At 43.1% G+C, this 288,358-nt stretch overlaps 3 protein-coding genes, 1 long non-coding RNA gene and 3 pseudogenes across 19 annotated transcripts; 4 read left to right on the plus strand and 3 right to left on the minus strand.

The window, feature by feature from the left end:
* Positions 1–1,176: 1,176 nt before the first annotated feature.
* On the plus strand, positions 1,177–168,280 carry Scmh1 (Scm polycomb group protein homolog 1). Of its 12 annotated transcripts, none has more exons than XM_076564961.1 (18): positions 1,177–1,366; positions 32,237–32,317; positions 37,752–37,881; positions 54,159–54,224; positions 55,173–55,196; positions 63,524–63,666; positions 64,522–64,592; positions 74,582–74,816; positions 90,194–90,282; positions 96,141–96,384; positions 124,568–124,797; positions 129,458–129,584; positions 151,368–151,568; positions 153,210–153,401; positions 161,210–161,407; positions 164,421–164,486; positions 166,222–166,364; positions 167,227–168,280. In XM_076564961.1, the coding sequence occupies exons 6-18, from the start codon at positions 63,591–63,593 to the stop codon at positions 167,350–167,352; spliced, it is 1,998 nt and encodes a 665-aa protein (XP_076421076.1). In that variant the 5' UTR covers positions 1,177–1,366; positions 32,237–32,317; positions 37,752–37,881; positions 54,159–54,224; positions 55,173–55,196; positions 63,524–63,590; the 3' UTR covers positions 167,353–168,280. The 12 variants fall into 12 exon arrangements, with proteins under 12 accessions (XP_076421076.1, XP_076421073.1, XP_076421075.1 ...); XM_076564960.1 differs by having other exon boundaries at positions 1,190–1,366; positions 63,527–63,666; XM_076564962.1 differs by lacking the exon at positions 1,177–1,366 and adding an exon at positions 1,711–2,080 and having other exon boundaries at positions 63,527–63,666.
* Positions 168,281–170,178: 1,898 nt separating this feature from the next.
* Positions 170,179–174,769, plus strand: Slfnl1 (schlafen like 1). Of its 4 annotated transcripts, XM_042271809.2 has the most exons (6): positions 170,213–170,441; positions 170,910–171,012; positions 171,112–171,736; positions 173,116–173,634; positions 173,829–173,972; positions 174,597–174,769. In XM_042271809.2, exons 3-6 carry the CDS (start codon positions 171,335–171,337, stop codon positions 174,717–174,719), a joined length of 1,188 nt encoding a protein of 395 aa, XP_042127743.1. In that variant the 5' UTR covers positions 170,213–170,441; positions 170,910–171,012; positions 171,112–171,334; the 3' UTR covers positions 174,720–174,769. The 4 variants fall into 4 exon arrangements, with proteins under 4 accessions (XP_015861305.1, XP_076421082.1, XP_042127743.1 ...); XM_016005819.3 differs by lacking the exon at positions 170,910–171,012 and having other exon boundaries at positions 170,179–170,441; positions 171,166–171,736; XM_076564967.1 differs by lacking the exon at positions 170,910–171,012 and having other exon boundaries at positions 170,204–170,441; positions 171,166–171,736; positions 174,426–174,769.
* Positions 174,770–176,839: 2,070 nt separating this feature from the next.
* Ctps1 (CTP synthase 1) lies at positions 176,840–213,159 on the minus strand. Its single transcript, XM_006987258.4, has 19 exons — positions 212,650–213,159; positions 209,181–209,359; positions 207,365–207,535; positions 204,099–204,199; positions 203,173–203,289; positions 200,248–200,331; positions 199,709–199,789; positions 194,084–194,235; positions 192,247–192,379; positions 187,787–187,875; positions 186,452–186,546; positions 185,632–185,694; positions 183,297–183,340; positions 182,168–182,264; positions 179,436–179,491; positions 179,250–179,346; positions 178,581–178,725; positions 178,029–178,123; positions 176,840–177,606 (listed from the first exon to the last, which is right to left on the minus strand). Exons 2-18 carry the CDS (start codon positions 209,344–209,346, stop codon positions 178,039–178,041), a joined length of 1,776 nt encoding a protein of 591 aa, XP_006987320.1. The 5' UTR covers positions 209,347–209,359; positions 212,650–213,159; the 3' UTR covers positions 176,840–177,606; positions 178,029–178,038.
* A 6,044-nt stretch (positions 213,160–219,203) lies between these two features.
* LOC107402490 (myosin light polypeptide 6 pseudogene) lies at positions 219,204–220,144 on the plus strand (annotated as a pseudogene).
* Positions 220,145–252,795: 32,651 nt separating this feature from the next.
* On the plus strand, positions 252,796–253,434 carry LOC102914663 (cofilin-1 pseudogene; annotated as a pseudogene).
* A 7,421-nt stretch (positions 253,435–260,855) lies between these two features.
* LOC121827352 (uncharacterized) lies at positions 260,856–263,963 on the minus strand. Of its 2 annotated transcripts, none has more exons than XR_006069605.2 (2): positions 263,714–263,963; positions 260,856–261,254 (listed from the first exon to the last, which is right to left on the minus strand). It is a non-coding gene; the product is annotated as an uncharacterized LOC121827352 (long non-coding RNA). The 2 variants fall into 2 exon arrangements; XR_013049313.1 differs by having other exon boundaries at positions 260,856–261,337.
* Positions 263,964–271,676: 7,713 nt separating this feature from the next.
* LOC102911953 (keratin, type I cytoskeletal 18 pseudogene) lies at positions 271,677–273,039 on the minus strand (annotated as a pseudogene).
* Positions 273,040–288,358: the final 15,319 nt, after the last annotated feature.

Raw genomic sequence — 288,358 nt, forward strand, 5'->3', positions numbered from 1 at the left:
CACCACCATACTCTTGGCGCCTCTCAGACTCCTGCGAGCCATCCCTGCCACATCTTTACTCTCAGCCTTCCCTTCCCCTGAGCTGCATCTCCTAGAAGCTTCTTTAGGAGACAGCTTGAATGAGCCTGGGCCCAAGGGCTGCTGTCTTGGGATCCTCTGGTTCTGGTTCTGGTTCCATCGCTGTGACCAGGACCAAAAGCAACTCGTGGAGGAAAGGGTTTATTTGGCTTCCACTTCCACAGCCCTGTCCACCATGGAGGGAAGTCAGGGCAGCAACCTGGACACAGGCACTGACGCGGGGGGTCACGGAGGAACGCTGCTTGACCGGCTTGCTCTCCATGGCGCCGCTCTTAGCCTGCTTTTCTTAAACCACCTAGGACCCAGGCACCCCCACATCAATCACTAATCAAGAAAATGCCCACCCAGACGGCCTACAGGCCAATCTGATGGCGACAATTCCCCAACTGGGAGGCTCTCTTCCGAGATAATGCCTAGATTTGTTTCAAGCTGACAAAAAGCCAACCTGACACATCTCCCTAACACCTGGTCCTCAGCCCTTGCAGCCGCGTAACCTTGGATGAGTAACTTCACCTCCTTGGGCTCCAGTTTCCACGCAGCTAAAACATCACGTCCACCAACCCCAATGTGGTGTGGGAGCTGGGGTCTAGGAATCACTGGAAGACTGACCCCAGGGTCACTATGCCCGGCACACCAGGGTTCAAAGCCCATTCCGGGGCAAGAGAGCATTAGCAGCGCTGTTGCACCTTCTGGGGGGACGGGCACACTCCTTTTCTCCTCACACCGACCTTTTGCCCGCCAGCGCCTTGGGAGAAGGTGCGAAGGGACTCTCTTGTAAGGTCCCTCCACAGTCGGCCACTTGAGGCCGGGTGGGAGGTGGGGGGGGGGGGGGGCTTGAGGGCCGACGGGATTCGAACCCGGGCCTTCCGAGGACGTGTCCCTCGTCTGGGAGAAACGGGAGCCCTACCGTGGGTCCGGGCGCCCAGGGGCCGGCGGCGGGCGCGAGGCGCGAGGCGGGAGGCGCGAGCCGGGGTCGCTCCTTTTCCCGCCGCCCCGCGCGCGCGCGAGCCCAACGGCCACGGCGCGCGCCACCTCGCGGCAGGAGCCTCTGGCGGGCGGGGCCGGGCAGCTCTCGCCCCCGCCCCTCGGCCGCCGCCGCCGCCGCCGCCTCGGTGGAGCCCCCCGCTGCCCGCGGCTCGCCGCCCGCCGCCTTCTCCCCCGCGCCGCTCTCCTGAGCCGCCGCCCGCCCCTGCCGGCGTCCTCGCTCGCTCCCCGCGCAGCGGAAACATGGCGGTTGGAAGGGAGTGAGCCGCCCGCGCCCCGCGCCCCGCGCCCCGGTCGCCCCCAGGTAAGCGCCTCGCAGCGGCCGCCGGCCGAGCCCGTGCCCCGGAGGAGCCGCCGACGGCGACTGGCCCGAGTGAGCCCCCGCCCCGTGACCCCGCGGCCCGCGGGCGGCTGTGTCCACCCAAGCCGAGCCCCGGCGGCCTGCGCGACATCCGCTCGGGCCCAGTGTCCGGCGGCGGCGGCCTGACGCGCCGGGGTCGGCTGGGGGCGCGGCGCGCGAGTGCTGGCACAGGGCCCCTTCCGAGGGCACAGCGGGGCTGGGGCGGAACCGGGGAAGCCTGGCTCGGGCCCGGTGCGGAGGCTGTGGAGGGCTTGGGGGGAGAGACGCGTCGCGGGAGAGAATCGCCCGGGTCCCGGCGGCGGCAGCGGCGGGTGGGGGGACCGAGGGTCGAGGGCGCAGAGGGCTTGGTGCTGTCTGCCAGCGTCCCGGGGCTGGGAGAACTCCGTGTGTGCCACCTGCCTGTGCCGGGAGCCTGGCCAGCACCCGCGGCTACAGCAGGTTTCGAACCTCGGACCGGCGGGGAGCACAGCAGGAGAAGGGGTTCCCGAACAGATGGGTGAACCCCTTATCATCCCAGACGCGAAGAGGACTGAGGGTCATCCAGGGTCTGCCACTCTCAGCCTGTTCCGAACGGAAGCATCTTTAAAAATCCCAAACAATACCTCACTCATTTGGCGAACCTATTAGGGCGGCTCTCGGTGCTAATACGGTTCCCAGGTAACTTAGCCTGGTCCTGGATGGACTTAGTTATAGGTGGAAAGAAACGGCTGCCTCCCGTCTTTCGGCTTCTTTTCCCCTCTGGGCAGCTGTTCAGAGTGACGATAGTAATCGTGTCCCGTGAGTCTTGTTTTGGCTAACTCCCAGTTCTTTTAGTCGTTTCCCTTCCTGTGGTCTTTGATCTGCTCCTTTGATGAGCTCTAGTTTGCCCATATCGCCCTCATAGAAGAGCTTATTGTGCGCAGAGAGAACAAACTCGATCATTTCTGAAGGAAGCTTTTTGACCCTCAAGGACTGACCTTCTTAAGTAGAACGTACTCTCCCTTCCTCATTTCTCTGCTGTGTTGAACTTAAGGGGGTTGGGGGGGGGGGCGGTGAGGGAAAGCTGTCTAGTAGCATGTGTTCACCCAAGCTAAAAGAGATTCTCATCCTGTTTTGTGGTTTCTCTTCCTTTAAAAAAAAAAAGTCTGCGAACACTTCATCAAGTGAGCTAATGTATATCAAATGATTTTACAATGTAATATATCATGCAAATAAGAGACCTTATTATTTTTGCTCTAAAAAGGACTGAGACCTAGTCTGGTGCCAAACTGCAATTTAATATTTGCTTGGAGAGAGAACTGCCTTATTACAATGAACTGTGTGCTTTTTTTCTGCCAACAGAAGGCCTCAACTTGCTGTGAAAAACAACACTTTTTGTTGCTCATTTTAAAGCCTTCCTTTTTTTTAAAAAAAAGTTTTTTTTTTTTTTAAGTAATTTAGCCTTGGTGGTACATAGGGTTAAAGTACTTAAAAAGAATCTTTTATCAGTTTCTTAAACCCTTGTCTAAGCAGCCCTGCAAATGAGTAATTTCTTAAGCCCATCAGAGAAGTCATGGCCTTGTAGATAAAAATACTAAGCTCTTGTGTCTAGGACTTTATTCAAGTTCGAAGCAAAGTTTCACTGTTTTTATAACCAAGGCAAGTAGTACCAGCAGTCAGAACTGTCTTTATCTTTGTTCTTACGTCTTCGTTTCTTGAATTGGTTAGTGGTTTTAAAATTTGTAGCACAGATGTCAAAAGTTTTTTAAAAGATTTATTTTTAATTGTGTGTGTGCGCGCACGCGCGCGCACTTGAGTGCAGTTGCCCATGGAGGCCAGAGGAATCAAAGCACTCTACAGCTGGAGTTGTGGGCAGGTGTAAGCTGACTGACGGGTGGGTGCTAAGAGCTGAGTTTGGGTCCTCTGGAAGAGAGTTACATGACTTTAACCACTGAGCCATTTCTCCAGCCCCATGCATGTATCAGATGTTAATTTCTGGCATGTTCGTACAAATGCTGTTTCACTTTTGTGTAAATTGGGAAAAAAAATTGTGTAGCACCATTCTGTACAGAACTGCATAGACAGAGAAGTCTGAACCTCCAGTGTAAGGATTCAAAACTCAGAAAACACTGGTGTGACCGTTACAATACAATTTAAACTTGTATTAAACTTTTCTATGTATAGACGGCCATGTATCAGGCATTGTGTTATGTATGGTGCACAGCTGGCTACAGAGATAAGAGACATTTCTACTCATTGTGGAGCTGGGTCGATGTGGAGCTTACATAGGTTACCGCAATAAAAGTTAAGAACTATGCACAGAATGCTCTGGCTGCCTGAAAGTGAGGGCTCTTGGACCAGCCAGGAGAGACGAAAGAGGCTTTGGGGAGGGAGGAGCTTAGGCTCAGTGATAAGGGGCCAAAGAACAGAATATGCATAAGTAAAGGAGAAGTGTGAGAAGAGGAGTGACCCACACAAAAACCACAGCATTTTGAGACTGCCAATTTAGTAGGTGATATTTTTTAATCACTGAAAGGATTACAGGGAAAAAAAAACTAGACATAGTTGAAGAGACATTAAAAATAGTCAGAGATGAAAAGAAATTTGAAAACCTGTGAGATCTATGTCTATGAGGGAATGATTAGTGGAATCATTAACTGAAACAGGAAACATTTGAAGATGAGGATTTTTAAATTTAATTTTATTTATTTAGATTTAGCAATTTCTTGAATTAGAGCAGGGGGCCAATATAATGTAGAAGAAAAGAGATTGTGGTCAGAAAGTGAAATATTGATTTACTATTATTAATAATAGTTGTCTGATATGGAGTATGGAGCTGTTCTAGGTGACAACTAGGGGTGTGTGTGTGTGTGTGTGTGTGTGTGTGTGTGTGTGTGTGTGTACTAAAATACAACAGAAGTGAAGGTCAGTGAAGTGGAGTGTGACAAGGAGCTGTGAGTCTAGTATATATTGACTGCATCATGTGTGGATAGCAGAGTGATTTAGGAAGATGGGATGAGGAAAAGAGGGAAATTGTGACCCAGGTGCAGTGAAGATAAAGGATTCATTGAGTTGTAGATGACCCACAAAGCAGTGATGCAGAAAGTGTTGTGGCCAGATGGCACAAACCTCAAAGGAGGAGTCTCCGCCAGGAGTGGATAAGTAATGGTTCTGTACCTTTTCCTTCTTACAGGCAGGGTTCTGGTCTCTTCATTTTTATTCAGGACTCACATCAATTACTATTTGCACCAAAGAGTCTTTTTTGAGTCCTGAAAGTAAGGGCAGATCCCCTGTATTGAATCCTTTCTGCCCATATATAGTGACAAAAGGTTTTTCTCTGATGGTTGGTAGGTTAGTGGGAAACAGTTAGATAAAGCAGTAAGATTAACCCATGGTTTGGGGGCAGTTTAGGAGGGGGAAAAAAGCCTAGGCTTTGGATTTAGAAAGACCAGGATTCAAATCTAGGTTCTGTTTCTAGTCTTATGACTGTAAATGCCCTAAGCTAGAAAATAAATAAATAAAAAAGTCTTATTTCATAGAGTTTCACAATGTTTACATGAAAAACAGTCACTAGAAAAGCAATTGAGTCTTCATAGATATGAAGTAAATATTAATTTTCTTATTCTCACTTTTAATGGGCTTATGCTCTGCTTGCAGAAATAAAGCTTTTTTCCCCTACACTTCAAAATTATTAGACAGAGTACAATAAATACTCTTTTACCTTAGGGAGGTAAAAGTAGAGTAGTGTAGTGTTTCAGAGGAGAGAGCAATCATTTTTCAACATCTGGAAACAAGTTTAGTCTTCACATTCAAAATAAATTTTCTTTGGACCCTGGAGATCAAATTTCAGTAGATTAAATAATAATTATGTCTAGCTACCAAGTATTTCAAGTATAGAGTATTTTTTAAGACTATTAGCTTTGACACAAATTTGAATATGGTATCTAAGTCAATAATGAGATATGTGACTAGCGCGATGGACTGGACTGTTCTGTGAAAGCCTTGACATTATCGAGTTTGGATTGCTTCTAGATCTATTAGTGAGCAATGGGTTGTACATTCTCTCTACCTCCTCAGTTTACTATGTGTTCATTTATAGACATTAATTCAGAAGTTTAGATTTTTGTCTGAAGTAAATAAATTCCACATTTGAAAATAAGTTCCCATGTAGGTCAATTTCAGGTTAATGAAGTAACTATGGTTTGTTTTGAAGCTGTAGTTTAATCCTTGCAATGATCTTGTTTGGTAGATAGGCTCAGTCAAACTCTGGGTTTTATTGGTGAAAGATTCTCTTTTCCACTGTACTGATTTAGAGTTAAAAGGAAGCTCAGATCTCTCAGTGTTGCTAAATATTAACTGCATAGAAGCAGGTTGCTTTGATTCTCAGATGCTCGGCTTCTTTATAAAATGGGGGAAGGTCTAACTGTAAGGTTGAACTGAAGGAGTTTGTCATTGGTCACATAAGGTGCTGAAATGTTGGGTCCCTCTTTCCTCATCTGTAATTGATACCTTGGTCAAAGCTTTAGTGCTAACTCTAGCTATCAAGGACTTTCTAGAATTCATTGTTCTGATAACTTCATGGTTGGATAAATCCAGCAACTCTAGGTCTCCCAGCCTCTTCAATCATTTGTCATCTTTGGTATTCTTAGTCTCATCTGGCCTGACTTCCTCTTTCTCCTAAACCATATTCTCTTCTTCTCAAACAATTTTACATCTTCTCCTGAATTACTGTTTCCTGTGTTGTTGACCATTTCGCTGCTGCTGGTGTGTGTGTCCCCCAGAGTCCTGGCAGGGGTTTATAAATTGTTCTGTAACCCTTTTAAATACAGCTCTTTCTCCTATAACCATCTCAATGGGAGAGTTGAGAATACCTAATTTTTCTGTCACCACTATTTCCAGACCATGTCTTTTCTTTCTTGTTAAAATGCCCATGGCTTTCTGGAATAGATGGTATATAGCCCTTGTTAGATCTCCTTTATCATTTAGGACCTGGCACACACTATAATCTCTGTTACTCTCTTCATTCTGAGTGACTTCTGTGTTCATATGGATGATTTTTCCTCTAAAACATTGGCTTCTTCTGCTCAAGAGATCATCTCTATAGCCATTCCATTGCCCTGTGTCACCTTTTATCACCTAGAGCTGGCCCACCTCTGAAATGATAAATGAAGGTGTGCAGCTTTCTGCAGAATTTCTCCTTTACCTGCAGGGCCTTTGGTTATTCTCACTAGATCCATTCCTTGATCTTTCCACTCCCTTCCCTTTCCAGTTTTCTTTCATATACTTTTTTATTCACTCTCTCACCATTACCCTCTAGTACCATGCTCCATTTTTTTTTTGTCCCTGTCTGGCTGACTCAAACTAACCTCTCTATTGTCTATATGAGTTTAACTGAATCTGAGACAAGCCACACTGTTAACACTGATTGCTGTCATTGGGCCTTTGCTACATACTTATCTATTTGTCCTATGTTCTCTGATGTCATGTGTAAAAAATACCCTCTTTTCAGGCTTCTGACCTCCTTAATTCCTCCTCTTAATCTCAACCTATGGCCAGTTACTTAAAAAGGGTTTAACAAAGTTGTTTTAAACTACATATCTGTGTTTTCCTGCATCTTCTGTTTGCCTAAGCTAAATCTCTGAGCCCTGTCTTTTCATAGTCTTTAACCTCTTTCTTCTGACGACACACACACACACACACACACACACACACACACACACACACACACATCTTATCAATGAAATAAATCTTGTAAATTGCTTACCCTTTATAAACGTAAGTTCTATACACTGGGTATATAAACTTCTCACCTTAATTCTTTATTACATTTTATTTTAGGTGTGTGTGTGTGTGTGTGTGTGTGTGTGTGTGTGTGTTAGTACACATGTGAAGGTCAGAGGTCCTGGGATTTGAACTCGTGTCATCAGGCTTGGCAGCAAGCATCTTTACATGTTGAGCCATCTTGCAGGCCCTCCACCTTTATGTTTTCACTGTACCTTAACTTAATAAGGTTCAGTTTCCTTATCTGAAAATGAGGATAATATGTACCTGTTAGGTGTTATAACATCTCAAGATTTCTGTTAGTTTTAATTTTCTTCATAATCTGTATGAAGGAGCTCTGTACAGTATCTGGCACATTGTAGGACTTATATGTTATATTCATGTATGTATTAATTATTACTGCTTACATCAATTTCTCAAGTATTAGTGAGATAATAGTCTTCTTACTTCAAAAATAAAAGAAACAAATTTAAAGGTTTAGGAATTTGTCCCGGTTACCACAGTAAAGTGGCAGAGACTCTGGGACTGCTCTAGTCAAGGTCTACAATTTCCTCCTTGGTGCTAAAGTGAGCAAAGGTATTAAAAGCAGCAGGTTTCAGCCTTAGCAAGATTTTACTTTTGTGATATCCCCTCTTTGTTAAAACATTTTCTTTTCCACCTGGGTTTCAGTGCCCTTCAGTGTTTGGGTACCTTGCTGGCTCCATCACTGCATGCAGTGTTTAGGTGAGAACTTCTCTCCCCTTACCTGCCCTCCACCACACTCCTAACAAGCAACTGCTCACTTGGTTTCCAAGTGCACCTGCATGCTCAGGACTCAGACCCTTTTACAGTGCTGATATTTCTTCTGAGTGTTAGCCCATGTTTAACTACTCACATGTGCTTCACAAACAGCTGTCAGTCAGTAAGCCAACTTGTTTTCGGCGTACCTCAGAGTAGTTAGTGTCCAGTTCTGCCTAGGAGTCACAGAGGGAAGGAAGAAGGTAGGGAAGGACAGATGATTATAACTGCAGAATATTGGTGGATGTTGTTGTATACATCTTTTTAAATTTGAAGTGTATACTAATCTTGTCAATGGGATGCCAGACGTTGTCAACAACATTTTCTGATAAAGAACTGAGTGCAGATGGAGGAAATGGTGTGCCCAGTTTCAAGCAGCTAGGAAGTGTCAGAATGGCTCCTCGAAACCATAGTGCTTTATCCAGAGTGACTCGCTGCCTCTTTTGACCTCTTTCTGAAAACTTGGTGCATACTATTGAACCTCATGGTGGTTCTCCTGAAAGTCATTGTGAATTAATTTTCTTAATTTTTGATGCAATAAAGGCTGCTGTCTTATTTTTACCCTCTGTGTTTGTTATAAGTATTATTCACTCTTTTAATATACACATATTTTCATTTTATCCACAATGGTTTTTACTGCTTGGCTTACTATAGCCACACTCCCAAATGCTTTCTTAGAATCTTTTATTAAAGTTGCTTTGCACCATGCTTATTGTGCTAGCTAATTTTATGTCAGCTTGACAGAATCTAGAGAGAATCATTTGGGAAGAGGGAACCTCAGTTGAGAAAATGCTCCCACCAGATTGACCTGTGAGTCAGACTGTGGTGCATTTTCTCAATTGATGATTGATGTGGGAGGGCCCAACTGACTATGAGCAGTGCCATCCCTGAGCAGGTGGCTCTAGATGGTATAAGAGAGCAGGCTAAGCAAGCCATAGTGAGCAAGCCAACAAGCAGCATCCTGCCATGCCCTCTCTATCAGTTCCTGCCTCCAGGTCTTGCCCTGACTTCCTTTGATAATGGCCTGTGATAAGGAAGTGTAGGATGAAATAAACCCTGACCTCCCCAGTTGCTTTTGGTCAGTGTTTTATCACAGCAGTAGAAAACCTAACTAAAACACTTACATAAACATTTCCTCTGCAGCATTCTAACATGGTGGAAATGACTAGTTTAATCATTGTGTCCTATTAAGTATGATAGAAAGCAGAAGAGCCAATATATTCATTCTTGAACAGATAATTTAGAAGTTTAGACTTCCAATTCTTAGTGAAATTCTGTCCTAAAAAAATTTAGGAGTATAAAAACTTATGTGAAGGATTAAAGGATCATAATCCCCAAGTTAGAGAATATTTGAGTTTAGACAGAATATTTTATTTTTCCAGGCTTCATTTGTTCATTAATCCAACAAATATTTATTTGTGTCTAATAAATGTTTGTTTGTGCCCAGACACTGCTATGACCCATGCAGTGTGTCTTAGTTAGGGTTACTATTGCTGTGATGAAACAGTGAGGGCAGGAACTCACACAGGGCAGGAATCTGGAAGCAGGAGCTGATGCAGAGGCCATAGAGGAATGCTGCTTACTGGCTTGCTCCTCATGGCTTGTTCAGCCTGCTTTCTTATAGAACCCAGGACCACCAGCCCAGGGTGGCAGCACCCACAAAATGGGCTGAACTAATTAAGAAAATGCCTTATAACAGGATCTTATGGAGGCATTTTCACAATTGAGGCTTCCTCCTCTCTGACGACTCTAGCTTGTGTCAAATTGACATAAAACTAGCCAGTAGACTATGATAAAGATGAATGCCATAATTTTAAAAATTAAAAGATAAGTCATAGAGTTGAAAAATATATTTATGGTACACTTAATAGCCAATATTAATAATAAAAAATCCCTCAGTGTATTAAAACAAGACAAATCAATAGATATAGACTGTTTCTTAGCCATCTGGACAAATTAAATTCTTATAAAATGCCATTTTACACCCTTCAAATTGGCAAAAATGAAGCCTTGCAATATCAAAAATTAGTGGAGATGGAGAGCTAAAAAAAAAACTCTTGAATAGTGTTGGTGAGACTAGTAATTATACAACCACACAGAAAACAGTTTGCCAACACCTGTTAAAAGTAAAATGCGCCGGGCGTGGTGGCGCACGCCTTTAATCCCAGCACTCGGGAGGCAGAGGCAGGCGGATCTTTGTGAGTTCGAGGCCAGCCTGGGCTACCAAGTGAGCTCCAGGAAAGGCGCAAAGCTACACAGAGAAACCCTGTCTCGAAAAAACCAAAAAAAAAAAAAAAAAAAAAAAAAAAGTAAAATGCTTCACCCATAAAGCCTCAGCAGCATGGCTGCCTAAACATGAGTCAAACAAGGACAGCAATAGACATGCTAACATGGCCAGAGGGGTGGGATGACAGGTGAAGGAGTAGAGAAGTCCAGAAGACCTCCACACTACTCAAAGAACTACAGACAACTAAGAAATGCTGAAAGTGGGAGAAATAGTCTTTCCTAGGCAAGAGGACACCAATTGATTATCCAATACCAAATGATCAGCTCTGAAAACATACGTAGGAATAACATTATACAGACTAAGCAAGTTGTATTTATGTATTTAGGAATATACATATACATATATGTATGCAACAACAATTAATGAAGAAAGGCCATGAGTTTGAAAGGGAATAGGAGGGGTATATGAGAGGAAGGAAAGGGAAAGGAGAAATAGTAATTACATTTTTTATATTCTCTCATATATTACATCCCGACTGCAGTTTCCCCTCCTTCCTCTCCTCTAGTCCCTCCCCCAATTTCCCCTCTTCCCCAGGTCTACTCCTCTGTTTCTCTTCAGAAAAGGACAGGCCTCCCAGGGATATCAACCAAACACCGAATTTCAGATTGCAATAAGCCTAGGCACTTCCCCTCATATTATGGCTGGATGAGGCAACCTAGTAGGAGGAAGAGGGTCCTAAAAGCAGGCAAAAGAGTCAGAGAGCCCCTGCTCCCACTATTAGGAGTCACCACAAGAAGGCCAATCTACACAAACATAATATATACTCAGAAGGCCTAGGTCAGACCCATGCAGGCCCCCTGATTGTTGGTTCAGTCTCTGGGAGCCCCTGGGAGCCCTGATTAGTTGATTCTATGGGTTTCCTTGTAGTGCCCTTGGCCCCTCTGGTTCCTACAATCCTTTCTTCCCCTCTTTCACAGGATTCCCCAAGCTCCGCCCAGTGTTTGGCTGTGGGTCTCTGCATCTGCTCCTATCAGTTGCAGGATGAAGCCTCTATAATGACGATTATGCTAGGTTCCTGTCTACAGGTATAACAGAGTATCATTAGGAATCATTTTGTTGACTTTTCCCCCCACTGCCAGTTGTGTTTGGTTCTACCCTAGGTCTCTGGGCTATCTAGCCTCTGGTTACTGGCCTTCCAGCAATGTCAGGGGTGGGTCTCAAGCTGGGCTAGTCATTGGTTGGCCATTCCCACAATTTCTGTTCCACCTTTAACCCACCACATCTTGCAGGCAGAACAAATTATAGGTTGAAGGTTTTGTGGCTGGGAATGTAATTATATTATTTTATATTATATTATATTATATTATATTATATTATATTATATTATATTATATTATATTATATTATTATAAACTCAAAACATAAATGAAATAATTTTAAAAAACAGAAAAAAGAAATATACAAAAATATTCACACATGATTATAGCAAAATAAAACTAAGGTCAGGCATGGTGGCACATGCCTTTAATCCTAGCACTTGGAAGGCAGAGGCAGGTGGATCTCTCTGAGTTCAAGGCCAGCCTGGTCTACAGACTGAGTTCCAGGAAAGGCTCAAAGCTACACAGAGAAACCCTGTCTCAAAAAAAAAAAAAAGTATATAAAGCTTAAGTTGTATTTCAAATGTGTAGTGAATTATACTTTAAAAATCTGATCTTACCATTTGTGTTTTAAATAACAATATACATCCCTTTTATGAATGTAGCACAGGAGGAAGATAGCAGAAGTATAAAAAGATATAATGAAATTGAATCATATAAAATTTATGGTTTTGTAAGTCTGAAATAGCCTAATGCAGGCTGTTTTAAATTACCCAATCTCTTTGAATCAAACATAACAAATGCTGTGGTCGAAACACATTCAAATCACTATGAGAACACAAAGGTGAGGACAGCAGTCTGCCAGGGCAGACAAGGAAGAGGACCCTTGGAACCTCTAGTGAGAATAGCATAGGAACTCTGAGAAAGAGATTATGAAAAGACAACTTTTCAGATAGGAAGAGCTAAAGACCCTTTTGAATGGAATAGTGGAGCCAAAGAAATGCCTTGGAGGAAGGGATTAAGAGGAAGAACAGGTAGAACAGCACCAATCTGTTCAGCACTAAACAGCTGCCTAGAACTTAAAACAGTCTGCTCAAGGTCATGGGGTTGGCTAATGGTAAAACTGAGATTTGAACTTTGGCAACTTGGGACCAGAGTCTAGGCATATGGTCATTAAGCTTATAAGCAAAATTGGTAGGAAATGGTGTTTTGGTGTCAAGGGAACAACAGTAAGTTTAAAGAGAATAGTCAAAGGTGTGAAAACCCAAGGTGGTCAAAACAGAAATATTAAAAAGACAGCATTGACTTTAAAAAGTCACATGCTTTAAGGACACACAAGATAATAGCTCTCTCAGAATACTAATTATTCAACCTACCAGTTCTCTGGATTGGTGAATATGATTATAATTCAATTTAATTGAGAAGATGATGGAGTTAGATATTTTTCAAAAAGAGATCTCTATATTTAAGTGCTTAGTGTGTCAACATGAAGAAAGGATTTTTTATCCTTTGCAGTCTGTCATCATAGTTTCTCTTAGCTAACCAAAATTGATATTGAAAATTTTGTTTACTCTGTACTTGTAGCTGGAAGTTTTCCTGTGTCCTGCCTGGTCCAGCAGCCGCTCAGACCCACATAAACACACAGAGGCTTCTATCAATTACGAATTGCATGGCCATGGCCTATGGCTCATTTTTCTTGCTAGATATCTCTTGTAACTAAACTCAGCCCATTTCTATATGTTGCCATGTATTCTGTGACTTTACCTGTGTGCCATTACATGCTGCTCTCTGGATGGTGGGATGGAGTCTCCCCTGTCTCTCCTTTCTCTTCCTCCTGTTTCTCTTGGATTTTCCCACCTGGCTCCTTCCTGCCCTGCCATAGGCCAATGCAGCTTTATTTATCAACCAATCAGAGCAACACATATTCACAGCATACAGAAAGACACCCCACAGCATATACCTTCTGATAGCAAAAATAGAACTTACCCTGTTGTTTTTAGTGGATTTCAAGACAAAGTAAAGGGTTTCCAGATACTCTCAAGAGCATTTCAGCCTGAAATACTTTACAGATGAGAGGATGAAAGAGAACTTAAAAGCAGAGTTTAACAATCTGGAAATGAGGGTCTGGGTTGATGATTCAGTGACTAAGAGTGTGTATTGCTTTTACAGAAGACCTGAATTCAGTGCCCAGAACCTAGACTGGATAGATTACTGCCTCCTATAACTCCGATTCCAGAAGGATACAATGCCTCTGGTTTCTGAGGACACCTGCACTGGTGTGCACCCCCCAATACACCTAATTAAAAAAAAAAAACCTCAATGATCTGAAAATTGTTGTATGACTTGATAGTTAGAAAGTTCCTCTTCAATCCTAGTCTTCCATTTGCTGGATCTGTGATTTAGGCAAGGACATTGCAATAGTGATATCTAAGATCTCTTCTAACTCAAGTTTTGGGACTGTTAAATTAGTTGTTCAGTGGTAAAACTATTCCCAAAGAAAGGAATAGCTTGACAAGGGTATGAAAGCTAGAATATGGTTCTATTGACTCTTGGCCCAAAATCTGATAAATGAATATCAGGTATTTGATTGGCAGCTGTATTATTGGGCATGAATTAGTTATATGAGAAAAAAGTCTTGGGAAATTTTTTCAGAGTTTATCCAATGTATTAAAGTGGCAACCAGATCTTCTCTCTGTGTGTTTGTTGTACATATATCTTGTCTTATTCTAGAATGTCTTGTCTTATTCTAGAATTCCACATAAGGTGTTATACTAAGAAGGAGAATAACTTTTCTTGAGTATCTTCCAGATACATGAAAACATTTTCACTAACTGCATATAAGTGTCATTAGTTCTATTTATATGTAAAAACAACAACAGCAGCAACAACAAAAAGACCCAGAGACTCAGATATTTGGTCACAATTAAGAAATGTATGAGTAGGACACAGTTTCAAACACAGGCCAGCCTGACTTTACCCCATTGCCTTTTCCATTTACCATGTACACTACCTCTAGCAGTGTTCTATAAGTTTAGGACTTTATCAGTCCATTTGTGAGAGTTAGCACATATATGTTTATTGAGTATATATTATTTCATCAATCAGTATAGGCAAACTACAATCCTGATGCTATAGTTTGGGTCTTAAATATCCTTCCAAAAGGCCCATTTGTTAAAGACTTAGTCCCCAGATTGATGCTTTTGGAAGCTACTAGAACCTTAAAATATAGGCCGACTGGGAGGTCCCTGGGCTATTGGGGGCATGCCCTCAAAAGCAATGATGGGATCTCGGTATCTCCTCCCATGTTTTTCTTGCTTCCTGCCATGTAGTGGACAGCTTTGCACTGTGACCATCCTGATTTGCTTTGCCACAGGCCCAGAATGACAGGGCCAATTGAATATGGGTTGAATTCTCTAAATAATTCTCCAAAATAAATATTTTCTCTTCATTAGTAGATTGTCTCAGGTATTTGTTAGAATGGCAGAAAATTGATTAACATCTAAAGAGAAGAATGAAATGATTCAGTGAGTCAATCAAGAGTCTTTGTGTGGTGGTGCCCATGCAAGACAGTATGCATGCATGTGGAGGCGAGAGGCAAACCTCAGCAATACGTCTATCTTATTTCTGAGACAGGGTCTTTCAGTGGTCTGGGACTCGCCTGTTAGGCTAAGCTGAGTGGCCTGCTGGCTGGCAAACCTATGGATTCTCCTGTTTTTGCTTTCCAGTGCTGTTCTAAGTTCACATTACCATGTCTAGCTCTTTTTATTTTTTAAATGTGGGTTCTAGGAATTAGAACTTGCTTCATGGAAAGCAGTATACCAATTGAGTCATTTCCTCAGCTTGAGGTTGATTTTGAATTTGAGAAAATGTATGATTTGTTCCTTTTTAAAAGAGTCAGTGCTCATGTTTTAGTAAGTTCCAAAATTTCTGTACCCTTTCAGCCTTCAGTCTGCACCCACTTCTCCATCTCAACCAGTCATTTACAAACTGTTTCCTAATGATACAAAGGAGGGTTAGATGGTTTCTTTCTTGGGTGACTTTGTTACCAATTAACTGACTGGGATCCTTTTGTTCTACTAGAATAAAAATCATGGTTAGGCAAAGCAAAGCTCAAGTGCTAGTTTTTGGCAGCTTTGGAATCTTTTGGCATTTGGCAGCAGAGGGTATGACAGTAGACAGGTGGAGAAGAAGCAGCAGACAGTACCTTCTAGTGTTACTGCTTTCCTGCAAGCTTCAGGAAACCAGCCCCTTAGCTCTACAATGTTCCAGCTCTCGTGTAGGCCTAGGAAGTTGAGATCCTTGTCCTTAGCAGTTGTCGGTGTTAGAGATCCTGGCCTGGGATGTCTGAGACCTCTGGCTTGTTCCTAAGGGCTTGTCAGCTCAAGAACTCCTTATGACCCTCTGTTCTTTGTCAGCTTCAAATCTGTCCTCTTTCTACTTCCACCATTCTCCTTGTTCCTGCCCTGGATGGCCTCTTGTCACTGTGGCCCCTTTCCCAGTTGCTGCTGTTGAGGAGGTGGCTGCCACTGCTTTTCTGCTGCTTTTGTTGTCATTGCTGCTTCTGCTGCACTTGACCACCGGTCTTGTGGTCCTGTCTCTATACAGACGGCTGATCTGCTCTGCCTTCAGAGTCCTGGCTGTGCTCTGCCACTCCCTTTCTGCTGCCTTGCTGTTACTGTGCCTGCACTTTGCTACTTCTTTCTTTCTGTTACTAGCTCACCCCCACCACTAAAAGTAGACAAGAAAAGGCCACCCAAGAAGTTTTAATTGCACCTAATTTTTGCAATGGCAGAATAATTGTCTCCCAGCCAATTTACCAAGTAACCAAACTCCTTGCTCATAAACCAGAGAATAGGTGTTTGCACCCATCCTAGCAAATCTGGCATTCAGATGAAGGTTTGTTTTACACCAATTGCAGCACTGTCTTTTCATCACCTGTCACAGTAGTCCCACCAAGAAAAATGCTCCCTCTTCTGCCTTTGTTGGAAATGGTTACGGGGTCATCTGGAGTTCACTGAGGCTTGTAATAGCAAAAGGACAGATACAAACTAAAATAGTCCTGGCTAAGGCTGCACCTGCAGGAGCCAGAGCAATCAGCTACAGTCTTTGTGCAGTTTTTTTTCCCAAAGTGTCCATGGAGTATTGGGAACAGCTAGAGTTCCTTTAAGAGTGTTCTGGCCGTTCGAGCCCCTTTTCAGCAGCCAGGGAAGCAAGGCAAGTTCAATTATAGGGTCAAATTGCCACATCTTTTAATAACTTTGTTCATTTACAGCAAAGTGAGCATCAGAGATGCTTACAATAAGATCTTTTTTAAAACATATTTTATGTGTATAGGAGCTTTGCTTGCATGTATGTGTGATTCGTGTGTGTTTGGTGCCTGCAGATGCCAGAAGGTGGCTTTGGATCACCTGGAACTAGAGTTGCAGCCATTTTAAGCTGCTATGTGGATGCTGGGAATTGAACTCCGGTCCTCTGGAAAAGCAATCAGTATTCTTAACCACTGAACCATCTCTCTAGCCGCTGCAATAAAATCTTAAAGAACTTACTTAACACTAATGATGACTTTAGCCGAAATTTTATTTGTATACCTGTTCGTGTATATGTATTGGAAGGTGTGTGCATGTGTATAGGCCAGAGATTAATTTGTGTGTGTGTGTTCTTCAATTGGCCTTCCACCTTATTTTTGGAGACAGTCTCTCACTGAACCTGAAACTCACAGATTTGGCTAGACTGGCTAGGTAGCAAGCTTTAAGGAGTCTCCCCTCTTTGCCTTCCCAGTACTAGGAGTACAGGTACATAGTACCACACTAAGCTTTTATGTGAATGGTAGGGATCAAACTCAGGAACTCCTGCTTGTACAGTAATCACTTTATAGACTAAGCCATCTCTTTAGTTCCCAGCTTTAACCAGTTTCAACAGTGCTTTAACAGTGCTTAATAACTTGCCTGGTGCTCCAGAGAGAGGTCTATTTCCTTTATCTGTCTCAAGTTTTTTATTCAATGGAGAGGAATTTCACTTCAGTGTTCTTCCTTACCAAGCCTATAACCCTAGTCTCCTCATGACAAGGGCATCAAACAAATCCTAGCTGAAGTCCAGTCTGAAAAGTAGCTGTTCAGCACTCCTAAAAAATGTGTACATGATCAAACAAGGGAAGTCTGAGACACTATCGAGGAAAGACAAGCTTAAGAATATGTAGCAACTAAATGTATTGTAATCACCTGGATGTCATCTTGGAACAAAAAGAGTGTGTTAGGCAAAAACTAAGGAAGTGTGACTCAAGTATTAGCTTTATAATTAATAGAGTATTGCCATTAGTTTATTAATTGTAACAGATATGCAGACAAGATATTAAAAACTTGGAAACTGAGTGCAAAGTACATGTTGAACTACCTGTACAGTTTCCCATAAATCTAAAACTGTTCAAATAAAGGATTAGATGCTATTTATTTGAGATTTAATTAAAACATATTTCTTCATAAATAATATGCCAAGTGGTTGACTCATTTTATGGGTCTGCCAAACTTCAATCTATAGATAGAGTTATGTGCCAGAGTATATGTTAACTGGATATCATATAAATTTTCTCACATTCATGTCATACATGTAGCTGTCAAAAATATGCCAAGTACAGGTCAACAGAAAGCATTCAGACAAATGTAAAAAAATCTTACCATATATTATTGCTTCTTAATTGAGAACACAGTGCCATTTTTGGCAGGATTGTGAATATGTCCCCACATTGGCTTTGTGAACAAAAATGATTTCATGTATAGATTACAGATTTTTATGTGAGTTGTGTGGTGCTTTAAAAAAAAAAGTATTAATACTTATTACCTTTGTATATCACCATCGGTTGACTAGTTATGACTTTGGCCATATAAGAAGTATGAGATAAACCTAGAAGACCTATAATTACTTTAAAAAAATAAAAACCTTTCCAGGGACTAGGGAGATGACTCAGTAGGTAAAATGCTTGCTGTTTAAGCACAAGGACCTGAGTTCAGATCCACAGCACCCATAAGAAGAGTTGGGCATGATGATACACACCTATAATACCAGTCCTGGGAGGTAGAGATAGAGGCCAGGGGCTTACCCAGTCAGCCAGTCTAGCCCAACCAATGAGTTCCAGGTTCAGTGAGAGACCTGTGTGAAAGAATAAAGTGGAGAGCCATAGAGTAAGGTTTTTGACATTTACCTTTGGCTTGTGCACCTACAGGTACACATCCCAATTCACATGTGCACACACATGCATGTACACACACCTGAGCACACACAAACACATCAAATAATAAAGCTCTTTGAGAAATCTCAAAAGAGTTTGTAGTTCTACTAAAGTATTTTCATCAGCAGTTATGATTATATAATGAAAACCATTTATAGAAATCTATCTTTCAGGGTATATTCTGTAAATATTATTGAATGACCCCAGAGGTCCTCTTGCTGTAGAAAACTGTTGCTAAACAAATATCTATAGAGCTAGAAATTATCTTGTTTCTTTCTTGATACTAAATTCTTTTTTTGTTTGTTTGTTTGATTTGGTTTGGTTTTTGAGACAGAGTTTCTCAGTTTAACAGCTCTGGCTGTCCTGGAATTCACTTTGTAGACCAGGCTGCCCTTGAACTCACTGAGATCTGTCTGCTTCTGCCTCTCTCTTGTTTCTTTCTTGTTCAAGAACCCATTCTCCAAATCCTCCAACTCTGAATTCAGATTTCCATCGCACCTGCAGCTGACTTAAAGCAGCTTTAATTAATGACCAAGCAAGTATGTGTTGAGCGTGGGCAAATCCTACTGTTGAGCCAGTGGGTAGGGTGTTTTTTTTTTTTTTGTTTTTTTTGGTTTTTTTTTATGTTGACCTTGATACTTAGTTGTTACACTGACTTCTTGAGAACTGTTAGTTTGAATTTTTGAAATGTTTTATCTTTATTTTTCCTACTGTTATTTTATTTCACTTGTTTAATTTTAAAACAAGATAGGGACTGTATAGCCTAATGGTAGAACACTTGCTTAGTATATGTGAGGCCCTGAGTTTGATTTCTAGAATGAATGAGTGAATAATGATTGAAATGAAAGATGAGGTAAAAATTAAATCAGCACAATTTCTTTTAAATTCAGTGAAAGTTTTGAATATATTTATTTTGAAATGTAAATGTAAAATAATTGGCTTTATTTATTAGCATGCATTGATTTTACACATTGATGTGTTCAATGTGATATTTCCAGCCCAGCCCTCTTTTTGTCTAGCTGATCTCCTTCCTCACCCTCTAGAAATCACTCTTCTATAGTCAAGACTACCATCTTTCCCTTTTCTCTTACTTTTTTAACCTCCCACAGATGAAAGAGACCATGTGGTACTTGTCTTTCTGTGCTTGCCTTATTTCACTCAATATCTTCTAGTTTTGTCTATTTTGTTGCAGATATCATTCTTTTTCATTGCTTGAAAGTATCTATATTCACACACATGCACGCACGCACGCATGCACGCATGCACGCACGCACGCACGGGTGGATGGATAAATAAGACACTTTCCTGGTTTGATTCTACTGTGATAAAACACTAATCAAAAGCAACTTAGGGAGGAAAAGGTTTATTTATCTCAGCTTATAGGTTACAGCCCCATCTTTGAGGAAGCAAGGGCAGGAGCTCAAGAGCAGAACCTGAAGGTAAGAACAGAAACCATGGAGGAATGCTGCTTACTGGCTAGCTTGCCTTCTTACACAACTCAAGACCACTTGCTCAAGGGTAACATCATCCATAGTGGACTGGGCCCTCCATATTAACCATTAATCAAGAAAATATACCCCAGACTTGCCTGCAGACCAAATCTAATAGAGCCAATTTCTCAGTTGAGGTTCCCTCTTCCCAGGTGACTCTAGCTTATGTAAAATTGACAAAAACTAGCCAGCACAGATACCATATTTTCTTTACCCATTCATCTGATAGACACCTAGGTTGATTCTCTGTGTCTGCTATTGTGAATATAGACATGGAAGTATCTCTGTGCTTACTAATCACATTTCTTTCCAGTGTATATCCAGAATTGGGACAGCTGACTTGTATGCTAGATCTACTTGTTTAAAAGTATACATTCATTGTAGGAAATAATACATTGGTTTTGACATTTTCATATGTGTGTATCACGTACTTTGATCATTTCCATCCCCATTATATCTTCCTGCTTTGTGCTGGTCTCCTCCCTCTGCCCAGACAGTTCTCCTACTTTCATGTCTTCTTAAAACTCTAGATTCTGTATATGAGAGAGAACATATGATATGTGTCTTTCTATATCTATCTTATTTCACTTAGCATGACGAGAATTTCAGGTCAACCAGGGTGACATAGTGAGACTCTGCCTCAAAAAACAAACAAACAAAAAACAAAAAACTAACCACACATGGATGAAACTAGATCCCTGTTTCTCAACTTCAAATTAGTTAAAAGACCTTAATGTAAGCCTTAAAACTTTGAAACTGGTAGAGGAAAAAGTACAGAAAACATTTCAAGATACTGGCAATGGTGTCTGTCAAGAGAGGAATGAATAAAGAAAATGTGGCATTTATACATAATGGAATTTTTCCTCTGTGAAGAATAAGGAAGTTATGTCAGTTGACTTTACTTATCTACAGCCCATAATAGTTGTACTTATTTATGTTCCCTCAACCTTGTGTAGAGTTTCTTCATGCTATGTGTCTGTGTGTAGATCAGAATGTATCCTCAGGTGTTATTTCTCAGGAACTGTCCATCCTCCATCTTTTTTGTTTTTGTTTTTGAGACAGGATCTTTCCTAAATAAAATTACAAATCTCTTCTAATTATATGAATCAGGCATGAGTAAGCCCCTAGATATGGCCCATCCCGAGACAGAATTGACTCTGTGTGAAGACTAGAAGGAAAGTTTTCTGCTTCCAAGATAAAATGATAGGGCAGTCACAGGAGAAAGAGTTCCATAAAAAAGGGAGACATTTCTGTAAGAATAAAAGAGCCACTGGTTTAGGGGCTGGAGTATATTGCTCAGTGATAGAGCACCTGCATAGTATATACTCAAGACACTGGGATAAATCCCCAGGACCTGGGGATAAAGATATCACTGGTCTAGAGTAAGTTCACAATTCTTCAGGAGACATTTGATTCGATTCCAAGATATGAGAATAGTCCTTTATGGTTAAATTGTATCTTCTGAGCTGCTAAGATAGCCCTATTCTTTCATCCCAAGAAGATGTCATTACCCTATGCCTCTGCATCTGTGACTGCCTTCAGAATGTATATACCTTTATAGTGTTCTATTTTGTCCCTTTGGTCTGGTCTGGAGGCATTCTGCTGGTGTGAAATTCTCAGATCTTTGTCAGCCTTCCCATGCCATGTACTAAGTACCCAAGCCATCTGACGAGATTTTTCCATGTATTTTTCCTATGTAATGTATTCCTGTACCTGGATTTTGCTGAGATGCTTGAATCACACACAAATGATTGTCCAGCCTCATTTTTTGAATACACTGTCTGGGTGAACACAGAATTTTCCAAGTTTCCTTTTGCTTACTGTTTTCTCAGTTTTTTTTAGATTTTATTTATTCTTTGTATCTTTTACATCATGCCTCCTGATCCCACCCATCTCCTGCCCCACTCCAAACTAAATCAAAATAAAATTTAAGAGAAAAGGGCGGGGAGAAAGAACGAAAAAGGGAAAATCTCGTCATGGAAGCTATAGTGTGACACAGTGAGTCATGCAGTAAACCCCTTTATCCATGTATTTTTACATGCAGGCGTCTATTGGAAAGAATCATTGATCTGGTTCAAGGCCCCTGGTCTCTGCTGCACTATCAATACTGGGCCCTCACTGGGACTCCTCTTGGACATCCTGTTGCTGCCCTGTGTTGTGAAGATCCTGCAGCCCTGGGTCTACAGGACTGACCATCCCCCAATCCCATGCTCCAGCTGGTCACAGATGGAGTGGGTGTTGGGTTTGGGTCAACACATAGCCATGGTTCTGGGACTGAGTAGTTGCAGGGTTGGTCAGCCCACCAACCTTCACCACCAGGGTGGCCTCTCCAGCATTGCCCTGGCTAGTTCACCCCTTGCAGCTATGAGCAAAGGGTGTGGCCAGTTCTCCTGCTTGGACCTCAGGGTCCATTCTCCTACACCTACATCCTCAGAGCCAGCTCTACTGTGTTGCCCAGTGTAGGGATCACTTTACCGAGTGCTGTAGCTGATGAAAGGCAAAGACAACTCTCCTGCTCTTATGACCTCAGGGCCAACTCTCCCACCTGCCTCAGGTGTTGATGGGTGGTGGTGGGGATAGAGCTGTCCATGCCACAGACAGATGAGTAGTAGGGACAGGGTCTCCCATGTTCACAACTCCGGGGCTGGTTCACCCGGAGGGTTGAACTCTATTGTACTGCCCAGGTGAGGTACAGGACCTGCTCTCCTGAGTGCTGCAGCTGATGAGGGGTTGGGTCAGGTCTCCCACCTGCTGCAAGTGGCAAGGGACAAGGGGAGGATGGAATCTCTTTCCCTCACCCATGCCACCACATGGCATATGAGAGGGGTGTGACTTGCTCTCCCATTCCATCCCCTTAGGGCCATTTGCCTATGCCCCTGTGAACAGGGTCAGCTCTATTGTGCAGCCCAGAAGAGGTGTAGGATCCTCTCGACTGAGAGCTTCAGCCAGTGAGGAGCGGGACCAGTTCTTCCTAGTGTTGCAGTCAGTGAGCAGTGGGCCAACTTTGTACAGTCCTATTGAGGAGCCACTGATACCAACAGAGACCGCGACTGTAGTGGGTAGCCAGCCATTCCAGCTTTGATCTGGAAGTTCCAACCCCCATTGAGGCTTCGGCAACTGTCACACCTACAAGGTGGGGCCAAGAGAGGACCCTGAAGACCCGAGATCCGGATGTGCCAGCTCTCTTGGTTCCTGGACCTTAGACACTGGAGACACTGGAGGTAGACCGAGCAGAGTTCTCCAGAGAACACCGCCGGACTGCGCCTCACCTTTCCCAGACCCTGTAAACTATCCCTTCACTTGTAAGTTACCCCACAAAATAAACCTCCCTTTTAACTACGTGGAGTGGCCTTAATAATTTACCAATATGCGACTGCATCAGAGCCTATAGGCAGACATGGGCCCTAGCAGAAGCCCAGGCTCAGACATCACCTCGGTGGCAATGAAGCCACCCACCTCAACCCACTCTTTCCCCTCTTCAGATATGCCTCTGCCCACAGGACATGAACCATTCTGTCTCTCTCCTCCCATACCCATACCACTCCATACATTTATTCACCATAGTAATACCCATCTACCTGGAGCCGCAAAATGCCAGGTGGCGAGTGTTTTCTTCTTGGAACCTGGGGTTGATGCCCCAGGCCCACATGTGGGTCTTCTTGTCCCACTTAGAGTGTCATGGCCTTGGGCAAGACCATGCTTCCTCATCACAAAGAGATCATAATAGTGCCCAACTGCTTGGGGCGTGATCCATTGAGTTCTGCCGGCCCCAGCCCTCTGTTTGTTTTCTACATTTCAAGCACCAAGATGACTGAAGGCCCTTTCACATTTTAATTAGTAATATAAAATAAGCATCCTAGTTAATCACTTTTGCTTTCTAGAAAAACCCAGCTTCTAAACACAATTCAAAGTTTTCTGCCACTTTATTATAACAGATTTCTCAAAGATGTCCAATGAACTTGTACTTTATTTCCTTCCAAGGTCCCACCAGAAATACCTTTAGTGCTCACATTTTTTTAACCACCTGTCCCATCAAGTCAAGGTGTTTTCTATTGAGTACCTTAAACTTCTTCTAACTCCTTCTCATAACTTAATTCCAGGATGAAGTCCTCATCTTTAACTGTTAGAGCAGCCTTCCATTTTAGGTACAAAGACCATTATTAGTTTCCTAGAGCTGCTGGAGCTGAAAGGCAAGGAAGGCTCTTCACCTGAGGCTTTAGGAAGTACACAGGCCTGTCAACAGCTTGACCTTAGACGTCAGCCTCGGTAGCACGACATACTCTATAGTTGCTATAGAGTATAGCAGCTCTGGGAAAAACAACTAGGATTGTTACCTGGGGTACTGTGTTCATCAGTGCAGGGCAGGGGGTACCAAGTAGCTGTCTGTTCAGAGGGCTTTGAGCCTCCTGAGTCCTAGGATGACAGGCATGTGCTTCTAGGCCTGCCTGGTTCCTTTGTCTGTTTTCATGAGGACCTGTAATTGTTTTGTGTGAGTGCACATGCGTGCGTGCGTGCGTGTATACGTGTGTGTGTGTGTGTGTGTGTTTGTGCGTGCGTGTGTGCGTGCGTGCGTGCGTATGTGTGTATGTGTTTTATTCTTTTTAGTACTAACGGTGTTTTAGTACTAACATATATAAAGATTGTTTTGCATTAAGAAGACTTATCCATGGTACTACTAGTGAGAGAAAGCTCTAGTGATAAGAAACATTGGTTGCCAGGACTGTCATTTCAATTTATTTTATTTGCATCGAGCACATTAATAAATTGCCACAGTGGTAATATGAAAGTAATGGACCTTCTAGATGCCAGCTGGGGTACAAGAGTGGCTAACAGGGACCTTCAGGGCAACTGCCATTGTTGTGCACAACTTAGTTAGAAGGTTTGAGGTTTCTGTTTTATTCCCTTTGAAACACATACTTTGCAAAATCCAAATACTGTTTTAGTACTGTGTGCTTTCTAGCTTAGTAGTAGTGTATTTTAAATTTTATTTTAAAAATTTAACATTTGTGTGTGTGTGTGACAGAGAGACAGAGAGAGAGAGAGAAAGAGAAAGAGAGAGAATTATAATATGATTTAAATGTTCTAAGTTTGAACCCGATATGAATATAGTATAGAAGAGGAATTGTTTACCAAGGGGGAAAAGTCAGGAAGGCTGAAAGAGAGAGGTTTCACTGATTTTTCAGTTAAATTGTAAAGGATAAGTTGTAAGTTAGCAAGTTGAGTTCAGTCTTTAGCAGATGAGTCAAAGTGTTGTGAATCTTTTAGAACAGCTTGGAGGAAGGAAGAAAAGAGATGAGCTGGGGAAGTATCCTGAAGCAAAACTTTAAGTTTGATGTGTACTAATATACAAATAACTAATACAAATGAGAGTCAGATGACTGAAAATTATAAGAGATTTTAAAACTGGCTGATACATTTATATAGTTGGGTTTTGTAATGTATTTATTATTCTCATTATTTAAAGTGCCTCTCCAAGAATAGCTGAGATAGTAACTTTGTTGGACAGCTTTCACAAAGAACGACAAAAGGGCTGGAGAAATGGCTCAGCCATTAAAGTTGGGCTCACAACCAAAGCATCAAAAAGTAAACGATGAAGGTGATTTAAGAGTTCATGGTTTTACATCTAAGTTTGTATTTTGATCTCTAGCTTGGTCAGGCTGAATATTGATATTAAAATAGTTTGGTTAAGTTATCTGAGCCTCCACATAATGAAAGACATAGTAACAAGAGAAAAGCATTTATTTAACTTCTATAAGTTTTATTATTATTATTATTATTATTATTATTATTATTATTATTATTTTGGCTTTTTGAGACAGGGTTTCTCTGTGTAGCTTTGCACCTTTCCTGGAACTGCTTTGTAGCCCAGGCTGGCCTCGAACTCACAGAGATCTGCCTGGCTCTGCCTCCCGAGTGCTGGGATTAAAGGCATACGCCGCCACCACCCGGCCTAACTTCTATAAGTTTTATGATGACATCTGGGCCTTTGTAAGGAAATGATACATAACAGTTTGTGTATTTTTATGCCAGGTTTAGTAAAGTAATCAGAGAGAAATAAAATTGAACAAAAGGGGTGTGGTATAATGGTCATAACCTAGAGGCTTCAGCAACTAGGCCCAGACAGTCTGTTCAGATTTGCCCTGGCATCTCTACCTTTGGTCACTTAACCTCTGGTATAGGAGGAACCTTTTGCTGTGAGAGTGTTAAGACTTGTGTTGAGGGAAAGTGGGAAACCTTTCTCAGGTTATGACCAGCTCAGAGAAGGAGATGGAAAGATGAGAGTGGCTTCTGCTGCGTTCTCTCGTTCTTTCAGCTTAAAATATTTTTGGAGCTGGGTGGTGGTGGTGCTCACCTTTAATCCCAGAACTTGGGAGGCAGAGGCAGGCAAATCTCTGAGTTCAAGGCCAGTCTGTGCTACAGAGCAAGTTCTAGGATGGCCAATGGTACACAGAGAAACCCTGTTTTTATCATTGATGTTTTGTTTTGTTTTGTTAGGGAGGGGAGTCCTGTGTACTGAAATGATTGTACTTTCTGTAGAGCACTTTTAGCTGGTCTTTTTAGGACGTCACATTTAGAAGAGGCGTTTTAAATTCTAGTCTTTATCTTCTCCCCCTTTAAAGAACTTTAAAGATTAATAAAATCAGTACTGTACAATTTGGACCTCATAGCCTCATGACCAACTCTGCAGCTAGAACTTCTGTGCAGAGTGAGGTGCTAGCATGGAGTTTGAAATCTTAGTTCTTTGCATCCTCTCTCTCAGGAAAATTAGACCTTTTATTGTATCCAAGTAATAAACAGGTTTGGTTTGGTTTTTCTGTGTTTGTTTAGAGACACTCAGCTCTAAATGGTTTTCTCCAAAAATCTGTTTGTGTTTTATATTACAAAAATTCTTCAAAGTTTCTGGTTCTTTGGTGACACTTCCTTATTTCCAGTGCTAAGCAGCTGTGTAATATATTTTTACAATCTTTCATCATTTCAATGCATGGCTTTTAAATGACTTTTAATCAGTTAGGTTTTTTTTTTTTTGCCTTGTGTCGTGTAGATTTCCTTAATAAGCTTTGAAAACTATTCAGAAGTTCTTATAAAGGTGAATTATAATCATGATGATTGTATTACTCAATTCCTTCCATCATGAAGGTACCTTTAAATAATGATCCTATTAAGTTTCAGTGATTTGCAGGTAGATATTATTCAGCTTATTTTTGTTTAATTTTAGGAGGTTTTCATTACTTATTTTTCTCTTAGAAATCTACTCATGGGTTCTAATTACAACCCTTCCAAGTAAAATATTTTAAGAATTCAAGTGTGATTACTGTGTTCTTTCTTATTCTATTTTTTAAAAATTGCGCTATTTTTCTCAGTTATTGGCATAATTTCATTTAATTCATAAATACTGTGTCCTCTGTGCTAAGCATATTCCAGGTGTTGAGAGCTAGGGCTGAATAAATAATAAAGACAAGGCCGTGTTAGGTGAGACAAATAAATAGATGTAGAAAATATTTAATGGTGCTAATTACTATGCAGATAACTAAAGACTAACATAGTAGAGGTTTGAGTGACAACTTTTGAATGAGAAATGAGAGGTTTCTCTGAGGGCTCACATTTAGACAGATCTGGAAAAGTAAAAGGTAGCCAAGTTAGTGAACAGACGGATGAAATAGTCAGGGAATGCAGGGAAGACGCTTATGGCTAGAGCTTAGAGTGAATATGAGAGCTAGGGGATGGGTAGAAGAGAGGTAGCGCAGGGCCAGATCACGTGGTACTTTGTAGACCGTGGGAAGGTACTTGCAGCCTTTGAAAGATTTTAAATGAGAATTGCTGTGGGATGTCCTGTATGCTGTAAGCCCAACATTCTCTCGGGATCAAATTGGTACTGCCAGGAGCAATTGTGTCTCATGTCAACAGAATTCTAAGTTATTTAAATGCCATATTCTCCAGGTCCATGAAATGTTTGGAGATTACCTGTCCATCCGACCTATGTATCTGTAAATCTGGATAACCTAACTAGCACAATTATAGAGATGACAAGCATAGGTGACTATAAATCTGAAAGTCTGATCTACCTAAATTACCTAAGGACTAAGGCTTCATGTAAACAAGGTAAACAGTCTGTAAGCAAATGTACGGTAAAAGGACGATGACTTCAAAATTGTGACAATACATAAAATATCTTTAACAGAGGTAGGAATGTATAGTGCAGTTCTGCAGTATGACAATAATCCTAAATATATATCAATATACAAAATATCCTAAACAGAGGTAGAACATAATATAGTATGACAGATATAAATTTACATTTGTATCAATATACAAAATATTTCAAATAAGAGTAGAAATATATGTATGTTACAACAGAGAATGATATAGTCAAATTTACTTTAATATATAATCAAGCTAAGATTATAAAATGGTCAATACTGAGAACTTCTAACTAAAGCATATACAAAAGATTACATTCTCTGCTAAGTAAAATGAAGTATTCTAGTTTTCTTTAAAAAACAACAACAACAACAACAACAAAAAAGCAAACATTACAGGTAAGAAATTTGGCCAGATTCTATTGCTTGTGTGTAAATGCACCATTAACTAAAGGTGTTAACTTGAACGAATTTTCAGACCTCTTTTTGCAATGGCCTCCTCATTACTCCAGTGAAAATAATAGCATTTGTCTTATAGAATAGGGAGAGTTGAACATTTTCATACATGTGAAATGTTTAGAGAAAGTTTGGCACATGATATGCACTTAATAGATGTCTGTTATTAGTGTTTATCCTTTCAAGCTTTTGTCCCATAAGCAGTGCAGTTGGGTGTGACTTGAACTACTGTTTTTTAAACTTAATATAACTTTAAATCAGGAGCTAGTCTTCATTTAAGTTTTTGGAAAAATTTAAGTATGTTTTGAACAACTTGAGTATGTGAGATGCTTCTTCAACTATAAACTTAAAAACCTGAAACATAGCCGGGCGGTGGTGGCACACGCCTTTAATCCCAGCACTCGGGAGGCAGAGCCAGGCAGATCTCTGTGAGTTCGAGGCCAGCCTGGGCTACAGAGCAGTTCCAGGAAAGGTGCAAAGCTACACAGAGAAACCCTGTCTCGAAAAAACAAAAAAACAAAACAAAACAAAAAATCCTGAAACACATACAGATCATGATTTTCTGATGAAAACTTCTCATTTAAATGGATATGAATTACATATCCACATGCTAGGTTTTGAAGACTTAATATGAAAAAATACATTTTTATTAATTTTATGTTTGCTTAAAATATTTACTTATTTTTATGTGTACGTGTGTGTGCCTATATGAGTTTGTATGTGCATCATGTGTGTGGAGGTGCCCACAGAAGTCAGAAGAGGGTGTCAGGTTCTCTGGAACTGGAATTACAGGTGGTTGTGAGCTACCATATGGTTCTGGGAGCCAAATTCAGGTCCTCTGCAAGAGTAGTAAGTGCTCTGAACCACTGAGCCATCTTTCCAGCCCCATTTTGGTCCTTGCAGTGTCATATTTAAAAAACACTGACAAGTTAAATGTAATAAGGACTTTTCCCTTATGTTTTCTCCTAACAGTTTTATAGTTTTAATGCTTAATGATTTGAGTGGTGTGCGTGTGTGTGTGTGTGTGTGTGTGTGTGTGTGTGTGTGTGTGAGAGAGAGAGAGAGAGAGAGAGAGAGAGAGAGAAGTTCAGTTTCACTATATGGCATGTAGATATCTAGTTTCCCCACTGTTGTTTTTAAAAGAGTGCCTTTTTGCCATTAAAAGGTTTTGTCAAAAATCTATTAGTCATGTCGGGGTTTATCTCTGAGATTTTTTTCTTCCATGTATCTGTGTGTTTGACTTTATGCTAATACTACACTGGTTTTGATGCTTATAGCTTTCCTGATGACTGCTTTTTGGAATCAGGAAGTTTAAACTTCTAACCTTGTTCTTCTCTTTTTTAATATTCTTTGAACTGCTTGGGATTCTTTAAGATTTCATGTGCATTAAAAATAAATACATATTTATTCTTTGAGAATTTCATATGTGCATATTCATCATTCACTCCTTTCCTCCACTATATACATTTTGGAGACGGGTGTCTGTGTTTGTTTATATCTGTGCCAGTGTGTGTGAAGGCCAGAGGTGGACAATGAGTGTCTTTCTCAATTGCTTTTCATCTTGTTTTTTGAGACAGGTTCTCTCACTGAACCTGGAGCTCAACAACTGAGGTAGACTGTCTGGCTAGCAAGCCTCAGAAATCCTCTAGTCTCTGGCTTCTCAGCATTGGGATTACAGACACATGCCATTACAGTACCTGGCTTTTTATGTGGGTTCTAGGGTTTGAACTCAGATTTTCATATGTGTATGACAATCACTTTACTGAACTATCTCTCTAGCACTTCCATGTAAATTTTAAAACCGTTTTCCCTATTTTTATAAAAGGAAAAAAATGATGTTTTGATAGGAATTACGTTTTGACTCTATACGCCTTTGGATAGTATCATAATTCTAACAATACTAGTCTTAGAATTTATGAACATGGGTTACCTTTTTATTGATTGATTTTATTTATTGCCTTTAATATATTTTGGGAGTGTGATAATTTTTAGTATATAAGTCTTTCTTTGATTAAAAAAATTCCTATGTATTTTTTCATATTATTTTAATCTCCTTTTCAGATTGTCCATCATTTATATCCTACAACTATGCTTAGTTTATTAGCTCTAGCAATGTGTGTGTGTGTATGTGTGTGTGTGTGTGTGTATACACTTATTAAGGTTTTCTGTATAAGAGACTCTGTTAGCTGCAGAGATTATTTTGTTCAATAATTTTGTTCAAGATTTCTTTCAAGTCTGGATGCCTTTAATTACTTTTTCATACCTAATTGATCTGGATAGCACTTCAGCACAGTCAGCCACTTATTGTGGGCTCCACATATGAGGACTATATATCTGTTGCAGCCAGCTTGCCATAGATTACAATTTTTCTTAAACCACACCTGTACTGATGTGATATATATTCCCTTACTATTCCCTAAGTAGTATAAAGTAACAACTATTTGCATCACATTCATATGCAATTTAATATTATATAGGTGGTTAAAGTAATCTAGAAATGGTTTATGGAAGATGTCTTGTTCCTTATTTTAAGGAAAAAGTTTTCAGTCCTATTGTTTATACTATTAACAATGAGTTTTTCATTTAAAATGTTTATTGTGTTAAGTACATTCATGGTTTGTTGAGTGTTTTATTATAAAAGTATTGATTTTTGTTAAATGTATTTTAACATCAATTGAAATTTCCAAGTTGTTGTCTTTTAAAAACATTTTTCTGCTGGGCAGTGGTGCATACTCCTTTAATCTCAGCACCCAGGAGGCAGAGCCAGGCAGATCTTTGTGAGTTCGAGGCCAGCCTGGTCTACAGAGCGAGATCCAGGACAGGCACCAAAACTACATGGAGAAACCCTGTCTTGGGGGGGGGGGGAATTCTATTTATGACATACATTGCATTGATGTGTTTTCATATGGTGAACCATCTTTGCATTCTGGAAATAATTTTTTTCCTGATACTTGTATGTAATAGTCCTCAGACCCTGTTGCTGAATTTTGTTTACTAGTGTTTTGTTGATGAATTTTGCATTCATAGTTATATGAGCTGTTGCCTGTTTTTTTTCTTTTGTTAAAATATCAGAACACAACCATGCCCATTAATTTCTGTGCATCCTGTGACTTCTTTCTTACTACAACAAAAGAGCTGAACTGTTTCAGCAGATACTATACAGCTAATCAAAATGAAAATATTACTAACATTTAAAAATATTTTTAAAATGTATTTTATGTATATCCATATAGATCATACTATGTAACATTTTACAGGACAGCTTTGTCACTGTCTCAACTCATTCTACTCTGCCCAAGAATGCTTCTGCTTCCCATATGGATTTCGGCATATATGCATTGTTAAATTGAACAGTTTTTAGGATTGGCATTTTTTAACCATAAATAAAGTAGCATCCTAGTTTTCTTGTCATTGCCGTGGACAGACCTATAGCTTTACTCACAGAGTCTGTTTTGTTTTTAACAGAATTGGTGTTTAGAGTCCATAAAACTAAGGGAAAAATCCTAGAAACTGGAATCCTAACCAAATTGTTGTTCTTGGGAAGGTCTGTCTGGATACCCAGTCTAATGACTTCCTGTGATTAGAAACCTGATTTCACCACAAGTCTCTTTTGATCTACATTAGTTCACTTTTCTACTTGTCTCTCTATATATGTTTTTGTTTTCAGATTCCTCACAACTTTCTAAGGAAGAATGATTTCCTATTTGGTATAGCTGATGGTGCTGTGCAATACCAGATCCTTGAAAAGGTCAGAGTCTCTAGACATAGTATGAATATAGACTTATCCTCTGTTTAGCTATGTATGAATGTTTTGTGTTATAAAAACAGACTAAATTAAAAAATCCCCTTCTTGCCAGCTCATTCTGTAGCTTTAACAAATCCTATGAGCCAACTACATAGTTATTTATAGTTTATAAAGTACTTTCCACCTAACTATCTCCTGTAGTCCTCACAATAATTTCATAAAGTGAATAATACTTGTTAATCTTGTTTTATGACAATGATGGATTAAGAGACTTTCTCAGAATCTTACAATTCTTAGTTGCAGGGCTTAATCTCAGATACTTTTGCCTCTAAATCTTACCATTCCCAATACATTACAAATAATAGTCAACATGATTAAGTGAATATTTTTCCAGCTTTATGGACATTGGGAAAAGTACATGTAAAGTTTATAAAAAGCGTTAGAACTCCTTGTAGTTGTAAAATATCATCAACAAATCAGATATGGACATAAAATGCCTATCAGATATAAAAAAAAAATAACACAGTCTATGGGATGATGCTGAAATCTACCATAAATAGCATACCACCATTTTAGTATCTTTTGCAAATTAATTTGATGGTGTCTCCAGGATACACTTCATTTCTTAATGAAAATTATATTTACACTTCTCTCTTCAGTACTATGCATACTATGTAGAGCAAAGTAGGCTGCAGTTTCCACTATTTCTTCTTTTTTTTAACTACTTACCAAGTTATATTGTGGTAGATAAAGGGTAAATAATTGAGCTGGGTCCTGATGCTGTTATTCCTGAGACTCAGTGTGATAAACCTTAATGGACCTATGACAAAGTGTGTGAAGTGCCAGTAAATGAGATGAATAAGCAGGAAGCAAAGATGCTGCTGCCTCCGCAACTGCTTCTGTAGCCTCTGTGTCTGCAGCTCCACTGGTGCTGTTGTTTCTGCCTCTGTGTCACACTTCAGTAAGCTATTTGAGGGACTTGATATGTGTGTGTGCATGTTTAACATGCATAAGTAAATGTAAACACATGTTCTCAACATCCCCCAAAACTGATTTCAAGTTGAAACTCTTTAGTCAAAAATACATTTAAGTACACCAGGCCTACCAAACATATAGTTTAACCTAGCCTACTTTAGATATGCAGAGAACACTTTACATTTAACCAACAGTTGGACAAAGTCATCTAACATAAAACCTAAATTGCAATAAAGTTGAATACCTCTTGTTATTTGTTGAATGCTATACTGCAAGTGAAAAACAGAATGATTGCATTGGGTACTGTGGTGGTTTGAATGAGAATGGCCCCCATAGGATCGTATGCTTGATACTTGTTCTCAGTTGGTGGAACTGTTTGGAAAGGATTCAGAGGTGTGGCCTTGTTAGAGGAATTATGTCACTGGGGGATGGCTTTGAAGGTCTCTCTGCCTCCTGGTTGTATCTTAAGATAGCAGCTTTCAGCTACTGCTTCAGTGCCATGCTTGAATGCCTGCTACTGTATTCCTCACCATGATGGTTATGAACTCTGACTCTCTGAAACTATAAGCTCCAAATATTCTTCCTTGTATAACTTTGGCCATGATGTTTAATCATGATAACAGAAAAGTAACCAATACATGTACCCTTTGCACCATTGTAAAGTTGAAAAATCTTAAGTCAAACCACAGTAAATCACAGATCATCTGTACACATATATGTACAAAAACTTCAAGTTGTAAACTATTGCATAAGTTAAAACCAGGACTTAGATTTGGAATATCACCTTTGGAAAGGACTTTAAAGGCTACAAGTTCAGCGGGCTGCCGTGGCGCACACCTTTAATCCCAGCACTCGGGAGGCAGAGGCAGGTGGATCTCTGTGAGTTTGAGGCCAGCCCAGTCTACAGAGAGAGATCCAGGACAGGCACCAAAACTACACAGAGAAACCCTGTCTTGAAAAAACAAACAAAACAAAAAGGTTACAAGTTCAATCCCCGTCTTCTTTCTAATTATTTAAAATTTTCACCAGGAGATTATCTTGCTTCTGCTTTTGAACCCTCTGTAATGGCAAATTCATCCTTTTCTTTATAGTGAACTTATCTTTTTTTTAGATGCCTTTGACTGCCAAAATATCTAAGTAATGTGCTTACACCTTCCTACCTGTTACTTTCACTCTGTAGTTGGCAGTTTTCCTCCTGAAGTGATATGAACAAAAAGAGCAAACCTCACTACTCCTCTACATAAGAGGCCTCCAGATATTTACAAATGGGTCATCTCTTTCTCCCAACTCTTTTCCTTCTAACTTTCCATGGTTTCACACCCTGAGCTGGAGAGATGGCTGAGTGCTTAAGAGCACAGGCTGCTTTTCAAGAGGACCCAGATTCTATTCCCAGCACCCACATGGTGGCTCACAGCCATCTGTAACTCCAGTTTCAGAAGATCCAGTGCCATCTTCTGGCCTCTACAGGTACCATGCACACATGTAGTACAGACACATTGTAGGCAAAGCATCCATACACACACACACACACACACACACACACACACACACACACACACCACACCACACACACACACACACACACACACACACACACACACACACACATTTTTTTTTTAAAAAAGCTTTCTCTCCTTGTTGTTTTGAAATGAGACTATGTACCTGTAGCACATTCAGAGTTATAGATCTAATTTGAGCATAAGGACCTATCTCTGTTGTATTCTGACCGACACAAAGTAGAGCATACAGGACTGTCTTCTTTATTCTAAGTACTAATAAGACTGAACATGGTGATACTCTAAATCTCAGATACTTCAGAAGATTGCATATTTGAAGCTTGTGTAAACTACATATTGAGACTTCATCTCAACAAACAGAAAGCCAAGTACTAACCAGGTTGGTGATGGTAATTGTGGAACATTATTTATTTCATGACATCAGGTCTACATTTGTCTTCCTGAAAGTATGACATGGTAATAAGGGAACCACTAAGCTTCTGTTCAAGAAGCATTAGCCAGAATTCTAAAGAGTATCAGCTTCTTCTTTGTTATGGCTCACTTATGGAAGCTGTTAAAAAAAGTAAGCTTTGTATATGTTGAAGTCTATTTAGGCCCATTGATAGGGCAAAGGAGTTTATGTCCTCTCAGCATTTCCATGAGCTAGCTGGCTTTGCTTGTTGAAGAAAATGTTGATGTTCTCTGGGAGTCTTCTCTTAGTATGCACACACAGAGATACATGATTTGTTATAAAGCAAGTGGGGGAGATATGCTTCCTCTTGTTTTTCACATCTGCTATGTAGAGGAAACAGGATTGGTTGGTTTGCTGTCCTTCCTTCTGGAGCATCATCCCGGAGGAATATTAATCTCACTCTTGTCTCCAAATGAAATATATAAATTAAGAGGCCCTGGAGACAGAGAATCAACTGAGAGGCACTAAGAATACCAGCTAATGGAAGTAGCTCATCAATTGTGCATCCTGCACCAGTTCCTTGACTGTGGTGTTTTCTTTCCAACTTTTACATCTTGAGCTCTGTAAATACTTGCATGGAATTATGCTTTATCCAAAACCAAGGGGGTTGTCTTTTCTTAGTAGGTTTTCAAAAGTATGCTTGATGCATCTTTGTTTTCCAGGTTCATTTTCTAAGGGAATGTCCCTTCTTTCCTAGTCCTTTGGACTGCTTCCTTCCTCACCTCTTTACATTTGTATATACATTCAAACTTGTTGTTTCTTTTGTATTTTCCAAGCTTTATGAATGTTTGAAACATGGTACCTATGAGCATTCTACATTTAACCTAGCTTTACCTTTAAAATAATTTCACTATGCCGATCTTAATCAATATCCAGATTGAGTTATCTCACCATGTGTAAGCATGTTAGAAGCATTTGAGGGTTTCCTTCCTTCATTTTTGTTGGGGTAGGACAGCACAGAGATGGAAAGTACTATAGTTAAACATAGTTGGGGGGGGATGCTGGAGATATGGCTCAGTGATCAAAAGCACTTGCTAGTTTTGCAGAGGAACTGCTTTCGATCCCAGTACCTATATCAGATAGTTCACAACTACCTGTAACTCTAGTTCCAGAGGACCCAACACCTTCTTCTGACCTCCGCAGGTACCCATGCACATGTTGATAAACTATGCACACACACAAAAAAAAAATCAATAAAAATAAGATGATTCTGTGGTTAAGAACACGTACTATTTATTTTTAGAAAGAGCCCAAGTTTGCTTCCCAGCATTCATGTTGGGTGGCTCAGACCTGCCTGTGACTCCAGCTCCAGAGAATCTGATGTTTCTGGACTCTGCAGGAATCTACACATAACCTACATGCATACACATAATTGGAAATAAATCTTTAATAAATAAACAAATGGCCTAAATATCACTTCTTACACTAAGGAGATTTTTTTTAAAAATAAAAATAAATAAAACAAAAATAAGGTTTTGATTTTTTGTTTTTTTTAAAAGAATATTGTTTGGGTTCAAATTCTGATCTTTCTAATGAAAGGAAGTTAATTGACCTTTCTTGGTATTACTTCCTTAGTAGTAAAAGGAGATAATATTATTAATATGATGAATATTCAGCAAGATAGTATCAGTAAAATACTTAATATATTAACTGGCATATGGTGAACACTTTACTGAAAGCTATATAATGTTAAGAATTAATAGTACTATATGTTACAGTTTACAGCTGATTTTTATAATATCATATGCTGAATTTGCCCAAGCTTTCCTGGCTTCAGAAGTGGTCAAGGTGATGTTTTATAGCATTTAGAAAGAATGCTTCCAAAGTCCTGTTGATATTTCACATATCTTTCTCTTAAAATTTTCCAGAAATACATGCAAGTATAGTGGAACATGCATATGATCCTAGCACTTGGGAGCCTAAAAAAAGTGGATTGTGAGTTCAAGACAAGCCTGAGCTACATTTCAAGTTTGAGGCTATATAATGAAATCTTGTCTCAGAAAAACAAAACAAAAAACTTTTCAAAAAATACCAAAGGCTTTTTATTCTATATATCTGCAATGTCCAATACAATGGACACTAACCCCTATCAGTGTGATTTCATTTTAAAGTAATTTCCCCTTACAAAACCTATATCTAAATATATTCAAATTATGGGGATAAGGTTTTAAAATATGTATGGTAGAGTTTATTTCATAATCCATATTAATAGGTTTTTGTGACTTTTGGCTTTTCTGGCTTTATTTGGTTAGTTGGAAACTGTTTTTATTCAATATTTGCATAGGAACAAATATAGAAAACATTTGTATTTATTTCTATGAGTATAAAGACCAGTTGTACTTGTGGTACTTGTTGTAAGGTACCTTCCAAATCTAAGATAGCAAAAATATGTATTGAAATGCATTGCTTTTCCTAATAGTGTAGCCCAGTGTTAGTACTTAAAGATCTCACCATAGGATTTTAATTGTCTTCTCTCCACACCCTTTCTTTACAGATGGAGAAATTAATATACAGAGAAGCTGACTTGTCAAAGGTCAGAGCAAGGTTTAGGTGGATCCAGGAATAAGTCCCAAGCCTCTTCTCTCCTTGCTTAGTGTTTAGTCCATTGACTATGCAGCCTAGTGGTAAGTATTCATTTATGCATCCTAGCAGGAGGTAGAATTAAGGAGACCTAACAAATAGTGAAATTAAGAAATTCCTTGTTACTAACTAAATTTATTATCTTTTTACATTTAATTTATTTTTTAAATTTGGTGTATGTAGGTGGAAGTTTCTCTCCCACCTGCCTATTCCCAAATACCCAGCAGCTGCTTCCCAAATAATTGACTCAGAGGCTTAATATTACTTATAAATGTTTGACCAATAGTTCAGGCCCATTACTTACACTTATACTTAATTCTTATCTATGTTTAGCCATGTGTCTTGGTACCTTTTCTGGCTTTCTCTGTTTGGTTTGGCTTTTTGAGATAGGGTTTTTCTGTGTTGTCTCAGCTGGTGACTCCTTGACTCTGTCCTCCTTCTTCCCAGCATTCTCAGTTTGGATTTCCTGCCTAACTTCCTGCTCAGCTACCAGCCAATCAGTGTTTTATTAAACCAATTTGAGTGACAAATCTTTACAGTGTGCAAGTGGATTATTTCACTGCAGGGGTATGCATCTGCATGTGGGTTTGTGAGTGCAGGCGCCTATGGGAGTCAGGGCATTGGATGCCCTGAAGCTGGAGTTACAGGAGGTATAGCCACCTGACATGGGTGTTGGGAACCAAAGTCTTGTCTTCTACAAGAGCAGTATGTGCTTTTTATGGCTAAGCCACCTCTCTAGTCTCCCTTTCCTTTTTCTTTATACCCATAATGCCATTTTTTTTTGTTATTAACATGAATTTTCCAAATTTTGCTTCTTAAAAAGCTAAAACTATTTCTCTGTTTGGCCAGACTAAAGATTATTAAGAATGAAAAGAAAAACCTAAACTGTAATTAATTTCTTGTCTGTGTGACCACATTGCTAAGTTTTTTCTTTTGTTTTTATTTTTGTTGTTGTTGTTGTGGTTTTTGGTTTTTGTTTGTTTGTTTGTTTGTTTTGTTTTTTAAGACAAGGTTTCACTTTGTAGCCCAGGCTGGCCTGGCACTCTCTCCCTTTTCTAGACCAAAAAGTAGATACCATGTTATTTTTTGAGTTCTCATTATCTAGCACAAGACTGGGACTTATGTAGTCAGTGAATTTTTAATTTAAGCATTAATGAGTAGAATTTCAATAAGGAAATAGCAGACAGTTTAGAGAGTTATTTTGAAAATAGTAAGTTGGAAATTGAATTTAAATATCAAATTGAATGGCATAGAATATTAAGGATTCACTGCTCTTTATTCATTTCATTGACTCAGATGTATGAGATATTATAGAGGATATGGCATGATCTGTGCTGATTAGTAGTTCATAATTAGGATATAAACATGTTCTTAGACACAAATTTGTACAAAAAAATATATCCATCACTACTTTGTCAATGCCCAAAATGTTCTTTGGGTCTTTTGTTTGTTGTTGGTTTGGTTTGGTTTGGCTTTTTTTTTTTTTTTTTTGGTTTTTCGAGACAGGGTTTCTCTGTGTAGCTTTGCGCCTTTCCTGGAACTCGCTTTGGAGACCAGGCTGGCCTGGAACTCACAGAGATCTTCCTGCCTCTGCCTCCCGAGTGCTGGGATTAAAGGCGTGCACCACCACCACCACCACCCGGCTGGTTTGGCTTTTTGAGATAGGATTTTTCAAAAATCATAGAAATTTTCTTGCCTCTGCCTCCCAAGTGTTCTTAATGAAAGAAAATCCCAAAGTTTACTAGGATCTTAGTAGTTTACCTAGTTACATCCCTTGTCTAACCCATAGATTCCTTTTCAGCTTGGAAATATTTCCCTCTCTTTGGTAATAAGTGCTCACCCAGTCTTTCTACTTGCTCATTTTTAAGATATGAATAACCACAGGGCAAATCTCATAACCTAAAAGTTTCTGACATGTACCTCCTTGTAATGAATATTCTTTAAGATGCCTCAAATTATTTGAGCTGGCTTTTGGGAAGCTATTCCCATACTGGGTTGCCTTGTATAGCATTAATACAAAGGGAGAAGCTAAGTCCTACCTCAACTTGATATGCCATGGTTTGTTGACACCCACGGTAGGCCTGCCTCTTTCTGAACAGAAACAGAGGAGGAGTGGATGGGAGTGGTGAAGGGAGGTGGGAGGGAGGGAGAAAGGAGAGAAGGGAGGGGAATCTGGTTGGGATATAAAATAAATTTTAAAAAATTAATTTTAAAAAGATGCCTCAAATAAGAGTTTGGAAAGATGGCTCAGCAGTTAAGAGCACTTGCTGCTCTTCCAAAGGACTGCAGTTTGAATCCCAAACCCATGTCATGTGACTCACATCCACCTGTAACTCCAGATCCAGGGGATCTGATGCTCTCTTTTGACCTCCATAGGGACCCACATACAAATGTGTACAGATAACACACACACACACACACACACACACACACACACACACACACACACTCATGCAATACTACATGCACACACACATACATATAAATAAATAATAAAATCTTAAAGAAAATGCCAAGAGCTATGATATAAGAACAGTAGATGGCAATTAATATTCAAAGTATAGCCCACCAGGAAGAAAACTCTTTGATGGGAAACCTCGTTTAGGCAAGGCCACGAGGCTACAAACTCTGGAATATCAATTTTTACTGTTTGTAATTATGCATTTGCTATTGCAGTTTTTCCCTATCGGCTATGGGGAAACCCCCACTGCCTGTATTATAGTGTGTTTTTCTCATGTATACATCCTGATCTATTGGGGATCTTTATCTGTGGATTGTCCAGAAGATGACTCCTCCTTAAGCTATATTGTCCACTTGATATCAATAATGTCAGTTTATACAGAGTTTTGATGGATAAAAATAAATACAAAGAAATGCTACACAAGTCAGGGATTACTAAGTCTCTGCGAGTTGTTTTATATCATAGCTGAGGTTGACATAGAAAAATAGTTGATTTTCCCCAGCTGCCAAGATAGCTGTAATCTATTAGTTAATACAAAGCTTCAAAGTAGCTTTAGATTAGACCAGATGCCTTGCTAATGGTTTTTAAGATAAATTATTCCCAGGAAAAGCAGTCCAGTTCACAAGGACATGATAGCTAGCTGTCTGATTTGTTGAACCAAGGTTAAAGGTGCAAAGCAACCTAAATGCTGCACCATTCTCTCTTGCTAGGTCTGGCTTATAACCTAGGACAGTGATTAACTCTCTGCACAAATTCCTAACTTCAGTTTTATGATACTGGTATGTAACCTGAAGACTCACAGTTCAGCCAACTAACTGTTTTTTATGTTGGGTACTGAAATTTCATGGGTAACAGGGAGCAATTAACCAAGGCCTAGAAACAAAAATGGCTTTCGCTCAGGTACACCACAGGGGAAGATTTTCCAACTGACCAGGGCTACAGAGAATAACCTGACTTCATAGCCCTGAAAAGGAGTTTCAAGTTTCTCTTTTTCTGGTCTAAAGGTAGACACAGGATAGAAAGATATATCTTAAGATTTGAAACGCTTTCAGTGTCACTGTGACTTGGAGAGTGCCCAGTGAGCTCATATTAAGAGACTTAAGGTAATCCTGAGTCTCAACCAAAGCATTTTAGGCACATCTCTCTCTATAAACAATCCAAGTCTGAGATAGACCAGCATTCTATGACTATTAATCACAAAATGTTAGTTTAAAATGTTTATTACACTCAGGCCGGGCGGTGGTGGCGCACGCCTTTAATCCCAGCACTCGGGAGGCAGAGCCAGGCGGATCTCTGTGAGTTCGAGGCCAGCCTGGGCTACCAAGTGAGTCCCAGGAAAGGCGCAAAGCTACACAGAGAAACCCTGTCTCGAAAAACCAAAAAAAAAAAAAAAAAAAAAAAAAAAAATGTTTATTACACTCAGAAGTATAGGATGTAGTACACAATTTCCTTATTTTTCTTAGACTCCTTAATAGTTTAGTTTTATAACTTCTTTAAAATGCTTTATAAGACTATCTCTCTGGATAGGTAACAAAATGACTGGTTCTTTCTTTGCAGCTCCAAGTTACAGACCACCAATTAGAGAGTTGAGATTTATTGCATTGAGTTGTTGAGATGACTCTGTTTTTTATCATTTACTTAAGAAATAGAATGTGACCTTGAAATGTAACTCCTATTGCCTGAAAGAGTCTATTGAGTATATATAGCTAGGAAGAACAAAGAGATTCAGATTCACCATGAGAGAATAAAGAGAGAAACCATCAAAATAGGTGTGTGTGTGTGTGTGTGTGTGTGTGTGTGTGTGTGTGTGTGTGTGTGTGTGTTTCCTAAATCCCTCAGATAGAAAAGTCCAGTTTACACCAACATTGTGGCTTTCTTTCAAACCCTGTGCTGCCTCTAATTAAAAAAAAAAAAAGATTTTTTTTTAAATCCCTGGTGAGCAGCACACAGTAGAATATAAACTGGAGTAAGGGTCTTTATCTGTTTTATTCAGTGATCAATATCAATACTTAGAGTAGTGACTGATAAATAGTAGATAATAAATATTCATTGGATGAATAAACCTACCTAAGCAGAGCTATGTTGTTGGTTGTTTTGCTCTTTTTGGGAAGCCCACCACCCAGCTCCCAAATAAATCATTCACGAGGCTTATTCTTAATTACAAATGCCCAGCCTTTGCTTGGCTTGTTGTTTGCTAGCTTTTCTTAACTTTAAATTATCCCATCTACCTTTTGCCTCTGTGCTTTTCCCATTCTCTTCTGTAAATCTTACTCTTATCCTGTGGCTTGCTGTGTAGCTGGGTAGCTCGTCCCTGGACTCCTCCTCCTTCTCTGGCTCTTCTTCTTCTCCAGATTCCTCCTTCTCTTTAGCCTTTCTGCCTTCCAGCCCCACCTATTTCTCTCTACTGACTTGCTATTGGCCGTTAAGCTCTTTATTAGACCATCGGATGTTACTTAGACAGGCAAAGTTAAACAAATGCAACATAAACAAAAGTAACACACCTTAAGGTTATAGGTATTATTTCTATTTTTCTTATTCTTTGACAGTTTCATGTATGTATATAATTAATTTTAGTTATTTTCACCCCTCTTACCCTTGCTCTTCTGCTGAATTCTTTCTTTTTCTCAAGAAGTCCCCCTCCTACTTCCATGTCTTTTGTGCTTTGCATGATCATAAGCAAGGGGTTATTTACTGTAGCATGGGGAACTTTCCACTGAAGAAAATGACCCTTCCTTCACCAGCAGCCATTAACTGCCAGTAGTCCCTTAGGTAAAGAGTGGGGCCTTATGAGCCCTTCCTCCATCCATGATGAAATGTTGACTGGCCCAATCTTGGCTGATGTTGTGCAGGTAACCACAGCTGCTGTGGGTTCATCAGTGCATTGGCTCTTAAGACTTTTTTCACAGCACACTTCTCATCATCTGGCTTTGATATTCTTTCTGCCAACTCTTCAAACATGTTCCCTGAGTCTTGGAAGGGATCATGTAGATGATGTAGATGTCCAATTTAGGGTAGAGCACGGTCACTTCTTGGCATGTTGACCAATTTTCAGTCTCTTTATTAACTGTTTCCAGCACCAGTAAATCTGACAAAATTTGAGAACAGCACCAATCTATGGGTATAAGCACTTCTAACTAGAAGGCAATTTGACAACTTGTCCATTTAGCAAAATAATAGTAGCAAGTTCCCCTTTAGGGCCCATGAACCTCCCTAGTCATGGCTTCTTTAGTAGGTTTACAGTACCAGACATGGGCTCTCTCCTTTGGATCGGGCCTCAAATCTGCATCACTCTCTTGGAGGTCACTACTTTAGCTTGCAGGGTTCACAGCGGAGTAAGACTTGTTGAATGCTTTTTCCCCAGCAGCCTTCACGGCACCTTCTGATACCATAAGAGCTAGCCAACAAAAAGGAAGCTTCTAGCTCAGTTCCAGCTTGATTTCTCTGTGTTCTGTAAGTGTGTGGTTACATCTACATGATTTTCCCATCAAGTTCTGATGGGCATCCAAGAACAGTGGCAAAAATCTGTATTGTTCTAGGGGTTTTAGGGGTCTCCTGACAAATAACTAGTTGGGAGGTATCCCTTAGGTATTATTTCAATTTATTTGTGGATTAACTTTTTTTTGTAGAATGTTATTGTATATTTATCTTTCATTGCTCTTGCCCAACCAATCCTCCTCCTCTCCGGCACTGTTAATCTTACTGCATCCTAATTTTTCACCTTTAAAAATATACTGATAATTCCTGATATGATATATATGCGACAATTATACTGGCCTAGTATATATAGTAGATGTTAGTTGAATCTCAAATGAAATTAATATAAAAACCTCTAAGCCTTCCTTCATCTCAAGCAAGTTAATGGTCTTGTAACTAATGAATTGAGGATTGAATTTACCATAGGTAGGGCTTCCTGTAAGTCAGGCTCTAAAAGGATGTGGACAACTAGCCCACCTGAGTATTTTCATGTACTGACTACTGTGCTAGGTTCCACAGCATATGTCCTAAGATCCTGTGTAGCTTGTTTATGAAAAGGGTATTGGGGAAAGGTTGTTACCTCTGGCCAGCTGTCTCAGGTTCTGGTTCAGTCTTGATCTTCTCTCTGGAACTCCTATGTTGCTCCTGCTGACAGTTCCAGGCAGACAGTTAATGTTAATCAGCTGGTGGCTTTGGCAGCCTGCCTACTGCAGTAACAGTTACGGTTCACACACATCTGTATCCATTAGTAGACATTTGCTGGTGTGTACAGAAAACACTGGTCAGTGAGTAAGGGAGTTGTCAGGAACATCTTAGAGCAATAACACAGCAACCCTAGTTGTTCTTCTGTCTACTATATTCTGTTCATCCACTCATATAGATTCAGCTTCTAATCTGCCATAATACCTGGATATTCTTAATTTGAACCTTTAAATCATTATAGGAAGCTCAGCTTGTTCTCCCTTTTTAAAAATTTAATCTTCTCTTATATATTACATCCCGACAACTTTCCCCTCTCTCCTCTCCTCCCAGTCCCTCTTCTGTTTTCCTTCAGAAAGGGGCAGGCCTCCCAGGGATATCAACCAAACATGGCATATCAGGTTGCAATAAGACCAGGCACTTCCCATCATATTAAGGCTGGATGGATGAGTCAACCCAGTAGGAGAAGGGTTCCAAAAGCAGGCAAAAGAGTCAGAGACAGCCCCCGTTAGGAGTAACTACAAGAAGACCAAGCTACACAACCATAATATATTCAGAGGATATGTTAGATCAATTCAGATTGTCTCACCTAGGTTAGACCCATGCAGGCCCCCTGATTGTTGGTTCAGTCTCTGGGAGCCCCTGGGAGCCCTGATTAGTTGATTCTGTGGGTTTCCTTGTAGTGCCCTTGGCCCCTCTGGTTCCTACAATCCTTTCTTCCCCTCTTTCACAGGATTCCCCAAGCTCCGCCCAGTGTTTGGCTGTGGGTCTCTGCATCTGCTCCTATCAGTTGCAGGATGAAGCCTCTATAATGACGATTATGCTAGGTTCCTGTCTACAAGTATAACAGAGTATCATTAGGAATCATTTTGTTGACACACCCCCTCACCCCCCCCACCCCCCCACCCCCCCACCCCCCGCCGCCAGTTGTTTTTGGTTTTATCCTAGGTCTTTGGGCTATCTAGCTTCTGGTTACTGGCCCTTCAGCAGTGTCAAGGATGGGCTCCCTCTCATGACATGAGTCTCAAGCTGGACCAGTCATTGGTTGGCCACTCCCACAATTTCTGCTCCGCCTTCACCACGGCACATATTATATGCAGGACAAATTTTAGGTCAAAGGCTTTTGTGCCTGGCTTACTGTCCCTGTCCCTCCACTGGAAGTCTTGCCTGTTTACAGGAGATGGCTGGTTTAGGCTCCGTATCGTCCTCCACCCCCCTTACTAGGAATCTTAGCTAGGATCACCCTTGTAGATTCCTAGGAGTTTGCACTGCACTAGATTTTTACCTTGCTCTCAAAATGCCCCCCCCCCGTTCCAGTTGTCTCTTCCAGTACTCTCTCCGTCTTTCTGCCACCTGATCTGTTCCCATCCTCACCACCCTCAGTCCACCCGAGATATCGATTCTATTTTCCCTTCCCAGAGGGATCCATGCCTCCCCATTGAGCCCTCCTTGTTACTTAGCCTCTCTGGGTCTCTACATGATTATCCTTTACTTTCCAGCTAATATCCACTTATATACATACCATGTTTGTTTTTCTGGGTCTGGATTATCTCACTAAGGATTTTTTTCTAGTTCCATTCATTTGCCTGAAAATTTCATGATGTTATTTTTTTTAACAGATAAGTAATATTCCATTGTGTAAATGTATCACATTTTCTTTATACATTCTTTGGTTGAGGGGCATCTAGGTTGTTTCCAGTTTCTGGCTATTACACATAAAGCTGCTGTGAACATAGTTGAGCAATTGGTAGGATGAAGCATCCTATGGGTATATGCCCAGGAATGGTATAGCTGGCTCTTGAGATAGATCGATTTCCAATTTTCTGAGAAACTGACATATTGATTTCCAAAGTGACTGTACAAATTTGCACTCCCACCAGCAATGGAGGAGTGTTTCCCTTGTTCTACCTCTTTGCCAGCATGAGCTGTCACTTCTGGTTTTTTGGTGTTTTTTTTTTTTTTTTTGTTTTTTGTTTTTTTAGCTGAGGATCGAACCTAGGGCCTTGTGCTTGCTAGGCAAGCCCTCTACCACTGAGCTAAATTCCCAACCCCAAACTTTTTTGTTTGTTTGTTTGTTTGTTTTTGTTTTTTGAGTCAGGGTTTCTCTGTGTAGCTTTGGAGCCTTTCCTGGAACTAACTCTGTAGCCCATGCTGGCCTCGAACTCACAGAGATCCACCTGCCTCTGCCTCCAGAGTGCTGGGATTAAAGGCATGCTCCACCACCACCCAGCTGTCACTTCTGTTTTTAATCTTAGCCATTCTGACAAGTTTAAGATGGAATCTCAATCATTTTCATTTGCATTTCCCTGATGGCCAAAGATGTTGAGTATTTGTTTCCCCGCCATTTGAGATTCCTCTGTTGAGAATTTTCTATTTAGAGCTGTACCCCATTTTGTAATTGGATTATTTGGTTTGTTGATACCCAGTTTCTTGAGTTCTTTATATATTTTAGAAATTAACCCTCAGTCAGATGTGGAATTGGTAAAAATCTTTTTCCATTCTGTAGGCTGCTGTTTTGTCCTATTGATGGTTTTCTTTGCCTTATAGAAGCTTTTCAGTTTCAGATGGTCCTGTTTATTAATTGTCGATCTTAATGCCTGTGTTATGATGATCTGTTCAGGAAGAGGAAGTTTTCTCCTGTGCCATCGTGTTCAAGGATGTTCCCCAATTTCTCTTCTATCACAGTTAATGTGTCTGGTTTTATGTTGAGGTCTTTGATCCACTTGGACTTGAGTTTTGTGCAGGGTGATAGAGATGAATCTACATGCAGACATACAGTTAGACCAGCACCATTTGTTGAAGATGCTTTCTTTTTTTTTCATTGTTTATTTCTTGCTTTTTTATAAAAAAAAAAAAAATCAGTTGTCCATAGGTGTGTGGATTTACATTTGGGTCTTCAGTTTGATTCCATTGATCAACTTGTCTGTTTTTATGCCAATACCATGTGATTTTTATTACTATAGTTCTGTAGTACAGCTTGAAATCAAGGATGGTGATACCTCCAGAAGGTCTTTTATTATACAGGATTGTTTTAGCTCTCCTGGGTTTTGTTTTGTTTTGTTTTGTTTTGTTTTGTTTTGCTTTGTTTTTCTATATGAAGTTGAGTATTGTTCTTCCAAGGTCTGTAAAGAATTATGTTGGAATCTAGATGGGGATTATGTTCAATCTGTAGATTGCTTTTGGTAAGATGGCCATTTTTACTATATTAATCCTAGTGATCCGTGAGCTTGGGAAATCTGTTATCTTCTTCAATTTCTTTCTTCAAACACATGAAGTTCTTGATATACAGATCTTTGACTTGCTTGGTTAGAGTTATGCCAAGATGTTTTCTATTACTTGTGACTATTGTGAAGGATGTTGTATTCCTAGTTTCTTTCTCAGCCCATTTGTCATTTGTATATAGGAGGGCTACTTATTTTTGTTTTTTATTTAATCTTGTGTCCAGACAATTCACTGAAACTGTTTATCAGCTGTAGGAGTTCCCTGGCAGAATTTTTTGGGCCACTTATGTATACTATAATATCATCTGCAAATAATGATACTTTGACTTCTTCCTTTCCAATTTGTATCCCCTTGATCTCCTTTAGTTGACTCATTGCTCTAGCTAGAACTTCAAGTGCTATATTGAATAAAATATAAAATAAAAAAAAGTACTGGAGAGAGTGGACAGCCTTGTCTTGTTCCAGATTTTAGTGGAATTGCTGCTGGGGGCCAGCGCTAGCAGTGGCCAGGTCTTAGAAAGGAGATGAAAAGTTGGCAAGGGAGGACTGAGTCAGGCCATTGGTTGGTCTGGGAGAACCTTACAGACTGACTGACTGACTGACTAGCAGTCAAAATGTTTATTTATACAGAATTCAGTAAGAAGGGATAGATTCATGTTGTTCCAAAACATAGATCATATCATTTCTGTTCTTGGACATGTGTTAAACTTCCTCTTGCATATCTTTTAGTTGTCATTGATAAACCATAACAGAACAGAGTTATCTTTTATAGTCATTTTTACTCACCAACCACATAACCCAACTTTTAGGCAGCTCTTGTGGTTTTAAGGACACTAGACAGAAAAATCTCCAAGCCAGTCCAGACAGATTGCTGTGTCCCAAACAGTGTATTATTAACTCTTAATGGTCAGAGTTCCAAGAAAAATCTTCAGGCCAAAGCTGCTGCGGTTATTATTCAATTTCTGGCGCAATATAGTGTTTATACTTCATCTCTTTATAGAATTTATTTATATGTCTAATCCTGGCATTCTTTTGTTCCTTGGTCATATGACACCACAGTGACTCTTGCATGAGCTAACTTTTCTATGAAAGGGAGGTCCTGACACCTCATTCTTTTATCAACTTTCCACACCGTTCTTTGTCCATCAATATAAATCCCTGTGTAGGGCAGAGTTAACTTCAGCTAATCTAACTTTGTTTTTGTATATGCCACATAATCAGAGTGTATAGTGGGAAGAGGCTTGTAATCTGATCTGTGGCCAGCTCTGCTAGCCCATCGAATCTTGTTGACCTTTTAAAGTTTACTTTTTTCTGATTCTCTTGTTCCTGAGTAAGTGCAGGGGCAGATGTTTTAAGAATATCTCAGAGCCTCATAAAGTAACCTCTGGCTTCTTTATGTGTGTCACAGCCTCCAAGGTGTAAGAAAGACCTTCATCTGGATAAGGATATCTCCCTGGAAGTGGGTGGGACAGTGTGCTCAGGACTGTCCTGGGGAGGCTTACAGGCAATACTCCTGGAAGAAGGCATAAATGACTGATGAGAAATTTTCCATCAATCCATCAATCCAATATCCCCTAGTTGTACAAATATTAAAAGCGCCTCCCCCACAAGCATGAAATATGCAGAGATCAAAACCAAAAGTGGCATGGTGGCCATCATGAGGCTCAGCTTTGTCAAGCAGCTGTGCTGGCTTTATGACTTTTGCCATTCTCATCATATATGGCTGTGCCAAATTGCTTTGGAGTTTTTCTCCATTTAATTTGATGTTGGCAATCAGCTTGCTGTAAATTGCCTTTATTATGTTTAGTTATGTCCCTTGTATCCCTGATCTCTCTAAGACTTTTATCATGAAGAAGTGTTGGATTTTGTCAAGGGCTTTTTTGGCATCCAATGAGATGATCATGTGGTTTATTTTCTTATACTTTGTTTATATGGTGGGTTACTTTGACAGATTTTCATATATTGAACCATCCTGCATTTCTGGGATGAAGCCTACTTGATCATAGTGGATGATCTTTTTGATGTGTTCTTGTATTTGGTTTGTGAGTATTTTTGCATCAGTGTTCATGAGGAATATTAGTCTGTAATTCTCTTTTTTTGGTTGAGTCTTTGTGAGGTTTGGTTATCAGGGTGACTGTGGCCTCATAAAATGAATTTGGCAATGCTTCTTCTGTTTCTATTTTGTAGAATAATTTGAGGAGTATTGGTATTAGCTCTTCTTTGAAAGTCTGGTAGAATTCTGTGTAAAAAACATCTGCCCCTGGGCGTTTTTTGATTGGGAGACTTTTAATGACTGCTTCTGTTTCCTTAGGAGTTATAGGCCTATTTAAATCGTTTATCAGATTTTTTTATTTAACTTTGGTAAATGTTATCTATCAAGAAAATTGTCCATTTCTTTTAGGTTTTCTAATTTTGTGGAATACATATTTTTGCGCCCCCCGCCCCCCGCCCCCGCCATACAGGGTTTCTCTGTGTAGCTGTGTGCCTTTCCTAGAACTCACTTTGGAGACCAGGCTGGCCTCGAACTCACAGAGATCTGCCTGCCTCTGCCTCCCAAGTGCTAGGATTAAAGGCGTGCGCCACCACCGCCAGGCCAGAATATAGATTTTTGAAGTATGACCTACTCATTCCTTGAATTTCCTCAGTGTCTGTTGTTATATTCCCCCCTTTTTTTCTGATTTTGATAATTTGGATATTTTCTCTACCTTTTTAGTTAGTTTGGATAAAGGTTTGTCTATCTTGTTGATATTCTCAAAGAACCAACTCTTGGTTTCATTGATTCTTTGTATTGTTCTTTTTGTGCCTATTTTATTGATTTCAGCCCTCAATGTGATTATTTCCTGCTGTCTACTCTTGTTGGACATGTTTGCTTCTTTTTGCTGTTAAGTTTCTAGTGATAGCTCTCTAATTTATTTATGAATGCACTTAGTGTTATGAATTTTACTGTTAACACTGATTTCATTGTGTCCCATAAGCTTGGGTAGGTTGTGCACTCATTTTCATTGAATTCTAGGAAATTTTTCATTTTTTTCTTATTTCTGCCTTGACCCAGTAGTCATTCAGTAGAGAGTTACTCAATTTCTGTAAATTGGTAGGCTTTCTGTTGTTTCTCTTGTTAAAATCCAGTTTTAATCCTTGGTGGTCTGATAGAATACAAGGGGTTATTTCAGTTTTCTTGTGTCTGTTGAGACTTGTTTGTGGCTGAGTATGTGGTCAGTTTTGGAGAATGTTCCATGAGGTGCTGAAAGGTATATTCTTTTGTGTTTGGGTAAAATGTTCTGTAGATATCTGTTAGGTCCATTGAGTCATCATGTCTGTTAGCTCCATTATTTCTGTTTAGTTTTTGTCGGGATGACCTGTCTACTGGTGAGAGTCGGGTATTGAAGACTCCCACTATTAATGTATGGGGTTCGATGTGTGATTAAACTTTAGTAATGTTTCTTTTACAGATGTGGATGCCCTTGCTTTGGGGACATAGATATTTCAGAATTGAGACATCATCTTGGTGGATTTTTCCTTTGATGAATATGAAGTATCCTTCCCCATCTCTTTTGATTAATTTTGGTTGGAAGCTTATTTTGTTAGATACTAGAATGGCTATACCAGCTTGCTTCTTGGGTCCATTTGCTTGGAAAATCTTTTTCCTCCCTTTACTCTGAGGTAGTGTCTGTCTTTGAAGTTGAGGTGTTTCTTGTATTCAGCAGAAGGATGGATCCTGTTTTCACATCCATTCTGTTAGCCTGTGTCTTTTTATTAGGAAATACAGTCCACTGATATTGAGATTAATGACCAATGATTGTTAATTCCTGTTAATTTGTTGTTGATGATGTGTGTGAGTGTGTGTGTGTTTGGTTTTGCTGGTATGAGATTATTTTCTGTGTTTTCATGGATGTAGTTAACCTCCTTGGGTTGGAGTTTTCTTTCTATAGGGCTGGATTTGTGGATAGATATTGTTTAAATTTGACTTTGTCGTAGAATATCTTGTTTTCTCAGTCTGTGGTGATTGAAAGTTTGCTGGGTATACTAGTCTAGATTGGTAGCTATGGTCTCTTAGAGTCTGCAAAACATCTGTCCAGGCCCTTCTGGCTTTTAGAGTCTCCATTGAGAAGTCAGGTGTAATTCTAATAGGTCGGCCATAGTATGTTACTGGACCTTTTCCCTTTGCATCTTTTAATATTCTTGCTTTGTTTTGTATATTTACTGTCTTATTATGTGACAGGGGGAATTTCTTTTTCTGCTTCAATCTATTTGGTGTTCTATAAGCTTCTTTTACTTTGGTAGGCGTCTTCTTCTTTAGGTTAGGATGTTTTTCTTCTATGATTTTGTTGAAGATATTTTCTGGACCTTTGAGCAGGGTATCTTCTCCTTCTATTCCTATTATTCTCAAGTTTGGTCTTTCCATAGTGTCCCAGATTTCCTGGATGTTTTGTGTCAAGAACTTTTTAGATTTAACATTTTCTTTGACCAATGTATCAGGTTCTTCTATTGTATCTTCTACAGCTGAGCTTCTCTCTTCCCTCTCTTGTATTCTGTTGGTGATGCTTGCATTTATAGTTCCTTTTCACTTACCTAGGTCTTCCCTCTACAGGATTCCCTCAGTTTGTGTTTTCTTTATTGCTTCTATTTCCATTTTCAGGTCTTGAACAGTTTTATTCATTTCCTTTAACTATTTGTTTTTCATTAGCTTTCTTTAAGAGATTTGTTCATTTCCTTCCATTGTTTGTGTTTTCCTGGTTTTCTTTAAGGGATTTAAAATCCATTACTTCCAATTGTTTGTTTGTGTTTTCTAGGGTTTCTTTAAGGCATTTATTCATTTTTCTCTTAAAGGACCTCTGCCATCTTCATAAAGTTGGTTTTAAGGTCGTTTTCTTGTGCTTCGGCTGTGTTGGGATAGTCAGGTGTTTCTATAGCAGGATGACTGGGCTATGGTGGCGTCACATTGCCATGACTGTTGTTGTGTTCTTACACTGGTGTCTAAGCATCTGGGTTTGAGATTAATATAAGTCTAGGAGCCAGTTTATGAGTTTGTTTTTGTTGAATGAGTATTTTGTTCCTTGGTTTCTGTTTCCTCTTTGGTCTTCTGGTCTTTGTGATCTGGTCTTTGTGATCTGTATTTCTGGTGGCCAACATGACCTCTGGTCTAGCAGGAAGTCTCTGTAGAGTTGGCAGCTAGACTTCTGGTAGCTAGCCTGGCGTGCATGGCCTTTGGTCCAGGGATCTCTGTTCTTCTGACTGATGTGGCCTGCACTTAAGCATTGGGTATTCACCCTTGTAGGGACTGTAGGTGTGTTTGTGCGAGTTTGGGCTCAGAACTCAGGGAGTGGAAGGGTTCAGACAGCAGGTGGGGCTCTCACCTGTTCTGGCTGGTGTGGCCTGTACCTGAGCAGTGAATATCTGCCAGAGGTAGGGTAGGGTCAGGGCACAGTAGCAGCAGTGGGTGGTAGGGTGGGAAGGGGTGTTTGCCGGTTGAGTCTTTGGGATCTGAACCAAGGGCATGGGAGGGTTCCAAGTGCAGGTGAAGCTCTTACCTGTTCTGACTGGCATGGCCTGAACCATGAGCAGTGGATGTCTGCCAGTGTTTGTTTTTTCCTTTTTATTCAGTCTAGGAAACCAGTCCATGGAATGGTGCCACTCACGTTTGTTGCTGGTGATGGAGACTCTTCTCACCTTAACCCAATCTAGAAACTAGAAAGACATTCCTAATATTTTAAGTGATCTTAGATCTAATGAAATTGACAGTAACAACCATTGACTGTCTATCCCTTAGCAACTTGACATCCAACCAAATATATTACTGTAGGCCTGTTCCATAGGCTCATGGCAATCTGATAAGGCAGAATGCATTCCTTCCACTTCAAAAAAATCCCCGAGTCTTTAACAGATCTAAAGCTGTTCAAAGGAGTATATGTAGTCTTTTCTGAGATTCATACAATCTCTTAACTGTGGCCGGGCGGTGGTGGCGCACGCCTTTAATCCCAGCACTTGGGAGGCAGAGCCAGGCGGATCTCTGTGAGTTCGAGGCCAGCCTGGGCTACCAAGTGAGCTCCAGGAAAGGCGCAAAGCTACGCAGAGAAACCCTGTCTCGAAAAACAAAAACAAAACAAACAAACAATCTCTTAACTGTGAATGCCTATAAATAGCTTATATACTTCCAATATGCAATGGCACAGAGTAAACACTCATATTCCAAAAGGAGAGAATGGGAGCATACCAAAGAAAGAGCCAACTAAAGCAAGCCTGAACCAAAGGACGATACCAAATCCTGAAATTCTTGTCTTCTTCTGTTAATTGTTAAACAATGCTGAACCTTTTCAAGTAAAACCTTTTTTCTATATTTGTATCATTTCCTTAGAATGAAAACTCCCAGGTCCATTTCTTTATTAAGAATTATTAATGCATACTGCCTCAAGTATTGAATCTTGTATTCTCTATTTTCATGACTTATCCTTATCTCTTTCTATAACAGTAGACTGGAATGGTGTGAGAAAACATAAGTATGGTCACCTATCAGAGTCTGCATTTCAGTATCAAGGTAAGAATAAACTATTTAGCATGAAAAATTACATTCAATATCTTGCCATAAAACAGTTATTCTTAGACATCTGCATTTACAATTAATTCATTGGTTAAATCAAAAGCATGTATTACCATTTATAGAGATATTTGTCAAAAGCAATATATTTTCTTTTGATCTAGAAACCTAGATTCTAAGTATAAATAATCCCAAATTAGTGTTACTGCTCTGGAGCAGTTGCTCAGCCTTTGCATTCCCATTTTCATTTGTTTAGGCACAGAGGAAGACAAAATTGAATGTTGTCTTAGGGTTTACTATTGCTGTGAGGAGACACCATGACCACGGCAACCTTTTTTTTTTTTTGGTTTTTCGAGACAGGGTTTCTCTGCGTAGCTTTGCGCCTTTCCTGGAGCTCACTTGGTAGCCCAGACTGGCCTCGAACTCACAGCGATCCGCCTGGCTCTGCCTCCCGAGTGCTGGGATTAAAGGCGTGCGCCACCACCGCCCGGCTAACCACGGCAACCTTTATAAAGAAAATATTTAATTGAGGGGGCTTGCTTACAGTTCAGAGGTTCAGTCCATCATGGCGGGAAAAATGGCGGCATGCAGGCAGGCATGGTGCCGGAGAAATAGCCAAATGTCTTACATCATTCAGGCAACAGGAGTTGACTGTCACATTGAGGGAAGCTTGAGAAAAAGAGACCTCAAAGCCTACCCCCACAGTGACTCGGTTCCTCACACAAGGTCACACCTCCTAATAGTGCCTCTCCCCTTGGGGGCCATTTTCTTTCAAACCACCACAAATGCTATATATACTTCTACAGTTATTAAGAAATTCTTTTAAAATGAGATAATTGTACTAGATAAACTTTCAAACCCCTATTTTGTGCCTGAACTTTACCTTTCCATCATTCTGTTATAATCACCATGACGACCTATGGTTTTAACATTTGTTTTCTTTCTTAGAACCTGCTGACATCCTGGAGCTAGGTAAGATATTTTTCTTTTTCAGTTAAATAAGGGGACTTACTAGACCAGGGATTTGATTGTGAGCAGTTTTAATCCACTAGGAAAAGAACTCCATATGTCTTTGTTTCATAATCCAGGGAATCACTGTTTGCCTAATTAGCATGTAATTAACTTAGGTGTCATATCAAGCTCTTCTTACTGGGAGGACGAAGACCAAGATAACAAAAAGGGAAGTGGTATAGTTAATTACGATAGAGTAGGTTAAATAGGAAACTAACTAAACTGGAAGTAACTTATTGATCTACTAAGTCCAAGCTGAAACAAACTTCCATTGTTCATAATATATTTAGTGACATTTTTCTAAAAGAAATTAATTATAAGGTAGGTTGAACCAAAATAAATGTAAAAATATATTTCATTTATAAACTACAGAAAAACATAAACATACCTGTAACAAGTAAAATTGATACTACATCTGGTTTTCATCCTGCATAGTATATTTCAGGACTAAGATTTGAGCAATAAAACTAATACTTACAGTTCTCAGCCAGCTTTCAAGGTTTCTACATAAACATCAGTCAGTTTCTTAGAGTCCTGTGACATCTTGTGTATCACCTAAGTCTTCACATCCTCATACCTTTACCAAATTTTGCTCAAGTATTTTGATATATTTTGTTATCATAATTCCATGTGTTAACAGTATTATAGTCATTATCTACTTTCTTCCTTTTACCTTTTCTTCCTATAAGATATTTTCTGTCAATCCTGAAACAAAATAACCAAGTAGAAAACTAGAGGAGTCCAACAGAATTCTTGGGTTGTTGAGAACTGGCTCTACAATTTAGTCACTATGTGACTCTGATCCTTAATTTTATCATGAGTTAAATGGGAAGAATAATCTCATCCTGTCTGCTTCACAAGGTTGGGAAGCTCACATAAGCTAATGAATGTGAAAACACCATAAAGCTTGCATTTGCCCTTAACTGGAGGATTGTAATGCTTTTCATTCTTCTCAGCAGCTGAGCTCACACTTTAAGTCCAATCTGACCTTCTTTGAAGTGAAGCATTATGAATGTGAGCTGAACAAATGAATGAAGTGAAATGATGAAGGGCAAAGTACCTGGGACTTGGTAAACACGTGATAGATATTACTTTATTCTTTAAATTTTTCCTCAAGCTTTTATGGTACTCATGTGTAAGTGGGAAAACCATGGGTAGGCATTCAGATCAATTCCTATTCCCTACTCATCAGTTTTATAACTTTAAGCAAATTAATCTTTCTGGCATAATTCCTCATCTTTAAGATGAACATGAAACTGAGATGCTAAGATAATCTGACATGAACAGGCAAAGGGAAGACAGTCCTAGCTGCTGCTGATTTTGTTCTTGTTGCTAATGTGAATAATGTTAACAATTGTAGCTCACTTGACAGCCTTGGGCATGTTGTAAACTGTGTTTGTTGACAGGGAGTTTAGTTACTCATTTAACATGAAACGTATCAGTTAGCAAGGGAGTTTAGAGTTTGAAAGAACAGTTTTCCTCCTGAGAGTAATTGGTGGCACAGGTATATTCTCTGATATACATTGAGGCTGCAGGCTCTGTTTTTCCCAATGAGAATAGAGAGTAGACTTCTGGGGCCTTCATTCTGAATAAGACCCTAAAATAATCTGCTTTGGAGGGCTGGGGCTATAAATTAGCGATGGAGTGTTTGCTTAGTATGCTCAAGGCTCTGGAATGACAATAAAGTAGTAATTATTATTTGCTTTGGTATAGCATTTCAAAATTTGATATTTCAAATTGCTTATTAAATTCTTGGGTACCTCAAATTCTTAAGAATTTACTAACCTTTTCAGGAAAATTGCATGATATTAGTCAGGTATATATGGAGCCAAATATGTTTCTTTGTATTGTTAGCCGCATCCTAACTTTTAGGACCATACAGAGGAGGGTTGGCTCTCTGGCTAATGAGATGGCAGTTCTAGGGCCCACCTTCTCTCTGCTGCTCTGCCACTTTAAAAGTGCAGCCCCTGTCATCTCACACCTAGGTTTTGGATATACATATAGCTTCCTAACTAGTCTTCCAGCCTCCAGCCTTAATCCTCTCCAGCCCATTTTTAACACTGCAGTCAGAATGTCTGCACCCTAAATTTATCAGCATTCTGTTTCTCATGAACATGGTGAGTTAGTTCCTTGTCTTGATGCTGTCGCAGAATGCTTGACAGAAGCAACTTAAGGAAGAAAGAAGGGTTTATTCAGTCTGAGTTGATACTCATGACAGGGCATGGAGAGAGTGGAGCAGCAGTGGTATCAGGAGCCCGAGACAGCTGGCTATAGCCATAGCCAGGAAGCAGCGGGAGATGAGTGCCTGTGCTTGGCTAACTTTCTCCATCGTTTGTAGTCTGGGACCCGTTGAATGGTGCCAGTCACATTTAGCGAGAGTCTTTCCACCTCATTTAACCTAATTCAAATAAACCTTTGCAGACATGTCCAGAGATTTGTTTCTATGGTCCTTCTAAGTCCTTTTGGGTTGACTATACTACCATGTGGTGTAAAGGGTGCTTTGATACCCAAACACTTTTTCTGTCTACAACCTCTTTCTAAACTTTTCTCTGAAACAGTTTGCTTTTGCTTTGACTCCTGCTTATCTTATCCTTTTATACTTAGGAACCCGAATGTTCTTGCCTCTGGGAAGCCTTCCACAAACCTTCTGCGTGCTCCTACAGCACCCTCCACCTCTCCAAGCAGCCCTCACCACACCATTCTGCCATGGATCATTTAGTTTCTGTCCCTCCCTAGACTGAAGCTCACAAGAACAAGGGCAATATTTTGATCATGGTTGTATCTCCGTACCCAGCACAATACTGTAAATAATTCTTTGAAGAATGGGTGAGGAAATGGCTCTGAGACTGATTTCTTACTCATGGTTAATGCTAATGTTCCTTCAGTTGGTTCACAGGTGACATGCTTTTGGATCTCTTTACCACAAAGTCACCATTTTTGTTCTTGTGTGCTGTGTCTCTCTCAGAGTCAAGCCAAACTTAATGCCACATGTGATGTTACTAATCCAGAGTGAAGTAGGACTTGGGTGCTGCTTCTTGCTTTCATTCACCCCAAACTTGAATTGAGCCTGTGCTAGCTAAGCTGCAAGGCACCATGTTAAACAGCAAAGGCTGAAAAGGAATCAACAGTCCCTATCCGTAAAGAGTTGAAATGGCTCATTACAGTGATGGGATGGGATGAGTATGAACAGATCTTAAACAGGAGAGGAGAAAACCAGAACGCTTTGCAGAGAATATAGTGGTTTTGTTGAGTGTCTGTCGATGTACATGGGTGGTTTGGGTAAAGGTACAAGGCCAGAGTATCTAAAGTTTGTTTGAGGAAACTGCCATCTAGCGTGAAAGTCATGATTTTGGGCCTGTGAAGCCTCCCCAGCCCTGACCTTTTTCACTCCACATTGCCTACCTGCACTCTCCAGAAAGCCTGTCAAAACCTCTTCCTCGTTGCCTGAAAAGAACAGTAATGTTGCTCTACATGCTTTATTTCTATTAAGTAACAATACCTCAAGAGACTTTTCTTTTTCATTTTTTTTTCTTGGTGAAGGAACTACATGAAAATGTTAGTGTCATAGCTGGAACTGGCTTTGTTTTTTGTTTGTTTGTTTGTTTGTTTGTTTGTTTGGGTTGGGTTGGATTTGTTTTGTTTGAGGTTTTTGTTGTTATTTTGGGGTTTGGTCTGGATGTTTGGATTTTGTTTTGCCCAACCTTCTGCTCTAGTCTTCAGGCATTTGATGAAAGACTGTACATACTAAATCACTCATACTTCTCTGTGCATGAATTTTTTAAAACCTCAAACCAGATGGTTGGAATGTATATTAATGAATTTTTATTGCATTGATTCTGGGAGCCGAGCTTCCACTTGAAACTTCCCTTTTTAGCCAAGCTATCTCATGAACTCTTTGCTTTTAGCTAAGAGGTTTCTTTGTGGTGTAGAAAGGACACTAATAGTATAATTCAGCTCCTGTTATTTGTTTTCAGAAATTATTTTTTGGTTTGATGTTTTATTTTTAGGTGATCCATTAAAACATCAGGCTAATAATTTTAAAGGGTTCTGAATGAACCCTTTAGAGAGTATTATTTAACATTAGACATTTTAGAATAACTGGATTTTTTTAGAAGCTGTATATGCTACCATTTACTTATCATCTGAAAAATGCCAAGAACGCATAGTGTGGAAGATATGAGTTAAGAAATAACTCACTCAAGCAAATTTAATTAGTTATAAAATTACATGAAACAGTGTTCCTGATGCTGGGATAGATGGACTAATGAGAACAACAGAATAGAGTCCAGAAATAGATCTAAGGATGTATAAAAAATTAATACAAGATCAAGGTGATTTCAAGTTCATAGAGAGAAGATGGTTTATTTAATAGATGATGTTGGAGCACTTTTATTTAAAAAATGAAAAGAGAAAGCTAAATGTTTGCTTCATTCATTTTATAAACTAAATTACAAATAGATCAAATACATACATATATATGAAACCAGAGACATTCTTGAGGAAAACATGGGTTAATATTTTTTATAATATTTAAGTGAGGAAAGTGTAGTATGAATAGCTAGAAGCCATAAAAGGGATGACAGAGAAACATGAGGGTAAGGTTAGCCTTTTAATTTATACATGAAGGACTTATATTCATTTGCAAAGACCTTAGGATCTATAAGAAATGGACATTTATGTTAGCAGAAAAATGACAAAAATAAAAACTAGTTAATAAGCCTCCAAAAGTCTTCAAACTTACTAGTAATCAAAAAAACTGTCCAAAATGTATATTAGCGGGTTTTGTTTGTTTGTTTGTTTGTTTGTTTGTTCCTATTTTTTACTGTTAGATTTATCAAATTTCCCAGCACTTGGGAATCTAAGGCAGCAGAATTGCTAGTTTGAGGTCAGCCAAGTTCCAGACCAGACTGTGTTTTAGTCATATTTACCCCCTTTTCATTCATATACCTTTGATAGTAATAAAAATTGGCATGCTCTTTCTAGAGGATATTTCAGCAATATAGATTATGTCAAAACCTAAAGTATCCAGTTTGTCTGTTAATCCTACTCTTTGGTATTTGCTCCAGGGAGACTGTGTTAGTCAGATTTTTATCACTAACTAAACTCAGAGAGAGTAGGAGGAGGCATGGTGTGAATATGACCAAAATGCTTTATATGCATATATATGAGTATTATAATGAAATACACTTATGTATAATTAATATGTGTTAATAAAAGCATAAAAAGTTAAATAATAAACAAATGCCTGAAAGAAACATTAAGGAAGGAAAGGTTTCCTTTGGGTTGTTTTGGAGGTTTTGGTCCATGGTCAGCTGGCTCTGTGGCTTTTAGGTCTATGGGAAAGCAGAAGTATCGGGAAGGAAGGAAGGAAGAAAACTGATTATCTCATTGTAAACAAGGCAAAGAGAAGGAACAGAGAGAGGCCACAGACAAAATAAACCCTTCAAAGCCCACACCAAGGAACCAGCTTCTTTCAACTGATTCTACCTTCTACAGTTTGGCCACCTCCCAGGAATCTGTTGACAGTCTCAATCTATCAATGGATTAAACCATTGATTAGATCAGAGCCCTCATGATGTATTTATCTTAGGGAACATCCTCACAGACACCCAGGAAGATGCTTTAATAACCTCAATTTCTCAGTCCAACCAAGTTAACAATTAAGATTAACCATCACAGAGATCATTTTAAAAGTACTCAAAGATGTATACACAAAGATATGCATTTAAAAATTAGGCAATATTTAAATGACTATCACAAATTGTTATGATCTATTAAGTTACAGTATATATGCATGATGAAACCATGTTTAGACAGTAATCTTGAAGTAGAATTTCTAATCTGAAGACATTATTATTACTGCTCTTAAGGATTTTTCTTTCCACAACTAAGTAGAACAAAGTAGAGTTCTTAAAGAGGACCACAACCAGAATAGTAGCCAGCTAGAGTAGCTGATAAGTAAATAAATAAGCTTGCTTCTTTCTTTATTTTATCTTCTTTCACACCACTTTATTCCTTTCAAATGCTTACCACCTTTCTTATTTCTATGCTAATTGTATCTTATCACATACCAGAATGCAATGGAAATCCCATAAGGTAGAGATCCCTGTTAAACTGCCTCCTCTGAGGAAGATACTCGGTTAATGTGTTGAATAAATAATTGAAAACTCAAGTTATATTTTAATGTTTAATTTGTATATGAATAATTTAAAAACATTTGTTTTATATGTGCTTAAATTATAAAACATTATATGTCTGTTAGTAAGGTCCCAAATATAAACTAAATTTCCCTGTACTGGTCAAGCAATGGCTAAACAATTAAGAGCACTTGCTGCTCTTGTAGAGAACCTCATTCTGGTTCCCAGCACCCAGGTTAGGTGGCTCACCTGTAACTCTAATTCTAAGGGGATCTGAGGCCCTCTTTTGGACTCTGTGGACACCCACACATATGTGTGTACACTCAAACACTGACATACATACATACACATAATTAAAATAAAAATAAAATATTTAAATTTAAATTAAACTTATTTTAATTGCAATATTATTTGTGCAAGTAAGTTCAATATTTCTGCTCATCTAGTGACTGAAAGTGTTATGATGCAGGAACTCTATCTGTCTTGGTCCACCAACAGTTAACACAGTTCTTTACACTTGGAAGGATATTACATATTTATCAAATGAAGATTCATATACAATTGTATGCATTTATAGATACAATTATCTCCATCTTTCAGATGAGCAAACTGAGGCTTGGGAGGTTAAATTTACCCAAGATATTTGCTATAAAAATAGACCTAAGCAGCATCTTTTGACTTCTAGTATATTTTTTAAAAATACCAGTGGTCCATAGACACAGATTTAACTTGAAGCTACTGAGTAAAAACTTTTAAAGGTGGTTCCATAAACTTTGAAGAAATGAGAACACTTAGGAATATGGTTTTGGAATCAACACTTTAGACCTTGTGTTGTGAAACTACTGTCTGAGGGCCACAATGAGCCTGCTACCTGCTTTGTCAAGGCTTCATAGAATACAAGCTTTCTCTTCTCTTTTCAGTTTTCATTGTTTGTACCTTCTAGCCCACTACCAGAATGGCTGAGTTTAACAGCTATGATAGGGACCATGTGGTTTACAAAGCATAGTAGTTTTATTATCTCTTTTTTACAATTAACTGTTGATCCATACCTTGCTTGCTGCCATTTCTTTGTGATTATTTTAATGCTTGCAGATTCAGAAGTCATAATATCTGACTATATGATAAACATGAAAGAATGTGTTTAAGTACTCTGATTTGTTTAATAAAAGGTATCTTAATTTTAAATTTACCTGATGATAACCCAGCAGTCAAATAGAAGAAAAAAGGTATGGTTCAAATCAGTCATCATGGTGTTTGGACTGCTTTTAATATATTCTTCTTTACTCAATAATAGGAGGTTTCCTACATTGTATATGCCTGAGGTTTCTAGCCTTTTTACCTTATAGCACAGGAGTTGATTAGTGTGGTTAATATGTGTAATAGGCAACTGTAATTAATGCTGCCATAATTCTTAAAATCAAAGTCTCTTGGGTACTTTTGGTCAGAACTCAAGGTAATAAAAGCAATTACCCAGAAATGGCCAAGCTTTTAGACTTTGTTTCCTAACATATTAGCTATGAGCCATATGTACATTTTAAAATTATTTGAAGTTAAATAAAATTTAAAATGTAGATCCTTACACTAGTCACGTTTAAAATGTTCAAAAATTATATGCTAGTGCTATCTTATTGGATAGCACAGATACACAGTTCATTTCTGTCAGCACAGGAAAGCTGAATTGGACTTGCTGCTCTAGATGGTAGAGAGCTTAAGGGTCTCAGACCAGTAAAATCCCAAGACTTAAAATTTGACTTACTCTTTCATTTGTAAAGATGTAATAATTGCAATGTTTTCTTTTTCTAATAGCAAATAATGATAACATTTATTCAGTCCTTGATTTAAGACCTTCTCAACTAATAGCAAGCAAATTCATTAATTAAATTTTGATAACCTCTTTAAATCTTCACTCCAGGAAATAACTCTGTCATTTACTGTATGGACTGTCTGGTCATATTATTTAATCATCGACTGGCTTGTGAAATATTTCAGAACCAATTGGGATTTCTGGCCAAACCTATTTGCTTAGTTAAGGGTGGTGGGAAAGAAACCAACCTTAAAACAGAAGCTATAAAGTCAGCAGAATGTAAAGTCTTGGCATCATCTTTGTAGTGATTTAGATATCATTATTCAGTGATTCATTTTTATTCCCAGCAGCTAGTGCTTTTTGCATGGTCCAAAGGGGCCCTGTGCTACTCCACTACAGAGGAAACTTCAAGAAATGCTGGTTTGCTACAGTGTTTTAGCTTGTGAGAGTCTCTGGGACCTTCCCTGCTCCATCATGGGGTCACCTCTAGGTGGGTATTAGGTGGAAACTGTAAATTGCTTTAACTTTGAAGTAAAGAACTTGGTAATCTTTTGTGGTCCAGTGATATTCGTATATAACAGGCTATGCCTTTCCATGTTGTCCTAGCCCTGGAATAGTGTCACCTTAAAGATTGATCTTCAGTTCATTGTTCTTTATGCTTTGAGATACTTGAGGCAACATCAAGAGAGTAAATGATTCTGTAGACAACCCAGTTTGTTCTTCGTGTTGTCATCAGAATTGCTTCTCAAGCCCTACTGGGCTAGATTATCACATACCCATCATTGTGTACCTCAGTACAGCATTTTGTACATGGAGTGGCGATTTAAAAGGTGAGAACTCGAGTATATTTCTCTCAATAATGTTGCTTTCCCTCCCCTGAAATCTTCTTGCCAATGTCTCTAGATAGTCTTTGCTTAATACTTTCTAAGCTGAGGTGTGGGATGCTGAATCATGCTACCTGACCTCAATGCAGGGCCTTTCCAGGAGTCAGATTGTTCAAGAAGAACAATTCCTTCACTACCTTCTGCCTTCTGCCTGCTGAGGGCTTCTTGGTACTTCTTCGAGATGCTAGTATATCCTACTCTAGGATTTTTAGTTGGTCCAGGGACTAACATGCAAAACAGCATAGATTATCTTAAGACTATGATTTTAAAACATTAATTTAAAAAGATTCATCCAGGGCACTTGGATTCTTCCCTCTAAGATTACCTTTGACTAAGATCAAATGCAAAACAAAAGTTTAAACCAGCCCACTAAGGGCTTGCTTGCTGTTTAGTGTAGAGCACATTCTAAAGGCATTTGTTTAGGAAGTTGACTGTGATAGAGATTTCTATTTCCTTTACAGGTCATTTTACCTGGGACAAATACCTAAAAGAAACATGTTCAGTCCCAGCGCCTGTCCATTGCTTCAAGCAGGTAATTGATTTTCAACATGGTTAGTAGGTGGGAGACAGTGTTTTCTGGTGCTTGAGTAATCAGAGCATGAGGTAGGAGCCCTTTGACTTCTCACCTGAGGACCCCAAAATAAACTTGTATGAGAGGAGCTCAAGTAAAAGTTGGTTTCTGAGTTTTAGCAGCAGGCATCTCCCCAACTTCATTCCAAGGAACACCTTCTTTCCTCCAAGATTATTCTGTTACTGAAAAAAAAAAAATGACCATTTTTTTTCCTGGAGCTTTAATTCAGAGAGATAGGAAAGAGAATTGTGAGTTTTAGATGGTTTTTGAATGTGGAGCAGTATTCTTTTCCTGTGTTCAACACCTCTGCCACAATCTTACTTTTCTTTAAGAACACTGAGCCCAGTCTTACTGGGGGACATTTTTTGAATCATTCAAAGCTTCTCACATAAAATTAAGTGTTCCAGACAATGTGTGGTGATGTCACCATGTCAATGTGTAGTAAGGTTGGTAAGCTAAGCAGTGCACAGTTGCTAAACAGAGCAAGATGCCAGCTCTTTACACCACTCTTGTTTTAGTCCTCAGTTAGTTCACTTTAAGTTTTATCTAGTTTCTAAGTAAAAGTACATATTTCTGTTTATTTGAAATAATATAGTCTAAATTCAGATGTTTACCTAAACCATTCTTAATTTAAATATACTAAGAAATAGCTCTCAAGTCACCAAAAATCAGAGAAATAAACAGTGGTCTGAGAAATGGGAAACAAATGAGTTAAGCCTGTGTGATTTGCCGGCTTCCTAGATCCAGATCATGTTCCAAGGAAGGTGAACCTTAGGTTGAGCCATCAGACTCCCTAATTCAAGGATATGGAACTGAGAGTCCAGATGCATTAAAGTAGCTAGAATTTACAAGTCACTGTGTCAGAGAAGATAGACATTTAACATAGAAAAACCCAAAAGGGCTATAGAAGATCATCTTTAATTATTCAGGAAAGCACTACTGTTGAGTGATGAGGAAACTATTTATGGCCAATGGAAAATCCACCTGAAAACATTAGAAGAAAGCCTGATACTCACACAAGACTGAACATGGTTCCTGGAAAGTCTCTTCTTTAATTGATCATTGGAAGAATAGTCAGGAAGGCCTTTTAGATAATAGGAAATAGTCATACTCTGAACATTGCTCCAGACTTGTATAAAAAACTCATAAAAGTCATACTTGAAGGGATCAAACTGTCCTCAGGAAACTTCATCTAGAAACAAATCACAAGAAAATCTATAGAAATGCAAAAAATATCCAGTACCCAGCAATAAATTCCACAGTACCTAGCATCTAGTCAAAGGTTAGTGGGCATGCAAAGAGGCAGAAGAGTGCAGTCAATAGGAAAGAGAATAGTCAATTGGTTCAGACTGACTCAGGACCTATACAGGGCACAGAACAAAAGATAAACACCTGAAAGTATTGTTTTAATTATTTGATATGTTCCAAGTGTAAGCAGAGAAATGAAAGATGTCAAGATTCTCAATTAACTATATGCAAAATTAAAAATGCACTGGTTAATATTAATGTTACAAGAAAATATTACTGAACTCTGAGACACAGGAATAGAAACTACCCAAAATGAATCACAAAGACAAAGCAGTTCAGACTCAAATGAAAAGAGAGTAGCAAACCAGAGCTGCTACTTGCCAGATAGATGTGTGATCAGTATTCCCGAAGAGAAGAAAGAGAAAGGAGTATGAGAGTAATGATGGCTAAGATATCACCAGACGGTTTTTTAATGGCTATGATTTAAAAGAAGACACATTAGTGGTGAAAAGATATGGAGCAAAAGGGTCTCTCATAAGCTGTTATGTCTTACCCTTGGCAGAAAACATCATACTACTGAAGGAAAAAGAGCCATTAGAATTGAATAATATAACCCCTCAAAAATGTGACTCAGTATTAAATTAGCATTCTAGTCAATTATTTAAAATAATCCAACAGAATATATAACAGAAGAGAAACTCTGACTTAAAATAGCAGCCAGAGGGGTGAGGTGAACTTACAAATATCCAAAACTCACATATAGAAAATATCTGAAAAAATTGCTCCATAAAAATTAAAAATTATGAAAGGAGAGGCTGAGGAGATGGCTTAGTCAATAAAATGCTTGTTTCTCAAGCATGAGGCTCTGACTTCAGATCCCTAGCACCCAGATCAAAACCAAGTATGACAGCCCATGCCTGTGGCCCAGGCTCCAGATTCAGTGAAAGACCTTGTCTCCAAAATTCAGGTGGAGAGTGTCAGAGGACACCCTGATATCAGTCTCTGACTTCAACATGCATGCATATGGGCAAGCGTACATATTCAATACTAAAGAGCGATTAAAGAGAGCTCACACTGACCTCTGACCTGCACATACATGCACAAACATGAACGTGTACTGTACACATGCATATAACACACACACACACACACACACACACACACACACACACACACACACACACACAAAGGAAATTTCAGAGTTATAAACTCCGGTTCCTCAAAAGATAATTGTGAGGGCTGAAGAGATGGCTCAGCAGTTAAGAGCACTAGCCGTTCTTCCAGATGACCTCAGTTAGGTTCCTACCTCTCAAGTCAGGTGACTCACAACCATCTGTAACTACAGCTCCAGGGGATCTAACACCTCTGGACTTACAGGCATCTGCACTCATGTACACATACCTACATGCATAAATACACATGCACATAAGTAAAAATAATTTTTAAAGATACCTGTATGAGAGTAAGATACAAGCCACATTAAGAGAAAATATTTGTAAATCACAACAGTATAACAGTACTCCCCAAAATGATGTATAAATTGGCCACAGTCCCTATCAAAATACCAGATTTTGGGGCAGAAATTGGCAGAATTGACCCTACAATTTATATAGAACCATAAGAAACTCAGAACAGCCAAAGCAGCCTTTAAAAGAAAGAACAAAGCAGGAAGGCAAAATATCTGAATAGAAACATCCATCAGGAAAGGGCTTCTCCACAGTGAAAAAAGGAAGGGACAAGTGTATAGTTATATGTTCAGCAGGACACAAATTGCAAAATCCAGAGGCCTGGGACAGCAGCAAAGCAAAAGAAACAAAATGTCTCACCTTAGCACAATATCTTGGAAAGAAGTTTCTCTACACAGGGGTAAAGGTGGAAGAGTCCCACCGATCTACCAGCTCAGATAGGTATTCTACTGGCTTAAGAAAGCTTCACAGTTCTTCCAGGTCTAAAAACTGCACAGTAGCCTAGGTTTAGACTTTCAACTCCCAGCAAACTACCAGGGTGGTATTGCCAGTCATCTTGAGAGGAGGAAACCTATTGTCTGAATTAGGACTGCTTTATGATTTAGAAACCCTATATATCCAAATTATGGAACCTGTAGACATTCTACTATACTGGCTCAGTGTGTGGTTTGCCTCAACAGACCAGGCATAGCTAGTCAGAATGATTCTGAGACAAATCCTTTACATAGCTGGGCATCAGATGTTATAACAGGGAGGATAGTGGAGGCTGCCACTTACAAAAAAAACAAACAAACCATGAGATTGAGACTACCTTCTGATACTGGAAATGTGGCCTATTTCATGTTTCACATGGGTGCAGGACTGAAATAGTTGTACAGATAGTTCTTGACACAACTCTCCCACCACTACACACAGTGTTGCTATAATGCCGAGAAATAATTCTGAGTTTCTACTACTACCCTACCAGAGACATGCTGGGAACATTTGAACAACATCCCTATGGCCCCAGATGTACTCTTGCCTCAGGTACACAGCCTAACAAGTTTCAGGGGAACCATGGCCAATACCAGCCACATTCTGCTCTCCCTCCCTTCCACTTAGCACCTCTCTGAGAGGAATTTGCCAAATTTCAGTCATCCTTTTCACTGTATTCTTTCCTAGGCACTGTATCTGAAAAACTGGGAAGTCTCCATACATCTTCAGACATACACAGTTATGAGGAGTCTGAGGTCACAATCCAGAGCAGGCATTCTCACAGTAGGGGAACAACACAACTTTATCTACAACTCCTCATTGCATTGATCACTCATAAGTCAGAGCATGAGGGCCACTGACAGAGGTTCCTGTACCACCCTCTCTGTTTAGTACCTGAACCCATGCCAGTGTCAGATCAGAGGACAAGTGCCTCAGGCTCCTCATTACTAGAACAGCAAATGCAGAGGGTTCAAGTAATACAATGAATATCATCATCAGTGCCTAAGGAAACAACTCACCTTGTACAGGTCACAAGTTTCATTATAGGAGTAAGCACAGAGTATACCCACACATATTGCTTTCTGTATCATACTTGCTTGAACTACTTGAGTATCTCCAGTCTTGATTGTATTGCATAGAGAGACAGTAGGTCTCTCTCTGATTCTGATATAATACAGATAAGTAGAATGAATGCACTGTACTCAAACTCAACATAGACAAACTCATCATAGACAAACATGCTTTAGGCAGATCACACTATTGTGTTCAAACTGGAAGTAACATTGGCATTGAATATCAATAAATCAATGATCAAGATACATCTTCTGGAAAAAGTTAAGCCCGTTCCATAAAAGTGATAAGGCTATCCATTGTACCGGATATGCAAGCTTTAACATAGGAATACAAGAAGTATGAAGAACAAGGTAATACAACATCTCCTAAAGTCCATTCATAACACTCTAGTAAGAGACTCCACAGGTACCAAAGTGAAGTACCTGATAGAGAATTCAAAAGAATTATTTCTTGAAATCTCAAGAAAACCAGACAAGCAGTTAAATAAAACTAGTAAGACAATGCTGAACATGATGAGAAATTCAGCAGAGAGATGGAGATTTCAAAAAAGAACCAGTCAGAAATATTAGAAATAAAGAGTTCTATAAATCAGTTTAAAAATTGAGTTGGGAGCCTCAACTGCAGTCTACAGGCAGAAGAAAGAATATTAGAGCTTGAAGACAGGTATTTATTGAAATGATTGAGACAGAAATTAAAAAAAAAGAATGAAGAAGACATACAGGATCTTTAGGGTACCATGAAAAGATCAAATGTCCTGATCATTAACATACCTAAATGGGGAGAGATGGAAGTTGAGGGCATAGTAACCTATTCATTGGAGTAACAGCCGAAAACTTCGCAATCTTGGGAAGGACATGGGCATCCGTATCTAGATTCCCAAATAGACCCTGCCATAGAAGGTTCTCATTACAGCATACAGGAAAACTGTCTGCAGTACAGAAAACGCACCAAACAATATTTAAGAGCAGCCCCATTCGACTAGTAGCAGATTTCTCAGTAGAAACTCTTTAAGCCAGGAAGGGATCTATTTCAACCCATATTACTATAACCCAACAAGGCTGTCCTTCAGATCTTTAATAGAAATAAAGATCTTCCAAAACAAGCAAAGAATTAAGGGAATTCCTAACCAGACCAGCTTTATAAAAGATGCTTTAAGGAGGTGCTACACCTGTCACTGGAATGAAGATAACTACCATCATAACTTCCTAAATATAAATCATAGGATATAAATTCTACTGGAAGAGTAGACACACAAAGAGCAGATTGAAAATATTCCTTGTACCAAATGAAAATTGAAACACATCAAAAAATTTGAGAGAGAAAATGAGCAGTCTTAAGAGGGACATTTGTGGCCGGGCGTTGGTGGCGCACGCCTTTAATCCCAGCACTTGGGAGGCAGAGCCAGGCGGATCTCTGTGAGTTCGAGGCCAGCCTGGGCTACCAAGTGAGCTCCAGGAAAGGCGCAAAGCTACACAGAGAAACCCTGTCTTGAAAAAACCAAAAAAAAAAAAAAGAGGGACATTTGTAGTAACAAGTATCTACACCAAAAGTGGAAAACAAAAGCTTAATCATTGATCCCAAGGTCTTAGAAAAACAAAACCAAGCCATACCCCAAATTTGTGGAAGAATCAGAAGAGAAACAAATGAAATAGAGACTAAAAGAAGAGCACAAAGGATGAATAAAATAGTTCTTTGAAAAATTAAACAAAATGAACAATCCTTAACTAAAGGGAAATTGAGAGCCCAGATAAAATTCCAGATGAAACTGGAAATGTCCCAACTGAGACTACAAAAGTTCAAAGGATCTAGAAATTATTTTTGAAAAACTATATACTAAAAAATTGGAAAATCTAGTAAAATGGAAAAAAATTTAAGACCTGTATAACCTGCCAAAGTTGAACCAAGAATATATAAAAAACAGAATGGAGGGCTAGAAAAATGGCTCAGTGGATAAGAGCACTTGTATGAGATCAAAAGCCGTGTGTGGCCATAGTCATATAACACCTGCATTGTCAATCTCTGGCTTGCTGGCTGCCAACGTAGCCTCGGGTTCAGTGAGAGACTCTGTTTCAAGAAAATAAGGTGGAGAATGACACAGCAGGACACCAGCTGGCCTCTTCTGGCCTCTGCATGGATGTGTGCTTACAGATGTGCACCTATACCACAGGCATACCTGTACACACCCAAAAAATGTAGATCTGTAAGAAATAATAATGTTGAAAGATTGAATCAGTAATAAAAAGTCTCACCAAATAAAAGCCTAGGACCAGATTATTGTGTTGTTGAATTTGATGCAACTTTTTTAATTGTCTTTTTTATCTCTTCCTTCCTTCCTTCCTTCCTTCCTTCCTTCCTTCCTTCCTTCCTTCCTTCCTTCCTTCCTTCCTTCTCTTTTACTTCTTCCCTCTCCCCTACCCCTCCCTCCCTCCCTTTCTTCCTTTTTTGGGAGGAGGGTAAGGTGGGGATGGTCTTATATATTTCAAGTTGACTTCAAACTCCCTATATAGCTGAGGATGACCTTGAACTTCTGATCCTCTTGCATCCACATCCCAGTTTATGCAGTATTGGGGGTTGAACCCCAGGACTTTGTACACAGTAGGCAAGCACTCCACCAACTGAACCACATCCCAAGCTCCTGAATTTATCCAAACTTTTAAAGAACTAGTACTAATGCTTCTCAAACCATAAAAGAAGACAAGACTCATTGTATGTGGGTGTGTGTAGGTGTGTGTGGATGTGGCTACAACAGAGGAACAAAGGTGAGATGAAAAGAAAAGCAAAATCATACTTTGTTTGAAAATGTTATAATATTACCTGGCACCTGTGTGCTGATTTTTAAAGATTAGAAAACAACTGAAATGGAGGGGACCCTTCCCAACTTAATTCTGTTTATCCTGAAATACCTGTTACCAAAGCCTGACAGCATAACAGCAAGAAAACCGTAGAGCAATGACCCTGATGGGCAAAATGGCAAATATCCTCAAGAAAATGCTTGCAAATTAAAACCAAGAGCTTGTCAGAAAGGTCATACATCATGTTCAAGTTGGTTTCATTCCAGGATGCAAGAATGGTTCAGAATATGCAAATTAAATACATATTACATAACATATACATAATACCTTGCATAAATTGAATGAATTATAAAAATTATGATCATCCCCATAGATGCAGAAACATCTATTATTCATGTTATTCATGATAAGAAGTCATGAACATATTAGATATAGAAGGATTGTGCCTTAACATAATAAAGCCTGTATATGACAGACATTTAGGCAGCATTCTACTGAATGAGGAAAACTGAACATTTTCGCCCAGGTAAGAATCAGAAAATATCCTGCTGTTGTGGTTAGTATGGCTCTTAGTATATCCTGAAATTTTGTATTGTCACAATTCTTATTTAGTATAATATTAGAAATTTTAACTACAGTAGTTAGGTAAGAGAAAGAAAGAAAGGTCAAATTATCACTCTTCACAAATGGTACAATTCTGCCAGTGGTTAGGAGACAGGGACAGAGGCACAGCTCTACACTGTTACTCTCAGCAGCCTAAGGAGCTCCCTAATCCTTTAAGGACCTTGACTCAAGACAAACTGATTCCTGACTTTAATGCAGAAAAGAATTTTAGAATTAAGCATTATGAAACAGTTGTGTATTTTTATTACTAAATATAGTTTAATCTAGTCTTTATGTATGAGACAGACAAACTGAAGTGTGGGTATGGACTTCCCAAGGTAAAGTTATAATTAATTTTCTTAATATTAGTCGTATGTAATAGCTAAAGAAGAAAAATGCAAATATCCATCAATGAGAGGAAAATGGAAAATAACACCTAACAATGATGGGGTTTCTTTTAGGATGATGATGATTATAAAATGGATAGGTAAGGTGTTTGCTCAACTATGAATATGCGGAAAAGTACTGAGTTACATACTGTAAAGGAGTTAACTTTTGGTGTAAGAGTTACACACAAACCTACTTAAATAAGCCAGCCATGCCGGGCGGTGGTGGCGCACGCCTTTAATCCCAGCACTCGGGAGGCAGAGGCAGGCGGATCTCTGTGAGTTCGAGGCCAGCCTGGTCTCCAAAGTGAGTTCCAGGAAAGGCGCAAAGCTACACAGAGAAACCCTGTCTCGAAAAACAAAAAACAAAAAACAACAACAAAAAAAAAGCCAGCCATTCTACTATTAGAAGTTTATATAAGAAAAAAGGCCGGGCGGTGGTGGCGCACACCTTTAAACCCAGCACTCGGGAGGCAGAGGCAGGTGGATCTTTGTGAGTTCGAGGCCACCCTGGACTATGGAGTGAGTTCCAGGAAAGGTGCAAAGCTACACAGAGAAACTCTGTCTCAAAAAACTTAAAAAAAAAAAAAAAAAAAAAAAGTGGTCCTCCATCTGTGGTTTCTGTAGCTGTAGATTTTGTCAACAGCAGACCAGAAATATTTGGGGGAAAGCCGGGTATAGTGGTGCACATCTATAGTCCCAGCACTTGAGAGGCTGAGGCAGCAGGACCACAGTATTAGAGGCTTGTCTGAACAACATGGTAAGATCCAGGTACAGCTGGACTATGGTTGAGATGCCTCAAAAAAAAGGGGGCAGTGGGTAGGTAAAAGGATTTCTGTACTAACGTATACAGAGGGTATTTTCCAAAGGACTATTGTATATTTCATACAAAGATTTGTTTATGCATGTGTATAGGCACATGTTTATAAGAGCCAAAAGCTAGAGCTAAACCAAATGGCCTACTACTCAGCAACAAAAAGAAATGCGTATCAGATCTAGGAACATTAAACTTTTGAAATCAGAAGTGTTTTAGATTTTAGAATATTTTCCTATGAAATAAAGTATCTTATGGATATGACCAATCTAAGCATGCAATTTATTATTGTTTCTTACATGCCGTATGCCCATGGTCTGAAGGTAATTATGCAATATTTTAATGGTATTTTTTACTTCAACACATCATATAATGCCAAATACAGAGTTTTCTTGTACCAGCATATCAGTGACAAAGCTGCTCATTTTGAATTTCATAATTTCAGATTAGATATACTCCACTTGAACTGATAAGGTCAACAATATTGAGAATATCATAATACTTACACTGACTGAAAAATATAGTCAATAAAATCAATACTCCTCCATGATTCCATCTAAGATGAGAAGGAGAGGAGCCGGAGAAGAAAATTACAAAGAAGTATGTGAGAACTTCAGGGTGATGGCATGTTCACTATTTTGATCATAATAGTGCTTTCAGAAGTAGATAAGAGTGCCTGTGATGTCATGTCAAGACTTACCAAAATGTACAGTTTACAGTATGTCAATTATATTAGTTCATTTATGAGTTAATATTAAAATAAGAAAGAAGTCAACTCCTACTAGTCTTCATGGTAGATGTAGGAAAAGCAAATGAGCAGCAGACATCATCAGACACTCCTACCCTTTCTTGTACTGGTATGAGTCAATATGTGATACTTCAGAGGAAAGGAACTTTTTCTTTCATCTTATTTCTAATGCTTCATTTGTAGAAAACCTTTCCTAAATGTTAGGGAATAAGCCAGACTTGTCCTTGGCCATCTTTAACCACGTTGAATCCAATTCATACATTTTCAAGTTCCATCTCTTTAACATTCCTATTGAAATGCGGTTTATACTTAGTCTACCTAATTCCCTTGGCTTCTTCTCCTCAGTCCTACACACCTCCAAGCAATGAGTTCAAGATCAGCATGAAATTAGAAGCACAGGACCCCAGGAACACCACATCCACCTGTATTGCCACAGTAGTTGGACTGACAGGTGCCCGACTCCGCCTGCGCCTTGATGGCAGTGACAACAAGAATGACTTCTGGAGACTAGTTGACTCCTCTGAAATCCAACCAATTGGAAACTGTGAGAAGAATGGTGGTATGCTGCAGCCCCCTCTAGGTGAGTAACTAGACCCTTGTTCTCCCTGGCCAGTCAGTTAGATTCCAAAAGTTATACATCCTGTTATGGAAAAGCCCTTGAACACATGACTACCCTTTGTTTTTCAGAGTCGTTTCCTTAATAGGCCTACCTAATATAAAGTGGGTTATCTTTACATTAGTATAGGGTGTCTAGTCCTCACATACTCTTTTAACTTAACAGGAAACCATACTCTTTCCCAACTGATTCACCTGAAAGAAAGGATACCTGTTATCTTAAGTCTTTTATGTCCTCTCCCCCGGTTCTTACGTGGTCCTTGGAATTCTCTTATTAAGAATCCATTATTAAAAATCTATTCTTTTAGTTAAACTAATAATCACACTTCTCTTTTAGATCATAGTCATCCTTTTTTTCTGCCTCAGTACCTGAGAAAATGAGGCATCTCATCAGTTACTGATAGCTACTATTGATTGCAGTGAGTCTTCATGAGAGAAAGAGAGTTAGGGGTTTGAGGCCATGTTCCCTTCAGGATGCTGAGCTATTTTAATGGGGCTTAGGGGATATGTATCATTTGAAAGAGTTTAACATTTTCTTCCATATAAAAATTATGTGGGAAAACTTCAAATATGTACAAAAGTAAAGAAAACACACAGTTATGTCAGTCTATCCTCTATTGTTATAATTGTCAGCATGTACTCGATGTTATTTTACATATACTTGATTGTGTCTGCCTTAAAGTACAAATATAGTACCACTTTATTGTGAAATAGAATGTCTCTCTCATAGGTAAGGATATTTTAAAAGCATAGCCATACCACATTATCACACCAGTAAATATTTATGCTTAAATTATCCCACCGTCATAACACCTTTCCTCCTTCCTTTCCTCCCTGTCTTTCTCCTTTCCTTTTCCTTTCCTGCTTGTCTTTTTCCCTCTCCTGTCACGTCCTCTCTTCTTCCCTCCTTCTCATCTTTCTTTCTCTTTCTCTCTCTTATCTCCTTCCCTATCTTCCCCCCTCCCACATTTATCCCTCTTCATCTTTCCTTCTCCTCTGTCGTCTCTCATCTTGAATTTCTTTAAATAAAGTTGGTTGGTATGTATGCTAAGCCTCTTAGTGTATGGGATTTCCTTCCCTCCTTTTTTTCCCTTGAAACTTACTTGTTGCAAACCCCACATCTTTAAATTTTCTCATAATTATCTTCTGCTGATTATATCTATTACTGTCATTTAATGCTTTTCTCCATTCCTGTTTCCTAGATATCATAGCTAGACCTAGAGGTTTGATCAGACTCAGATTCGGGTTTGGAGGTGGGGGTGGGGGTTGTTGTTTTTCACACACATATCTCGCAGATGACAGGCTCTTGGTTGTGCCTTGTTTTATAACCTAGTAGAGTCTCTCAAACTTGCAGCTCCAAAACCTTCTTCAACTTGGCTTGAGATACATACTATCTGACACATTAGGAAAACCTGCTCAGCCCTGGTCTCGAGCCATGACCAACAATGTGTGCTAGGTGTGAAAGACCAGGATGTCAGTAGGAATGCAGACAGTAAAGGCTGTGCTCACAAGGTTTCAGAAGGGAGCAGGTACTCTGTTGGGAAGGGACTAGAAGCCACTCATAACATTCTTTTTAAAGTTTTATGTGTGTGGATATTTTTCCCGTGTGTGTGTGTGTGTGTGTGTGTGTGTGTGTGTGTGTGTGTGTGTGTGTGTGTGTGTATTATGTGTGTGTGGTGCCTGCAAACGCCAAAAAGGGGTACTGTATTCCCAGGAACTGGGGTCACAGATGGTTGCGAGCCTCCATGTGGGTGCTGAAAATGGAACCCAGGTCCTCTACGAGAGCAGCAAGTGCTCTTAGCCACTGAGCTGTCTTCAGCAGCTCCCAGGGCTACTTTCTCACAAAGAATCTTGGAACTTATAATTGGCATGTCAGCTTCTGGTTCTGTTTTAGGAGTTTCTGGAACCTTTAGGAGATGGGCCTAGTTGGAAGAAGTTGGTCACTGGGGTCGGAGAGGCAGGCCTTGGGTGTGAGCCCAGTCCCAAGTCCTGCCCGAGCTCTCTGCTCCCCGACCACCAGTGGATGTACCATCTGCCTTGTCCTTCCACTGCTCTAGCTGTGAACCGCTCCAGCTGCCATAGCTTCTTCACAGCGACAGGCTGTGCCCCCTCAAATCATGACCCTCCATCTCCCCTTAAGTTGTGTTTTTCAGGCATTTTTATCAAAATGGTGATGAAGAGTAACTGATAGCAGTCCTTTTAGTGAGAAATGATATTTAGAAATCATAATCTGAGCACTAAATAGCCAAAATTTTGGGTAGGTAGGTAATTGTTTTAGGACTTGCTGGTATAGAGAGGCAGAACCTGCCTTTTTTCTGTTTTAGATAACATTAAATTCATATTGCTATATCCTGCTTAAATTCAGGACAGTGGCCTGTTTGTCTACTTTGTCTCTGTCATCTTACATCTTACTACCCCAATATAAATGAGGTAATTTTATATGCTTTATTCCACAGTATACATGCAACAGGCTCAGACTCTTAGCCAACTGTCACCATTGTGGTGATGGATACTGTTTTAGTTCTTTGCATTTTTTTCTTAACTCTCAAGGCAAATAGAGACAGTAAGTTTATTCGGATTAATTTCTTTCTGCGTGGCTCTGTCACTGATTTAGGAATTAAGGTGGAATTGCTTTTTAATTAATTGGATTTACAAATACGTAAATATATGCATTTTAAAGTAAAGTTTATGAAACAAAATATATTCATAAAACTTCTTTTTAGTGTAGTTTTTCCTTTTTGAATAGGTAATCACTTTCCTTAAATTTTGCTTATTTTTCATTCAAAAAATTATAGCCAAAGACTTGGGATGTACTTCAGAGACAGATCACTTGCCTAACATACACAAGATCCTTGATTTAGTACCTAACATTGAAAAAGTAATATAAAAGCAAACAAAATATTTAGGTAAATATATATGTATGCACATATATGTATATATAATTGTTACATATTAATATGCATGTATTTGTGTCAGAACTTTAATTATTATTAATAACTATATCAGAGAATTAAGAGTAGTGAATGTAAATATATGTGTGTGTGTATACACACATATATTTACATATATATATATATATATACACACATATACATGTGTGCCTATAAAAATAGCATACGTTGCATACTTGTCTTCGCTTGGTCTTTTTTGTTTATTGGTATGTCCTAAAGATGACTTCACAGTGATATACAACTATTCCTATTGCTTCTTCCAGTTGCACAGTGCTGTATTATTATGCTGCTTTTTTTTTTTTTTTTTTTTGGTTTTTCGAGACAGGGTTTCTCTGTGTAGCTTTGCGCCTTTCCTGGAACTCACTTGGTAGTCCAGGCTGGCCTCGAACTCACAGAGATCTGCCTGGCTCTGCCTCCCGAGTGCTGGGATTAAAGGCATGCGCCACCACTGCCCGGCCTATTATGCTGCTTTTGAATAGCAGTTTAGAAGCATCTTGCTGAAGATATAGCTCAGCTGGTAGAATGCTTGCCTTGCATGCATGAGTCTATCAGTTCAATCCTCAGTACTTCAAAAAAACAGCAATAACAAAAGAAAATTATTGCATGGACTGGAAATATAATTTAGTGGTAGGCAACATCACACTTGCCTACCATATGTGAAGCCCTGGGTTCAATTCCCAGCACAACAAAACAGAAAACATTTAGTGCCAAGAATGTAGCTCTGTTGGTAGAGAGGTTACCTAGCATGTGTGAGACTGAAAATCTTGTGTTCAACCCCAAGTGGTGGTTCATGTTTATAATCCCAGCACTCAGGAGATGGAGGGAAGAAGGCCAGAAGTTCAAGACCAGCCTGGGATTCATGAAGTCATATCTCAAAACAATAGAATAGAGGCATCTTTAGAGATTATTAAAACTATAAACTCTTGGTGATAATAATCACTACTTAAATAAAAATCATTTTAAAAAATTCTCTATAAACCCAAAGATCAAAAAAGAAGACAAATTGAACCATTGGTAACTCATACTTAAATATAACTGAGTTAAGCATGCCACAAATTTCAACTAGATGTTATTGAGAATATGAAGCCCTGATGCCAGCAGATGCATACCAAAACAAAGAGTTTATGGATGCAGACATGGTATAAAAAGGAAGAGCCTACTGGAGATCTAACACAGCCTAGAAAGAAATAGACCCATACAGAGTAGGAGATATTCAAGACAAAGTTGAGGCCTAGTGGATTCAGGTATATGGTACTAACTAGTAAAGCAGGAAGGTCTGAACTGATAGTATGAAGGACTAGAAAAAGTATAGGAATCTTGGGGAGAAAATTCACTGTTGGGGAGAGAAGACAGTGTTGAAAGAGGAGACAGGGAAGCAAAGAGCAGAATTTAAGTCTATGTAGAACCAAAGAGAATAAAAATCAAAAGACATTCCAGTCTCCTCATCCCATTCCAAAGAAGTCTGTCTTCAAAAGAAACTGTATTCCATTATGGCAACTCGGAAACTAAGTTCCCTACCGAAGTAGAACCTCTGGACTTTGCTGGTCTAGGAAAAATAGACACTTTAAAATGATCAGTCAACACCCATAAAAAGAAAAAAAGACAAAGATAAAACTGCTTAAATTACTAAAAACCTCGTTGCCAAAACCAATGACTAATCAGAAAGAAACTTGCACAACAACCCAACTTGAATGAAACAAGTAGTGACAGACAGATGGAGAAAAATACCTTGACTCGTATATAGTGAAAACCACACTAGAAATATACCCTAGTCAAGAAGACTGTGTGGAATGGAATTGTCCAAACTCAGGAAACATTAAAGGATCAAATAATCTCAATTAAAAATCCAAGATGGCTAATAAGATAACAGAACCAAATGAAAATATTATGAAGGGTGTTGAGAAGTAAAAACATCCAAGAGAATAAGATATACTAGAAAGGATAAAAATCTATCAGAAAGGAAGTACTGAAACATAGAACATGATCTACAAAGATCCAACTTGTGCATGTGTGTTTGTTTGTCAAACAAAACAAAACAGAATAGACAAACTTATTTTAAAGTAAAGAAGAAAGAAATAAGTCTATACGGGGCCCACTTTTCAGATTGGTCAATGAAACATTCTAGTAAAGCTGTTAAATTCTTTTTAAAAAGAAGAAAAGAAAAAGCCAAGTCTTTTACAAAGCCACTGAAGTCAGGTTCCATCAGATTTTACAACAGAGTACAAGGGGAGATACAGTGGACAGCATTTTCAAGAATCTCAAGAAGATGGGAGTAAGGATGTCTGTCTAGTCAAACTTTCCTCAGATACTGAGATTATAATGAAACTATTTTCAGAATGCAGGAATTCAGGAAATGCTGTAATACCAAGCCCTGTCTGAGTGATGAAAGAGTTTTGTGCAGCCAAGAAATAGTCTAAGACGCATAGGATAAAAGAAGGGTGGAATTACATAGCCATTCACTATCTCACTCCGAGTCCAGTGATGAGAGAAACAACATATTAATTTGAGCACAGAAAATTTAATATAATTGCTAATTGTATCAGAGAATTAGAGTAATGAGGCATTTTCTTTTTTTAATAGCTGTATTTTAGTTTAATGAAGCTTCTAGACACATGAGTTCCAAGTACATAAAACATCTTTATACCCTTGTGATATATATATGTATGTATATATACATATATATATATGGTTATGAAATACTATCAAGTTACTTCAGTTAATGTCATTCATGCCTACTGCAAGCACATATGGGTATCCCTCATTACTTTTCTTTTTTTATTATTAAGAAATTTTCTATTCATTTTACATACAAACCACAGATCCCCTTCTCCCTCCTCCCGCCCCCCAGCCTTCTTCCCAACCCACCTTCCATTCCCACCTCCTCCAAAGCAAGGTGTCCCATGGGGAATCAGCAGAGGCTGGTACATTCAGTTGAGGCAGGTCCAAGCCTCTCCTCCCTGCACCAAGGCTGCACAAGGTGTCCCACCATAGGCACTGGGCTCCAAAAAACCGGCTCATACAGCCAGGATGGGTCCTGATCCCACTGCCTGGGGGGGCCCTTAACAGTTCAAACTAAACAACTGTCAATGAGGCATTTTCTTAAGATAAAAAAAATAACAGTAAAAGGAAGCCACCCTCTTAGGGCAGTGCAGTACTCCAGAAAGAGTCCCTTTGTATTCTCAAGGCTGAAGTTTAGACCATACTGGAAAGAGTACAGCTGTAGCTGTCTAGGTAATAGAAGTCACATGCTTCTCACTGGAAGAACTTGCTAGGAAATTGCCTTTTACAGTTCTGAGAAGGATGTTCAAGAAGAGTCTCTGAAGGACTGCTGCTGTGAAACTGCCCAGGTGATGATGGTTACTGAAGTGCTCTGGTGCTACTGTATGCCACCCACTGCAGGAATCCAGCATTAGAGAAGATAAAGGTGCTGTAGGAGCAAGCACTAGGACTGGGAAACAAGTCCTTTCCTCCTATATTGTGAGGAATTGCCGGTAGGAAGAAACTGAGGGTTATTGTTTAATAGGTTTCAATTTAGGGAGTTGAAAAAATTCCAGAGATACATGGTGATGGTGGCTGTGCAACAGTGGGAATCTACGGTTTAAAATAACTACCATGGTAGTTCTTACGTTGTGTGCATTTTTTCACAATAAAAATTACCGAGCATGTAGCTAAGCAGGGAACAGGTTAAGGATTTAGCTCAGTGGTAGGGCGCTTGACCAGCAATCACATGGCCATGGGTTCAGTCTCCAGCAATTGTGACAGCATTCACAAGACCTGTGCAAGCTCAAGCCAGACAAAAATCTCAGCATGGAGAGGAAAGTGCATATGCAATCCCAAACCCTAGCTAAGGAACTGTTGGGAATTGATAGCTGCTGGAATAGGGAAAGTCGAGGCTCTTTAAAGAAATAGTAGACCACACTTCAATAGAAGGCTACACATCCAAGAATATATGGGCAGCACACAGACAAAAAGGGGATACAAAGTTGGGGGGTAGAGAAGTGGGCAAGGAGTCGGAGAGGTATTGTGCGCCCCAATAAAACTTATCTGGGATCAGAGGATAGAGCCATCCACTAGATTAGACATTGAGGCCAGGCAGTGATGGCACACACCCTTAATCCTTTATCACTCAGGAGACAGAGATCCTTCTAGATCTCAGTGAGTTCAGGGCCAAACTGGGAACAGAGCCAGGCATGGTGGCACATGCTTTTAATCCCAACATTTGAGATCTTATGCCTTGGCTTGGGAAACACACACACCTTTAATCCCAGGAAGTAAAATGGTAGGGCAGAAACAGGTATATAAGGCATGAGGAACCAGGAACTCTCTCTTGAGGCTGAGGATTTCGTAGAAGTAAGAATGTGCCTGATTTGTTCTGTTTCTCTGATCTTTCAGCTTTCACTCCAATATCTGGCTCTGTTTTTTTTTTTTTTATTAATAAGACCTTTTAAGATTTGTGTTACAGAGAGAGGATAGATATGTTTAAAATATGTTGTATAGACTACTCAAAGAGTTAACACGAATTAGAAAAAGTTGAACTCCCACAAAATAAAAAGTCAGTTATAATTAAGAATCCACAAATTACAGAGTTGGGACCTGCAAGATGACTTAGCAGGTGAACACATTTGCTGCAAAGTCTAATGTCTTGTGACTGATCTCTAGGACCTCTGCAAAGGAAAGAATGTTTGTAAGTAAAGCCTCTGGTTAAACCCATGTGCAACTGGTGCTTGGATAGGCTGAACTATAAAAGAATAGAAAATCTAGTGGTAGTCTGCTTATAACTTGATACATGGTAAAGTGTCTTAGTCTGCTCAGGCTACCAAATGGCTCAAGATAGGAAGGTAGGGCAAGCCTCTTCAATTAAGTCGTCTCGGATGGCAACCTATTCCTCAAAACTCCTGTTATTATTGACCCCTTCTCCTACTAAATACTGTGTGTAATTCTAAAGAGGTCTTCTGGAACAGTAGTTCTAAAACTACTGTTTTAGAGTTCAGTGTTCAACACTGTGAGTCACTGGTTTAGAGCAGGCTAGCCCCTGGGGAGGCACCTAATCAGGAGTATGAACAGCTCAGCATAAACTGCTTGCTCAGCAACATTGGCTACTGTCCGATAAATGTGTGCTTTGCTGATTTGAAAGGAACCCTTTGTGTGTTCTGTATCACTGTTCAATCTTTTCATTTGCTAGGTAGTTTTCAGGGTCAGTGGAGAGATTTTTTTCTTTTAAGATACACTTATTGTCTTTTGAACTTTATAGAAATTTGTAAAATTTTGTAGGAGAAATACAATCAAAATTTTAGAAGAGGCTTTTACCATGGTACCTTAAATGCTTATTTTATAAAGGTAATTTTAAAAAGTTTTCACTGACCTCTGCAGCAAGACTCTTGGCACTGATAATGCAAGAAAAGTTTGTACAACCACATCTGTACCTTTGCCTACATCAAGACCAGTCACAGCTCCTACTGCCAGTGAAATCTGAGTTGCAGGTACAACAGGGAAATGGTGGTAGTCGACTTGCTAGAACCAAGAGGAAGCCTGGAAGTCCTTCTCAAATAAAAGCAGACGTATATCCTACTCCTCAGCACCTCTTTTCTAGTTCTGTTTCTCCTTTCTTCCACTCTCAGAGTGAAAATTTGATAACCCCAAAGCAGGCTTGGAAGTAGTGCTTTAGGTCACTGTCCTAGGTGATAAATACAGAAACAGGGAAAGGAAAGGAAAGCCCATAGGATTCGTGAGTTAATGGCATACCTCTGTGTGCACATTCACATGCCAGGCTCTTCTGGGAGGAGAGCCTAGGCTAGGAGCCATGGAGTCATACTGATGATAGTTGTAGCTTCTAGTAACTCCCCAACACTTATCACAGAAGACAGTGGTAAATGGCAGAGTTGGGTGCATTCACCTGCAGTGAATGATGTTATGTTTCGTGCCACTAGAGGGGGCAAATTATGATTGGCGTAGAGTTCTGTTGATCCACATGTAGATCCAGGACTTGGTAGTTTACTGGACAGCTGGACTGTAGCTTATCCAGTGATTGCCAGGAACACCTGGAAACTCTTTAGACCGGCTTCTTGAAAACTTTAAAACAATCCTAGCCAAGTGAGCACAGAGCACTTGCAGGCTGTGCCAGGACTGATTCAAGATTGTGTGGCCAATAGTAATTTGCTGTGCCTTGACTTTAACCTCAAGTTTCAGTTGCTTCACCTGAAACATCATTAATAAGCTCTTGTGGGAATGTATGACTTCTGTGACAATTAAATGGAATAACATAGTGAACCATCCATTAATTTCTGACACTCACTTAACAAAGGGAGGTTTTTTTCCTTTCAGTAAAATGCCTATCAATCTTATTCTAATTGAAAAAAATATACATTAAGATTTATTGTCACTTGTTCTATTAGAATGTATTAGTTATACATAATACCGGATTTCATTCTGACACTTACATACATGCATGTAATGAGTTTTGATTATATTCACCTCTGATTATCCTCTCTTGTTCTCTTTCCATTCCTACCAATCCTCTTTCTCTTCCCAACTAGTCCTCCTTCTATTTTAATGTCTTTAATTAGTTAATTTATTTATAGGGTTGTGTAGAAGCATGTGTGTGGGATTATTTATAGGGGGATAAGTACCTTACCAGTGGCTACACCACTAAAGGAAAATGTTTTTCCCTCACCGCAGCAACCATTAACTGCTTATACCTCTTCAAAGAGGGGTAAAGCTTCGTGAACCTCTTCCCATTCTGTGTCAGGATAGTGACAGGCTCAATCTTGTGCCTGTATTGTGTAAATAGTCACAGGTCAGATCCCGAGTATAGTATTGATGCTGTGCCCAGAGGACAGTGTTCCACAACACTCTACCCCTTCCTCTGGCTCATTTTTCTCCTCCCTCCTCCCCCTCCCCATCCCTCTCCTCCTCCGCCACCTCCTCCGCCTCCATCTTTTGAGACCAGGTTTCTCTGTGTAACCTTGGCTGTCCTGGATCATACTTTGTAGACTAGGCTGGTCTCAAACTCAGAGATCTGCCTGCCTCTGTCTCCTGTGTGCTGGGATTAAAGGTGTGCACCGCCAGGCTCTTTCTTTTTTTTCTATTCCCTCTTCCACAACGTTCCCTGGCTTCCAATGAAATGGTATAGAGGGATGGAAACATTAAGAGTGCTATATTAGACTTACTCTTGGTGAGATCCTTTATACATCCAGCAGTTACTGAAGAAAGCAGTTGGACATGGGAATATGAAACTCAGGGCAGAGGTCTGGACTAAAGGTAGATTGGCAGTCAGCACTTGACAGGAAAAGTGTGGGGACCAAGAAGAAGAGAACCGATGACTGTGGTACTTCCACATTTAGAGGCTAAAGATCCTTTTTCTTGAAGCATCCCAGGCCATTGTTTAACTTGAGAATCTCAGATTGCTTTTATCTCACTTCTCTTCCCTCTTTCACCACTTTGTAAGCCCCAGTTCTTCTTACCAAGTTACATATGTGTACTAGCTAGTTTTTATGTCAGCTTGACACAAGCTAGAGTCATTTGGAAAGAGAGAACATCAATTGAGACAATGCTCCCACCAGACTGGCCTGTGGGCAAGCCTGTGGTGCATTTTGTTAATTGATGTTTGATGTGGGAGGGTCCATATCGCCATGGATGGTGCCACCTCTAGGCATGTGGTCCAGGATGCCCAGGCAAGCAAGCTGAATAAGCCACAGGGTGCAGGTCAGTAAACAGCACTCCTCCTTGGCCTCTGCTTCAGTTCCTGCCTCTAAGTTTCTGCCTTGAGTTCCTGCCTAACTTCCTTTGATGATGGACTGTGACCTGAGAGTTGTAAGCTAGAATAAATCTTTTCCTCCCCAAGCTGTTTTTGTCCATGATGTTGTATCACAGTAATAGTAACCCTAACTAAGACAATGTCGTAGGACTGTGATGAAATCATTGAAGATATTAATGTGATGGCTGGTAATGGAGCCTCTGGAACAGAAGGGTGGGGTTGGTATCCTGGCTTTACTGTTTACTACTTTACTAACCTTGGATATTTTACCCAGTTTCTCTAAGCCTTAGTCTTCATCTTTAGTAATTAAAAATAATAGTCATAATTTATTTGCTACTATATGCCAGGCACTGTTTTATGTCCTTTTCATATATTAACTTAATACATAAAACAACCCATTGAGATGATTCCTATCTTTATCCCACTTTGTTAAGGAAACTGAAGCTTAAAGAGGTTTTTTACTTTGGGAAACATTATACACCTGGAAAACAGCAGCTGGCCCTTAACTAGGCCATCTGGCTCCAGAAGCAGTGCCCGTTTTCCAGTATCTGATTCAGACCTCTGTCTGGAATTAAAGAGGTAACTCAGGTAAAGTGCTTAGTAGTTCAGTGGAGCCTACACATGTATGTGTAATAAATACTAACTTTTGGAGATAGCCTAGTAGGTTAAGGAGAGAGATGAGACAGGGAGATCCATGGGGCTTCCTGAACAAACAGTACATCCAATTAGTGAGCTCCAGGTTCAAAAGTTCCTGAGTCAAAAAATAAGGTGGAGAAGTGATTCCAGCCTCCAAATGCACATGAAGCCTCCATGTTTACATGCACCTACACTCACACACACATAAACACACATTAAAATAAGTCCCAGGATTCCAGCGTGACTGCAAGAGAAGCTTGAGTGGCCATGAAGAGTTTCTTGCCTTCTCTTTACGTTAGCTTTGTCTTTTGCAATATGAAATCTTTGAGTAGTTCACCTCCAAGCTCCTTTTCAGTGTAAAACTCAGATCTATGCCTTCCAAGAATATTAAAATAAATTACCTATTCTCTTGAATTTGGATGGAGAAGGAGACCCACATCACCTTGGAGGACATGGACTAAGACTCTTTAGTATTGCCTTGCTAACCTGTGTATCTTGCCCTTCTCCTAAAGATGCTTACTAGGAGGTAATAAACAAAGAACTGTAAGATCTAGAGCTAAACCATCACACATTGAAATCTGTCCTCACCACACTAATGTGACATTGGACAACCTACCACTCTATCTCCATTGCATCTTCTATAAACCAGGGAATTGTGTCTTCTTCATGGTATCATTTCAAATGTTAAGTAAGAGATGGCACGTAAAGTGGACAATACATTCAGTACACATCGGCTGTTGTGCTGATGCCCTTATATGGTATATGGCTGAAAGGATTTTTTAGCTCCTCAAGTTCCAAATGAAACGGAAAACTCTCAGTGACACATTATTTAAAAAGTGAAGTTGAATTACCTGGCTGGACCCTTTAGTCATTAGAAACTGAGGGCATGAAACCTGAAGTTATTAATTGTGCAGGCATCTAATTGGGTATGCCTTCATGTTCTCTATCTTTTACTTACACACACACACACACCAGTCTCTTGAATTTCTTGAGGACTTTGATTTAAAAAACAAAACAAACAACAAACTATGACCAAAAGCCTAGCTCAAGCCAGATTAGAGAAGGGAAAAAAGGAAGGAGGCAAGAATTATTTAGTCCTACAACCAAGAAGGTCAAGAAATGATCTGGTATTACGTCTTTTTTTTTGTTTGTTTGTTTTTTGTTTTTTGTTTTTTGTTTTTTGAGACAGGGTTTCTCTGTTTAGCTTTGTGCCTTTCCTGGAACTCACTCTGTAGCCCAGATGGGCCTCGAACTCACAGAGATCCACCTGGCTCTGCCTCCCAAGTGCTGGGATTAAAGGCGTGTGCCACCACCGTCTGCCTCTGGTATTGTGTCTTAACAAGTTGTTTTATATGCTATAGTTCTTTCCATCCCAGGCCTGCTTTGTTCTTATTTGGGTATGTTTCCATGTAGCAATGCTGAGTTTATACATATTCTTACAGCGATGACCCTTTTTTTAGTATACTTGTAATGCTACAAGATAACTGGCCCACAATTACACATACAGTTTTTATCTAAAGGAGTCTGATGCTCAAACATGACATTGTTTTCCACCCTGTGGCCAGGTAGATAGGGCAGCCTAATTGAGATCCCCACCAAATCATGTAGAGTTGGAGTATTGTTCTTATTTTTCAAAAGAGAAAAGAGGCTAAGCAAGCAAAAAGGTTAAGAGATGGCAGTTTTAGATTAAGTAATAAAATGCTCACCTTGCTATTGCTATTTTTGATAGGGATGAGCTCTCCCAAGAACCTACTTCATCTTAGGAAGGTTGATTTAGCAGAGTCAGATTGGGACAGAAAATGTAAATCATATGGAGGTATAGTACCTTCTTAACTTTCATTTTCTTTTCTCCTTCTCCTGAATTTAACTATAGTTTTTAGTGCCAATTCCAGAAGGTGATTTTTCATTTTTACTTGCATATTAATTTCCATGTAATGGGTAAAGGTGAAGGCTAAGGTCTCAGGCTGCTTACTTGGATTGTGTCATTTGCACATTTGGAAATAAGTAGTTTACTATTGCCTCCTTCCTCGTCTATAAAATGAAGATAATATCTAAGCTGTCCTAGAGATTCAGCAGTCAGTGGGAAGTGATTGGCACAGAGCTTCACACTCAGTGCACCTTCTGACCTTCTGTTGTTAGTTGTAGCTGGAAAGTTTGTCTCCAGGTCCACCAAGCCCCTGCAGTTCTGCAGCCCACTTATAAAATATTCACTCAGAAGCTCATATTAATTAAAATTGCTTGGCCATTAGCTCAGGCTAACTACTGATTAGCTCTTACATCTTAAATTAACCCATTTTTATAAGTCTATACCTTGCCACGTGGCTTGTGGCTTACCAGTATCTTTACATCTTGCTTCTCCTGGTGGTAGCTGGCAGCGTCTCCTCATTTAGCCTTCCTGTTCCCAGAATTCTCTTCTCTGCTTGTCCCACCTATACATTATAAGATAGTTCTCTGTTAATAATATAAGTTAGGACAAAAAGTCAATCAGGTACATTACTTACCAAAATAGGATAGATAATGGAATATTTTCCCTGAGTTTGTCAAATGCAAATGGGCTAGACATTGTTGAGGTATTTATTGCTTGTATATATTGTATATAGTTATTGTACTTATTGTATATAGTTTTTCTTGTATTAGTTATAACTTTTTTCTTTTTATTAGAATAAAAGGGGGAAATGTGATATTTTATTTGTGCTGAAATGTGATTTTATTTATATGTTAATAAATAAAGTTTGCCTGGAGATCAGAGTTCACATAGCGAGCCATAAACAGAAGTCAGGCGGTGGTAGCACATGCCCTTAATCCGATCACATGGCAGCCAGAGTCTCTGTGTGGTCAAGGACACAGCCAAGTGTGGTGACACCCGCATCCTTAATCCCAGTACCAACCGCAGAGACCTGGAGGTCTGTATAGACAGGCAGTGATGAGGAAGTGATGTGGCTGGGCTTAGAAGCAATGAGAAGGCAGAACAGGAAGGCAATAAAGGCAGGTTAGACAGGAAGAAGCTCTCTGGGGAAGGACATCAAGGTGGTAAGCCAAGGCTAGCTGTGGCTACTTACTATTTTTATGATCTCTTCAGCTATTACCCCTGTATTTGGCTCTGTGTTTCTTATTTAATAAGACTGTTTAGAAATTCATCTACAGTTAGTTCCATATGGTCGGCATTGGCACAGACTGTCCTCTGACTATGATGAGAAGGCCAAGGTCGGGAGACAGTTTCAAAACCATTTCAGGATAAGGAGTTGAAGCCAAATTGAAAGGAGGACTTGGAGATCAAATCAGAAGACCAAGTTTAATAATGATCTTAATTTTTACAACACACTAATTAAATGGTACATTATCATTGACTTTGTGAATTTCAGCGGACAATTACATTTTTAGGCTTCTTACTTTTTGGGAAAATGAATAATTTGGGATAGAATGATCTTCAGTCTCATCATTCATTTTTCTTAGTTATTTAAGAAGACAAGGAAGTAAAAAAGTATGTGTGCATGGTGTGACTGTCTTCAGAGAACCATGAGAAAATAGTGTGTTAATTTATAGTGATTGACTTACTTGTGTTAGACTTATAAACTGACTTAATCAACTTTTTTTTTTCTTAAGAGACTGTTAAATCCAATTTTATAGTCTCCTGTTTATATCATTTCCAAGTATCTGTTCATCCTATCTTATATCTGTCTTGGATTTATTTATGAAAGTGTTTGAGAAATTGTGCTAATATTTGTCTTCAAGTCAAAACATGGGTTTGGAGAACCTGCTGCCCGCCTATTTGCTGAATTACCTAGGATCAATTTACATTCCCTCCAATGGGCCTCCTTTCCTTCATCTGTCTAATGAACCATTTCTCTTGTCCAGTTTTTAAGCCCTTTTCTAGGGTCTAGGATCCTGTGACTGTCATAGCATAGATATGGCAGGAGTAGCTGGATTCCAGAGGGAGAACTTGCTATCACCTTGCCCTTTGGGAACACTTTTTTAACCTGTTCTCCATTATATTTACTGCAGGATTTCGGCTGAATGCCTCCTCTTGGCCCATGTTCCTTTTGAAGACACTAAATGGAGCAGAGATGGCTCCCATCAAGATTTTCCATAAGGTATACTGTCCCTCAGCTATCATGATCTGCAAGCTTCTTAAAATCAATTAGCCAGGCAGTGCAGCACTCAGGAAGCAGAGGCAGATATATCTCTGAGTTGGAGGTCAGCCTGGTGGTCTACAGATGAAGTTCCAGGACAGCCAGGGCTACATGGAGAACCCCTGTCTTGAAAAACAAAAACCAAAAAAGAAAGGAAAAAAATAGTCAAATACTTGCCTTCTATCAATTACTGAGCCTCTGCGGCCTCTTTTATTTCTATGGCATGAAGCTGCTTCTCAGAAACTAGTTCAGTAGAAGGTTTAAGTCTATGAAGCAGATGTTATCTTCAGAGAATTGTATTAGACTAAAAGAATGAGACACGCCGGGCGGTGGTGGCGCACGCCTTTAATCCCAGCACTCGGGAGGCAGAGGCAGGAGGATCTCTGTGAGTTCGAGGCCAGCCTGGTCTACAGAGTGAGATCCAGGAAAGGTGCAAAACTACACAGAGAAACCCTAACTCGAAAAACCAAGGTGAGGGAAGGGGGGAATGAGATAGGATTTCTGGTTTGGGGATTCTAGCTGCCAATAACAAACTAATCTAATAAGATCTTTTCTGACTTAATCTGCAGAGTGAACTCTCTGCCTAACAGTGTTGTTAAGAAATTAAAATGTGTTTATTAGAACCTCGAAATATAGTACAAACCTAAAGGAGTAATTCTTAAGGAGTTCTGTAGTCTGTGTTCTAAATAGGTAAAAATGTTATTTAATTATCTTAATTATCTATAATACATTTGTAGCCTTATACATATTATCACGTTTAATACCCACATCTGGCTTATATCTACTAGGAAGTATTCAACTCGCTTAATCACTAAGGAAGCATACTTTTAAAGTTTTTATTGCATTTTTTGTTTGTTGTTTGTTTATGTATTTATGTGTTTATTTATTTATGTGTATGGGTGTTTTGCCTATATTAATACATTTGTACCACATGCATGCCTAGTGCCTGTGAAGGCCAGAAGAGGGTGTCAGATTCCCTGGAATAGGAGTTAAGAATGGTTGTGAACCACCATATGGGTGTGGGAGCCAACCTTGGGTCCTCTGCAAGAGTAGCCTGTGAGTGCTCTTACCTGCTGAGCCAGCTCTCCAGCCCCAAGAAAGCATGCTTCTGAGTAAGGAATTTGCTCACAGCCCCATAGCCAGTAAGGGACAGAACAGGGATGGGGAACCTGTGTTTATTTTTTCTGTGCCTCAAGAGAGGAGAATGTCAGCCTGCTGGTAGTTAACTTCTCCAGGGAATGAGAGCTACTGTAGAAATGACTGAGTTAGGTTTGCCTGTGCTGCTAGTCAAATATAAATCATGAGAACATTCTGGTTTCCAAATATAATATATTGGGCTACTTGAAACCTCTTTCAATGAGAAATATCTTGAACTGTGAGGTGGGTATGTGGGGGAAGAGTCATTACACTCTCTTCCATGCTTTGTGGAGCTTACTAGAAAGTAAACAAAACAACAGTGTTGAACACATGTGCTAAGTGCATAGCTGTCGTGGGGGCTCTGCCAGTCTTTATAGAATCTGGATAAAACACAAGATGAGGTTTGGGCCCACGCAAGGAAGAAAGTACATCTTAGAGCCTGGCTGATCCCTTAAATTTTTAGCCCTTAGTGAAAAAGATGATGACATTTCTAAGGGAGAGACTCTGGGAAGGAGTGGGGTGCAGCCATCTCTGATTAAATTGTCTTCTCCCTTGTGGTTGAAGTCTAGGGACTTCACATGATAGAGACATAACAAATATCACATACCCCAAGTACTTTTAGACAATACAAATATCAGTTACAGACTAGAACCTAAGTATTTGAAAATGCCTGGAGAACTAGAAGAAATACAAAACAACATTTGTTTTTTAATTTCTATCTGCATACTTATTTTGTAAGGAAGGGTACATGCCATAGAATACATATATGGAGGTCAAAGGACAACTTATAGGAGTGGATTCTCTCCTTCCACTCTTGGGTCCTTGGATTGAAACTCGGGTTGCAGATAGGACTTGAATTATCAGGCTTGTCAGCAAGTGTCTTTAACCACTAAGCCACCTCACTGGCTCAAAACACCATTTTAAAATGCCACATTTTCAAAAGGACCAAACTGAGTATCTGAAAATAAAACTGAGGAATTTTAAACCTTTAATACTAAAGATTAATAGCACATATGTACTATAAAAAATCCATCAAAATATATAAAATATAAGGAGTTTACCCCTCAACTATAAAATGAGAAATATGGAAATACATACTAAGGAGAAAAAAACAAGGAAAATATAAGGAGACTTCATACATGGAGATCATGAAACTCAGGAAGACTAATTAAAAAGAGTAAAAAGGGAGAGTATTTGAAAAGATTCTAAGTTTTCCAGCATGTATAATCAAAGCAAATATACATTATAAGAATAAAGCAAACCAAAAAACAAAAACAAACAAACAAAATGCCGGGCGGTGGTGGCGCACGCCTTTAATCCCAGCACTCGGGAGGCAGAGGCAGGCGGATTTCTGTGAGTTCGAAGCCAGCCTGGTCTCCAAAGCGAGTTCCAGGAAAGGCGCAAAGCTACACAGAGAAACCCTGTCTCGAAAAACCAAAAAACAAAAACAAACAAAGAATAAAGCAATATAACTGTAGGAAACTAAAGTCAAAACAGAAGATCTGAGCAAGTAATCAGCAGGATGCCTTCCTAAGGGTTACATTAGCTGCAGAACATTTCTCCACAGCAACAGTTCAAGCAAAAGGCATTAGACTGTGTTTCAAAGTACTAAGTCATCTACCGTGGAATTGACATCCAACTACACCACCATTTCAGAATGGAATTGAAGATCAGGCTATCAAACAAACAAGTGCAGGTAGAGCTTAGCATAGCCATTGAGGATGTTTCAGAAAGAAAACAACTGAATCAAAAAGGAAGAATGAGATGAAGGAAGAATTGGTGAGGAAATGGATTTGTTAAAATGTAGATAAGTATATACTCTATAATAACAAAGTTGTTAATCAGGAGTAAAAGCAATGTAGGAATTAATTACTTATATCAGTATAACCCAGGAGTAGTTTAAAACAGTCTAAAGTTCTTCCATTATCTAGGACTATAAATAAAGATTGTTTACATTTTGTTATCTATACAGTTAAATTCTTAACAGAATCCACAAAATAACTGTGTCAGTAAAGGAGAAAAGAAGGAGAAATTTTAATAAAGATGTTTAAGGTACTAAGTTATAATCTTAAGAGATTCACCAAACAGTTATAAATAGAACGTTTAACTTCTCAGTAAGTGCAGGGAAAATAAGGGAAATTTAGTTAATTTTAAAACATAAAAGAATCTTAAAATAAATAAACAGTAAGATATCTGTAATAAATATAGCCAGGTGGTGGTGGCTCACGCCTTTAATCCCAGCACTCAAGAGGCAGGTGGATCTCTGAGTTCGAGGCCAGCCTGGTCTACAGAGTGAGATCCAGGACAACCCGGGCTACACAGAGAAACCCTGTCTCGTAAAACAAAAAAGAATAAATAGACAGACAGACAAACAGGCAAATAAACAAATAAATATAGATGGACTTAGTGGCACCTGCTTGTATGCAGTTCAAGTTTTCAGGAGGCTGAAATGGAAAAATCACTTAAGCCCAGGCATTTGGGTCAAATTTGGGAAACATACGAAGACCTTCTCTCAAAAAATAAATAAGTAAATAAATAAATATTCTGATACCCTGGTTATCATGAGAAATTTTTTTAATTACAACATACCATTTGTAACAGACACTACTTAAATGTAATAACATAAAAATATTGATAGTACCAGGGCGGTGGTGGTGACGCCTTTGATCCCAGCACTCGAGAGGCAGAAGCAGGCAGATTTCTGTGAGTTCGAGGCCAGCCTGGTCTACAAAGTTGAGTTCCAGGAAAGGCGCAAAACTACACAGAGAAACCCTGTCTCGAAAAACCCAATATATATATATATATATTTGATAGTAGCTACCAGACATGGTGGCACATGCCTTGGAGGCAGAGGCAGAGGCAGGTGGATCTCTGTGCATTCAAAGACAGCCTAGTCTATATAGCAAGCGCCAGGCAAGCCATGGATACATAGTAAAATCCTATATTAAATATACAGAGAGAGAGAGAGAGAGAGAAAACATAAAAGATAGTACCAGACAAACTTTATCAAGATAAAATTGATATAAAGTATACTTAATTCAGACAGAGATGTTAATACAAAAAAAGCATTAAAAGAAGTCACTATGTGATGATTAAAAAGTACAGTTCACCGAGAAAACAAAACAGTCATAGTACATGTGCTTCATAAAAATAGCTTCAGAGTACATGAAGAAAAAGGTGATAATCAGTGGAGGTGTGGGAATTCTTGCCCTAGGAAGATGTAAATACTGTCTAGCCTTTCCTTATAAGGCCCAATGACAAAGCAAAGTTCATCCTAGGAATTCAGTGAGTTAATTGGGCATACTTCCAGAGCATAGTGAAGGGTTGCTTACAGCAATGGAAGTGACCTCACAGCAGCTGCACTGGAAAGTCAATTTCGTCCAGCATGGATGATGGCTTTCCCATAGCTACATAAGTAGGTAGAGCTTCTCTCTCTACATTGCCTTCTCCAGCCTATACTCTAGTACCTCGCTAGACCCTAAGACTGTGTGCAGTTATGGCAGAGTTGCATACAAATGACTGGGGACTACAGGATAGAGCAGCCAGATCTCTGGATTTGACCCTTCCTCTGTCCTTCTTCTCTGAGGGGACATCACCAGGCTGCTAGTACTGGTCTGTTGTAAGCCGACGCAGCTGCTCTGAGGATGGCAGCTGTCTTGCTCAGAGGGCCTCATTCTACAACACACAACAAAACTGGAAAACCTTCAATCAGTAGGAAATATTTCCATGTGTATCTCTCAGTTATTGATAAATAAGGCAGACAGAAATTAATATATCAATCAGTATCATTGATCAACATTTAAAGCATCATTTACTCCTACTTTATAGAAATTAATAGTTTGATAATAATTTTTAAAATACCATTCATGGATAAAATGGAATATTAATATGCCAAGAAAAATTGTTTAGTAAAAAAGCATGAGGTGCCGGGCGGTGGTGGCGCACGCCTTTAATCCCAGCACTCGGGAGGCAGAGCCAGGCGGATCTCTGTGAGTTCGAGGCCAGCCTGGGCTACCAAGTGAGTTCCAGGAAAAGGCGCAAAGCTACACAGAGAAACCCTGTCTCGAAAAACCAAAAAAAAAAAGCATGAGGAACTGGCAAGATTGCTCAGTGGGTAAAGATGCTCACTGACAAGCCTGGCAACCCTAGTCTTATCCCTGGGACCCACATAGTAGAAAAAGACGACTCCCATAAGTTGTATTTTAACTACATATGTGCCATAGCACATTATACCCCACATATATCCATATACAAAATAAATAAATGTAACAAAAAATTTAAAGCATGATATATTTATAAAGTAGATTGAAATTTTTTATACAGGAATAATCTATATTGAAGTTTTAAATGGAAAAGGCTATCATGTTCATAGGTAAGATTTAATGTTATCAGTAATAAAAGTTATTTCTTCCCAAATCAATCTATAAATGCATTGCAGTTTCGGTTGACATCCAAATAAGGTTTTTCTATCTAACTTGAAAAGCTGATTAATTCATTTAAAAGATGGAGAAAAAACAACTCAAAATAATGCTGAAGAATGACAAAGAAGCGGGGCACTTCCAACCAGGTACCCATTTACTAGGAGAAAAGAGTAGAATGGACAGTTACTTTATTTGAAGTTTGGTCTGTGTAGCTACCTCACAAATTAAAGGTAGGTCTGAATATTTCTGTTTGTCATCTAGGAGCCTCCATCACCCTCCCACAACTTCTTCAGAATGGGAATGAAGTTAGAAGCTGTAGACAGGAAGAACCCTCATTTCATTTGTCCAGCCACTATTGGAGAAGTCCGAGGCTCAGAGGTCCTTGTCACTTTTGATGGGTGGCGAGGGGCATTTGACTACTGGTGCCGCTTTGACTCCCGGGACATCTTTCCTGTGGGCTGGTGTTCTTTGACCGGAGATAATCTGCAGCCACCTGGCACCAAAGGTACAGAACCCTGCAGTCCCCTGAAACCAGAGCTCACAATGAGAAAAACCTCTCAGGTCTGTTGTGGTCAATGTGTCTTTACTAGCATACTTCACTATAGGCAGGGGAAGATTGAGGGCTGGCTCCTTAGGTACAAACCAAGGGCTGCCAGAGAATAACCAGTAACAGTTCAGAAGTAAGGTCAAATGAAGCAGACATGAAATTCGGGATAAAGTAAAACATTTTTTCTTCTAAATATCCCAACTTATTCTCAGGCAACTCCTACTTTTGCCCCAACCCATTTCAAAGTTTGGAAGTGTCATTCTCAGGACAAATGTCTCCCCCAAGCCTTGAGAGTTGTGTAATGATCTGGGTAACACTGTTGATGAACATTTCAGAAACACGGCAACAGGATGGACAAAGTAGAACCTTTGAAATAAGGCAATTGAGGATAGGCTTTAGCTCTGCCCTTCAATAACAGTTAATTCACCTCTCTAAACCTCAATTCCCATTTATAAAATACCTAATTCAAAAAGCTCTTGAGAGGAATAAATGAAATCACATGGACAAAATGCACATGTCTTGAAAATAGCAAGCTCTAAGGCAATTTCTGTTGTATTTCTGTAGCTATTCTATAATACAGCTATATGCTGTATTATCATTACTATATTATACATGTTATACTAGACAATTACTGTACTACATCACCATTATTACAGTACTATTACTATAAAATTAACCACTACAAATGGGGGAGTATATATAGCATACTACAGTAGTGCCACTGACTAAATGAAACATAAATAATACTTCTAATGACGATAGTGAAGATCATCTGTTAATCCCATAGGCGTGAGGAGAAAGACCACATGGCCAAATTAATTAAAGCAAGTTGTTTTTTTTTTTAATTCCTGCATATGGGCTGTTTCTCCCTAAGGCAGAGTTCAAGAGATCAGCATTGGACCTTGGAAAGATAAGGGTTTTCATAGTTCAGGAGTAGGAGATTTGTCAGGCAAATAGGCAGGGTTACAGAAGCAGAACATAAACATACCAAGTTGGTCATAACAACCTCCTGAAATAAAGAGATGGTTGTAGCTGGAGTTTCCTCTCCGGTCCCGCCAAGCCCCAGCAGTCTGACAGCCCACTTATAAAATAAACACACAGACGCTTATATTATTTAAACTGTTTGGCCTAATGGCTCAGGCTTCTTGTTAACTGTTCTTATATCTTAAATTAACCCATTTCTATAAGTCTATAAGTTGCCACGTGGCTCGTGGCTTACTGGCATCTTTACATGTTGCTTGTCATGGTGGCCGCTCGCAGTCTCTCTCTCTCTCTCAGCCTTCCACTTCCCAGAATTCTCTTCTCTGCTTGTCCCACCTATACTTCCTGCCTGGCTACTGGCTAATCAGCATTTTATTTATACAAAGCAATATCCGCATCACAAGGTGGTCATAACAACTTTTTGAAAAAAAAAAAAGGTAGGGTTGCAAGTGGTGATAAACAACTTTCTGAATCAAAGGCATGGTTGCCATTTCCTGGAACAGACAATACAGAGCCATTTGTAGTTAAGATTATAGGTGGGGCATAGCCCAATCCTTAAGAAACAGAGATTTAGTCCTAAACAGGAATGAGTCTAGTTTGTCTTTACTATAAGATGACTTTCAAGCCCAAGATGGAGGTAGGCTATTTTATCATATCCAAGAGAGATTTTGAGATAGATAGTCTTAGCAGCAAAAATAATAACTCCATTCTCTTAAGTCTAAAGCTTACCAATGAGTCTAAAAGAATGGAAAATTACCCTATTGTCTCAGAATTTCTTTTCTAAACACCTATAGAATGCATTCATTAATCAACTAAATATTTATTGAATGCCTAGCTATAAGCCAAGCTGAGGATTCAGCAGTAACACAAATGGACAGACTTCCCACTTTCATGGCACTTCTATCCTAGTGATGTGAAGCAGACATAAATATTTATAATAAATCGAGTAGTAAGGTCATTTCAATGGTTGCAGACATCACTAGTTCAGTGGTAGAATATGTGCCATAGCATAAGTGAGGTCCTGGCTTCAGTCTTCACCACATACAAAGAAGGTCATATTTTAAATGTATAGTTTGAAAAAGTTTTAACATAAATATATATCCATGGTACCATTACCATAATCAAAATAGTGACTATGTCTTATCATCTCCCAAAGTTTCTTTGTGGAGCCCTCTCCACTCCTTTACTCAAAATTTTTTTTAGGAAAGTTTGTCTGTAAAGTTGTTATTTAAATTGAGACCTGAGGGATAAAAAGGAGCCATCTGGGGAAAGAGAGTACAGGCTTGCAGGCAGAACCACTGACACTGTGCTGCTAACATGCTGTGCAAAATGAAAATGTAAGAAGCATGTAGGCTTAGGGGAAAGGTGGTATCACTAGGTGCTGTAGAGGCAGGCAACAGCCTAATCATGTGGGGCTTTATAAGCCAGAGTGGCAGTTTGGGACTTTGTTCTAAATTAATTGGAGAACAACATAGGGATGTCAATGTTTTCAAATTGTTGTTTAAAAATATACTGGGTTGTATTCATAGCTACCTTGGCATACATGCACCCTGGTCACCAGTCAGACATGCCTACAGGGAGTGAAGACATTTGATTTATTGTTTGAAATCACTTTCTAGAATGTAAAAGAACACTTACAGCTCAGCTATAGAAAAGATAAATAACCCAATTTTGAAATAGGCAAGATGTCCATTAACAAATGGATAAAGATACACACACACACTATGGAATTTTATTTCTCCATAATAAAAAATGAAATCATATTTGTAAAAAAAAATGGATACAACTGGGACTTACCATGTTAAGCAAAATAAACCAGACTCAGAAAGACAAATACACATATTTTATATGTGGACTCTGTTTGTGTGTGTGTGTGTGTGTGTGTGTGTGTGTGTGTGTGTGTGTGTAGGTCAGAGGTTGAGGGGAGGGAATAAAGAGAAAGTGGCAATAATGTAATACATGCAACGTGAAAACAGAAGGTGTAACTATCTGCAAGGGATAAGGAAACCAGCAAGAGGGGATGTGGGAGTGCTCCAGGGGAAAGGGGTAAATAAGAACAAAGTATAATTATACACAGGTGTGGAAATGCCGTACTGAATGAAACCCATTACTGTGTATGCTAACTTATAAACAGGCAAATTATTTAGGTAGTTTTTTTCTCCAGAGAATATATGCAAATGGTCAATAAGGCCTTGGAACATGCTCAGCATCATTCATCATTAGGAAAATGCTAATTAAATCACAGTGCAATGCCACTTCACACCCACTCATACAGCTGCAATCAAAACATAGATAGTGCTGAGTATTATAGAAGGTGTAGAACAATTGGACTCCCCATACATTGTTGGTAATGTGGTAAATGCTGCAAACACATTAGAAAACAGTTTGGAAGTTAAGATAGCTGGATGTAGTTACTATATGGCCCAGAATTTCCACTCATAGGTATATATAACCCCCCAAAACAGAAAACATGTCCCTATATAACAGGAGTGTTTGGGCCGCACTGTTTATTTCAGCTCAGAAGTTGAAACAACTTAATACTCAACAGGAACAGAGAAATAAAATTCAGTATATCCACATAGTAAGATATTATTTGGCAACAAAAAAAGGAATGAATTGCTGATCGTGCTCTAGCACAGCTATACTGTACAGTTGTGTTAAGTGAGATGAGGATAGATTGGTTTCAGTTAGTGATGCTGAGGCAGAGGGATCTTAGAGCAAGATGAGAGGAAACAGGCTTCTTATCTCTTCTATATGATGCAAGAAACATATGTCCTGGATCAGGGTAAGGAATTGATTGCCACCCCCCTACTTGCCTGCAAGGCTCTGGGAAGCAGCAAGTGCCTTGGAACTGATAGTGGAATCATTTTAGTTTACTTAAAGCTAAAACCAGACAAGCTCTTTTCTCCAGGTTTTGTGCATGAGTAGATTGATTTCATATGTTCTTGCTTTGAAAGTTCTGTTCTGTTACTGGAAAATCTAGACCAGGCAGGCAGGCCACAGAGCCAAAATAGCTGGGAGGCTGTATCCAGCCACTACTAGCCACACATCCCCTTCTGACTGCATCCATGCTGATAAGAAGTATGACTCATTGTGTGGTTTATGCTTCCAGGGGAATAGGCTATCTGCTATCTGCTCTTACGTGTCTTTCAGAAAGCCATAGACTTTCAATGACAAATGGCCAGAAAGACCAGAGTAAGAGGGCAGAGACCTTCTGCAGCATTTCCAGCATATACCCTTTTCTTTCCCTCCAATAATGCTTCTGGCTCCTCCCTCCTGCCTCAGTAGGTCCCAAAGTGAGAGGTTTAGTGAGCTCCTGCCCTGACTAGGAGGCAAGTGACACAATGTAGAAGAAATGTGATTATGCAATCCATTTCAGAAAACAAGATGTTTCCTGTGTGGAAGCCTGTTTGTTCCCTTTCTGATAGTAGTGTCTCCTCCATTGTTCCTGCCTTCTGGTCATTAGTATGCAAATGTTTAAAAATTCAAAGTAAAATAGGAATGTTTCTTGTTGTGGTTAAAAAAAAAAAGTAATGCTTACTTAATGTTTTTACACACATATTGTTTGATTTATTTTCCATGTAATTTTAAATTAGGCATAATTATTTTCAGATACATTTTACTTAGGAGAAAACTGAAGTTTAAAGTGACTTGGTACATGCTATGTGAGGAGAGACAACTGTCAGGCCAGTACACTGAGCTTCACTGCCCTTACTTATACATCAGCCCCACACATCATCTCAGTTCTCCTCCACAGGCCTGTACATTTTTTAAAATTATTAACTAATTAATTCTTTTCCCAGCCCAATCACGGTTTCCTCTCTCTCCCTCCTTTCCTCCCAGTCTCTCCCCACAAACTCCCCTCCCCCTCCCCCATCCACTCCTCTTTCAGAAAAGTATAGGACTTTCTTGTATATCAGCCAGCCGTGGCATATCAAGTTGCAGACTAGGCAGACTAGGCACTTCCTTTCCTATTGAGGCTGGATGAGGCAACTCAGTAGGAGGAAAAGGTCCCAAAAGTAGATAACAGAGTCAGAGACAGCCCTTGTACCTGTTAGGAGTCCCACAAGACCAAGTAGAGAGCCTAGGTTAGTCCCATGCAGGGGCTATCTGGTTGGGGTTCAGTCTCTATGAGCCCCTATGAACCCAGGTTAGTTGATTCTCTGGGTTTTCTTGTGTCCTTGACCCCTCTGACTCCCATGTCCTTCCTCCTCCTATTCCCCAGGATTTCCGGAAGTCTGCCTACGGTTTGGTGTGGGTCTCTGCATTTGTTTCTGTCAGTTGCTGGGTGAAGCCTCTCTGATGACAATTGAGGCCTGTACTTTTCAAAGTTTCATTTGAGATCCTAGATTTGGCCTTCCAGGTCCTGACAGGAAATAGCAAAGAGACTGGTTATATTAACAGAGCTCTGAGTAGGTTCTAAGGCTGTGTCTTTGAGCAAATCCCTGAATGAGGGAGGCTTAAGTAGGGCTTTGAAGAGCCTTGGTCTTTAAAAGTCCCATGTATTAATAATCTTGGGAACAGGTAGCTAGTGACTCATGACTTTGCCCCCTTCTTGATTCCAGAGAGTCAGTTCACCTACTGCTCATCTCTGCTGTTCACAGCCTCTTCTTCTCTCCTTTACTAAGCCAGACATATGCCTGTTGGCTCCTAAACTCATGGCTGCAGCTACTAAGTAACCAACTGACTCAGGGTTCTTGGTTATAAAAAGTAATAGGTTTTCTCCCCCTCCTCCTATAATAAGTTTTTCTGCTGACACAGTAAGCCAGATCAAGTCGGACTGAAAAAGTAAAATAACAGGTTTATTTGAGCAAAGCAACTCTGGAGAAAGTTCTCCAGTCCCAGAGATGGAGGCTGGAGAAGCTGCACCCACAAACAAAAGCAGGGAGACTTTATAGGTTGTAGACCAGGGGTGATGACATGTCTGCCATAAGCTGGGTTTGTGTCCAAGTATAGTCAAAAGCTGAGCACTTTAGGCAGGGACTTGGGTGGCTGGCAACTTCAGGAGAGGAAGCTGCAGTAGCCATCAAGAATGTAGAACTGGGTTTTTGGGCACCTTTCCTTTGCTCAGAGACTCTGGTTTGGAGAGGGGTAGGGGAAGGAGGGAGGGAGGGAGGGAGGGAGGGAGGGAGGGAGGGAGGGAGGGAGGGAGGAAAGGAAGGAAGGAAGGAAGGAAGGAAGGAAGGAAGGAAGGAAGGAAGGAAGGAAGGAAGGAAGGAAGGAAGGAAGGAAGGAAGGAAGGAAGGAAGGGGGCTTTCCGGGTCATTCAGAGAAGAGCTAGAGGTTCCAACCAAACAAAAAGCAAAGGCTTTTATTTGTTTTTTTTAGCTTATCATTTTTAAGCAACTCAAAACTAAAACAGTACATGCTTTATTTTTAAATGCAAAAAGTAAAAGAAAGAATTCATGGCACTTAGCATACTAATCAGGCCTCAGTCATCATAAGTCATTTAACTTCTCCTTGCTTTGATTTGACGCTAGTTTCAACATAGCTTAGTTCTTAAGTACTTTTATAAGATGAAGAAAACAGATATGTTCTACATTATACTCATTTTTTATTTAAGAAAATCAATATATTGCTATTCTGGATTATACCACACAATTCTGTTAATTGGGACTGTCTGCTCAAGTCCAGTGTCCTGTGGAGGTACCACCTTTGAGCATACCTGCTGATATACATGGTTAGCCAGACTTCTTCCATCTTTAATTCACCTATTCTACCTGTGACAGGTTTCACTATGCAAAGAGAAAACTTAAAAATATGACTCAGTGCTTTGGTTAGGTGCATTATTACCCTCATCTGGATGGTAAGCAGTTGATTGTTTACAGACCAGTCTGTCAGAATGTATCTTAATTTTTTTCTTCTGTAAAGTGTCTTTTCTTTTTGTTATTCTTGTAAAACTAAATAGCAAGCAATGTGTCTTAGTTACTGTTTTATTGCTGTGAAGAGACACAATGACCAAGGCAACTCTTATAAAGGGAAGAATCTAATTGGGGACTGGCTTAGTCCATTACCATCATGGTAGGGAGCATGGTAGCAGGGAAAACAGCAGCAGGCAGATATGGTGCTAGAGAAGTAGCTAAGAGCTAGCTACATCCTGATCCCTCATCCGTAGCCTCAGAGAGACAGAGAGACCGAGACAGACTGGACCTAGCATGGGTTTTTGAAACCTTAAAGCCCATGTCCAGGGACACACTTGCTCTAACAAGGCCACACCTACTCCAAAAAGGCCATACCTCCTAGTCCTTCGAATAGTGCCACTCCCTGATGAGTAAGCATTCACATATATGAGCTTATTCTTATTCAAACCACCACACAATGCTACAGTCACTTTCAGATTCTGAGACATATTGGTGAAATTATTAAGGCCACTCTATGTAGTTAAAAGGGAGATTTATTTAATGGCGTAACTTACAAATGAAGGGATAGGTAGATTGCGGGTTCTGGGAAAGATGCAGCGCAGTCCAGCGGTGTTCTCTGGAGAACTCTCCTCAGTCTACCTCTAGCGTCCAGGGTCCAAGAAGCAAGAGAGTATGGCACATCCTGATCTTGGGGTCTTCAGGGCCCTCCCTTGACCCTGCCTTGTAGGCGTGATAGTTACTGAAGCCTCAGTGGGGGTTGGAACTTCCAGACCAAAGTTGGAATGGCTACCCACTACAGAGACACAAAGGGAGTTGCTTACAGTATAATCCCAGACTATAGATGGGAAGGATAGAGACAAGAACAGCACAGCTAAGGCCCACTTCAGGTCATATCTGAGTTGTTATTGGCTGGGTTAAGGGGACCCTGCTTTTAGAGGTCACAGTTTTGTGAATAGGTAGACCTCTTGTAACATTAGAGGACCAATGCAGCAAAGGATCTTTAACCTAGGTTGGAGGACTGGAGGTTGAAAATCAGGAAAGTTCCAGATTAAGGAACAACTAAGCTAAAACCTGAGGAATGGAAAAATAGAGGCAGAGTTCTAGCTAGCAGTGGAAACAGATGAGTATAGACCCAAAATGTTGTTCCTGGTGGTGGTTTATTTTATTTTATTTTTTTATGTGTATGAGCCTTTCGCCTTCATATATGTCTATGCATACCTAGTGCCAGTAAGGACCAGAAGACAGCATCAGATATGAGGAACTAGTATTATAGGTAGTTATGAGCCTCTATGTAGATGCTGAGAAGTGAACCTGGGTCCTGTAGAAGAGCCAGTGCTCTTAACTGTTGAGCCATCTCTCCAGCTCATGTGGTGGTTTTTAAGACAGGGCCTTGCTCTATAGCCCCAGTTAGACTGAAACCCACTATGTAGACCAGGGTGGCCCAGAACTTGCAACCTTTTTCTTGCTTCCTGGGGACTAGGATTGCAGATGTACACCACTCTACCTGGCTCCCAGGGTATAAAACAGTAAAATAAAGAAGTAAAGTTGAAGACAGAAAAATAAAACTGAGTTTCTGATCATAAAAAAGAGGAGCAGAGACGAGACTAAAAAGGAGGGCACATGAAATGCAAAGCTTCCCACTGTGGCCACTTGACAGACCTGGGTCTTTACCTTATAAGCCATGAAGACTGTTGAATTATTGAAAGTGGCAAAGTTACAGGTCAGGTTCATGTTCAGGAGAACAATCTTGGCAGCACAGGATGGATGGTGTTCAGAACTGACAACAAGAGGAGTCAACCAACTAGCAAGCACTCAAGTCTAGTATTCCAGGTGACAAAAGAGGAGCAATGCAGGTAGAATGATGACTGAAAGAGAAAGGCTGGAGCCGTACCTCTCTGTGTTAAGGATGCTGAGATGAAAGGTCTTGACATTTATTTAAGAAACTATCCCTATACACTGTGAAATCAGTGTAGGATGTCAGTATAAGCATTAATGAAGAGCTAAAATTCTCTTTTCTGTCTCAAGGAATTTAGTTTCTTTAAACCTAAATCTGTGTTAAATGGAAATAGTTTATTAAGTGCAACTTTATATCCCTTGCATATGTCACAACATAGTTACTCAGTAATTTTGTTGAGTCAGGTAGGTTATACTACAGTATGTTCTGATTCCATCTCAGTTTATCTTCATGTGAAGTCATCTTTCAGACACTATTCACTTGACTATGGAAATGGCAGTACTGCTCATTTTTACTAACATTGTATGAGCAGATTAAAGGCTGTTTTTAACTAGTATTCTTTTTCTAATTTTGGAAACTTGATGGCCAGCATTAAGAATGTCACATACCACCTCCACGTTTATAAATACTTGTGCATCTCTATACGTGGACTACCTCCTGACTCTACTCAGATTCCATTTCTAATAATCTATAAGACATGGTCTCTGCAGGAAACTTCTGATAGCTAGGATGCTCCTCTGAGTCTCTTAAGGAAGTATTAAGTAACCATGCCAAAAAGAAAAAAAAGGGGGAAAGATATGTGAATCTTGGTTAATGAGTAAAGTAAATTCTTTTATACACTGGATGAGAACAGCTGCTTTTCTCTTTTTCTCTTTTTACCCCTTACCTTTTATAGTTCTGGCACATGGCACATCATTGCTAATAAACACTTTCCACTGTTTCCCTGAACTAATATACTATTTCCTCCTTCAGTTCACACAAAATACACAATGTATTGGCCTTGTGATCTCATCAAACTCAGTGATGCACTTTATCATTACTTTGACCTTGACCTTTATTTACACATCTCCCCAACATGTATAGAGCATCTCCTATTAGCAGTGAGAGGCTCAGTGGAAGTTGTGGAAAATGTCTACCCTAAAGGTAGATTGAAATTTGAAATGAAAAGGTGGGTTTGTAGATGCAAAGCCCCATAATAAATGGCCTACTATGTCATAATTATAGCTAAATTAAAATGCCCAGGCATCCCAATTAAAAGGAAGTTACACATTCAGGCATGGAAGTATTCAATTTTGATCAGGAAAAAAATAATATTTTTTGATGTGAGAGTTGTGCAATGAGCCACTATTCCATAAGTAATCCTCTCTTGATTGCATGCTTATGGGCACAAATAGAAATAGAAACATGGGAAAATGAGATGTAGTACTCACTATTTTATGAAGCAGACAATGTGCGTTCTCCCACTCGTTCTAGTTATATTTGCTCAGATCACCAACATCTTTAGATATATAGAAAAAACAGAAGAGAGGCATGCCTCTCTTCTAAATATCTTAAGCTGCCCCTCAGTGTTGGCAGTCACCCCTTCTGCCCTTGTTGATGCCCAGATGCTTGAGAATGGTAGCAGGTTTTGGTCTATATAGTAGTAGTATCTTTCAAATTCCTGAGAGCACAGAGGTGTGACTTAAGCCATTCACAGAGTTGATCAAAATTGCCATTTTCTTGGAAATATATAGAACTCATGAAGGTTTGATTGGCAGGCTTTTATTGTATCATGGACCAGGATCAGTGCATACTGACTTTAAGAACCCTCTGCTTTTTAAATTTTTATTTCATTAAATATTTTATAAAAGTATATAGTGCATCTTGATCCTATCCATGCCTTGCTTCCCCACTCTAACTCTTCCAAGGAACCCCAATCATATCTCCCTCCCAACTTCATGTCCTTTTATATTTATTTGTTTTTTTATTTACTTATTTAACCCACTGAGCCCAATAGTACTGCCTGTATATGCAAGAGCGACTGTGGCACAGGGAATCTAGGAGTCAACATACTCCTGGGGGAAAAAAAAGTCTCTTCCCTCCCTAGTAGCCATCAGCTGCTAACAGCTTCTCAGCTAGGGGTGGGGCCTTAGGATACCCTCTCTGCTCTAGGCTGGAATTTTTAAGTGGGTTGATTTTGTGCAGAGCTTGTGTAGGTAACCACAGCAGCTATGAATTCCTGTGTACAGCAGCCATGTCATGTCCAAAGGTCAGCATTTCACATCACTCCTCCCCACCCTCTGGCTTTCTCTTTCTTTCCATTCCATCTTTGGAGATGTTTCCTGAGTTCTGGGAGAGAGGTGGTACAGCTGTCCATCCAGGCTGAGAATTTACAGTTGCTTGGTCTCAGCACTTAGATGTGCCCCCTTAAATAAATTAGTCTTAGGAAATCAATAATTTTTGTGTTTGTAAAATCCCCCTAGATGATTTGGGAGGAAATATTACAGTTATAAATGAGCATTTCTGGGTCTTAATAATAACTGACCAGAGGAAAAATGTAACCATATGTTTATATCAAGAACACAAGAATTCAGCAAGCTCTTAAAGCAATGACAAGAGGTTATGAGGAAAATATGATGAGACGGTAAGAGTTTGATTGTGAGGATTAAAATTCATTGTCTTGAGGTTGGAGATACAGCTCCATAGAAGAGCATTTGCTTAGCATGTAAAAAGCCCTGGGATTTCTTAGCTCCACATTTTAAAAACAGTTATTCTTAGGCTAAGGAAAGCTGGACTGTGTTTATATGACCATGGCTGATCAATGGATGCTTCGTCACAGTGTTCTGTCATGGTACCTCACGGAGTAGCCTGGATGGACTTGGCCAAACAGGTTAGCAGCCCATCTGACAAGATATAATATAGCCCTCTGCTTTCTGGATCGCTCTTTTTACTTTCAACTTTGGTCAGCTAGTCTGTCATACCTTTGAGTTTTGGTTACTTGAGGCTTTTGAAGTTGACTTGTGACCCCATCATGTATGATTTTAGTTATCTTTCTACTTCCTCGCTTGGAAGTCTTGGGAAATGTGGTGTCTTTATAGTTGCAGAGGTCCTCTCCCCAGGCCACAGGGATGAGAGTCAGCAGTATAAAAAGGAGGAGGACATGGAGTGCTGAAGCATTGGCTAGCTGGAAGCAGGGGCAGCCAGGCTTATCAAGAAAACTAAAGTTCAGAGTACTAGAGTTTCAGCCTTGGCATAAGGCCAGCTAGTAACACAGAACAAAGTCAGGCAAGCTGAGCAAAGCTAAGAAAGAACATAGCCTCTAAACCACATTGCTTAAAGTAATGAGAGGCACTTCTAGGCCAGACAGCTTCTCCCTCCTTCAGTTGTTGTTCCCGTTTCATACACACACACACACACACACACACACACACGCGCGCGCGCGCGCGCGAGCACTTACTCACACTATATTGTTTTACATTTTATTAATCTTTCTAATTCCATATGCTTTGTTGTTGCTGTAGAGAAAATAAAACTAAATGATAACTTCTTCTTTGGGACAGATATGACTACTAAGTATTATTTAGAATAACATAGACAGTAGTAGAATCCTAAAGTCCTTTATTATTATATATAGACATGTTTAATTCCTTATCTTCCTTCAGTTTTATCTTCCTTCCGTTTTATGTTCCATGTTTTTTTAAGTAATGTTATGTTAAACATATTTAGGTATCTTTTTCTATGTCAAATATTAGAGTCTTAAGTTAGGGTCACAAAAATATAAGACTGTCAAAGAAGTAGACTATTTTTAAGAACCTTGGCTGCATGCAGACCAAATATTCTTATTTTTAAAATGTATCTTTCATGTTTAACTAAGAATCTTTCTATTAAAAGCAACCAGAAAACAGTATCTAAGTGGCATTTTGCATGCTTCCATCATGTTTTTTATATGGGAAACACAGATCCAAGGATCTAAGAGATCAGCATTATATAGCACACAGATACAATGTTCCTAACTACAATTATTGTAAACCAGAAGAAATGAGGTTGTTTGTTTGTTTTTTTTAGCAATTCTCTACTGTTCTTAAATGTATGCTGTTATTCAGAAACAGGCTTTATCTGGAGTTGTGACTTGAAGCTCAAAAGTATTCCCTAAGGAAAAGAATGCATGTAATCTATTCAAAGCCTGTGCCTAATGCTTTAGCAACTACATTCAATGTAGATTAACCTCTAAGGACATTAAAAGCAAAACACTAGCCAGGTTGTGGTTGCACATACCTTTAATCCCAGTCCTCCAAGGCAGAGGCAGGCAGATCTCTGAGTCTGAGGTCAGCCTGGTCTACAAAATGAGCTCCAAGACAGCCAGAGTATACAGAGAAACCCTGTCTTTAAAAAAAAAAAAAAAAAGCACTGAAAAAACAGTCAATGACATATACGGCAAAATCCTGAAAATCAAATACTAGAGTATAAATTATAGCTATGGATAAGGTACAGTTTTATAAAGTTTAGGTAACAGTATTGTCCTTAGTAAATTATGTTCCTCAGAATATAAATAAACAAGCAAGAGGCTGAAGATACAGTTCAGTTGTAGAGTGTCTGCCAGTAAGTGTGAAGCCTTCAGTTAAATCCCCATCACCACAAAAGAAGAAAGAAGAGAAAAGAAATAAAGAGAAAGCAATAGTTTTTCTGAAAAACAAAAAGAGATAAAGAAGAATGGGAAATAACTATTTCCAGGGATTTGGGAAATGAGAACATGGAGGTTTGTTTTATATAAGATGGTCATGGAAAGTTTCAGTAACAGATATCATTTGAGCAGATTTATTGATAACTTGTATAATAAGACTGTTCCTGGGGAGATGCAACATATGGGCCTACTCACTCCAGGTAGGGAGCCCACAACAGTCTGAAGTATGGATACCACTAAAGTCCAGATTGGTCAATCAGTGAGTTTTATTGGGGTTATTTACAGGGATATGGGTGAGGGGTTACAGGAGCAGAAATGACTCAAAGATGGCTGCATCACCAAAGCTTACCCCAGAATGGGTGACAGCCCAAACCTGAAGCACAGTTCACAGGCTACAGACAGTCCAACAGATTGGGGCAGCTGGTCTGGTCTCAAGAGGCTTCTTTGGCTTGTCTGAACATCTTCTTTATGGCTTGGCTCTTCTGAGAGTGACTCTCAGAAGTCTCTTGTTTATTCTGGGAGGGAGGAGCCTAGTGAATCTGGTTAGTTTCAAAGACTTCCTGAAACTTTTGTGTTGTTTAGTTCCCTGCTTAAAAAACTTCTCTGTATGGGGAGTATTTTGATCAATGAGGAAACTGTTACACAACAACGCTTAGGAAAAATAAATTCAGCAACTTTTATGAAACATGTTAGCATTTTTTGTTAATTTCAAACTGATTTACTTGGTGTATTATTATTTCATTTTCAATCTGTGCATGTCTTTTCCAGTAAGGTATGTTTCATGCAGACAACAAAGAGTTTGGACCTTGACTACTTCAGCCAGCTGGCCGTAATCTTTTAATTGAAAAATTAAAACATTTACGATTATTGTTGAGAGGTATTCCCAGACTCCTGTAATTTTGTTGATTCTAATAATGTTTGTCCTTTCCTTCCCTTTTCATCTTAGAAGTTTTCTGGTTAACTAAGTAGGCCAAGTTCTGTTTTCTTTTTCTACTTCTCGTATGTTCATCTATTCCTATGATAGTCTCAATACTACTAGCTTTTTTTTTTTTTTTTATGTATACAGAAGAGGGTGCCAGATCTCATTAGAGATGGTTGTGAGAAACCATGTGGTTGCTGGGAATTGAACTCAGGACCTCTGGAAGAGCAGTCAGTGCTCTTAACCTCTGAGCTATCTCTCCAGCCCACTACTAGCTTTTAAAAATAAAAATCTTTTAACATAATTCTACCTTAACAGAAAATTTGCAGCAGAAATACAAAGAATTTCCCTACATCTTTAACCAAGATTCCTCCCAAATTAGTGTTGTATCAGCCTCTCAATATATAATGCATATTTTTTCTTGATAGCTCCATTTCATTACTATATATAGTAACTTTAATTGTGTGATTCAAGCTGTATCACCAGGTTTCTTTACCACAGGTGTTTAAAGTGTTTAAAAAAAAAGTTGTTTTTTCCCTTGTAATTATCTATGAGAAAATGCTTAGAGATTATAAATGTCCTGCTCTTCCTTTTCATTACTTTTTCTTAATTTTCCAGTTAGCATACAGAATACTAGATTCAATTATAACATTTTTGATTGAATTCCTGGCCACTCCCCCAGCTACATGTCCAGGGCCTTAGGTCCTATGTAGTCCGTGCACAGTGTGATCACGCAATCTATGTGCAATCATGGCATAGCTATGTAAGCCCATATGCATGTGTGCAGGGGAATTCATAAAAATTGGGTCACAGACCCCCTCCCTTCTTTCTCCCTGCACAATCTTCAATAGGCCTAAGCAAATCAGCACCACTTAATAAATCGTACAGCACTGCATAATAACAATTTTCATGTGTATATATTATTGTTTTTTAAACCTAGATTTAAATCTGAATGCCACATTTGACAGAGAACATGCAATATTTGTCTTTCTACAAATACCTCGTTTTTCATCAAATTTTCACCCTATAGTTTGAGTATCTATTGGCAAATCTTGCTTGAATCAATTATTTCCCAATTTTTAATTTTCTCATTTTATTCATTAACTGAGATGATCCCAAGAAAGTTATTAACAACCATGCTAATTAAGTCAATTAAAATTTTTATTTCTTTTATTAATGGCCAGACTAAAAGTGGACTCATACCTCTGAAAAGTCTCTTGGTACTCAGGCTCAGAGGTACAGCATTTTTAAAGAAAAATCTCTAATTCCAGTAGTGTTTAAAGTGGGGACTAATGACATCTTCTTTTTCTGTAAAGCTCAATGGTATTTTCCAGATAATAGGTAAAGCATTTGGACCATGGTCAAGGTCATAGACAGTCCCAGAAGGATTACCGAGGCGAATGTGGCTGTTAGGGGTAGAAGGCTGAGAAGTGACCATGCAGGCACTAAATAAAGTTAGGAGAGGATGGCATTGCCATAGGCAGTTCATTAACCTGAATTATGCAGTAAGAGCTTTCCCTTTTCCCTATTTAGTTATTCAGTTACATCAGTGTGAACTCATGGATTCTTATTTAACTAGTTATAATTTGTTTGTTTGTCATCTGTTTAGATGTTCAGACTGCCTTCCATTTAGTGAGTGAAGGCCTCTTGCAATGTAATCACGTGTTCTTGGAGCATAGCTCCATCCTTTTTCCAGTAATCCTATTAGTTTCTGATCTAGATGTCCTGGCCACCTTGTATCTTCTACACCCACCAAATAGTTATACAAAATTCTACCTGTCTTCTTGAGACTGTGCTCCTTTAGAGTCACACTGGTTTTTGTTTTGTTTTCCAGTGTAGATCCTGGACAGCTTTTACCACATTCTCAAAAGTTAAAATGGTCAAATTAATCAGCACATGAATTGCTGCTCTCAGGGCTTCCTTGATGAGGAAGGGGTGATGGTGAGAGCGGTTCCAGCTATTGGTTGGAGTGTGAGGTACATTGCCTCAGCAGTCAGGAGCAAAGAGATGAATGCTGGTGCTCACCGCTTCTCTCCCTTTCCTTCAGAGAGCCATTTCTTTCTTCTAGGCTACATGACAGTACTAAAGACTAGAATCATACCCAGTTCTACCACTTAACTTTGATAATGCTTGCTTTCCTCGCTTGTTAGAGGAAGTACTGTCAGTCTTACAAGATTGTCAAGAAGGCCAAGTGGAACCCCAAGTGTATATGAACTTAAGTATTGTTGATTAGGAGGTTAATTCTTTCCACCTTAGTAGCACCAAAATGTGTCAGATTATATTCATGTCCTTCATCTTTCTCTGAAATAAGATAGTCATTAAATTGGTAAATCACTTACATCTAGAAAAGTGAGAAAATATTGTGCTTAAATGACAAATTCAAGGTCACATCATAAGGGATAGAACTAGAATTAGATCCCTGGTCCCTTGATACCATCTTTTTTTCTTTCTTTTTTTTCAACCAGGATAATTTAGTTAGAATGTAGCAAGGCAAATCAAGGCTTTCTAATAGGAAGAACTTCCAGATCTTCCCCCAGGGATAGCTTCCTCAAATCTAGTTATTAAGAAGCTGTTAAATTCTCCTGAAGCCTCATCTCGGTGTTTAAGAACTGTCCAATAGAATTGTTTGTTTTCTTCTGCCTAGATATTTCAGTCCGGTGAAGGCAACTTTCTCCCCAGTTTCATAGTTGTATACTACACTATGCCTAGCCTTCACAGAAAAAGAAAAGCAAACTATTAGAATTGCTGAAAAGAGCTGGGACAGAGGACTGTTCTTCTCTTGTTATCTGGCTTCATTTCTGTTCTATAGCCATGTACTAGATACCAACTGAGAGCCTTGTTTGTCAGATGATGGCAGAAATTCCAAAGTGATACATTACTTCCCTATGCCACGTAAGTTCATGGGCTATCACTGTCTTGGGACTCATAATAATCAGTTTAAAGTAAGGCCATTTGGCTTATTTAGTTACTCAGGCTAAGGTATAAAGTAAGTAAAATGCTATTTTAATGGGAGTTAAGTTCTTTGTATGCACATGTGTTAGAAGAACTTTCTCACAGAATTGCTGTTGGTTTGTGCTGGGACGGTTTGTGGACACTTTCGTTGTTGTGTTACTTCTCCTGTTGTTAGGACCAAATACCCAACAACAGCAGCTCAAGGAAGGGAGGTTTTCTTGCCTCACAGTCTGAAGGCACAGTAATCCATCAAGGCAAGGGAACTGGCCACAGAGTGACTCTAGCTTTGGGCAAGAATGTGAGGCTCATTGCATCAGCAGTCAGAAAGCAGAGGGAAATGAATGCTGGTACTCCACTGGTTCTCTACTGTGTACTTTTTATTTGGTCTAAGAAATAGTACCATCCACATTTGAGATAGGTCTTCGCATCTCCTTAAAACTCTCTGAAAATACCTCACAGACACATGTAGACATTTGTCTTCTAAAGAAACCTGAATCTCATCAAGTAGACATGATCAACTATCAAGTATATTCTTAAAGACTTCAAAGCAATTTTATGTGAGTTATATCTTCATGTCACTATAGTTGAAATTAGAACATTGAACTTTTTAAATATATTTTTTCAATTTATTTGTTTTATTTAATGTGTATGAATGTTTTGCCTGCATTTATGTCTGTGTACCATGTGTGCCTGATGCCCAAGGAGACCAGGCTAGGGTTTGGATTTATGACAGTTGTGAATCGCTTTGTCAGTGCTGGAACAATTTCTAGCAGGTCTTCTGGAAGAGTGTTTTTTAGCTGCTAAGCCATCTCTCCAGCCCCAAATAAAACTTTTTAAAACAGGAATCTACAAGAATATATTCTATGGAAACAAACCAGGTGTCTGTGAACACATAAACAGATTGAGAAATTGTGGTGTATGCAGACAGTGAAACTCAGTCTTAAAGAAAAGACTGGGGTGAGGGGAGGGAGAAAAACATGGATAAGAATATGAATACGAGGCTCATACCTTTGATCCCAGCACTTAGGATCTCATGCCTTTGATCCTAGCACATGGGAGGCTCATTACTTTAACCCCGGAACTAGGGAGGTGGAGACAGGAAGATAAGGCAAGTGGTGACAGGATCTCAGCTGTCTTCAGTCTGAGGTTTCATAGAGACAGCATCCAGTCCCATCCTATCAGAGGATCTGGAAAGATTTCCACTTGGCTGGCAGATACTATCCAAGCATCAGCTGCTGACTACCACCTGCTCCAAAGAAGTGTGAGCCCTGGACTTGCTGAAAGCTCATGTGGACCAGCCCAGCCAATGTGAATGCTCCCTGTCTCTGCAGGGACTCAAAATGGCCTAATTTTCTGCACGTAAGAAGCAGCTATGGGCTAATGGTTAAATCAACACTACAACCAGGTCTCACTTGGAGAAGAACCACATTGCAAGAACTTCATTTGAATCCAGTGCTGAAGCAGTTGATGCAACTCTGCACTTCAACTTGGTTAACACAATGAGCTGGAACTCTTTTGAACAAGGGTTCCACATATTTTCATGGTGACCAGAGTTGAGGGCATGATCTGTGGCAGCATGGGATGTTATAGGTGCCTCTCTACATGATTAGTAACTGCTATGGTTTTCTACCAAGGGCCCATGTGTTAAAGTCTTTGTCACCAATCCATGACACTATTATGAGGTGCTAAATTCCTAAGAGTTGAAAGTCTGAGAAGGAAGACATTATAACAATGGGATTCTGGTTTTTTGTTTTTTGTTTGTTTGTTTGTTTGTTTGTTTTTGGTGTGTGTGTGTGTGTGTGTGTGTGTTGTTTTGTTTTGTTTTTTCACCTCCATTGCATCCTAGGTACCATGAACTAAGCGTCCTGCCCTACCAAGTACTCCTTGGATAATATATTGTCTCTTTACAATATCAAAAGCAGAAGAGACATCTTACTATATTCTAATACATCTAAACCCTTAAGATTAATTAACTCGCCAGGCAGTGGTGACACACGCCTTTAATCCCAACACTTGGGAGGCAGAGGCAGGCGGATCTCTGTGAGTTTAAGGCCAGCCTGGTCTACAGAGCAAGATCCAGGAAAGGCACAAAGCTACACAGAGAAACACTGTCTCAAAAAAAACAAACAAACAAACAAAAAAGATTAATTAACTTTCCCTCTTTTTAAGGAGATTATTTTGGTGCTTGGTTGTAGTTAACAAAATTAAGGAAAAAAAACATAATGACAATGTCTTTTATTCCTGCTTATACATTCTATGTCACACAAAGATGGTGTCTATTCCTCTTGAATTTGAGTATGGGCTAGATTATAGATTCATTTGTTACTTAGTATCCACAGTAGCAATGATATATTGCATAAGAAGAGTGCTACATTGAGAACAGATAGAAGAGAAAGATACTGAGAATGTATACATGAGAAATATTAATGACAAAATTCTCTTCTTTGGAGAGGAATTTGCTTATAGAATTTCAAAGAATAAAACTTGCAAAGCTTACATAGCACCTGAAACCTAAGCATACACTAACAAATTAAGTATTAGATCATGCTAATGCTCTGCTGCAACTATGGAACTAAGCTCACATTTTCAGATAAAGGCCATCAAGATGAAAATTCTAGAACTGTAAAATGTTTTGTAAGCCAATGGACACTGCTGTGGAATGTTCTGTATGCTGTGAATGTGTTGCTCTGATTGGTTGATAAATAAAATGCTGATTGGCCAGTAGCCAGGAAGGAAGTATAAGCAGGACAAGCAGATGAGGAGAATTCTGTGAAGAGGAAGGCTAAGTCAGGAGATACCAGCCTGCTGTCCAGAGAAAAGCATGTAATGGCACACAGGTAAAGCCACAGAACACGTGGAAACATATACATTAACAGAAATGGGCTAAGTTTAAGTGTAAGGGCTAGTCAGTAGTGAGCCTGAGCTAGTGGCCAAGCAATTTTAATTAATATAAGCCTTTGTGTGTTTACTTGGATCTGAGTGGCTGCAGACCAGGTAGGACAAAGGAAAACTTTCACCTACAGGACACTAAGAGTGGATGTTCTGTTTCAGTTTTATGAAACACTAGGCTAACACATGAGTCCATATTTCAAGTTCAAACTGCATTAACCTACATATGGACAGTTATTTACCAAGATCAAACTGTACCGTAGACAGTTATGAAGCCAGTGCTTCTAACACTGCCATTTTAAAAGCTGTGCTGTGTGAAATATCTGGTGACTGTATGGACAAAGCTGTAATTAGCTTTTAGAAGGGTCCAATGTCTCTGACTGCTAAAATCATAAAGCTATTTTCCCAGATTTTACTGGCTAAAAATTAGCTTTCTCCTCTTACCACCAGCAATTGCGAAAATAATCAGATAGTTGAATTATATTTCTGCAAACTGCCAAGAAAAAGAACCAGGTGAACCTTTATGGTGGCATTTTATTTGTACTGAAATGTGATTTTAATTGTATGTTAATAAATAAAGTTGCCCGGGGGTCAGAGCTATTAGAGCCATAGCAAGAGCATGGCGGGGGTGGCGCACGCCTTTAATCCCAGCACTTGGTAGAAGAGCTAGGTAGATCTCTGTGTGTTCAGGGATACAGCCAGCATTGGAGACATACGCTTTTAAGACCTGGAGGGCGGTACTTACAGGCAGTTATGAGGCAGTCATGTGTTTGGGTTTACAACCAATGAGAAGGCAGAACAGAAAGACTATTTAAAGATAGACACACAGGAAATAGCTCTCTTTCGGGGAGGTAGGAACACTGCAGGAGGTAAGATTTTAGCTCTGAGCTCTGACCTTTCAGCTTTCTCTTTAAAAAAAAAAAAAAAAAAGAATATGAATACGAATGCCATTTATAACAATATGGCCAAACCCAGAGGGCTATTTGCTAAGTAAAATAAGCCAAACATAAAAGGATAATACTACATGATTGTACTCATATGAAGTATCTAAAGTAGTCAGATGCATAGAAGCAGACTAGAATGTCAGTTGTCAAAGGGTAGATGAGAGAGAAATGCTGAGTTGTTAGTCAGTGGGGATAAAGTTTCAGTGATGTGTAGTAAGTTCCAGAGACCTACTGTACAACATAATGCCTATATATGCTCTATGCTTAAGATTTTGTTAGAAATGTAATTCTCATGTGTTTTCTTGTTGTAAAGAGATACCATGACTACAGCAACTCTTTTTTTTGGGGGGGAAGGGGAGTTTGGGTTTTTGGGTTTTTGAAACGGGTTTCTCTGTGTAGCTTTGCACCTTTCCTAGATCTGACTCTGTAGCCCAGGCTGGCCTTGAACTCACGGAGATCCACCTGCCTTTGCCTCCAAGTGCTGGGATTAAAGGTGTGCGCCACCACTGCCTGGCTCACAGCAAGGTGGTGGCTTACAGTTTCAGAGGTTCAGTCCATTATCATCATGATGGGGAGCATGGAGGTGTGCAGGTAGATGTGATGCTGCAGCTAAGAGTGCTACATCTTGCGGGCAACAGGAAGTTGACTAAAAGTCACACTGAGGGAAGCTTGAGCAAAAGAGACCTCATAGCTGCCCCCACAGTGACATACTTCTCCAACAAGGCCACACCTCTTAATAGTGCCACTCCTTTTGGGGTCTATTTTCTTTTAAACCACCACATGGTGTTAAATGTTCTTATCAAGCACACACACACAAGAAACTCATGAGACAGAAGAAAACTTTTGGAGGTGATGACTGTTTTTCACTTTGATTATAGTACCATAAGTATGTCCTTGTATCTAATCTCATCAAGCAATGTACATTAAACATGTGCATATTTATATACAAAAGAAAGATGTTTTTATTTTGTTTTTATGTTTGTGCATGTTTTGCATGCATGTATGGCTGTGCATTACATATATGTCTCGTGTCCAGAGGCCAGAAGAGGGCATTGGACCCCCTGGAACTGGAGTAACCTATGGTTGTGAGCTGTCGCATAGATTCTGGGAATTAAACTTGAGTCCTCTGGAAGAGCAGCCAGTACTCTTAACCACTGAGCAATCTTTCTAGCCCCCAGAAACCTGGGTTGTTTTCTTTTCTTTTTTTGGGGGGTGGGGGGTGGGGGGGGTTTCGAGACAGGGTTTCTCTGTGTAGCTTTGGGCCTTTCCTGGGACTCACTTGGTAGCCCAGGCTGGCCTTGCACTCACAGAGATCCGCCTGGCTCTGCCTCCTGAGTGCTGGGATTAAAGGCGTGCGCCGCCGCCGCCGCCGCCGCCGCCGCCGCCGCCGCCGCCGCCGCCGCCGCCGCCCGGCTTCTTTTTTTTTTTTTAATATTTAGTAATGAGTAAACAGTTCAAGAAAAAATGGACACATTTTGTTACCTGTGAGAATAATGATGCCCACAAAGTAGCCTCTGGGAAAGTCCACCATGAAAGAATGAATGTAAAAAGGGGAAATAATACTGATCACCATTAGAAACAATTTCAACTTTATAGACTCTCAAAAAGGATTTTTTAAATTTTTTTCTTTTTGTATCTCTGTGTGTGTGCATGTTTATGTGTACAGGTAAGCATATACATGTGTGCACATGAGTTTGGAGAGCAGAGGACAAACTTGGGTACCATTCCTGTTCAGGCACTATCTTGGTTTTTAGAGCTGAGGTCTCTCACTGGCTTAGGGCTTATCTGATTAACCTAGGCTGGCTTATCAGCCAGCCCCAGGGATTCATCTGTTTACATCTCCTCAGCAGTATGTTAACAAGCATATACCACCATGCCTGGCTTTTTATGTACATTCTGGAAGTCAAACTCAGATCCTCATGCTTGGGCAGCAAGCACTTTACTAATTAAGCAGTCTCTCCAAAATTCTCCAGACCGCACTCTGAGAACTGCTATCTTAATTACTTCTTTTTTTTTTTTTTTTTTTTTTTGAGACAGAGGAGTCTCATTCTTTAGCTCAGGCTGACCTTGAACTCACCACAATCTACCTGCCTTGGCTTCCCAAGTGCTTGTGTTATAGATCTGAGCCACCATTCTTAGCTTACACAGCATATAAATACCCTCTGCCTTCTCTTTTTAAAATTTGTGTATGCTGTAGATTAAACCCATTTTACTAAGTGCACATTTAGATCATTTCAACTTGTCAGTTATTAAAAATAATACGAGCATTGTTTACATATGCTGATATACAGGTACACACTCCCTGGAGTTTATACCTATAGTTGGAATTGCTAATTCATAGGAGAACTATATCCTCTGATTGATTCGGCAGTGCATATGATGCCCTACCCTAGTGACTCAGCACCACACTTGACATCAGGTGTTACCAGAATCAGTATGTAAATCTTATCAGTTGACCTAATATCCCTTTTCAGAATGTGTCTTCCTTCAGACTAAACCAAACCATGTATTGCATTAACTGTATGTCATTTTCACCTTCAGAGTCTAGAACAATCTTGTATTTTTCTCTCTGTAACATTGACAAAGCTGATTGTGTTTTAATAACTGAACCTCCGTTTTGGTGTGCCTGACCTCAAGATTATTGATTTGAAGCTGAGATGATAAATATGTGTTATTCTCAGTCCATCACATTAGAAAATAAACTGGGTGTGTTCTGGGTGGGGTGATATTAGCTCTGATCAGTAGGTTGAGGTGCTGCCTTTTCCCCTTTCCTAGAACTGTCCTTTCACTTGGCTTCTTGGAGTTCACACTCATTTTCTTTTGGATTCACGTTTGGACCATTCCTTAATTTCTTTACTAGCTCTTCTTCTCTCTAACTGATGCACATTAAGTGTCTTAGAAACTACCTTTTCCTCTCTTTTCTTGATTATGTATTCATACTCAACAAAATCTCATTTAGTCAAATGATTTTACATACCAATAAACACACTGAAAATTCTCAAATTTTTTCTTCAGTTCTAGCATCTCCTTTGGATTCCAGACTCAGATATATAATTCCCTAATTAACATTTCCATATTTTAATATCTAATAGGCAGCTCACAAGAAACAAGTTTAGAAACTCAATTCCAGATCTCTTTCTCCAGTGTTTTCCATCTCAATAAAAGGTGTCATTAATTCTTCCAGCTGTTTCAGCTAATAACATTGTTCCATGTACTATTTCTCTTTTTCATTAGGTATGATTTTAATTAGATTGATTTTAATTGAACATTCAATATGCTTTTGTGGTTTGCTTGCTAATTTTTGACTCTCTAACATCCAGTCAAATCAACTCTTCCTTCAAATGTACTCTGAATCCAATTGCTTCTTCTCTAATAATATCAAGATTTCAATGCACCATTATACTTTGCTGTGTGTTGAGGGGGGCGGGGGAAGAGTGTTCATGCATGTGCGTGTGCACGTATTCACGTGTGTATAAGGGTACACTCATCCATGTGTGCACATGTGGAGGCCAGAGGTCAACATGAGGTGTCTTCCTCTTGCTTTCCACCTGACCCCTTTTGAGACAGTTCTCTCACTGAACCTGGAGCTTGCCTTTTAGGCTAGACTGGGTGGCTAATGAGCCTCTGGAATCCACTGTTTCAGGTGCACACCACCAGGGCCCACTTTTACACTTTCATGTGAGTGTTAGGGATCTTAACTCTGGTCCTCATTCTTGAGCATCAAGCACTGAGCCTTCTCCTCAACCCTATTCTTTTTCTTTTATTTTGATATAGTTCATTTTAAGCATCTGGAGGCTCCCTCATAATATCCAACTCACTCAAAGGTACCTACCATCTTATCAATCAAGATTGCTTTTTTTCTATTTTCAAACTTCATAAATTGTATACTCTGGCTTTTTGTCATTTAATTTTTTTTTTTTTTTTTGGTTTTTTCGAGACAGGGTTTCTCTGTGTAGCTTTGCGCCTTTCCTGGAACTCACTTGGTAGACCAGGCTGGCCTCGAACTCACAGAGATCCGCCTGGCTCTGCCTCCCGAGTGCTGGGATTAAAGGCGTGCGCCACCACCGCCCGGCTTTTGTCATTTAATTTTTATTTGACTTCTTTCATGTCGCATATTTCTGTGAAATTCAGCTATGTTGTTGCATATAAAAATTGTTAGCAATAGTTCTTCTGTGCTTGTGGTGTTCCTCTGTATGAATATACTACATTCTGTTCTTCTGTTTGTCATTTGGGTTGTTTCCAGCATTTACCTCATGAAAAATGCTGTGATAAATATCCTATCACATGTCTATTGGTGACCATATTGTTTATTTATTTCATTGGGTGATAAGGTATACAACTAAGCAGTTTTCCAGAATAGTTTATATTCAGACCAGTAGTGTTGTATTCTAATTCCTTCACATCCTTCACCATTGTTAGGGGTGGGTTTCAGTTCTTTTAACTTAGGAATTTTGATGGGATATAGTAGTTTCAAGTACTTGTATGTCTTTGTATACTGTATTTATATTGATGTATGTGAGTGCTGGAGGTCTGAATTCAGATGTTCTCGCTTATACAGCAAATACTTTACTGACTGCACCATCCCCCAGCACTCCACATACACACCTTGTTTTTTTTGAGTTGAGGTCTCTCATTGGCCCACTTCACTAGATAGCGTAGGCTGGCTGGCCAGAGCCCCAGTTGTCTTCCTATCTCTGTCTCTCCCGAGCTGGGATAACAAGCACACACCACCACACCCAGCTTTTGTTTGTTTGTTCATTTGTTTTGTTTTGTTTCGTTTCGTTTTGTTTTCTAGACAGTGTTTCTCTGTGTAGTTTTGGTGCCTGTCCTGGATCTCACTCTGTAGACCAGGCTGGCCTCAAACTCACAGAGATCCACTTGGCTCTGCCTCCCGAGTGCTGGGATTAAAGATGTGCGCCACCACCGCCCGGCCCCCACCCATATTTTTTAGATGGATTCTGGGTTCAGACTTAAGTCTTTGTGCTTGCATAGCAAGCAGTTTAGTGGCTATCCACCCAGCTGGATCTACTCAGTCTTGCACTACTCTTCTCTAAGCTATTCTCCACATTACTAACTTATATCCAGCCATACTAACATCAAACAAACACCAATATCTTCCCATTTCAGAGTGTGTTTGCTATGCATTAGACTTCCAAAATAGACTTTAAAAACTCCTCCATGGGGTCTTCATAGGCTTGTTCCTTGAAACAGTGTGTAAATATTTTCTGTTAAAATAAGCCTTCCCAAACAATGTAGTATCTTTATCCTACATGAAACATAGAATTTGTCCCTACCTGATATTATCTTCTATATTTGTTCCCCTTCCATTTCTCCCACTAAGAGATAAACTGTATGAGTGGAAACTATGTCTGCTCAGTTCACTATTCTATGCCCAGGACTCAAAACAGTATATAACCTATAGCAAGTGCTCAATAACTATTTTTGTAATGAATTAGATATTCTTTATCTCTAAATAGTCTCCATTTGAGGAAAAGATGAATAAATGGCATAGAATAAGTAGTCCTGTAATACAGATGTCCACAAAATACTTGAGAAGTGCTGACTTAGTGGTGGCCTGAAGACTGAAGTCAGAGAAGACTTCAGTGAGAATGTGTTGTGGTATTGTGTTCCCCAAAATATTGTGTACCCTAATAAACTTACCTGGGGCCAGAGAACAGAATAGCCACTAGATATACAGACCAGAAAGTGGCAGCACACGCCTTTAATCCTATCACTTGGTAGGCAGAGATCCATCCAGATCTCTGTGAGTTTAAAGCCATACTGGAAACAGCCAGAAATGGTGACTCATGCCTTTAATCCCAGGAAGTGATGGCAGGAAGCAGAAAGGTATATAAGGCATGAGGACCAGGAACTAGGCTGGCTAAACTTTTAGGTTTTTGAGCAGCATAGTCAGCTGAGAGGCATCCAGTCTGAGGAAATAGGATCAGCTGAGAAGTTGGCTAGGTGAGGTTCTGTCTCTCTGATCTTTCAGCATTCACCCCAATACCTGGCTCCAGGTTTGTTTTTATTAATAAGACCTTCTAACAATTTGTGCTACAAGAATGTGTTCCTATTTTAAGCTTTGAAAACTAAGTATTAATACATGTCCAACCAAGAATAATAAAGAGCTCAATATATCGAGCAACTAGGATATAAAGGTAGGTGACACAGTATGACATCAGGCAGAACTAGAGTACAAGGCAGAGGCAAAAGCCCAAACTTCTTGGGAATCACAATAAAGACTTCAGATTTTTACCTTAAAGTTAATAAAGAGCAAACACTTTAAGTTGAGGAGAACAATTTCCATTTTCATGTCACTCCCCTCGTTGCACTGATCATGCTAAAACCTCAGCCATGTTGACGTAGCCTTGGCTGTAGGGACTCAGTTTGAAAACAGAAGTTCTTGCCTCCCTGAGAAGCCTGGGAGAGGCACCACTTCCTCTTCTATTAGATCTTTAGTCTCATCAGATGAAGGCTTTAAACTCCTGAGATCTGTCCCAGTTTTGAGCCTCTGGTTCTAGCCACAGGCTTCACCTTGAACTTGGGTCATAATGCTTCTCTAAGATACTTAGGGAAATTTTTAATATTTTCCTGCATCTACTAGTAATAATTAAAAACCTTCAATTGTAGCCAAAATAAATTCAATTTATTTTGTAATTTTCTAAGCATCTAGGTCAAATACCAAGGAACTAGGTTCCTAGACAAACTCCTTGGACAGAAATGCAAGTTATTTTTCCTTCTGTCTGGGATGGTATGCCGGCTGATCTTATGTCAACTTGACACAAGCTGTAGTCATCTGAAAGGAGGGAACTTCAATTGAGTAAATGCCTCCGTAAGACCCAGCTGTAAGGCATTTTCTTAATTAGTGATTGATGGGGGGAGAACCCAGCCCATTGTCGGTAGGGCCAACCCTGGGCTGTGGTCCTGGGTTCATTAAGAAAGCAGGCTGAGCAAGCCACTGGGAACAAGCCAGTAAGCAGCACCCTCTATGACCTCTGCAGGGGCCTCCAGGTTCCTGCCCTGTTTGAGTTCCTATCCTGACTTCCTTCAGTGATGGACTACAATGTGGAAGTGTAAGCCCAGTAAACCCTTTCCTCCCCAACTTGCTTTTTGACCATGGTGTTTTATTGCAGCAATAGAAACCCTAAGACAGATGGGAATACAGAAGGAAGGATAATAGAATGAATCTTTGTCTTACAGTTGTGATTCCAAAGAATCCTTCCCCTGCATCTGATGTGAACACTGAGAAGTCCAGCATCCTCAGCACCAAAACTGTCTTGGAGCATCAGCCATGGCAGAGGGGGCGCAAACCAGGAAAGAAGCGGGGCCGAACACCCAAGATCCTTATTCCCCATCCCACCTCTACCCCATCCAAGTCAGCTGAACCTTTGAAATTCCCAAAGAAGAGGGGTCCCAAGCCTGGCAGTAAGGTAGGTAAAACGTGGACTTCCCAGAAAGAGGTACAGGACAGCAAAGAGGCAATTCATCCACACATTTCATCTCAAAAAGGAGCACATCTAGCCATCTTGTCCACCTAGCTGGTGGTTTTTAAGAGAAATCTAGATTGTCATCCCTGTTCAGCACTTATCTGGAGCTTGCTAATGTTAGAGATAGAATAGTAGGGATAGGAAACCAATTTCAGTTTTTGAGAGAGTCTATCCAATGTCTTCCATCGATAAAATATTCTGCCTCTCATTAACCTTCACAGAATAGATGCCCAACATGTAAACAGAGAGTATACTAATTCTGTAAATGTAATTCTGTAAATTTCTTTTGCTGTTGCTACCTTTCTTTTAAAAACTTCATTTAATTATTTAATGTCAGACTTTATTAGATGCTATTGCGTCCATATCATGATCATCACAAAACTCTGGGAGGTACTATTAGCGTTACTTTATTATGGAGTAAATTAAAACTTAGATATGTGAAATGATTTCCTGAGGCCATATAGCAAGTGATGACAAAGACGACATCGATGGGTTCCTAGATCTAGTTCCAAGGTTGCTACTACACACACATCTTCTCTACCTAAGGGCTGTATACTTTCCTGTAGTGTGGGAAAAGATCAAGTCAAGCTTCAGTGAGCATGGTTACTGAAAGTACAGCCTCTTAAGTCATTCAGCGTTTTCATTGATAGCTTCCCTAGCAAAAGCACTGGTGTAAAAAAGCTCCTCTAGGGCCCTTGTTAGCATCTCACCTCCACTCACGTCCTAGTGATCAAGGATTTCTCAGAGCCTCCCTCCTGGATTTGATTACTTGAATCACCCTGTGGAAATGATGTCCTGTTCTCCCTGGACCTCCACTGCAGTCTCATATTTCCCCAGAGTTGGTCATTTGATCGATTTGCTATGCTTGTTAGTAGCTCTAGCTAACATTAGTCCTTATAGAATATAAACTCCTCAAGGTCAAGCACCTAATCTTTCTCTTCTCTTTTCCTCCTGCAGTGCCTTGTATCTCAGTCTCTTGGGAGATGTTCTGTATATGAAAGATGGATGGGTGGGTGGGAAGATGGATGGGTGGGTGAGTGGATGGGTGGGTGAGTGGATGAGTGGGTGAGTGGATGGGCGAATGGAAGATTTTTAGTCCTGACGTTACCACTCTTATTTTCTCTTTTTTATTGGATTTGAATTCCCAATGTCACTGCTTAATCTTTCTGTATAACATTCAGTGCTATTTCTGATCCATTGCCCCTAATACCTAACCCTGATCCTGACTCTTATCTACTACACTGTTACTACTACTACTACTACTACTACTACTATGACGACGACGACGACGACTTTATTACACCGTCACTTTATTCACTCTTCTCTTTCTCATGTTGTAGAGGAGAGGCTGAATGAAGGCCCTAAGGATGCCAAGGCCAGAGAGCCATGGTTTTGATTATGTGGGCATGTCTTGAGGGTAGTCAAAAGAGGGAATGTGTGTATCTGAGAAACTCCAAAAACCAAAACTGAGAGCTAGTAAATGGGAATTCAAACAGGTCTTTGTTTCTCAGGGCCTAGGTGTCTCTGCCAGGAGTCTATTTCAGGAAGAGGAAGGCAGAAATATTGAAGATGATTATTTTTTTTCAGAAAATGATTTAATTGTATTTTATCTGTTACCTGTCACTAAACCCTTCTGAGTTTGTTTTAGCATACATTTTGGTAGTTAACAAAGTACAAGCCACTTAAATATATTTACTCTAGAATTTCTCTTCAAAATAAAACAGAGTAGTAGGAAGAAAAGACATTGAAATCATAGAATCAGAATGCTAAATATTAAAATTATTATAATCTTCAGTCTTTTTTAATCATAATTTTTTATTTGTTCTTTAGGAATTTTACATTGTGCACCACAATCCCTCTTATTTTCCAGTTTCTATGTATTCGCCCTTCACCCTTGTAATGTCCCCCAAAGGGAAACCTTGAAAAAAAATAATAAAAATAAAGAAATATAAGAGAAAAAAAATTAGCCGGGCAGTGGTGGCACATGCCTTTAATCCCAGCACTGGGGAGGCAGAGCCAGGCGGATCTCTGTGAGTTCGAGGCCAGACTGGTCTCCAAAGGGAGTTCCAGGAAAGGCGCAAAGCTACACAGAGAAACCCTGGAGGGAGGGAGGGAGGGAGGGAGGGAGGGAGGGAGGGAGGGAGGGAGGGAGGGAGGGAGGGAGGGAGGGAAGGAGGGGGAGAGAGAGAGAGAGAGAGAGAGAGAGAGAGAGAGAGAGAGAGAGAGAATGAGAATAAAGAAATACAATAAGAATGTTAATTTAAAAAAATAAACAAAGGGCCAAAACAAAAACCAGAAAACTGACTCAAGGAAGCAGCAGATATCTGAAAAGAGTGTCAGCAAGGGTCCATTATTGATAGTGTACCAGAGGCCTTGAACCACACCAACACATTAAGCAATGAACATTTGCAAGGAAAGCTGTTTGGACAGAAGGATATACTGCATGGTACACAGCAGCTCCCATTGCCACTAAGAGAATGGAGAGGCAGGAAAGATGGAGAGAGCGAAGTGGTTTTCTTTGTATGTTTGTTTGTTTCTGTTCTTGTTTTCTTGTTTTTGAAGATGATTATATTAAAGGACCTTTAATATCCTTTGAACACTAAGACCTTGGATATTACAGTTGCTCTGCTCTGCACCCTTCAGGAAGTTGAAAACATAGTAGCCAATGTTCTCTTTCCATCCTCTTGAAAGTAAACGTTCTCATGGTACCCTGTGTTTTGTGTCCTAGTGTCTGACCCTAATTCCCCCCTTTTATTCTTTTGCATAATTCTATAAATTTCTTCCATGTGATGACACTGCTTCTTTTTGAAATAAAAAGAAAGTCTTAGAAACCAGATACATTTAGGCTTTGGTTTGTAGTCGGAAGGTTTTCTCAGGTCCCGTCTGGCCCCACATTCCTCTGGTCCCTCCTGGCCCCGCGATCCCTCAGCCACTTATAAAATAATCATTCAGAGGCTTATTATTTACAAACTGTATGGCCTATGGCAGGCCTCTTGCTAGCTAGCTCTTTCATCTTAAATTAACCCATTTCTATTAATCAATGTTTTACCACATGACATTACCGGTCTGCTGGCATCTTGCTTCTCCTTCGGTGGCCTCTGGCATCTCTCCAGACTCAGCCTTTCTCTTTCCTGTCTCTCTCCTTGGATTTCCTGCCTGCCTCTAAGCTGCCTTGCCAAAAACCAAAGCAACTTATTTATTAACCAGTGGGAACCACATATATTCACAGCGTACAGAAAGACATTGGTCTCATCCCCATTTATGGTCACCTATGTGACTTTGGAACAATTTCTTTCCATGGGGTGCTGAGCCCCCTTCTCCCCTGTTAAATGGAGCTAAGTTAATGCATGAATCTGTGTGATACATGTAATTACACCTATCTAAAGTGCTAATGATACCTTCCATCTTTCTGCTCTCTTCTACAATATTTGGGTACTCAACTCACCAGGCTTCTCTCTGAGGGATCCTTGAAATAATAGCACCAACTCATTTATTTCCCTTCTATCATGACTTACTACGTACATGGAATTCTACTTTCAGAAGTATCTGATAATGTGAGCATATGTCCATTTCTAGTGAAGGTTTTGCACGATGGCTTCTTCATGTGAAGCCATTTATGTATGGCTGCTACTGTCACCAGATCTTTCTAGAGTATGCGTCTCTAGAAGGCAGACAGGTTTATACAGCAGTGTACCTTACACAAGCACTTTGTGAAAGAGGATTTTTGGATCTTGGTAGTGGTTTCCTTGTATACCAGAAGGCTTTTAGAAACTGTTTCTAGAAACATCCTAAGTTCCAGCAAAAAATAATAACAACAATAGGTTTCTCTCAGATCTTCTTAATTACCCCCATTATTGGTAATCTGTATTGTATGCTTTATGATAAACATTTATTAATACCTATATGTCAAGGGCCATGTGAGGAATGACACTCAGACCTTCACAGGGCTCTAAGTTAATAGGAGCATCACTGTGCAAGCAGGTAGTAATAGTACATGGACAATACAAAGTATGGAGTTATGAGGAAAAGTAAGAGAGCTTCCTAGATGGACATAAATTGATACAGTAAACAAGAGAAAACATTTCCCATCGAAGAGAAAACTTAAAGTTGTAAAGATGTGAGCCAGATAAAATTGCAGGGTTTTAGAAAAGTCGTGTAATCGGGAACTGTTAGATTATTAAGGGAAGGAGTAGCAGGTAATAAGCTGAAGAAAGGAGGCAGAGGAAAGCAGCTGGTAGAGTCAGAAGGTTCATTTCCATTTAAAGAAAGAAACAAAGTAATAACATTAAGCCATAGCATGTTTTCTGCTTTTATCTGTCCAATTTACAAAGGATTTGGAGTTCTTATGATACTGAATCTAGCATAAAAGTACATTAAGCTCTTTCTCTGTAGAAGACCAAAATCATGTACATACATTCAGAAAAGTGTTTACTAAGTACTTTGAATATGTACAACTTTGGGGCCAGTTACTGAGTAGAAAATAAAATGTGGTTCCATTCATAAATATGTTCATTTCATGGGTGTACTGAGTGCTAGGAATAGAGGAATGAAAAAGGACGTTACCTTTCACGGGTAGCAAACTTTTCCCCATCCATTTTAACAGAGGAAACCTCGGACTTTGCTGAGCCCACCACCCACCTCACCAACAACCAGCACCCCTGAACCGGATACCAGCACTGTTCCCCAAGATGCTGCCACCATCCCCAGTTCAGCCATGCAGGCCCCCACAGGTAAGAGCAGAGGATGGAACTAGCTGTAGTTTGACCTTGAGGCATAGTGTCTACATTTTCTCTTGTCTTCTACCAATAACTAACTCTGTCCATGTGTAAACCTAGGCCCTAAGTTTAAAAAAAATTCTCGGGGGCTGGAGAGATGGCTCAGCGGTTAAGAGAGCATTAGCAATTCTTCCAGAGGTCCTGAGTTCAATTCTCAGCACCCACATGGTGGCTCACATCCATCTGTAATGATATCTGGCATACATGCAGACAGAACACTGTATACATAATAAATAAATAAATCTTTAAAAAAATTCTCTATGCATTTGAAATAGTCTCAGAGAAACTTTCATTTTGTCAAGAGCAATAAAACACACACACACACACACACACACACACACACACACACACACACACACAAACTGGGGTAATTGTTCTGTGAACTCAAACCTGGGAAACTGGGGCTGGTTTCAAGGAATAGGGAAACACTCAGAGCTTGCTGGCCCAGTTTAAAGTAATGCTCATCCTGGGTCACTCCCTTCTTAATGATCCCTTCCACTTTTCAGAAGCCTTATAGCATTCCATGAGGCTACCACCATTTCAATTTGGATGAAAAGCTTCTGAATTTTAAAAAGCAATCTTAATGAAGGCAAACCTTGATGGTGAAAATGAATTTTACTTTGGAGACCAGACAATGGATGATTGATTCAAAGTAAAATTTGGTAGCTGATGAGAATGGCTAATCATCAGCCTGGTGTGTGTGTGTGTGTGTGTGTGTGTGTGTGTGTGTGTGTGTGTGTGTGTGTGTGTGTGTGTGTGTGTGTGTGTGTTACAGGCTGGCACACACAAAAGTCCTATCTCCTATCTGCCCCCATTTTATAAACTATGTATAATGTTAACTGTAAAATACCTATCCCTTTACTCTTACCTTCCCGGTGGGGTGACCTTAAAGTACTCATTTGTATGTGTGCATTGAGATATTTATGTGAAAACTTACTCTATAGTTACCCTATCTTCCTCAGGGATGTCTAAAAAATGAGAATGACTTCCTTGCTGTTAGATGAGTTAAGTCTGTCTCTGCACCGACTCTAAAATGTTAGAGCAGAAGGGCTACTCAGCCATGGTTTCCTCTCCAAATAACTTCAAAATACAGGGCCTTCCTGTATCATGTACAAGGTCTGTCTAGATGTTTTGTTATTGTTTGACTTTTGGTTAGGGAAGGGTTGACATGTGAATATTCAGTTGTTCCAACACAATTTGTTGAGGAGACTGCCTTTACTCCTTTGTCAAAAACAAGGTGACTCCTCCTGTGAGTTTATTTCTGGGCTCTATATCTGTTCTGTTTTTCTATTTACTTACCAATATTACAGTGCCATGGCTGCAGGGCTATGTACTAAGTTTTGAGGTCATGAAGTTTCAGGCCCCCAACTTTTTTCTTCACCTTTAATACTATAGTGGTTAGTCTGGGTCTTTTGCCTCTCTGTGCAAAACTCAGGTTCCATTTGTAGCTATCCAGAAAATAATTTTCTGGGACTCTTTTTTTTTTTTTTTTTTTTTTTTGTGATATATATTTTTTATTTTACAATACCATTCAGTTCTACATATCAGCCATGGGTTCCCCTATTCTCCCCCCTCCCACGCCCTCCCCTTACCCCCAGCCCACCCTCCATTCCCATCTCCTCCAGGACAAGTCCTCCCCCGAGGACTGTGATCGACTTGGTAGACTCAGTCCAGGGAGGTCCAGTCCCTTCCTCCCAGACTGAGCCAAGTGTCTCTGCATAAGCTCCAGGTTTCAAACAGCCAACTCATGGAATGAGCACAGGTCTTGGTCCCACTGCCTAAATGCCTCCCAAACTGATCAAGCCAATCAACTGTCTCACCTAATCAGAGGGCCTGATCCAGCTGGGAGCCCCTCAGTCTTTGGTTCATAGTTCATGTGTTTCCATTCATTTGGCTATTTTTTTTCAATAATTGAGTAAAACTGAAATTTATTATATGCCACAGTCGTCCTACGGACCTCCATGCTATATATATATAGCCTCTATGGTTCTATGGGTTGTGGTCTGATTGTTCATTTTATATCTAGAATCCACCAATGAGTGAGTACATACCATAACTATCTTTCTGGGTTTGGGTTACCTCACTCAGGATGATATTTTCTAGTTCCATCCATTTGCCTGCAAATTTCATGCTTTCATTGTTTTTCTCTGCTGAGTAGTACTCCATTGTGTATATGTACCACATTTTTTTCATCCATTCTTCCGTTGATGGGCATCTAGGTTGTTTCCAGGTTCTGGCTATTACAAATAGTGCTGCTATGAACATAGCTGAGCATGTATCTTTATGGTATGTATCAGCATTCTTTGGGTATATGCCCAAGAGTGGGATGGCTGGGTCTTGAGGTAGTTTGATTCCTAATTTTCTGAGAAACCGCCATACTGATTTCCATAGTGGTTGTACAAGTTTACATTCCCACCAACAGTGGAGGAGTGTTCCCTTTGCTCCACATCCTCTCCAACATTGGTTGTCATTGGTGTTTTTGATCTTAGCCATTCTAACAGGTGTAAGGTGGTATCTCAGAGTCGTTTTGATTTGCATTTCTCTGATGATTAAGGATGTTGAGCATTTCTTTAAATGTCTTTCAGCCATTTGTAGTTCTTGTTTTGTGAATTCTCTGTTTAGCTCTTTAGCCCATTTTTTAATTGGACTGTTCAGTGCTTTGATGTCTAGTTTCTTGAGTTCTTTATATATTGTGGAGATCAATCCTCTGTCAGATGTGGGGTTGGTGAAGATCTTTTCCCAATCTGTTGGGTGTCTTTTTGTCTTATTGACTGTGTCTTTTGCCCTGCAAAAGCTTCTCAGTTTTGAGAGGTCCCATTTATTAATGGTTGTGCTCAGGGTCTGTGCTGTCGGTGTTTTATTTAGGAAATGGTCTCCAGTGCCAATGCGTTCAAGAGTGTTTCCTATCTTCTTTTCTATTAAGTTTAGTGTAACTGGATTTATGTTTAGGTCTTTGATCCACTTGGACTTGAGTTTTGTGCATGGTGACAGATATGGATCTATTTGTAATCTTTTACATATTGACATCCAGTTATGCCAGCACCATTTGTTGAAGATACTTTCTTTGTTCCATTGTATAGTTTTGGCTCCTTTGTCAAAAACCAGGTGTTCATATGTGCATGGATTAATGTCAGGGTCTTCAATTCGATTCCATTGGTCCGTATGTCGGTTTTTATACCAGTACCAAGCTGTTTTTATTACTATAGCTCTATAGTAGAGTTTGAGGTCCGGGATGGTGATGCCTCCAAGGGTTGCTTTATCGTATAGGATTCTTTTAGCTATCCTGGGTCTTTTGTTTTTCCATATAAAGTTGAGTATTTTTCTTTCCAAGTCTGTGAAGAATTGTGTTGGGATTTTGATGGGGATTGCATTGAATCTGTAGATTGCTTTTGGTAAGATTGCCATTTTTACTATGTTAATCCTACCTATCCATGAGCATGGGAGATCCTTCCATTTTCTGATATCTTCTTCAATTTCTTTCTTTAGAGATTTAAAGTTCTTATCAAAAAGGTCTTTCACTTGTTTAGTTAGTGTTATCCCAAGGTATTTTATATTATTTGTGGCTATTGTAAAGGGTGATGTTTCTTTGACTTCTTTCTCAGCCCTTTTATCATTTGTGTATAGGAGGGCTACTGATTTTTTTGAGTTGATCTTGTATCCTGCCACTTTACTGAAGGAGTTTATCAGCTGTAGAAGTTCCCTGGTAGAGTTTTTGGGGTCACTTATGTATACTATCATATCATCTGCAAATAGTGAAAGTTTGACTTCTTCCTTGCCAATTTGTATCCCTTTGATCTCCTTTTGTTGTCTTATTGCTCTAGCTAGAACTTCTAGTACTATATTGAATAAATATGGGGAGAGTGGACAGCCTTGTCTTGTTCCTGAATTTAGTGGTATCGCTTTAAGTTTCTCTCCATTTAATTTGATGTTTGCTGTTGGCTTGCTATAAATTGCTTTTATTATGTTTAGAAATGTTCCTTGTATTCCTATTCTTTCTAAGACCTTTATCATGAAGGGGTGTTGTATTTTGTCAAAGGCTTTTTCAGCATCTAGGGAGATGATCATGTGGTTTTTTTCTTTCAGTTTGTTTATATGGTGTATTACATTGACTGATTTCCGTATGTTGAACCATCCTTGCATCCCTGGGATGAATCCTACTTGGTCGTGATGGATGATTGTTTTGATGTATTCTTGGATTCGGTTTGCCAATATTTTGTTGAGTATTTTTGCATCAATGTTCATGAGGGAGATTGGTCTGTAGTTCTCTTTCTTTGTTGCATCTTTGTGTGGTTTGGGTATCAGGGTAATTGTAGCCTCATAAAAAGAGTTTGGTAGTGTTCCTTCTGTTTCTATTGTGTGGAACACTTTGAAGAGGATTGGTATTAGTTCTTCTTTGAAAGTCAGGTAGAATTCTGCACTGAAACCATCTGGTCCTGGGCTTTTTTTAGTTGGGAGACTTTTGATGACTGTTTCTATTTCTTTAGGGGTTATTGGTCTATTTAAATGGTTTATCTGGTCTTGATTTAATTTTGGTATTTGGTATTTATCCAGAAAATTGTCCATTTCTTCCTGGTTTTCCATTTTTGTGGAGTACAGGTTTTTGAAGTATGATCTGATGATTCTCTGGATTTCCTCATTGTCTGTTGTTATGTCTCCCTTTTCATTTCTGATTTTGTGAATTTGGGTGTTCTCTCTTTGCCTTTTGGTTAATTTGGCTAGTGGTTTGTCTATCTTGTTGATTTTTTCAAAGAACCAACTCTTTGTTTCATTGATTTTTTGTATTGTTCTCTTGTTTTCTATTTCGTTGATTTCAGCCCTCAATTTGATTATTTCCTGGCGTCTATTTCTCCTGGGTGAGTTTGTTTCTTTTTGTTCTAGAGCTTTCAGTTGTGCTGTTAATTCATTGGTATGGGATTGCTCCATCTTCTTTATGTGTGCATTTAGAGCTATGAATTTTCCTCTTAGCACTGCTTTCATAGTGTCCCATAAGTTTGGGTATGTTGTACTTTCATTTTCATTGAATTCTAGGAACTCTTTAATTTCTGTCTTTATTTCTTCCTTGACCCATTGATGTTTCAGGTGGGTATTATTCAGTTTCCATGAGTTTGTGGGTTTTCTATAATTTTTGTTGTTATTGAGTTCTAACTTTAAGGCTTGGTGGTCTGATAAAATACAGGAGGTTATTCCAATTTTTTTGTATCTGTTGAGATTTGTTTTGTGTCCAAGCATGTGGTCAATTTTTGAGAAGGTTCCATGGGGTGCTGAGAAGAAGGTATATTCTTTTGTGTTAGGATGGAATATTCTGTATATATCTATTAGGTCCATTTGAGTCATAACATCTGTTAGGTCCTTTATTTCTTTGTTAAGTTTCAGTCTGGTAGATCTATCTTTTGGTGAGAGTGGTGTGTTAAAATCTCCCACTACTAATGTGTGGGGTTTGATGTGCGTTTTAAACTTTAGTAGTGTTTCTTTTATGAATGTGGGTGCTTTTGTATTTGGAGCATAAATGTTTAGAATCGAGACTTCATCTTGGTGGATTTTTCCTGTGATGAATATGTAATGTCCATCCTGGTCTCTTTTGATTGATTTTAGTTTGAAGTCTATTTTATTAGATATTAGGATAGCTACACCAGCTTGTTTCTTAGGTCCATTTGCTTGGAAAACCTTTTCCCAGCCCTTTACTCGGAGGTAGTGTCTGTCTTTGGAGTTAAGGTGTGTTTCTTGTATGCAGCATATGGATGGGTCCTGTTTTCTAATCCATTCTGTTAGTCTGTGTCTTTTTATAGGTGAGTTGAGACCATTGATATTGATGGATATTAATGACCAGTGATTGTTAATTCCTGTTATTTTTTTGGTTGTGTTGTGTTGTCCTTCTGTGGTGTATGTTGGTGTAGGATTATCTATTGCTTGATTTTTCATGGATGTGTTTAGCTTCTTTGGGTTGAATTTTCCCTTCTAGTGCTTTCTGTAGGGCTGGGTTTGTAGACAGGTATTGATTAAATTTGGTTTTATCCTGGAATATTTTGTTTACTCCGCCTATGGTGATTAAGAGTTTTGCTGGGTATAATAGTCTGGGTTGGCATCCATGGTCTCTTAGTGTCTGCATGAGGTTTGTCCATGATCTTCTATCTTTCATAGTCTCTATTGAGTAGTCTGGTGTTATTCTGATGGGTTTGCCTTTATATGTTACTTGGTCCTTTTCCTTTGCAGCTCTTAATATTTTTTCTTTATTCTGTGTGTTTAGTGTTTTGATTATTATGTGGCGAGGGGACTTTTTTTTTGGATCCAGCCTATTCGGTGTTCTGTAAGCTTCTTGTATCTTCATAGGTATTTCTTTCTTTAGGTTAGGAAAGTTTTCTTCTATGATTTTGTTGAATATATTTTCTGTGCCTTTGAGTTGGTATTCTTCTCCTTCTTCTATCCCTATTATTCTTAGGTTTGGTCTTTTCATGGTGTCCCAAATTTCCTGGACGTTTTGTGTTAGGACTTTTTTGTCTTTATTGTTTTCTTTGACTGACGAATCTATTTTCTCTATCGTGTCTTCAGTGTCAGAGATTCTCTGTTCCACCTCTTGCAATCGGTTGGTTATGCTTGTTTCTGTAGTTCCTGTTCGTTTTGTCAGGATTTCTATTTCCAGCATTCCCTCAGCATGTGTTTTCTTTATTGTCTCAAATTCATTTTTCAGATCTTGGAATGTTTCTTTCATCTGTTTAATTGCTTTTTCTTGGCTTTCTTTGATTTCTTCCCATTTTTTGTTCGTTTTTTCTTCCATTTCTTTAAGGGAGTTTTTTATTTCCTCTTTAATGGAGTTTTTCATTTCCTCTTTAAGGGAAGTTTTTATTTCCTCTTTAAGGGAGTTTTTTATTTCCTCTTTAAGGAAAGTTTTTATTTCCTCTTTAAGGTAGTTTTTCAATTCCTCTTTAAGGAAAGTTTTTATTTCCTCATTGAGGGAATGTTTTATTTCTTCTTTAAGGGCCTCTATCATCTTCTTAATGTCATTTTTAGGGTTGATTTCTTCTGTTTCTTCTGTCATGGTATGTTTAGGTCTTGCAGGTGTAGAATCACTAGGTTCTGATGTTGCCATGTAGGTCTTTATGTTGTTGCCTGTATTTTTGCACTGGCGCCTACTCATCTCTTCCTCTGTGAGGTGCAGGTGGTGTCTGTGTCTGAGAGTGCCTCTCTTGTTCTAATTTTTAGTCTTGGTTTAGTAGGGGTTCTTGGTTAAATTGGTGCTTTTGGGCTATTTCTTCAGGGGCAGCTGATTTCGATCGGTGAATTATATACTTATGATTCTGGTGATCTGGTTTGGTGTCTGGGTAGCGCCTTCTTCTGTGTTCTCAGGTCACTTTTTGTTCATTTGTCAACTCCTAAGCTGATCTTGTTTCTTCAGACTTTAAACTGTAGGCATCTGAATCCTCTCCCAGATGGGTTTCAGCTGAGCAGGGTAGTCTCACCAACACCTCCAAGTTGTTGGGTTTCACAGGATCAGCAGCTGGGCCCTGGGTTGTCCTCAGACGGAGTGTTCAGATTCGTTCTGGTTCTGACCCACGGAGATAGCTTCTTCCCCAGATGTTGGGGTTAGGGGCGTCCCTGTTCCAAGCTGTGTCTGCTTGTCTCCGTCCCTGGGCCTGTTTACCTCTGCGGTCCGCCGCCGGGCCTGTATGTCCCTGTCAGCTGCCGCTGGGTCTGTCTGCCTCTGGGGGCCGCCACCGGGCCTGAATGTCCCTGTCAGCCGCTGTACGTCTACCTCAGCGGGCTGCCGCTGGGCCCGTCTTCCTCCACAGGCTGCCGCCACAGGCCTACCTGCGTCTGCTTGTCTTTGCTGCCGGGCCTGTCTACCTCTGTGGACTGCCGCTGGGCCTGAATGTCTCTGCCGGCTGCCGCCGGGCCTGAATATCTCTGTCGGCTGCCGCCGCTGGGCCCGTCTACCTCAGCGGGCTGCTGCTGGGCCCGTCTACCTCCGCGGGCCACCGCCGCAGGCCTACCTGCGTCTGCTTGTCTCTACCGCCGGGCCTGTCTACCTCTGTGGGCCGCCGCTGGGCCTGAATGTCTCTGCCGGCTGCTGCCGGGCCTGAATGTCCCTGTCGGCCGCTGCCGCCGGGCCCGTTTACCTCAGCGGGCCGCCACTGGGCCCGTCTCTTCTCCTAGCATTTTTGAAAGGTTCCTGCTTTCGGGAATGGCAACAGCCACAGTCCCACTGGGAAAGCCGGAGAATCCAGGAACACCAGGCTGAGTACCAGCCCTGCCTTCCTCAGCCCCTCCCTCCTCGGCCCCACCCTCCTCCTCTTTTTTTTTTTAAGTGTACATGCTTAAGTGTGTATGTATACATGTGTGCTGATGCATATGGAGGCCAGAAGAGGGCGTCAGATACTTGGAACTGGAGTTACAGGCAGTTGTAAGCAATCCAGTGTGGGTGCCAGGAACCAAACCCCTGGTCTTCTGCAAGAGAACCACCGAGCCATCTCTCCAGCCCTACTTTCTGGGGTTATGACTGGGATTATGTAGAATCTCAAGATCAATTTGAGAAAGACTAATTAATTTTTTTTGTTTTTGTTTTTGGTTTGTTTTTTTTTTTTTTTTTTTTTTGAGCTGAGCACTGAACCCAGGGCCTTGCGCTTGCTTAGCAAGTGCTCTACCACTGAGCTAAATCCCCAGACCCTAATTTCTTAGCAGTGAGTTATATTATGCTCTCCACTAATTTGGTACTTTGATTTCTTTTTTTTTTTTCAAAATAACATGATATTACTAATAAAGTCCCATATCTTATTATGTTAAAACCTAAATATTACTCCTTTAGAACTATTGTAAATGATAATGTATTTTCATTAAAACATTGTTAATATAGAGCAAAGAGAGTTTTAAATATTAATTTTATATTCTGCAGCCTTGTACAATTACTTTTTAGTTCCAGGTTGCTTTGTTTTTTTGCTTGGTTTTTCTTTTCTTTCCTTTTTTTTTTTTTTTCATATTTCTATGTAGAAAATCATTTGTAATCCAGGGAAGGTTTTTTATTTGCTAATGTGTATACTTTTCTTTTCACATCATAATGCATCATTATCTAGAACTTGCACTGTGATGCTGAAGAGGAGATCTTCCTACTTTGTTCCTCATCTTCATGGGGGTTCTCTTAGTTTCTCACTGTTTCATATGTCAACTGTAGGAGTTTGTGTTAAGTATTTAACACGTTAAAGAAATTGCCTGTTTTTTATTTTCTGAAGAGATTTTATTACAAATGAGTATTGTGTTTCTGAATATATTGATTTTTTTTTTATTTAGCCTGTAAATATGATTAAGAGGTTTTTTTGGGTTTTTTTTCTTCTTTTTTTTTTTTTTTGGTTTTTTTAATTTTTTGAAGGATAAGGCCTTGCTCTAAATCACCTAGGCTGGCTTGCAACTCACCATGTAGCCTACACTGGCCTCAAACTCACAATCCTCCTGCCTCAGTCTCCTGAATGCTGGCATTATAGATGTGAGCCACCATACCAAGCTTACATTTATCAGGTTTTTTTTTTTTTTTGGTTTTTTCGAGACAGGGTTTCTTTGTGTAGCTTTACTGGAACTCACTTGGTAGACCAGGCTGGCCTCGAACTCACAGAGATCTGCCTGCCTCTGCCTCCCGAGTGCTGGGATTAAAGGCGTGTGCCACCACCGCCCGGCTTATCAGGGGTTTTTTGCATGTTGGATAAGTCTTCCAACTTGGGATAAATTCTGTTTTTCATGTCATACAATTCTTTGATACAATATTGGGTAAGATTTCTCGAATGTTTGTTGAAGATTTTGACATCCATGTTCATGAGAGATGTTGGTCTACAATTTTCTTTTAATTGTTATTTCTTTGGTTTGGGTATTAAAATAATGCTGACCTCATAGAATGAGTTTGACAAATATTCCTTCTGTTTTTGTCTTCCAAAAGAGATTTATAGAGTCAGGTGGTAGTGGTGCATACCTTTAATCCCAGCACTTGGGAGGCAGAGGAAGGCCAATCTCTGTGAGTTTGAGGCCAATCTAGTCTACAGAGTTGAGTTCCAGGACAGCCAGGGCTACACAGAGACACCCTGTAACCCTATCTGGGCCTGGTACTTTGTATTCGGGAAGGTTACTAATTATTTATACAATTTGTTCAATAGATGTATGCTTATTTCAATTTCTGTTTCTTTCTTTTTCTTTCCCTCTCTTCTCTTCTCTTCTCTTCTCTTCTCTTCTCTTCCCTTCCCTTCCCTTCCCTTCCCTTCCCTTCCCTTCCCTTCCCTTCCCTTCCCTTCCCTTCTTCTCTCTCTCTCTCTCTCTCTCTCTCTCTCTCTCTCTCTCTCTCTCTCTCTCTCTCTCTCTCTCTTTCTTGTTTTTGAGACAGAATTTTTCTGTGTAGCCCTGGAACTCACTCTGTAAACCAGACTGGCCTCAAACTCAGAACTCTACCTGCCTCTGCCTCTCAAGTGCTGGGATTAAAGGTGTGTGTCACCACCACCCAACTTTATTTTCATATTTTGTTAAGAGAAAATGTCTCTTTGTTTGGCCCAGACTGTCCCTGAACTCTTGAACTCAAGCAACCCTACTGTAGCTTCCTGAGAAGCTAAGATTACAATCATGTATCATTATACTCAGCCCTGTACTTTTCTTCTTGACTAGGTCTCAGGAGATTGTCTTTCAACAAACTGTTCCATTCATCTAGATTAATTCATTTATGGGCAAAAAATTGTATTCATAATATACTCTTAAATTTTTATTTCAATTTTTTATACAATATATTTTGATCATATTCTTTCCCCTCCCCAACTGCTCACAGATTCTCCCCTTCTTCTTACTCACCCAACTTAATGTTCTCTCTCTCTCTTCCTCTCTCTCTCTCTCTCTCTCTCTCTCTCTCTCAAAAAAAAAAAAAAGCAAAATGAAAATTAAAACAAAAAATAAGACCAAATATATGACAAAGCATACCAAAGCAAAACAAAAGCACACAAAAATATGGAGATCTTTTTATGTTGTCCTTGACATGGGGTCTGCCTTAGAGTGTGGTTGATATATCCAGTATCACTCCACTGGGGAGAACTGAGTTTCCCTTTCCCAGCAGGTAACAATTATAAATAGCTTCTTTTTGTCCCCTTTGCATTGGTGGGATTTTTGTCTGATATGAATTTGTGTAGGTTTGTGCATGCTGTCCAGTCTCTTGAGTTCAGGTGTGTATCAGCTCTGTTGTGTCTGGAAGACACAGTTTCCTTGAAGTCATCTATCTACTACCTCTGGTTCTTACAGCCTTTCTCCTCAGTATATCCTTTCCACTTAGATCCTTGAGCCATTAAGAAATGAGTGCTCAAAAGTTTCTCACTTTGTACATTGTCTAATTGTGGATGTCTGTGTTAATTCCCATCTACTTCAAGAAGAGCTTCTCTGATGAGGGCTGGACTATGCACTGATCTATAGGCATAGCTGTATGTCATTGGAAATCGCTTTATTGCTATGTTCCTTTAGCAGAATAATAGTAGTAGCTTCTACACTAAGGCCCATGACTTATCTAGTCCCAGGTTCTTGGCCACTTCATCAGTGTCAGGTATGGGTTCCATCTCATAGAGTGGGCCTTCGATTCAATTAAAAATGTCTGATTACTCTCCTAATGACTGTACTACTATTGCACCAGTATATGTTGCAGGCAGGCTGCTGTTGTAGAGCACAGGTTTGTAGTTGGATGATAATTGATGATTACTTTTCTCCTCTGGTAGCATGCAAAATATCTTCCAGCAACATGAATGTCAGTCGGTAAGAGTAAAGCTTCTAGTTGGCCATCAGCTTGATTTCTCCAAGTTCAATGACATAAATAAATGATGTCTTCAACAATATAGCCTTACCACCAGGTTGCCAAGGGTAACCAATAGCCTGTAATATTTGGGGTAGGATCTCTGGGACCCGTTTAGTCAACAACTCAACAATATGTAACCCATCCTAGCACTGGAGATTTTAACTTGATGGCTTAAGATGTCTAGTTGGGGCATTATCTCCCCCTTAGTGCCTCCATTTAAATTCCTTTCATATATGTGTATATTTTAGGATATTTCTAGAGTTGTAGGTTTCCAAATGGCTTTTCAAAAGGAAACTCATTATTAGTTGACTCTCTCCATAGTCACTCCTTCACCCTGCCCTCTCATCCCCTCCCCATTTTATCCTCCTATTCTAGTTTCCCTTCATCTTTGTAACACTATATTCTATTTCTCTCTCCTTAGAAGATCACCTTCTCCCTCTGTTCCCTTACTATCTGCCTAACCTCTCTGGTTATTCTAATAGAAACACACGTTTTTAAAGTTAAAAGTTAACATCCACATATAAGAGAAAACATGCAACATTTATCTTTTGGGGTCTGGGATATCTCAAGATAATTGTTTCTAGCTAAATCTATTTACCTGTTTTATAATTTCACTTTTTAACAGCTAAATAATATTCCATTGTGTAAATGTACATTTTTATTATCCATCCATCAGGTGATGAACATCTAGCCTCTTTCCAATTCCTAGATATGAGTAGAGCAGCAATGAACATGGATGAGCAAGTGTGTAGAGTCCTTAAGGCAAATATGTAACTTTAGCTGTCACAGTGCTGTGATAGTGTGAATAGGTATGGCCCCCGTAGACTTACATGTTTGAATACTTGGCCTATATCGAGTGGTACTATTAATAGGCGTGGCCTTTTTGGAAGAAGTGTGTCACTGTGGAGGTAGGTCTTGAGGTCTCATATGTGCTCAAGCCACACCCAATGTGATAGTCTCTTCCTGTTGCCTGCAGATCAAGATATATAACTCGCAGCTCCTTCTCCAGCACCATGTCTGCCTGCATGCCACCCGCCAGGATGATAATGAACTAATAAACCTCTGAAACTTTAAGCCAATTAATTGTTTTCATTTATAAGAGTTGCCATGGGTGGGCTGGAGAGATGGCTCAGAGGTTAAGAGCACTGGCTGCTCTTCCAGAGGTCCTGAGTTCAAGTCCCAGCAACCACATGGTGACTCACAACCATCTGTAATGACATCTGGTGCCCTCTTCTGGCTTGCAGGGATACATGCAGGCAGAACACTGTATATATGATAAATAAATAAATCTTAAAAAGAAAAGAAAAGAAAAGAAAAGAAGAGTTGCCATGGTCATTCACAGCAATAGAAACCCTAAGACAAGTGCCCTTGTGTTTGATGCATAAATGTTTAGAATTATAATATCCTCTTTGTGTGGTTTTGCCTTTAATGAATATGTTGTGTCTTTCCCTATCTCTCCCAATTAGATTAGATTGTAGTCTGCTTGTTGATTGATTCCATTTGCTTGGAATATTGTTTCCCATCCCTTTGCCCTAAAATGCTATCTGCCCTTGATAGTGACATGTGTTTTTTGGATACAGCAGAAAGATGGATCCTGTTTTCTAATCCAGTCTTTTTATTGAGTAAATGAGACTTGATATTGAGCGATACTACTTATTGATCAGTGTTTATTAATTCCTATTATTTTGTTCTCATGGTATGTTTTTATTGTCTTTTTTGATTGACTATTCTGGGATTATTTAATCCTCATGGTATAGTTAACTTTCCCTTCAGACTGAAGTTTTCCTTCTAGTGCCTCTGTAGAGCTGGATTGGTAGACAGAAATTGTATAAATTTTGTTTTAGCCAGAAATATTTTTCTTTCTCCATCTATTATGATTGGTAGTATATAGTGGTCTGGGTTAGCATCTGTAGTCTCTCAGTTTGTAGAAAATATATCCATGCCCCTCTGCCTTTCCTAATCTCCATTGAAGATTCAGGTGCTATTCTAAGGGGCCTGCCTTTGTATGTGCCTTGGCCTTTCTCCCTTGCAGCTTTCAATATCCTTTCTTTGTCCTATGCATTCAGTCTTTTGATTATTATGTGTCATGGGGATTTTCTTTTCTGGTGCTATCTGTTTGGTGTTCTATATGCCTCCTGTGTACCTTGATAAACATCTCTTGCTTTGGGTTGGGGAATTTTTCTTCTATGATTTTGTTAAAAATACTTTCTGTGCCTTTGACCTAGTTTCTTCTCCTTCCTCTATATTATTCATAGATTTGGTCTTTTCATAGTGTCCCAGATTTCCTGGATGTTTTGTACCTGGATTTTTTTTTTATATTTATTTTCTTTGGCCAAACTATCCATATCTTCTACTTTGTCTTCAAGACATGAAATTCTCACTTTCATGTCTTTTGATGTGTTGGTGAGTCTTAACTTCCTGAGTTTTTCATTTTTAATTTTATTTCAATTTGACTTTTTTTGGTTTTTCGAGACAGGGTTTCTCTGTGTAGCTTTGTGCCTTTCCTGGAGCTCACTTGGTAGCCCAGGCTGGCCTCGAACTCACAAGAGATCCCCCTGGCTCTGCCTCCGAGTGCTGGGATTAAAGGCGTGCACCACCACCGCCCGGCTTCAATTTGACTTTTATTTAGCAATTCTATTTCTTTGCTAAATTCTACTTTCGTGTCTTAAGTTGTTTTCATTATTTCAGTCAACTATTTCTGTTTTCATGGGCTTCATTAAGGCACTTATTTATGTCCACTTTAAGGTCCTCAGAGCCTACTACGGTAGGGCTAATGGCTTCTGCTGGAAGAATATTGTCTTGGTTGTTCATGTTTGTGTTTTCACTGGGATCTAGGCATCTAGCATTATGATGCTCCAGATGTTTGTGGGTATAAATATCTAGTCTCACCTTTGATGGCTGAGTGTTGTCTTAGGGTTTCTGTTGCTGTGAAGAGACACAGCAATTCTTATAAGAAAAACATTTAACTGGGAGCTCACAGTTTCAGAGGTTCAGTCCATTATCATCATGGTAGGACATGGCTGCATGCAGGTAGACATGGTGCTGGTGAGGTAACTGAGAGTTTTACATCTTGCAGGCAACAGGAAGCGAACTGAACACTGGTTGTGGCTTAAGTGTATATAAGACCTCAAAGCCCACCCCCACAGTGACACTCTTCTTCCAACAAGGCCACGCCTCCTAATAGTGCTGCTTCCTTTAGGGGCCATTTTTCTTCTAAACCACCACAGGTGTGTTTTGTTCTTTCATTGCTATTTCCCCATTCTGGGCTCTGGCCAAGTGTGGCAGCTGTGGAGTCCCTGGTAAAGAAGATGTGGTGGTACTGTGTTCCCCAAAATATTGTGTACCCTAATAAACTTATCTGGGATCAGAGAACAGAAAAGCCACTAGATACTTAGGATAGGCAGTGGTAGCACATGCCTTTAATTCTAGCATTCCAGAGGCAGAAATCCATCTGTTCAAGGATACAGCCAAGCATGGTGACTCACGCCTTTAATCCCAGAAAGTGGTGGTAGAAAGGTATATAAGGCGTGAGGACCAGAAACTAGAAGCGTTTTGGCTGGTTAAGCTTTTAGGTTTTGAACAGCAGCAGTTCAGCTGAGAGCCATTGGGATGAGGACATAGAAGCTTCCAGTCTGAGGAAACAAGACCAGCTGAGAAGTTGGCCAGGTTGAGGTTAGCTGTGGCTTGTTCTGTCCTCTGATCTTTGAGTGTTCGCCCCAATACCTGGCCCGGATTTGTTTTTATTAATAAGACTCTCTAAGATTCATGCTACAAGAGGAGTTGTGGATCTCCTCTAATCTTTATTCTCTTCTGCTTAGTCTGAGCTTAATTTCCTCTTTTTTGAGTTTCTTTGGGTGTAAACTTGTATTATTGACTTTAGATTTTATGGGGTTCAGAAGTCTAAGTTGGTGGGGGCTTCTCTCAATAATTTAGATATTTCATTATATTTTCTCTATGTTTGCATGATTTCTGAGATATTATCCTATAAGTAAGATGGTTTTTCCACCTGAATTCTTTTAATATTTATTGTTTTGGTTTTATTGATGGGGGATTGTTTGTTTTTGTTTTGATTTTCTTTTTCCAGAGCTGAGGACCAAACTCAGTCCTTGTACTTGCTAAGCAAACACTCTACCACTGAGCTAAATCCCTAACACCATGGTTGTTTTGTTTTGTTTTGAGACAATCTTTCATTATTGTCCAAGTTGAGCTTCAACTCTTTATGTCTAGAGAGTTGACTGATTCTTTGATCATCCTAACTTACAGTTTTCTATTGCTGTGATAAAATGGCATGACCAAGCCCAGTAGTAATGGTGGACACCTTTAATTCCAGCACTTGGGAGGCAGAGGCAAGCAGATCTCTGAGTTTGAGGCCAGCCTGGTCTCCAAAGCGTGTTCCAGGACAGCCTGGGCTATACATAGAAACCCTGTCTCAAAAATAATAGTAAAACAACAAAAAAAAAACAGCATGATCAAAAGAAACTTGGTAGAGCCAGGCAGTGGTGGCATATGCCTTTAATCCTAGTACTGGGGAGGCAGAGGCAGGCAGATCTCTGAGTTTGAGGCCAGCCTGGTCTACAGAGCAAGTTCCAGGACAGGACAGGCTTCAAAGCTACACAGAGAAACCCTGTCTCAAAAAAAAAAAGAAGAAAGAGAGAGAGAGAGAGAGAGAGAGAGAGAGAGAGAGAGAGAGAGAGAGAGAGAAAGAGAGAAAGAAAGAAAGAAAGAAAGAAAGAAAGAAAGAAAGAAAGAAAGAAAGAAAGAAAGAAAGAAAGAAAGAAAGAAAGAAAGAAAGAAGGAAAGAAGAAACTTGGTAAGGAAAGGTTTGCAATTTCACATCACTGTCCACCCTCAAAGGAACTCAGGGCAGCAACTTAGAGGCAAGGACTGAAGCAGAAGCCATATAGCAATCTGCGTAGTGGCTTGCTCCTCATGACTTACTCAGCCTACTTTCTTATACCATCCAGGACCACCTGCCCAGGGTTAGCACTACCCACAGTGGGCTGGGCCCTACCACATCAATCACCAATCAAGAAAATGCTCTGCAGACTTGCCCGTAGGCCGATCGTATGGAAGCATTTTCTCAATTGAGATGCCTCTTCCCAGACAACTCAATAGACTATGGTTAGAAAGACCCTAATGCCAAAGCCCCAAACTTAGCATCATTTCAACTATATTCTATTAATCAATTAGCCACAGAACCTAAATTCAAGAATAAGGAATCCCTAATCAGACCTCACCTCTTAGTGGAGGCGGGTTAAAGAATCATGAGCTATATTTTAAAACTACTTCAGACAACCCTCTATATATAAATTATTTACACTTTTCTTACTTGAGAAGTTAATTGTTCCCTCACAGGACTCTTCATCAAAAGTCTCATCTCCTTACAACATGAGGCAACAGGTCCACCATCTATCTCATCCTCTGAACGAGGTGCAGGTGCACAAGTCCTCTTCTATGACATTTCTCAGCCACAGGACTTGGATGTTGTTCCTCTCCATCAGAAGACCCGTGAACTAAAGAGTCACATAGCAAACACGTGGCTGTGGGCCAGGGTTAGGATGACTTTATAGTGTGCAGCAGTCACTAATTGCAGACATTCTGGAATTCATATGAGCACATGAGCCAATTCCTTAGTTAGGTCCAGTGCTGCTTCCTAGACATTTTGTAGTTCTATTTGTCCTTTGCCATGAGACTACCTAGTCTTCTCTTTTCTCCTTGCCTAAGAAAGGTTGGGAGTACAAAGAGATTAAGAAGTGAAGGCGGGATGTGTGTGTGTGTGTGTGTGTGTGTGTGTGTGTGTGTGTGTGTGTGCATATATGTATATGTGTGTATGTATATATTATGTATATGTCTATTTTGCCTGCAAGTATGTATCTGTGTATTACATGCATATGTGTTACCTATAGAGACCAGAAGAGTGTGTCAGGTCCTCTGGGACTGTAGTTAGACACCTAGTCTTATTGCAACTTGATATGCCATGTTTGGTTGATATTCCTGGGAGGCCTGTCCTTTTCTGAAGGGAAACAGTGGAGGAATAAATCTGGGGCAGAGGGGAGGTGGAGCTGGGAGGAGAGGAGGAAGGGGAAACTGTGGTTGGAATGTAATATATGAGAGAAGATTTTTTTTTTTTTTTTTTTTTTTTTTTTACTTATTTATTTATTAAGCATACAGTATTCTGTCTGCACATATCCCTGCAGGCCAGAAGAGGGCACCAGATCTCATTATAGATGGTTGTGAGGCACCATGTGGTTGCTGGGAATTGAACTCGGGACCTTTGGAAGAAGAAGCAGTGCTCTTAACCTCTGAGCCATCTCTCCAGCCCCGAGAGAAGATTTTTTAAAAAAGAAGGCGTAGGGGCAGAGGAACAGATGTTTTCCATTTTGTACTGTCTCTGAACCTTCTAAGTTCCTGTCGGCCATCTCTCTAACAAAATGACTATCTTAACCGTTTGAGGGGTTTCTCTGAGTAGAATCGGGGTTTGCTTCCTCTGCAGCTGCAGCTCAAAGCACCCTGGAGAATTTTAGTAAAGAAAAGAGGCCATGAATTTGAGAGGGAAGGGAAGGAGGGGAACATGGGAGAGATTTGTGGAAGAGGGGGTTAATAGTTTTAAAGAGGAAAAAAATTAATCTTGTTGTATAAAGAAAAAAAGTCTGCAAGGGTTTCCCTTAGCAAATTCCTGTGGAAATCTTTGGTCTGAAAGAAATTCATAAAGCATATTCTTAGACATTCTTCTGATTCTTTTTTAGTTTTTTGAGAAGACAGGGTTTCACTATGTAGCCCTGCCTGGCCTGGTACTCACGACGTAGACCCAGACTGGTCCCAGACTCAGAGATCCACCTGCCTCTGTTATAAATACTAGGATTTAAGATATGTGCCACCTTCTTTTTTACTTCTCAATAAAGGATTTTATCTCTCATCTTAACATTTTATCATAAGCAGCAAGAAGGCAGGTAGCACTTTGATGGGTTTAAATATGTTAGCTATTTCATTGAGCTCAAGTACACTTTCTGTTTTATGCTATTATGGGCAACAATCCTATCAAACTTCCAGTCCCTTCCTAGCACATGTGCCCCATCCTTCATCTTCAGTTATATTGTCTTCACTTTCCTAAACTCTTGACGGAGAGCCTTCTGGGCAACTTGAGGCTTCATTAAAACTCTTAAAGGGCTGGGAATGCAGCTCAGTGGTAGAGCACTTGCTGGCTGAGGCTCTGGATTTGATCCCCAGCACTAAAGAAAAAATAATCACTACCTCAGGACTTGAGTCCCCACTGGGACTTCGTTTGTGCTGCTTTCTGCCCCCCTCCCTCTGTTCCAAAGCCAATGTCATGTGTTTGGCATTTGTTACTGAAGCATCTTGTATCAGAATCTATTCTGATAAGCTTTTGTTATATGACAAACAACTACAAAACTTGATAGTTTGAAACACTGAGGGCAGACTGTGAAGACAGCTCATATATTGCATACAGTGCCAGATCGGGAGTGGAACTGACTAGGTTTGGGGATCCACTTTCCCACATGACTGGCATATTGGTTCTGCCTGTTTCTCCACATGAACCTCTCCTCAAGATGGTTTGTTTTCTTACACATAATAAATAGTTGCGATCCAAGAGTAAATACACCAAGAAACAAGAAGTAGAAGCTGCTGGTTTCTTAATTCTAGGCCCAGAAACTGGCACAGTGTCATGCCTACTGCTGTCTGTTGGTCAAGTGTGACAGAGAACAATGATAGGCATTGAAGACTTTCAGAGCCATGTTCTAAAACTGGCAGTCTTCTAAAGGTTGAGGGTTGCCCTTTGGTGTTTCACCATATGACTCATGTAAAATTAATTTGAAAATCACCATTAGAAGAATCATATAAGACTTACATCCATTAGATGTACAAATCTTAGTTGCAAATATATTGTACACTCATATACAATTTGCTGAATTTTATTTTATTTTTTGCATTTTTTGAGACAGGGTTTCTTTGTGTAGCCTTGGCTGTCCTGGAACTCACTATGTAGACCACGCTGGCCTTGAATTCAGATCTACCTGCCTCTTCCTCCCAAGTGCTGGGATTAAAAGCATGTGCCACCACCACCCGGCCAATTTGCTGAATTTTAATGAATGTCAGCACCTGTGTAACTACTTTGTCCCCTGTGATCAAAACACAGGACACTTTTGTCACCCCAGAAGTTCCATCAGGCTCCTTGCCGTCAGTCTCTGTCTCCACTGTGATTGAAATCTTTTTATCATGAGTTAGATTTTATAGATCTTGAATTTAATATAAATTAGCCATGCTGTCTGTATGTACTCTTGTATCTGGTTTCTTTCACTCAAAAAAATTTTTTTTGAAAGGCACTTATGTTTTTGTGCCTATCCATAGGTCAAGGTTTTCTTTCTGCCAAGTGGTATTCCATTAAATGAACACACCCTAGTTTGTGTGGTCATTCTCCTGCTGATGGACACTTGCGCTAATTTCAATTTGAGATTATTGAAAATAAACTACTATGAACATTTGTAAGTGTCTTGTCTCTGAGTTCCTCCATTTTTAGCAATTTCAGTACTAGGGCAATACACCAAACATGAAAATCCTCCCTTTTTTTTCTTTTTCTTTCATGGGGGGGGGAGCATTGTTTTGTTTTAAGACAGGGTTCCTCTTGTATATCCATGACTGTCCTGGATCTCCCTCTGTAGACCAGGCTGGCCTCAAACTCACAGAGATCCACCTGCCTCAGCCTCCCAAGTGCTGGGATCAAAGGTGTGCACCACCACCGCCCAGCTTCTTTTTTTACTTTTTGCTTTTTGTTATTGCTGTTTGTTTTTCTTAAATTTGAACTCAGAATCTCACCTCAGAATCTTAAGTGCTGGAATTACAGGTGTTCACCACCATGTCCTGGTTTTTTGTTGTTGTTGTTGTTGTTTTGGTTTGGTTTGGTTTTTGGTTTTTCGAGACAGGGTTTCTCTGTGTAGCTTTGCGCCTTTCCTAGAACTCACTTTGTAGACCAGGCTGGCCTCGAACTCACAGAGATCCACCTGGCTCTGCCTCATGAGTGCTGGTATCAAAGGCGTGTGCCACCACCGCCTGGCCCTTTTTTTTTTTTTTCATGTATATTTGTGTAGTATGTGTGTTTGTGTGTGTGTGTGTGTGTGTGTGTGTGTGTGTGTGTGTGTGTGTGTGTGTGTACGCGTATAGAGGCCAATAGTCTGGATCTCTTTCTACCTTGTTCACTGAGGCAGGGTCTCTCAGTTGAACTCAAAGCTCACCAACATGGGATAGTGGATGTAGCTAGCTCCAGCAGGCTCCTGTCTGTACTCTGCCTTGCAAGTGTTTGGAGTATAGGTGGTCCCCATGCTTACCTAGTGTTTACATGGGTTCTTGTGGGCCTAACTCCAGTCCTCAAGCTTGTACAGCTGGATCCACTGAACATCTCCATAGTCCCCTGCTCCCTATTCTTAAGAGACCTAAACTGATCCTCCTTTTCCTAGATTGACCCTTATAGACACCTTTATTCTGCCAATTAGGTGTCTTCAAGTCAGTCTCCTTCCTGCTTCAGGACACAAAGCTTCTTGGGGTCTGCTATGTCAGTGGCTACTTCTCCAGTCTGCTGTCTGGTTCCCACAGTGCTATTGGCTGTTTCTTCACTTGTTATCTGACTCACCTTAGAGAGATCTAGGAAAGAACAGAGTTTACATTTTCTTTTCAGGGCCCAGAAAACAACACAAGTTCTGTGCCTTGATTTCCGTTCTGGGTTTTTCTCCTAATAGGCTGTGTCCCCAGAGACCTTGGGCTGGTGGCAACTAGGCATGGGATTTTCCAAGCCCCCTGTACCACCACTGTGTTTTGTGGTGCAGCTGTGGGGACTGCAGTGGAGCCAAGTCCAGAGTTTAGCAGATGGAAGAGAGCTGCACTCTGACTTCTCTCTGCCAGGCACACCATAAGGTTCTTGGCTTCTTTGTTTCCTATAGTTTGTATCTACTTGAACAAGAGCGGCAGCACAGGCCCCCACTTGGATAAGAAGAAGATCCAACGACTTCCTGACCATTTCGGGCCAGCCCGTGCCTCTGTGGTGTTGCAGCAGGCTGTCCAGGCTTGCATTGACTGTGCTTATCACCAGAAAACTGTCTTCAGCTTCCTCAAACAGGGCCATGGCGGTGAGGTCATCTCAGGTAACCACTTTCAAGCTGGTTTGACTTCCTAGCCAGAGGGGCAGGCCTTCATTCTAATGAGACATCCTAATTCCGAGTTCATAGTTACCAATTCTGGAGAATGCAAAAGTATCCCATTCCTAAAGAGTTCTCACTTCCAGCTCTAGGCGCTTCTGAACCATGTGCCATATATGGTATGTGCCATACATCTCTGCCAAGAATAACCAAACAGACTGCCTAACACAGCCTTTGAATGTCCTCTCCTGTCCCCACAGAATATATGAGTGTGTGGCTTAAAACCATTCCAGAGGAAGGATACATAGGGGTTATGTTGTTGCCACAAGAGAATTTCCCCAAATGGCTTCAGGGAACTTCTGACTTCCTCCTATTCCTCTACTTCCTTAGCTTCTGGGTTTCTAGGACCCATACAAGGGAGCTGAACCCAGGGCAGAGGACAATGAGCTTTTAACGGTGTGGTACTTTTTGCTGTAACTGAAAATACTTTCCTGCTGTGCCTTGTTTCTGTTTCACTTTTCTTAAGTCCGAAATCTTATTTTTACCCACCAAGCTTACAGAGGCTTGTCCTGCAGCCTTCCAGTCCTTACAATAGTAATGCTGCCTTACAGCCTTCTCCCTATCCTCCTTAGTAAACTGGCGTAGTTAGCTTCAGGAAACCAGCTGACGGGGAACACAAGTAGCCAAACAATTCTTTTAGCAAACACCTGTTGACCTTTTACTCTGGGTCAGAGGTTTCTGCCACACACTGTCCAGGAAAAGGGGAAACAAGAGGACAGGCTCAGGTCTGCACTGGTGGAAAGGGAAATCTAGTCTATGGAGGCAAACAGAGACGTCAGAGAGCCCCGTCTAGGCAGTAACTGGCTGCATGGAGAATGGGAACTGCTGATGCAGTAAGTCTGTCCTTCTGAGGCCAGACCACTCTCTAGCCTCTCCCTTGCAGCAGTCTGCAGGGTCTGAGCCTTCCTTAGTGTCTGGAGTTGCCCTTGCCTCTACCTGCCTAGAGTTCTTCTCTTCAAAACTTTTCTAAGAGGGAGTTATCTCCCCAGATCTCCATTTTCTCACTTCTCTCAAAGACAATTACATGAGCCTTTTTGCTTTTTAAAAATTATGCCAATATTTTGATAGAACTAGATAGGACATAAAATAAAAACAGACATGAGACATTTCCAAATGTTGCCCAGATCTAGTATCCTTGTATGGGTTGGAAATTGTTAACCTAAGCCCTTGCTACCAACGGCAGTATTTCCTTCTATACAGCTTACCTGTTCTTGGGCAGTTTACTTGTGAAAACAGCGCCCTAGGTGAACACATTTCCTGAAGGAAGCCCAGCCAGGTGATGAAGCTGATAGCATTATGTTCGTAGTTGTTTCACAGGTTGAGTGAAATCATTCCAGAGCCCTGAGGGTACAACAGACTTGGCCTGGCCACTCCCATGGTTGCACACCCTTGGGAGTTAGAAGCAAAAATCTAAGCCCTTGAGCAAGGGAGAGCAGCAGGAAGAAGACAGACAGACAGACAAGCAGCCCGGGCACTGCCTCTGTGTAACTAGCCAATCCCAAGACAAGCAGTGAGCTAGCTGGGCTTCTCTGGCCAGCACCACACGGCACTGCACAACTGACTTGTTTTCTTTACTTAACTCCACAGCCATGTTTGACCGGGAACAACACACCCTCAACCTCCCAGCAGTCAACAGCATCACCTATGTCCTCCGATTCCTGGAGAAGCTCTGCCACAACCTTCGCAGCGACAATCTGTTTGGCAACCAGCCCTTTACACAGACTCACTTACCACTCACTGCCACAGAGTACAGCCACAGCCACGACAGGTACCTACCAGGTAGGAGCTGGGATGGGACCTGGGCTGCAAGGGAACTGGGCAGCCAGCAGCATCTGCAAGGGGCTGGGGGCAGCCCTCATGAGGGCCTGCAATTCCAGCAGCCACTGTCGAGAGTTCTGGTTTTCTGCTCTTTACCCTTCCACATCTGGGTCATATCTAGGGCTTTGGTCTTTTGTCGTCTTAACTCTTCAGGATTTTGTTGTCACTCTAGAATTTCTCATTCCTCTGGACCCCTGACTCTAGAAGTTGCCCTATGATTTCTCCACACATGTCGTGTGGAGCCCATGAAGTCCCAGCACATCTCCCAGGGTAAATCTGGCACCAAAGGCCTCAAAGAGCTCTCCTTTGCCAGCACCAAGGTTTACTCTTAGGCTAGAGGTTGAGAAAGTTGCTCCATGTTGATTGGCTATCCGTTCTTTTCTTTGGCACGTGGCCCTAACTCTTCTAGCATTGCCAGTCTAACAAGTCAGTGCAAGTTCCTGCTGTTTCCAACTAGGCTGGAAAAGAACTTTTTTAGTTCACATACCAGACCCACAATGAGAAAGCGGATGCCACGTGGCTGGGTGGGTGACTAAGCACTTCCAAGAGAGTTTGAAGAGTGAGTGGCGCTCGGCATCTCTGCTCTGGAGGACAGGACGCAGAATCCAGGGAGGCAGGAAAGCTTGGTCCCAAACATAGAGAGGTAGGTTGCTGTTAAGAGGGAGGAATTGGTCTTTAAAAGAGACCTGGCGATGGTGTCCTGAGCAGAGAGGAGGTAGCGACTGTTGTGCTTGCTGTGGGGTGCAGGAGTCTGAGAGGTGCCCTGGGATGAGAACGTGAGTCTCATTCCCACACTCCCTTCCCTGTTGTCTTGTCGTCAAACTCTTAATGGAATGGCTCTGACTAAAGTGTCACTTGTGGAGAATGTGCTCAGGGAAGTGAGTACACACCCACTCTCCTCTTCTGACCCTCTATACCTCTGCAACCAAGTGAGAATTGCTGATGTGATTGGGCTGAAAAGATACCTAAATTCCTCATATGCCAGCAAGCAAACCAGACCTCTGGTCTCTAAGCTGCACCATGCTCCTCAGCTGGTTCTTTTCCTCAGAGGGAACTTCTTACACTATCTGCTCTGGATTGTTTTGTTCAACATCAGAACCTGTAAGAAGAGCCCTGAGGTATAATGTTGTACTGGATAGGATGAAGTTGGTACAAAGACAGAGTGTTCAATACTCTCAGCCATTGTCCTTCAGGAGCCCCGGGCTCTGTTTCCCTAAGGAAAGGCCTAACTGGAAGTCTGAAAGAGGTGTATGACAAGGAGTGGCATGTCAGTAGGGCCGCTGCTCAAAGAAACAGAAAGAAACTCAGAATTCTTAAGTAGAGTGCTGCCCTTCAGGAACTAGGAAAGTACATTGGCAGCAGCATTCAGAGGCTGCTGGGGACATGCCCGTGATGGGCTTCCAGTCATGAAAGTGTTTGGAGATTGGCACATGGCACAGCCTTTCCTGGGACTTGTGTTCAGGTTTGTATCTCTCTAATTCAATGCCAGATAAAAGAAGCAAACTCTACCCAGCCTCTTCTTTCCTGCCTCAGCAGCTAAAAGAAAAGACAAAGAACAGGGGTGTCGTTTTCAGCTGTTGGCTGTGTCCTTTCTCTACCCCATTTCCAGACAGACCACACCACCTCTGATCCTCCTCTGCTCACCCAGCTCAGTTTCTCATGGAAGTTTTCAGCATACTGTCTGCTTCATCCTGGCTTCCGTTTGCTTCTCAGAAGCTGAGTTTTAACTTTGCCCAGACAAGCCAGGGCCTTGTCTGGACTTCTGACTCCTCTCTGCTCTGTAGCTTGTCTTCCCTACCTGCCTGCTGTCTACTGACCCTTTGCTCTGCCTCTGACACCTCATCAGCACCTATATTTTTCTGATTACTTATCTCCTCTCTGCAGAAAACTCCATGAGTATCACAGCTTTCTTTTGCTTTTTCTTTGAACCTGTTTTTTGCCATTCCTGCCCATCTGCATAGTCACACACTGCTGCTGATGTGGCATCCATGAGTCTCCTCTGCACTGACTGCTTACTGGAGCCCGTTCCCCACTCCCTGCCTTACCACCACACTGCCCTCTCTATGATGGTTGCCCAGCTGACCGTGCACTTCCAATGTAACAGATGGGCATCAAAAGTCCACATCCCTTAAAGCTTCTTTACCTAAATTGAGACTATTGCTTTTTTCACTGCTTTATTTTGGAAACTTTCAAACCTATAGAAAAATTGCAACAACAACAACAACAACAAAAGTAAACTGTGTCCTTCCCCAAGAGTTACTTTTAGCTTTATGCAGCGTTTGCTCTGCTCTCTGTTTGCAGATATATATATAATATGTATGCATAGCTTTTATTTATTTAGTACACAACAGCAAATTTTCTTTAAGATCACAAAACATAGGCATATAACTGTAATCCCAGCCCTCAGGAATTTGAGGCAAGAGGTTCACAAGTTAAAGGGTAGCCTGGGCTACACAGTGAAACTCTGTCAGAAAGAGAAAGAGGAGGGGGAAGGAAGGAGAGTGGGTGAGAAGAAGGGTGGAAGGGCGGCAAGAAGGACAAGGTTTTTGTGTTCAATAAATTTCATGTAAATAAAATAATGCTGGGCTACTATACCACCCAGATCAGAATTTCCCAAGTTGTCTCAATATCATCCTTTATAGCTGTTTTTTTGTTGTTTTGTTTTCTCTAATTTAAGATCAAATAAAAGATCATTTGGTACATTTCATTGTCCTGACTCTTAAGCTTCCTTTATGTAGAGCTATTCTCTACTCTTTCTGTCTTCTCTGACTGCATGGCACAAGGAGCCAATCCAGGCATTTTGGCTTTAGGTCATCAAATTTAGGTCATTAAATTCTCACTGTTTGCCAGAATCTATACTGGGTTTTGGGAGACAGAGGTAAGACAGACTGGAGCCCTGTACTCTGAAAGCTCAGAGGGAAGAGGCATGTGGTTAAGAGCATGGAGCAGAGATGCTCCAGCCCAGCCACTTGTGATAAGCAAAGAATAAAGTGAAAGAAAGTGATGAGAGGATTCCTGGACCAGGCAGCATAAGAGCAGAGCCCCTTCTACAGGACAGCATGTGCTCTGAGTCAGGTACCAGGCTCGTGGAAGCTACAGTATGGAGCTCCTGCGGTCTCCCTAAGAAATTGGTAATATGAGGCAGGAAATGTTTTCAGCTACTTGCTGTGGATATTTACATTAGCTGTAATTGAAATCTGCCTAGCATTAACTCCTAGATGTGCCATTTTGAGTTTCCTGGCTATCACCTGCTAGGGGAAACCATGCCATTGTTCCAGGACTCAAACTTGCGTTCCGTCTCTGGCATGATCATTCATCCATCTCCACTGCCCTTTGTCCTGGGCGTCAGCTTGCTCATCTGTTAAGACAGAGATGGAAAGTCTCTAACCATATGGGTGAATGTAGATGAACTTCTCTGTTGTGACGCTGGAGAATGGCTGTGCCGTTGTGCTGCTGCTCGGGGAATGTCAGTGGGCAGAGGTGAGGCCTTGTCCTGGGCTCGTACCCTCAGTAAGAGGCAGCTCCTCTGTGGCTCTTACTGCAGAGCTGCTCTACAGGCACTCCCGGGGGAGAAGGGATAGGGTGAGGAAGGGGTATGGAGAAAAGTCACAGGCAACACGTACCCCAGGGCAGTCTGGGAAGACAGGAAGGACTCAGAGTTGTTCTTTTGGCGTGCAGAGAGTAGAACATGGGAAGGATTTGTAAAAAGACAGATTCTAGCTTTAAAAGGAGGGCATTTTATCCATCAGACCTCTCAATAAAATGATTGCCAAAAATCCCCCAAGAGAACAACCATTCATTAGGGTCTTTATCAAGCAGAGGTCAGATAACCACTAAGCATAGAGAATATTACGCTTTCAAGGTTCCGGGGTTCCAGGCTTAGAGCCAAGCTTTCCTTGCTGGGGAACTAAGAAAACATGGAGCTAGAGCTGTAAGTGTTCTCACTCCAGCCCAGAACACAGACACAGTGTGGGCCTTGTACATGCTGATGGCATATCATTTTCTGGATCGTATCCCATATCCTCTGCTGCTCTTTCTTCCAGAAGAGCTATCAAATTTCATGTAGCACTTAGGCTGCTGATAGTGCAAATGGTACAAGAGATTGTCTCAGTCCTCAGGAGACTTCTAGTCTTTAAATTTTCTAATTTATCTTTAAATTTTTATATATATTTTATCATATTCTTTCCCAACTTCTCCCAGATCCTCCCCACATCCCTGCCCCCCCCCAACTTCATACACCCATTCTCTCAAATAAATAAACAAACAAAGACAGGGAAAAAAACTAGTAAGACAAAAAGCACACACACAAATGGGAGTCCGGGTCCACTTTGTGGTTTTGCGTTAGCCAACCACTGGGCACAGGGCAGAGACACTCCATTGGAGAAAACTGATTTTTCCCTTTCCCAGAAAATATCAGTTGCAAATAGCTTCTTGTTTAGGGGTGAAATTCCCCCTTCTCTGTGCTGGGATTTGAGACATCTGAGCTTAATGGGAAGGACAACAAAATACAGGTAGATTAAAAAGTAATAAAGTTGTAAATATTACAAACAAAAGGAATGGTATTAACCTAGCCCTCTCAGAAGAGGTATTCCTAGTAATTTAATGTTTAAGCTTGTCTGCAGAACAGTATGCTTCAGTTAACACATCAGCCACCCAAAACTCTGATGGTCCTATGAGAAAATCTATGTGAGACTTCACAGTTGTTATTTCTATGAGCGACAGGATTTTGAAAATGGAATCACTTTGTCACAAACAAAAAACTAGATGGCAGCTAGAAAGACATAAAAAAAACTTCATTGTTAAACATTATTTTTGCACAAAAGTAAGATTGTATGACATACCAATGTTCAGAATTTAAAGCAAGAGATCTTTTCACTGATGCTGGGATGAGGCCCAGAGCTTCCCTATAAAGGACCCTGGGACTCTGAGGAGCACAGTTGGAAAGGGTTGTAGTCTTGTCCAGGCCTTGCCCTACCAAAGGCAGCCAGGACCCCATTTTACCAGCCTTACAAGCACTAGTGCCTCATAGAGTGCAGGCATGATGCCTCATTTTCCTAGTACACCTCCTTAGGACAAGATCTAATGGCCATACCTAGTTGCAGACATCACCAGTCCAGGCTTTCAGATCCCACAACTCAGAATCTAGGCCTAAGTGACATCCTTGGCAGTGTGGAAAGGAAGAGACTCCTGGTCTGTAGAACTCTGGAGGTCCCCAGCACTCTTCCTACACTGCTGTTGGCATTTTCCTGACATTCGTTAGCTCCAAGAAGCAGGCAGCATGCTCCTCAGCCATGGCACATGGCTGGAAACATGAGCTGACTCTGCTGTACAGCAGAGAGCTCAAGGTTGCTGCTGTAACTCTGAACGAAAACAAAACAACAGTTCCTCAGATTCATCTTCTCATTTGGTATTCCCCCTGTCTTTACACAAGCGAGCAGGTCCTCTGAGAAGACAGACTCCTTGCCTTGTAAAAGGAAGGAGCCAGACGTAGAACCAGGTCTCCTGGTTTGGGGGTTGGCTTTCTGCTCATGACATGCTTTCCACTGTCTTACCATCTCCCCTGGAAAGCAGGAATTGGAAACCTCAACTGCAGAAGGAGTGTGGGTACATGGTTTAGGAATCTCTGAACCCTCAAAGACTTCTCTTTTCAAAGAACTTCTAGGAAAATGCTTCCACAACTAACCTCCTGGAGAAGATGAATAGTTACCTAAAGAGAGATGTGACTTTGGGTCCATGCTTGCTAAACTGTAACAGAAATAGTCCTAAAATCCTAAGACATCTTACCACTGAGGGTCTCTTTTAGCCAGATAATGAATTTATATTTAATCACATAATTTCAAAGATAAACACTAAGGATAAGATCTTCTCATACTGAAGTCCCTTACACATGTACAGTCAATGCTGTGGCCAAGGCTAAGGAACTGATTTGGTTAAGGTAGAACCATCTGTCTTGGTTAGGGTTTCTATTGTTGTCACAAAACACCATGACCAAAAAGCAAGTTGTGGAGGAAAGGATTATTTGTCTTACACTTCCACATTGTAGTTCATCACTGGAGGAAGCCTGGACAGGAACTCAAGACAGGGCAGGATCACAGAGGCAGGAGCTGATGCAGAGGCCATGGAAAGGGGCTGCATACTGGCTTGCTCCCCATGGCTTGCTCAGCCTGCTTTCTGTAGAACCCAGGACCACCAGCCCAGGGATGGCCCCACCCACATTGGGCTGGGCCCTCCCCCATTAATCAAGTACCAAATACCAAAGCACACACAGTCCTGGTACTATCTATTCTACTCTCTACTTTTAGCCCCATCCTTTCTCCCTGGAAAGCTCTTCCTCTTCCCCAGCCAAGACATGGCCATTCTTCTCGTCTCATCTAGACAAGGTGTCACTCCCCAAGGAAGAGGGCCTTGAACAAGGCATAGCTAGGATTAGGTGTCCCTTCCTGCAATTTCATACTATCAAGAAAATGCCTTACAGCTGGATTTTATGAAGTCATTTTCTCAACTGAAGTTCCCTTCAGCACGCCATCCTGACGGTCTCAGCTTTAGGTTCCATGATGCAGTGATGTCATAGAACCATGGTGTGGCTTTTACTACCTGATATTGGCCATAGAGGTGTAGAATTGGCATCAGATTCCCTTCCCAAAGGCTTTCAGATGTTCACAAACGAAGGTCTTTGGAAGGCTTTCCTGTAGTATGGATGAACTTTTTTTTTTTTTTTTTTTTTTGGTTTTTCGAGACAGGGTTTCTCTGTGTAGTTTTGGTACCTGTCCTGGATCTATCTCTGTGGACCAGGCTGGCCTCAAACTCAAGTGCTGGGATTAAAGGTGTGCACCACCAACACCCGGTGGATGAACTTCTAGGTTTCCCACAATGTAGTGAGAAGCACTCTGCTGAGTGACAGAGCCAAGTTCTCACCTTGATCCTGGTCCCTGTGCCTGAGCCCCCCCCCCCCAGCTTCCTTGGAATGCTTCTGTAGAACAAGGTCAATACAGATGACTGAGGCACTGAAGGAGCAGGCTATCTGCAGACAGGCCTTTAACCAGGTGTCACGGAGTAGTTCTGAGATGTCCTGTTGATAGATCGCCATCTGCTTCTAAAGAATCCTCATCTGAGGCCTGGGGAGACAGCTCAATAATTTAGAGCACTTGCTCTGAAATTGTGAGGATTTGAGTTTGAATCCTTGGTACTCACATAAAAGCTGAGCGAGGCTGTATGTGCCTATTCCTCCAACATTGTGGGAGCAAGGACGGGCAGATCTTGGGATCTCACTAGCCATTCAGACTAGCCAAAACAGTGACTTTTAGATTCAGTGACAGACCCTGTCTCAGGGAATTAGTAGAAACTGAGAGAGAAAGACACCTAGTATCTATTCTCTGGCCTCCACATGTGTGTGCATAGGCACATACAGAACGCTCCTCTGAGCATGTGCATCCCTTCCCAGTGCCCTGACCCTCTTTCTAGCATCTTATGACTGATGAATTGTCTTCCACCTAAAGTAGCTCTAGGTTTTTTTGTTTGTTTGTTTTTTTAAGTTGTCCTTATATGGAAAGGCCTGCTACTATCCCAGGCCAAGAGGAACAGTCTAGAGAAACCAGAGTCTAGAGAGGAATCCAACCAAGTCTTGAGCCAGGAGCCATGACTGATACACAGACATCCTGAATCCCTGCAGGGCTTTATGTCTTGCTGCCTCTCGTCCCACTCAGGCAGGTACCTGGAGCCAGCAGCACTCTACCAGTCCTTACTTTAATCCTGGTTTTATTATTTTCCAGGTGAAACCTTCGTCCTGGGGAATAGCCTGGCCCGGTCCTTGGAGACACACTCAGACCTGATGGACTCTGCCTTGAAGCCTGCCAACCTTGTCAGCACCTCCCAAAACCTTCGAACTCCTGGCTGTCGGCCCTTGCTTCCCTCCTGCGGCCTCCCACTGAGCCCTGCCTCCTCAGCGGTGCGCAGGCTCTGCTCCAGGGGTAAGCTGGTCCCCAGGGGTAAGCTGATCCCCAGGGGTTCTGTGGCCCTCAGTACTCCTTACCCTTCCTCCTTCCCTTGTCCCCACTGCATGGTGTTGGGACTGCTGCTGTGCTAGTGTTGTGCCTTGCCCAACCATCTGGCATGTAGTTGGTGTTCTGGGCTTGGTTTGAAACAACAATAAAGCAAACAAACAAAAAAACATAAATTGGGAGCCAAAGACCTAGAACTAAGAGGGACAGGCAAGGATTTGTTCTTCCAGCCTTTAGCCATTTATTTGAATACCATTTATATTTTGTATGAGGCGAATATAAATTACCTTTTAAAAATGTCTTATACAGAAGACAAACTTTTTAAAGATACTTATAAAACAATAAAGATACACAATTGATAGTATGAAATTGCAAGAAGGGACACCTAATTGTAACATGAATTTCTAAATGGTCTTATAATAAAAAAAATTTAAAAAAAACAGTGCTAGATATTGGGGTAAATGCTAAAAGAGCAGAGAGACAAAGGAACAAGCCACTGCCACATCTCACCTCCCAATTCCATGAATCCTCTATTTGAATGTCTCTGAGTTCTCAGCCCTTTGAAAGGGGTCCTCTCAGCCATAAGGGCTTCCTGAGTCAAAAAGCCTCTAGTTCCTGTCTCCTCATGCCTTATATACCTTTCTCTGCCCAGCTATCACTTCATGGGATTAAAAGTGGGTGTGCTTCCCAAGCAAAGGCATGAGATCTCAAGTGCTGGGATTAAAGGCATGTGATTCCCAAATACTGGGATTAAAGGTGTGTGCCACCACTGCCTGGCTGTTTCTCTCTTAGACTGAGTCAGTCTCATATAGTCCAGCATGGCTTTGAACTCACAGAGATCCAGATGGATCTCTGCCTCTTGAGTGCTAGGATTAAAGATGTGTACCACCACTGCCTGGCCTCTATGTTTAATCTAGTGGCTTGTTCTGTCCTCTGATCTTCAAACAAATTTTATTAGGGTACACAGTATATCACCACACCTAATCCCAGCTATCCTTGTTCAAGGTCCTCTTCCTTGGAGAGCGACACTTTGTCTAGATGAGACGAGATGTATGACCATGTCTTGGGTGGGGAAGAGGAATAGCTTTCCAGGAAGAAGGGATGGGGCTAAAGGTAGAGCGTAAGATGGATAGTACCAGGACTGTGTGTACTTTGGTATTCCTGAAACATAATGCCATGTTGGGGCTTCTCAGAGAAAGCCTAGAAAAATCAGGGCTTATATTATTGAAAATTTCTAAACTAAGGAGTTTAGAGTTGATCATTCTGGCAGAGTTAAGCCACAAGTGGCATGCAATCAGAAGCAAGGCACAAACAGAACTCTGAGTACCAATGAGTGCTGGATTGAAAGACCAGTTAGGAGGTTAAAAGAATGAGCCGGACCAGCAGTGAGAAAGGCCTGAAAATTAGAGCAATGTAGATGTGAAACTACTCACTAGGTAAATTTAGAAAGATTTGAAGATTGCAAGGAAGGAGGAAGTGGAGACTGTCTCCCAGGTCTAGATATTTAGATGGTGTGCCATTCACTAAGAAAGACCTAGAAATGGAAGAGAGGGGGTGTCATGAGTCATCTTAGAGATACACAAGAGACAGCAGTTATTGCAGGTCAGATTCATGGGAAAAGCACAGAGCTGAAGTATAGTGTTTAGTAGTCATCAGTATATTGAAACTTTAAAGTGATTGAGTTCCTAGAAATAAGGGCAGGATGAAAAGAGCAGCTTTCCAAAGATGGATTCCTGGTAGGCCAAGTTTGAAAGGTGAAAGCAGGAACAGGTGTTTACACAGGAGCAAATGCCTTCAGTGTGAGGAGGAAGGGAAGTTGATTGGATGCTGGCTAGACAATCCAAGAGGATTCAAGTAGCACCAGGACCAAGGAATACCTGCAGGATTCAATAATTGGTAGGTAGAATCTTGTGATCTTATCAAGAGACCTGGGGAAAGCAGATTGCCATGAGCTGAGGAAATATCAAGGGAGAATTTGCTCAGGAATCCATCTTTGGAAAGCTGCTCTTGTCATCCTACAGACTAGACCAGTCACACGAAGATGAGGACAGTGGATCAAGGAAGAATGTTTACAGGAAACCTTGGGGCCAGCTCTGGGTGGAAACTAGTTGGCAAATCTCTGGTTTTCTTTTGTTCCTCAGAGTCTCCTGTATGAGGTGAGACAAGACAGTTGGGGCAGCAAGGCTTTCTGGTGAGCTAGTAAGACAGGAGCCGGGAGAGAGCACAGCACCGGAGAGGGATTTCATGTAAAGAACTCAGTAGAGCTGGAGGGAGAGCAGTGAGGATCATCGACAGCTAAGCATTCTAACATACTAGCTCTGGGGAGAAGCCTCAAGAGAGCTGGAGAGACGAGCAGTTGGTGCCAGAGAAGAGCGTGCTTACAGTTCTGAAGCACTTGGTTTCAAATGCTGATCAGCACAGACAGTGCCTTAGCAGTGGTGTCTGGAAGAGAGGAGAGCTGGAGTCCCCGGCACTGTGATGGGTGGATGGACAGCAGCAGGAACTGGGGTGAAGCCAAAAGTCTTCATTTTAATAAGGGATTTATTGACAAATGATAGTGGGCAGAGAGAGCAGGTGGTTGGGTATAGCTTTAGCCTCTGAAACATGAGTTTCCTAGAAGGATGGTCTAGAAACGCCAACTGGAATCCAGGAGGAGACTATCCTCAAACCCTAGCCTAGCTTCCCCCAGACCAGGGTATGTGAAGTGTAGAAAATACAAAGATTCCAATAACAAGAAGTGAAAGATGACTGTGAAGAGAGCTTCCATAAAGACTGAGACAGAGGAAGAAGGCTGTGTTCTACCCCAGCCCTGGAAAGAGGCTAAATTCAGTAGGAAGCTGTCCAGTAGAGGTGGAGCTGAGACGTGGCTCCCTCAATTTCCTCGCCTTGAGAATTGAGTGAGTTGTCTCACCTCAGGTCTCCCATATGCAATGTCTTCCTCACAAAGGACAGAAATGCTCATCTCAACCTGGTCTTTCCACAGGAGTGTTGAAGGGAACAAAGGAAAGAAGAGATACGGAGTCGTTTTGGAAACGAAGTCACTCCCCAGGTATGTGGGGAGTTACTGTGAGTCCCATCCCGGCCAAGGCAAGGTCTGGTTCTGTTAGGATGCATTGGGATGGGCTGCCTCTTCTGCTGGCTCTGTGGTCTCAGCTCTCCTCTTTAAACACATAGTGAGTCTCAGTGCCAGGTCACACTCAAAATTCTTTTGTTTGGGAAGAACCTCTAAGGCTAGAGGATTCGATCTGAGGAGCGTTAGATTGCTTGTTCAAAAGATTAACAATGTGAGTCTGTGCCCTTCTCATTCCTTACACTTCTTTCCTGAGGTGTCCTAGCTCTGCCACCAGGTAGTCCTGTGACAGGGTGTGTGCAGGGGCCGAAGATACAGACATGTGCAAACCGAGGCCCTGCCTTCAACAGGTGGGGGAAACAGAGAAATACACAAGTGATGGCGTAATCATTAAGTCACTTCAGAAACACACTCAGGCATCACTGTGGCAGACCAGTTACTCTTTCACGTGTCAGGAACAGAGCAAGGAACATGGTACTCCTTACATTCTACACAGGGGAACATGTTCGTTAAAGCGCTGACGAGTGCGCCAAAGCATTACAATGGTGTGGTATGTGCCCAGGGTAGACTGAGAGCAACAAGATGAGAGAAGGTTGATCATTGAGAAAGATGCAGATGTGAGCAGTCAGATTAGAAAAGCACATTCCAGACAAGTCAGAGAGCAAGAGCTTGGCTTGTTCCCGAGAGGGTAAGTAAGGGCAGGAGAGCAGTGTGGTGCGGTGTGAGGCTGTGCAGGGTGACAGAACCTCCTCACTCCACTCCATCAGCACTGTGGGAATTCAGATTCCACTTCTGGACAATGGGGGCCATGGCAGTGAGTCCGAAGCACCTGACAGGATTCCATTATGCTTTGCCAAGGTTCTTCAGCTACTTTTTTAGAGCACAGATCACTGGGGTCCTGGGATGGAGCAACCAACTGTCGACAGAACTAGTTGTAACCAATACAAGAAATGATGTGAGAGGCCGTTTACGTCAGCATCGAAACAAAGGATCTGGTCCTTGGAGTCAAGACCTCCTTAGCTAAGCTGGAGTTTGCCTGAAGAAATGGAGAAATTGGAGGAAGAGAAGGGAAGGCAGGCAGAGGGAATACATGTGCAAGGCATCCACAATGGTGGATGACGAAAATAATTAGATCCCAAATCACACAGGGGAAGTAGAAGAGCTATGTGTTTCAACCACAATTGAGATAAAAAGCTGTAAACAGGGCCCTAAATTAATACTGAGATTCCTGACAGCCAAGGCAAAAACAGTTTTTGCCCTAGTACATGAGACCGTAGGGAGGCCACTTATTCTCCAAGCTTTAGGAGAGGACCCAGAGTATGCTTTATCAGTTCTATCTTTAGTCCCCAAAGAATTGGCTCTAGTTTCACTCAAATACTATTATTTATGTGGGTCCCCAAAGCAAAAGTAGATACCCACTCCTTCCTGCCTCAGCACCAAACCCAGGTAGTCTCCTTATATTGGTGATACCTGCCTCAGGTTCAATGTGATTCACTGCCCCTGTGTGAAATTCCCAAAAGCCAGACCTGCATTACAGAATGAAGCTGTGACTTCTCTTATGGAAAGTCTTCATTCCCTGGGAACCTCCAGTCATCTCCTACACTTGAATATTGCTGTGAGGGTCACCTCTGAGGCCATGGAGTGTGCCAGGATGCTAGTGGGGCTGGACCAGTGTCATTTCAGACATTATGGTAGGTGCCCTTCTGTCCTTCAGGGTCAGATCGGTATCTGGAGAGCCGAGATGCCCCTCGCCTGAGTGGCCGGGACCCTTCTTCATGGACAGTGGAAGATGTGATGCAGTTTGTCCGGGAAGCAGATCCTCAGCTCGGACCCCATGCTGACCTCTTCCGAAAACACGTAGGTACCTCTGCCTGACCTCCTGTGTGTGTGGCAACCTCTCGGTCTTAGAGGGTGTGGCTGTCTGTTCTATGTCCATTGAAACAACATAAATGACGCTGTCTCAAGAAGACCTCACTGGGTACTATGTCTACCTCACTCTCTTAGCATAGACTCTCATTGAGCCAGACTCCCCCTGGGTTTGTGCTTTGGGGCTCAGTTCTAGGTTACAGGGATCTATATATCACTTTTCCCAAGGATGCTTTACCCTGTCTGCTTTGGTGGGAGATTCAAGGCTTTCAGCCCAAGTTCAAGAATCCTCTGCAAGTACCCTGCCTCCCTCACTAGTCCCCCGTCCGTGAGCACCATGTTCCCTTCACTAGACCATTGGTTTCCTGGCTAGGCACTGCTCTTGCCCTCTGCTCTGATCGCACCCCAGCTTTGGGGCTCAAACCCTTTTCCTGCCTGTGCTGCTCGGTGCCATCCTTCCGTGGTTACAAAGTCTGCCCCTCACTGACCTCAGAAATCTTTTAGGTAGGTGGGTTTGCAAGGGCTCCACTGCCCCAGGAGGCCTATTGTGGGCTCAGAGCACAGTCCCTCTTGAGGGTAGGTGTCCACACAGCCTGCACAGGTACACACACTGCAAGGCTTCTCACAGGCTTAGAACAGGAAAGCCGCATAAAAGAGCCAGGTGGGAGGGGCGTGTCCGGTAGTGCCTGCCTGGAGAGAGTGCTCACAGTGCCAGGGAGAAGAGCAGCAGGCTTCAGGCCCCGGCAGCCTGACTGCCTGACTGTGGGCCTCGCACTGCTCTGGGTAGTCTCTGATTGGCACCTGAGGCAGTCAGGCCAACCAGGCATCTGATGGTGGCTCCTCCCACCCCCAGGAGATCGATGGCAAGGCCTTGCTCCTGCTGCGCAGTGACATGATGATGAAGTACATGGGCCTGAAGCTGGGGCCCGCCCTCAAGCTCTCCTTTCACATTGACCGGCTGAAGCAGGGAAAATTCTGAACAGGAGGATTCTTCTTCCCGGAAACCACCAGCCATCTCCCAGGCGCCCCCGTAGGGCTCTGGGTGACCTCAGGACTCCCGGAGGCTGGAGGACCACGACTGCTGCCCTCCTGCCCTCTGTGTCCTTCTGTGAAGGACCAAGGAGGGAAGAACGTGGGCCCAGGGCTGGTGCTGCTCTTCCCCTTAGCCTGCTGGGGCTCCCAGGCCCTTCTATTTATTTCTCAAGGCTAGCCAAGCCTCTCACCAGAAGTTTAGACTGAGCACTTGCAAAGAGATGGAGGAAGAGGCCAACTTTCAAAAGGCCCTGGCACCCAGGCCCCTTACCACCTCCTGGGCATGGTATAGTGTCGATGGCCCCCAGCTCATGCCTTGTCACCAGATCCCCAAACTCTGGACTTGTGGTGCAGACCTTTTTTACAAAGATCCTTTCTTGTTGCTAATTTATTGCTTCTGGCACTTGGACTGAATGCTTTTCTTGCACCAGACATTTTTGGGAAGAAGGAGACCACTCTCTGTGGTCCAGAGAGGGCCTCTCCAGAGAAGTGTGGCCCTGTTTCAGAGGATGCTGCCCTAGGGCTCTTGCCCTCTGGGATGGACAGAGGAATATAGCTCACTGGACAGGGAAAGGCTAGGCTCCCTCCCTCTTCCCACACCAGGCCCTTTGTAGCCCCAGCCTCTGTCTCTGATGGAGTTTCCCCACCACCCCTGCCCCATCACAGCTCCCTGCCCTGGTCAGAATTGCTGCAAAAGATGGGGCCTAATGCCTTTAGGCCACGGGGCCCCGTGGTGGGAGGGAGGCCCTCCAGGCTGGAGGCTTTGCCCTCTGCTAGCTCCTGTGCTTCCTCCTCAGCAGTCGGCAACACTGCTGCCCACTGCCATCTGAACTGTTTTGTGTCCGTTTGTTTCTAAATAAAACCAATGCAAAGGCTCCTCGGGTCTTTTTAACCAGTTGACATCCAGATTACTCAGCAAGAAGGTTGTTCCTTCACTTCGTCTTGGTTTTCACACATGTAAAACAAGGAGCCTTAGCCCTATCTTCTAGTCCCAGTCCAAAAGAATTGGCTGCTGTCCAAGTGCCCACAGCAGCCAGCACCTTGCAGGCCCCAGCCTCTGCCCAGGTTGCTTCCCTTTGTCAGTTAGATGTTTGCTATCAGCACTGCAGCTCCGTCAAGCCAGAAGCAACTCAAGGGCTGGTAACTCCCAGAAGCCTCCTTGTGAGGTAAGAAGAGGCAGTTCAGGCCTGCATGGTACTCGCTGCACTGACCAAGGCCTGGCACCCAAGCCCAGGGTCACACAGCCTGTTGGCTTACAGTGGGAACGGGTTTACAGAAGGCGGAGAAGGCTGTCTGGAGCCCCAGTGTAGGACAGGACAAGCTGAGACAACAGCCAGGGAGCACACTGAGCTTCAATGTTGCTGGGTGACTGCCTTAGAGCTGTGGGACATCTGGGCCAGGCCTGGCTGCAGGGTGAGCCATTTAGCACCCGCCCGGTCTTTGCAGAGTCTCGTTCAGCCACCCTGTGGGGCTGGCCTCTTCCCCGTCTGTACAACATTGTCTTATGTCCCTCAAGTTCCCTGCCCAAGCTTCTGCCTCCAATCCTACATGCAACAAAAGTTCAGGCATGCCTTCAAAATGGCTGCCCACGGGAAGGCAAACAGCTACTTCATTGAAGGTCTCCCCCTTGTTCCCAGTAATCAGGGCTACTAGGAGTAGTGAAATTTACCTGGAGCCAACAAGATGACTCATTCGGTAAAGGTGTTCCTGTGCAAGCCTGGGGACCTGTGCTTGGTCCCCAGAACTCACAGGAAGGAGGAGAAAACCAGCTCCAGAGTTGTCCCCTGACATCCACGTGTGTCAGGATACATGTGCTCTCTCCTCCCACATCATACATGTAGTAATAAATCAGTTTTTTAATACTAATAGAAGGTACTTGGGGCTGGAGAGATGGCTCTAACAGTTAAGAGCACTGGCTGCTCTTCCAGAGGATCCAGGTTCAATTCCCAGCACCCCATATAGGAGCTCACAACTGTCTATAACTCCATTTCCAGGGGATCTGACATTTTCATACAGACATAAAGGCAGGCAAAACACCAATGCACATAAAATAAAAATAAATTTTGCCAGGTAGTGATGGTGCATGCCACTTGGGAGGCAGAATCAGGAGGATCTCTTAAGTTTGAGGACAGCCTGGTCTATAGAGCAAGTTCCAGGACAGCCAGGGCCACACTGAGAAACCCTGTCTTGAAAAACAACAAAAGAATATCTTTACCTTATCTAAGCTAAGTCCTGCCCCCAAGGAACTGGCCCCATTGGTAGAGGTTTCATGTTCCCCAAGCCTAGCTGATTTTCAGGCCTATCTGTGTTTGATACAGAAAAGGGTCTTGTATCAAGAGAGCCCTGGACCCCCTTGATACAAGTGTACATCCTGTACATTGTGGTTCATCCTGGGAGCAGCTAGGTTCTGTCAGCGCTCAGTGGAGCTTGGGGTTGGGGACCAAGGAGGTGGAGACTTTAGACAGCAAAGCCAAAACATTGGCAACTAGTGGCTTGTGTGAGTGCTGGGGTCTGGAGAGGTGATGTAGAGGAAGAAGCGGCTTTGGGCCCTCAATTCTAGAACTGCTCCAAGGGTTGCCATGGCCAAGCTGTGGCAGCTGAGCCCCTGTGTCTGCTTACACTGTCCAGCCAAGACTATGGTTGTTGAGAACCATCCTTGCTTGACATCCCCCAGCCCTGCTTGCTACCTGTTGCTGAACTAACCAGAAGGCATTGTTGGCCTTCATGAGATCACAGAGGCCAGTGAGCAGGCCCCGCCCACTTCCTAGACCCTGGTCTCAGCCTCCCTGCCAAGTCCTAAGTATCCTGGGCCAGGGAGCTGTGGGAGCTCAGGGCTAGCACCTCCCATGCCCCTCCCTGCAGGAGCCAGCAGGACATGAAGATCATAGGCCTCCCCTTTTCTCCTCTTCCTGGTTGCCCTGAATGCCCCCACTACAGCTGGGGTGACTCTCCGACTGTGACCACCTCAAGAATCCAATCTGGAAAGATGCGGGCTGGTGGTACCTGCCACCCAAGTTGGAGGCTGGGGGTGTGGGGGTGAGTAGAGGGTCTGTGGCACAGCTTGTAAATGAGCTCCCAAGCCTAGTTCCTGAGGCACCTCAAGTTGGGTTTTTTTTTGGGGGGGGGCAGGTTTCAAGACAGGATCTCTCTGTGTAGTCTGGCTGCCCTGGAACTTGCTTTGTAGACCAGGCTGGCCTTGAAATCACAGAGATCCGCCTGCCTTTGCCTCCCAAGCTGGGATTAAATGTATGTGCTACCACCGCCTGGCTTCAAGTTTTATGTATATATGCAAAGGCCTTTTGTATGGGGAGGGACTGTAGCCATTGTCAATGTGTCCAAACCCCAAGAACCTGCCAACCCAATCCTAAATAGTTCCAATGACCCGTATTAGCCTCTTGGCAGATTTTAGAATCAAGTAGGAGAGCCAGTGACGGGGCCACTGACCAGCTCTGAGAGTTCAGAACAATGGCCTCTTCTCTGAGGCCACTCTAACCATCTTGCTAGGGCCTGGAGACTTTAAGAACCTTCTAGATGTGAAGAAACCCAGCAACAGCTAGGAGGCCCTGGACATAGATTGAGGAATCAAGATAAAGAAGGCACCTAGAGGGTATGGAGGACTCAAAGACCCCTCCTAACCCTTCAGGCAAATCCCTTATCTACCCACAGGCCCAGAGGCAGGACTCAGGCCCATCTGGTTCTTTCCTAGGCACCAAGGGGGGTCACTGGCCCTCTGCCCTCCTTTCTTTCTGACCCTGCCTAGCCTCTACCAGTCCAGAAGCTTCCAGAAGCCTCAGCACCTGTGAGTCCATTGGGAAGCCCTGGCCAGTCTGAAAGCCAGGCCCAGGAAGAGCATTCAGCAGTGAGGACTACCAAAATCCCTCCTCAGGAAGACCGCCATCACCCTCAGGAGGAGGTCAGCTCAGACACAGATGTGGGAGCCCCCTGTGGAGTCGCAGGGCCAGCAGCTCCTGCCAGAGCTGCCTCTAAAAGAGTCCTCACCCAAGGACTCTGGCCTCAAGGCAGTTCCCAGCACACGTACTCTTTATGTGGGCCACCTGAACCCCCAGTTCTCTGTGCCCGTGCTTGCCTGCCTGCTACGAGACACCCTCGAGCGGCTGGAGCTGCCCGTGGCCCGCGAGAACATTGAGGTGGTGAGGCGGCCACGAAACACTTACGCACGGGTACAGGTGGCTGCCCCCAAGGCTGCCCTGGCCTCCCTGCCCTGGCGCCTGCAGATGGCCTTAGAGGAGCAGCTAATCCTCAAAGAGCTCACAGCCCGCGGCAAGGAGCTGGTGCTGGGTGAGGGACTGGAGTCCCTGAACCGCAGGGAGGTAAGTGAGCTGAGTTGGGAACAGCAGGAGGAACCGCACACCCTGGGGGTGTGACTCAAATGACTGCCCCTCTTCTCAGAGGGAGGCTAATTTTTGCATTCCAGTCAGGTTTGGGAGGTCCGGGACATACCAAGTCCTGGGTTTCTCCTTGGCCCACCTCACTGTTCCCTTGACAAACACCAGTGCCTACACTGTACCAGAAGCAGGGCTGAGGCAGGCAACCCTGTCCTGGTCAAACCCTCCAGGAGCAGAACCAACTCTGCCAGTCCCAAAGTTGGGGTGGCTGTGGGAGAACAGGCAAGCCCTCACTACCCACTGGGGACAATTTTACAGGGGACCGGAAATCCAGGCTTGGGACTTAGGGAGCACAGAAGGCACTCCAAGAAAAGATGTTCAGGTAGTGGAGGTAGGACAGGCTGTTTGGTATCTCCGGAGCTGAGGCTCGGAGGCCACAGGGGCAGCTGAGGAAGAAGCTGGGCCAGAGGATAGGTCCAGATCACTACAGCTGTGATGATCTGCAGCAAAGCAGGGTCCAGGCCAGTTTTGTTGGGGGTGAAAACTTATACTACCAATGTCCTTGGTCTTCTGTCCAGAGGGCAAACCCACGGGGCCTGACCTGTGGGTCTACAGCTCTGATGCTCTGACGCATGTACACCTGCTTTTGTGTGTCTGTGTCTATTAGTTTCTGAGTTCATCTTCTTTGGGGAGCTGCTGTCCTGTCCATCTCCACACACCAGCCCAGCTGAGTGTCCAGCCCTGTCGAGGTGAAGGCTGCTGGGAATTGGGAGTGGCCATTGGGTTGGCATTTAGAGCTACTGAGAGGGTGGGAAGAGGAAGCTGATGGGCTGTCAACACGCTAAGGAAGTTACCATGCAGAAACAAAATGCCCAGAGCCCTAGAGACAAAGCAGGAGCCACAGAGGGACTCAGGAAGGGCAGAAGAAAGCTAAGATTCAAGGGACTTTTCATTGGCCAGGAAGTAGCTGGCAGATATTCCAGGGACAACAAAGAGTAGGGTCCCTCAGTTTAGGGACCTGCAGCTCTGGCAGAGAACTGCAGGATAGAAAGAAGCCTCCTGGGACCTCTTACACACCCCAAGCCAGGAAAAGACTGGCCCACAGGTGTATTGGCTCCCGGCTCCAAAGGGGCCATCTCTTTACCCACCCAAGCATCCTACAGCAGGTGCCAAGGAAGACCCCAACCCAAGAGCTGGCTTGGGCCCTTGAGCCAGCACTGGCTTTTGCACACGTGCAGAATTGGGCCGTCACTCTGGGAGACACCACTGGCAGCAGTGTGGTGGGGGTCTGCCTGGCAGTCTCTTAGGTTAGGCCCTCGGCCTTCTGCCTTTGCCTGTACACCCACTCTTGACCCCCACCCCAGCAGGAGGACAGCGGCTCGAGCCCCAGCCCTAGCCCTGGCCCCAGCCCAGGCTTCAGGCGCCCACAGCTGCGCCAACTGCCAGACCCTTCCCCTAACTGGTGCTGGGCTGGGCGACGGCAGATCCCTCAGAACCGACCCAGTGGTGTGCGCTCTGACAGTGCCATTGTGGACCAGGAGATCTTGGGCCAGGAGCAGCTATTCCAGGGTGCCTTCCTTGGCAGCGAGACACGGAATGTGGAGTTTAAGCGAGGCAGCGGTGAGTACCTGAGCCTGGCTTTCAAGCACCACGTACGGCGCTACGTGTGTGCCTTTCTCAACAGTGAGGGTGGCAGCCTGCTGGTAGGTGTGGAGGACAGTGGCCTGGTACAGGGCATCCACTGCAGCCACCGTGATGAGGACCGTACACGCCAGCTGGTAGACTCCATCCTGCAGGGCTTCAAACCCCAGGTCTTCCCTGACGCCTACTCCCTCACCTTCATCCCCGTCATAAGCACTTCCACGGCCAACACGCCTCTCAAGGTGAGCTCCCAGTGTATGTCGTCACTCGGGACAGTGGGGCTTTGCTGACATTGCTGGGCAGGATGGGGGGGGGGGGTAGCACAAGCAGGAGCCCACCAGGCTGCTTCTGGGAGCTAAAGTGTGGGGCTGCTCAATGGAACTGGGGCTGCCGCCATCAAGGGTGGCATCTCTGAGCTGCTCTTGCCCCTGCTAAGGTGCTCCGTCTGACCGTGCACACCCCCAAGGCCCAGGGTGAGCCACAGCTGTATGAGACAGACCAGGGGGAGGTATTTCTACGGCGTGATGGAAGCATCCAGGGCCCACTGTCTGTTGGCGCCATCCAGGACTGGTGCAGGCAGGTGAGGCGAGGCGGCTCCGGACAAGCTGACCCAGACCCCTACAGCCAATCACCCAAAAGCACCGGGCAAGCCTGGAGAAGGGAGGGCTTGGATGAAAGGAACTCTGCCTCCTCCCAAATTTCATAGCTCAGTAGCCCTAGGGAAATTCCCAGCAGTCGTTTTAAAACCTGTGTCCCATTCCACAGCACACAGCCACACCCACCCTGCCTCAGCAGTCATTATGTTGTTGAAGGGCCAGGGGATCAGGGAGATTGGACTACTGAGGTGCTAAGGCAACTACACTAAGTATGCACTGCACCTGGGTAGACCCTGGTGAGGGGGCAGGGGAGGGCGCACTGAGTCCCAAGGAGAAGTCTTTCTATGAGGGAACCACCCGATGGTCGGTCGAAAAGCAGAGGGCAAGGGAGCTGACACTGGAGACGTGGTCAGGTGGTGATCAATGCCCTGTGCCAGGCCTTGGGAGGCTGCAGAGGGGCTCCATCCCAGTGGACGGTATCCGGGCAACTTCAAGACCCTTGGTCAGAGGCGGCAGCATGGCCAGGGCCCCAGGCTATGGCCCACCCCAGGGAGGAGGATAGCCTGGGACAATGGCAGCCTGATTATCTACTGCCACACTGTCCTCAGAAGTGGACGATGGAGCTGGGCAAGCTGGAGGAGAAGGTGAAGACCCTGACGATGGAAAAGGAGCAGCTGAGGCAGCAGCTGAGGCAGCGCCGGTCCCTGTCCTGCAGCTGCTGTGTCCTGTGAGGATGAGGAAGATGTGGGCTAAGACCTGGAATAAAACACACATGAGCTGCCGCCTCTCTCCCTCAGCGCTGCATGCAGGAGCCATGTGGCTTCACCTCAGAGCAGGCTGACAGTCAGCTCTTGGCACACCCCGAAGCAATCCTGCTTTCAGAAAACTTGGCTAGTCACTCCAGAACTCAGCTCTCAGAGACTGGAACTCTAATCCCAACTAAATGCACCTTTTGCCTAAGCCAATTCTAGTGGGCTGGGAATATCAACTTGGAAAGGCCATTTGCAGCTGGCAAGACCTGTGTGGTAACTAGTCACAGGGCATGGGCCACCCTGCAGCTCTTCCCCCAATTGTCATTGCTCCTTACACACTGCATGCACAGGAATGCTTAGCTACTTCTATGACATTTGGTCAGCCAGCCGGAGGAGGCTGCTGCGTCACAAGTCTCATGCCCACAAAGATACCACCACACAGCAGCCACTCAGCACCCACTGCGGCTCTGCCCTAAGACTCAGCACTTGGGGCAACAGTGCCTACCTCTGCCTCGTCACCCGTGAGACTGACAGTGGGCAAGGGACATTTTGTCACAATCATGTAGTATCTGGTGTCTGCTGGCTGTGGCAGAACAGCTATTCACAGGAGTCTAGCCAGAGTTATTGCCTCCCCACTAACTGGCACTAAGGCTAGAGCTGGATCCTGTCCACACCCATTTCACCACAAGAACGCCACCTGCTAGCGGCTCCTGCTGCCCCTTACACCAGCCATGCATGCTACAGCAACCATCCCCCTCATCTACACTGGGTGCTCCCCTGCCTAGAACCCTCTTCTCTCAGAGCTGCAGGACTTAGCTCCCCCTCCAGGCTTGTCTGGGACTTGTGGCACTCCTCCTCCAACACTCCACACCCCGGCCACTGCCAAGGTGCTGGGAATCAGACAGGAGCAACTATGTCCAGTCCAGCTTCCCTTTCCCCTCTCCATAGCAATGCCCTAGTTTCTCCCACCAGTGTACATGCTGCAGGTCAGGGATATGGTCTGTGTTCAGAACACACACAGGCGTGTGGTAGGTGCCTGATACTTCCCCAATGAGACAATCAAGGATACTCTTAAATTTGGGCTCTAGGCTACCAGATAATCATGATGTACCGACAGATAGCCCTTGTCCCCTAAGTCTGAGGTAAGCACACTAAGCACACAGAAGAAGCCTGCAAGGTTCCCTCCTGAGCACTGGTCATCATTAGACGCAGTGGGCTGCCTTCTAGCACCATCCATGGCAAACTCTGGGCTATGTGGGGATTCCTTTTGCTGACAGGTCATACAGGTAGCTGGCATGTGGCAGCTGGTGAATAGTGAGGCCATCTTCATCAGGAAAGAAAAATTAGGGATGGCTCTTCCAAACCATCCCATACCCAGCCAGGCCTCACTGTTGTGGCAGCAGCGGTGGTCCCTCTGGGACACACTGCCTCGGCTTGGGGAATAATGACACCACTGGGTGGGAAGGGAGGTTAGAAATAGAATCAGCCACAGCCAGACAGGATCTATACAGAAGGGACCATGTGAGCTCACTGAGAAATGAGGGAAAGACAGAGGAATGAGGTGGGAGCTGGGCTAACTGGTGGGACACATACTCCTCCCCAAGGCTCCAATGTCTCAACTTGTAGCAAGTGAAGGATGTTACCACCTATACACAGCCAGGCCTGCAGCCTGAGTGAATGCTAATGTCACCATCACCCCACAACTGACTTTGGAAAGTTCCCTGTCCCTGTGACCTTGAACTTCTGAGCCTCAATTCTAGAAGTCAAGAATGAGTACAGAGTGGGAGAGAAAGCAGACGAGCTGGTTAAGACAGCCCATGGTCAGCTGTCTGGCACCATGTATGAAGTGCCCTGTCTGCAGGGGGCAAAGGACCCTGTCCAGGCAGCCCATGGTTCTTCTTTTCCCCTGCTAAGTAGCACACAGTGGCAATTGGCCTTCATGACAAACTGAAGCCTTGCTGAGAAATCCTGGTTGCTACTAAGGCTTGCATCTTAATTTGATATAAAGCATCAGACTGCTGGCTTTGGAGAAGCCCAGCATTAAAGTTCAGTGTCCACGGAAAATCACCCCAACCAGTGATAGAATGAGCAAGCACACCAATGGTTCCGCATTATTTATTAAGTTAGGATACACTGAGCCAGCCACCATAGTGTGGGCACGTGGTCATGCCCACTGCTGTCACGTTAAGAAAATACCTTTTCGAGTTGCATTTCACCTGCATTAACACTATTTTGGAAGGAAAAAGTACCCTCAAATCAATGCTGCATACACAAGAGAGGGCTTCAGAACTAGTTTCCAAGATTCCTTTTTTCTTGACCCCTTGATGCAAGGAGTGTTCTCAGCCCCAAGAATAGGAAGTGCAGCCAGAGCCCCAGGGTTTCTATATGACACTTCATAGACAGAGCTTGTGTGATGTACCCAAGAACCAAACATCCCTCCAGATGGCCAGGGCCAACCACAGCTGGAACCAAGTGCCCAGAACTCGGCAGCACTAAGATTCCAGCAACATCCACAGTAGCAGCCCAGCACTGGGAGTGCCAGCAGCCCAGGGAAGTAACAGCACTTGAATGACAGTGACTCAAGTGGTCGGAAAAACAGGGTGGTTGATGACCTTCAACCAGCCGCTGGCCACCATCAGGTCCCATCCAGAGTCCTACTCCCCATGTCAGAAACACACAAACTGCAAAGGAATTATCGCAGGATCCAATATAAATGATGGGACATGCAAGTGACAAAGTTTTCCAAATACCTTTCCCCCATAATAAAATAATCTTAATAAAAACATAATTTAAAGGAAGTGTCAAAAGCAGAGTGTAAAATCATAGTTGTAAACTATCGGGTCAAAGGCTTTCTTGAAGAATCATCCTGTTTCAAAAAAAAAAAAAAGGCTACAATTACAAGATGTTTATTAGAAGTGTCAGAACGTGGTCAGCTGCCAGCCCCCACAGGGAATGAGGCCTGCTCCTGTGGGAGGACGGCAGAAGCCGACATTTGCAATCCAGACCCCCACACCATCCAGGCCTTGCAGCTCCTGTTTCGTGCTCAGTCAGATGCAAGCACCCTGTCCACAGCAGCAGCCTACTCCATGACTGACAGATGCCTGTGTGTGGAGGAGGATGGGTGTGTGCACCTGTGCACGTGCTGCTGTGGAGGACACGGGCTGACGAGCATCCTCCTGTCACTCTCCAGCTCCCGACACAGCAGTGGCTGGCTGGCCAGAGAGCAGCTAGGGACAGTCTGTGTTCCCACTTTTTCTTTTTTTACTAAACCTTAAAAATGTCACTTACCAACACCAGATCAGTCCTGACTTATTGATGGGAACTTGAGTTCAGTGATTTCAGAGTCAGGGGAGCTGCTCCCGCTTCTATCACTGTAAGTGTCCCTGTGGAATTCAGAAGGTTTACTCATCTCCCAGCAAGTACTCACTTCACGTCCCATCTTTGTAACCCCTGTACACAGCAGTGTGTGTCCCTACATGGCAACTATCTCTACCACACATGTGAGGCGTGGAGGGATTTCCTTCCTCTAGTTCCAAGAGATACACCCCCACCCCTGAATACTTCAGTATTTATATACTAGCCACTTACTGAGAGAAACCAGTCTCAGATAAAAGTCATCAGGCATAAGCCCACCTGGTGGTGACCCATTTGCCATGCACAGGATCTGCTCAGCAACATTACCAGAATCTATAGAGATGAGGCCTAGCCAGTGAGACGGGGAAGCCTAACAAGACCCCAGGAAAAGGATGGGAGTATGTGGTCACCCACACAAGGACCAGGCCTTGCCATCGGGCTTTTTCTTAGGACTGTGTAGAGCCTCACTGTGATTAGTATCCCTACCTGGGTGAGAGCCGGCAACCTTTCTGCAGGTAGTGTGGGAGCCTCCCAACAGAGGCCAGGAGGAGGCCAAAGTAGGGCGGGGAAGGCTTGATAGGCCTGGACAGGAACTCAGGGTGATACTGCACCCCAACAAAGAATGGGTGATCTGCAACACAAATTCAGAAGGAACAATTAGTATTCTGTGCATCCAAAGATGGGACAACCTAAGAGTGTTCGAAAGTCACTCTATCACGTCATTGTAGATAAAAGGTACTCCTCCAAGCAGGAGTGAGCTAACACTCTTCTCAACACTGTGTAGAGGCTCTGCTCTCAGGTCCCATCTGACTATCTTGTGACGTGCACAGGTTTTGCCCCACAGTTCATAAGAAAGCTGAAAGGGGTTTCAGCACCAAGTCCAGCTCTTCATGCTGGGGAGGAACCAAGCCCAGGGTCTATGGCTGCTGTGGAAGCTATACCTAGGTATGTCAGAAGCTCCTCCCCAGACACTGCTGCCTCCTCGTGCCAGTCAGGAACAAGAGCTTTTCTTTTCTTGAGACAAGGTCTGGTTCTAGCCCTGGCTGGCCTGGAACTCACTATCCTCCTTCAGCTCTCCAATTGCTGGACACACCAGGGTAACATGTTTTTCTCTTTTCCCACACACTAAGGCATTATCACTACCCAGACAGTTACCTTCCAACTCCACAATCTCCATCCTCTCGCCTTCAACATCTTGGCCAACAAACTTCAAGCCTTGCTCTTCCAAGCACTTTTTCAAGACTGGATTCACCTGGTGGGGCAGGAAAACTCATTGTGCTGGCCTCTCCATTCCATTCCCTCCTTTGCAGAGTATCGGAAGGAGCAGGCTCACATCCTCACCTCAAATCGGTGGCGGTGCCTCTCTTCCAAGTAGTCTGCGTCTCCATAGAGTTTTCCTGCAGAAAACCAGGCAATTTGTATGACTTCTGCCTCCACAAATAATCTATGCAAACTGCTAACTTCCCAATTCACTCTATCTTTAACCACGCTACCAAAATTCTGCTAGCCACGTTCACCTGTTCTTGATATAATTCAGACAAATAATTCCTGGGGCTCTCTCTCTGTCCAAACCAAATATGATAACAGGAATAAACTTTCACAACCTCTTTTAAACACACCACTGCTAAATGCCAAAGCACTGTGCTGCTGGGAACCACCACAGGGACAGGACAGGCCCTCCTAGAAAGCCAGCTCCCTGAGAACAGTGTCTGGAAGGGAAGGAACTGAAAAGCTGGTGGGTACCTGGTGCCTGTGGATAAACAGGCAGTGTGTGTGCAAATGGGATGCTTACTGACTCACTCCTCACTGCCTGCTGAGACCCCACACCCACAGAACAGCACAGTTCGAAGAACTTGAAAATGGTACAAGTGATTCTCAAACAAGTCTGCCACTGGAACCCCCAGACAGACATAGGATACCTCTACCAATGGTTAAAGCAAAGTTTCCATTGGGCAAGGCAATGTCTAGTAATTTTCTTAGATATTTTCCTCCTCCAAATCCCTGAAGCTTTTAACCATGATCATTATTTGTTAGAATAAAATGTATTTAGAGTAAACTATGTAAGATTGTGATTTTTCTTTAACCATCAAATTCCAGTTTTATTTACTAGTATAAGAAATTAAAAGAATACTCTATCAAGCTGATAATAGAAAAATAAATTAACTTTAAACAATAAAAAATAAAAATAAAAGAAAAATTTGAAATATTAAACAAACAAACAAACATTTTACCAAAGTTAAAAAAAAAGGGAGAACTAGGGACTCATCATTCCTCTCCACATTCTATTCTTTCCCTTGTTTTATATATTTTAAATTTTTTTATTGGGGGATTCTGCTGGAGTTTATCAGTGGATTCTGCTGGAGGATCCCATGCAGATAAGCACTGGAGGGCTCCTGTTGCAAATGACCCTCTGGAGCGATGGAAGGATCTTTCTACTAGCACATGGAGGAGACCCAATCTAGTGTTGGTGTGGCCCCGGAGTTTGGTTTATGTCTTTCCCCAGGACAATGAGGTTCCTCTTTGGATTCCTGAGCACTGAACGTGCCTTATGGCTGCTGCTGAAGCCCAACATGACAGAGACCTAATGGGTCTTCATGAAAAAAATCTACCCTTCTGATGCCAATGGAGATTGAGAGCCCAATATGGCCAGCTTTGGCAAGCATTAATGTAAGTCTAGGAACTGTAGCCATGAGATTGGATTCTCCAGAAGTGCTGCCAGCTAAAGTCATGCTGGGATCAAGAAAAACGGGCCTTGGTGGTTCGTGTTCCTGGAGTTGTATCCATGCCAGTGGATGTCCACACAATCCAGAAGAGAATTTGACATTGCTGCTGCGCTGTTGCTGTTATAACAATGGCGCACACTGCTGCTACCATTTCATAATTGCTTACTACAGCTAGCACAGTGGAGACCCTGGCAACAAAAGTAGCTACCACAGTTAGTTAATCTTTCATTCTATAGGGCATGATAAATTTAATTCAGTAGTTATATACATCTTGATTGGCTTTGAAAATTATAAACTTATAAACTCAAGTTCCAGTTGCTTTTGGGATACTATCTTACAAGGACTCCAACGAACAGTATGGCTCATTAAGGAAGGGAATGGCTCAGTTGCCTTTAGCCTACTGGCTATGGGTGAGATAGGACCTCTGTTGGTCTTTTCTGTATCGAACACACAGATTGCAAGCCCAGTGCCACTCTGAGATCTTTGGCAGCAATTAACCAACCATGCAGCTCACACACGATTGAGCCGGTATAATAATGAGTATTCAGAGACGGGTAATGCCTAGGGGGCCGCTCACCAACCTAAGACAGAGCGCCTGTGTGGCCTGGGCAGGTGTCTCCATGACAGTAAGGTGACCTGCTGACATCCCAAGCAACCCAAGTCAGAAGTTCATTTTTTAATAAAAGGGGGACCTGCAGGGTCCTGGCCCCCGTTTTGGGTAACTGTTGCCTTGCTTGGGGACCTTGATCTTGATTTCCTCCCAATGCTAATTCCCTGCCAGGTTCCACCCTCCTGAATGCTTAAGTCAAGTTCCTTGTCTGTTTATCCTGAATAATGGGCGTTAACAGCTTAGATGCAAGATTGTAAAACATCAGTAGCAGACTTCTGCCCTCCAGGGTCCTCCCATTGTGCTGTAAGCCTGTATTTAACCTCCTACCCCCTTCAAGAAATGACATTCAACATTTAAAATATATATATAAAATGAATGAATACTGCAAATGTAAACTATGAATACCACAAATGTGATTAGTATCATGAGTGTAAGTAATGAATATCATGAGTGTAATTTAAAAAATAAAAATAAATAAGTAAATAGAAATTAATCGCCAATTGCAATGGATTTAATCTAATGGCCTGTCTTGTTGAGGTGCCCATATCCAAGGGCTCAGGAGCATTACCGGAGACTGTCTGGCTAACACAGTACATCCTAAACAAGCAGGAGGAGGAAGGAAATGCAAAAGCAGAACAAAGCCAAGAGAAGGTTGGCCTGGCTCTTTGGAGCTAGCTACAGCACCACCTAGCCCATGTTAGAGACCAGGACAAAAGCCAGACTCATGTAAAACAACTTACTCATCACTGAGTTCTTGGTCTGGAACAGGGTTCTCCTCTTGCCCAGCCTCATGGTTCCACCCATCTGCCCGGGGTTATGTTCTGGCATGTCTATGACCTAGAGACGTTCAGAAAACAAATCTGACTGCCACACTCTGCTGCTGTTAAGTCAGACCTCCTCCCCAAGTGGAGCACTCCTGGGTAGAAGGAGTTCAGTGCTTCACCCTGCCTCAGGATGCTGTCCCCTGCCTATCCTAGCACTTGGGATGCCAAAGGCTCTGTGCTGTGGCACAGCAATATGGACACAAGACTAACCAGTCAGACACTGCTGTCTTCTGGGCCTGAGAAAAGGGTACAAGACCAACAGCCACTAACAAGTCTATGTACAGGTAGACTGTGGCACCCCAGAGGGGGCATGCCCGAGTACCTTACAAACCCCTCCAGGCTTCTCTATGCTCCATTCCCTTATCCCATTGTTCTTATATTAACAAAACTTCAACTTCAACAAATAAGCAGATGCTAAGTCACTGAGATCAAAAACTTGTCTACCTTGTCACCATGTTCTCGGTGACAAAACAGTCCCTCACATGCAGCCAATGCTCAGCATTTGCTGAATACTGAAAAAGAAAATGCTTAAGTATGCCTGCCACTCATGGGCTAGGGATTCAAAGACACTGCCCCTCTCCAGTGAGCCTTAGTAGTATCACAGGTTGACTAGGCCACATGCCCCTAGGCAAATGACAACAGCAGGATTGTAGCCTGGAAAAGCTTCACTTGCCACTAAAGAAATCACCACCCCTGAGCTTGTCAACCCTGAGCCTATCTACCTTCCAGGATCGTCACTGGAGAGAACACGAACTGTTATACACTCAGAGAACATGCAGCAAGCCTTCATCCACACACACTTCCCACCAGGAACTGAGGGGACAGGAGAGCTATCTCTTGCTGGCAGGGGTCACACCTGTCTATTACAGATTTTCTGTGGTGACCTGGAAAGACTGGTGAGGAATTACGTGAAAACTCAAAAAGTCCTTGTCATGAGGTCGGAGGGGTCTTTGGGACGCTGTGGCCTCACTGCCTGTCTGCAATCTGTTTCACAGATGTCCTTCCACCCCTTCTAAGCCCTGAGAGGTTCAAATGCTTGACTCACCACAGGATGACTAGTCTTAGGGTCAAATTCTGTAGAATTGGCATCTGAAAAATTAAAATAATTGAGTTACGAAAATAGCTATAAACAAACCAGTTACTAGTTTCATGCTAAGCATCAAATGATGATCTCTCAGTTTAAAGTCAATGATTACAGGCTGCGGAGATGGCCACGTAGTTAAGAGCACTCTTCACTGCTCTTCCAGATGACCTAGGTTTGGTTTCTAGTACCCACATAGCAATTGACCAACCATCCATAACTCTAGTTCCAGAGGATCTAGTGCCTTCTAGCCTCCATGGGCACCAGGCAAGCAAAGTGTACTTACACAAACGCAGGCAAATATGCACAAAGTTTAAAAAAAAGATTAGAAAACTATGGAACACCAATAGCCAGGTGTGGTGGTACATGTCTTTAATCCCAGCACTCAGGGGGCAAAGGTAAGTGGATCTCTCTCTCTTCTGAGTTAAAGTACTGGTCTACAGAGTTCCAGGTCAACAACAGCTATACACAGTGAGACTCTGTCTCCAAACAAAACAAAGAAGGAGAAGAAAAAGAGAAAACTAATAATTTTAATTAAAATATAATCACATTGTTTTTCCCCTTCAGGGGACAGTTTTTTATTATTTATTTATTTATTTATTTATTTATTTATTTATTTATTTATTTATTTGGTTTTGGCTGGGGGATAGCATTTTTAAAATAAGATTTAACACAGGTTATTTTGCCTTAACAATCTTTAACTTTCTGGGACGTCACTGCAAAGTATATCAAAACTATCTTAGATTGTTTCTCTGATAACAGTGCTTACATTAATTCTTCATTTTGTTATAGATTCTCTAAGATGAACAAGAACTGCTCCCTCTGTCTTTTGTCCATCCTCAGCATCTAATAAGCTGTCATCCTCAGCCAAGTTAGGAATTAGCTGGTTTGTTATTTTTCTTTGCAGTACTGGGACTGAATCTAAAGCCCTGCACATGTCCAGCCCTTTTTCATTTTTAGTTTGAGACAGGCCATCATGGTGTACAGTCCAGGCCATCATGGAACTCACTCTCTATGTAGGCTTGTATCTTTGATCCTCCTGTCTCAGTCTCTGAAATAGCTGGGAAGTTAACTGATTTCAACGTAAACATGAAATATATTATCTAACCATAAGCAAAGCCACTAGAAAAAAAGGCAAAGGATCAAGTCCCCAGCACTGTGTGTTGGTTCCTTCTGTGTGAATGTAGGTACTGTTTGCTCCCTGGGCCCAAACCAGGCTAAGTATACCATCAGGCCACATGCCCAACTGGGAACCCCGGGGGCGGCAGGAGCTTGAGCTTGAGCTGTGAAGGCATCCAGGAATCCTAGAAGCCAGCTCTGAGTGATGGGCAGACAGTCCTTGTAAAGACTCAGACAGCAGAAATAAAGGACAAGCTGTTTATCCCACTGAGCCATAGTCCCCAGGGTTGTGAGGTGAAACCCAGCTTTGACCAGGGGCCAGCTGCCCAGATTCTCTTACACTACATAAGCCAGATAGCTTTTTCATATCTACATACTGCTTCATATTGTAGCAATCTCAAAAGGAAGCCTGAGCTGGGAGAAGCCAGTGACCTTCCAATGGGTCTCCCATGGTCAACCAGTTAGAGGTAGATCTCACACTAGCTGAACACTTTCTATATGCCAGAACTGCTAGGGGACTATTGGTTTATAGCATTTCACCTACTTTTATTTATTGTTATTTTTCTGAAACCTGGTTTCTCTGTGTAACAGCTCTGGCTCACGCTATAGACCAGGCTGGCCTTGAACTCACAAGGATCCACCTACCTCTGTTTCCTGAGCACTGGAATTAAAGGCACCACCACCACCACCACCACCACCACCACCACCACCACCACCACCACCACCACCACCACCACCACCACCACCTGGCTTCACCTAATTTTTTCAACTGTGTGAAGTAGGAGCACTCTGGTGCCTATTCTACAAGCAACAAAAGCCAGAAAGATTTAGGTTGCCTAAAACCACCTATATTTATCATAAAGCCAGAACTTGAGCCCAAGTCTGTAACTGCACAATCCTTCTCTAAGTCAGTGGCTAATTACTAGGCACTGTCTGGGTGGTGGTCACAGTGTTCAAGTGAGACTCTTGAGACAAAAAAGGCAGGGCAATGGCTAAAGACCTGATTGCTCAGTGCTCCCTCGTGCATATGTAGAAGGACTCGTGCACCACTGTGAACAGGGTGCCTACTTCCCTGAACACTAAGAAGTGCTGAGGAAGCAGGCATCATGCCCACAGCTCTCACCACCAACACACAGCGGCTGTCAGGCCCTCCAGGATCGGTTGCTAAACATAAACTTACCTTGCCATCCCAGCACATTCCTTGAAAACTCTACCACTGCTAGTTGCATTCCTAAGCACACACCTTCCAAGAGAAGGAAAAACAACGTCACTCTCCACTGAGCAGGCAACTCCTACATTTCCCCAGTCTATCAGTATCTTTGTGTCTTGAGTGGAAATCACATGCTTAACATCATGTCAGAAACACCCAAAAGCTTCACCTGTACTGAATTAAAACCAGGACCTATGTACACATGAAGATTCAGGGTTCTGCAAAGCTACTCAGGTAAAGAAATAAAACTCCACGTGGCATCTTAAAATCCAAGCTTCTAATCCTTTCTTGTAAGTTCTCAATTACAGGTTGATCAAGTTGAAAACTGCCTAAATTTGCAACAGGACACATCCAAAAATCACTTGGCCCACTTATTGGCTGCTCTGCCAAGTGAAAAGGACACAGAGCCCAGCCTTACATACACTGCAAACAGCGTTTCTTACCCCACAGTCCACTTTCTACATGCAGCTCATAAACTTTCCATATTACAGATCTGAGGGCCAGCGAGGTGTCTAGGTAGGTAAAGGTGCTTTGCCATCAAGCCTGATTACCTAAGTTCTGTTCCTGAGACAAAAATGGTGAAAGGAGAGAACAGGCCCTAGCAAGTTGTCCTCTGACCTCCACACATGTGCATGGCATGTGGCTACACACATATGCATAATTAATATAACTGAATTTTCCCCGGGAAATTCCTCTGCTCTCTAGACAAAGTTGTGTACATGCCTTGCTTCACTAGCAACTTTCCTTAATCTTCTCTTCAGAGCGAAGAGGGCACAGCAGAGCTCCTTACCCAAAAAAGGCTTCTTCTGTTTCCGAGCCCAAGCAATTGCTTGAATTTTTCCTTCTGTTCCCCGAACACCAAATCCTCCTGGAACCAGCACTCCACTGCAGAGAGAAGACGACAAAACAACTTCCTTTTTCCACTAATCCAGCCCTTATCATACCAAAGAAGCCATTGCCAAAACCTTGAGCCATGAACTTACTTCCCATATATCTAAGCCCCCAGGGTCTGAGACTAGAACTAGATGACTGTGAGTGCATTTGCTGTGCTCGTAAACATGAAACACGGGCTCCGTCACATGAACAGATAACGGTCTATCATGATGATGCTGCTACTGCCCTGCCCCTCATTCATCATTCCTATTTCTTTGTTGACATAGGTCTTTCAGTATAGCCCAGGCTGGCTTCAAATTCACAATCCTCCTGCCTCAGCCTCCTAAGTACCAGACTATGGGTGTGTTCAAGGTGCAGTCAGTTCACATTTCCTCCAGATTCCAATGCTCCTCTCAGTGAGCCCCTCGATGAGGGAGGGGCCTCTCCTCCTCAGCAGTTCAGAGCCTCATAACACTGACTACTCTAGTGTAGTCAAACTTCCTTCTCGTTTTTACTATTTTAAGAAAAACCTAACTGGGCATAAGTAGCACACACCTTTAATCTCAACACTTGGAAGGCAGAGGTAGGCAGATCTCTGAGTTCAAGGCCAGACTAGAGTTCTAGGGCAGCCAAGGCTAAGCAGAGAAACCTTGTCTTAAAAAAAAAAACAAAAAGAGGGGCTGGAGAGATGGCTCAGCGGTTAAGAGCAACCACATGGTGGCTCACAACCATCTACAATGAGATCTGGCTCCCTCTTCTGGCATGCAGGCAGAACACTGTATACATAATAAATAAATAAATTTAAAAAAAAAAGAAAAGAAAGAAAGAAAGAAAAGAGGACCTGGGGATATGGTTTAGTGGTAGAGTGCACATGGCCCAGCATTCGATTCTCAATACTCAAAATAGTAGTAGTAGTAGTAGTAGTAGTAGTAGTAGCAGCAGCTATCAAGAACAATTTATGAGACTCAACCGATGGCTACTCATTAAATGATCTGGATGAAAACAATCTTTAAGCCTCGTGACAAGGTGTGCACAGCAAGAATCAGAAAAATGAGACTATGTTTCTTCAGATCCAACAATAATGCTGCACTTTTTTTTTTTTTTTTTTTTTTTTTTTTTTACAAATTATTCCATTTACTAGGTAGTCAAATCATTCAAAGACATTTTCACAGGCAAATGACCTCCCCCTCAGCACTGGGAGCACAGGTCTGCACTGACGGGCATAAGCACCATAGCAGAGAAGGCTACTTACTGAGCACTGCAGAGCTTCTGCCATGCTTCATGGTAACGCACAGGCTCCTCCTGCAGGGTACTGGGCTCCAGATCTGTGGAATCGATGTACTAGGGCACCAGGCAGGGAAAGAAATAGAAGCTTATTAATCCAACCACACTCGCAACTTTCAAATAACATTATCAATGTTCCATTTCTCTTAATTTCAGTTTTAAAGTGATCATAATTCAATAATTTATCATTTAATAATTTAATAAAATTAAATAATATTTTAATTAAGGGTCCCCTTTAAAATTATTTAACCTTCAAGTCCAATTCTACCAACTCCACATAGAGTATTTAGATCTTCTTGCTAACAGTAAGCATGCTGTCCCATCCAGATGAGCAGGACACAAAGAAAAGCAACTGCTGAACTTTGCCAAGATAGGGTAGGACAGTCTTTCAAACTTTCCTGATTCTGAAAATGGTCTGTCAGATATTCTAGGCCTGTTGCCAAAAGTGGTGCCCCAATCTTGCAGAGAAACACGGGGTAACTGTCCAGGCAGCCAACTGTTTCTATCACACCTTGCATGTTTCAGAAGTTGCTTATTTGCACTTCCTGCTCACTCAGGTAATATTTTCCTTCTCAGATCTTTGATGGGGTTGAAGACTAGATAGTTATAGTTACAATCCTCTCATATTTTAACTAAGAGCATTTCAGGTACAAAATTTAGATTCTTCAGGATAGGACAGCTTTTGGAGTAATCTCTGTAACTTGCCAATCACCTTTTGCCTAGACATTTAGTATATGTTTCTTGTTTGATATTCTCCTAGTTGGTTATTGCTCCATTCTTGTTTATGTTATTACCTTTTCTTTCTTTTAGACAATACTTGATGATTGTTCTTATTGTGTATAACTTTGTATTAGGTTTAGAACCTTCTTATTTAGAAAAAAGGGAGAAATGCTGTGAGAATTCGCTCCCCCAATGACCTTGGGGTATCTGGTCTGATAGAGGCATGGTTTTTTTGGGTACATGACTGCTTAGAACTGAGGAAGAGGCTCGCTCTCTCTCCCTCCCCCGCTTTCCCTCTCTCCCCCGCCATCCCTCCCCTCTCTGGTCAGAGACCAGATAGCTGGTTCCATTTATTCACCCCCAGGCAGAACAGAGGACACAACAACTTTGTGCTTTATCTGTAAGTATATTTCTCCCCATTTTATATCTTAATAAATCCACTGATACCCTTTAACAGACTCTCATGGACTGGACTAACATAAGCCACTGGAGGAGACTCTATTCTCTGTTCAAATGACACTTTCCACAGAGGTTTTTGGTTTATTTGGCCAGCTGGTTTTTCCATTTTTTTTTTCCCACCTGAATCAAAGTATGACTTATAAACAATAAGATATAAACACTTTAGGAATATTTGTCCAATGTACCCTGTACTGGCTAGTTTTGTGTCAACTTGACACAAGCTACAGAGTCATAACAGAGTTGAGAAAATAACTCCTGAATATCAGGCTGCAGGTGAGCCTGTGGGGCATTTTCTTGATTGGTGATTGATAGGGAGGACCCAGCCCATTGTAGGTGGTGCCCTCCCTGGGCTGGTAATTCTAGGTTCTATATAAAAAAGCAGGCTGAGCAAGCCATGAGGAGCAAGCCAGTAAGTAGCACTCCTCCAAGGCCTCTTCATCAGCTCCTGTCTCCAGGGTCCTCCCTTGATTGAATTCCTGTCTTGACTTCTTCTGATGATGAACTGCGATGTGGCAGCATAACCCAAATAAGCCCTTTCCTCCCCAAGTTGCTTTGGTCATGTTTCATCACAGCAATAGTAACCCTGACTAAGACATACCCCATAAGACAGACGCAACCTGTGAAGACAGAAGGTACCCCATGAAGATATCATCCAAAGAAACAGTGCCATTGTCCCTAAACACCCTTTTCACCCTGGGAACAGCTGTCCCCTGCTTCTCAATTCCAATCATAGGGCTGATTCTGCCACCACAGACTAGCCTTGCCTCTTCTACAACTCCATTGTCTCTTCTAGAACTGTGTCCATGGAGCTACACACCTGTAGTCTTGAGCCTGGCTTCTTTTGCTCAGACTCTCTGACATCCACCCATGCAGCACAATATGGATGTTTGTTCCTTTATATTGCTGAATCAATTTCCACTACATGAATACATCACACTCTACTCATTGACCTGCTAGAGATATTTGCATTGTTTCTAGACTTGAGATGGCATAAAACCTTGTGTGTGTGTGTGTGTGTGTGTGTGTGTGTTGTTTTGTTTTTTAAAGGGTCTCAAACAGCTCAGGCTAGCCTCCACCTACATTATGTAGCTGAGAATGACCCTGAACTTCTGATTCTCCTGTCTCTATTTCCCAAGTACCAAGATTACAGGCATGCAGCACCATGCAAAGTTTTATGTGGTGCTGGGAACCGAACACAGGGGTTTATTGAATGCTAGGTAAGCAAGCACTCTACCAACTGAGCTACCTCCTCAGCCCAAAACATTTCCACTTCTCTTGAGTAAATACTATGTCATGAAAGTATAAGGCCATACTATTCCACTTTTACATGAAACTGTCGGGCTGCTTTCCAAAGCACTGCACTTTTAACACATCTTCCTGGCAGCAAAGCACAAGGACCCCTGTCCTCTCAGCCACCCTTATTGGGTATGTGCCCACTGGGATTCATTTGCAGTTATTTCTGTGAAAACCAAGTGCTAAGAATCTCTCCACAATCATGTTATTTTACAGTTTCTTTCCTTGCCTCTCCCCCTTCCTTTTTGAGACAGGTTCTCATATATTCTAGGTTGGATTCAAATCCAAATCAAAATATAACTTATAAACAATAATATATAAGCATTTTAGCATTGTTAGATTCTAATACAATGTAGCTGAAAATGACCTTGAAGTTCTGATCTTACCTTGATTCACCCCAATTTTGCTTTACCTGAAAACTGCTCAGATTATACCCGGTTTATTTCCTGTAGAATCCTCTCTTCAAGTCTTTTGGATATTTTAAAAATTAAGTTATTTTTGCTACTGTTCCTAATCTCCCCTGTCTAATATCTTGCAGTTATTTCCCCAAACCTCTGTGTTGACCCAGTTCATGTCCTCACTACTATCTTCAGACCCTCTCTAGGTCACACTGAATTGAACTGTTCTATATCCCCAGGCCTTTGGACATCCTTCCTTCCCTCTGCCTTCCCAACCCCTTTCAACCTCCACAGGCCTTCCTCTCTCATATATCTACCATGGCAAGTGATCCTCTTTCCTAGGTGTTCTATGTCTGAGAGTCTCAGCATTCCTAAAAAGCTGGAGTATTTAATTCTTGATTCTTCTCTCAACCTCCACCATTGAACACATGGTGGCCACAAGCTAATCTCAAATAGATAAAATAAATCAATGATGAAAAGAACTAGCAAAAAAAAAAAAAAAAAAAAAAAAAACACCAAAGGAGTCAAGATAGTAAAATGGGGTCTTCCATTTCTTAACACATACACCAGGTCACTCTCTGGGAACCTATCTGCAGGTACACAGTAACTCAATCATCACAGAGAACTGTGTGAAGAAGGAAGCAAACCACAACACCAACCATGGGGGGGCACAGCTACATGGGGCCCTGGGCACCAACCTCCCACTCCCCTCTCCTCCATCTCCTGAAAAGCTCCAGCCAGTGAAATAGGAACAAGAGCTCTAAATGGACCAGTTGACTTCCGAAGGAAGTGATTACATCTAGCAGTTACTATATAGCAGACTCCATCTCAGCAGTTCCCAGTAAATAATTTAGTTCTTAACCAAGGAGGAAGGGCTATCCCAATCCCTTTTAAAGGAAACCTAGGCAGGAGAGGTTAACATATCTAAGATCACAGAGCACTTGGGCAACAGAGCCAGCACCCCAGGCTCTGGAGTCTGTGCCCTTAACCATGACACTTGATGGGAGCATGTACTGACATTGCACCAGAGCAGCTCAGGGGTCTTAGGCAGCACCATCAGCTGGGCACTATGCCTATCTCCATCAAGGCCTCCCATTCCACGGGGACTGACACTCAGATCCGTGCACTAAGGCCCTTTCATTATTTCTGGAAAATACTCTGGTGTCTCCTTGGAGCCAGAAACCAACATGAATCTTTCTTACCCCTAAAAATGAATGCAGAGGTCCAAAAACCATAAAGCAGTTAGGCATGGGATATCTACAAGATCACAAGGCTTGAGTCTTCAAGATGATTCGTGGATAAAGGTTCGTGGATAAAGGTATTGTTGTCAAGCCTGACAACCTAGTTTAACCCCTAGAACCCACATTGTGGAAGGAAAAAAACTGACTTCTATAAATTGTCTTCTGACCTCTACATGTGCCATAGCACACACACAAGCACCCACATATAATTTTAATAATAATTATACATATATACATATATACATATATACATATAAAACACATACACAAGCTATTTCCATTTACTCCTTGGTTGTACTTACACCACCCTTCCTTACCTTGATCTCCAACTTGTGGTTAATAGCCAATGCAGAATGCTCTAGAGCTTTAATGACAGAGGCATACGAGTCTGAGAATTTGGTGTATTTGCCCACAAGAGCGATAGAACAGGTCTCCAGCAAGCGATCATATCTAGCAAATAAGGGTCAAGACAGTTACTTGCAATGTCCACACCATCATGAGACTAAAATTACTTTTGCAGAAGGAGGAAACATGCCTGGCAAAGGGCCCTCAGATCAAAAGGGCAGGACTGGAAAGAGTATGACTGGAGTTAATGAGATGGCTCAATGGGGAAAAGCACTTGCCACACAAGCCCTATCATCTGAGATCCATACCCAGAACCCACAATGGAAAGAAAAAACAGACCCCCTACAAGTTGTCCTCTGACCACATATATACTGTGGCATGCACACACTCATGCACACAAACATAACAAAATGTCATTTTAAAAAAATAAATTCAAAGGGCAAAAAAACTGAACAAACAATTCATAAGAGTTAATGTGATAAGTCAAATAAATAATGGTACAGTCACAAAGGAAATGTCTGTCCATACTCATCAAAAATTTCCACTTTAGGGCTGGAGAAATGGCTTAGAGGTTAAGAGCACCAACTGCTCTTCCAGAGGTCCTGAGTTCAATTCCCAGCAACCACATGGTGGCTCACAACCATCTGTAATAAGGTCTGGTGCCCTCTTCTGGTCATACATGTTGTATACATAATAAATAAATAAATCTTTAAAAAAAAATTTCCACTTTAAAGCATAATAACTGTGGTGGTTTGAAAGAAAATGGCCACCATTGGCTCATAGGGAGTGGCACTATTAGGAGATATGGCCTTGTTGGAGTAGGTATGGCATTGTTAGAGGAAGTGTGTCCTTGGGGGCAGGCTTTGAGTTTTCAGATGCTCAAGGTAGGTCCAGTGTCTCAGTCTCTTCCTGCTGCCTTAGGATCCGGATGTAGAACTCTCCAGCACCCATGTCTGCTTATGTGCCGCCATGCGTTCCACCATGATGACAATAAACTAAACCTCTTAACTGTAAGGCAGCCCCAATTAAATGTTTTCCTTTATAAGAGTTGCTATAGTCACGGTATCTCTTCACAGCAACAGAAACCCTAACTAAGACAGTAACAGACTAACAATGTTTCATGTTTTATGAAAAAAGACCATTAAAAACTACAGGCTACTTTTATAGCTACATGCAAATAGACACAAAAGATATTCACATAAATGGCCAAAAACCAAAAAAGAAACTGTCCAAGTGAAAGCAGTTATCAGAGAACAAACAGAACGAGCACTGTGTGTGCTTACATTGTCATCACAGTGATTTTCCAACTTCAACTGGACTCGCCCTGCTCTAGGTCCTGAGTTAATGTCTCAGCAATGAGACAACCTCAGCTTCAGGACAAGGTGGCAGCAGTCCACTCCTGCTCAGCCCATTCTAGCTGAGTGAATGGCATGTTCCCAAACACAGCTTAGATAGCAGTGATATGACTCAGGAGTGCTGCAGTCAAGGCCAGCATGCCCGTAGGCTCTGGGAATACGTGTACCCCTCTGCCACTAGGCTGCTGGTGGTGCTGTTGAACTGAAGAGAGCTAGTACAGCACAAGGTTGTAGTCTGAACTCACTGCCTGGAGTCCTGGGAACAGGCCCAGCCTGGCCAGTCCTCCTCCTCTGTGTTGTAACTACATGCTGGTTATAAAATCCTTTGTTAGCCTTCTGAACATCTCTCTTCCTATGAGCACCTTTTCTACCAGGAGTGCTAACACATTAGTACAGCATGGTGGAGCCCCTACAAAAGACTAAGGCATGCACTCTGAACCACTTAATGACAAACCTGTCTGCCATCTCTTTCCATTTCATCAGCATTTTTCGTGACTGTCTCTCAATAGGAAGGTCAAGTCTCCGAAGAAAATAGTCTACAACCCCTTGCTCTTCTAACAACAAGGGCACCCGGTAGATGGATGAAACATCATGAACACAGATCACCTGTTTAAAAAAAAGGGGGGAGATTTAATAAAAACAAATAACTAACTAGGGTTACATCTACAAGATTTCAAGGGGAGGAAACTTTAATTTGGAACAGAAAAAGGGTGATTTTCTAGAAAGAAATAAACTCTCAACTGATTCAAGAATAGAAAATAAGTGGGTAGACTATTATGAACATGAATACAAAAATCCTTTAAAGAGCCAGATGTGGTGGTACATAGCTGTAATTCCTGCACTCAAAAGGCTAAGGCAAGAGAAACATAAATTGGAGGCCAGCTTAGGTTATCTCAAAATAACAAAAATATGCCCACAGAGAACGTTCCTGAATCGACATATAATAGCTTAAATCAGTGGTTCTCAAACTCAGCTGTACAGGAGAATCTCTAAAGGAGTTTGTAAGAATTTCTAAGTCTATGCTGTACCCCTGACCATTCAGGTCCAAGTCTCTGGAGGTGGGAGGCTCCCAGCTTATCCCAGTGTGCAGTCAAATTTGAAATCCATTGTACTGGGCCATTTTAAAGTGGAACTTGGTTTCTTTCCCAAAAGGATCTAGATTTTAAAATCAAATACAAGACATGAAAGTAGAAGGGGATTTACACAGCAGGAAAAAGGTAGAAGACCAGCAAGAAGTGGGAAACAAGTGAAGTTATAAAAAAAAAAGGGGGGGGGGGTCAATGGTGGTGCACGGCTCTGATCCCAGCACTTGGGAGGCAGAGGCAGGCAGATCTCTGTGAGTTCGAGGCCAGTCTGGTCTACATAGAGAGTTCTAGGACAGGCACCGAAACTACACAGAGAAACCCTGTCACAAGAAAAGAAAAAAAAAAAGGAGAAAAAAAAAAAAAGATTTCTGTGGATACAGGTGACAAAAATTCAGAACCTGCTCATAATAAAAATGAGATAAATTAAGAGTATTAGGGAAATTCTGAAAATATAAAATACCTACAGTCTAACACTTGAAACTCCTGCTTACTGTTAAAAGTCTAGAGAACTAAAAGAACAAGGGAACACAGAGAAACCCTGTCACAATTCAGAGATCCTGGAGATGTCACCCATTACAGTCCAACAAGAAATACAATGTGATTTGAAAAACTAAAAGCAACTGGGACTACATGCATGTATCACAACTGCCTGTGTGTGCCCATCAAAAAACAAGACTTAACAGAAAACCACATCTAACATTATTTTAGGAGGATGCTAGACTACAGATCAAAAGAGATTAAGGTGCCCCACATGTGGGCCACTTCTAAATAATACAATATTTTAAATTATAGTAACAAAAATTATGAAGTCATACATAAATCTAAAGTTTATGAAGCAAATCTTACATACAATATAAAAATTTTTATCACAAGATAGCCCTTTCGGCCGGGCGGTGGTGGCGCACGCCTTTAATCCCAGCACTCGGGAGGCAGAGCCAGGCGGATCTCTGTGAGTTCGAGGCCAGCCTGGGCTACCAAGTGAGTTCCAGGAAAGGCGCAAAGCTACACAGAGAAACCCTGTCTCGAAAAACCAAAAAAAAAAAAAAAAAGATAGCCCTTTCAACAAACAGGGCTGGGTGCCTGGATATCCACCCACAAAGAGATACTCTGTCACTCCTTACCTGCACTGTACACAGACCCTGACTCAGACAGGTCTGGTGTGATATAAAACTTTAAAGAAAATTGAGGAAAATCTTCATGACCATGATTAAGCAGAGTTCTTAAATAGCCAGAAAGCAGCACAACCCACAGAAGAAAACACTGAACATGTCAAAGTGTCTATGCTCCACTAAGAGCATAAAAAGCAAGCCAGAGGCTGAAAACACATTGCCTATCACATACCTGACAAAAGACTACAGTCGGACTAACTTCTTACAATCCAATGTTTAAAATAGGAAGAAGACCTGAAATTCAAATCTGTACTAAATGTGGAATACTCCTCAGTAACAGTAAAAAGTTTTCACAGCTTTTGTTTTTTTGAAACATGTAGCCATGGCTGTCCTGGAATTCACTCTGTAGACGAGGCTGGCCTCAAACTCAGGAGATCCACCTGCCTCTGCCTCCCAAATATGGGATTAAAGGAGTGCACTGTCACGCACAGAGAATAATTCTTATGAAAGTCAATTCTGCTAATGAAAAGAAATCTCCTCCCTCTTCACTTGTGAAGACAGAAATACCTGAAATACACAATAGGTCAGTGGTGGTGCACGCCTTTAATCCCAGCACTCAGGAGGCAGAGGCAGGCGGATCTCTGTGAGTTTAAGGCCAGCCCAGGCCAGAGTGAGTTCCAGGAAAGGCTCCAAAGCTACATAGAGAAATCCTGTCTCAAAAAACTAAAATAATAATAATAATATACAATAAAGGGCCACTGTAAAAAAATGACAATCATTCTGTGCTCCATGGATTGAGTGTGAAGCAAGGGCTAAGAAGGAGCCCCTGGCTTAAGAGTAGGACAAGGAACCTGACTCCAGCCCCAGATGCCTTTACCCCAAGGCCTGAGTCCTCAAGAAGTCCTCCATAAAAGTCAAGGAAATGTCCTCTGGCCCCATGATCTGAACTGCCCCTTCTAGCAAATTCTCCTCCAAGTCTCATTAAGTAGACTGCTCTCATTTTAAGGCCCCTGTTCCTGATCAGATTAGCTGGACTCTTCTGCTTGGTCTCCTGACCCTCAGTCATGGAGCAGTAAAACAAACTCTAAATACTCTCACGTGGAAACTCCTTGCCTGTACCTTTCTTCTGATCTCCTTCAGCCAATTCTGAGTGTTAGGGTTTCCACAGGGTTTGAGGCCCCTCAAGCGCCCAATGTGGCTGTAACATTGGGCCCAAGCTGGCATAACTGGAAGGTGCTGTGGAACTTTAAGACCAGGTCTAGAAGTCCTTGAGTCTTCGGGAATCATCCCTTGGAAGGAATAAGACACTCTTCCTATAACACTTGAGTTCCCGCAAAGAACCTGGCCTCTGCAGCCTGGCTGAAAAGTTGATCTTTCCAACCCCTGCACTCTACCAGTTGCCACCATGGAACCTTCCCAGAGTCTGTACTACACTGTTTAGACTCAGTCTCCAAACTATAAACCCTCTTCTTTATTAAATTAGTTGCCTCAGGTATTCTGCTGTAAGAATGAAAAGCTGAGACTAAAGAGACCACTTGGCTGTTAAGAACACTGGCTATTCTTCTAGAGGATCTAGGTTCAAGTCCCAACAAGATACCTCACAACCATCTGCAACTCCAGTTCCAGATCCAATGCCCACTTCTGGCCTCTACAAATACCAAGCATGCATACAATACACACACATACATGTAAACAAAACACTCATGCATAAAATAACTTTAAAAAAGAAATCCCAACACACTGACCAATGCCATAAGTTCTATTTATACCCACTAGAGTTTCCATAAATAAGCACCATACTTAGATATCACAGGATCTGTTAACACAGTAACAGACTAAAATGGATGTAGGAGCCATAACATCCTAGACACCAGAAACATAAAATGGATGCATGTGTACACATACATCAAGGGGCACACCAGACTCACCACTAGCATATCTGAGACATAGAAGCAACCCAGAGAGAGAAGTGATTACCCCAAGGGTTAAGGAGGGTGTAATAAAAGCTTTTCATGGGGCTGGAGAGATGGCTCAGAGGTTAAGAGCACTGACTGCTCTTCCAGAGGTCCTGAGTTCAATTCCCAGCAACCACATGGTGGCTCACAACCATCTGTAATGAGATCTGGTGCCCTCTTCTGACCTGCAGTCATATATGCTGTATACATAATAAATAAATAAATCTTAAAAAAAAAAAAAGCTTTTCATAAGTACTAGGTAAACACAGTAGACAGTCTAGATTGGGACCCACACTTGGTCTGGGTTATGTACACTGCCCCCCCCAAACCTTTTAACACTATATTTGGCAACCTAGTTCCTTCACTTGCACATATTGTGCACACACACCCATCTTCAATGTACCCAGTAATATCAGATTTCCTCGACCCCACCCTGCACCAGGTTACGTGCACTACCATCCCGGAGCAATACTGTAAACTTCCCTGCCGGTGAAGCCATAACAACCAAATTTAGACAGTTTGTATTCAAGAAAACTCCTGACATATCTGGGCATGAAAAATAGAAGGGTTGATCTGGCCTGAACTGGTTTGTAGTGTACATGCTTAATTAAGTAAGGCAAAACTGTATCCTCCAGCATCTTTTTGGGAGAATATCCTATTTACCATCTTATGATGACTATGTGTAATTGGATTTACATATGATTAAAATCAGATGCACTGTGGGAAGAGACAGGCACACTAGGTAAAAGTATATGATTTAATCTATTAATCCAAACTATACCTTTTAGTGTCTAACTCCTCATCTTAAACTCCATAAAAAGAAGCTCTGAAAGCCGGGCGGTGGTGGCGCACGCCTTTAATCCCAGCACTCGGGAGGCAGAGCCAGGCGGATCCCTGTGAGTTCGAGGCCAGCCTGGGCTACCAAGTGAGTTCCAGGAAAGGCGCAAAGCTACACAGAGAAACCCTGTCTCGAAAAACGGAAAAAAAAAAAAAAAAAAAAAAAAAAAAAGAAGCTCTGAGCCATAACTGGGTCCTTGAGTACTCTCGCTCATGTGACACACGGTCAATCTTCAACCACTTAGCTCTCAAGTTAGCTTGTTTCTTTTGCAAATCTATGTGAGCCCTTATTTCCAATTCTTTGGATAAGAGGACAAAAACCTGAAAACACCTGGCCCAGACCCTGACCACTGACTGGTGACACTGTCCTAGCTAGACCCTTAGTAATAAAATGAACAAGAAATGCTGGACCAACAGAAACAGAGGAGACTCTGGTTCCTGAACATGAATTACCACGCACAAAAGCAAGGCAACAGCTAGGCTGGGGGCACAAACCTGTGGTGATCCTAGCACCTGAGAGGCTTAAGGCTAGACAAACATAAGGTCAAGGCCAGCATGAACCACAAAGCAAGACTTCATCTCAAAAGACTAAGGGCCGGGGATGCTCAATGTTAAGCTTACCTGACTGTCATGCACAAGGTCCTGGATACCAGGAAATAATGTGGGACCTTAGGAAAACAGAAGGATGTTCACCCCAAACAGGGAATAAAGAACAAGGAAATAGGGCCACGCAGTAGTGGTGTATACCTTTAATCCCAGCACTCAGGAGGCAGAGGCAGAAACAGGCAGTTCTGTGTGAGTTCAAGGGCAGCCTGATCTAGAGTAAGTTCCAGGACAGCCAGGGCTACAGAGAAATCAACAATGCATGCACGCACGCACGCACGCACACACCAAAAAAAAAAAAAAAAAAAAAAAAAAAAAAAAAAAAAAAAAAAAAAACCCAAGGAATGGGAGAAGACAGGAAAAGTTGTGTTAAGATCTAGGGAACAGTCTTCTGTCACCAACTGTGAAACAAAAAGTCTCGAGAAGTGGATCAGTCAAGGCTACAGACAATTAGAAGTAAAAAGTCATTTCCAGGGTGAAATGTACTTACTTGCTCCGGTTCCACATGGCAGAACATTGATATTTTCTCTTTCACGGATGTGTCAAGGGGGTTTGAGCACCTGCACACCACCTAGCAATTAAGAAAACAAGGGACTTGGAACAGAAGGAAGGATCAAAATAGGGCCTTCCACAACTGGAATTAAAATAGAGAAAATGCTCTGAGATGGATGAAAATGTCAGTTCTAAGCAACAGTGCACATGATCCACAAACACACCACTATCTTTTCAAAACCCAAACTCCTATACCCAAAGAGAGCAGGAGACAGCCCTGGGGAAGCAGTGAACTACCGGAGCTAACTGACTTAATGTTCTTGGGAGGAATAAAGGACTGTGAGAAGCAAGACACAGGAGGCACAAGGCTTCCTTCACACATGCCTGCAAAAAAACCACAAACTCCAGTCCCACTCAAAGCACTGTTTTCTCCACCATCAAACGCCTACTGACAAACGTCCATCCTGCCACAGAGGTCAGATCTTAATTAGATGGGGCAACGACACCACCAAAACCAGGCACTGAGGGAAACCTTACCAAGTCTGGAGAAAGCCCGAGTCCTCTAAGCTCCCGAACACTGTTCTGGGTGGGTTTTGTCTTCTGTTCCCCTGTTGAACTTGGCTGTTTTACAAAAGAAAAAAAAAGTGGCTCATTTCTCTGACAGTTTCCAAGCACTGACTTTTCTCTAAACCTCTGAAAAGAGAATGATTGTACAATTAAGCCTTGATTTTTTATTGAAGTTACACATGAAGTCAAATGGTTCTATGTATTACACAACTTGTCTTCTGACTCTCCAAACCCTACAAATAATGAGTTTTTTTATAACTATATTGGGGCAGAACTGAACCAGGGCTTTACCCACACTAAGGACAAGGGTTGCCATTGAGCTCTGCCCCAGTCCATGTCAACTCCCAAGTCTACTGCCCTGCTTTACTGCTACCTCAGCAACTGTCTAAGGCATGCTCTGCTGAGCTCTCCCTCCTTCCCCATGATGCCGGCCTTTTCAGCTGTGCACACCTGAGTACTTAAAGTATTCAGGATAAGCCATACTTTTGTCTATAGTAAAATACCTTTATTCTCTTCCCACACTTAAGACCGGTCTGCAAGGTTTAGTTTTCAGTTGAAAGAAATTTCCCTTAGTGGGTTGTGACCCCTTTGGGGTCACATGGCCTTTTCACAGGGTCACCTAAGACCATCAGAAAAATAGGTATTTCTATTACAATTCATAACAGTAGTAAAATTAGTTATGAAGTAGCAGCACAAATAATGTTATGATAGGGGTCACCACAACATAAGGAACTGTATTATAAAGGGCTGCAGCATTAGGCAGGTTGAGAATCACTGTCTTGAGAATGTTTAATGCAATGGTTTCACTTTCTTCTAGTTCTGAGTTTGGCCATACTGACTTGATTTTTTTCTTGAGGGCCTTTGAGGCCTTCTGCTCCATTATTCTGTACTCTCATAGCTATGAACCTTAGTGCTGGCCATTTTATACTCAATGTAGTTAGCACTCAATGGGCTCTTCCAATCTAGAAACTGTGTCTTGAAGTTACCTCATTCAGATCAGGTCAGAAAACTCTGTAAGGAGCCAAATAATAACTATTTTAGGGTTCAGCCTTGCATCATGGCTCATGCTTATTACCTCAACACTTAGGAGGCTGAGACAAGAAGATTGTTAAAAGTTCAAGGCCAGCGGCCTAGACTACACCAGTGAGTCCAGGCCACTCTGAGCTACATTATGACACATTTTATATATCTCAAAGCGCATTATTATTACTACTGTTATTATTTTGAGCTTTGTGGACGATATGGCTTGTCATATATACTCAACTTTGTTGTTTCAGTATAAAAGCAGCCACAGATGACACCAAGCAAAGAATGTAAATTTATTTCAATAAAACAAGCCTGTTTTTAAAAAATAGCCCAATCAGGGGCTAGAGAAATGGCTCAGAGGTTAAGAGCATTAACTGTTCTTCCTCCAGAGGTCCCTGAATTCAATTCCCAGGAACCACATGGTGGCTCACAACCATCTATAATGAGATCCAGTGTCCAGGCACACATGCAGACAGATCACTATATGCATAATAAATAAATAAACGGGGGGGGGGGGGGGGGGGGGGGGAGCCAATCAATAGCCCTTGCCCCCCCCCCAAAGCACAACCTGACAACCTGTGGTTCAGACATTTCCCTGTTCTAATTTTCAGGATATCTTGCTATATATAACATATATGGACCAACCCTCTAACTTTCTTACCTCTTCTCTCCATTTTCTGTCTCTGTCCTACTTTTTGAGTATTTCTTCAGCTTCCCTCCTTATTACTTTCATCTCTGTTTTATCTAATTCTTAACCTCAATTCTTGCCTATCTCATGTTCCTATCTTATGGCATCCAGTTCCTGCTGAGCACACGCAGTTACAGGCTGCTGACTCCTATCTAAAAGCAAACTAGAAATTTCCTATGAGGGACAGGCTGGTGAGTGGGGAATCTTAGGGACAGTGTCTTCTCCTAGGCTAGTCACACATAACAGAAGTCTCAGACTTCCCATGTGGAGGGGCCCAGCCTGGCTCTGAAGACTCTGAGAACCAACAGGTAGAAGACAGCAAGCATCTCAGCAACATAGCATGTTTATAATTCAGCATCACTGCCCTCAACTGTCCACAGTGCCTGCTTGTCAAGAAACCCTCACCAGGGCTATCTTATAGCAAGAAAGAGACGCAGATGCCTAACTGGGCACATAAGCAAACAGGTGTGGACAGCCTTTGCAGTGAGGTCTATCCTCATCCTACTCCCAGAAGAGCCTGATAATGCCCACCACGAGCCTCTGGAGGGTCCACAGGGCAAAAAAGGATGGCTTCTCAGCTCCCCTGCTGCAGTACCTACCCAAGGCTCGGTCAGTTTTTGTGTCAGTGTGCTTTGTGAATTCCTTATTTTCATTACTGCCAAATCATCTCCATGCTATCTTTTTTGAATTTGTCTTAAAAAATTATTTCACTCTGATTTTGACAGCAAAGACAAGCATACATGTTCAATCTTGTCACCTTTATTACAACTTTCCTGATTCATTTTTTTCAAACCTTTTCCATTTAATCTTTCAAACCATGGACTGGCAAGAAGGCTCAGTAGGTATGGACATATATATTCTCCACCCCCTACACACACCAAATAAATAAATATAACGCATGTGATTGTAATAAACTCACAGAAGTTCTTTCTTTTTTTTTTTTCAGATTTATTTATTATGTATACAGTGTTTTGTCTGCACATATGCCTATAGGCCAGAAGAGGGCACTAGATCTCATTCTAGATGGTTGTGAGCCACCATGTGGTTGCTGGGAATTGAACTCAGGACCTTTGGAAGGACAGCCAGTGCTCTTAACCTCTGAGCCATCTCTCCAGCCCCATTTATTTCTTATTTCTTGTACCTCTAGTGTTGAAAGCTTACAGCCAAATTGTATGCCTTACCTGAGGAACCAGACTGACATGGATATTACAAAAGTTCTCCCTCTTGACCTTGAACTGGAACTGGCGGAAGGCCTCAATGAAGGGCATGCTTTCAATGTCTCCCACTGTGCCACCAAGCTGAAAGGACACACCATCTCAGAGGTTAACACTGAATCTCTACTGTTCAGTGCCCAGATTTCAGTGTAACTGCCAACTCCTAACCCTGCAGAATGTCAGTCTTCAGACACTGCTTTCTGGTGAAAGTTGATACTCCCCATTTCTCCAAGAATATTGCAGATATTGCCACAGCAGTTTAAGAAAAAGGTTGGGTTTGAAAGGTACCAGGAACCAGGTAGTGGTGGTACACACCTTTAATCCCAGCACTTGGGAGGCAGAGGCAGGCCAATCTGTGAGTTTGAGGCAAGCATGATCTACAGAGCGAGTTCCAGGACAGCCAGGGCTACACCAAAACAAAAAGGGAAAAAAGAAAAAAGAAAGAGAGATGGGGGAGGAAGAAGGAAGGAAGGAAGGAAGGAAGGAAGGAAGGAAGGAAGGAAGGAAGGAAGGAAGGAAGGAAGGAAGGAAGGAAGGAAAACCAGGAACTAGACTGTGAATGGGACTTCTGAGCTGGGATGAACAGACAGTAGAATAAAACAAAGCAAAAGAAGCTAGCAGGGTTAATTCTGCCAGAGGCAAGCAAAGGGCTGCCGACATCAAGAAAGGGACAAAAATGTGTCCAGTCACTCTGAGACGGTGTTAAGTGATCCAACACAACACTGAGAGGGAGCATTATTAGGGAAGATGTTGCTTCCCCTGTGTACCATCTATCTGCTGCTGCACACTGCATGGACAGAAATGGAAGGTTGAGTTTTCGCTGGGCATGGTCCTATTGATGACTAAGGAGAGGAATGTCTGAACTAGTTCACACAGGCAAGAATCATACAAACCTCAATAACACACACTTGAGGTTCCAAGCCATCTTCATCTACAGGTATTAATGCCTGTCTCATCACCCACTCCTGGATTGCATCTGTGATGTGAGGGACAACTAAGAAAAAGAAAGAAACCTGTAACTTACATTTGCCAATCAATCAGCATTTATGAAGACAAATAACATTTACTGTTGAAACAAACTGATACACTTTTTTGCCTAGATAAATAAGCAATGGGGTATACTTTTTGCCTGAACAAGCAATAAGATCATAAAAATAGCCGGGCGTTGGTGGTGCACGCCTTTAATCCCAGCACTCGGGAGGCAGAGCCAGGCGGATCTCTGTGAGTTCGAGGCCAGCCTGGGCTACCAAGTGAGCTCCAGGAAAGGTGCAAAGCTACACAGAGAAACCCTGTCTCGAAAAACCAAAAAAAAAAAAAAAAAAAAGATCATAAAAATACTTTTGAAGTGCCTTTGATGACTCAATAAATCTTTGGGCCCACACTTCCCTAGGTCTCCTTTCCAGATTTCTAGGCTGTTGCTGGAAGCCATGTTTAAAGAATGAAGCCAAGAGTGGCTCCCTAAGCACCTCAGAACACCTGCCCTGTGCAGTCTACTACTATTCTGGCCACACACGAATACAAGACCCTGTCTGTGACCACCCCACTGCTCTCAGCCAAGGCTGCATGGAGTGGGTACATACATCACACTTTTCCAGAAGCAAACAGACTACCAGAACCCTGTGCCATTCGTTTCCATGTAGACGAATTTCTAAATGATCTTATTAAATAAAAAACATGGAGCCAAATATAGGGGTGAAAGCCTTAGATCAGGGAAATAAGGAAAACCACCAGCGAACTTTACCTCACCAACTCTGCAGCTTCCAAATGCACGTTACTTCCTGTCTACCCACACCTTTATTACCTTGCTGTTCTGCCCTCTCGTTGGCTATCTCAGCCCAGCTACCTCACTTCCTCTTCCTACACAGCTCTGTCACTTACTGTCTGTCTGTACAGACCTCCAGGTCTCTATGGTTGGTACTGGGATTAAAGGTGTGTGTCACCACGTTTGGCTCTGTACCCTAGTGTGGCCTTGAACACACAGAGATCCTGCCTGCTAAGGGATTAAAGGCATGTGCTGCCTGACTTCTCTGTTTACTTAAAAATGGCTGGCCTTTTCCCCTTGGTCCCCAGGCAAGCTTATTTATTAACATACAAATAAAATATCACAGGGCTGGGCGCTGGTGGCGCACGCCTTTAATCCCAGCACTCGGGAGGCAGAGCCAGGGGGATCAATGTGAGTTCAAGGCCAGCCTGGGCTAGAGTTGAGTTCCAGGAAAGGAGCAAAGCTACACAGAGAAACCCTGTCTCGAAAAACCAAAAAATCACATTTCCAGTTTACCAAAATGCAGATAATCCACTGCAAGAGACCTAACAACACAGCAAAGTGCCAAATCTCAGTTCACCACTCACTAGCTGTGGCTCACTGAGTCAATTACCTCTTTATTTTTTTAAGCTTGGTGTAATTGACACCTCTACTTGTGAGGATGTCTTGTGAGATAGAGGAGGATCCAGGACTCAATAATAACCAGCTACTGTGGGACACTTTTAGAATCACAGTTGTTGGACTCAAGAATGCAATTCCCTAAAGTATAAAGGTGACTTGAATGATCTGGGGTTAAGCAGCAGTCCTCTTGCATAGATATTCATTATCTATATCACACAGAGCAGCTAAGTGATCTACAAACACTAATCAGAATTCACTATTCCACATTTAAACTCGTTAGCATTCAGTGAAAGCCTCACACAAGATCCACTGGGTGATCACTCTGTTGCCCCAGACTATAGTGTCTCAACCACAGCAGCTTCCCCTCTAGTCCTTGCCTACAGATCCCTGTAGTCTGGGGCCTGTGTACCTGTAGTGGTATTTGCTCCACCCATGACATTGAGCTATATGGTCCAATGAGGCTGTGCTTCTTCCTACATGACCTCTTAAAAGGAAAGGGAGAAGGGTCACGTGGGTTTCTTTTTTTTTTTAATCCTGGTGTGATCAGACACCAGACGGCCTGGGAACTGAACCCAGGTGCTCTGGAACATCAGTCAGTGCTCTTAACCGCTGAGCACCTCTCTCCTCTTAGCAACCACCACTACATGTACCTGTGCCCCCTCCTTCACTCTCCCTGACTGGCTCTAAGCTCAAGTTCTCTCCTAGAGCCCTAGGCACCTTCCAGAGTAGCGTTCCCACTCATGCTTTCCAGCCTTGCTCTTCATTTCTGTCACACTCTTATCAGATATCTCATTTGTTTTCTGTCTGTCCCACAGCCAACTAACATGAGGACGTCAATGATCTCTTTATCACATATGCTGAGCACCAGTTAAGGGTCTGACCACAGTGAGTGGACATTTCATGATGACAAGCAAAGGAACAAGTACACCAGAACAACCACCAAAACCTTAATTCACAACAGACCCTCTCTCTGTCAGGAAGGTGGAGCACCATACTGATGTAGCCTTTTAACTCTAACAGCTCAAGCAGAAGCCTTTACCACCTATTTTACCGAAAAGGAAACCACATCTCAAAGAGGTATAGAACTTTCCTTCCTGTGTTTGTAGGGCTAGTAAGCAACAGAGCTAAGCCCCAAATTATGAAATGATTAGACCAGAATCTGGCCAGGGCAGCCCCAGGCTGAACCTTAGTTCTCAGTGCAGCAAAGGCAAATCAAATGCAAATCTGCTCTTATAACTCAGAGAAAAGCAAAGGTCCAAACTAGCATACTGCCATCCCACTAGACCAATGGTGTCCCAATGCCACCTTTTCAATGCAGGGAACACTTTGCCCAATAGCCAACAGATGTCTTGTTGTTGAGCTGGTAAAACCCAGGAGCCCACTTCTCAGACTCCCACCAGCCTACATGACACAGATGAAAAGCCTGAAAAACAAACATGCAGTGGAAGCGCATTTCCTCCTCATTTCCACAAGGCCCCAGGCACAATGCCCCAGTGAAGCTTCCTTCACTGCTCAGCATGTAAGAGCAACAGCTCTCTGGACTCCAACCCCATCACCTCGCTGTCTGACAACACCTATGTCATCACTGGAGCAACAGCAGCCTTCTCAAGTGATTTTTTTGAGTGAACAACCATACAATTCTGAATTTTCAACTGAAAGGGTATTCTGGCAATAACACTTTAACAAAAAACTGAAATCACATAAAAACAAATTTTTATACTCAAAAGAAATTAAATTGGTTAATAGTTTCTGCCTAAAAGGTAAATTTAATCTTACCCTGGACAGTTTTCCCCAAGTAATCTCCTTTGCGCTCCTTGTTAATGACATGCTGGTATATCTTCCCTGTGGTCAGATTATTGTCCTTGGTGAGGCGGATATCAAGGAACCGCTCATAATTTCCCAAGTCAAGGTCAACTTCTCCACCATCATCCAGCACAAAGACTTCTCCTTCAGTGAAGAATGAACATGTTCAAGGAAATGAAAAACACATTTGCAATGGTGCAACTTCAATCTTGAAATATAAACATTCAGATGGAACAAAGTCTGTATAACCTGATTACAAAGCGAGGACATCATTTCTAGAAAATTAAATGCCACAAAAACAACTGCCAATTATTCTCCAAAAGAGTGCTTCATGCTTCTAGCCTGAATTCACTCTTTACTGGGAACAGTTAAACAGCATGGAATGGAGGGAAAGCCCAGCCATAAAGGTGTGGGTCAAGGGACTTTACAGTAATACAGTATCTTTAACAAAAGACCTACCCAAACAAAAACTGTTCAAGAACAACAGAAGCAGGACGAATCGAAACTTCTATAACATATACAAGAAAGGCTCTATTGATTTCACAAGCCAGCTTCTGAGCTACACTTCAGTTCTAAGCAGTTATTCAGCAGCCCAAGTTGCCTCGTTCCTTTCACATTTATTCTTTGCAACTTCGTGGTGGAAATGCTGCCTAGAATGATTTATTCCCACCATCAAAATAGGGAACAAACTCAACAACAGGAACAGTCTCACCTCACCCTTCAGAGAGAACCCATCCTCTGCTCAAAACTTTCTACTGAAATGTCTCCAAAGGTGCGTGTGCAGTGCTAGCATGCACAAAGCCCTGGGTTCAATCCCCTAGAACTGAGAACAAAAATCCCCCTAATATATGGATCTTCTGATGCTACTTATTACTAATGGCAGTATATATCCTTACAGATTTTTATTTCAACACTAGAAAGCAAATGTTTAGAATTTTAAAACTTGAAGGCACAGGGTCTTACTGAGTTCCACTGTTTGACAGGGTCTTGCTACATAATCTTAGCTAGCCTTCAACAAGTAGCCCAGGTAGGCCCTGAGCTCACTATGTAGTTAGTCCACGCTGGCCTCAAACTTGCAATCCTCCTGTCTCAGCCTCCTTAAATGATAGATTACCACTACAGGCCTATGCCACCAGACTCAGCTTTAAGGTATGTTGTAACATTGCTTCTCCATTTTAAACAAAGAGTATTGGACAGGCCACTCATTCATCACACTATAAAAAGGAATTCATTAACAAAGAAGCAGAATATTATCTTCCACTCTTATTCAGTTTCACCTTTCACTCACTTCAAAAGATCCTCATTATAAATATTATACAAACTCCAGTAGCAAAACAGAATCCCAAGCTTAACCACCCTTTAAGTCTAAGACCTGCCTGTTGCTAGGTCCCTATACAACAGGCCTCTCTGTTTGAAGGACACTTGTTATGATAGGGCCTTACAGCTTCTACCTACTCATACAATTTCTACAGAAACAGCTTATTTCGTCTTCTCAAATATATTCCAGTTTTCAAATGAAATGAAAAATTTTCATTCAGCTGCCACCACTCCCACCGGGCCCCATTTCACATCTATTATAGAAACTCTTTGATTCTAAACAATGAGTTATCTATTAAGGTAGCTGCTTCCTTTTAATCTGAGGGGGAAAAACATCATTCTGTTACACTAAGGACCATTCCAGAAGGCAAGAAATGGAAGTTAGGCAAGATGTACACCTAATCCCCAAGAGCTAGCATATTCTTCCAGACACAGTTACTACTTAGAAAAGGGAAAAATACAGTTTGCTTACCATGTTCATAAGGAGAGAATGTTCCTGCATCAATGTTAATGTAGGGGTCAATTTTAATTGATGTTACATGTAAGCCACATGACTTGAGTATTGTGCCCACACTACTGGCAATGACTCCTTTTCCAATTCCTGATATAACACCACCAGTAACTAGAATGTACTTCATTTTTCTTTTTAACCTAGAAGGGAAATTTACATATAATTACACACATTTGTTTGTGTTTTTGATTTTTCGAGACAGGGTTTCTCTGTGTAGCTTTGGTGCCTGTCCTGGATCTCGCTCTGTAGACCAGGTTGGCCTCCCGAGGGCTAGGATTAAAGGCATGCACTAACACCGTCCAACTACACTACACATATTTATATGCATACATCTTACAGATAAAGTTTCATAGCCAGTTAACCAGTATCACTACCAGACACTGAGATACAAAAGTGTCTCAATATGGGGGGGGGGGCGGGGGGACACCATCTTGAAAGAGCATTCCAATTCTCCTTGAAAGAAAGAATGTTTTTGGCTAAACTATAGTGTATCTCACACAGAGAACAAAGCTCCTCTAAGTTCTAGAAGACTGACCATCAGAAAAGAACTGTTAAGCATTTAAAAGAAGTCATACAAAACCTCCCAGTTCCTTCAATTACATGTAGTTCTCATCTGTACTTCAATAAACTGCTTCTTGGCAGCAGTCTCTCCCAGGTATGCCTTAAAGAGATGATACAGGCTGAAGGAAATGGAACTTGTGAAATAACCCAGTCTGAAGCACACACTGAACAGAGGAGTCCAACAGAGATCACATTAAACACAGAGATTAATAAGGTAGTGGCAGGAGGTAATACTTGAGACAAGTAAGGTGGATTCGAGGATGGCAGAGTCAACAGGCAATGAGATAGTGACCTATCTAAAGATTTATCACCAGTCCCCAGCTTGGGAGACCACCTTGGTCAGCAAACCAAATGTAACCAAGAAGAGAAAATGCAGTCACCAAATGGCAGGAAATGCCTACTTTAGCACGAAGACACTTTCCTCCTCTAGAAACCCTCTGTGTGAAGCCAAATTAAAACAAAAACAAGCTAAGGGATAAGGAAAGGGAAGTTCTGCTGGAAGAATGTCCCAGCCCACTCCTCCTAGGAACAGAAATAAACACTTGGCAAGGAAATCATAATGCTTGAAATACCTTTCCCCTCAAACAGTAAGGCATGCTATCCTGCTTTTTCTATCCTCTGCTGCAATGTTTCAAAAGTGTGTTTCTGCAAAATGCAATCTGGTTTTCCAAAAAGGGTTTGACTGGGTGTGGTGCCTGTAAAGAAAAGGGCACCTGGGAAGAGGAAGGAGGGCTGCCCCAAGTTTGAAGACACTCTGATCTACATACATACGGAGACCCTATCTCAAAAGGGGAAGGATTGGCTGGGCGGTGGTGGCGCACGCCTTTAATCCCAGCACTTGGGAGGCAGAGGCAGGCGGATCTCTGTGAGTTCGAGGCCAGCCTGGGCTACCGAGTGAGTTCCAGGAAAGGCGCAAAGCTACATAGAGAAACCCTGTCTCGAAAAACCAAAAAAAAAAAAGGGGGGGGGGGACCTTATGGGCAGAAAAATCAAAAGTAATGCTGACTAATCTTCAACCCATAACCTTCAAGAGTGTTCAGTGCATTAACGCAGATTGTGATCCCAAAAGGGTATACAATATATAGTTGCCTCAAACTAAGTGCTTATTTGGCAGAAATACTCTGTCACCTCAAAATTGAATGGTTCCTTATTAGCGCATGTATACCAAACTTGGCTATATTTTAGATGTCCTAACCTGGTGCACCTTACTAAGCTTATAGACTGAGCAAATTTCTGATGTTCCTACAGATTCCTCAGCCACTCTGATGAGTTCAGAACAGGTTACTACTGCAAGAATCGCCTCACCTTGCCCCAGCTTTACTCAAGGAGGGTGGACCTCTCTCTCTAGAGAAGATCCTGGCAGTATCCCACAGTGACTTGCAAAAAAAAAATATCCCAACAACTACAAAGATCCAGTTGGAGAGGACTCATTCCCTAACATTTACAGACTACCTACCATGGGAGAGCTACTCATGCTGGGGGAACCACAAAAATAAGTCGGATTAGGGTCCATACTTCAAATTGCTAGCAGTCTAGTTTAAAACATTCAAAAATAAATAAGTTAACAGGGTTTGATGAAAGGAAACAGAGAGAACATACCAAGGCTCTAAAAGGGAAATAAGAAAGGCCATCTTTCAGTGCCAAGACCAAGGTAACCTACTGGGGCCCTTCGGAGGGCAGGGAGGGACGATCTGGAGTCAGGCAGGATCCAGGGACTCTCGTTTTGAAGACCTGCCTTGCAATGGGCCTTAAAGACTGGCTGAACCGCCGGGCGGTGGTGGCGCACGCCTTTAATCCCAGCACTCGGGAGGCAGAGGCAGGCGGATCTCTGTGAGTTCGAGGCCAGCCTGGGCTACCAAGTGAGATCCAGGAAAAGGCGCAAAGATACACAGAGAAACTCTGTCTCGAAAAACCAAAAAAAAAAAAAAAAAAAAAAGACTGGCTGAACCAAGCTAAGGAACCGCAAAGCGTGAACAAACAGGTGAGCGCAGAGGATGCACCAAGTAAAGCGGATGGGGGCAAGGGATGGGTCGGGCAAAAGGCCAACTCATGGGCGAAGTTGAATGTTCACGCTGAACTATTTCCTGGAGATGAAAAGACACAAAAGGTTTTCAAGTACAGGAGCAACATGGAGCAAGATGCACCAAAGAAATTCAAAGATGAAAAACTTGCAAGTTTTTTTTTTTTTAATTGAAGTTGTGAAACTAAGCTCAGAACCCAACGCCGACGTGCTGAGCCCTCAACCCAGCCCGAGGTGCCTGATGCCTGGGTTCGCACCACCGTAAAAAGCGGGACGACAACCACCGCAGCCCCGGTGTCAACCGGGCTGCTGAGGATTCCAAATCATGAATGTGGACGTAAGTGAGCCACGCTGACGCAGCCACCTCCAGACCGCCAGCATCTTCGCCCCGGACTGCGAAGATCGACAGCGGCTGGACGGTCTGGGCCGTGAGGCCCAGCGAGCCTACAAGCCCCTTCCTCCCGCGGGGTCGGGCCGGAAGGCTTCACCAGGCCGCCGGCCCGGCCCCCACCACGGGCGGAGGCCCCTCCGCGGCGGCCTTCGGCCTCCGGCGCTCTCCACCACACCACGCCCGGCTGCCCAGAGGGGCCTCCCGGGTCGGCCCCCTCTCCTCAGCCGGGCCACGCGGCCCGCGCGCGGGAGCCGGCACCTCGCGTTCCGGGACTGCCCGCCCCACTCCCGTTAGAGATGCAGCCCATTGGGCAGGCCGCCGGGACGCCTCTCCCCTGATTGGTGAGGAGCGGCGTTGATCACCCCGGCGGCGTGGCCGTCCGCGGCCGGGGGTTCTGTCGGCGCCACGGAGCCCCTGCACCCGGAGCCACAGCTCCAGCATCCCTAATGTCAGCCTACCTGAGGCCGGCCTCAGAGTCTCGCGCCCGCCACAACTACGCCGACGCGCGCTCGGTGCGGCTCGGGCAGCCAGTGCTCGGCCGGGCCCGCATGCGCCAGCCGTCTTTCGGAGAGGCGGGCTCTAGGCGGTGCTGCGCACGCAAGAGGGCGGGGTGGGGCGGGCCCTGGGGGTGGGGCCAGGGCGCGCATGCGCGAGGGCGCTCCCCGCACCACCGCCACCACCACTACCCCCCGCGTGGCGTGTTGTGTGGTCGCCGCGGGTGGGCCTCGGGGACGGTGGGTCTTAGAGGCCTCCTCGCCCCAGGTATCGAGGCTGCAGTGTGACTCCCTTCTAACCCGAGCACGGAGGGCCTTCGCCTCGTCCCACCATAGCCGGGGGACGCCCTCGCCGGCCGCCTTCCCCCGGGCTGCGGGCCAGGCCGTGTCGTGGTCTCGCCCCGCGCGGCCTCCTCGCGGTGACGCTTCCTCTCCCCCGCTGAAGCCGGGCCGCTGGCCTTCTCCCTTTTCCTCACAGCGTGGCCTGACGGTGGCTGCTGTGAACAACAGTCGCGAGACTAGTGCCATCGCCCATGTTCCCTGGGCGCACACCCGGTGGGGGGTCCTCCCCTAGACCCCGAGGAACCCCATACCGGGGCTAAGGAGGGAGGGGGGCAATTGGCCTGCTCCTAGCAATTGGGATTTTTTTCTTTTTACAAATGCCTCCTCCTGAAATGCCTGGCACGAGGGGAGTTAGTGTTCCGCGGGTGTGAACACATGTGTGCGGTGTTGAGGCAGAAAGGGGGCTGAAGCAAAGACGGGTGTTTACCAGCAAGGACGGAGAAGGGAAGTGGGAATATAATAAAATGAGGCAGAAAAAAAGCCTGCGTGCAGACTCCAGGCGCGGCCAGAAGAGACTGGACAAAGCAGGCTGGAAGGGTTGCAAGGGTACCCCCATGCAGAAAGGTTTCATTCCCCTGAGGAGGGTGGAAAGCCGTAGAAACTTCGAAGGCAGTGTTTCTCAGCCTTCCTAGTGCTGCGACCCTTTGATACCTCATGTGGTGACCTAAAGCCATACGATCGTTTTCATTGCTACTTCATAACTGCAAATTCTCCACCGTTATGATTGATAACGTAGATACCTGGTTTCTGACGGATGGTCTTAGGCGAGACCTGTGAAAGGGTCGTTCCACCCTCAAGGGGTCGCAACCTGAAGGTTGAGAACTGCTGTTCTAAGGGGAGGGTTTTGACTTTAGAAAAGTGTACAAATCCCTGTGAGTTTTTAATACCCTCCACCACAAACACTACACAAGGATTTCCATGGGAAGTCAGCCTTGTATCCCGAACTCCAGTGGGCCTGTTTCCTTCCTTAGAAGCAATTTACCGCTTTTTTTTTTCTGTCTTCACTGAAAGAGTTAAAGAAAAGGTATGCCTGCCATGACCACACTGGTATTACAGGAAAATGATTCAAACAGATGGAATTCCAAGAAACCAGTTAGACCTCCATAGGGACTGTTCCCGGAGACTTCTGGATTCTTCCAAATCCGAACCAACAGTGTGCTCTGAGCCTGCCAGCATACCCAAACTGCTCAGCACCAAGAAGCCTCTAGCAGAGGTGCAAAAGGGACCCCTTCACCCTACCATTCTCCTGGGGGACCCCTTCACTTCCCTCCAGTCGCGTTCCCATAGTCTCTCTCAGCTGATGGTCTGGCTTCCTGTTTCACCAAGAAGATGGAAACCACCAGGAGAACTTCTATCCATCGGCTTTCCTGTGTGTAGGCAAGCACTGTCTTTCCTCCTGAGGTCAGGTGACTGCACTGGAGAGGTCAGCCTCTAGCCACTGCTTCAGGTGCCGTATGAGCTCGTCAGCTCACCAGTGTCCGGGATGTCTCCCTCCTACATTACCAGTTTTCTCTTTCCACTGCAAAAATGTTAGAATTTCTCCCAAGTTGACCCAGAGCCCCAGTTATGGGGTCTACATCCATCTCTGGTTCACCCCCATTTTCTGTGAAAAAAAAAATGTTGGCACTGTCTACCTCTGACTTTTCCCCCCCCTCTCCTTGTATGAGTTCAAATCAGCCATTATTCATGCTCTGAACTGAACTCTCGACATTTTTTGGTTGTGAGCCATAGCCTTTGAGGCCTGACCCCTCTCCAGCCCAGTTCATGTTCTATAATTCCAACAAAAAAAATGTTTTGTCAAAAATCAAGTTCATGTTCCCAAACCTTTTCTCTGTACCTCGATTCTAATCTCATATCTGTTCTCAGTCCCCAAAGGAAGAAAATATGTATATAGTTTGGATGCATATTTGTGGATGTACACATACATAGACTGTTTGTTTCCCTAACCTTAGACTACCATGTCCCAGCTGCTCATTCCCTCCCTAAAATGTTCTTCCCTTGGCTTCTAGGAAACTGCATTCAATTTTTTTTTTAAATTTTATAGGCTCTCCTTCTGGATCTCCCTAGATTCTCTTCTTGAATACTAGTCTGCTGCAAGGCTCATTCAAAAAGTCTCCATCTAAAATCATCTTCTAAATAATCATCTTCAAAATGACAGCTATGGGGTTTCTATTCCCTGGACTTGTTCTGAATGTCGTGAGTAATCCCCTTCCTGGTGCAGTCCTGAGTCAGCTAGGCACATTGCCCTCCGACGACGCCTGGATCTTTCATGGTTGACAGTTCCTCGGGGAGTGAGGTCAAGGCAGACTTTCTATAGAGGGCAGGTACTTGATGTGACACAAACAACTGAGCTCTGACTACATAGCACAGGAACAGATAGTACATAATTGTAGTCAGATTATTCTTTGGGCCATCAGCTCACAAAAAAAATGACACAGAGACTTATTAATTATGAAAGCTTGACCTTAGCTTAGCCTCGTTCTTATAACTTAAATTAACCCATATCTTTTAATCTATGGTCTTTTATGTGGCTCTGTTACCTTTACCCTGTACTCCCATTCTGCTTCCTCTCTGGCTGGCTGGCCACTCTGCCTTTCTTCTTCCTAGAGCTCTCTGTCCACAAGTCCCTGCTATACCTCCTGCCTAGCTATTGGCCATTTAGCTTTTTATTAAGCTAGCTTTTTATTAGCTTTTTATTAATCACAGTGACACATCTTCATGCAGTGTAAAGGAATATTCCACAACACATAATGAAGTAAGTGTGGTTTGTTTGAGAAAACTGTGTTTCAATAAAACTTTCTTCACAGAAGTACAGAATTGGTATGAAGGCCAAAGCTTGCCGGTCCCTAAATTAAACATAGATATCCTAGCTTCTTCCCTGCCCTGTGGTGTTCCCTTCGCTCCTTCATGGGCTTTAGCCTAGGGCAGGAAACATTTTCCACACACATCCCCTTTTCACCCAAGAAGTAACCCAGGGTGTACGGGTATATAAACATTTAATTAATGATAATCATAAAGAAATTTAAGATAATTATATATATATATATATATCACATATTAAATATATATTTAAAATATGAAAGCAATTTGCATACTACTGAAATGAATGGCTTGCTTACTTTTACATAAAGATTAAATCACTAGAAAGATGGTTATTGAGGCAAAGTGCTTCCTGCACAAGCGTGGGGACCAACCTGATTGAAATCCCCAGCACCCATGGAGAAAGCACAGTACAAACACCTGGGACCCCAGCACCAGGAGGCAGAGACAAGTAAATCTCAAGGGCTCATTGGCCAGGCCAGCAAGTGTAGCCAAAAAGGCAAGCTCCAGGTTCAGTGAGAGACCCTGCCTCAAAAACTAAGCCGGAGAAACGTTTGAGGAAGACGTTCTAGCATCAGGCTTTGGCATCTTAGCCTCCTCATGTACCCACACAACCGAGCACGTGGGCACACACACACACACACAGAACACATACCCATACACAAAAATCTTGGTTGAATACTTGGTGCTGCAGGACATAGAGTATCTTCAGGGTTTTCCAGAGTTGATGGATTTTATAATCATCAGTGATGAGAAGACTAAATAAATGTATAATGCAAAATGTCAGAACTATGTTTAGAGCCACTTCAGACACTGCTGGAAATCTGTCCTAATCTTTACCAAGCCAAAATTTATTTAATGATTCTTAAAAAATAAAAATCAAGTCAACAGCCCAAACAGAAATTTTTTATGAATTTTATTTGTATTTTATGTATAAGTGCTCTATGTGTATACCTGCAGGCCAGAAGAGGGCATCAGATCCTATTATAGATGGTTGTGAGCTACCATATGGTTGCTGGGAGTTGAACTCAAGACCTCTGGAAGAACAGCTTAACCACTGAGCCATCTCTCCCACCCCCAAACAACAATTTCTTAAACATTCTTTTCCATTTTTTTAATACAAGGACAACCTTGAATTCTGATCCTTCTACTTCCTCTTCCCAAATTCAAGGATTACAGACATGGAGCACTGCGCTTGTTTTGCCCAGAATTATGCACTGAACCCAGGGCTTCCTCCATAGCAGACCAGCACTCTGCCAACTCAGATGCCTCCCATTCTAACACAACACAATCCAAATACATACAAGTTTGATGCTAAGGAATGATGGCAGGAAAAGACGGAGTCTTTGTTTTCTGTTGTTAAACTACTGGGCTTCTATAAGAACTGAAGACTCAGTATGTCTTATGCAGTTTATAGCATGCAACAGATTTCAATCTGAACTGAGGTGTTTCAGGCAACAGTCACTGGCTTTGCATGTACAGTGCAAACTGAGTAGACATTGTGTGCCTAGAACCAAGGCTGTGGTAAAATCACATGATACAACACAGACTGCCAAATGCTGTCTTCGGTTCATCACACATTTGATTTTGAATTCATTTTGGTGGTTGTGCATTCAGAAACTTTTCACACAGAACTCACATTCAGTTACACAACTCCGCCTGAGGTTTCCAGTCATGGTTTAAAGGCGCTGAGCCTTCCGGCACTCCTCAGTCATCCTCTGACACAAGCACTCCACCTCAGGCCATGTTCCCAGGGGACTTGATTAAGACAGCACCCCTCCCACGCATCCTCGGCTTACTGGATGCTACCTGGGTGTTTGTCACAGTGTGCTGGCATCGCTTATTTACCTGTCTGTCTCCTCTACCCCAGATTGGAATCTCTCTGGGGTTACTTAACCTTTCTTTGACTCCATTTCTTTATCAGGTACAATCTTGTTCACCTTTTTTTTTTTTTTTTTTTTTTTTTTTTTGGTTTTTCGAGACAGGGTTTCTCTGTGTAGCTTTGCGCCTCTCCTGGAGCTCACTTGGTAGCCCAGGCTGGCCTCGAACTCACAGAGATCCGCCTGGCTCTGCCTCCCAAGTGCTGGGATTAAAGGCGTGCGCCACCACCACCAGGCTCTTTGTTCACCTTTTAATAAACAGGATCTAAGATCTTTCTCACTGGTACCCTCTAATGAAAACACCACCATTATCGCTATCTTATAGATGATGAAGACCAGAATGGAGTGAATGCGAATGAAAACACCACCATTCTCACCAGTTTATAGATGAGTGGTTTTCAACCTGTGGGTCAGAACCCCTTTGGGGTGAGCAGTCCACAGGGGTCACCTAAAACCATTGGGAAACACAGATATTTACATTACAACTCATAACTAGCAAAATTACAGTCACGATGTGGCAATGAAAATAATTTTATGGCTGGGGGTCACTACAGGAGGAACTGTATCAGGAAGGCTAAGAACCACTGTTGGAGATTATGAAAACCAAACTGCAGGGAATGAGAATGGCCTCCCAAGGCAAGTGTGTCCTTCCCTTTGGATCATCCTGTGCTGTCCCCCACTCTGCCAGGCATGGAACCTTCCCTTGACTTTCACATCACCATGTTGTCACTCTGTCTAGCAATCTCATAGATTACCTCGGTGAGAGACAGAGCAAGAGAGAGACAACTATTATCAGATATGTTGTCAGTTTTCAGAGATTGAGAATAGCCTAAAAATATGCTTTTTAAAAAGTAGGTACACGACACAAAATTCAGAAGACCAAAAGGAAAGCATGCATGTAAAGGCCACACCTGTGCCCCAGTTCCCAGTTTCTGCTCAGAGACAACCACTATTCCCAGTTTCTAAAAATATGCTTTTTAAAAAGCATGTACACGACACAAAATTCAGAAGACCAAAAGGAAAGCATGCATGTAAAGGCCACACCTGTGCCCCAGTTCCCAGTTTCTGCTCAGAGACAACCACTATTCCCAGTTTCTAAAAATATGCTTTTTAAAAAGCATGTACACGACACAAAATTCAGAAGACCAAAAGGAAAGCATGCATGTAAAGGCCACACCTGTGCCCCAGTTCCCAGTTTCTGCTCAGAGACAACCACTATTCCCAGTTTCTTGCTTATCCATTAAAGGAATACCCTGTGAAGGCGTACATAGTCTTTCTGGTTGTCTGTGTGTTGACATATGACTGCCAAATTAGGTCTCCTCACCTGAGTTCACTTTTTTACTTATGTTATTTAGTGAATTCACGATTTATAATCTCTTTGATCACAAAGAATTTAAAGTGCTTTCTCCCTCCCTCCCTCCCTCCATATCTCTCTCTCTCTCTCCTGTGTGTGTATGTGTGTGTATGTGGTGTGTGTGTATATATATAAAATATGAGAGAAAAATTAAGCAGAAACAGTCCTACAATGCTAAAGTAAAATTCGTGACATCATTAAGGATCAAACCATAGACTTCAAGGAGGTTTCCCAGCTTCGGAACTGAGAAGACAATAACAAGTGTGGAGACTTGATGAGTCTGCCCGATCTGCACCAATGCCAAGGTGCTCAGGGTCCTAATGAGCCCACAGAGCAATGAGATAAATAAGAAGATTCTAGACTTTGAGCACCTACTGCTCATGCTGTGGACTGTAGCAGAGAATAAGGGCTAGGAACCTATGAGGATTATGTTGTAGGCCTTCAGGTATTTGACAGGAAAGGAAGTGGTACTGTCATGGGCCGTGAAGTCTGTCATGTCCTTGTCACACTTGGTGAGGAAGAGTATATGGAGATGTTGGTGTCAAGAGTATGAGAACCACAGTGTGTGCATCCACCGTGACCAGCTTAGCTGGATGGTGGTGAATGGATGATGATGTTGCAAGTATCCCCAGAGCCCATGCCTTGCCTAGTAGGAGATAACTCTGGCCCCAGAAACTTCTCAGGCTCCCTTGTCACAACACCTTTCTCATCTGATCTCTTGGATAGTGGTTGTCATCAGCATTCACCAATAAGTCCCCCCACAAAAGGGGGTAAGAACTTACTTCTGAGATATATGTACATATACACTGGCCTTGAAATCATAGAGATACATCTGCCTCTGCCTTCCAAAGAACTTTACTTTTCAATGACACCCCATTGCCTTCAAGATAATATTTTAAAAAGCACACTCTAGGACTGGGGGGGGGGGGTAGCTCAGTTGGTAGAAATACTTGCCTTGCAAACATGAGGACCCACGTTCGACCCCCAGAACCCATGTAAAAATGCCCAGTGTGGTGGTGACCAGTGTATGCAACCCCAGCACTGCAGAGAGAGAGACAAGAATACTGACAGACCGCTGCTGTGAGGACCAGCTTCCAGCAGCGCAGCACTCAATGGGGATCCCCGAGTTGGCAAACTAAGACTTTTTTTTATCTGAGGGAGTAAGGGAAGAGACATGCACTCTTGATGATGTCCTTCTGACTTTTTTTTTATTCTTCTGTCTACTTTATTTTTTGCTCTACATCTTTCCTAGTGTATTTCTTCTCTCGTTCTTGATGTTTAACTTCTAACTCACTTTATTTTTTCCCTTACAGCTTATATACCCTAGTAGAATCTTTCAAGAAATATAAAAATTACAATGAGGTTACATTCTATTTTTCAAGTGAATAATTACAATGAATACAAGTGAAAATCAGCATGTTTTCCATATCCCTTACATGATTGAACATTTTACATATTACAGGTGAAAAACAAATTGTCCCAAGAACCCACATACATCATGTCCAAGCAACTTGTTATAGATTAACAGAGTGTAAGCAAGCAAGATGTTTTTCTCAGCCAGTTCTTTTACTGGCAGGCTGCATATTGCAGTTACAAAGAAAAGATCAATCATTTTATTATTTATCTCAAACGGTAATCTTAAAAGAAATCTTGGAAGAATCACAAATCTTTTAGACATGAGAAACCATCAGTCAGCTCTACTTTACACCTTTAGGGTGGATAGCCACTCATCAACAGTTTTTTATATCGGGAAGCTGAGGGCAGAAATGGGCACAAGGAATTAATCACCATCCCATCCTAGCAAAAAAGGCCTGTCAGCCAATAATAATTGGGCTGCTTTGTTCTGGTTTCCTGACCTTAATGAGTCCCTCACTAGCTATGTGCCTTTCTAAAACTTTAGATGATTTCCTTGGGTTTTTCATCTCAAAGCTATTATCAAAACATCTTAGCTTAACCTGAAGTCATTTCAAAGCTTTGTTTCAGCTATGATGTACTCTGAAACCTGTGAACACATCTCCCAACATTAAGATTAAAGGAATTTAAGCTAGCTGGGCTACTGGGACTCAGCTGTTTTTCTTAATCATTAACCTAAGCCACAGTCTATGTGGCTCCTCAATAGAAACTCATGTGTTCTAGCTGTGTGACCCTTCCTTGTTTTATTTTTTATCCTATACAGTCTCTGTTTTATCAGAGGCAAAGGGCAACATTTTATCCTACCTTTACCTATATAAATTTTTTCACTAACCTCTATCACAATTCCTTACTATATTTATTAAAAACCCTCAATCATCAAAATCCTATTTAAACTGACACTATTATTGTATAAAATCACGTCTTCGGTTAAACAGTATGGATTGGAAGGAAATCATCTTCATAATAATCCACAGGTAAAAATGCCCAGTAGAATGGGATATTTCCAAGAGATGATGATACTGCATTAAGGGCAATGGGGTTCTCCCCATGCCCATTCACACCATGCCAGATACCAGGGGAAAATGGCAGCAGCAAACATACTAATACACACCAGTATGGAGAAACATTCTGGGGCTGAGGCTCTCAGGGCCTTGCCTATCTGAGATTCACCCATCAGGGTTTTGTTTCCTGGTGGGCCGATCCCCTGAAGTCAATTGCCGTCTGCTGCTCTTCTGACATGACCACCAGCTGGGGAAGATCCTGAGCTCACTGGCTAGCCCAGTCTAATTGATGAGCTCCAGGCCAATGAGAGACTGTGCTTCAAAGGAGGCGGACCATGTTTCTGAGGAAGACACCTGCCTGTAGCGACCTTTGCATGTGCATATGAATGCACAAACATGTAAACACACCCACATATACACACATGGCTTTAAAAATAAATTTTAAATTGCCATGAGTACATCGTATGCATGAATTTCCTTGGCGGTGCTGAGATGGAGGCTGAGAAGGAATAACAGAGCCCCAGGCCCAGTTCTGAAAACTGCACCAAGGAGCTTCTTCCAGGTGAATGCCAGTGGTGCTTATCAGCGATGTTTGTGCTGCCTGAACATCCTGAGCACAGCATTTGGTCATCATCCTTTAATAATCCGCTTCTTCAGCCACATCTCTGCCTGTTTATTTGGCTTTGTGAGGTCAAGGACCTGTTTATTTCTTTTGTTTGCTCAGCGTCTCTCTGGTCTCAGCACACAGTAGGCTTTTAGTAAATAGTAACTTCACAATTGAGGGAGTCCAGAAATGAAATTAGATCACAGACTTTTCAGGGGTGAGTTACAAGCTTAACTCCTTAACTTTTCAACTTTTTGAGCTTTCTAGAAGCCAACGTGAAGAGAAGCAGTGTGAATGAGTAGCAAACATTCAGTAACTGCTCAGGAGGAACATCCCATCTTCAATCCCTCATTGGCTCCTGGGCTCCTTTTCTCTCATCCCTGTCCCTCCTATTTTTTCTAGTAACAGTTATCAAAACTGTAATACTTGATGAAATAATTGGTAAGTTGTGTCTTCACTACTGCATTTGTAAGTCTATCCACAGCACCTCATGGTGTCTGTATACAGCAGGTGCTCGGTAAACAGTTATTGAATAAATAGAAGACCATTATTTCTGCCACTGACCTCAGGAATTAATGTCCCCTCTAGTCTTCATGGAGAGGACATCCAGGAAGGGGTCACTGACCTGTTCCTTATAATGACTTAGAATAAAAGCTGATGGCAATGCCACCAAGTGAAGGTGTGACAGAACAGCTTCACAGGAGGTAAAGGTGGCACACACACACACTCATGCTGGCTTGCTGGGGACAGGCATAAAGCATCCACTGCTGTTTCTCTCTGAAGCGTCTTCCTAGATTCTGGATAAATGAGGGGCAGTGGATCCAGTGTTAACTCTGAGAGATGCATGGGAGGAAGCTACTCTGTATTCAAGTTAAACACAGAAGGCCTAGAACCAGTAGTTAGTCGGGTGGGTGAACTTTATATCCACCTCAAGTTAATTAATGCCCTTTGCAGAAAGCACTATAGATGTGAGAATAATCTGGCAAATGTATCTGTCCTGTGTGGGGCCTATAATAATGTACATCATCAGAGTCTGTGACCATACAGTATAATCATGTGCTCATAATTCAACATACTTAAGGGGAAATGTAGTAAAAGAGAAAGAAGAGGCCACTTTACAAAAGCATGTTCTTGGGACCGGGGGATGTGGCTCTGCGGTAGAGCTCTTACCTAGCATGCAAGAAGCCATGATTTCAATCCCTAATATAAAACTGGGTGTGGTGGCACACACCTGTAATCCCAACACTCAGAAGGTAGAGGCAGAAGGATTGGAAGTGTGATATCATCCTTGGATACATAGCAAGTTCACAGCCTAGGCCGCATTACACCCTCACTTAGAAAAAAAATCTCAATAATGGATTCTTAGTCGGCAAATATTCCCTAGGTACTGCTATTACATCCTAGGTGTGGGAAGACATTTCTAATTTCTTGGAATCATTATTTTGTTTTTGTTTTTTTGTTTTTGTTTTTGTTTTGTCGAGACAGGGTTTCTCTGTGTAGCTTTGCGCCTTTCCTGGAACTCGCTTTGGAGACCAGGCTGGCATTGAACTCACAGAGATCTGCCTGCTTCTGCCTCCCGAGTGCTGGGATTAAAGGCGTGTGCCACCACCGCCCGGCACTGGAATAGTTATTTTTAGTGGAAGTATCACTACCTACTGATAAGATGTCAAGAAAAGAAATGGGGAAATACAAACATGAGCATTTTTCCATCATATGTTCTGACAGGATAAAAAATATATACATTTTTATATAGACAGCCATCCCTGCCTGGGACAACCCACAAGCCCAGGCTGCTTAGTTATTCTCTGTCTGTGAGTCCATCTTATCACATCTCACCCTGACAGCAGGCATTGGAGGCAGTAGGTAGTCCTGCTCTGACCTGCAGGACCTCTCCATCCTTCCATCCCAGCCTGTAAAACATGAACAATTAGAAATGGATTTCTGCTTTCTAGACAGAGGGACAGAAATGCTTTCTTTGGCCCCATAGCTGCAGGGGTGGGTGGGTAGGTAAAGTTACACCTTTCACAAGTCCCCCAGAACCTCCCCAAGTATGCAGTCTACATAAAACTATATTCCTTAGGCAACAGACCCCAGCCTAACGGTGGCCCCCAACCAAATGGTACCCCCTTCCAATACAACAGCTCTGGAATCAGCATTCTTTTTGTTTGGGGTTTTTGTTTGTTTGTTTTAATTTTTTTAGATGTATTTATTTAATTGTATGTGTTTGAGTGGTTTGCCTGCACGTATGTATGTGCACCACGTGTGTCCTTGGTGCCCACAGAGATCAGAAAGGAATGTTGGATTCCCTGGAAGGTTGTAAGCCACCATGTGGGTTCTGAGAACTGAACCTGGGTCCTCTTCGAGAGTAAGGAGTGCTCTTAACTGATGAACCATCTCTCCAACCCCTTGGATTGTTTGTTTGTTTATTTGTTTGTTTGTTTTGTTTTTCGAGACAGGGTTTCTCTGTGTAGCTTTGCACCTTTCCTGGGACTCACTCGGTAGCCCAGGCTGGCCTCGAACTCACAGAGATCCACCTGGCTCTGCCTCCCGAGTGCTGGGATTAAAGGCGTGCGCCACCACCGCCCGGCTGTTTGTTTGTTTTTAAGTTAGAGTCCTTGTAGTGCAGGCTTGCCTCTAACTTCCTATGTAGCCAAGGATGACCATGACCTCCTGATCCTCCTGCCTCCATCTCCCAAGTGCTGAGATTACAAGAGTGTGGTGGGGATCAAACCTCAGGACTTCCTGCTTGCAGGGCAAGTGCTCTGCCAACCGAGCTACCTTTCAGCCTTAGAACCAGCATTCTGTCCACCTTTCCCAGCACACATCAGCCTCTCAATTATGAACTAAATTAAAGCTCTGAACTACCCCGTGACTGTAAACTTCTTTGTGGTCTGGCTTTTATCCACCTATCTGACCAAGACAAACAAGCATTCTTGAATACAAACCAATTATTGTATTCCAGTTGCTGGGAAAATGCCACAAAACCATCTTTACATCTGCTCGGGTCAATAATTTGAGGGTCTTGAGCATTGCCAGGCAGTGTTTCCCAAGGGTGGTTTGTGGTCTGGGGATTGTCACGGGTCAGTATGTCGATGTGCTCTGGGTACCCAGCCTGCTCCCAGCTGCCACAGCATCGAGTGACCTAACCTAATGACGCAAAGTGGAGAGACAATCAAGAGATTTTTGCATCCACCAAGCACTCACTGGAGCTATTATATGTGTATAAAACTCAATAGTTGTAATTTCAAATTCTGGGCCAGGCTCCAGACATCTGTACCCAAGATCTGTCTAAGAGATGTATTCTGTCTCCATGAGCAACAGCTCACACTCCTGTCATTAGCGCCATGAAAGGCGTGTTTGAAACCTGCTGGAAAACAGGACGTTCAACAGCCCTCGCGTTTACATAATAAGCACTTGAATTCCTATTGTATGGGAGAGTTTTTAAATGATTCAACCTTTTCAAATAGCTGCATTCAACATGTATTTAACTGATCTGAGCTCAAAGGGACATAGAAAAACTCCCATCTGTTTGTGAGTTTGAATTCTTTGAAGACTAAAGAGAATCTGGAGAAGGAAGTTTAGAGTTGGGAGTTTTTTTATTTAGTGTTATGAAGTTTCATATATTATATTTGGAGGGCTGGTGAGATCGCCCAGCAGGTAAAGGACATGTTTACCATGGCATGAGTGAGCCCACACACATGACCAATATTTAAATAAACAAATGTTACAAGACTAAATTTTATTATATATTTTGAGATTTTTAAAAAGATGTGAAGACTATAAACACACAACTTGATAAATTCTCCATTTGTCCCATCTATGGAAGTAGAGCACCGGACCACAATGAAAACACTAACAGAAGCCTAGAAGCTGCCTCTGTCCCCTCTTGCATGGCCACAACCTTGACCTCTAAGGTCATAATAAGTTTGGCTGCTCAGTGCTCTGATGTGTGTGCATGCGTATGTGTGTGTGTGTGTGTGTGTGTGTGTGTGTGTGTGTGTGTGTGTGTGAGTGTGTGTGTGTGTACACTCATCAGGTCTCATTTTAAAGCAGAACTTAGAATACTGTTATTAAAGCTCCAAAAATCATTTTTAATAATTTGTTTGTATTTTGTGTTCATTGGTGTTTGCCTGCAAATATGTCTGTGTGAGGGTGTCAAAAGCCTTGGAACTGGAGTTAAGACAGATAGGAGCTGCCATGTAGGTGCTGGGAATTGAGCCCTGGTCCTCTGGAAGAGCAGACAGGGCTCTCAACCTCTGAGCCATCTCTCCAGCCCCTGAAAATCGTTTTCTAAGCATGGTGATATACAGGTTTTATTGGGCTCCTGGAAATTGTACCTGTGCGCTCAGTCTTGCCTCCCATGCGCTTGCTCTCCCTCTTTCACTTACTTTTTAGGCTGCTCTCCAACTTTCTTTTCTTTTTTTCTTTTTTTGGTTTTTCGAGACAGGGTTTCTCTGTGTAGCTTTGCGCCTTTCCTGGAACTCACTTGGTAGCCCAGGCTGGCCTTGAACTCACAGAGATCCGCCTGCCTCTGCCTCCCGAGTGCTGGGATTAAAGGCGTGCGCCACCACCGCCCGGCTTCCAACTTTCTATGTAACCAAGGATGACCCTGAGGTCCTGATCCTCCTGCCTCTGCCTCCCAAGTACTGAGATTACAAGAATGTGTCCATCACCAGGCCCAGCTTTCTCTTCCTTTTTCGGTAAACAAATCATCTTCCTTCAAGGTCACCATGCAAACAATTCCAAGGAGTCAACAGAATGGCTGTCTATTTGTTTACTCATTGAGCAAGCATTTATTGGTGTCTTCCATGTGTCAGGCACAGCCTGTGTCACCAAGGTTACCAAGACAGTTTGGGATCCAGAAGTCAGGGCACTGGTGGGGGAGGTGGCGAGATGCCTTGGAATCCACAGGAATGCACCTCACTACCCACAGGGCCCAATCCTTGCCAGAGCAGAGTCTCTAATGATGGGCAGAGGTCATCCTAGTGACCAGTGGAATGGGGAATGAGGGTGCGATGGAGGGAGGTGGGCTGTGAGCTCGGGCTCAGAGGCAGGAGGCCAAGGACATGTAGGGAACAGTACACTCATTCCACATGAAGGAGGACAGTATAGAGACCATTGAGTTAAGATGGTGGACTGAACAAGTGGGGTTTTCTCCACATCGAAGCCTCATTATCGTTACAGTGAAATCCACAGACAGGGAGAACAAAGGAGCCCATAAGAGAGAATTTCAAGAAACAAGAAATCAGATGGAAAACTGAGTAGATTTGTCTTGAAAACAAACAACGCCAAGGACCAGTGAGGGAAATGAGATGCACTTGATCTGCATGGATGGGTTTAGGGTGATGTAGGAATTAGGCCCCACACAATGACTCGGGAGCTGGGGAAGTGAAGAGGGAGCTGGTTACCGTTCTCCTGAGGCGCTGTCATGAGAGACATCTGGAGCCCTGAGCAGCTGAGCACAGCCAGCCTCAGCAAAGGGAACCAGTGAGGAAGGCTGCAATCTGTGTGAGGGTGGGCTTGGTTGGGACCTCTGTGGCCTGCAGAGCCAGAGTGTGGAAGAGGAGCTCCTCATGCGGCAGACCTTGTGCGACAGAAGGACAAGCTGGAGCCACCAGGCACCTCTCCTTGGTCCTGTTGCTGTATCTCCCCTTCAGAGGACAACAGCAACTCGCTCCCATCTGCTTCTCTTCCAGCCAGACATACCAGACCTGGACTGCTGGGGCTCCGACAAGAGGTCAGAGAGAAAGAAATTCTATTCTGCTTAAGCTACTGCAAGTTGGGGTTGGTTTCTTCTGTCAAATGCATACCCTACAAAACACCCCTGCCAGGGCTGGACACGTGGCTGAAAGCATAAAGGCCTTGCAAGCCAGGCAAACTGAGTTCAATCCCCAGAACCTGTGTCAAGGTGGAAGGAGAGACTCAGTGCCACAAAATTGTCTTCTGACCTCCACATGCCTGCTGTGGCCTGTGCACCTTGGCAACCCCCCAACACACAGAGAGAGAGAGAGAGAGAGAGAGAGAGAGAGAGAGAGAGAGAGAGAGAGAGAGAGAGAGAATGAGAGAGAGAGAGAAATATAGAGAAATAGTTCCGCTCCAGGGGAGACTGGGAAATACAGTTCCTGGCTGGACAGTCAGGCCCAGGTAAACTCTGTCTCTACAGATTGCAGTTCACAGCAGCCTTGCTGCCCTCTCAGGCCTCACTCAGCACTCCTCACTAAGTTCCCTTTCCACCCTGCTTCCTTCCACACCTCAGGCTCCTGGGGGAACTGCCCAGAGGTTTTTCACTAATGATGTGAAAAGATAACATTAGCAGGTGTGGCAGATGCTGTGAGTTCCCTGTCCAGGCCCTTAGCCCTCCAGGACTCTCTCCAAATCAGGATTGGAACCACTCATCCGGTTGTTTTGTTGTTGTTGTTGTTGTTGTTTGTTCTGTTGTTTGTTCTATCTCTCTCTGTGTCTGTGTGTGTGTCTGTGTCTGTGTGTGTGTCTGTGTGTGTGTCTGTGTCTGTATGTGTGTCTGTCTGTCTGTCTGTGTCTGTGTGTATCTCTGTGTGTCTGTCTGTATGTATGTGTCTGTGTCTGGGTGTGTCTGTCTCTGTGTGTCTGTGTGTTGATTACTGGAGCCTGTTGTGCCCAAGAGGCCCCTGGACCAGAGCCTGACCTCCCGTTCAGTTCCGTCCCTCTCCACTACGCTTGCGCTGCCGCCCTGGTGCAGACACTGTGCTGGACAAGGAGGGAGAGCCCGAGCTCCCTTCGGCTCGCTCTTCGCCCCAGTTCCTCGTTTGGTTCTCACAGAAGCCTTTGAGGCTGTTGGCTCTCTTCTCATTTCACAGATGTGGAAACTGAGTCTTAGAAAGTGTAGGCACCTTGCCAGATCCCGGGCTTTGCTCAACAGGGATGGGGGTCCAATACTTGCTTGTTTGGCTCCAGGGGCGCCGCTCTCTTAGGAAGCAGGAAGTACTGGGTGGCTAAGGAAATATCTAACAATGCCCACTGGCTGCAGTAAGGAAACCACACAGAAGGCATCCCACTGCCTCCCTGCTGGCGGGAATCATGAACACTGTCCTAAGTGGTCCGTCCCTCCATCATCCTGGGACGACTGGTGTATGGTTGTCAACAGAGGGGAAACTACAATTCTGTGTTTTCAGCCATCGTTACTTTGAATCTTTTTACAGCAGGACAAGTATTTCAGCTGGGTACTTCCCAGTGTTTCTAACATCATGGGTGGGATGCAGGGAATATGGAAGCATTTTATGACACATTAGAGAAACCCTAGAGTTTTCAAAGTCTGTAAAGGACTCTCCCAGTCACATTTTCTTTGTAGTACACATAAAAAGAAACAAAACACAAAGCAGCATTTCAAAAGTCAGTAAATACTTAATTAGGATAAAACGTCCAAGTAATAGCTTTTCAGAGTTTTTATGAGGAATCAGCTTTCTTCCCCAAATATGTTTTCTTTATTAGATTTTATGCTTGAGATGGCTCCCAAATCCTTGGGTATGTTTTTCTAATTATCCTTTTTCGGGTTCCTGGTCACAAGAACTGCGCATGTAGAGCCTGCAAATGGCAGCGACATTCGTCATGTCCCACCATCGTCAGGAATGGCTTTCTTGTTCTTAACAGAATTACGGTCCTGAGCGCCCTTGCCTGGTGCAAGTGTCCTCTGAGGCTCTGTCTCGTCCTTCATGGACAACATGCAATGCTCTATTGCTTGAAATAATACAAAAGGCATCAGAATACAACAGCACTTCAGCTCATTGTCTTCAAGTCATGATGAAATTTCCTTCATACCCAGACACAGCTCTCTGTAGTTGTGACATTTTTCCTGTAGGTTTCAGATAATTCCAGCTGACTCATAAACATTTGAAATTTCTTCCTTATAAAAGCATCTTTTTCATTGAATCTGTAACTGTTGCTAACACACATTAACGTTGTGGAGTGGTTCCCAAGCTATCTCTGGACCCAATGGTTGGCTGAATGGCACAGAGTTCAGAACAGTTGTGATACCTATGGTTACAGTTACAGAGAATGGATACAGATTAAAGTCAGAAAAGGAGAAAGGCCTGGAGAAGTCCAGGGAAACCAGACTCATGTTTCCATGTCCTCCAATGGATTCAATGGATTCCCCCAACAGGGACATGAAAACGTGGACAAATTGTTGCAAACCAGAGGAGCGCCCCTAACCTCAGTGTCAGGGTGTTTAAACACGGGTTGTTACATCGGAACTCAGGACCTGCACGGATCACTCAGTCCCCATCCCAGCACCACCCTCAGAGGTCAGTGACACCGTGCTGTCCAATGCCTCAGGCACAAGAAAGATCTTCCACCCTCAGAAGAGCCCACAGGTGCTGGGGTTGTGTTCCAGAAACCGGTCAAAGGCTAGTTTACCTGGAAGAGGCAAAGACCCATGGCCCCCAAGTTCACCTTCACTAAGCAGCACATCTGCTCATACAGTTCTTGGAGTTTTTGATGGGGGGGGTTCAAAAATGTCCTAAGTCGGATGTTGAGGCTTCAAAGAACTGTGGAGTGATGCCTAGTTTTCAACTTTCATCTCATTTTTTAAAGCTAACAAATAGGTGACAAAACTGTTCTTTGGACAGTCAACCCGTTTCGGGATGAAACAGTGGAGGATGTCCCTGTTCTGACTCTTCACTCCGCTGGTGACAGGGCGGTGAGGCTCCGGCTTTGTTTAGTCTTGAGTCTTTGTAACTTGACAATATTTCGACAAAGTATTACAACGTATTCAAAAGGCAGACGGGCATATTATTACAGACTACTAAAACACAACAAAAGAGATGTCTGCAATTAATTAAAGTCTATGGCATTTCTTAAACAACAACAACAAAAATAATCTGAAAGGTTAAACCCAGTATTGGCAATATCTCTGAGAGCTGAGCTTTTTGATGCTGTCATTATTTTCTAGCCCTGGCTGGCCTGGAACTTTCTGTGTGAGTCACCACATCTGTCTTGAAACATTTTACATTAACTTACAAACTGTTGCAGGAGACAGCTGACAACCTGGACTGTCTTCTGTGTGACAAAAGTATAACATTGTGACATGATCATGACGAAGGCTTCCCAGCAGCAGGTTTTGAGTAAAACCCGAGATGCTGAAATAATTATTACTGGACTCAGGAAGTTTCTAGAAGGAGCTATCCCATAGTACTTAAATATATTCTCAGCTGTGGTAAATCCCCAGTAGTTGACAACCCAGTGTGCCTTTGGCTCATTCATGGCCCACTCAGTGGAAAGCTGTGTCCTAATTAATGGAAACAGGGATTCCAGAACAAAGCATGCACTGTAGTCAAATAACTGAAGACTTGGTGCTAAGTTAAACTGCAGGTTCAATTCTGCAGAAACACCCGCAGACGTTAAGAGGCCAATGCCTGTTAATTCTTTTTTTTTTTTTTTTAACCGCCACATAACAATGGGCAGAGCCCAGAAACACACAGTTTTCATAAACAGATATCCAGCAAGCATTCAGATATTCAAGGCGTCAGGGGTAGAGATGAACACATGTAATCCTGGCACTCTGAAGGTTGAAGCAGGGGAGTCCTGGGTTTGCTGAAGGCAGCCTGGACTGCATACTGAATTCAAATTTAGCAAGATGCTATCTTTGTTTGCTTGTTTGTTTGTGTATTTGTTTGTTTTAGAACAAGGTCTCACTGTGTAGCCTGGGCTGTCCTAGAACTCACTTTGTAGACCAGGCTGGCCTTGAGCTCATAGAGGCCCCGCCTGCCTCTGACTCTCAAGTGCCGGGATTAAGGGCGTGTACCACCACACCCGGCACCACAAAAATGCTGTCTTGAATTAATGAATGAATAAAATTCAGTGGGAAGCTGGGAAAGTAGTTCAGTTGGTAGAGTGAATGCCCAACAGGCACCCCCAAACCCAAAGCTCTGGATTTGACCCCTGACAAAACAAACAAACAAACAAACAAACAAACTAGGTGTAGTGATGCATACTTCCCAGTACTGGAAAGGTAGAGACAGGAAGAACAGAAGTTCAAGGTTGTCCTTGGCACTACACAATGAGTGCGAGGTCAGTCTGATCTACGTAAAACCCTATCACAACAAATAAATAATAAATAAATAAATAAATAAATAAATAAATAAATAAATAAATATTCAGTCAGGCAGTGGTGCCGCACGTCTTTAATCTCAGTTTGTGGGAGGGAGAGGTAGGCGGATCTCTGTGAGTTCAAGGCCATCCTGGTCTACAGAGTGAGTTCCAGGATAGGCTCCAAAAGCTATACAGAGAATCCCTGTCTCAACCCACCCCCACCCTCCAAATACTCCGTGGCATTCATAACTAAACGATTGCACAAAAAAAAAGCAAGATAGACCCTGTCCCACAGACAATTGGCAAACTTGGGGAAGATTTATAACATCCAGTGGCTCAGATATGAGCAGGTCCTCATTTCAGGTAGGAAGCTTGTGGACAGACAGACGTTTTGGCGGGAGTATGCCCCAAAGCCAATAACTTCATCAAATAGGAATTTATTACTTTTCCACAAAAGAAGTCTGAAGCAGGCATCCCAGACTGGTACTCCGGCCCCTTCCATCTCCCTGCTTTGCCAGGCCTAGCCCAACGCTCCTATTTTCACATTCACTTTCCCGTGGCCTCCTGGGTGCAAGATGGCTGCATTACCTCCAGCCCCAGGTTCATATTCCAGCTAAGAAAAGAACGGCGAGGAGGAAGATGCCAGAGTGAAGCTCTCTCAGGAGCCTCCAGCAGATATTCCCTTACAAGCCTGCAGCTCAGCCCCATGCCTCTCAGAGAAAAGTCAGACCTTGGCCCCAGAGCTGCCTCCGAGACCTCTGACTTCTCCTCCCGCGGTGAGTCTGCCTTTGATCCTTCTTCACCTCATTGACTAGAGCGGATACATTAACCAGGGGCCTCCACTCCTCTTTCCCCCTTCCGTGTGTGTCCCAGCTTCCTGGGCCTGGTATGCCCATGCCCAGTGTTCACCCGTCTTGTTAGCTGCAGCCCTGGAGCCCACTCTGTCCACACACACTCCAAGAGGCTGGGATGGCCCCACACCAGGGGCAGATGGAGAGGAATTAGCGAGTCTCCTAACCCTGCCTAGGGGTGGGACAAACCCTTCCTGGAACTCAAATCCCTAAGCTGCCCTGCGGGGTCAGCCTGAGACACACCCTCAGCAGGATTGTGTCTTCAGCCACACTACAGTGCTAGCCTGCCCCAAAGGCAAGCTATGGTCCTTAAAGGAGCACTCACTTTAGATTCCTCACAAAGAATCCTCACTTCCGCACTCGCCTCTCCATTTCCTGGTCCACTGGCCTCCCTGCTGCTGTTCTTTGAATGGTGAAGCTTGCGGAGTCTCTGCAACGGCTTTCCCAGACGATATGTGTGTCCAATCTTTGCTCAAGTCTTTACTCAGATAGCACTTCCCCGGTGAGGATTTCCTTAACAACCCTGCCTGGGATAGACTTCTCCACTGGTCTCTATTCCTTGGAGTCTCTGTTAGGCCCTGGCAGGTGACAGTGGATTTCTGCTTTGAAAGAGGGCCAAGACAGAGAGCAAGAGGTTTTGGTTTGTGTTTTGCAGAGGATAAATAGCCTTTTTAGATTCTGTAAACCACATATATAGAGAGACACACAAGTTGATTCAGGACCTCCAAAAATCTCACTGCCTCAGGGAGGACTCAGACTCTTCGAGTGGGTACTTTTTGTGCCCCTGAGGTGGCAAACAGGAGTGTCCCCAGCCAGGACAGAGCTAGAGTGACATTGACAGATGCCCTTTTGTCTGAATCAATGGAAAGCCACAGGTAGGGCTTAACCCGAGGGAGTGTGGCCAGGGCTGGGTAATGACGTAGGTGAGGTCAAGAGGGGGAAACCAGCCAGGCGGTGGTGGCGCACGCCTTTAATCCCACACTCTCAAGGCAGAGAGGCAGGTGGATCTCTATGAGTTCAAGGCCAGCCTGTTCTACAGAGTAAGTTCAAGGACAGCCAAGAGTATACAGAGAAACGTTGTATCGAGAAACTAAAAGGAAAAAAATTGGGGGAGGGGGTGTTGGACCAGAGGCTGGGAGGTCAACTAGGGGCTCCCTTACCAACCCTGACTCACCTACCTTATTAGTGCCAAGTGCTGAGCTGAGCTCTGGACACCAGAGGGCGCTATAGCCTAGGACACGGCACCTCCCCGGCACTCTCAGACCCCCCCTGCTTCCAGTCTGGTCACAACTGCCAGACACCTTTAGGGCTTGTTTATTACACCTCCCAGGGACCCTGGACAAACCCAGCAGCTTCCTGGGCTCTCTCAGCTCTAAAAGAAAACCAAGCGTCCTGTTGGGGACTCTGTGGGCCAGGAGAGGGAAAGGTGATCCAACCGGAACTCAGCACACGGCCCTTGGGCAATCTTTGTACAGATTCGCATCGGCTCAGCTGAGTTTCCTTTTCTATGTATTACATAGAAAACCTTTGAGACAGGGAGATCTTGGGGCTGGGTGGGTGGGTGCAGTGGGAAACAGGAAACTGATACCCGGGTCTAAGCCAGTGGTTTTCAAAGTGTCTTTCTGGAGCCAGCAGTGTCAGGGCTTCTCATGAGCACGTGAGAAATACAGACCTAGTGTCGGAGGCTCAGTGTGATACACATGCGTGCGGGAGCGATCATGAGTCAGATTCCAAAAAATCACAGCACCATGTGGCAGGACCCTGCCACAGGGTCCTGCAAGGCCCATGGAGCCTTGGAAAGCTCCCTGTGCCTGGGAGCCAACAGAAAGGCAAGAGGCGATGGGTCTTCCAAGCATAGAAGACATTGTTCCAAGATGGAGAGAGATTAGATCCTGACAAACAGCAGCTCCATGGGGCCTAACAGGAGGCTTAGCTTTTCTCCTGCCAGCGCTGGACTCTTCTCCAGGCAGCTCTCTGGCTTCGAAAGCTGTCCTCCAAACAAGCTCTCCATAGTTAATAATTCATTCATTTCCACCGCTTATTAATCAATACCTATGGAGCTCCAATCAGAGTTTTTTATTAGCACGGGATGTCCAGACTTCCTATTCTGAATTAATAATGATAGTAACTGCCAGCTGCTTCGGCCTGCCAGGCTCACCGCCAAGCACTCCGTGTGGCCAAGCTGCTCCAGTGACCACCATAAATGGGGTGCACTTATGGCCCTCATTTTACCAAAGAAGAAACCTTTACCAAAAGAGGCTAAGTTCATTTGCCAAAAGCACATCTCTAGATGTTGTCTACCCCAAGCCAGCCCTTCCTGCCAGCAAACGTGAGCCACATGCTTCCCTGTGTCCTGGGAGTGATAGAATCCTGGCCCCAAAGAAGGACACCCAACTATCTTCCCCTGTACAAATGCTTGGTTCATTCCATGCATGTAGAAATACGGAAATAGCTCCTGGGACACATTTCTATCTTGGGAGTTCCCTAGGGTTCTGGGATTCCAGGTCAGAACTGCTGAACTGGTACAATCCTCTCTCTCTCTCTCTCTCTCTCTCTCTCTCTCTCTCTCTCTCTCTCTCTCTCTCACACACACACACACACACACACACACACACACACACACACACCTACTGTACACACAGGAGTGTAGAAATCTGAAGAGGGGCGGCATAGTAGAAGCAGCCCTCCCAAAACCTCAAGGCGTCCTGACTCCAGGGTCCTTGGGCCATCATCCCTGTCCCCTCCCTTCCCCTCTCCCTCTTCTGCCTTCTTGCTTCTTTCTTTCTCGGTATTCAGAGCTCCTGCTCTGTGCCAGACCCGTGGTGCTGAGGACAGAAGAGCACGTGAGTTCTTCACCCTGGGCTCTCTGTCTCTTTGTTCTCTCCACCACGAAGGGAATTCCAGCAGGTGTCAGCAGCAACACTAACCAGGATGGAATATGGGCATACGGGTCCCCCATGCCCATCTCCCCTTCTTCCTTTAGTCCTCTCCTAAGATGGGAAGACTCTGGCCCCATCAGCCCCGCTCTTCATCAAAGAAACCATCTGGTAAGGGGGCTGGAGGGAGGGCTTAGAAGTGGAGAAGAGCACCAGCTGGGGTTCAAGTCCAAGCACCCACGTGGCAGCTCACAGCTATCTGTAACTCCAGTCTTAGTGGATGCAGTGTCCTCTTCTGGCCTCCACAGGCACCAGGCACACATGGCAGACATGCAAACAAAACACCCATGCATAGGTGGGGCGGTGATGGCGCACACCTTTAATCCCAGCACTTGAGAGGCAGGAGCAGGTGGATCTCTGAGTTCAAGGCCAGCCTGGTCCAAAGAGCAAGTTCCAGGACAGCCAGGACTACACAGAGAAATCTTGTCTCAATAAATAGATAAGTACCCACAAATCATACATATATAATTAATTAATTAAAAAAGAAAGAGACCATCTGGTAAGCTGATGTGTTGAATCTGCCCTTTCTCCCGCCCTTCTCTCACTAATTATTGTTAGCCAGCTTTCTGTCTTCCTCACATCAATTTTATAGCCAGCTTTCTCAATCAACCTGGTGGGTGAGCTCACTTAGCCTATATTTGTGTTCATAAACTAGTTTTACTGGAGGTCGTGAGTATGTGCATGTGTGTGTGTGTGTGTGTGTGTGTGTGTGTGTGTGTGCTTTGCTTGAGACAGGATCTTACTCTATAGCACATGCTTAGTCTGGAACTTAGCATGTAGTCTAGACTGGCCTTGAACTCACGGCAGACCTCCTGTCACAGCCTTCCCAAGTACTGGGATTACAAGTGTAGACCATGCCTGGTGTGGTGGCACGTGCTTTTGATCCCAGGAGGCAGAGGCAGGTGCATCTCTGGGAATTCAGACCTCTGAAAAGACCCTGTCTCAGAAAACAAAACAAAAAAACATAACAACAATAACAAAATGGATAGCACTGGAGGAACAACACTGAGCTTGTTCTCTGGCCTCCACACACGTGCACCTGCACACAGGAGAACATGCATACACAAATCACCCTGAAGATTGCTTTGAGAGTACATAAGCCAATAGGGAAAATTCAAGTGATAGAGAAATAGTGTGAATCTCGGTCAAATCATTATTAATATTTTGGTGCATAAGTTTCCAGATATATATAGCATATAACCAAATGGATACATATACACGTGTTTATGAATAATCATATGAAGAATAAAGAGATAATTGTCAAGATGCAAGTTTAAATATGATGAAATTCTAACATATAAACTGTGCTTCAAGTTATAATGTGCTATATTAATTATCATGTGCATATATTGCATGTTGCTCAGCTTGCTTTCTTTAATTTAGGATGCTGACTCATGGCATGTGAGGACAGATGGATAGATGTCTGTTGTTCTTTCTGACATCCTGTGTCATGGACACTCTGGAACATGAACGGACCATCCTGCTGGGACTCCCATGAGCCTCGGGCCTTTCATCACTACCAACATTGCTGCAGAGAATTCATCTACATTTATCTTTGCTCACATTTGCTAGGGTTTCCATAAAATAAATTCTTAGGAGTGGCACTGATTTGATTAAAGGGACCGTAAGCATTGAGTTTTAATGGGTGTTTATAATTCTGTCCCCCCAACTAATCTACCACTTTATGCCCATGCCAGCAGTACAAAGACATCTGTGGACACTCTTCCATATGCTTGGTATCTTTTATGTTTTGCATATTTGATATTTGAAAAATATTTGCTGGGACTGGATGTACACATTTGCAATCCCGGCTACTCTAAATAGCTAGCCTGAGCAACTTAGTGAGACCCTCTCTCAAAATAAAAAGTAAAAAGAGAGGGGCTGGAGAGATGCTTTAGTGGATAAGAGTGTGTGTTATTCTTGCAGAGGACCTGGGTTCAGTTCTCAGCACCTATATCAGGAGGCTCAAAACTACCTGTAACTCTAGCTCCAGGGCATCTGACACTCACTTCTGGCCTCTGCAGGTACCAGAACACATGTAGTGCTCATAACTTCATGCACACACATAAATAAAAATAATTTGTTTTGAGATAAGGGTCTCACTGTACAGCTCTGGCTTTCCTGGAACTCACTATGTAGACCAAGCTGGGGTCAAACTCACAGAGATCTACCTGCCTCTGCTTCCTGAGAGCTAGAATTAAAGGTGTGTGCCACCACACCTAAATTAATTTTTTAAAAGTAAAAAGTTGGTTGAGGATATAGTTTGATGGTAGATTACTTGCTTAAAAAGCTAGAGTCCCTAGGTTCTATCCCCAGTGCTGAAGAAAGGAAGGAACAGAAGGAACATGAGGAGGAGGGAGAGGAAGAGGAGGAGGAGGAAAGGAAGCAGGGGAGAAGGAAGGAAGGAAGGAGGGAAAAAAGGAAGGAAGGGAATATGGTATTACATTTGAACTTGTTTTCATATAGTTATTGCCATCTGGGTAAAATGTATTTTTACCTTCTGAAAAGTGTATTTTCCCATATGTATTAGTTGCTTTTTATCCTTGTTGTGACAAAATAAATAAATAAATAAACAGACAAAAGTAACTCAAGGGAAGGTTTATTTTGCCTCACAGTGTGAGGGAATTTAGTCTATCAAGACAAGAACGGCACGGCGGTGAGAACAGGAGGTGGCTGCTGGCGCGCCTACAGTTGGGAAGAGGAGAGAGAAGAATGCTGGCCCCAGCTCCCTTCCGCTGGGTTTCCCTTTCTATTGTCTTTTCCATACCTTTGTCGCTGTAAGGCCAGTGCATTGTCTGATGTGCTGCACAGTCTTCCTCTGGCTTTGTTAATACCTTTGTATCTCATCCTGTGTGTGTCTGTGTGCGCGCCCGTGTGTGTGCGCGCCCGTGTGTGTGTGTGTGTGTGTGTGTGTGTGTGTGTGTGTGTGTGTGAGAGAGAGAGAGAGAGAGAGAGAGAGAGAGAGAGAGAGAGAGAGAGCACATGAATGCTTTTGTGTGCAGGCTCGTGAGCCTGTCTGTGTTGTATGCAGAGGCCAGAGGCCGGCCTTGGGTCCCTGTTATATTTATTACTCACTGCTTCATTCCTTGGGGTCTCTCAATGAACCTGGAGCTAGACTGATGGCCTGCAAGGTCCAGCAATCCTCCTGCCTGTGCCCCACCCCCGCCCCACCAGTGCTGGGGTTCAGGAGCACACAGCCACGCTATGCTTTGATTTTTCCCACACGAATGCTGGGATTCTAACTCAGGACCTCGTACTTGCTCAGTGATTGCTCTCACTGGCCGCGCCATCTCTCCAGCTCCCTGTTAATGCCTTTAGGATGAGGTCAGACTGCCTCCTCAAGGTGAACTGAATCTCTCTGTCCATGTTCATTCATTCATTCAGTAACTGAGAACCTGCCCTGACTTGGGGCCATGTGGGATCAGAAGACAGGAATAGCACAGGCATTGTCTTGTTGAACCTGCTGATTGTAGAAGGTAACTCTCAAGGCTACTGTGAGTTACATGAATCCTAAGTTTCAGGAACAATTCCCCATCACTCCCAGGGGCTCTCCTAGAATCCATGCTCAGACCCAGTTAGCTGTTGGATTTCCTTGAGCTATGGGTTGGCTGAGGCCAGGGGTAACAGAGCCAAAAGAAGATGAATTTTAAATCAACCTGACTTCATCCCCAACAGTGTTGGAGAGACCCTTGCCTGACTCATCCTGTTCCCATCAGATTAGAGAAATTCAGAGCAGAAAGAACTTTGGGAAACAGAAAAACATCTAGAAATTCTCTGAATGCCAGCAGTAAAGAGCAGCCAGGTGTGTGTGACCTTGAGTATGTGCCCTAAGTTCTCTGGGTTCCATTCCGAGAGCACAGATTCAACAGATGAGTGGTGCCAGGAACATCTCTTGAAGACCCTTTTACTTAAACCTCAAACGTTGTGTCATTCCTCCTGGTTTATACACAAGAGCCAAGATGCCAAGAGGAAACTGTGGTGCCCAAAGCCACTCATTTAGAAAGGGCAGGGCTGGCTCACCCTTCCCACTTCCCTACAGGTGTTTGTGTGTGAGCTACAGCCCTGCTGTGGCTCAGGGCGCCTTGCTGCATTCTGGGAACCTTTGAGCCACTATGAAGGCACACTGAGATGTCATGATATCTGCAGTAGTGACACACAGATCAGCCTCTGAGAAGGAATAGAGACTGGAATCAGATCCACACACGTAGGTGCTGCTACATGGGTAAGGTGGTATAATACAGCGGAGGAAGATGTGAGTGTGAAGCAACTGTAAAATGTATTTTCCAGCATATTCGAAAATCCACTCTAGATAACAGAGGACTTAACTTCCCCAATCCTCCTGCCTCCAACTCCCAAGTGCTGGGATTGCACGGGTATGATGCCGCACCGGGCAGCAAAGACTTACATTAAGAAAAAACTTTGAAAACCATAGCAGAATACAGAAAAGGGCTTTTAGGTGTGGAGCTAGAGAAAGATTTCTTGAACAAAGCCTAAAAGTCATTTACTATGAAACACAAGATTGATAAACTGGATTGAATTGAAGTTAGGCATTTATATTTGGGTCCGGGGCGAAGTGATTGCTGTGTAGAATGTACATCATATTGGGAAACGGTTCTGTGCTGTTTAAGCTTGTCAAAAGAGGACTCTGGGAAGAAGGAGGCCCTCTCTTGTCTCTCCCGAAACTTCCTGTCTAGGGACAGGCTGGCCCCCTAACTGTGACACAGGGAAAGGAAGATGACAGAGAGATAAAGATATTAAAAGCAGTGTGTCTTTGAGAACAGCTAGGAGGAAAACCATTACCAATCAAGGTCGCCATCACTGTTTATCCCATACTATAACAATGCAGGCAGTGGGAACCGGAAACCAGAAACTCATCTGTGGAGGACAAAAAGACCCTCTGGTCCAGACTCTCTCAGTCAAGAACTTCAGCCAACAGCCCCTGTGTCCCCAGTAATTTCTGCTGGGTGATTGTAAGCCCTCGATCTGATGTTCCTTTTGTTTGTGTTCTCAACTGGGCTATCCCAGAATATCTGCTGGATGTTTGGCTATTCATCTGCCACTTCTCTCGTCTGAGACTGGCTATTAATTTTTTTTACTTTTGCTTAATGTACTTAATAAACTCCCCAGTTCAAAAAGAAAGCTCTGGACTATACAGAATGCTGCAGTCATGAGACCTGAATTCAAATCCCCAGTGCCCACATTAAAAAAAAAAAAAAAAAAGCCTTGAATGGCCATGCCCATGTTGTAACCCCAGTGCAGTGAGAAGCAGAGACAGGAGGATTGCTGGGAGATCACAGCAGGAGAGACAGGAGGATCACAGGAGAATGTGAACAACAGGAGAGACAAAGTCTATGGAGAACTTGTCAAGAATAACTCAGCAGGAAACCAGGAAACAGCGCCTATGCTAGGTGAGTTGTGTGTGTGTGTGTGTGTGTGTGTGTGTGTGTGTGTGTGTGTGTGTGTGTGTGTGAGATCCCAATGCTCCAGGAGTGTTGCTGCCTAGGGATCTTGAGTCAGATTAATTTCCTCTGAAGATTAAAGAATTAAAAGTCATAAGGCTGGAGAGATGGCTCAGTCATTAAGAACACTTGCTGCTCTTACAGAGGACCTGGGTTGGGTTCCCAGCACCCACATGGTGACTCAAACCATGTGTAAGTCCAGTTCTAGGGGATCTGATGTCCTCTACGGCCTCTTCAGGATCAGGCACATACATGGTGCACAGACATGCAACCTGAACGAAAACAAAAACAAGACATTCATATTTGGTGCTTTAAGCCATTAAAATAGTGAGGTCATTTGTCCTGATACAAAAGAAGGAAGAATAGCTTTAATAGGAGCTTGATGAACAGGCTGTGGTGTGCCCATGTGTAGCACAGTTTACATATGTAGTGCAGTAGACAGCAGTCAGATGTACCAACTGTAGAGACATGCCTCAGGGGTTTATCAACACACACACAAAGACAAGCAAACAAATAAAAGACATGAAAATAGGAGGGACTTGTTGGTAAAACAAGTTGTTGAGAGAGAGTGAGAGGGATTGAGAAAGATAACGGGGGTGAAAATTACCAAAATACATTATTTGTCAAAGAATTAAAAGGACAGGGGGGCCGGAGAGATGGCTCAGAGGCTAAGAACACTGGCTGTTCTTCCAGAGGTCCTGAGTTCAATTCCCAGCACCCATATGGTGGCTCACAACCATCTGTAATGAGATCTGGTGCTCTCTTCTGGCCTGCAGGGATACGTGCAGACAGAACAATGTATACATAATAAATAAATAAATCTTTAAAAAAAAAAAAAGGACAGGAATTTATCTTGCCAATTTAATAGTGATTAAGAAAGTGGATCCCAAAAGATTATATGCAACAGGTTCTAGGGCACCCTTTTGTGAAGTTCAAAATTACTCACTTTGGGTTTTTGTTGTTGTTGTTTTTCCGAGACAGGGTTTCTCTGTGTAGCTTTGGAGCCTTTCCTGGAATTCACTGTAGCCCAGGCTGGCCTCGAACTCACAGAGATCTGCCTGCCTCTTCAAAATTACTAACGTTGGACATATCCTTCTAAGGAATACATTTGGCGTAATAAACTACGATGTAAAGAGGAAGACAGGAATGATGACCATGAGATCCAGAGTAATGGCCCCTCCCGTGAAGGGTTGGAAGGGCTGTTTCATCCACAGGGCACAGGAGGCACCATGCCAGGGCCCTTCATACTTGCAAGGGCCCACAAGGACATTTTAATTTGTTTAAAATGAGAGGAAAAGAATAAACTTTTAGATGAAAGGAAATGTTTTAACCTATAAATCTTTTTAATCTATAAATATATTTTAAATACTACTGATTAAGTGCTCTGATATAAATCTATGTACGCACATGCAAATATCTGTGTATGTGAATGTGTACACACATTGGCAGAAAAGGCCTACAGAGGGGAAAGTGTCTGGTATTCAGGAAATCAAAATAGAGGGCTGGAGAGATGGTTCAGTTGTTAAAGAGCTCTGGCTGCTCCTCCAGAGGACAACTGTTCAATTAATTCCCAGCACCCACACGGTGGACCACAGCTGTCTGTAATGCCAGTTCCGGGGATCCAGTGCCCTCTTCTGGCCTCCATTGGCATTGCATGTACAAGGTGCACAAATATATTTTCAGGCAAACACTCATACAAATAAAAAAAATAAAGATGCTTGCCCAGGGCAGCCTGACCCAGGCAGCAAGGAGAAAATGCACGTCCCCCTTGCACCGATCAGGCATTGTTATGGTGAGCGAATGTATGGTGTGGTACGGGAGAGAGAGATAGAAAGAGAATGGCTCATGTCCTGTGGAGAGAGGCAGGTCTGAAGAGGAGAAGGCAGTGACAGGCAAGCTGAGGTGGGTGGATCACTTGCCACCTGGGGCCATGGTGATGCTCAGGCCTGGGCTGCTGCCAAGGTCCATGTCTGGGTCTGTGGCCCTGCAGCAGCTATGGTCTGTGTTGGTGTCCATGGCTCCTGTTACCACCAGCGGAAAGGCTAGGGCTGTACAGAGTTGGTCCTGCCCCTCACTGGCTGCAGCACTTGGGAGAGCGAGTCCTACACCTCTCCTGGGCAGCACAATAAAGCTGACCCTGTTCATGGCGGCACAGACAAGCTGGCTCTGAGGGTATGAGAGTAGAAAAGCTGGTCCTGCCCCCCCCCCTTGTCTGCCATGTGGTGGCATGGGTGAGGGAAAGATGCCCTCCCCCCTTTGCTCCTCACCACCTTCAGCAAGCAGGAGAGCTGATCCAGCCCCTCACCAGGTGCAGCACTCAGGAGAGTGGGTCCTGCACCTCACTTGGGCAACACAATAGAGCTGACCCTGTCAACAAGGGTGAGGGTGAGCCGGCCTGAGAATGTGAGTGTGGGAGAGCTGGCCTTACTGCTTGTCTTTCATGAGGTTGTGTGGACAAGGGACAGATGTCCCTTCCCCTCCTCCAACACCTGTGGCAGGTGGGAGAGCTGGCCCTGAGGTCATGAGATCAGGAGGACTGTCCCTGTCCCTCATTAGCTGCAGCACTTGGGAGAGTAGCCCCTGCACCTGGCCTGGGCAATGCAGTAGAGCTGGCCCTGGTGATGAAGGCGTAGGTGAGCCAGCCCTGAGGGCATGAAAGCAGGAGAACTGGCCTGCCCCTTGCTCTTTGTTGTATAGGGTGAATTAGCTGGGGCAGTGCTGGAGAGCTCACCCTGGTGGTGAGGATGGGCGAGTGCTGTGGAAAGATTTGTCACTCAAATAGGCTTAATAAAAGGCTGATTGGCCAGTAGCCAGGCAGGAAGTATAGGCAGGGCAACCAAACTAGGGATGCTGTGATGAAGAAGGGCAGAGTCAGGAGAGTCGTGAGAAGATGCAGAGAAACAAGATGGGCATGTCATATTGAGAAAGGGCAACAATCCACATGGCAAAGAATAGAAAAGAAATATCGATTTATTTAAATGTAAGACTTAGCTAATAACAAGCCTGAGCTATTGACCGAGCATTTATAATTAATATAAGCCTCTGTGTTTGTTATTTGGGTATGACTGGTGGTAAAGAAATGTCTAAGGGCTGGGCGTTGGTGGCGCACGCCTTTAATCCCAGCACTCGGGAGGCAGAGCCAGGCGGATCTCTGTGAGTTCGAGGCCAGCCTGGGCTACCAAGTGAGCTCCAGGAAAGGCGCAAAGCTACACAGAGAAACCCTGTCTCGAAAAACCAAAAAAAAAAAAAAGCTTTCTTTGCCGGGCGGTGGTGGCGCACGCCTTTAATCCCAGCACTCGGGAGGCAGAGCCAGGCGGATCGCTGTGAGTTCGAGGCCAGCCTGGGCTACCAAGTGAGTTCCAGGAAAGGCGCAAAACTACACAGAGAAACCCTGTCTCGAAAAAACCAAAAAAAAAAAAAAAAAAAAAAAAAGAAATGTCTAACAACAGGGGAGAAATGGCAGGCTGGCCAACCCCTGCAACCATCAAGTCCCAGAACCAGGGCTATGATTTGGCCTACCCCAACATCCTCCTATTCAATAATCTGCTGGAGCACATGAAGGTGCTGGTCCTGCCAGTCCAAAGCTGCAGGATCTCCAAGACACAAGACAACAACAGAATATCCAAGAGGAGTCTCAGTGAGGGCCCAGTATTGATAGTGCAGCAGAAACCAGAGGCCTTGAACCAGACCAATGACTCTTTGTAATGAACACTTGCAAGTAAAGATATATGGACAAAAGGGTTTACTGTGTCATACTATAGCTTCCACGATGAGGTTTTTATTTATATTTATATTTATTTTATTTTCTCTTAAATTTTATTTTATGGGGGCAGTGTTGTAAGGACAGAGGGTGGATATGAAGGGTCAGGGAGATGAAAGGGATTGAGATGCATGGAGTGAAAGCCACAAAGAATAAATAAAAAGTTAAAAAATAAAATAAAATAAAATAAAAATGTGGTATTGGGGATGGGGAGTAGGGCACAGGATTCAGGAACTTGTGGTCATTACTTGCAGGGTATGGTTACAGTTAAGGTTCTGACTATGGTTTTAGGTGGTATATTATTATAAATAACCACAAGTGTAAATTACATGAACCAATACAGAGAATGTGCCATAAAACATATTGTGATGATATAGTTGTGTTTCACTAGTTGGCTCCTTTGACCATGCACCTTTAAATCAGATTTTGTATCTTTTTTTTAAAGATTTATTTATTTATTATGTATACAGGAGAGGGTACCAGATCTCATTACAGATGGTTGTGAGCCACCATGTGGGTGCTGGGAATTGAACTCATGACCTCTGGAAGAGCAGTCAGTGCTCTTAACCTCTGAGCCATCTCTCCAGCCCCTGATTTTGTATCTTAAATGGTTGCATTAAACTCTTCATCAAATTTACTTTAAAAAGTAACTTATCCTACAAATACTGTCACCATATTTTGGCAACCAATTAAGCAATTAAGACAATTGAAGTTTTTCTCAAAGACCCCAACAGCACCTCCTTGTCTGCCTTAAATTGCTTGAAAAGATATAAGAGAACGTTAACTTCAATAGAATTTTGTTTATTAAGTATTTCAAAATACTAATAAATAAAGCATGTATTGGAGAAAAGTCCATTGTTGGAGAAGTCAACCTTCAGCTACCTCGGGTACCATCCATTAAAAGAATAGAGCCGCCAGGCAGAGACCCAAGTTGTGTGGGAAGCTGGGGTTTACATAATTTGAAGGATCCAGGGGTGCTTTGAGAAAAGATCGCAGAGTGTGAGTGGTGGTCTGTGTCTATAATTCCAGGCCCCAGGAGACTAAGGCAGGAGTGAGTTAAAGGCCAGCCTTGGCTACACAGCAAGACTTTGTTTCAAACACGCGTGTACACACACACACACACACACACACACACACACACACACACACACACATACACACACAGATGAAAGGAAGGAAGAAAGGGGGAGAGAGAGAGAGGGAGAGAGGGATGGAATTTTATGCTTCTGGAGAGAAATTGTATCTTCCTTACAGCACAGCTAACTCAAAATATTTTTTTCTGGGTAATTTTTGGGAAGGTTCTTCTAGATTTACAACATGCTATTGGTCACATTGTGTAAAGGAAAGAAAAAGGGGAGGGAGAGGAAGAGGGGAGGAAGAAAGGAGAGAGCGAGAGAAGGGGTCTTCAAAATAGCAAGGATATCTTCCTCCTCCCTCCTCCTCCTCCCTCCTCCCCCTCCTCCTCCCTTCTCCCTCTCCCTCCCTTCTCCCTCTTCCTCCTCTCTACTCCTTCCTCCCCCCTACTCCTTCCTCCTCCCCTCCTTCCTCTTCCTCCTTCCTTCTCCCTCCTCCTCCTTCCTCCTCCCTACTCCCTCCTCCTCTCCCTTCTCTTCCTCCTTCTTCCTCTTCCCTCTTCCTTCCTTCTCCTCCCTCTTCTCCTCCTTCCCCTCCTCCTCCAAGGTCTTCACTCCCTCCACCCTGAAGTTCTGGCCACTAAAGAGTCAAGAGTTCAGCTCCACCTTCTTGACACCAGGCTTGGTCATTGACTTACTCTGGGTAATGGAATTGGGCCGAAGTGATACTCTTATCTCCTACCCACTGAGCAAACAGTCCCTGCAGATCACCAAGTAACACTTGGAGAAGAGCCATTCAGTGACCAGATAACCTACCCCAGCTACTGTAGCCTACAGGGGTGAATCTGCAGACCTTTGCAGATACATGACTGTGGTTAGGGGTTAGGAGCCTCTGCACCCTGGGGCAGTGCCTTACAGAGTGGAGTTGCAGAATGTGCTGGATCGGCAGATCTATGCAAATACTTAATTGGGGTTAGGGGTTAGGAGCAGTATTGTGTAACAGTTGACAAACGCAGGGGTAAATGTGAAGAGCTATCAGCAATGAGGGATAAATCACAGCGAGATAAACCACCATTTTTAACAGATGACCAATAGCTTGACAATCAGCGACAGACTTTAGAAAATGCTTTATATTCTTACTAACTGCTTGTCTGATTTGCCGCTGTGATTTCTTACATTTCGTCTCCGTTGTTATTGATTGCCTTTTCATCTATGACAATGTTGCAATTTTTTATTTCTGAAGACAGAAGAGATGGCTCTGCCTTCTCTACAGCAGAGCTTATTTAATTTTTTTTTTTAATTCCCAGAAGTTTCTTCTAGCTTCACAGCACACTCTAGTCATGTTGTAAAAATGATTAGGATTGTTGGGGGGGAGTACACTCCTTTAATCCCAGAATTTGGGAGGCAGAGGCAGGTGGATCTCTATGAGTTTGAAGCCAGCCTGGTCTACAGAGGGAGTCCAGGACAGCCAGGCTACACAGAGAAACCTTGTCTCAAAAACACAAAAACAAATAAACAAAAACTCTTAGGATTGCTGTTGATCTTGGGAAAGCCTCTAAGTTTCTTTCAGGACATCTCCAGTGTCCTTGCACAGTGACTAAGCCTGAATCCTCTTTTAATTGAGCTCATTACCCAGCTTGTCATTAGCGCCCTTCTGAAGTGGTGTATCATAAGTTCTTTGCTCTCTTAGTCAGTTCCGTAGTTTGTGCAAACTAGTAAAATATTTACATTTTGTTTTACCAGTGTCAATCTGCTCCTCTTATCAAGGTTCCCAGAGTCTCCTCACACGTGCTTTCTCTCTCTCTCTCTCTCTCTCTCTCCCTCTCTCTCTCTCTCTCTCTGTCTCTTCTCTCTCTCTCTCTCTCTCTCTCTCTCTCTCTCTCTCTCTCTCTCTCTCTCTCTCTCTCTCTCCATGGAGATATTTTCAATGCCATTTTCTTTTCTTTATTTTCATTTGATTCCTAATGGTTTCATTGCTCATCTTTATGGTTTTTATTTCATATTCTATTGCCTTAAATATTTTATGTCAAATATTTAACATGTAAACACAAAAATAGGAAGGGGGAGCCAGTGAGGCTGCTCAGAGGGTAAAAGCCATTGCTACTCAAGCCTGGTGGTTCTGAGTTTGATCCCCAGAACCCAGAGTACAAGGAGAGAACTGACTCCCCAAAGTTGGTCTCTGACCACCACACAGGTACTGTGGCAGACACACACACACACACACACACACACACACACACACACACACACACACACTGAAATAAAACATTCCCAAACCGAAAATCTGTAAACCAGGCATGGTGACACACTTTTGTAATCCCAACATTTGGGAAATGGAGGCAAGGAGATCAGGAGTGCCAAGTCATCTTCAGTTATATAGCAAGTTGGAGGCTATACCTGTCTCTCAAGAAAAAAAAAAAGAAAGAAAGAAAGAAAGGAAGGAAGGAAGAAAGAAAGAAAAGAAACAAATAAGCACTCCCAAAGAAATATGAGATTTATTAACTGTTTTATTGAAAATCAAGTTTCCTTTGGGCTGGCAGATTGCTCAGTTGGTAAAGACTTTGCTGCGCAAACGTGAAGACCAAGGTTCAATCCCCAGCAGCCATGCGAGAAGCCAGGTGTGGGAGCACACACTTGCAACCCAGCAGTGCAGAGGCAGAGACAAGAGGATCCGTGGGGCTCTCTGGACAGCCTAGACTAATTCGTGAGTTCTAGGTCAGTGAGAAATCCTGTCTCAAAATCAAGGTGGAGAGCTGGGGGGCTGGTTCAGTGGGTAATGTGCTTGCCGCACAGACATGGGGACCTGGATTCAGATCCCGGAAGCCATGTCAAGCCAGGAATGGTAGCACACATGCAATCCATTGCTCCTGGGGTAAGAAGGGAAGCAGGGCCAGGGTAATCCCCAGAAACTCACTGACCAGTTAATATCAGCAAACAAGAAATCATCCCAAGCAAGCTGGAAGGCTAGGGCCTGAGGTTGTCCTTTGATTTATTCATTATAGCAAGCCTGTACTAGTACACATGTACGCACATACTATCCCTCAAATGTAATTTTTTTTTAGACCAAAGTAGACAACACCTGAGAAATGATGCTTGAGGTTGACTTCTGACTTACATGAATACCATGCTACCTCATGTGTATGCAAGCATAGACACACACATACCATGCTACCTCATGAGTATGCATGCATAGATACACACATACCATGCTACCTCATGAGTATGCATGCACAGACACACACATCTACACACGAGTCAAATGTCACTCCTTCAGAGGACCACTCCATGCAGTCTCCTTATCACTGCCCAATCTAGACTCTTTCGTCATTTCCTAAATTAATCTGTTGTCAAATTATATGCTGACACATAATGCTGTCTGTGCTTCCCAGAGGGAGACACAGGACTTGGATTCAGATCATTGTTATGCCCCAAAAAGACAGTGACCAGGAAATATTTATTTTTACATGGATAGATGCATCTCCTGAAACATCACAGTGTCTGGCCTGGGACTTGTTTCACCACCTGCCAGGACTCATGAAAGGCAGTGTAGGAATCCACTGTGGCCTCTATCTCCTTTGTACTAAAACTGGTCTCCACTTGAATCTCTTCTTCATAAAGAAAGGGCTAACCCACCCCCCACCCCAGCCCTTTTTGATGTAACTCAGGTGATGCCTCTCCCCCCGACACACACACAACCCCAAGTCTCCATTCAACCTATAATTACCTCGCCTACTTTGACATCCTTAATATAGTATGATCTGACTCTGTGTGTTATTTTTACTTCCCTTAAGTGATTAACCCCATCTGCAACCTCAGGCTCAGCGTGCCCCAGATGGAAGATAACACCCACTGAGGAGCAGCTGCTTCTCACCAGACGTCCTAGGTGGCTCTGACTGTGGTGTGTGTGTGCGGGTTGCACCCCAATCACAGCTCCTTTCTCATTCCTGCACACCCCAGTAGTCACTTCCTCCTGTCCTTCTTCGTCTTCCCCGGGGTAGGGTGCAGACCCAAGTCCTCACCATGCCCCTCCCCATCTGCCTTCGCACAGACTCAGCCCCTGTCCTGCTCCCCCCCCCCCACTTCTATGCATTCTCATCACGGAGCCCATGAGCTCTGCTCATGCTGTGCCTACTGTAGGGAACGCCTTCGCAGCCCCCTCGACCAGGCCACAGCCATTCATTCCCATCTTGACCTAATCACTGTATCCTCTGAGAGGACAAGCCTGGCTCATCTGCTTTATGCTCCCATGTACTGAGACAAGGTCCCCTAAAATAGCCCTTCTGGGGGGCTCAGACAGCCTGGTGTCACCACAACCCTGGCTTTCCCCCTTTGACGCTTGTTGGAAACGTAGTGAACTAATTACTTCTGCACTTGCAAAGCTATCTACTACAACCATAACATCTCACTCACCGATAGCCCTTGATATGGGCTCAGGGGAATCCTGTAAGCCATACTCCACCGTTCACTGCTGTACAGACAAGGAGACAGGGCAAGTGTCCTGCCAAGGGACTTCAGTGAGGACTCCTCTCTTCTGGTCCTTGCTTTTTCTCACCACCCTTACTGCTTTCCATCCCGCTCTCGGCTTCCTGTTACAACCCTATCTCTCAGCACTGGACCAGGGGGCTCAGGGTGGGCTGGACTCATGAATCTGTCTCCTTGCATTTTGTAGTCAGTGCCTTCTAAGAACCTGATGCTGTGGAGTGGGAAAACACTTGGGTCCTGCCCTCCACTACCAAGATTTCTCTCAAAAGTCGTGAGGGAAGAGGATTCTTTTTCCACCCAAGGGTGCAGAAAAGGTTCTTAGGGAAAGTGCTCTTTGATGTAGACCAGGAACAGAAGGATCTGAAGTGGGTGAGAAGAGGATTCAGGGGAGGCAGAGTGTTCATGGCGACGGGACTGACTGGGGATGTGAGTACCACTGAGGAAGCCTGGGATTCTGCACCCTGAGACTTGTATAGTGCAGAAGCCCAGGCTGTAGAGAAAGGGATGGGTGGAGCAGGGAAGGGAACAGCGAAGGCAGGAGCAGGCGCTGCAGGGCGAGTGCAGGAATCAGGCTCCATGGTCAAAACCATTTGGGAAATTCTGGCTTGAAAAGGCTAACCATGCTGGGAATGGTGGCACATGCCTTTAATCCCAGCATTCGGGAGGCAGAGGCAGGTGAAACTCTGACTTTGAGGCCAGCCTGGTTGACAGAGCTAGTTCCAGGACAGCCAGCGCTACACAGAGAAACCATGTGGAAAAAACAAGAAAGAAAAAGAAAAGGCCAACAGGGCTATTTTCCTAAACACTTGGAGTGGTAAAGTGCCTTGGGTTTATGAGCCACGTTTCTGACACAGCTTATTAATATGACATTACATTTCTCATAAAGGGGAAAGCAGGTGGGCCAAATGACTTGGAGCAGGGGAGGGAAGTCTCAGTGGCTGTGGATTCCCAGAGCTCTCCTGGAGAGCAGTGGAAAGCTGAAAGGTCCCTGTGGTGGTTTGAAAGAAAATGTCCCCCAAAGGGAATGGCACTATTAGGCGGTGGGACCTTGTTGGAGTAGGTGTGGTCTTGTTGGAGGAAGTGTGTCACTGTAGAGGCGGGCTTTGAGGTCTGATATATGCTCAAGCTGCACCCAGTGTCTCAGACCACTTCCTGTTGCCTGCAAGATGTAGGAATCTCAGCTACTTTTCCAGCACCGTGTCTGCCTGCGTACCACCATGTCCCACCATGATGCTAGTGGACTGGACCTCTGAACCGTAAGCCACCCCAATTAAATGTTTCCTTTTAAAGAGTTGCCATGGTCATGGTGTCTCTTCACAGCAATAGAAATCCTAACTAAGACATTGCCTAAGCAAAATAGTGACAGAGCTGAGCCTGCAGGGCTGGCTGCCATGTGAGCACAGGCTGGACCCAGGGGAATAAGGAGGAAGGATGATGTTTCTGGACAGCTTTCAGGCTCTGACCCAGCTAGACCTGTGCACACACACGGGCACTTCAGGGCTCTGATGGCTAATCTCAGTGGTCAACTCTACTGAACCTGGAATCAACTAAAAAGCAAGCCAGAAGACACTCCTATGGGGTTTTTCTTGATCAGATTATTTGAAGCAGGAAGAGCCACACTGAATGTAGGTGGCACTGTTTGGTGGCAGCCTAGATAAAAAGTGCCTGGAGGAAAAAATTTTGCTTTTTGCCTGCTTGCTTTCACTCTTGCTTGTAAGTCCACCTATTCTGCTGCTGCAGCATCCCTTCACTGATATTAGAAGCAGCTTCTTTGGGATTCCAACATAGACTGAAGACCAGCAGCCTCCTGGAGAAGACCAGGCCTCCAGTACCAGATTGGGACTACCAAGACACCCAGTTTTGTAAACTGAGCAACTACTAGTTATCAGCCTTTCCAGTGTGAGACAGATCCCTGAGGTTTGCTGGCTGGCCAGCCTAGCATGCACAGCAAGCTCCAGGCCAGTGAGAGACCATGTTTTAAAAATAAGTAAATAGAGTCAGATCCTGGCAGCAGCTGCGGCGGCTCATTTCTTCTGTAGCTCTTCCTGTCTCCCTTTCGATTCCAGAAACATGGCCTCTGGTGTGGTTGTCTCCGATGGTATCATCAAGGTGTTCAATGACATGAAAGTGTGCAAGTTTTCAACGCCAGAAGAAGAGAAGAAACGTAAGGAGGCAGTGCTCTTCTGCCTGAGTGAGGACAAGAAGAACATCCTCCTGGAGGAGGGCAAGGAGATCCTGGTAGGAGATGTGGGGCAGACTGTGGACGACCCCTACACCACTTTTGTCAAGATGCTGCCAGACAAGGACTGCGAGACCAAGGACTGGTCAACCTACGAGACCAAGGAGAGCAAGAAGGAGGATCTGGTGTTCATCTTCTGGGCCCCTGAGAGTGCACCCCTTAAGAGCAAAATGATCTATGCCAGCTCCAAGGATGCCATCCAGAAGAAGCTGACAGGAATCAAGCATGAATTGCAAGCCAACAGCTACGAGGAGGTCAAGGACCGCTGCACCCTGGCAGGAAAACTAGGTGGCAGCGCTGTGATCTCTCTGGAGGGCAAGCTTTTGTGAGCCTCCAGCCCCCTGCCTGGAGCATCTAGCAGCCCCAGACTGCTCATGGGTGTTGCAGGCTGCCCCTTTCCTGCCAGACCGGAGGGGCTGGGGGGATCCCAGCAGGGGGAGGGTAATCCCTTCATCCCAGTTGCCAAATGCCCCCCCTCAACGTCTTCCTCCCTCCACCCTGACGGTTCTGGCCTTCCCAAACTGCTTTTATCTTCTGATTCCTCTTGGGTTGAAGTAGACCAAGTCCCTTCCCAGGTACCCAGTTTGGGGGGAGCCTGCTTTTTTTTTTTAACAACACCCCTACTCCTCATCCCCCCCATCCCATGCTGCCAACTTCTAACCACAATAGTGACTCTGTGCTTGTCTGTTTAGTTCTGTGTGTAAATGAAATGTGGAAATGAATCTCCCTGAGCCAGCTGGTTGCCTTCCCTTCCCCTTGTTCTTGGCCACTCTTGGAAGCAGGACCAGTAAGGGACCTTTAATTAAAAAATAAATAAATAAATAAAAAGTAAATAAATAAATAGTAGGGGGAGTGTGACACCAAAGGTCAACCCCTGACCTCCATGCTGACTCGCACGTACATGCACCCGCATGCACTTGAACACACACAGTGTCTATTTAAGTAACTTGGAATTATCAGGCATTGTTCTAGGAGCTGGAGCTGGCAACAAGCAGTGGAAATGGTAGTGAAGACCCCCTGTTTCCATGACAACATCTCAGCTCTAGGTGCTCCACAAGCAAGAGAAGTAGCAGCAGGGACACGTGCGTAGAGTTCAAACAGGATTTTATGCTGGGGAGTGACTCCGGGTGGAGGGGCAGCTCCTGGTCAGTGGTCAGGGGCCTCTCAGCCAGCTATTTGAAGGAAGTGTCCTGGAGAGGACACTTAAAGCAACAGTTGTACAAAGGCCTGGAGATGAGAGCAAAGCAGGAAGAGAAGGAATCCCCGTGTGCAGACAGCAGGCAGGGGCCACGTCACAGAGACTTCCTGAGCCATGGGTGCAACGTGGGGCAGGGAGGGTTTCCGGAGAAATGGTGTGATCTGACGTTAGGTCCATCATTAGAGTCCATTTCCGGAGAAATGGTGTGATCTGACGTTAGGTCCATCATTAGAGTCCATTTCCGGAGAAATGGTGTGATCTGACGTTAGGTCCATCATTAGAGTCCATTTCCAGGGTAGTTTTGTATTTGTGGAAAAATGTAATGTGAAGTACAGAGTTCTGCTCATACCTAATCACCCACTCTCACACTCACATTTGTTCACCATCTATCTATTCATCTATCTATCCAGCCACCCACCCATCTGTCCGTCCATCCATCCATCCATCCATCTATCTATCATCTATCTACCTATCTATACATCTATCTCTCACTATCTCTATCTCTTACACACACACACACACACATACACACACACACACACACACAATTTCAATACCTTGCACTGACGTGACACATCACTCCCAACATGATCTAACACACCACTATTGACTGAAGTCCACGGTTTGCATCGTGGTCTGCTCTTTGTGCTGTACATGGATTCTAATGCTGCAGGACATGGGCTCCCCAGCCACAGTGTGAGACAAGAGGTTTCCCTGTCCCACAAACTTCCCACACTCTGTCACCTCTTCTTCAGCTCCTGGCAACTGCTGGCCCTTTAGCCGGCTTCATCGTTCTTTTCTTTTTCCAGCACAACCAATAGTTGGAATCACAGAGGCATTGTGGTGGTTTGAGTGGAAGACATCCTACACGACAGAGTCAGGCATTTGAACACTTGGTCTGTGGTTGGTGGCGCTACTTGGGGAGGTGCAGCCTTGCTGGAGGAAGCACATTGCTGTTTAGATGAGTTTAGAGCCATGCCTCACTTCCGGTTCTCTCTCTCTCTCTCTCTCTCTCTCTCTCTCTCTCTCTCTCTCTCTCCTTCATATCTGAAGTCAGATGTGACCTGTCAGCTTCCTCCTCCTGCCACCATGCCAGTCCCTTACTGCCATGCTTCTCTGCCATGATGGGCCATAAGCCCAGATTAACTCTCTCTTCCTTAAGTTTCTCTGGCCATGGTGTTCGATCCCCGCAGCAGGAAGTGACTGAGACAGGTCATCTCTTCAGATTGCCTTCTGTCACTTGTTCTGAGTGTTTTGGTTTTTTAAAGGTCATGGTGTCTGTTCTGTAGATAAGAAGTAGAAGGAGGCAGAGATAACGGCAGGAAGGCTGGCGAGGAGTGCGGCAGCCTCCAGGGGCTAATGTGCTTGGCCACACCAGCGGGAGAAAATGGGAACACAGGAGGCACCCGCCACCAGGCTGGAGTTGCTGGTGGATAGATTGCAGAGAGATCATGACAGAGTAGGGGTCGCTGTGACATGGGGTTGAGCCAGGCCTGGAGAGAATAGCATATTAAAGTCTCCCTAGATATTTCTGCAAGGTTTGTTTTGTGTTTGTTTGTCTCTTTGTTTGTTTTGAGATAAAAATGCACTATGTAGCCCTGGGTGACTGTTGGCTTTGAACTCACAGAGATCTGCCTGCTTCTGCCTCCCAAGTGCTGGGGTTAAAGGTGTGAATCACCATGCCCAGCTCAGTTGTAGTGGTGGTAGTGGTAGTGATGGTGTTGTGTGCATGCATGTGTGTGTGTGCACCTGCGTGTATGTGTTTTGTTTTCTTGTTTGTGTGAGACAGCTTCTCATATAACCCAAGCTACCTTAGAACTCAATAACCAAAGATAACTTTTAGCTCCTGAGATTCCTGCCTCTACCTCTTGAGTACTGAGGTTACAGATGTTCACTATCACATTTAGCTGTGGTTTTAAATTCACTTAAATAGTCTCGATCTTCTTATTGAACAGAAGGCACAGGTTCAGAGAGGTTGCTGGTGTGCCCAGGACCACACAGCCAAGCTTCTTGGATGGCAGGCCTCCAAGCCCTTCCCCCAGGAGGCATCAGCAGCCTCCCGTTCCCTGCCCTCTAATGCCTTGTTAAGTATTTTCTCCTCTTGGTGGTCATTTTGTTGTCCAATCAATAAACCACTCACAGAAATAAAAGATTTCCAGATTTATACACTGCTGACTCCCTGCCTGGAAAGCCTGCCCTGCCCTCCTTCAAACCCCCACTGGCTTCTCATCACACTGGGAAAATCGAAGCCTTGTTAACTTACCTCAGCCCTTGAATTAGCTCCGTTTATTTTGGTCTCCCTAGCTACCTTAAGCCAAAAATAGATGGTGGGGAGTGGAGTGCTCACTATGGACTTCTTGGGATACAACAGGTAGAGAGAAGGGGAACTGGATGAGCAGTCAGTCTAACGGACCAGTCAGAACATGGCTCTAGAACCTGCCACTCCACTCAACTCCCAGAAGCACTGGCTAGTCAGTCCTAGGTTGGGTCAAGAGGACCTCTCACCCCTGCTCCAGTGAGGGCAGACAGGTCCTAAAAAGCAGGGTGCCATCTGATATGAGCAGGGTAGGAGGGGCTCAGTCATGGTAACAATCCATAAAGGCAGAATCCTCCCAAAGGTGGAGAGGCCAAGGCTTTGAACTCCAGGCAGAGTTCCCCACCCCACCCCCTGGGGTCCCACAACCCCAGCACAGCACTCCAGAGGTGGTCCACAATTGCTCTTTGACACACAAAGTCTCTCCTCAATGCAGGGCTCTTCAAAGACATGGCCTCAATTCACACTTGGTCCCCAGTGTTATGTTATCTATCTGTTTCCTTCAAACTGATACACTCTCTTGGAGGGATAGGGAACATCATAACTGGGGAAACTCGGGCCAGCCAGACGGCTTAGTAGGTGAAACCACATAAACCTAGAGTCCACAGTGAAGACAGAGCACTGACTCTCCAAAACAACACCCCCAAATTATCCTCCAACTCCCATACACATGCTGAGCCACTCACATGCCTGTAGCACACACACACACACACACACACACACACCCCATAATAATTTTCTAAAAAACTCATCCACCTTATCAGGTCCAGACACTCAGGACACCACCAGATGCACACAGCTGTAAAAGCACTAGACCACTGCCGAGTGGCAGGAGCAGACAGTCTTTGGTGGAGCTGTGTACACTTGAGAGTTGTCACCCATGCTGGGGTGGGTTCCAGTTGGCCATGCTCCTCACTCCTGCTCCAGCAAGAAACGCCAGTGAACTCATCGGTTTACCAAGCTGGACTCAAGTGGAAGGGTTTCTTGGTCATCAGTGTCCTTTCTGGGGTGAAGAGACCTTTGTTCACACCTCTCCCAGGGAAAGTCACACAGGATGTGGTACCCCTTTGCTGTCCTCCCCTCTCTCCCACATCAGCAGAGCCTTGCTCTTTAGCACTGCTTATGAAATGAAATGTCCCTCTCTACCTTGCAGCTGGGGTGATTACATAACCAAGAACTGACTGGTGCATTGGCATGCAGGTGGTGCTGTGTACAGCCTTCCCTGACTGGCACATTGGCGTGCAGGTGGTACGGTGTACAGCCTTCCCTCAGACCTTCCCTGGGAAGGGGCATGGCCTGCCCATCAGGAATGCGAGCGTGGCCCTCCAGAGTCACCTGGTGGAAAGCTGTGGACCTTGGTACTCTAAGGATGTAAACTCCATATCAGTTTTGAGCTGCTTTCAGGAGGCAATAAAACCTTCTTGTCTCTTCAAGCTTTCCTGCAGCCTAATATAACCCACACTAGTAATTATGCTTAACTTGATGTCTGACACTTGGTAAGTTCTCAATAAGATATGGTTGAATTATTGAATCAATTATAAAGAGAGAAACCCTCAATCCAGCATTTAAGACATCAACTGTCTTCATATTCCCTCTCTGCTCTCTTTGACATGCAGATGATATTTTTTAATAGAGGTGTAATTAGAACAAAAATAGAATTTTTATATCCAGCATCTTTTCTGTAATAGTAATTATATAATAAACACTTTCCATGTTAAGTCATATTATCATTGTTCTAAGTGGGTGTGTAATTTTCCAGCAAAGAAATCAACCGTAATTTATATAACCACTCCCTTATGGTTTGATACGTCCATTTCTCCAGGTTTCATAATTATAGGGAATTCTACCGGGAATTACCTGTGGGTGGTGGCCTCCTCTTTTTGACAGTTCACATGGGAATGAGATTCTTGTATTTTTCTAATATCTTAGAAAACCCTCTACTTTTACCAGCCATGCTGAAGTTTTATCACTTCCGCCTAAATTCTGAGAAGTATGTGTGGTAATAATTAATACAGTAAATGCAGAAGCTACTCACTGTGTAATAAACACACTGTGTAACATACTGTGCTGGACACTTTTCGTGTATCTGTGCACACGCACACACATACACACACACTTGAATGCACACACACACACACACACACGTCATAGTGAGTGGGAGTTAAAACAGCAAATCATAGCATCAAATTGGACTTAAATCTCAGTAAAATTGCTTCTCGTCTGTAAGACCATGCATGCATTTCTTAGCTCCTGTGAGCCTCCGTTTGCTTGTCTATAAATAGATCCCTATGTTTTCCTCTCTGGGTTGCTGTTAGAGTTAAATAAGGTAACAATAACAGCTCCATTAGGTGTGGTATTAATTGTCTCACTTCTCACTGGGGCATTGTGCAGACACAGCACCTGAGGCCACCTGCCAGCTCCTACACTGGAAGAGCTGAGCAAGTCTCCTATGGTCAGGCTGACCTCAAGGTCACTGTATGCCTGAAGGGATTCTTTAGTTGTGTTTTGTTTCATTTTGGTTTGGAGACCACGTCTCACACAGAACCCAGGCTGGCCTCGAACTCTGAGCATTCCTGCCTCCGCGCTCAGTGTTGGGATTGCAGGTGTGTGCCACTCTGCCCAGATGGGGCACTCTTTGGGGTACTCTTCAGCCACCCCATGCAGGTGCTTCTGTCCTTCCCACAGTCACCATTACGGCCTGGAAGGTCCTAGAAGCTCAAGGACAAACAGGTACCACTGTGCACAGTGCTATCGATCTCATGAATCCTAAAACACTGCTAGGGAATGGGGGTGCACACTTTGAACCCCAGAACTAGGGAGGCAGAGGCAGTGTAGCTCCAAAAGTTCAAGGCCAGCTTGATCTACATAGTGAGTTCCAGGCAACCAGGGTTACACAGTGAAACCTTGTCTCAAAATAAATAAGTAAATAAATGTTGCTAGGACACAAATACTGTCACATGTCACACACATTTTATACACACAAACATACCTCACACACGCCCCAAAAATATACAACATAACACACATAGTACATACACACTATATTGATTTATATACACACCATATACCACACGCCACATATACATCACATCATATACACATACCACATATCACACACATGGCACCATACATAAGCACACTATGTATGCATCCCATATCTCATACACACATTACACACATATCCATATACACACAATATACCATACACACAAACCATAGACATGCCCCATCCCATATCTCATACACACATTACACACATATCCATATACACACAACATGCCATACACACACACCATAGACATGCCCCTCACACACACACCATATACATCCACACATAGTAAGTACCATATATATAAAACACTCCATATATACACATCACACACACACATACACACACACCATGCACACACCATCATACACATACCACACACCACACACACACTTTACGTGAGGAAGCCAGGCCTGTGTAAGCAGTCATTGGGTTGTAGTATGGTCATTCAGCCTCACCCACAGCTGCTTAGGCATGGTGCCTAGGGGATGGACAGCTATGCTGAGATACTCCTAGGTCACTGTCTCTACCCTAGAGTGCCCACAGAACACTGGCCCTGAGCTCATAAGGGCCTCCTGGCCTCTCAGGCCCAAGCCACAAAGGCAGGGCCAGGATCCAAGAGAAAGCTGTTGAGCAGTGTTCTCTGGCAGCCCGGAAATAGCTGGGCTCTACTTTCAGCTCCTGCGCTGCACGGACAGGCAGGTCCAGGAATAGCTCTTTCTGCCAAAAGCTGACCTACTTAGCGGTTCTGTCTCGTCATGTGAGCTTGGCTGGGCAATAGGTTCACTTGCCTCTCTCCACCTAGAGCAAGCCCAGCCCAGCATTCCCCCATCACATGGTTTCTGATTCCCATGCTATTCCAGGAATAGATAACAACACACGGCAGCTTCAAAGCATACCCACAAACATCGCTGTGCATCCTTGTCAGAGCGGGCCCCAGAGAAGGAGCTTATTGCTCCATTACAGGGTGGACACCATGACACAGAGAGGGTAAGCAACGTGAGTAGAGACGCACAGCAGATAAGAAGGCAGACCCAGCCCTAGAGCCAAGCTCTTAATACAGATATCAGTGGCTTTTCTGTGCCTTGAGTTTCCTGAGGGCGAGACTGTTTTCTGAGGGCCTGAGGTTCCTAAGCCTCCCTACCCACTTGCTGCCTTGATCTAGCACCTGGTGGCCAAGCTGGTAGAGATCAAGGCCTTGGGTGCCCACTAGCCTGGGAGCTGGGGCTTGATTGGCAGTGAGAATCACCTGGGTGACCTCTAGCACATTGTGTCACCTGTCTCAGACTCACGCCGGCATCCTCAGGGCGTCAGTAGAAAGACGAGAGACTTTATTTGTAGTTGGTAAAGCAGCTACTGTTGATTGTTATTACTGCTGACATCCCAAATCTAACCCAAAAGGAAAAGGTTTAAAACTGGCTGGTGCCAGCAAGGCGTCACAGTTTTGCAAGTAGCCAAGGCCTCTGTAATATTTCTGAATCTCTGACACCATGTGCCCAGGGAAACAATGAGATGTACAGTGCACAGCCCTGGAATGAGCTCTGGTTCTTCTTGATGACTGCCAGTTCACTGAAGTTAGTGTCACAGCGATGTCCTTCTGGATTCTCATGGCAGGGAGTGTCCACTCTTGCACGTCCTTGTCCCGAATGGGCTCCCGTGGGTGTGCTCATCTACTCTGGCACATCACGGGCAGGAACACAGAGGACAGAACGTCTGCCTTGATGACGCCCTGGGAGTGGAGTGTCACATCGAAGAGAAGATGAGGAAAGAGATTAGGGTCAGGCTGGCATCTGAAGACCAGAATCTCACGGCCTAAAGAAGTGACCACAGGTCATTAAGACTGAGCTGGCACGAAGCTCAGTTGGTAGACTACTTACTTGAACATGCACGAAGCCCTGGGATCAGTCCCCAGAGTTGAATAACCTGGGCGTGATGGTGCACACCTGCAGTCCAGCACTTGGGAGGCAGAGGCAGGAATATTAGAAGTTAAAGGCTATGGAGTGAGTTCAAGGTCAGCCTGGGTTACAGGAAATTCCATCTCAAAAACAAGATGAAATAGATAAATTAAAAAAAAAATGGAGCAAACCAAACCTTCAGATATGAACATGCAACCTAGAATAATTGGAGAAAACAGGAAACTAGAAAGATACCACATGTAGGAGGGAAGAGCAACAGAGAGAGAGAAAGCAAGGTACAACTGATGAGAAGCAGAAATGGGAAAGGCAGGTCTTATGAGAGAGGGGGAGGGAGTCAGTACAGAAGGAGAGGGAAGAAGGGTAAGTAACAGTAAGGATGCTGAAAACCATCAAATAACACTATCAGCTATCTACCTAAAATTACGTGTAAGTCTATGTGCAGATATATAATTTAAACAAAAATGTCTCATCTGGACTGACAGTGCTTCCCCCAAGAGCCAGAGACTGTCCAACAAACCCCCCAGCACCAGATGTGAGAAGCCCCCTCTGAGCTGTTGGTTGGTGTTTTCCAAGAGAATCCCAACCACTACAGACTATGGCTGTTCTTGGTTGCCTCTCAAGGTGGAAGGTAATCCCCTATTGCTGAAGACACTGTGCACTTTGAACACAGGACCCAGAGGACTGCAGCTGGATCTGACTTGAAGGCCTCTTCCCTGAGGACTAGCTTTCATGGTACCAGAAGGCACCACGCAAGCTTCCAAGGGAGTAAAGCAAGCAACAGTCCAGCTACAATGCCGTGAGTCCCAGTAATGACCAGCATGGCGCAGCAGCCCTAAGGGCACAGTAGTGGCGCTCGCACCTTGACGGTAACCAACAGCTCTCTAATTGGACTTAAGGCCTGCTCAACAAAGGGAAGCCGTGCCTGGCTGGTAACGACAACAAGGCTAACCACCCAGGACTAGCGAAGACATGGACCTTGGAGGAGAATCTACAATCGCCACATTACCAAATCGGCGTAATTCCTAACTTCGTTCTAAATATTTATCCTCATGCCCACAGAAAAGTGTGGGCCTCACCCCTCATCCAAGAAACGTCTCTTAGCAACGGACAGAGACCATCACAGAAAACCCCACAGCGCAAACTGCGGAGAGCAAGTGACCACTGTGATTCCCAGCCCCAGTTGATAGTCTGCAACCCAACTCCCTCAGGAGAAGCGGCTCTAGTCCCTTGAGCAACGGTGGTACACCGCGCATGCTCGGTAAGCAGGGCTAGAGCAGTGCCTGGCTAGGCTATGGCGTATCAAGGCCAGCAGGAGGGGCACACGAGAGGTGGTTTACGCCCAAATTAGGGAGTGCGTCAAAGCCCGACAGAGGAGCTTGAGTGACTTCTGAGAACCCAAAGATCTCATGAGGGCCAGTGGGGCGGCTCAGAGAGGAAAGGGCCTTCTGGGAAGCCTGATGACCTGAGTTTGGTCCCCAGAATTGACGTAAAGGCAGAAGTGACCACATAAAGTTGTCTCTGACCTCCACACACAGGCGTAAATGCACCCCCCCACACACACACACACAAAATACCACCACTGAAATCTCTGAAAACCCAGGCCTGGTGCTTTGTGCCTGTAACCCCAGCTTTTCAGAAGGCTGGGGAGGGCAGGATGGAGCCCAGGAGTTCAAGAGCAGCCTGACCGGGCGGTGGTGGCGGTGGTGGCGCACGCCTTTAATCCCAGCACTCGGGAAGTAGAGGCAGGCGGATCTCGGTGAGTTCGAGGCCAGCCTGGTCTCCAAAGCGAGTTCCAGGAAAGGCGCAAAGCTACACAGAGATACCCTGTCTCAAAAAACCAAAAAAAAAAAAAAAAAAAAAAAAGAGAGCAGCCTGGCCTACATAGTGAGGGGGTGAGGGTGGGGGTGGGGGTGGGGGTGGGGGTGGGGGTGGGTAACAGACCAGAGTAGCTTTGAAGATCTAAATAGGACTTAGTTTGTTCTCCGAGACTGGATGTACTTCCGGGCTGGGCACGGGGCTGTGGACAAGAATAAACAGTGTTTCCTCACCACATGAGCTTCTGCCCTGAGGTGGGGAGGGTCTGAACACTGAACAGCCTGGGGCTCCACGGCCCAAGAGCAGGGTACAGAAGGGGGCCAGGCTGGAGACATGGCAGATAGAAGAGGGAAGAACACAGGAAGGCACAGAGGCCACTGTTGGGGCTGGGCCATTCTAGTCCTTTTTGTCCCCTCCTGGATACCTAGGAAAGGCTCAAGGCCTGGCTGCCTCTTACCTGAACACCTGTCCTGTGGGCACGGACCCTGGGGGAGGAGGCGTGGAGGCAACAAAGGCGCATTCTCCCAGCCATGACGGCAATCAATAGAAGCTTGTTTGCCCTGTTTCCTGGGGAGCAGCCAGGCATGCTGGGGTGGGGAGCTGGGCAGCAAGTGGGAACACAGAGTCCTGGGCTAGGCAAGCTTGAAGCGTTATTTTGGCTCCAGGAAAGCCACACCTGTGGCCCTGAGCACACAAGCAGGTGGCTTCAGGCTGCTTGGGAAGAAGGAACATGTTCCTCCCCCTCTCTGCTTCAGGGCCTTTCTGAGAGCCCTGCGCATGATTGGAGAACATTGTTTCCAAATTCAACGCCAGCTGAGGCATAGAATGCCACATTGTCACTCCAATATCTTATTTTTTAAAGGCATGTGTTCAGGAGAGAGAGCTCAGCGGTTAAGAGCTGGTGCAGCTCGTCCAGAGGACCAGAGTTCAGTTCCCAGCACTCACACTCAATGACTGACTCACAACTTCCTGTAACTCCACCTCCATGAGATCCAACACCTTCTTCTGACCTCTGCAGGCACTTGTATACAGAGACACAGAGACAGAGAGAAGAGGTGAGGAGAGAGAAATAAAAATAAAATATTTAAATAAAAAATAATAAAAGGGCTGGGTAGTGGTGGCACACATCTTTAACCCCAGCACTTTGGAGGCAGAGGCAGGCAGATCTCAGTGAGTTCAAGGCCAGTCTGGTCTACAAAGTGAGTTTCAGGACAGCCAGGTCTGTTACACAGAGAAACCCTGTCTTGAAAGAAGAAGAAAAAAGGAGGAGGAGGAGGAGAAAGAGAAGAAGAAAAGGAAGGAGGAGGAGGAGAAGAAGAAGAGGAAGAAGAAGAAATAATAATAATAATAATATAAGGGATGTGTTTGGGAGGAACCTCCAGAGAGCACAGGCAGGTGAGTCCTGTGGGACCTGAGGATGAGGATTTGTCACAATTGCTTAGTAGGGGGCTGCAGGACCTAGCTTACCACCAAGCATGGCTTTGAGAACAGAGCCCTGGATGAGCCAGATGAAGACTGGCCCAGCCTAAGTCCCAGCCTGAGCTGAAGTTCTATTTCCTCAACTAACAATGGGAATTGAACCCTCACTGCAGGCAGAAATCTGGTCAGTGTGTGTGTGTGTGTGTGTGTGTGTGTGTGTGTGTGTGTGTGTGCATCTGCATGCAGAACGCTTGTTTTCTGTGTGCGCCTGGAATTTCTGTGCACCTACTGTGCAGAAAGGGTGAGTGTCCTGCCCCAGGGGCATGGCTGCCATGTGTCAGGACAAGACCATGTGCATACGGCCCACAGGGAGAGGCCAGCGGCTTAGGGTTCTCACCTTCATCTCGCCAGCGAACCAGCCATCTCAGTCCAGTGACCTTTCCCGCTTCCTTCCACGATCCTGTGCTTTGGCCTGAGCAGGGCTTCGGGAACACAGCAATGTTTACCTCTGCCACGTGTGCTAAGGGCATGAACCTGCACACTCTGGGTCCCCAGCACCCACTTTACAGATTAGAAAACTGAGGCTCAAAGACACAGGAGGGCTTGGTGACGCCATCCAGCTAGAGAGCGGCTGAGCCCTAAGTCACACAGGGATCTGCAGACTCCACAGTCAAGGCGCGGTACAAAATTTGTTCCTCTCTCCAACACCTCCCCCCACCCCAGCTACTGCTAATCCTTCTGAGGGTGTGGGTCACACACCTCTATGGAGAGAGGATGCCCCACCTCTAGGACAGCTTGGCTTAGCTTTTTTTCTGACTTAGAACCAAAGTTGGTCCCTTGGAAGCAGACGTGGCTGGGTTTGCGATGGGCCAGACGAGGGAGGCGAAAGGGCCGCAGCCCCCGTCAGCAGGTCCACAGTGAGCACCGGGAGCGGGGCTGAAGAAGGCTTTGCCTGACCCTCTGCTTGCTGCAGACTGGCCTTACCTAGGTGGCATTCTCTCCTACACATGCAGATGGAGCGGTCCAAGGTGAGGCTGGACTCCCTATGCTGTGGGATCCCGCTGTCATCCATACCTACTCACTCCAGCAAGCCCTGGTAGGCCTGGCAGTGAATGTCTGTCCCAGTCACCCTTCCAGCCAACAATGTCCTATCCTCTCTACAAATGTCCAAGCTAGCAGTTCTCAACCTGTGGGTCGTGACCCCTTTAGGGAGGTCACATATCAGATATTTACATTATGGTTGGTAACAGCAGCAAAATTACAGTTGTGACGTAGCCACAAAAATAATTTTGTGGTTGGGGGGTCATCACACCATGAGGAATTGTATTGAAGGGTCCCAGCATCAGGAAGGCTGAGAACCACTGTTCTAGGCTATCTGCACAGCCTCCCTTGCCTGCAAATTCACTGTGAACACTGCAGCTAAAAGAGCCCCTCCATGCCAGTGCCCTGCAGCCTCAGGTCCACACTCGCATTCTTGACTTTCCACCTCGTTCCTGGGGATGAACCATCTGAGCACGTGCAAAGTGCGGCCCTATATAGGTCCTGCAATCCCACCCCCTCAGAAATCCATTCAGAAAAAAAACCCTTGCTCCAGAGTCTTCTTGTTCCCCTCTTCCAGGGCCGTTCTCACTGTCAGAAGATGCTGCCAGTTCTTTCTTCTTTAAACTGAACAGAGATCCCTCTGGTCCCCCATCTGCATTTAGCCCACAGCCCTGTTTATCCTACCCTCTTTGCTGGGGTCTGCACTGGCCATCTCTAGCCATCTCCCACCAGGCTTCTGCCCTCATTCTGGTCCCCATTCCCTCCATGTGACCAGGGGCACACACCAGTCCTCCCCAGCACTCACTGTCCTGGGTCCACTTTCTTCCCCGTGTCCCTTGCTTCTGCCATGCTTCCCACATTCTGGAGATGTGGCCACCAGCCATTTGGTGTCCCTGCATAACATAGTGCCCACAGCTGTGGAGGACATTCCATCTCCTGTGGAGGGCTCATGAGGTCCATCAGGTCGGGATCCAGCTGTGGATCAAACGTCATGCTGGGGACTGAGCCATGTGGCATTGTATGTGACAGATGGAGTCATGTGTTAGTCTCCTCTGCCCGGGTAACGGTCTCTGGTGCCCACTACACCTACCTCTGCAAGAACGGGATTGGCCCCCTGTCCATCCAGAATTTTGATGGATGAGAGCAATAGAGAACAGGAAGAGGAATGACAGGACTCGGGAACGAGGGGCTCTCAGAGGGGAGTTCCTGTCACACACTTCTCAACAATGCCTGACCAGACCAGAACAGCCGAGGGGAAGGGAGGACCCGGAAAGAGACACCAGACAGCTCTGGCCCAGGGAGCAGCATTATAGAGACATCATCCTGAGCACTGGCCCCAGGCTCTCCTCTGCCAGTCACCTGGGGAGACTTGAGGCCAATTGCTCAGCCTTGGGAGACCTCTTCTGTCCCCACCTGGACAGGTTTCAGAAAGCGTTGGGATGAAGGGCTATGTGAAGTGGCATCCAAGATCCCACCTTTGGACGAAAATAGCAGTTCTCTCTGGTACTTACCTGGAGTCCCTTCCAGAGAAGGCAGGGCCCTGGCATCGGAACAAGTTCTCTGGGACCCCTGCTTGTCTCTTCCTAAAGCCCCCAGCTCTAGAAATCAGTGTTCTCCTCAGTCCCATGAGCAGAGCCCCTGAACCCCAATTACCCTGCTTGCTTTGAAAGGCAGATTTCTAGTCCTTGACACAACCTAACAATCACTGAAGTCCAGGGTTCATGACCATAAAGCCATTCCCACCAGTCAGAGGCAAGTGTGAGGGACCTGAGGCTGAGGGGTGGGGGTGGGGTGGGGCTTAAATTCACACTCAGGTGTAAATGACTGTTAAATGGTCCTTTACCAAGACAGATCTTGTCAGTGGGGGAACGGGGCAGGGCACAGATAGAAAGGAGAGAAAACTAGGAAAAAAATCACTCAAGAGATGGTATAATAGTGTACAGCCATAATCAGCACTTGAAAGGCTGAGGAGGGAGGCTTGTGAGTTTGAAGGCTGCATAGAAAACCCCACCTCAAAATATACACACATACACACATATATACACATGCATATGCGAAAACTCTGTAGGAAAGAAAGGGGAAAGGCAGTTACGTGGAAGCTGGCTAACTTTCTTTTCACCTTGCCATGTCTCTAAGAGTCTCTCTTCTCCACATTGCCTGCCAAACTGATCCCACCCAAGACCCAAGAACCGAGAGGGAGGAGGTTACTGTCCCCAAATGGGGACATGTGAAGAAACCGAGGCCGAGAGGCAGCCAGACGGCCTGCCCAGGGACATTCCTCTACCAGTCATTTGCTGACACCTGATCAGGTTCCAGTTCAGGGAGGCCTGACCCATGGCTTACCCCAGGTCACCAAACCAGAACCAAGAGCTAATTCCGCAGAAACACCCTCCACATGCCATCCAGAGTGCCGTCTGTCCCTGCCTTATCCTTCTAGAAGCCAACCAGTTTCCAGGCTTCTCTTCTTATTCATCTCTTCTGCTTTCACACACTAAAGACAGAGTGTGTGGACGACTCTGAGAACAAGTGCCAGAGAGCTACTAACCCCCGTGAGGGCCCGGTGTGGTGGGGCCCACCTGCAATCCTACTGTTTGGGGAGGAGGCGTAGGATCAGTCCAGTATCACCCTCAGCTACGTAGTGAGTTCAAGGCCAGCCTGGCCTACTGAGATCCAGTCATGAAAAATAAAAACAAAAGCCCCCATGAGGGCAATATTCCATCCCATCTGCCATAGACAAACCAAAGAGAGGAGCGTGGGATTGTGGGAGGGGTGTGAGACCAAGTGCGGTGGGGGCGGGGCACAGATGTGGAACTAAGGGAAGGTCTCCACTGACATGGAGAGAAGGAAAGCCGAAGGACAGGAGGAGGAAACAGCGCTTTTGTTCAGCTTTGGTCTGTGGGGTACCGTGACTGACTTCCAACTCCCTGGGAGCTTCTGTGAAACGAGCTTTGCTCTTGGATTTCTTCTAGCCTCCATCTGGCCTCCATGGGCAGCCGGGGTCTGGGATGAAGGACTACGTCTCCTGTAGGGTAGATGCCAGCAGCTGGCAGAGCTTGGGGCTCTCCACATTGCTTTCCATCCTCAGGTGGTGTACAATAGCCTGGCTTGAGCTGGAAACAGAAAGCCCTTTTGTTGGGAACACAATGAATAATGGACACCTCGTCGTGTGGCGTGAGCGACCGTCAGGTGTGACACTGTGTCTCCAAGAGACTGGAGCTTTGTGGTGGCGAGGTTATTTTTCCTCCTGGCTCTGTTTGTCCTGGCTCTTGCCTCAGCGATGGAAGCAGCTCTCACCGGGCCCTCCAAGGACAACACCTGCTCTTCCTAGGTCCAACTGTCAAGCAGCTCGCTCCAGCCTGGCACACACAAAGGGGCTTTGTGGGTTCCCCATGGAGAGATGATGCAGAGGAGATTGTGAGTTCCCGTTCCAGCAGTCACCGTCCCCTGCAGGACACTATGTGGCAGAAAACCACTGTTAAGCAGGCTGTGGTCCTGCACTGTGATGGAGGCAGGGGCATCTCAATTGGAGGTCAGCCTGGGCTACACAGTGAGGCCCTGTCTAAAAAAAATAAACAAAAATAAATAAATAAATAAATAAAACCATAAAATAATAACTAAATACAGACTTTTCGGGCATGTTGTAGTATCTTGGGAAAAGGACGTTTCTCTCAAATGGAGACCCTGGGACACTGAGGAAGGATTCAGCGTTACTAACTGTTTCTGTGAAGTCATACCCTGTCTGTCCTGAATCTTAGATGCTCAGGGTTTGTTTCTTTTGATTTGTTTTACTCTTGCTACAGAATTATAAAAACAAATCTTACCGGAAGTGCTATCATGCGCCTTTAATCCCAGCACTTGGGAGGTAGAGGCAGGCAGATCTCTGTGAGTTCGAGGCCAGTCTGGTCTACAAATGAGTTCCAGGACAGCCAAGGCTGTTACACAGAGAAACTTTGTCTCAAAAAACCAACCAACCAACCAATCAAACAAACAAACAAATAAAACAGAATTTAAAAAAAAAAAACAAAAAACTTTTGGGCCAGTGAGATGGCTCAGTGGCTTAAGTGTTTGCTGTCAAGCTGACAACATGAATTTAATCACTGGCACCCATATGGTGGAAGAAGAGAACCAATTTCTGCAAATTGTGTACACTTACACACACACACACACACACACACACACACAATAAGCAAATAAGTAAGTACAATTTTAAATCTTTAGATTTTTTAATTTATGAGTACATCTCTGTACCTGCATGTCTCCATGGCTGTGCACATGTGACCAGGTACCTTTGGAGGCCAAAAGATGGTGTCAGCGTCTCCTGGAACTGGTTAACAGGTGATTGTGAGCCTCCCATCCTGGGTGCTAGCAATGTTCTTAAGTGCTGAGCCAACTCTCCAGCCCCCGATCTTAAAATTAAATGTAAATAAATAAAAATTACTCTCAATGCGCTGACATCACAAATATTTCGTTAATCAGTGAAGCAGACCTGGACTGGGTCTCTGAGCTGGTCTGCAGGCTGTACGTGGGCCATACATAGTATCCTGGAAGGCTGTAGCCCTTTCTTTGGCAGGCCTTTTTTTAGACTGGCCTTGACTTTGGACTTCCAGCCCACTGCCTCTACCTCCCAAACACTGAAATTAACAAGCGTGTGCCACAATGCTGGTTTTTAAACTGTGCGGGGTGGAGGGAGGTGGGGGGGTGGGGGGTGGGGGCGTATGTGTACAGTGTGTTTATCAACAAGGTGTTGTCAAGCTACTTGCATTCAGATCTCAGCCCCGCCCATGAGCTTCCCCTGTGAGCTTAAAATTCATAATTGAATTATGAGTCTCAATTTCATTATTGCAGAGTGAGGGCAATACAAAGGGCACCAAACTCACAGCATTTAGGTGAAGATGAAAATAATTGCCACAGGTAAGCCAAGTGTGGCAGTGAAGGCCTGTGATGTTTGGAGGGTGAGGGCTGGAACATCTCCAGGAGCTGAAGGTCATCCTTAGCTGCAAATGAACTGAAGATGAGCCCGAGCAACATGGGGCCCTATCTAAAACAAATAGATAAATAAATACATAAAATTACCTACTTTTGTGCCCAATACAGAAACCAGCCAAGAGATGTTACTGTTTTTTTTAATGATTTGTGTATTTGCTTTTATGTGTACAGACATTTTGCCTGCATATATGTCTGTGTACCACATGTGCATGCACAATACCTATGGAGGCCAGAAGAGGGTGTTGGATCCTCTTGAACTGGACTCCCAGTGGTTGTAGGTGCTGGGAATAAAACCTGGGCCCTCTAGAAGAGTAGCCAGTGCTCTTAACTGTTGAACCATCTCTCCAGCCCCAGATGCTTTCTCCCTTCCTTCCTTCCTTCCTTCCTTCCTTCCTTCCTTCCTTCCTTCCTTCCTTCCTTCCTTCCTTCCTCCCTCCCTCCCTCCCTCCCTCCCTCCCTCCCTCCCTCCCTTCCTCCCTTTCTCCCTCCCTCCCTCCCTCCCTCCCTCCCTCCCTCCCTCCCTCCCTCCCTCCTTCCCTCTTCCCTCCCTCCCTCCCTCCATCTCCACCTCCCTCCCTCCCTTCCTCTATCTATCTATCTATCTATCTATCTATCTATCTATCTATCTATCTATCTATCTATCTAGACAGTCTTACTATGTAGCCCTGTCTGGATTGAAACTCACAAAGATCCTCCTGCCTCTACCTCCCAAGTGCTGGAATTAAAGGCATTCCATTATGCCTGGCTTATTTTTTTTAAACTATTATTAGATTGTTGTTATTACCATTTATGAATACATGTTATTTTCCAGATAAATTCTATTTCAAAACATTACACCATCATTTCAAGTCATCATAACATTTCAGGCTTGTCTAAAGTGAACTTAGTGACCTGCCCAGTACTAGACTATAAGAAAACTTGTATTTAATATGGTTTCAAAACCAGCTCCTTCTGGCTCTTATACCTGCTTTTTTTTTTTTTTTTTTTTGTCCAGAGACTTCTCAACTTTTATTGGTCCCTTAGTCCCCAGGGGTCGCCTCCTTGTCAGCCTCAGTGCCTCAGAACTCTAGTGTCGTTGGTTTCGGACACAACTTTGCCATCCATGACCTTGTGGGTGGTTGTCCTCTGGACAGTTTGCAAGGAGTTACTGGAGTCCAGGGCAACGTTGAAACTGAAGTCTTCCCCATCTTCCAGCAAGTGGCGGTAGGTGGCAATCTCAGCCTCAAGCTTGCCCTTGATGTTCAGCCGGGCTTCATATGCCTGGGTCTGGCGCTGCCCCTCTGCCCAGGTTTGGGCCAGCTCTGACTCCAGGTGCAGAAGGACCGCATTGAGCTGTTCCATCTGCATGCTGTATCGGGCCTCCACATCCCTAACGCTCTTCTCCAAGCTGATCTTCTGATTTTTCATGGCTTCCAGGTCAATCTCCAAGGCCTGGAAGGTGTGCCCCAGGTCCGTGAGTGTGGTCTCAGCATCTCTGATTTCAGCAGACTGGGTGGTGACTACTGTGGTGCTCTCCTCAATCTGGACCAGTATTTGTCCAGTTCCTCAGGAGTCTTCTGAGTCAGCTCCTCATATTGGGCCCGGATGTCAGCCATGATCTTGCTGAGGTCCTGAGATTTGGGGGCATCCACTTCCACGGTCAATCCAGAACTGGCAATCTGGGCTTCCAGTCCTTTGACTTCCTCCTCGTGATTCTTCTTCATGAACAGCAGTGCCTCCTGGAGGGCTTCAATTTCTGGCTCCAGCTGCAGCCTCGTGATGTTGGTGTCATCCACTACCTTTTCGGAGCCTGTGGATGTCGCTCTCCACAGACCGGCACATGGCCAGTTCTGTCTCATACTTGACTCTGCAAGTCAGCAGCAAGATGAGCATTGTCGATCTGCAGGATGATTCGGCATCGCCCACAGAATTTGCAAAGATCTGAGCCCTTAGATCCTCCATGATCTTGAAATAGTGGCTCTAGTCTCTGACGCCCTGGGACCCCTTCTTCTCCAGATGTTCCCGGATTTTGCTCTCCAGTCTTCTATTCTCAGTCTCCAGGCTCTTCACCTTGTCCAGATAGCTGGCCAGGCGGTCGTTCAGCTCTTGCATGGTCTCCTTCTCGGTCTGGATGCCACCCATTCCAACCAGGTCTGCAGACCCCATAGAGCCACCCCAGACACTTGTGGCACGGGACACGGAGATCCGGGAACCGGAGCCCCCAGCACCTGCATAGACACTGGCCGCGCTGCTGGCAGGACGGACCCGCTGGCTGGGTGTCTGCACAGAGCCCTGACACCCGTAGTTGGTGGAAAAGGTGGTGAAGTGGGTGGTGAAGCTCATGTTGTCTGGAGAGGAGAGCGAAGCGAGAGACCGAGACAGGAGTTCGGTTGGCCATATACCTGCTTTCTTAGAGCTGATCTGTGCCCACCTGAACCCAACTGTTAACTGGCTGCTTAATATGTCTTGTATATTCACACAAAGCTTGGATACTATCCAAAGTAATTTACCACCATCCCCGTACATGGCTGCTGTCAGAGCAGACAACAGCCTTTCCCCAAACTGGGAAGGGTAAAGAAGGCTGGTTTGTTTTAGTGCCTAGAAGCACAATGTGCCCAAAGCCTATGACCTCACTTCTCTGATAACCACAGCAAAATTCTCTCTCTTTTTTTTTTTTTTTTTTTTTTTTTTTTTTTTTTTTTTTTGCTGTTAGAGTCCTGGAGAAGTCCCACAAAATACCATCATTCATGTATGCAATCAACAAGAGTGTTTATTATTCCAGCATGCTGGGGCCGACCATCCTACACAAAGGCAAAACGGCAACCTCCAGAGAAGCTCACAGGCTCCTTTTAAGCACAGCTAAAGGGAGTTCCAGGGCAGTTAGATCATCTCAGGCTTAAGCAAGTGGCAATTGTTGTGCCCAGATCGTAACCCCCAGAGAGACCACCAAGGACGAGCATACCAGAATGCAAAAGCAAGGTTTATCTGTTACAAGTCATGACAGGGAACTCATCTCAAGCCATCTCAAGTGAGGCAGGGAAGAGTTACTCTTTCTTGGGGAAGTTAGTTTTTATAGGCAACACCCATAAAATTTCTTAGAGGGGAGGGGGTTAGTATGGGTCCATCCTTGATTGGTCCAGTTTTTCCCGGGCCTGGACTTTATCTTATTCTAGCTTATCTGTTTGCCCTGTCAGGAGTTTTACAACTCATCTCCCGGGTCTGGTCATGTTATCTCTGGAGAGGGGCATCTTGTGGTTAATTGGTTACCATCAGACATCCTGACTTTGTTCTTTTGATTTCCTGGGGCTGGTGCCATCATTTCTAGGGACTTGAAACTGGCCTGGGTCTATCTATATTGAGATATCTTTGGCTAAGGCCCCCTTTTTGAGACAATAGAGCAAGGGTCTTATTGTGCCTAGATCTCTTCCCCAAAGCCGCCACTGGAGACTTTAGGTACAGAATGCAAAAGTAAGGTGTATTCTAAGTTTACAAGCCTCCAGGGAGGCTCTTCCAAATCTCTCACTCACAGCAGGAAGGTTGGAAGGAGGCTCCCCTTTCCTTGTGAGGCTAGTTCTTAAAGGCACAGACCATATAATTTATTTTAACCCACCTCCCTTTTTTTAGTCTTTTGGTCGAATATCCTGACTCCGTGTTTTCCAAAGTCTCTGTAGCAGATACAGCCACCTGAGGAAAAGGGGTCTAAGTTCTTATCTACACTTAGGAATCCTGGTTTAAGCTTCTCTTTGTCTGTAGGGGATAGAGTGTGGGGGGGTTTACTGAGGTATCACAGCAATCATATTAGTACATTCTAATTGGTTAGGGCTAGTCAGGAGTTGGTTAAGGCTACGGTTTTTCCACTTTTGAGTGGGCCTGGACAAGTCCTAGGCGTTGTCTTTATTTGGTTATTACCTTGAGCAGCAGACTGTGGGGGCTGGCTCAGTGGCCCAGGCTTGATGCATCCTATCTCCCTGTCCCTGCTGTCAGGGGCGTTGAAGATTGATTGTCCTTTGTCTGTGGCTTCCTCAGAAACTGCCTGCTCAGTTCCAAGAAGCAGGGACCGAGGCCTGGTTCTAAATCGAGTTATTAGGACAGGCTGTCATGATATTTGCCTGGCCCTCTCATCTACTAATCTAAAATTAAGTTTTTGTGCTGAAGAGATATCACAGTGGGTAAAGGCACCTGCCACCAAGCCCGACAACTGAGTTTAGTCCCCAGAACCTACTTGGTAAAGAACCAATTCCTGCATTGTCTTCTGGTACACACACACACACACACACACACACACACTAATTTATTTTCCCATAAAATGTTCCTTCTGGGAGAGAATCTGAATTGGTTTGGCCTGCTGGAGACCTTGTTGCTTACAGCTAGATGGTAATGTAGTCACAAATGAAAGGTCTGAAGCTTTTTCTTTTTCTTTTTTTTTTAACTGTTTTGTTTCTGCTGTGGAGCATGAGAAGAGGGTTGCAAAGCCTGAGGGCATCTGAGCAGGGCAGGAGTGAGAACTATTTAGCAAAGAGGCATGATTTCACTCACTCAGACACAATGTGGTCACAGCGGTGGGTCCCAGTTCTGAATACATTTTAAGTTCATCTAGAGCGTGTAGATTCGATTGTGGTTAATACAATACAAAGGCTGGTTTCACAATAGCTTATTGACATTGCATGCTTTCTCAAACAATGGATAATGTGGTGTTTAAAGTTGAAAAGTATTCTCTTGTACTTGAAGAATTGCTGTAGGCAAGATCCACTGACCAATACTCAAAAAGAGAATGAAATGTCACAGAGAAACAGAATACAGCCTCAGAGTAGCTTCTGGAGTCCTTAATTACCACAGTGGAGTTAATAGTTGTCCCCACATTGATGCCCCTCTCCTGGGAAGCAGAAGCCAATTCTCTTACCCTTGAATGAGGACTGGACTCAGGCTCAATTCTCAAATAAGGAAAAAGAGAGTCAAGAAACCTGCCAGCAGTCACGACCTTGGAACCACGTGACTAAGGTTAACATCACGGCCACAAGGGGTATTGCTATCATGTATCAACAACATGACTCGAGGAGAGGAGCACGTCATTCCTGTGACCTTCTTCCTCCAAACCAATAACCGCAGTCTGATTCTGAGAAACATTAGATAAGGCCTCGGGGGACATTCTACAAAAATAGCTAAACAGTGCACTTCGCAGGGCCAAGGTTGCCGGGCCTGGGGGTTCACACCCTGTAATCCCAGCACTTGGGAAGCTAAGCCAGACAGATGGCCATGAGTTCAAAGTTAACCTGATCTGCAGAGTGAGACCTTTTCTCAAAAGATAAACAGAAGATTGTGCAAAAGCAAGACTCAGAAATGATCATAGATAGGAACACTAAGAGGCCTGACAACGAAATACAATGTGTATGTAGCCTAGGAGGAATCTTGGAAATAGACACACACACACACACACACACACGCACACACACACACACACACACACACGCACACGCACACGCACATGCACACACACAGCAGTGAAGAAATTGGTAAAAATCCAGATGAAGTTCATAGTTTAGTTAGTAGTGTGTTAAAATTTATATTTAGATTTATGTGTATGTGTGAGTGCCTGTACCTATATAGGTATACCATGTATATGCCTGGCACACTTAGAGGTCAGAAGGCAGCATCACATCCCCTGGAACTGGAGTTACAGGTGGTTGTGAGTTACCATCTATTGGGTCCTAGGAACCAAGCCTGAATCCTCTGCAAGAGCAATCGCTCTGAGTCATCTCTTTGGCCCCTGGTTAACGTGCAGGGCTACACGACATTAAGGGGAGACGGAGCAAGGAACTTTTTGTTTAATATTTATGACGTTTTTGTTGTTGTTGTTCTAAGGACCTCGGGCTGGACTCCATCTAACTATGTAGCTGACAATGCCCTAGAAGGCTTGATCCTCCTGCCTCCACTTCCTGAGATTTGGAATTTGGGGCATATGCCACAACTCCTGGTTTTTCAAGTACTGGGAATCAAACCTAGGGCTTTACACTTGCTGAGTCTGCACTCTGGCAACTGAGTCCTATCCCTACCCCTATAGCTCTTCTTTAAATATAAACACATTGCAAAGTAATAGGTTAAAAATAGCCATGTGGAGCCGGGCGGTGGTGGCGCACGCCTTTAATCCCAGCACTCGGGAGGCAGAGGCAGGCGGATCTCTGTGAGTTTGAAGCCAGCCTGGTCTACCAAGTGAGTTCCAGGAAAGGCGCAAAGCTACACAAAGGAACCCTGTCTCGAAAAAACCAAAAAATAGCCATGTGGAGGCCTGGAGAGATGGCTCAGCAGTTAAGAGCACTTTGATGCTCTTGCAGAGGACCAAGGTTTAGTTTCCAGTGCCCACAGGCATGTGTGTGTCACAAAGACATACTTGCAGACAAAACACTAATGCACATAAAAATAAACAAAAGTTTTAATTCCAGAACTTGTATTCAATACTGGTTTTCATAGGTCCCTGAGTTCACCAAAAGTGTAAAGAAGGGTTGTGGGGGAGGGACAGGCAGCAAGATGATTCAGTGAGCAAAGTACCTACCATATCACCAAGCTTGAAGGCCTAAGTTCGATTCCTGGGACCCACATGGTGGAAGAAGAGACCTGAGTCCCTCAAGTTGTCCTCTGACCTCCACACATACACAGTGAAATGCATGCCCACACACATGAGCACACACACCAAATGAACATAGTAAAAAAAAAAAAAAAATCAAGGCTAGAACTGGCCCCCAAAATGTGGCATGTGCAAAGTACTCAGTTCATGCTGGCGTAGCAGAGTACTATGTGGAGTTTTCCTCTTCGCCTTTTAAATTGTTGGTGCTGTGGACCAAACTCAGGGCAGTGTTCCACCCCTGTGCCAGCTCCACTGCCAGCCCCTGGTATTAGGTTTCTGTAGTCGGTACAGAAAATCTCACTTGGTAGTGGAGTGCATTTAACTTTGATTTAAGGTGAAAACATTCAAAACCCTTCTAGTTTATCCCCCTGACACTCAGACAAAGCCCAGGGCCTCACACACCACCTGTCCTCGGCATTTGAACATAAGCACATTATTATCTACAAGAGCCCTCTTGCAGTTGAACCCTGGCCCTCGCTTCTCTTATCTCACTGTAATTTAGGGCCCTACCACATGTCTTCATGGCTCCCTAGCCCTTGGCTTTACTTTTTTTTCCCATTCACAAGAAAGAAGGAAAGGAAGGAAAGAAAAAGAGGAAGGAAGGAAGGAAGGAAGGAAGGAAGGAAGGAAGGAAGGAAGGAAGGAAGGAAGGAAGGAAGGAAGGAAGGAGGAGGCATAGAGGTAACGTTAGCTGAGGGTGTTTGTTGTTCTTCCACAGGACCGCATGTATGTGTGATATGCCAGTGTGTGTGCCTATGAGTGCATCTGTGGAGGCCAGAGGTTGGCATCAGGAGTCCTCCTATTGATCTCTGCCTTATTTTCTGAGACAGTGTCTCTCACTGTAACTGCAGTTCCCCACTTTTGGTTAGACTAGATAACTGTGAAGGCCCTGAAATCTGCTCTCTCCATCCCCCACCCCTGAGGTCACATGCAAGATCTTTCACTTGGGTGTGGGGATCAGAGCTCAGGTCCTCATGCTAGGTAGCAAGTACAATACCTACAGAACCACCTCTCCAGCCCCTTTGTTCGATTTTATTTGTTTATTAATTTTTTGAGACAAATTCTCTCTATGTCATCCTGGCTGTCCTGGAAATCACTATGTAAACTAGGCTGGCCTCAGACTCACAGAGATCTGCCTGCCTCTGCCTCCTGAGTACTGAGATTCAAGGCATACACCACCATCACCCAGCAAATTTTTATTTTAATGGATAAATAACTGTATACATCCATGGGTCACAATGCCCTGTTTGATTGAACACTTGTGATATAGAATGATTGATTCAGTCCTCTCATATGCTTGTTCTTCATTCTGTTTGTCTGTTTGAGTCAGGATCTTACTATGAAGCCCTGGCTAGCCTAGAATTCACAATGTAGACCCGGGCTGGCCTTGAACTCAGAGATCTACCTGCCTCCGTCTCCACCATGCCTACATGCTTGTCTTTTAGTTATTTGTGGTGATTAGACTAGACTCTTAAGGGATGCCAGAATTATTTTCGAAGAGTCATTAAATATAAGAATCAAGAGGTAGAGAGCATCAGGTATCTTGATCTTCTCTCTAAACATCAAGACATGAATTTGGTCAGCCATGGGCACAAAGTTCGGCTGAAGACGAGGAAGAGGCGGTTCCTGTCAAACAAGAAGTTCTTGAGAACTAAGACTTGGGACAAAGAGCCTGACCTTGAGGTTCCAGCTTTGAGGCAGCCCCTCCCCTCGTCCACTGGTTCAGAACACCCAGGAGAAGCAGAAAGAGGACCCCAGAGCAAAGAGGTTTGGGCCTGGTTCATGAAAAGGTATCACCTCAAAGAGGCCCTGACCCGGAAGGAGGAGCCACAGAGGCAGAATGGCGATGAGGCTAAATTAGGGAGCGAAAAGTCCACATCTCACGCTGGGGTAGGGGCAGCCCCCACTGGCAGATGCGCAGTCTAATGACGACCTCTAGTCCTGAGCTGACCACTGTTCCAAATAAAAGTCAATATTGTCATTTAATTTTTGTTGCTTTGATGTAATTTCAGGTTGACGGCAGAGCTGTAAGAATAGTGCAAAGAATCTCAGCTCCCTTCCGCCCGGTTCCCTCGAAGTGTTTTCTGCCTTTGCACCATTCTTGTGAGTGAGCGCAGGTTTTCCAGAAATCTGTATTTTATTGTGTTAGCTGTGGTGGGGATCACAAGAGCTACCATACACGTGTGGAGGTCAGAAGACAACTTGTGGGAGTTGGTTCTCTCTCTCCTCCACGTGAGCCCGTCCTGAGGCTCAAACTCGGGTCATCAGGTCTGGCAGCAAGCTCCTTTGCCTTGCTGAGCCATCCTGCCAGCCCTTCCTGAAATATCTAAAAGTTGTTAACATAGTATCTCTTTTTCATTAAATAACTCAGTGTGGGGGACTAGAGAGATGGCTCAGCAGTTAAGAGCACTTGTTGCTCCTGCAGAGGACCCGGGCTCAGACCCCAGCACCTACAGGGTGGGTCACCATCCATAACTGCAGTGCCAGGGGACCCGATGTCCTTTTCTGACTTCCCAGGGCACCCCGAGCAGAGATGGAACATATATATACATTTAGGACAGCATTCACACACATACAATGAATAAATCTAAAAGATATTTTTAATTAAAATGATAGTTCTGAATGTATGGCCCCCAAAAGACATAACCACAATACAACCATCAAAACCGGAGAATCTGGGCCGGCTGGATGACTGCAGGTGAAGCCGCTGCTGCCAAGCCTGAACTGAGTTCACCCAAGTCAAGCTGGAAGGAGAGGACCAGTTCCGCAAACTCGTCCCATGACCTCCACTTACATGCTAGAGCCTGTGTTCACCTGCACTCACACACACAACAATAATAAATAAATTTGAAAAAAGTAAGAGTTAACCAAGTGTGGTGGCGCACGTCTTTAATCCCAGCACTCAGGAGGCAGAGGCGGGAGGAGCTCTGTGAGTTCAAGGCCAGCCTGGTCTGCAGAGTAAGTTCCAGGACAGACAGGGCTACATAAAGAGACCCTGTCTCAAAAAAAAAAAAAAAAAAAAAAAAAAAAAAAAAAAATTAGATAATTTAGAATTATGTAATATAATAAATCTACAAATTTATCTTAAATTTTACCAATTGTCCTCATATATCCCTTAAAACAAAATAAACAAAAAACAAATGTAAGATTATCTATTACACTTAACTGTCACAAACAAGTTTTAACTCACAAATAGACCAAGGGAAGGAGTTGTGTCTGCATTTGTAAACACAAATCCTGCAGTGTGGGGGCTGGCCCACTGTGTTAGTGACCACAGAAGTGTGAACCTTAGCGACATGGGATGTAGCTCAATCCATAGGGTGCTCAGTTAGCATATGCTAACCTGGGTTCCATCCTCATCACCACATAAACTAGACGTCACCAGTAATCACAACACTAGGCATGGAAGAAAGGGAGAAGAGGACAGGAGTCAAGGCTATGCTTGGCTGGCCAGCACGTTGGAGGTCAGCCTGACTGTTAGAGACCCTCTCTATCTTAAAAACAAACAAAACCAGAAAAACAGTCAACAATAGTTCGGGCCCCTTTATCTCTGTGTGAATTCTGCTTAGTCATTCCATGTCAGCCAGCTATACATGGAGAAAATGAAGTGTGTGTGTGTGGGGGGGGGGGGGTGGGGGGCGGCGGATGTTTTCAAGTTATATGGAAAACTGTCTTTGCAATGAGCTGGTGCGTGCAGGCTCTTAGGAGTCTGAGCATGTCCGAATCTCTTTCTTGCCTTCCCCAGGACCGAGAGCTCAGCAGGGCAGGACCTGACCCCAGCACAGTTCACCTCACTCATGCCTTGTCTCTGTGTCGCTCTGGACCCTGAGCAGGAGCTTCCAGGGGCTTTGGTCCTGCTGATCCCAGATATGAAATGGACCTTGCTGTGCTACAGAGCAGAGGCATGTTTACAGGCACCGGGCCTTGCACGCGTAACAGCTTCTCATTACGGGGTTCGTTCCTTCCTCTCAGCCCCTCTGGGCACTCAAGTCTTCCACTCTAAGCCTGCTTCTTCATCTGCAAAAGACAGTCAGGGACAGCCGCTCCTGGATGTGGAGCGGACAGGAGGGGAGCTTGGTGCTGAGGAGCCCACAGCAGAACTATCTTGACAGAGCTTATGACTGACAGGCTGGTGACCCAGAGAAGTGTTTTGGAATCCTGGCCTGGCAAGAATGTGAGCAAACCTGTTCCTCCCTCTCCTGCTGCTTCAGGCTCCAGCCCTTGACTTCCTGGCCTGTCACACACACACACACACACACACACACACACACACACACACACACACACACTCCCGATGCTATGCTTTCCTCTGCCAGTTGGAGCATCTAATGTTGAACAATGCCAACCCTCTTGGAAGTCACTTAGTCCTGTCTCCAAGAAGGGAGGGAGAGGACGTCACCTAGTCCTGGGCAAGAGGGCAGCTCCAGCGCTGCCTCTCAACCCTGACAGGCTTTCCCAGAGTCCCGCCTGTGGCTCCAGCCCACTCGTCCTTTCTCTGTCTCTCTGCAACGACATAACAAGTTCAAGGTCAGAGATACACTCTGAGGAGGGCTTCGGCCTGGGAGAAGGCAAGCCCACTCACTCAAAAGGGCCTCAGTGAGATTTCTTAGGTGCAAAGCCCCTTAGCAAGAATAGGCCAAGTGAGGGAGACAAGTGGGTCCACGCAGTGCACAAAGCCCTAGGCCAAGCTCTGGATACTCTGGACTTTGTGGAATCCTCATAAGTACTGGAAGTCTGAGGCCCGATCTTTCTTCCGAGGGAAAAACTTCTGGCTGGAGTTAGTGACTCCTCCGGGGTCAACCCCTGGCTCCAAAGCCCATGTTCAGTCTACTGTGGGATGGAGGAAGGCTCTGGAAGAGAACCAGTAATGCTCTGACCTTCAAGATCACAATATTTTGGGTGCAGCCTGTGGCCTTGCCAAATCACGTGTACATTCTGGGATCCCAGACCTGACAGGGACTGTCTGTCACCTGGCGTTTGCTGTGTCCTTTTGTCCTCTCTGGTTTCTCCAGGCTCTGCATTCCTCTGTTTATCTGCTCATGCACCAAGCAAAGACCAAAAGGGCCGTAGGAGCTCACAGGCGTGTGTGCAATGATTGGCCTGACCAGACAGTCGAGCTCTCTTGGGTGAGACACCTCTGAGTGCCACTGAGGAAGGAAGGGACTTGCCCGAAGTGACTTAGCCTTCCCCATTTCTACTCAGGGAATTCACTCTCTGCTTTTCAACATCCACAGCTTTGCCAGAAAGAAGGGGTACATCCCAGGTTCCCCTAAGTCCCTCTTTTCTATAGGACAGAGGGCAAGGTCAGAGTAACCCAAAGGAAGCAGGGCAGCCAGATCCCTAAGTACTCACTTTGAAAAATAGATTCTACCCGAGGCTAGAATTGATTGCCCAGAGGGAAAGAGGTACATAGTATAGTGCCTGCCGAGAAGGGCCGAGGTCCAGGGAGTGGATGGCTTTGACTCGGAAGGCAGAGACTGACAATTGAGTTCTAGTTTGGTGTCAGGTAGCCCTGGCTGGCCTGAAACTTGCTTTGTAGGTTAGGCTGGTCTTGAACTTCCAGCAATTCTCCTGCCTCTCCAGTACTAGGATTACAGGTGTGCACCACCATTACCTTGCCTGGCTCTCTTTTTATTTATTTATTTTTTTCCTTTGTTTGTTCACTTGGTTGGCTTTTTTGAGACAAGTTCTAATATAGCCTAGGCTGGTCTTGAACTCTTGATCCTCCTGCACCACCATGCCTCCCCCTGACCCCCGACCCCCGGCTGTATTTATTTATTTGCTCACGCATTAATCAGTGTAGTTTCCTAGGTGTCAGATATTATTATAAATTTTTTCCTCTTTTTTTTATGTTGTTGGAATATTATAAAATTTAACCATTATGCCTTACACATTACAAACTTTTTACCTCCTGCTTTTGCGTTTGACTTTCTTAAAAGGTTTTTGTCATTTTATCTGTAGGGTGTGTTACTTCTGTGTGTACCAGTGTGCCACATGTGTGCACCTGCAAAGGCCAGAAGAGGGCATCAATCAGATCCCCTGGAACCAGAGTTAACAGACGACTGTGAGCCACCTTGTAGGTACTGGGAATCAAACCTGGGTCCCCTGGAAGAGAAGCCAGCCCTTTCAACCTCTGAGCATCTCTCTAGTCCCCGTGTTTGATGGTCTTACTTAAATGAATTTAGCCTCGGCCTGAGCAAGACTTCGGTTTGTTTAAATGCAGCTACAGTAAAAAGAATGCGTTTGCCTGGGTGCTATCTGATATTTACCTTGGATCACCCAAGGGCATAGCGGTCTTCCTTCGTCTCTTCTCTCCACATCCGTTACTGTTTTTAAGAAAAGGACAAGGTTTGGCAGCATTGACCTTCCACTCCTAACCCTGTGAGAAGTCTGACTCCGAAACCTCAGCAAGGGACACGGAGGCTGGACAGACTCAGAGAACTGGTAGCTGGCTGGTCAACAGCACCAAATGTGTCCACCACGTTTCCAGGGCTGAGCGGTGACTCAGGAAGTGGCTCTCCCCTAGGATTGATCTGTTAAAGCCCCCTGCGGGCACCACAACAAACGCATGTCCCCAGGGGTTTAGGTAACCCTTAAAGCAGGAACCACCGCTCTGCGTTGCACTCTCAGAATCTTCCAGTTTTTCTAGAGGCACTGAAATCCCAGCTAGAAGCATTTCACTCCCAAAGAAACTCTGCTCTGAGAAGGGACTGGGCCAGATGAAGCCGCTAACGGCCTCCAAACACCCAGGCTTGCTCACTGGACGCTTCCTTCTTGGGTCCCTGCTCAGCCCACACGCTTCTTCTTTGGCCCCGGATCCTGTCTGTTTTCTGCAACCCGGGCTCTCTTGTTCAGATGACAGAGCTAGATGTGGGAGTCTGACTTTGAGCAACAGCCATGCATGCCATTTGACTCCCGAACTTTGGATTAGGACAAACAGAGCCCAGACAGTCAGCTATGGGTCCAGGCAGGGAAGGAGCACATGGACTTGCTTGGGAGGTCCACTTGGGACCCCCATCTAAAGAGAGGACGGGTTCAGTACACTATAGAGAAGTACAGGGGAAGGTGGGCATTTGCAGAGAGCCGGCTGTTATGAGGACTTCTGGTTCCCCCACCCCGGTAAGAGTCTCTGTAACTTAGGCCTGCCCTTGAGAAATGGTCTTGACTCCATGTATTGAGTGACACTTTGCTGAGACTGGCTGGAGTGGATGTCTGCTGTGTGTTAGCAAATCAATGGCAGACGCAGTGAAGCCCATCCTTCAGCCTTCCAAATTAGACTTGGCAAGCTAGAAGGGACCGATGACCGAAACGCCACCTCCTTACATTGGCTAGTGCGTCTAACACAGCGGTTCTCAACCTGAGGGTTGGATGACCCTTTCACAGGGGTCACCTAAGACCATTGGAAAATAGATATTTACATTGTGATTCATAACAGTAGCAAAATTACAGCTATGAAGTAGCAGTGAAAATAATTTTATGGTTGAGGGTCCTCACAACATGAGTAAAGGGCCACAGCATTAGGAAGGTTGAGAACCACTGCTCTAACAGAGCCCAGCACAGTGGTCCTGGCAATCTCAGAATTTAGGATAGTTAGGCAGGAATTCCAAGAGTTCAAAGCTAGCTTAGGTTCCATTGTGAGATCCTGTCTCAAACAAATATAACAAGTCCCTAACATAGGAGTCATCAGTCCAGCCTGGGATGACTTGTCCCAGACCTATACAAGCTCAAGACCCACCTAGGGACACCCTCTCCCAAGTGCTCTGAGGGACTGGCCCAGCTTCCTGTCAGGCAAACCTGAGTCTTCACATATCCATCCCTTCCTGTCAGGATGACCTTAAGCAAGATACTTGACCTCTCTGACACTTGCTTTCTCTTGTCTATTTTTCCTTTCCTCCAGCCCCCGATTGATTGACTAATTGAGTGATTGATTGATTAATTGATTGATTTCCTTCTGGCAGTCTCATGTAGCCCAGACTGGCCTCAAACTCCTGATCCTCCTGCCTCCACCCCCTGAGTGCCAGGATTATAGGCATGCTAGCTACCATGCCTGGTTATATTCGGTGCTGAGAACTGAACCTAGGTTTTTGTGCATGTTAGGCAAGTACTCCACCAACTAAGCCATATCCTCGGTCACTTATTTCCTGAGACAGTGAGTCTCAAACATCCCAGACAAGCCTTGAACCCCGGATTCTCTTGCCTCTGCTTTCTGAATATTGATTTTACGGATGTGTCACATCATGCCTGGCTTCACTTCCTCATTTCTGCTGACTGTACGGCAGGATAGAGTGGGCCCTGAGGTCAGCTTCTGGCTCTACCACCACCTCAACTGATGGACTTGGGAAATGACATCACCCCTGCAAACCTCAATGTCTCCCAAGTGAAGCGGGGCCAATAAAGCCTGCTTTAAGAGGTTGTTATAAGGCCGGGATGAAGTATGCAGAGTGCTTAGCACCGTGTCCACCCACAGTAAAAGTGCTCAGTGGGTGGTAGCCAGAATAATAATTTACCATGTAAAATACCTAGCACGAGGCCAGACACATAATTACTAATAAAAAAAAAGTATGTGTTATAAATTGGTGCACAAGGGTTAGCGCAGAGGTTTGGCTGGACATGCTCAGCAGGATGCTGTGTGAAACAAAAGAGCCTTAGCCACTGCACGTTTTGAGTGACTCCCCAATAACCCGCACAAAGCTAATGTGACCTCAAGTCGCAGTAAGACAAGTATCGTCTCCTAAAGACAGGAGGTGGGGAGCCCAATCCCCCTCATCTCCAATCAGACAGTATCTAGCTAAGGCATAGGGCCTGAAAAGGGGACTTCCTTTCTCATTCTTTCGTTCTTTGTTGTTGTTTTCTTTTGTTTTTCGAGACAGGGTTTCCCTTTGTACCTATGTAGCCCTCGCTGTCTAGTAGCTCACTCTGTAGACCAGGCTGGTCTCGGACTCACAGAAATCCGCCTGCTTCTGCCTCCTAAGTGCTGGGATGAAAGGTGTGGGCCACTACCCTTGGTTCAAAACCTCTCCACTTTTCAATGAAAATAAAATGTTGTTCTTGGCAAATGTGCTTATTTGAACAAATAACGAGATAGACAGTCCTTGCTCCTCTCCCTTACAGGTTGTGCCGGATCTTGGTGTCCAATAATGTGATGTGGGTGGGACCGAACTGATGGAAATATTTATTAAACAGGACAGTGGGCGATTTTTCATAAAATGCATATTTCTTTTTTGTCTGGGAGGTAATTCAGTTGGTGGTGCACTTGCCTTGTCTGCACAGATCCCTGGGTTCCGACTCCAGCACTACATAACCCAGGTGTGCTGGTGTGTGCCTGTAATTCTAACCTTCTGGAAATGGAAGTGACAGGGACAGAAGTGAAGGTCATCCTCTCCAGATCAGCAAATTTGAAGCGAGCCTGGGATAAATGAGACTCTGCTCCGATTTTTAAAATAAGTACTTTTTAAAAAGCTTGTTGCTTAGCTGCAAGGGGGTAGCAGCAGGCTGGGAGGTGCTTGAGTACTGCCTATCATCCAGCAGTAACTTTCTTTTTTCCCCCTTTTTCTTTTTTTTTTTTTTTTTTTTTTGGTTTTTCGAGACAGGGTTTCTCTGTGTAGCTTTGCGCCTTTCCTGGAGCTCACTTGGTAGCCCAGGCTGGCCTCGAACTCACAGAGATCCGCCTGACTCTGCCTCCCGAGTGCTGGGATTAAAGGCGTGCGCCACCACCGCCCGGCCCCCTTTTTCTTTTTTAAGACGGGGTCTCACTCTGTAGCCTCGGCTGGTTTGGATCTTGCTATGCAGATCAACCTGTTTCTTATAGTACCAGGACAGGACCACCAGACCAGGTTTGGCACCACCTACAGTGAGCAGGGCACTCCCAAAGCAATCATCAGTCAAGAAAACGCACCCCAGGCTTGCCCACAGGTCAATCCCGTGGTGGCATTTCTGAACTAAGGTTCCCTCTTCACAAGTGACTCAAGCTTGTGTCAAGTTGACATAAAACTAGCCAGCACCGGTGTGTCCATATTCCTGAGTGTGGCGCTGGTTCTATGGGCAATACACTCATCAAAGCCCAGAAAATCTACCATTTGAGTGCATAAGGATTTTGTGCACAGAATATAATGCCACGAGAAACCTGCTTGATTTCCCCCCTTAACACAGAACTCTTTTTTTCTCCTGAGAAACACTCCAAATTGTTAAGTAGAAATAATTTTCATCAAAGAGTTGTACATTTTCTTCCCACACATCTTGCTTTGAAATAGAAATTACTGTGATCCACTTCACTGCAAGGAAAAAAAGTGACAAAATATTAATTGGAAAATATTTCTTAAAATCTCAACACCAAAGTCAAGCTAAAGTCGCTTTTTTAGAAGCCTCTGCTTCCCAGCATACAAAAGGAGTCGAATTGTTAAGTAATTAAGATACCCTGGTGACATATTTTCAAAGATGTGGAGAAGAAGGGAATAAGATGAAATGGACCCATGTCACTCTCGATGTTCAGTATTTTAGTTTTCAGTCATTGTCTTGCCTGTACATGTGCCTGTGGCAGAGTGTAATGATCAGACACCTGTGTGAGTGTTACATGAGAACAATCAAGGCAGAGAGCATGTCCATATCGTGTGTGTGTGTGTGTGTGTGTGTGTGTGTGTGTGTGTGTGTGAGAGAGAGAGAGAGAGAGAGAGAGAGAGGGAGAGAGAGAGAGAGAGAATCTGATGCATGCAAATCTGTGTGCAAGAATGCACACATGTAGGCATACATCAAGAGGACAAAGGAAGACATTGCATAGTGTCTTGATCTCTCTCCAAATTATTCCCTTGGGACAGGGTCTCTCACTGAACCTGAAGTGAGGCTGTCAACCAGCAAGCCCCAGGGGTCCTCCTATTGCTACCCGCTACACACATACATACACAGCTCTGGATTACAGGTGCATGCCACATACACAGCTCTGGGATACAGTGCATGCCACATACACAGCTCTGGGTTACAGGTGCATGCCACATACACAGCTCTGGGATACAGTGCATGCCACATACACAGCTCTGGGATACAGTGCATGTCACATACACAGCT

Source organism: Peromyscus maniculatus, chromosome 2, assembly GCF_049852395.1.
Source record: "Peromyscus maniculatus bairdii isolate BWxNUB_F1_BW_parent chromosome 2, HU_Pman_BW_mat_3.1, whole genome shotgun sequence".
In the NCBI taxonomy this organism is placed as follows: domain Eukaryota; kingdom Metazoa; phylum Chordata; class Mammalia; order Rodentia; family Cricetidae; genus Peromyscus; species Peromyscus maniculatus.

Excerpts from the sequence above, each read along its gene's own strand:
- Scmh1 (XM_076564958.1), top strand. Across the intron at positions 124,798-129,457 it reads GTCCCAAGCCTGGCAGTAAG|AGGAAACCTCGGACTTTGCT; the intron begins GTAGGTAAAACG and ends CCATTTTAACAG. Across the intron at positions 153,402-161,209 it reads CCACGACAGGTACCTACCAG|GTGAAACCTTCGTCCTGGGG; the intron begins GTAGGAGCTGGG and ends ATTATTTTCCAG.
- Slfnl1 (XM_076564967.1), top strand. The coding sequence starts at position 171,335 with ATGTGGGAGCCCCCTGTGGAGTCGCAGGGCCAGCAGCTCCTGCCAGAG. Across the intron at positions 173,635-173,828 it reads CGGCCAACACGCCTCTCAAG|GTGCTCCGTCTGACCGTGCA; the intron begins GTGAGCTCCCAG and ends GCCCCTGCTAAG. Across the intron at positions 173,973-174,425 it reads TCCAGGACTGGTGCAGGCAG|GCCTTGGGAGGCTGCAGAGG; the intron begins GTGAGGCGAGGC and ends GCCCTGTGCCAG.
- Ctps1 (XM_006987258.4), bottom strand. The coding sequence starts at position 209,346 with ATGAAGTACATTCTAGTTACTGGTGGTGTTATATCAGGAATTGGAAAA. Across the intron at positions 179,347-179,435 it reads GGCACCGCCACCGATTTGAG|GTGAATCCAGTCTTGAAAAA; the intron begins GTGAGGATGTGA and ends CTGCCCCACCAG. Across the intron at positions 178,726-179,249 it reads GGAGATTGTGGAGTTGGAAG|ATCACCCATTCTTTGTTGGG; the intron begins GTAACTGTCTGG and ends TTTGTGTTGCAG.